This window comes from Megalobrama amblycephala, linkage group LG1 (assembly GCF_018812025.1).
Source record: "Megalobrama amblycephala isolate DHTTF-2021 linkage group LG1, ASM1881202v1, whole genome shotgun sequence".
Taxonomy (NCBI): domain Eukaryota; kingdom Metazoa; phylum Chordata; class Actinopteri; order Cypriniformes; family Xenocyprididae; genus Megalobrama; species Megalobrama amblycephala.
This window is the reverse complement of record NC_063044.1, coordinates 17,921,593-18,209,950: the sequence shown is the minus strand read 5'-3', so window position 1 is coordinate 18,209,950 and position 288,358 is coordinate 17,921,593. Positions and strand designations below refer to the sequence as shown.

At 39.2% G+C, this 288,358-nt stretch overlaps 13 protein-coding genes and 1 long non-coding RNA gene across 21 annotated transcripts in view; 9 read left to right on the top strand and 5 right to left on the bottom strand.

Annotated features, from left to right (window-relative positions):
- Positions 1-6,582, bottom strand: part of LOC125264982 (tripartite motif-containing protein 16-like) — a 7,118-nt gene extending 536 nt beyond the window's left edge. Inside the window, exons 1-6 of the mRNA XM_048184836.1 lie at positions 5,908-6,582; positions 4,924-5,019; positions 4,594-4,827; positions 2,316-2,475; positions 1,424-1,471; positions 1-1,186 (exon numbers count right to left, since the gene is read on the bottom strand). The exon at positions 1-1,186 is cut by the window's left edge and continues 536 nt beyond it. Coding sequence (XP_048040793.1) covers positions 669-1,186; positions 1,424-1,471; positions 2,316-2,475; positions 4,594-4,827; positions 4,924-5,019; positions 5,908-6,480 — 1,629 coding nt within the window. The 5' untranslated portion in view covers positions 6,481-6,582 and the 3' untranslated portion in view covers positions 1-668. The remainder of the gene's footprint in view (positions 1,187-1,423; positions 1,472-2,315; positions 2,476-4,593; positions 4,828-4,923; positions 5,020-5,907) is intronic.
- Positions 6,583-63,314: 56,732 nt separating this feature from the next.
- pecam1a (platelet and endothelial cell adhesion molecule 1a) lies at positions 63,315-86,993 on the top strand. 4 transcript variants are annotated; one of them, XM_048184805.1, is made up of 15 exons: positions 63,315-63,462; positions 63,550-63,573; positions 65,670-65,963; positions 67,053-67,334; positions 67,683-67,940; positions 68,963-69,232; positions 69,687-69,968; positions 70,311-70,586; positions 80,094-80,232; positions 80,327-80,406; positions 81,325-81,378; positions 81,454-81,519; positions 82,267-82,338; positions 86,181-86,203; positions 86,755-86,993. In XM_048184805.1, exons 1-15 carry the CDS (start codon positions 63,408-63,410, stop codon positions 86,803-86,805), a joined length of 2,226 nt encoding a protein of 741 aa, XP_048040762.1. In that variant the 5' UTR covers positions 63,315-63,407; the 3' UTR covers positions 86,806-86,993. The 4 variants fall into 4 exon arrangements, with proteins under 4 accessions (XP_048040762.1, XP_048040752.1, XP_048040780.1 ...); XM_048184795.1 differs by having other exon boundaries at positions 86,752-86,993; XM_048184823.1 differs by having other exon boundaries at positions 86,181-86,255.
- A 28,018-nt stretch (positions 86,994-115,011) lies between these two features.
- Positions 115,012-119,990, top strand: ppp1r27a (protein phosphatase 1, regulatory subunit 27a). Its single transcript, XM_048184477.1, has 3 exons — positions 115,012-115,777; positions 117,001-117,151; positions 118,969-119,990. The coding sequence occupies exons 1-3, from the start codon at positions 115,357-115,359 to the stop codon at positions 119,087-119,089; spliced, it is 693 nt and encodes a 230-aa protein (XP_048040434.1). The 5' UTR covers positions 115,012-115,356; the 3' UTR covers positions 119,090-119,990.
- Positions 119,991-124,265: 4,275 nt separating this feature from the next.
- LOC125264659 (E3 ubiquitin/ISG15 ligase TRIM25-like) lies at positions 124,266-137,141 on the top strand. 2 transcript variants are annotated; one of them, XM_048184219.1, is made up of 6 exons: positions 124,266-124,959; positions 129,048-129,143; positions 129,217-129,450; positions 134,952-135,111; positions 135,394-135,441; positions 136,312-137,141. In XM_048184219.1, exons 1-6 carry the CDS (start codon positions 124,381-124,383, stop codon positions 136,827-136,829), a joined length of 1,635 nt encoding a protein of 544 aa, XP_048040176.1. In that variant the 5' UTR covers positions 124,266-124,380; the 3' UTR covers positions 136,830-137,141. The 2 variants fall into 2 exon arrangements, with proteins under 2 accessions (XP_048040176.1, XP_048040185.1); XM_048184228.1 differs by lacking the exon at positions 129,217-129,450 and having other exon boundaries at positions 124,271-124,959.
- Positions 131,046-134,480, bottom strand: LOC125264948. Its single transcript, XR_007184176.1, has 3 exons — positions 134,343-134,480; positions 131,240-131,314; positions 131,046-131,169 (listed from the first exon to the last, which is right to left on the bottom strand). It is a non-coding gene; the product is annotated as an uncharacterized LOC125264948 (long non-coding RNA).
- A 14,947-nt stretch (positions 137,142-152,088) lies between the features above and the next one.
- Positions 152,089-169,047, top strand: LOC125264653 (tripartite motif-containing protein 16-like). Its single transcript, XM_048184206.1, has 6 exons — positions 152,089-152,854; positions 156,564-156,659; positions 156,756-156,989; positions 162,866-163,025; positions 163,419-163,466; positions 163,706-169,047. The coding sequence occupies exons 1-6, from the start codon at positions 152,276-152,278 to the stop codon at positions 164,221-164,223; spliced, it is 1,635 nt and encodes a 544-aa protein (XP_048040163.1). The 5' UTR covers positions 152,089-152,275; the 3' UTR covers positions 164,224-169,047.
- A 5,863-nt stretch (positions 169,048-174,910) lies between these two features.
- Positions 174,911-177,187, top strand: LOC125252261 (tripartite motif-containing protein 16-like protein). The gene is made up of 2 exons (XM_048165833.1): positions 174,911-175,007; positions 175,243-177,187. Exons 1-2 carry the CDS (start codon positions 174,911-174,913, stop codon positions 175,746-175,748), a joined length of 603 nt encoding a protein of 200 aa, XP_048021790.1. The 3' UTR covers positions 175,749-177,187.
- On the top strand, positions 177,045-185,329 carry mcrip1 (MAPK regulated corepressor interacting protein 1). The gene is made up of 5 exons (XM_048184608.1): positions 177,045-177,187; positions 177,627-177,711; positions 179,757-179,872; positions 184,284-184,388; positions 184,534-185,329. Exons 2-5 carry the CDS (start codon positions 177,704-177,706, stop codon positions 184,596-184,598), a joined length of 294 nt encoding a protein of 97 aa, XP_048040565.1. The 5' UTR covers positions 177,045-177,187; positions 177,627-177,703; the 3' UTR covers positions 184,599-185,329.
- Positions 185,330-187,032: 1,703 nt separating this feature from the next.
- alyref (Aly/REF export factor) lies at positions 187,033-191,904 on the top strand. The gene is made up of 6 exons (XM_048184451.1): positions 187,033-187,416; positions 189,120-189,281; positions 189,362-189,509; positions 191,146-191,212; positions 191,306-191,507; positions 191,601-191,904. The coding sequence occupies exons 1-6, from the start codon at positions 187,168-187,170 to the stop codon at positions 191,613-191,615; spliced, it is 843 nt and encodes a 280-aa protein (XP_048040408.1). The 5' UTR covers positions 187,033-187,167; the 3' UTR covers positions 191,616-191,904.
- A 3,248-nt stretch (positions 191,905-195,152) lies between these two features.
- Positions 195,153-231,121, top strand: arhgdia (Rho GDP dissociation inhibitor (GDI) alpha). The gene is made up of 6 exons (XM_048184503.1): positions 195,153-195,305; positions 218,087-218,282; positions 224,371-224,454; positions 227,633-227,709; positions 228,202-228,265; positions 229,293-231,121. The coding sequence occupies exons 2-6, from the start codon at positions 218,096-218,098 to the stop codon at positions 229,490-229,492; spliced, it is 612 nt and encodes a 203-aa protein (XP_048040460.1). The 5' UTR covers positions 195,153-195,305; positions 218,087-218,095; the 3' UTR covers positions 229,493-231,121.
- A 2,112-nt stretch (positions 231,122-233,233) lies between these two features.
- cdr2l (cerebellar degeneration-related protein 2-like) lies at positions 233,234-249,896 on the bottom strand. Of its 3 annotated transcripts, none has more exons than XM_048184273.1 (6): positions 249,740-249,896; positions 249,320-249,438; positions 239,317-239,429; positions 235,813-235,961; positions 235,171-235,335; positions 233,234-234,538 (listed from the first exon to the last, which is right to left on the bottom strand). In XM_048184273.1, the coding sequence occupies exons 2-6, from the start codon at positions 249,396-249,398 to the stop codon at positions 233,647-233,649; spliced, it is 1,398 nt and encodes a 465-aa protein (XP_048040230.1). In that variant the 5' UTR covers positions 249,399-249,438; positions 249,740-249,896; the 3' UTR covers positions 233,234-233,646. The 3 variants fall into 3 exon arrangements, with proteins under 3 accessions (XP_048040230.1, XP_048040221.1, XP_048040240.1); XM_048184264.1 differs by having other exon boundaries at positions 249,681-249,890; XM_048184283.1 differs by lacking the exon at positions 249,740-249,896 and adding an exon at positions 249,532-249,674.
- A 3,604-nt stretch (positions 249,897-253,500) lies between these two features.
- recql5 (RecQ helicase-like 5) lies at positions 253,501-284,357 on the bottom strand. The gene is made up of 19 exons (XM_048184032.1): positions 284,197-284,357; positions 283,924-284,045; positions 281,731-282,246; positions 278,840-278,936; positions 278,627-278,738; positions 277,010-277,172; positions 276,833-276,915; positions 261,427-261,648; positions 261,106-261,199; positions 259,761-259,797; positions 259,579-259,637; positions 259,036-259,109; positions 258,738-258,831; positions 258,489-258,629; positions 255,628-256,193; positions 254,502-254,538; positions 254,128-254,349; positions 253,961-254,033; positions 253,501-253,866 (listed from the first exon to the last, which is right to left on the bottom strand). The coding sequence occupies exons 1-19, from the start codon at positions 284,288-284,290 to the stop codon at positions 253,766-253,768; spliced, it is 2,907 nt and encodes a 968-aa protein (XP_048039989.1). The 5' UTR covers positions 284,291-284,357; the 3' UTR covers positions 253,501-253,765.
- smim5 (small integral membrane protein 5) lies at positions 265,968-276,664 on the top strand. 2 transcript variants are annotated; one of them, XM_048184648.1, is made up of 3 exons: positions 265,968-266,216; positions 273,029-273,152; positions 275,702-276,664. In XM_048184648.1, exons 2-3 carry the CDS (start codon positions 273,035-273,037, stop codon positions 275,791-275,793), a joined length of 210 nt encoding a protein of 69 aa, XP_048040605.1. In that variant the 5' UTR covers positions 265,968-266,216; positions 273,029-273,034; the 3' UTR covers positions 275,794-276,664. The 2 variants fall into 2 exon arrangements, with proteins under 2 accessions (XP_048040605.1, XP_048040610.1); XM_048184653.1 differs by lacking the exon at positions 265,968-266,216 and adding an exon at positions 272,674-272,790.
- A 3,011-nt stretch (positions 284,358-287,368) lies between the features above and the next one.
- The window catches only part of LOC125264736 (E3 ubiquitin-protein ligase TRIM69-like), a 10,184-nt gene continuing 9,194 nt past the window's right edge, over positions 287,369-288,358 (bottom strand). The window contains exon 10 of the mRNA XM_048184376.1: positions 287,369-288,300. Within this exon, the coding sequence (XP_048040333.1) occupies positions 287,741-288,300 (560 nt within the window). The 3' untranslated portion in view covers positions 287,369-287,740. The remainder of the gene's footprint in view (positions 288,301-288,358) is intronic.

The following is a 288,358-nucleotide window of genomic DNA, read 5'->3' as shown; positions in this document are numbered from 1 at the left end:
TTGCACAAGTTGGTGTGTAGTTCTGAGATTGTATTTCTAGTTGTGAGGAAATGGTGTATTGTTGTGTGTTAGCAATTGAGAAAAACTAATATTGAATGATCCATGATCCAACTTTCCAAACACCTATATAGAGAAGCAAGAAAAAGATCGAGACAGAAAAGAAAAAGCGCAGATTAACTATTTTTGTGAACTTGCACTTTTATTTTCCTTAATTTCATTAGCATCTTTTCAGCTGGAATATTTTCTTTTTATCTAAAACTTCAGAGCTCACTGTTTTTTGCAACAACAACACTACTCTAAATTTGTCCATATTTGGAGAGAACTATTTTACATCAACAATTTTACTAAACGTTGAGTCAAGAAAGTCATTCAATTCTTTTAAAGAGTTCATGTTTTCCATCACTTGTGGCCCAATATCTGAAATCTTAGAAAGTGCTTCATCTTTCATCTTCTGCAGCACAATTTTCTCATTTTGAACTGTGATTTTTTAACACTATTTTCTCCACTACTAATGTAATTTTCCACATCTTCACTCTTTACATTGTTCACATCTGTTTCTGTTATTTCATTATTCAAAATCACACTATCCTCAATCTGTTCATTTTGTAATGAACCCTATGTTTGATCATTTAACTGAAAGGTACTTTCTACAATCAATTTTTGATTCATCAACACAGTTTCACTGATGATCCAGAATCAACCCAAAACCCAGGATAGAGCGGCTGAGTGAATGTGGTCTGGACTGTGTGGATGAGGTTCATTGTGTCAGAGACGCTGTAGAAGGACAGAGTTCCTGCACTGTGATCCACATACACTCCTATTCTACCACTGAAGGACTTTACAGGGAGATCAGTGTGTATGTTATTGAGCCAGAATGAGTAACTGGAGGAAGAGCAGTCCAAACTCCAGGACTGATCATTATATCCAAATCCACACTCAATACCCGATCCCTTCCTGCTGATGCTCTTATATGACACTGATATAGACACACTCCCACTCCACTCAATCTCCCAGTAACAACATCCACTCACACTCTCTCTACTCAACACCTGATAATAATAATCAAATCTGTCTGGATGATCAGGATACGGCTGGACTGTGTCAGTTTTAGTAATCACTATGTTCTTCTCAGACAGACAGAGCTGTTTATGTGCTGTGTTTGCATCCAGAGTGAGCTGATGGGAATCTGATGGAGAGAAACACATCAGAATCAGGAATTATGAATCTGATCTTTTAATGTATCTGAACTCTTCATGACTCAATGTTCAGTGTATCATCAGTGTCTCAGTACAGCTGACCAGATAGCCTGAATCATCATTTACTTGATCAATTATTAAACTCTTCTATCATGATTTCTTTCACCTTCTACAGGAAGATCATGAACACATTCAGTGAGTTTTTCTGCTTGTTTTCTATGACTTACACTGTAGGAAGTCGTTCCTGGTCTTGGGATTCATGTTGGTGAATGTGACTGTGGAAATAAACAGACATGAACAGTGTGAGGAGAAAAGACAAGCTAAAATACATTCATTTCTAAGACATTTATAATATGATGCTCTATGATATTAGATGATGAAGGATCATTTCTGAGAGCAAATGAATCTCCAGGAGCCTCATTTATAAAACACACGTATCGGATTTGATCCTAAATTCCATGGATTTCATCCTACATCATGTGTGTGTGTATAATATATATATATATATATATATATATATATATATATATATATATATATATATATATATATTTATTTTTTTTTTTTTTTTTTTTTTATTAGGGCTGTCAACATTAATGCGTTAACGCATGCGATTAATTCAAAATCCTCAACGCATTAAAATATTTTAACACATATTTAACGCCAAAAAAATAAAAAAATACGGAACCATGTGAAATTGCGTCATAACGTAATTTACGTCACGCAGTTAGATGATCTTAAAGTCCATGCAGATTATATCAGAGATGGAAGAGAGAATTATTCATTCCAGTGTCCTGTTCGGCACATGCTTGTACCGCAGTTCATCCCAAATCTGACGCCGCATTTATAATAGGGTTTGTTGAAAGCAACGTGCAAAACAGACAGATTCGGCTAATTCGGCTTGCCATACTTCTGAACCATCAAGGGACATTTGTGGTCGTTCTGAAGTTGGATTTGATGCTCTTGTTCACATTGTACTTGAATTTAAGATAAACTTTGAAAATTTAAGAATTGTGTAAATTAACATTTATAAATCACAGAAACATTTCAGAAACTGTTGTACGTTCACATTAAGGATCTTTCATCACACGTCGGTATAAACGAGGCACAGGACTTTACCTCTGTCAGAGATCTTCTTGATCTCCTCTTTGCACAAATCCTCCAGTTTGTCTCTCAGCTGATGGACTGATTCTCTCATGCCATCAAAAGAGAAGAGAGAACTGAAGGGATCGTCAGGTTTGTCTGTAGATTCAGGAGGTGCTGAGAGAGACTGGAAACTCTACAGAAAACACAAATCAAAACTTCAGCCAATAACCTGCACTATATCAGATCTGTGCGGCTCTTGTTGATCTTCAGTAACTCGCCTCAATCCAGCACTTTCACACAATCATATACTTTCTTCTCTTATTCATTATTTAATGCAAAAACTCTAGTATTTTAAACTGGTGTTCTGACATAGAACTCGGAAGTGCTGCACTGTGTTTACTACGTCAACAGCATAGGAGACTGACATAAAAGAGAAGAAATTGCTGAATAAATTCGTAACATTTTTGGTTGGATTTTGCACACAAAAAGTAATCTCATCACTTCATAACATTAAGGTTGAACCCTGGGCTTTGAAAGTGGTAGTCGTCTATCAGAGGACAGGAAGCTCAAGGTCTTACGGGTGTAGACTGACAGAATTTTAATTTTTGGGAGAACTAACCTTTTAATTATTTTTCAAATTATAATTAAAATAATTATTATAATAAAATTAATGTATTACAGTTTAAATGTATATTAAATGCAATTAGCTAATATTTACAGTGCTTTGTGATCCACCTAAGCAGGATTTAAATGTAATTTCTGTTGTCTTTGAAATATGGTTAAAGTTACTGTTGAATGAACTGACCAGCATTTATGGTCAACTAAAATATACTTTAATATAATTTCTACTGAAACTTGTTTGTGATGTGTTTAAATATATTAGTAAGCATATTATTAAATATAATAATAATATTAGTAAAATATATTTTGCAATTTATTACAAATAAATGTAATATTGAATAACACACTAGAGTTAAAATTATATCAGTACATGTGCGTTAGTAGCATGTTAGTCAACACATCAATATAAGGTTACTTCTTTAAAGCATGACAAAAGATTTTTAAAATGTACAAATTAAAACTTTTAACATTATCATAAAGTGTACTTTTTTAAAGTCTATTTAAAAGTGTGTTATGAAACAGTCAGTCTCTCTTTAAGTGCACTTAAGTGGCCTTTTATTTAATTAATATTTAGTGCTAACAATATTAGCGCATTAATGAATGCATTTTTTTTTCACTTTAATGCATTAAAATAGGCTATTTAACACAACACAGCATCCATTTTTTTCCATCATAATTTTCCTAAGGTCAGCATTACATTATATGATCACACTCTTATACAAGCAATTGTATTTAAACCATTCAAGAACCTCAAGACAGCTGTCTGTGTGACACACACACAACTCGTGTTCACAGAAAGACGCGTACCAGTTCTCTTTCTCTTTCGCACTTGAACAACCAATAACGCAGAGAATTATGCCAAAATGCCCATAAAAAGATGCCATTAAAACAAATATGTAAAATATACTGTCTTAAGGTTTTTTCTACATTAATTTGGAGAGTAACAGTGAAATTATTACAATATAAAAATATTAATAACTCCATTGTTTTGATTAATTACAGAAAAATGCGAAAATGTTAATTGGTTATTTTTTAATCGAATTAGTATTATATTATCTGCAAGTCCAGTATTTAATTTTTTTTTTTTTTAAATATATACTTTTTAATTTCTGAAGTGATTAACAGTAAAAGTACATATTCAGTACAATTAAGCACACTTCTTTTTCACAAAAGACTATGTGTGAACTTTATAGGAAAAAGGTTTGGATGATAAAACATCTGCTAAGATCTAAGTTGAGCAGATCAATATGGAGTCACACTGTAGGATTGAGAAGATTTGAGGAAAAGCAGCTCATAGTCTACGAGTAGATTGACCATTATTTGTAACTTTTGACTGGTTAGTGGCACTGAAACTTCACAAGAACCCTTAAGGCACGATAAGGTCAGGTTTCATTAAAAAGATGGTGATAAATCTAGTTGAGTGGAAATTGCCACCATCACGTTCACTGATTTTACCATGACAGAAAAAAAAAGAGCTCAGAAAATGTGTTTCCTGTGAGATTTTCCAGGTCTTTGTAAGTGTGTCTCTTTAAACAGAAGATGATCAGATGAGAGTCTGACTGATGATTATATGATAACAAACACTGGACTGAATTCCTGACAACATCTCAGTCAGCGGCTCATTCTGCTCTCATGAAATGTTTCTCTTGCTCAAGTCCACTATGATCTTGTTCTTCTAGATCTCTGTTACCTGCAGGAAATGGATGTGATCATGTGTGTGTGAAAGCTGCTCCAGCTCAGCATCTCTCCTCTTCAGATCATTGATCTCCTGCTCCAGTCGCTCCAGTTGTCCTTCAGCTCGACTCACTGCAGCCTCTTCCTGATCTCTGATCAGCTGTGTGACCTCAGAGCAGCTTCTCTCAATGAAGCGGATGAGCTCAGTAAAGATCCTCTCACTGTCCTCCACTGCTGTCTGTGCAGAGCGCTGTTAGGACACACATCACAATCACACAGTGGCTTCAGCGGGACTGACAGAGTCCAATCTGAGACGTCTCAAGCTTCTCTTCTTCTCCAGACTCACCTTATGAGACTCCACAGCCTCTCTCAGCTGCTGAAGATCTTTCTGTCTCTGCTGGATTCTCTGACGGATCTTCATCTGCGTCTCCTTCAGCTGTTTCTAGAGGACAAACCAATAACAGCAAATGACACGTAAAACTACTATCACTTAAAAATTAAAGATACATGAATCCAGAATTGGAGGAGGGTTAAAGATCAAGCATGGTAAGTTTATACTGTATGTTCAAAAGACAGATTCATAGTTTCTTGAAATGAGATTATGAATGAATATGAAACTGAAATGTCAGCAGTATTTGATCAGTGTCCAGTTTTATATGAATATTTCACCCTAAAGTTTTAATTCTGTCATCATTTACTCTCCCTCATGTCATTCCAAACTTGTATGACTTTCTGTCTATTGTGAGACACAACAGAAGATATTTTGAAGAATGTCTCAGCTGTTTACAGAGACCAAATAAAATATGGTGACACGTCAATAACATCAAACCTCATTGGTTCTTGCATTTCACAGTCATGTGACTAAACATCATGATGTCATGACATGAACACCTGTGAAGTTTGATGTTTTTGATGTCATCATATTTTATTATTTTTCATTATTACAAAGCATACTTTATAAAGTGTACTTATGAAACATAGTCATGAAAGTGCCTCTCTTTAAGTGCACTTGGACTTTCATTTAATTAATTTTATATTATCTCTAAGTACTTTTTTTTTTTTTTTTTTTTTTTTTCTTAAATATAGTTAAGAGCAATAAGAGCACTGCTTTTTTTAACCATTGGAGTTTTTAGATTACTTTTATGCTTTTATCTCCTTTTTGGAGCTTGAAACTTCAGTGTATAGACTAAAATAGATAAGACATTCTTCAAAATATCATCTTTTACATTCCACAGAAGAAAGTCAGTCAAACCAGTTTTGAACGGCATAACGGTGAGTAAATGAAGACAGCACTTTCATTTCTGTGTTAACACTCCCTCTCAGTTCATACCTGTTTCTCTGTCCTCTGTGCTGCAGTTGATACAGTGTTGTGGTTTTTATGTTCAGACTCTTTACACCACACACAGATGCATTGTTGATCAGTGATACAGTACATTTCTAGCTCTTTATCATGTTTACGGCAGATCATGTCCTGCAGTCGTCCAGTGGCATCAATCACTTTGTGTGGTTTACGAGAGTGATATTCCTCATGACGGTCAAAATGAGTCTGACAGAAAGACTCCAGACACACCAGACAGGACTTGACAGCTTTGTATTTTCTTCCAGTACAGACGTCACACTGCACGTCTCCAGCTCCAGCGTAACAGTCAGCAGGAAGTTTAGTCTTCTTCAGTTTCTCCACCATTTCAGCCAGAATGGTGTTTTTACCTAAAGCAGGTCTTGTACTGAAGGTCTGTCTGCACTGAGGACAGCTGTAGACTCTCTTCTCATCCTCCTGATCCCAGCAGTCTGTAATACAGCACATACAGTAACTGTGTCCACAGGGAATGGCCACTGGATCCTTCAGGAGATCCAGACAAACTGGACATGTGAACTCATCCTGAGAAATCCTGGCTTCTGCCATTTTACTGCATGAATACAGAGAGACACAAACACTCAACAGCTCAACAATACTATCAGTTTCTGTTTTCCTGAACTGAGGAGCTGAAATATTTTCCTGCTTCTGTATTTGAGTGACGTGTGGAAAACAGGCGTGTCTGTAAAGCAGCTTCCTCATTCCTGATCAAGGAGAGTCACTTTCCTGCTGTGTTTATGTGGCCTTTAAGTGGAATCAAAAACATCGTAATTATGAGTCAGAGCTCATAAATAACTGACATACTGTGTCAAGGTAACGTTCATATGTCAGAATGTACATTTGTAAGATAATACAGATCATGCAGTTAGCTAACATCATGTATATTTTTAAAGAGCCTTAAACAGAGTGATGGATTGTAGGGCAATAGAAGATCGGTTAAATATACAGGAGCTAAACCATTTTTGGCCATATAAGTTGTCATGTCTCGTTTTGGTTTTGTTCATGTTTCATGCCTTATTTTTGAAGTTTATTCATGTTTTCATTGCCATGTCTCCTGTTTGCCATGTGTTCCCATGTCATGTGATTCCCTTGTCGTCATGTGTTTCCCTGGGGCCCGTTTCAATAAGGAGGTTCAACCAACTCTGAGTTGACTTACCCTAAACTGGGAAACTCTGAGTTTTCTGTTTCAGAACAGCTAAATTCAGTTAGTTCAGTCGACTCTGAGTAGGTTGACTCTGAATTAAGTCCATGCACCACTACAATGAAAAGCCATCATCAATGGAGCTCCGATATTACGATTCACCATGGCAACAGCACGTGACAAAATGACGTCCGCATACTTCTGAGTCAATGCAAATTTAATTCTTATCACTGTTATAATATCAAAGGTGAAAACTGGCAGAACGGTAAGTTATTGAACTAGTATTTATTTTCATGGTAACCCACATGCAAAAGAAGAAGAAAAAATAATGCAGGATGCAATAATAAGAGTGTAAATGATTTTATAGTTATTAAACACTCGTTGTGGGTCAATTTTAACACGGTGTGACATTGGTGGGCGGAGCTACTGTAAATTTGCACTTACGTATATTTGAGTGCATTAAAAAAATACTTAAATACAAGCAAGTACATTTGTAGTACATTCTTTATTTTAGTGCTAAATAAAAGTGTCATAGTTATACACTATAAATACACTAATTCAATGTATATTTGTACTTCAGTAGTACTTCACTGCACTTGGAAAAGTATACTAAATATCACTGCTACTTAAATTGATTTTTAGTGCAATGAAATCGTCTCGGTTACGTATGTAACCCTCGTTCCCTGAAGGAGGGAACGGAGACGTATGTCAGTAGTGACCGACGAATTGGGATATCGCTTAGAGAGCCCTATCAGCTTCGTGTGAACTAAAACAAGCCAATGGAATTGGCGTGCGATATTTGCATAATGCGCACCGCCCCCGACAGGTGTATATAAATAGGAAGCAGATGCAATCGCACTCTGTTTTTCGCTGAGGAGACAACTGGTGTCCGCACATCAGCGAGGGTACAGAAACTGTGGCGACGGGACGTACGTCTCCGTTCCCTCCTTCAGGGAACGAGGGTTACATACATAACCGAGACGTTCCCTTTCAGTCGGTCACGTTCGACGTACGTCAGTAGTGACTGACGAATTGGGATCCCAACTAAAGCGCCACAGTTACGAAACCCCTTCCAGTGCTCAACGCGAGCTCTATCCGCCCATAGCACCGGAGGAACGCAGAAGGGGGCGAGCTCACGCCGAGGAGTTTACTGCTGTTTTACCTCATACCCACTAAGTAAACTAGACTACACTGGGAAAGCGAACCCGAAGGGGGCGCTGCGGAGGCCACTACCCACCCAAGGGGGAGGAGTTTACGTGGAGAATACACATATGGACTGGCCCAGGGGGCAGTACGCATATGGAGTCCCTGGGATGGCTCCACCTGGGTAGGGGGAGGCTCATCTGACAGGTGACAGCAGAGCTGGCTCTGCTAAGGGAAAGACACGGACTCGCCGTAGGGAGTTTTAAACCATGGAAAATTACACATATGGGACCGCTCACGTAGAGGAGTCACGACATATGGGCCCCAGCCAACAGACAGCGTCAGCGACGGATGTAGGCCTGGCATCAGACACTCCGCAATGTCCGAGCCGAAGGGGGAGGCGGAGGAACTCGACAGGGTTCGCCAAGCGGGGAACACGACTGGAGTCAAAATATGCACGCATCCGGCCCAGGGGGCGGGAATGGCATTGCAAGCCGACAGCTTAGAGCGGGTTCAACGCGTTTACCGGCTAGTGGAAGTGAGTACACGGGAAGAAACCGGCTCTACACGTAGGCTATAGAATCTAGCGAACGTGTTAGGTGTCGCCCAACCCGCAGCTCTACAGATATCTGTCAGCAAGGCGCCATGAGCCAGCGCCCAGGAAGAGGCCACCCCTCTGGTGGAGTGGGCTCTCAACCCGAGCGGGCAAGGCACGCCCTGGGATTTGTACGCCAAGGCGATGGCATCCACTATCCAGTGGGCCATCCTCTGCTTGGAGACAGCCTTTCCCTTCTGCTGGCCTCCGTAACAGACAAAGAGCTGGTCTGAGGTCCTGAAGCTTCGCGTTCTGTCTACGTACACACGCAGAGCGCGGACGGGACAGAGCAAAGCTAGGGCTGGGTCTGCCTCCTCCGAAGGCAGCGCTTGCAGGTTCAGCACCTGATCTCTGAAGGGAGTGGTGGGAACCTTGGGCACATATCCAGGCCGGGGTCTCAGGATGACGTGAGAATCACCGGGCCCGAACTCTAGGCACGCTTCGTCGACCGAAAATGCATTCAGGTCCCCTACCCTCTTAAGGGAAGCCAATGCGACCAGAAGGACAGTTTTCAGAGACATTACTTTTAGGTCGACTGATCGCAAGGGCTCAAAGGGATGACCCCGGAGAGCTGAGAGAACCAGGGTCAGATCCCAAGAGGGTACGGAGGAAGGGCGAGGAGGATTCGGTCTCCTCGCCCCCCTCAGGAACCTGACGTTCAGATCGTGTTTCCCCAGGGACTTACCCTCAACTGCGTGGTGATGTGCAGCGATAGCGGCAACATACACCTTCAGGGTAGAGGGAGACAGCCTTCGCTCCAACCCTTCTTGCAGGAAGGAAAGCACGGATCTGACCGAGCATAATCGGGGGTCCTCTCGGCGAGAGGCGCACCATTCGACGAACAGGTTCCACTTCAGCGCATAGAGGCTCCTAGTGGAAGGAGCTCTAGCGGAAGTGATGGTGTCTACGGCCACTTGCGGGAGATCAATCAGAACCTCCGCATCCCGTCCAGGGACCACACGTGGAGGTTCCACAGGTCGGGACGCGGGTGCCATAGGGTGCCCCGTCTCTGAGTCAGGAGGTCCTTCCTCAGAGGAATCGGCCAGGGAGGGGCTGTCGCGAGGAGCATGAGGTCCGAGAACCAGGTCCGAGTGGGCCAGTACGCCGCCACTAACAGAACCTGCTCCCCGTCCTCCCTGACCTTGCACAGGAGTTGTGCGAGAAGGCTCACTGGGGGAAACGCATATTTGCGCAGACCCTGGGGCCAGCTGTGTGCCAGGGCATCCGTGCCGAGCGTGCCGCCGGTCAGGGAATAGAACCACTGGCAGTGGGCAGTTTCTGGGGAGGCAAACAGGTCTACCTGGGCCTCGCCGAAATGCTGCCAAATCAGCTGAACCGCCTGGGGGTGGAGCCGCCACTCGCCCGCAAGTGGAGGCTGCCGTGAGAGCTCGTCGGCTGCATGGTTGAGCACACCTGGGACATGAGTGGCCCGAAGGGACCTCAGATGCTTCTGACTCCACAACAAGAGATGGCGGGCGAGTTGCGACATGCGACGGGAGCGTAGACCACCTTGACGGTTGATGTACGCAACGGCCGCAGTGCTGTCCGAGCGGACCAGTACGTGCTTGTCTGACAGCAGCTCCTTGAAGCGGGCCAGAGCAAGATGTACTGCTAGCAACTCGAGGCAATTGATATGCCAGTGCAGCTGAGGCCCCGTCCAAAGGCCCGACACTGCATGCCCGTTGTACGTGGCCCCCCATCCCGTGGCAGAGGCATCTGTGGAGACCACAGCATGCCTGGACACTTGTTCGGGTACTCCGGCCCGCAGGAACGAAGGGTCCGACCACCGGACAAGGGTGCGACGGCAGGTCGGTGTCACGGGGACACGGAGCGTGCTGCGCTGGCACGCCCATCTCGGGACCCGGCCGTGGAGCCAGTGTTGAAGCAGCCTCATATGGAGCAATCCGAGCGGCGTGACCGCGGCTGCAGATGCCACATGCCCCAGGAGCCTCTGAAAATCTTTCAGTGGGGCCGCTGTCCTGCGCTTGAGCGAGCTCAGGCAGTTCAACACCGACTGGACGTGCGCCTCGGTGAGACGTGCAGTCCGTGCGACCGAGTCTAGCTCGAGACCGAGATAAGAGATCCTCTGCCTGGGGGCGAGTTTGCTCTTGTCCCAGTTGACCCGAAGACCCAACCGGCTGAGGTGAGCTAAAACCATGTCCCTGTGTTCGCACAACTGCTCTCGCGAGCTGGCCAGGATCAACCAGTCGTCGAGATAGTTGAGAATATGAACGCCCTGTTCCTTGAGGGGAACAATGGCCGCCTCCGCAACCTTCGTAAAGACGCGGGGTGACAGGGCCAGCCCGAAGGGTAGGACTTTGTACTGATATGCCCGACCCTCGAACGCAAACCGTAGGAAGGGTCTGTGTCGAGGCAGAATCGAGACATGAAAGTACGCGTCCTTCAGGTCGATTGCTGCAAACCAATCCCGGGGACGGACGCATTCGAAAATGCGCTTCTGCGTGAGCATCTTGAACGGCATCCTGTGAAGATACCGGTTCAAGACGCGCAGATCCAGGATTGACCGTAGCCCACCGCCCTTCTTCGGTACAATGAAGTAGGGGCTGTAGAACCCTGACTTCATATCGGCTGGAGGGACCGGCTCGATTGCATCCTTCGCCAGTAGGACAGCAATCTCTGCCCGGAGAACAGGTGCACTGTCCAACAACACCTGAGTGAAGTGGACACCCCTGAAAACCGGGGGACGCCGGGCGAACTGAATCGCGTAGCCGAGTGTGATAGTGCGAATGAGCCAGCGGGACGGGCTGGGAAGCGTGGTCCACGCCTCCAGACTCCGAGCCAGCGGGACCAAAGGCACCACAGACGCACCGGGGGTGGGGCAGCAAGGTAGAGTACGGGGACCCGACTCGGACGGCATGGGAGCGGCCCGGAGTGTGGTCAGACTCTGCGAGGCAGCAGTGCTTATGGGAGACGGCGCACGGGACGCGGCCTGCACCATCACACTGCCACCTGCTGGCGGAATGGGAGGGGGCTGCGAGCGGCGAGGCGGGGCCTGGCCATAAAGTGGGTACCGCTGGACTCCGGGGAGCCAGCGGCGGTAGATGGACAGACAGCACAAATTCCCCCCGGCCCTCCTCCGGGGGTGGGAGAGAAGATGGGAAACTCTCCCGAAGAGCAAGAACCTTCCCCTCCAGCTGGGCACCACGTCCGCGACCGGCACCCTGCTGTTTGGCTGGTGTAGACTGCTGCTTTGCCGACTTAGCAGGGGCGGAGGACGACGCAGGCGGGCGCCCTCGGCGACGAGCAGGCTGAGGCTGAGCCACGGGCGGGTGGGTGGAGGCAGCAGCGGACCGCCGTGGCATAACGTGTTTAATGGCCTCCGCCTGCTTCTGTGCAGCGGAGAACTGTTGGGCGAAGCTCTCCACTGCGTCGCCGAAAAGGCCGACCGGGGACACGGGGGAATCCAGGAACCGATGTTTGTCGGTTTCCCGCATGTCCGCCAGGGTCAGCCAGAGATGGCGTTGCTGGACTACCAGAGTAGACATCGCGTGACCAACAGAGCGTGCTGTCACCTTCGTTGCCCGGAGGGCAAGGTCAGTGGCAGCGCAGCTCCCCAAGCAACTGTTGGTCAGGCCCTTCCTGGGGCATCTCCGACAGCGCCTTTGCCTGGTAAACCTGCAAAAGGGCCATCGCGTGCAGGGCGGAGGCAGCCTGCCCGCAGGCTCTGTAAGCCTTCTCAGTCAGACCAGCTGAGAACTTACAGGCCCGGGACGGGAGGCGCGGTTCACCACGCCAGCCAGTGGCCCTTGGACACAACTGCATCGCAACAGACCGCTCGACTGGCGGGATCCTCGCATATCCCCTGGCTTCCCCGCCGTCCAGGGAGGTGAAGGCAGACGAGGGACCGGGCCTTGCACGAACACTATACGGTGCTTGCCAAGACCTGGTCACCTCATCGTGCACTTCCGGGAAGAATGGCATTGGGGCGGGACGCTGGACCTGACCAGCGCGACCCCCCCCCAAGTACCAATCATCCAACCGAGATGGGCTGGGGCAGGGTGGAGGATTCCACTCGAGCCAGACACACAAGGCGGCCCGGGAAAGCACAGCCGTCAACTCTGGATCCGACTCGGGCAACGCTACCATCCCGGAGGGCGGCAGCGCGTCCGGATCTTCCTCCCCCGAGGACTCTGGCTTACCTTCCGATGCAGAGATCGACATCTGCTCCGCTGCAGGCGCACCAAAGGTAACGGCTGGACAGTCCGTAGAGGGCCCAGCGGAATGACATACTGTCAGGGTTCGTCTGTAAAGCTCTTTTAGAAGGGGAACAGTCAGCTCACTCGTGCTGAAGCACACAGGGAGTGACGCGATGTGTGCAGGTACACCACTCCCTGACACACACCGGGGAACCGGCCCAAATCGCAACCACTCTTTATCTTTTAGTTGTGGCTGATTTGAGGGTTGCTGTTAAAACAGCAGTTGAGAGCTTTAAGCTCAGGCTCCCGGAAGCTCGCGACCTCGCTGAAGTGCCTTGACTGCCAACACAAACAACGCTGTTGATCCTCTTCTGAGGCAGTTTAGTTTCACTTTGAAGAAAGAGAAGTCTTTTTTCTGAAGCAGACACCAGTGTTTGGCTCCGAAGCGAAAGACAGAGTGCGATTGCATCTGCTTCCTATTTATATACACCTGTCGGGGGCGGTGCGCATTATGCAAATATCGCACGCCAATTCCATTGGCTTGTTTTAGTTCACACGAAGCTGATAGGGCTCTCTAAGCGATATCCCAATTCGTCGGTCACTACTGACGTACGTCGAACGTGACCGACTGAAAGGGAAAAAGTATACTACCACAAAAATATACAGAGGAGTTTTATTAGTGTATTTGTTAAAAGTGTGCTTTCAATGCTTTAAAATTAGTTCAATCTTAGTAGACCTTTATATAGTAATCCTAAGTTTAAATGACATTGATTTTCTTACAAATATATTACTAATGTACTAGTTATAAGTACATTTTCCCCCAGGTGAAAAAAGAATAGAATAGAATACACTTTATTTTAGTACACAGTACACTTCCATTATTACTTAAAGTGCTTTATTTTCATGCACTTATTTTGTACTTAATATACTAAAAGCTGTACTTTAGTACTTAATATAATCTTAAGAAAGTCTAAGTGTACTCAACTGTGTTATTTTGAGACACCATGAATTTGAACTAAAATGTGCTTTTAAGATAATATCTCTGTATTTAAAAAAAAAAAAAAGTATTTTGTTACCACTTAGTACACTTGAACCCATCTTTCATACACCTTTAAATAAACTCATCAGACATAGGAAATACACTTATGAATTATTTAAAATATAAGAATAATATATGATAAATATATACACAATGTATTTGTAATGTTGTAGGCAATAAATTATAAATACATTTTGTATATATTAATTATATATTAATATTTTATTTTAAATACATAAATCTATTTTAAAAGTGTTTGAAAGATGGGTTCAAGTGTACTACAAGTGGTAACTAACTACATTTTTTTTTAAATACAGAGATAGTATGTTAAAAGCACTTTTAGTTCAAAATCATGGTGTCTCAAATAGCACAGTTGAGTACACTTAGATGATCTTAAGATTATTTTAAATACTAAAGAAGAGCTTTTAGTATATTAAGTAAAAAATAAGTGCACAGAAATAGAGCACTTTAAGTACATTATGGAAGTGTACTGTGTACTAAAATAAAGTGTATTTTACTGCACTGTTTTTCACCTGGGTAGACACTCCTACACTTTATGTTTGCATTAAGATTATTTGTATTACCACACTGGCAGATATTGATAATTTTACTTAAGTAAAATGCACTTAATTTAGATCCCCCAGGAAACAAGAATAAATATCTTATATCATTTTCTTATATAGAAAATCCTTCTTGATTTAGGAATTTTTAGATATTTGTATATTTGTACTTGAAATAGGATGAAAAATACTCATTAAGAAAAAAGCATTTTTGCAATGTGAATGAATGAGTTAACTATTTAAACATCACTTGCACTTTAAAAAGGGGGAGGAGACCGAAGGAAACTCTGGGTTTACCAAAGAAAACCTGCTCCCGACCAGGTTAGGTTCACAGAGTAAGTTACCATGGTAACTGACTCTGAGTAGAAGTTACCTCTCTTTCAGAAACGGGCTTAATTTACCCTGCTTTCTCGGGTTTGACATACCTCCCATTCTGAAACAGAAAACGTCTCGGTTATGTATATAACCTTAGTTCCCTGATAGGGAACGAGACGCTGCGTAAAAACGCTATGGGAACGCCTCCGCGTGATGTCGTCTGAAGCACGTGTGCAATCTGTCCAGTCAGGAGACGGAACGTCATAGGCGGGGTGACGTCACTGACCAGGAACCATAAAGCCAGCCCGAAAACACTATTATTCAGCTTCTCAAAGTCTGAAGCAAGTCACTCTCGGGCATGCAGGGAGTATGGCAGAGTTACGCAGCATCTCGTTCCCTATCAGGGAACTAAGGTTATATACATAACCGAGACGTTCCCTTTCAAGGGAACTCGCGCTGCGTAAAAACGCTATGGGAACGTCATACCAACGTCGCCATAGTAACAAGTGCCCGATCGTGTGTAGCCGAAGCGCACAACTCACAGTAACACCTGTGCCCCTGGAGCGGAGCTGAGATCTAGCTCGTAGAATCTCACAAATGTGTGCGGTGAGGACCAGCCTGCCGCATCACAGATATCAGAAAGGGAGACCCCCGAAATAAATGCCTTGGAGGCAGCCATACTCCTTGTAGAGTGCGCTCGGACAGCCAATGGTGAAGGCTGACCAACCGCCTCATAAGCAAGTGAGATGGCCTCAACCACCCACTTGCTCATTCTCTGCTTGGATGCCGGTAGACCTTTTCTTGGTGCACCGAAACAAATGAACAGTTGTTCATCCTTTCTCCAGTTGGCAGCTCTATGAACATAAGCATCCAACGCCCGTACTGGACATAGCAGATTAAGCTTTTCCTGGTCCGATGACGTAAATGGAGGAGGACAGAAGGCCTGCAGCATGATAGGTCTCGCAGTATTAGTGAGGACCTTAGGGATGTATCCCGGTCTGGGATGTAGAAATGCCTTTACGTTGCCAGGCGCAAATTCCATTGATGGAGCAACCGACAGAGCTTGAATGTCTCCAATTCTCTTGAGAGACGAAATGGTGATGAGAAACACGGTCTTAAGTGTCAGAAATTTCTCAGCAACCTCTTCAATGGGTTCGAAGGGTGAAATAGATAGGCCCTGAAGCACAGTGGCCAGATCCCATGTCGGTACTCTATTTTGTACTGCAGGTCTTATCCTCAAGGTGCCACGGAGGAAACGTGTGATATGCGGGTGTCTCCCCAAAGAGACTCCACTGAATGGAGCGTGGTAAGCAGCTAAGGCCGCCACGTATACCTTTAGTGTGGAGGGGGATAGGCCTGTGGAGAACCTCTCCTGCAGGAAGTCCAGCACCACGCTAACCGGGCAGTTAACTGGATCCCACTGATGATTCTCACACCAAGAAATGAATAAGCTCCTCTTCAAAGCATAGAGTTTCCTCGTGGAGGGAGCTCTCGATTGGAGAATGGTCTCAACAACCTCAGTTGAAAGACCGGAATCTATGAGACGTGCCCCCTCAGAGGCCACGCCCACAAGTTCCACAACTCCGGTCGGGGGTGCAGTATTAGACCGCCTGCTTGTGAGAGAAGGTCCTCCCTGAGCGGTATCTCCATCGGAGATCCGTCCAGGAGAGATACCAGGTCCGAGAACCATACTCGGGCCTGCCAGTACGGGGCTACCAATAATAGCTGAGCCCCTTCCCGGCGAACTCTCTCCAGAACCCCCGGGAGCAGAACGATCGGGGGAAATGCGTACAGCGGTAGCCTCGGCCACGGCTGTACCATAGCATCCAGCCCAAGAGGTGCTGGGTTGGTCATGGAGAACCACAGTGGACAGTGAGTCGTCTCTCGAGACGCAAACAAATCCACTTGGGCTTCGCCGTAGTTCTCCCAAAGGAGCTTCACCACCTCGGGATGAAGTCTCCATTCCCCGGGCCTCGGCCCCTGCCTCGACAGGATGTCTGCTCCCACATTCAGGTACCCTGGGATGTAAACTGCTCTGAGGGATAGCAGTTTCCCTTGGGCCCACAGGAGAATCTGATTCGCCAGCTTGTAAAGCGGGCGTGATCTCTCAGACCCCCCTGGTGATTGATGTATGAGACTACTGATGTATTGTCTGTTCTGACTAACACATGTTTGTCTCTGAGGTCTGGGAAGAAGTATCTCAGTGCTAGAAATACCGCCATCATTTCTAGACAATTTATGTGCCAAGAGAGATGATGGTCTTGCCATAGACCCCGTGTCGAGCGACCACTCATGATCGCCCCCCAGCCCGTGAGGGATGCATCTGTCGTTAGCGTGACGCGACGACTGAGAGCTCCCAACATGGGTCCCTGGGACAGGAACCAAGGTTGTTTCCATAAGTCCAGAGCACGTAAGCATCGCCGCGTGACTCTGATCGTACGAAACGGATTCCCCCTCGGTGAGAACCCCTTGGTTTTGAGCCACCACTGCAGCGGTCTCATGTACAGCAGGCCGCAAGGTATAACGTTGGACGCTGCTGCCATCAGACCCAACAGTCTCTGGAACTGTTTCACAGTGAATGACTGGCCTTGCCTTATGTCCGAGATGGTATTGAGGATTGATGTTATTCGAGCCGGAGATAAACAGGCTCTCATAATCACCGAATCCCATACCACGCCCAGATAAGTGGTTCTCTGTGCAGGAGAAAGCACACTTTTCTTTGCGTTTAGTCTCAACCCCAACTTTTCCATGTGAGCGAGAACAACACCTCGATGTTGAACCGCTATCTCCTCTGATTGGGCGAGGATCAACCAATCGTCTATGTAGTTCAGTATGCGGATGCCCTGCATGCGCAAGGGCACCAGCGCCGCATCTACACATTTGGTAAAAGTTCGGGGCGACAGGGCTAGGCCGAAGGGGAGAACCCGATATTGGTATGCTTCGCCCCCGAAAGCAAACCTCAGGAATTCTCTGTGATGTGGGTGAATTGATATGTGGAAATACGTGTCCTTCAGATCTATTGTCACAAACCAGTCCTCGGATCTGATCTGTGACACGACATGCTTTATTGTCAGCATTTTGAACTTGAGCCTTGCTACTGTTCGATTTAATTGTCGTAGATCTAGAATGGGGCGTAATCCTCCGTCTTTCTTTGGAACAATGAAGTACCGGCTGTAAAAGCCTGACTCTCTGCTGGGAGGAGGAACCCTTTCTATAGCCTCCTTTCGCAAGAGAGTCTGTACTTCTTGTGCCATCACCAGAGCCTGCTCGGGATCCACCACCGTGGGCAGAATCCCGCTGAATCGGGGTGGGCGTGATTTGAACTGAATCGCATACCCCTTTTCTATAGTTCGCAGGACCCACTGGGATACTTTTGACAGATTTTTCCAATCTGACAAAAAATCCACTAGGGGTACCAGTCTCTCGAGACTGGCCTCTGGTGTAACAGCAGCAGCAGTCACCACAGCGCCCTGTAGCGGCGGACCGGCAGGGAAGCACTGGTGTGGCTGTTGAAGCGCGCCACCCTCGGGTGACGCGCAGGGAACTACTGCGCCCCGGCATGGCGGCGGGGTTGGCAGAGCGCCCTCCTGAGGACGCTGAAGACTCACAGGCACCGTATGATGAGGTGAACACTGTTTGTCTCCGACGGGGGCAGGCCTCAGGATCCTGACAGGTCTGACGTCAGGATTTCTTTCTTAGCAGTAATAACGGCCCTCAGATCCGTCTTACCCTTCGAGGACCTCGCCTGTGAGTGTTGGCCCGATTCCCAACTCCTCGGAGGGGGAGCCCGGGTGGCAACACTCACTTTCTGGTGTTGTCTGTGAGAGGAGCTCGTACTCGGCCTCTGCTGCCCTCGCCCAGCAGCAGCAGGAGTTTGGGCCCGTCGAGGGAGAAACTGCTGCAAGGCTGCAGACTGTTTCTTAGCCTCTAGGAACCTGTCGGTGACGGTTGTGATAGCATCACCAAACAGGTTGGAAGGATTCAGTGGGGCATCCAGAAGGAATGACTTGTCCTTGTCCTTAATCTCGGTGAGATTAAGCCACAAGTGCCGCTCCGTAGCCACCATGGCTGCCATGGAACGACCAACAGACTTGGCCGTTTCCTTGGTGGCACGGAGAGCGAGATCGGCAGTCAAACGCAATTCTTGGATGAGGTCAGCCCCCACTTCCTCACTTTCCCCCAAATCCTTTAGCAGGTCAGCCTGGTATGCTTGCATGATAGCCATCGTGTGCAAGCATGCCGCAGCCTGACCCGCAGCCGAGTATGCTTTGCCCACTAGCGCTGAAGTGGTCTTGAGCGGCTTAGTGGGCAACGTCGGGGCTTTTAGGGACGATGCCGCGTGCGGAGAGAGATGGCTCGCAAGCGTCTCTTCCGCCCTTGGCATCGCCCCATACCCGTGTTTCCTCATCCCCGCAACATTGCTGTATACGGAGGTTTGTGGCGTGAAAACACAGGTGGATACCGGTCTTTTCCACGACCTCGACACCTCAGTGTGGAGGTCGGGAAAGAACGGTAATGCCCGACGTGGAGGCTGAGCAGACCTGGATGGCAAGAAGCGTTCGTCGAGCTTGCTTCTCACTGTCTGCTCCTGCTTCTCGGCTGGCCAGTCAATGCTCAACTTAGCGACAGCACGAGAAAGCACCTCCATAAGCTCCTCGCTGGCAGGAGTCTGAAGTGGCGGATCTTCAGACTCCCCCGTGGCCACACTAACCACGTCTAATTCCTCAGAACTAGACGCCATTAATGTGACCGTGTCACCCGGAGCGGAAGAAACCGCAAAGCGTGCTTCCTGCCTCCGAATAGACACACTGCCGGATGTACCGGGTGAAGGCAGAGATAAGGCATGGCCCGTCTCTAACCCCTCCGATACATCCATTTGCGAACCCCAGGACATAAGGCACCGCCCTGCCTCGACAGAAGCGGGACCCGAGCCCTGGGGAGCGCGAACCGAGCCACTCTCCTCGAAGAGGGCTCGTCGGGAGCGCAGCGTCTTCAGCGGGAGCTTAAGACAAAACTCGCAAGCAGTTCCCTCGAGAGCTGCTTGGGCATGCTGCACTCCCATACAAACAACGCACAGTACATGCGTGTCCCCGTCCGGGATGAATCGCGGACAAGGGTGCACGCATTTCCTGAACAATTGTTCGTTCGCCATTTCAAAATGCAGACAGTAGACAACAAAAGACAAGGTACAGACCACACGATGAGTGCTTGCTGAAGACACAGAAGCTGAATGATAGTGTTTTCGGGCTGGCTTTATGGTTCCTGGTCAGTGATGTCACCCCGCCTATGACGTTCCGTCTCCTGACTGGACAGATTGCACACGTGCTTCAGACGACATCACGCGGAGGCATTCCCATAGCGTTTTTACGCAGCGTGAGTTCCCTTGAAAGGGAACCCAGAGTTTCCCTTATTTCAGGGTTAACATATTCAGAGTTTTCACTTAACCTCCTTTCTGAAATGGGCCCCTGGTCTCATGTGTTGTGTTGTCATTGGTTCATTGGGTTGATTGTGCACAGGTGTGTCTTGTCTAGTCATTAGTCCTTGTGTATTTAAACCCTCATGTTTGCCATATCTTTGTTAAGCATTGTTTCCTGTAACCACTGTTGGTGAGTCTTGTGTTTAATTTCATGATTTTTGCCAAGCCAAGTCTGTCTTTGTTTTATGTTTGACTATGTCAATTAAATAAACTGCACTTGGGTTCTCTGCAAACTTGCCTATACTGGATCTTTGTTACATAAGTCAGTATAGCAATACTTTGTAATTGATACGTAACTTCATAGATAACCAGTGTAGATAATAAAATTGGGGTAATATAATCATATTTTCTTGCCCTGGTAAGAACTCCAGCAGTTCAACTTTGGACTAACTGTAGCTTGTTTATTGAGGATGCAGCACAACAAAATCCCGTGTTAAATTAACACTGCTTGGTATTTATATGGGAACCACCAGCAGGGTGTTTAAAGTAACACTGAAGCAGTGTAAGAGTTAATCAGATAATAAAGGGATAAATTGAGTGATGATTGAACGTTATTGAAGACACCTGATGATAACAAGCAGAATCACTGAAGAAAAGAGAAACAGTAACACTTTACAATAAGGTCTCACATTAACATTAGTTAATGTATTAACATTATTAGCAATACATTTGTTACAGTATTAGTCTTTGTTAACAATGGTTAATAAAACTGTTCATTGTTTGTTCATGTTAGTTCAGTGCATTAACTATGTTAACGAATACAACTTTTGATTTTAATGTATTAGTAAATGTTTAAATTAGTATTAACTGATTAATAAATGCTGTAAAAGTCTTGTTCATTTGTATTCTTAGTTCACGTTAACTAATTTCTGTCAGGACCACTATCGTCATATATGATTAAAAATTGCATAGAGTTTGTATTGGCTGTATGGTTCTGTTCCGGGCAAGAACTTCCTGCGCATCCATGCAGCATAGCATGGATAAGTGCAGGGAAAGTAGCAATAACCCCCCTAGGTTAAACAGAACAGAACCAACATATGCAGATATAATTAATGTTTAACATGTACATATATTTCAAGAATTAGTTTGCTTCAGGTTAATCATAAGGCCAAATCCTGACTGAAGAGAGGATGAGCTGGGGATGGAGGATAGTAATTAGCTCCTGAGAAATGTGATAGCTGCTGATAATACTGAGGAGCTTATATATGGGTGCTGTGATGAGCGTAGTATTCCTATAGGTTGACATGAGTCACCTGGGAGTCAGCTGATGCAAGCTTGACTGATGTGACCTGCCAGAACTGATGCTAACGCTGGATGTAGCTAACAAATGTTAACTAATGAAACTGTTTTGCATTATCAGATAAACACAAGAATGTTTAAGTCACCATTATGGTGGTCAGTATTTAGTTAGTCGTTCTGCCTTTTTTTTTTTTTTTTTTTTTTTTAAATGTTAGTTTTCTCTGGCTGTTGTAACTGTGGTTATGACAAGAAAAGCCAGAGAAAATGTGATCAGACAATACTGGCTACTTATTGATTATAAAAATGTAATAATCATGTAATAGTCTTATTCACTGATCTCATTCAGAGTCTAATCTCTTATTTTATAGGTGATGTCTTATGAATATCAACTCACTGGTGATAGTAGCACTATGACTATACATCTTGATAATAAAGTATTGTGATAATCTGTAGCATATTAAAAAGTTCACTTCACTTCATCAAGGGCTCAGTCCATTCTTAGTGTTGCCTCCTCCTAGCCATTGTTGCATGGCACCTCTTTGGCAGACATCTGCAGAGCTGCCAGCTGGGCAACACCTTATACCTTCGCAAGATTCTACAATCTCTGGGTGGAGTCGGTTTCTTCTGGTGTGTTTTGTACAAATGGGTAAAGTGCAGGAAGGCTGGCTTGATGTCTTGCTTGCAGCACCATTGCAGCACCATGCTCTGCTCCATCTCTGTGCCTGTAGTAGTTCAATCCTTGTCTAGGCAGGACCTACTGCAGAGATCTTTCATATGTACCACTGCCCCTAGGATCAGTCCATATGTGTATTTCCACAATTTCCTCCCTATGGTAGGATGTGACCACTGGTGTCCCTCTTCACCTGGACTAGGTTTGCTTCCCCAGTGTCAGCAAATCTGGTCATTGCTGAAAGCTGAAGCACTCTTCCCATGAACTTTTACAGTATATGAAGAACAGCAGCTATGACCTTCTCCATGGTAAGCCCTGATCAGAATCTCAGGATTATATAAATAGGAGCACAGGTCATTATGTGCTTTAGAAAATACATCCTAACACTGGAGAGAGAGCTGAAAGAATCATCTACAGGGTTTTATACTGCTTACACATAGCTTACACATACAGTATACTGTAATTACAGTACACAGTAACAGTAATTTAGGTTAGGGAAATTTCACTATTCTGTGTACAGTAAACTGTACCACATATTGTGCACCCTCAGTCAAATTTATTTGTAGCCAATTTATTTTACATGTACTGTATTTTTTTTCAGAACTGAGAGAAGACTGGCTAAGGGAGGAAGAGAAAGTCTTTTGTCAGAAGACCAAGAAACTGCTATAGTACTGTATACTGTAATGTCATTTGGTCGAAGGTACAGAGGAGGCTGAATTTATTTAGTTGTTTTTTACGGAACTGTAATTGACAGTATACTATATTACGTTGCATACCGAGTCCATATTCAATTCTTTGGTATTTTACATTTTCTTTTCTAGGGCTCTTTATCTACTGTAAGATCACTTTACAGTAGTGTAATGAAAATATTTTTTTTCCCTGAAGCTCATTGTTGTATTTTACTGTATCTGCACTCTTTCATTTATTTTGTATACTGTAATATACACTGAGCTGCAAAATCATACCTGAATCCAAATAAGAGGTTTTTGTGTTTTAAATTGAATTTGAATCTCACTAGTGTTTAATGGGAATGAAAGTAGTATTTGCATGTTTTGTGTGTCTGCTGAGGCCAATGTTGGCCTCAAAAGTTTACAAAGACTTCAGTAGTTACTAGAGAGTTATCATGTTTCTCACTTTAAAAGACTGATCCAAATAATTTGTAATTCCTTCTTAAGTATTTGGTAATACTTCAGTCATTACTAGTGGGTTACCATGACCTTCACTTTAGAATTAATTATACATTATGCATTATTCTCATTAATTACGAACATGTATATAGTAGTTCTTAGTAGTTTTCTGGGAGGTATGAAAAAAACAGTAGTTACTGATTAGCTAATAGTGAACTACCACCTACAACTGAGCACTATTACTTACTAGTTCATTCATCAGAGTTTATTGTTAGTTAATAGTAGTTACTATAGTGTTAATAATGCATTACTCATTTGTTCCTGTGTAGTTATTCATTAATGCAGGATCAGTATTCTAAAGTGTTACCCCAAAGTTTTATTTTGAAACAAAGAGAATTTGATTTTGACTAAAATATTAGATTTTGATGTGACAGTTTGTAGAAGTTGGTGTGTAGTTCTGAGATTGTGTTTAGTTGTGTGAAAATGGTTAATATTTCATGTATTGTGTTAGCAATCGATAAAAACTGTAAACTAATTTAGATATACTGTAAATTATATTCTAATCTGACTCTACTCCCCACATTTCTTAGAGATCATGTGAAAATTATATTTGCAGAAAGAGACAGAACACTTCAAATAACATTTTCACTTTTTTAAGCCTACCTTTTGGGCAGAGTTTGCCAAAAATGTGTCCAGAAATACTATGAGTCAAAATTCCATAGGGAATGAATATGTGTCACAGAACCCTTGTTTCCCTGGACTTCATATCCCATAATCCTCCTGTTTCCACACCTGCACTCACTTCCCTCGTCAGCTCCTCATCAGCACTCATCACCTGCACCTGGACTCTTTTGTCAGCACTCCCCATATATTGCACTCACTCCCTTCACTCCTGGTCCGTTCTCTGTTGTTATACTGTTGTGTTAACGTTGTATGTTGGTGTTCCTGCCTTGTTTAAGTAAAGAACTATATGTATTGTGGAAATCCGTATCTGCCTCGTCTCTCTGCACCAGTACACGTAACAATATGGATTAATTCAACCCCCTTTATGCATTATTTGTGATACATATTTCCCTGTTCATGGAATATCAAATAAATAAATGTTTTTATTGATAAAATATTGTTAAAAAATCATAGCGTGCCAGGTCAATTTGACCCACTTTATGCATTCTAGGGATCACTTAAGTAAATCCAGTTACCACATTTTGCAGGCATAAAAACAGAGACAAGAAGAGATACTTAGTTTGCTTGCTACTACATAAAACTCCGAATATATGAAAGATTTGATGCCACAGCAGACTAATGAAGCCAGGCAAATTGCATCACCCAATCATCTTTTTGGACCGTTTCTGTCAGTTTTGTGTGTTGTCTTAAAAATGAAAATTCTGTCATTAATTATTCACCCTCATGTCGTTCCTCACATTGAAAGACCCTTTAAACTGAGACTACTGTAGAAACACCATGACCTGCAACACTTCTGGGGGCCATGTGACTGAAACAGAGAGAAATATACACAAAATACAATGGGAATTTCATATGGTTTTGAGTTATTAGTGAGGAATGTTGCTGCTCCTAACATACTCCTTATAAAGAAAAAAGAAAAGATGTAGTAGAAGAAGAACTTCCACATGAAAGACAGAGGAAGTCTTTGAAATCACACCTGAGACCCAAGAGCAGCAGGGGTTCTGGTGGAAAACTCTCACAACATGCTACAATTTCCCTTTTCAAACAAGGGGTGTATACCAACACCCTCCCAGTGCTTTTGACACAATTAACAGTTATCATATAAAACAATTCACCTTTCACAAGTCTCCCAGACGTTACTTCAGATGTAACTTCAAAATAAAGCTAAATCTATCCTCTGCCCACATTAGCCCATTAAAGGTTGAAGGTGGATCTCATGGATACAAAGAGAACTTTTATCTACCTCTCTGGAGGATGTATTGCCATGGTAACGTGAAGAACCTCTAACCCCAGAAGCACAGGGAGCTTAAGGGCTCAGAGAGCTCTGCTGAGGCCAGAGAAAGGTCCTCCAGTCACCAAACACATTGGGGCGAATTCGCTAAAAAGTTGCACTATTTCATAATGTGAAATAGTGTCACGGATGGTGTTGGGTTTTGTTTCATATTTATAGTTTAGTCATGTTTTATTGTTATGTTTTCATTGCTTTGTTTCCATGTTTGCCATGTGCTCCCTGTTGTCATGTGTTTCCCATATCCCCATGCGATCATGTCATGTGATTCCCTTGCTCTCATGTGTTAGAGGTGTAATTGGTTTATTGGTTTAATCATTGCTTTCAGGTGTATCTTGTTATGTCATGAGTCTATTTAAGCCCCCATGTTTGCCATTGTTCTTGGTCAAGTATTGTCTTTGTAACCACTGTGGGTGAGCACCATGTTTCATGCCATGCCAAGCCAAGCCATGCCATGCCAAGTCTTTGTTTTGTATTTTGTTGTGTGTGGATTTACGTTTGGAGGAGTAAATGAACTGCAGTTGGGTTCACTACAACTCGCCTCAGTGGGACTAAATTACATAGTATGAATGTGTGTATTATACATGTTGTCATTGTCATGTGTCTTTCAGTTGCATTGCTTCGCTGACATTCACAAATCCTCTCCTGTGGCCTCAAGGGATAGTAAAGTGTCCATCAGATGTTCACTTCAGAATCTCGCCGGAAGTAGAATGTCACCTGGGCACAAATAACACATACTGTACAGTATATGTACACAATACTATTGGGGAAGTATGCAATTTCAGCCAAAGTCAGGTGCAACCAATATGCAGAAACAGGAAATAACTTCATAGAGAGAATCTGCAGACCTTTGTTTGTCTATAAGTCTCACATATTTTGACCTTTTTATGACAGTTAAGTTAGTCAGGTTGTATATTGTCACAACCCAATTTTATGAGACAACAAAAGTATTTTACGAGGTGACAATTTTATATGAATTTGTACAATGTGACTCATACAAAATAGCAGGTTGTATGAAAATGTGCGAATAACATTGAATGAATTAATAGGAATTGGCCACCATTTAGCCAAAATATAAAATAGTTATGAACCGTGTTCAATTTGTTGAATTTTGAATTTTACTATGTATGCAAACTCAAAACACTAATAAGGTTATAGATTCACAGATGCTTCACAATGCCTGGGCTTGAGACTGTGATTGCATTGGATTTTCATGGAAGACATTTTGATGTTAATACAGAACTAGTTAAAACACGATTATGTCGCCATGAAGTCAAAATTATTATTTTTTGGCTTTTAGTATGAATATGTTAGCCTTACTGTTACCTAAAAGATAGTGTACTCCAAAACAATAACAAAATGTATTATTATTTAGAAGATATAAGCATTCAAAACTTAGTCTTTCACTTACCCCAGTGTGGATCAATGATTGACATCAAGCTGCACTTCAACTTTACATCAGATTTTCTGTCTAATCAGATGTTCACTAGAATATGAAGTGTTCCGCCACCTGAATCTGCGGCTGAAATCTGTCACTTGTTCACACATTTACTATTTTCTACATGGTGAATGGCACATAGTGCACTAGGCCCTAGGGAATGATTCAGACAGTGTAAATATGTTTTCCATTGGGGTGAATGAGGTCTGGTTTCATGTTAATGTCACGCACTGCTCCGGCCCAGAGTCATGATAGCACAGAGTAAGTGGCACAGACCACAAAATATAATGAATTCTGCACAGAATGCTGTATTTTAAAGCGATACATTTTATATGCAATTCAAATAGATAAATCTTAAATTTAGGCCTAGATATAAGTTCTGGAATAAAACATATTTCATTTTTTCATATTCCAGGTTATGGAAATGCAACGTTCTTACTGTACAGTACTACTCAGAGCATGTAGTCAGGATCTAAATCACTTAAGAGGCAATTTATTAGCAGATGCAGTCAGAATTCTTTATTAACTAACTCACAAATACATAGCTAAACTAACAAACACATAACATACACAAAGGTCACACACATACATAGGTAAGAATGAGCAATGATTGAGTTAATGGAACTGTTAATGGAGCTATAGGAAAATGTCAACAATCTGGAAAAGAATCATCAGTTTCCTCAATAATAAAATACCTTTGCTGATAAAGGTAAGTTTTACAAATCAGTACTAAATCACTGTTTAGTGTTCAAATGTACAATACTTGCAAGATGCCTTTAGGCTGAGGAGCGTCAGATCTGCAGGTTGAGGATAACTGTTGATGTTTTCATCTGAAGTTGTTGCCAGTCTTTTCTATGTTGGATGATGAGCACATGGCTAGGTTGTAGGCCGAGGCCGGCAGGCCTGCAGCAAGGAGGTCCGTTCAGTCATCCACGAAGCAAGGAAAGAGAGGGAGTGGCATTTTTCGGTGGCTTTTAACCTCTGGTCAAAGTCACACCTCTTAGTTGTTGACCGGACCAATGAAGATGTTGTATTTCTGGGTTACAACACACCCCCTTGTCGGGGCTTTTACGACCAAGCAGATTAACTTCAGTTTTTGAAGAAGAACTATTAAAGATTCTTGTAATACTAATGTGTTGCACAGGTATGGATGGACATACCTGGACATACCATACACAAGCATTTAAATCTTCTCGATACGAACCCTAAACATGGCATAATTAAAGTTACCTTAAATGTCATAAAACTTAAAAATCATAAAACATGTACATGCAATGACTGCAACACAACAACAGTAATAATGGATACCATTTCCTGGGAATATGCATGTTCATTTATAGAACAGTCTGTCTATAAATTAATGCAGGAAAGTCTGTGTTCTGTGTGGAAAATGCAGGTTTCCTTGTGTCTCTGCTTTTCCATGTGCAACACACATTCTTCAGGGCAATATAACTAAGGCTGGTCTTCCAGGGGGATGGGGACAGACTCCAGAGTGAGCTTTAAACAAGTATTGGTTAACTATAACCAATAATTGTGTCTGATTTGTCTCAGTCATTACAGTAGTCAATAAACAACATGTATAATAAACAGCCTGTTCACCTTCTAAACTCACCATCTGTTAGATAAGGTTTGTCAGGTTTTCTACAAGGAATTAAAAACCAGCACAGTCCAATAAAACATCCTGCAGAGTCAGAGGACTTTGACATGAAGCACTTAATGAGAGTCCTAATATTAAAAACAAAAACAAAACTTGTATGTAAGCCTGGAGTGCTCTATTCAGCATTATAATTTTGTCCCAGCAAGTACTGAACTGAAAACAAACAAACAAACAAAAACAAAAAAACAACTTTGGAATTGACTTTATTTGAAAAAGTCAGAGAGAGGGTGGATGCAAGTGTAATGAGTCACAAATGTATGTACACTTTTTATACAGCCTACAATAGTTCAGAGAGATGGTAAGTAAAACTAAATTACAAATGTTTGTGGTTAGTCAAGAAACCTCGACTAAAATGATAAGGACTTAAGGGGAAAAAATAAAAATAAAAAGCTGCAAAAGTGCAGAAAAAATATATTATAAGATGAGTGAGGTGATGTAGGCAGTGATGCAATTAGTGCTGTCATTATGTTGTCAACCGGCCAGTTGTGTTCATAAATTTGCATTCCCACCTCAGAAAAATCCTTCTGTTCCAGCTTTTATATCTCTATCAGGAAGATCAGTGCCGGTGCCTACGATGCGGTCAGGGGAGCCTGCCAAAAACAAAGAGGAAAAAAACCCAGAGCAAAACATTGCAGTATCACAAATCATCACGGCTTTGGCTACATGCTAGTCACTGCCCAGAACACTCAGTTACTAGATTAAAAATTCAGTGAAAATGTCTCAGCCTTAACACTGGGGCTATATTCATATATCAGTGTGACAGATCAGAGAGACAAAGAGAAAAAGAGAGAGCTTTCTGGGCATTTTGCCTGTGGAGAGTTTTCTCGGATCTATGTTCATCAAAGACAGTCTTGCTGACTTGTCACGGGCTGGTTTGTGTTGGTCTCATGGGACTACATTCACAGTCTTGTGCAGCGGGTTACCAACCGGCCAAAAGAAGCTGAACTAGCCTTGAACCAGTAAGAGAGAATGTGTGCACTTATCTGATCACAGAGAGACCCCCAAAACCAGAGAATGATATGTCCAGCTTATTAGTTTATGTTAAAACTGTGTAATCCAAATGGATGCAAATTTGATATGCAATTCAAATAGATAAATCTTAAATTTAGGCCTAGATATAAGTTCTGGAATAAAACATATTTCAAGGGATAGTTCACCCAAAAATGAAAATTCGATGTTTATCTGCTTACCCCCAGGGCATCCAAGATGTGGGTGACTTTGTTTTTTCAGTAGAACACAAATGATGATTTTTAACTGCAACCGTTGTCGTCTGTCAGTCGTATAATGCATGGCAATGGTAACAAAATCTATGAGAGTAAAAACAAAAACAACATGCACAGACAAATCCAAATGAAACCCTGCGGCTCATGATGACACCTTGATGTCCTAAGACACGAAACGATCGGTTTGTGTGAGAAACCGAACAATATTTATATAATTTTTTACCTTTAATACACCACTGTGTCCAACTACCTTGAGCACGCGCAACGTGTGTACGCACTCTGGTGTAGTTTAAACATGGTGCCTGTAGTACAACAGTTGTTATAAAAATGGAAGTAAACCACTAAAAATCATGGTTTTATTACATCAAAACTTCATTTTATTTTGTTACTTTTCCTAAGGGCAGCTTTACAAATAAAAAGTAGATCTACACATAGATCTTGTTCACGTACCTCAGTGGGAGTGGAAAAACCATAGGCACAGCTGATGGTTTAAGTCGTACGTGATCCTCTCCTGGGTATGTAAAATCATCAGCTGCAGACCCTCAACAACTTTAGTACGTTAATGGGTGTGTTGATATCCAGCCGAAGAGCAATCAACCATAACTTCAGACAAGCAGGCTCAGAAGTTGGGAATACGTGGAAAGTCACTATGAGTTTGCACAAGAGAACGTAATCTTTTAGTTTTAAGTCGGTTTGAACAATCCGGATGAGCGCAATAAATACCATTTTGATTAGCTGTCGTACTTACAATTTTTGTGCACTGTGTAAACAATGAGAGACGTATACACGCGAGAGATCACTTGGCAGTTGGACATAGTGGTGTATTAGAGGTAAAAAATTATATAAATACTGTTCGGTTTCTCACACAAACCAATCGTTTCGTGTCTTAGGACATCAATGTGTCGTCACGAGCCGCAGGGTTTAATTTGGATTTGTCTGTGCATGTTTTTTTTTAATCTCATAGATTTTGTTACCATTGACATGCATTATATTAAAAATCTTCATTTGTGTTCTACTGAAGAAACAAAGTCACTTACATTTTGGACGCCCTGGGGGTAAGCAGATAAACAACAAATTTTCATTTTTGGGTGAACTATCCATTTAATGAATGTTTTACTAATATCATTCAGTAGTGACGGAAGACACAGGTTTGTTTTTGTGAACTGTGGGGACATTCCATAGGCGTAATGGTTTTTATACTGTACAAACCATATTTTCTATCCCCCTACACTACCTCTACCCCTAAACCTACCCATCACAGGAAACTGTGCACATTTTTACTTTCTCACAAAAACTCATTCTGTATGATTTATAAGCCTTTTGAAAAGTGGGGACATGGGGTAATGTCCTCATAAGTCACCCTCTCCTTGTAATACCTGTCATACCCATGTCATTATACAAATTTGTGTCCTGATATGTCACAAAAACGCTTGCACACACACAGATATACACATAATCCCTCTCTGCTTTATTCAATAGAAAGATACTCACACAAATGTGAACCCGCTGACACTCTCACACTGAGAATAACACTCTATGGAGACTCTTACAAATGGGAAGCAAAGATGAAGGCCTGTGATCAAAGAGCCTGCTGGAATAACGGAGGAGAAGAGGGAGGAATCTGCAGAGGGAAGAGGATGGAGAATAATTGGGAGCTTATTTCTCCCACATCTGCGGTATCTGTCGTCCTCTCTGCGTGAGTCTGTGGCACACTGAAGAGTTGAAAGACAGTTGGATCATACTACTGAAAGAGAGAACGAGACCACAATCAGCTCAATCCCACAATCCTCTGCCCCTGCTCATCAGGTTACTTATATGTTATTCTTTGATAGCTCACGATACGTTCTCGGTTACATCTCAATTAGAATGAGATTTGTCTCCAACGTTTCTCCTAAGAAGAAATAAATAATAGACAAAAAAGAGGCAATCACTGGCATACGGTGCGAGTACAGAGCTATAAAATGAATGAGAAGAAGTCCTGGGAGAATGTGATGAGAAATGTTTGAGTTCATTTTGAGATCTCCGTTGAGATTCCATATGATACATTATTCATAAATTAAATCATTTATCATTTTGGTGTAGTAGTCTATGTTTACTTTAAAACTACTTGAATGTGTTTTTAATTTATTTTATTTATTCATTTTTATGTATTTGTTTATTGCTGCTTAGGAGAATTTCAGATCTCTTAAAGACCCTGTGGTGAAAATCAAGTTTTTAATCTTGTTTATGTTTTTTTTTTTTTTTTTTTTTTTTTTGCTCCAAGGCAAACCATGTGCAAATTCATCAGTTAACACCATTTCTGAGTATTTTCTCCTTAAAACTGCAGCGTACCAAAGACAGTCGCAAAAACGTGGTTTGAAACTGCCAATTTCCTACCGTCACAAACATGTAACCAATCCCATCAATGTGTTGGATGGGGCTTTCCCTATCATTAGCATCCCTATCATTAACAGGAAAAAAAATATAGCAATATTTCCACCTGCCATTGTGTAGCATACACACAGTAAACCCAAATAAGTTGGGCTAACTCTAAAATTGAGGTAATCAGTTCCATTTTAAGTAAGCAGTACTATCAAGTTTTGAGTTTGTAGTACTAACTTAAAGTACTGAGTTAGCTGACTCATACATTTTGATAGCAATTAACAAACTATTTTTTATTTATTTTGAGTGCAAATCAAATTAGTTATTTACTCACTTTAAACCATAATAAGTTGTCAGAACTCAAAAAAAGTTGAATGAGATTTGTTTTAAGTTAAGAAACTCAAAGTTTAAGTAAGATTTTTATTTTGTACTTGTACTTTTGTTATTTTATTGTTCTTAACTTGAAATATTTGAGTACACTTATTTATATACTTAACAACAAACTAATTTATACATTTAGTAACAAACAAATTCAGAAAATGCCAACTTTCTAATTTGCTACCATGTTAACAATATCGTATAAAGGCTGATTTATACTTCTGCGTCGGACCTACACCGGAGCCTCTGCGCCGTAAGCTATGCGTCTGTTTTCATTTATACTTCTGCGTCGTTGTCTGTGTCGACGTACATGCAGACCACTAGGAGGCAGTGTCCGCGGTCATGTTGAGTATCAAGGCAAAAGCTGAAGAAGAAGCAGCTTGTCATGTACGTTGTCAGAGAAGCTTACAAATAGAAACGGCAGAGAAGCGGCAAATAGGTAACGACTTTTGTTGCAGTATGGCTGTATGTGTCCCCTGAAAGTGCGTTTTTCATTCCTATGGAAGTTGAAAGCGCTCACTCTTCTCCTATTGTACCACGCCAGTTTTTTGACCTGAGGGAGGGGTTCTAGCAGACCAATCAGAGAGCTTGTAGTCTGCGTAGAATTGACGCGTTGTTACATTTTTGAAGTGGTGCACATCAGGCTACGTCGTAGGCTACGCGTGGTACAAACAGCCTACGCCGTAGCTATGTCGTACACTTGATACAGAAGTATAAATCAGCCTTAACACTTACTGAATGAGTACAGCAACTTAAAACATGTAACTTACCTGCCCAGTTTCAGTTAAACTTAAGTTAGTCTAAACTAAAATAAAATGAGTTTATACAACTCAAAACAATGAAACAGTTCAGTTTACTTTGCGAAAATATGTCAGTGCTGTGAATTCAAAATAAAAAGAAAGTTCTAAATAGTCATAACAGTTCATTTAATTAAACTAATTTGATTCATTTAAGTTTGTCCTGCTCAAATCAATTAAGTATTTTGAGCTTTAGGGTTTACAGTGCAGTAAAGTTGACCAAGTGGATCATGTTTTCTGAGCTGTTGTGTTTGAGTGGAGGTTGGGACTAATTTGCATATTCATGGGTCCGCATATACTAAATGAAGCAAGGGTGTAAAGTTACATTAAAGCTATTTTACGGCATGAATAAATTATGCCTTGATTATCAAAGATGAGTTTTAAGGGATAAAATTATTGACTGCAGGGGGACTTTAAAGTATGTGAGATTATTGAGAGAACACGAGAAGCAGGAGACTGTGTTTCCTCTTAATTCCATCCCATTGCTGTCTGGAGGAGACAGTTGAGATAGTAATGAGATCCATGATTTTTCTTTAATGTAGCTTTTCTCCAGCTCTTCTTTACACCTCTCATGCATGTGAACCCCTCCTTACCTGTTCCCAACAGGCAGTTATCCACAGTTCCTGCCAATTGAGTCTTTTCCAATTAATAGTTTTACCGTCTCCAGTGCAGTGACTGGGACGAGGCTGTCCCTGATCGGAAAGGTTGCCATGACAACATACCTTGTTATCTTCTGATTAAATTTCCGTAATATGTAATAAATTCAGCGGAGTGGCAGGCGTTACGAGCACAACGGCAGGCATTTTCAGAGGTTTTATTGTGGAGCAGCTATCCAAGGCTACTCTTCTATTCTGATCAGACTGGAGAATGAATGGATGGTGTTCAGACAGCTCTGAGACTGTCTGCAAACTCTCACAATGGGAATTTCATTTAAAGTTTCAGGATTATGCAACGGTCACCAAAAATTTCACAGTTAGTGCCTTTGTTCAGTCTCTAGTGTGACTGCAAACAAGACTGACGACCCGGGCACAGTGCAAAAATATTTTTAAGATGTACGAATATGGACAGCTGAAGAAGAAATATCTGGCTGATGAAATGAACCTTGCATACTCTGATCTGATATCAAAGATTATGAATTACTAGGTGTGGCCATGGAAAATATCTGTTGCAGAGATGAATATTCATTTGATAAAAAAAAGAATGAAAAAGACAAAGTAAAGTAGAGATGAATTTGACCGATAACATTTGTTTTTTTCAAGGTTTCTATAGATATCGCAATATATAGATATTGTGAGATGGTTACAAGGTTAGATGAATATGTAAATGTGCTGAGTGATTTCCTCTCAATAAGCAATAAGGTAAAGAAAGCATCTGATTATAGCAATGTGGATGTGTCTACACCAGCTCTGTAATTCACTGGTATCATGTCGACAGATGAGGTAATTAAAATTGCACAGTTATTATAGTTTGAAGTATAACTGAGACTATAGACTATAGATCAGATTATGTGAGACTATAGTCTTTGGATGGCACTTTGGCATTAATAGCTCTTTCGGCATTATTCTGAATATTGTATAATCATTCACTGAATGTGTCATTGAATGGAAGAGAGAGGTTTTTGGGAGTGCATAACCTTTAGATCTTTTGGATTTTCCTGGTGAAACAGCCCCAAGTCCTTTACATAAAAATCAGTCTACAGCTTTCATAAACAACCTAAGAAGTTGGGGAAGTACCAGCTGTTCACACATTGTCAATACAAAACAATGATTAATACATAAAAATTCTTACATAAAGCCTCTTATGTTTTTTTTGTTTGTTTGTTTTGTTTTAATCTTGTATTAGCTTTTATATTATTATTATTATTATTATTATTATTATTATAGTTATACTTTTTAAGATTTGAAGTACACTACAAGTGCATATTCAGTACAATTATGCACACTTCTTTTTCAAGTATAGTGTATATGCCAGATAAATCCAAGCTACAGTTGCATTATACACTGATCAGGCATAACATTATGACCACCTTCCTAATATTGTGTTGGTCCTCCTTTTTTCTGCCAAAACAGCCCTGATCCGTCGAGGCATGGACTCCACTAGACCCTGAAGGTGTGCTGTGGTATCTGGTGCCAAGATGTTAGCAGCAGATCCTTTAAGTCCTGTAAATTGCGAGGTGGAGCCTCCATGGATTGGACTTGTTTGTTCAGCACATCCCACAGATGCTTGATTGGATTGAGATCTGGGGAATTTGGAGGCCAAGTCAACACCTCAAACTCGTTGTGCTCCTCAAACCATTCCTGAACCATTTTTGCTTTGTGGCAGGGTGAATTATCCTGCTGAAAGAGGCCACAGTCATCAAGGAATACCATTAAGGGTGTACATGGTCTGCAGCAATGCTTAGGTAGGTGTATGTGTCAAAGTAACATCCACGTGGATGGCAGGACCCAAGGTTTCCACAGCAGAACATTGCCCAAAGCATCACAATGTCTCCGCCGGCTTGCCTTCTTCCCATAGTGCATCCTGGTGCCATGTGTTCCCCAGGTAAGCGACGCAAAGGCACCCGACCATCCATGTGATGTAAAAGAAAACATGATTCATCAGACCAGGCCACCTTCTTCCATTGTTCTGTGGACCAGTTCTGATGCTCACGTGTCCACTGTTGCCGCTTTTGGCGGTGGACGGGTCAGCATGAGCACCCCCATACGCAACAAACTGTGAAGCACTATGTATTCTGACACCTTTCTATCAGAACCAGCATTAACTTCTTGAGCAATCTGAGCTACAGTAGCTCATCTGTTGGATCAGACCACACAGACCACTCGCTCTCCATGTGCATCAATGAGTCTTGGCCATCCATAACCCTGTCGCCGGTTCACCACTGTTCCTTCCTTGGACCACTTTTGATAGATACTGACCACTGCTGACTGAGAACACCCCACAAGAGCTGCAGTTTTGGAGATGCTCTGACACAATCGTCTAGCCATCACAATTTGGCCCTTGTCAAACTCTCTCAAATCCTTACGCTTGCCCATTTTTCCTGCTTCTAACACATCAAATTTGAGGACAAAATGTTCACTTGCTGCCTAATATATCCCACCCACTAACAGGTGCCGTGGTGAAGAGATAATCAGTGTTATTCACTTCACCTGCCAGTGCTCATAATGTTACGCCTGATCGGTGTGAGTCTGTTAGACTAATTGTGACCAGTCACGGAAAGTAGGGACACAAGTCGGTTTTGGGGCATTTTGAGTTATTCACAGATTCTGAAAGTGCAGTCTCCAAGCTTTCCAATGATGTGTGACACATGGAAATCTGATAATATTTGGAGAAGTTGTGGCCATTTGAAGGTAGGCAATCAAGAAAGCTCTATAGGGAGAAAAACACCTCTAAAGTTGCAGTTCTCGCCTGTTCTCACCTGCTGGGAGTGACAATAGGGCTCATTTACATCTCATTTAGATAAGCCATACCCCCTGTAAAGCTGCATGGACCGCATACTATTAATAATAAAGGTTAATGTGCATTGTAAATGTCAGTAATTTATCTTTTTTGACTTTTATAAAAATGATTTAGAGGCTGAAATATGTGACTTTTTTGTCAAAACTCTATTTGAACTTGTGCATTGTAGATAACATGTTGCAAGACACTCCTTTAAAATCTGCCCATCATTTTTAATGTTATTATTTTAATGTTTATGTAAAGAAAAATTACATATTGATGCTAATTTTATTTTTTATTTGCTGGTTTTCCACATAAAACTTGGTGAATTGACTTTTTGAACAGGATTCTGTGATAACCGTGATCATTTTGGTCACTATAATCATGAAATGAAATGTTCTCACCTGAGAAGCCTGTTAAAGAAGAATAGGCAATCCAGGAAATAACTGGACTAACAGAGAGGCCAGAGATCGCTAACTATGGCTATTCAAAACACTTTTCAAGTCAATAAATACACGATTGAGACGATGAATGCATGCATTGACTCAGAATTTGCGTCTGAATAGCGCTGGCTCCGTGGGCGTGGCCGCATTAGCAGATAATGAGCTGAATCACGGACTTCTGACATGGCTCTCTTTTCATACAGATTACATAAACACAGAAGGTTTGTTTTCGATTTGACTTACACATTTTAACACTTGACATTTCAACATTTTTTCAGACATAGGCCAAGTATCATTTTTTTATGATTAGTATTCACTAAGTTACAGTTCATTTTCTGAGAACTATCAGATTGGACTTCGTTCAGAGGGAGACGAGAGATCACGCATAATGTTAGTTTTCTTTATTTTTCAAAAAGCACAACATTTTGTTTTTACTCTGAGTGTACACAAATAAAAGAAGACATTCTATAGTTTCGATTGATATATTACTTATGTCTCTATGACAAAAAATGACGGAGTATTTTAAGTCTGTTTTGCTGCAATGTGAAAAAAATCCTGCAAAATGCGCCGGCGCGTTACCCGACTCCAGAGAGGTAATGTCTTATTATGGCGCTTTCATCGTCGCTCAGATCGTCTTCAGAATCAGTGAGCGCTTGTTCATAAGCATCCGGCTTGTCGAAGAAGTACTTCAAAACATTCATTGAATTTTGATATCAGCTAGAGCCGGCCAGAGCGCTGCATAGTAAGTAGCCACGCTTCCCAGTATGGAAATACACACAGACAATGACACGCCCCTACTGCGTGCTAGAGTCTCCGAAAAACAAGCCGATTTCAACCTCAAAATGTACGCTTTTAAATATACCAATACTGCTATCTCAAACACGGAAAGGCTTCTTCATGATCTCAACTAACAGATTCTGCAAAAAAACGAAAATCACCAATTTTGAAAAAAAATGCTTCTTTCTCATTTTGCTCGAGAGTTGTGCTGCCGACTTGTGTCCCTGGTTTCCGTGACGGGTCACAATTTCACAAAAACTGGACTGGTATGATTTGAGTCTGACTAAAGTGTTTACATCACATTTAAAAAAAAGATAAAAACAAATTATAACTTTTTCCGACTGAAATCAAACTTTTAAAGTGCATGTAAACACACTTAATGAAACAGACCACACAAAGAGAAGATCTGATGATTAAAGGCAAACATAAGATTATATGGAGGGACACAAAGCAATTAACACAAGAAAGAAAAGGCGTAGGTTAGGTTTGAAAGTTGTTAAGGACATATTGCGAGGAGGCAGGAGACAACCTTGACATTATCATTTTTAAAAAACAAATCAGCGATTAAAGCAATGAGTCACAAGACCTTGATCCTATTCAGAATGCTGGAGAAAATGCCATTGCGTGGATGTGAGCCACACTTCTATCACAGACTCTGTCTCTCATCTGAAAACTTTCTGTTCCAGTGAAATCACAAAATAAATTGAAACCAAATCTGTCAAAGCTACTGATTTTTTTAAGCAGATGCCAGTTTTGTTTGTTTAAAAAATGCTCAGTCAAGCAAGATGAAGTATGTTTAAAGATTTTTGTTTATGTTAAATTACATTCTCTTAACCCAGTTTAACACTCATTGATTTCTATTAGTAAGCCACTCATGGGTTTATCTCCCCCAGAAGTGTAAAAATTGAGCCCCCCAGGCACCATCTAAACATTGAGATCTGTCAGTCACTTCCCAGCTCAACCAATAGCGAGAGTTTGGGGCGTGGCTACTGTAGCAGGCGGAGTCAGAGGGTATTTAGCAGGTTTGGGGTATGACGCGTTACATGGGAAAAGACATTTAGCTTTGTTTACAGAAGTGAAAGCAAAAATATGCTGAACACAATATATTGAACACATCAAACTGAATGGGTCATTGCAATTCTACAGTATGTGCTACAACAGACCCATTCAGAAAGACATTTGTAGCAGTTTATAAAGTTTACTTTGATGTGTAAAGTTTAAACACCCTCAAACATAAGCGATAAGTTATAAGCGAGATGTTCATGTTCACTCTAGACAGAGTATTTGGCTAGTAGTTGCTTACTCATGACACATAGCAACACAGCTAAAAGTATTCCTAATATGGTGTACCTTTTATAGAAAGAAGCTACTTTTACCTGTTAAAACATGCCTTCACAAGCATCCATTAAGAGCTGTTTGTGATGTTGAGGTGGGGGAGGTGCGAAACACAAAAGAGCCATTTGCAAGGTTGTTTTTTTTTTTTTTTTTGTAATTCCTCCATGTGTCTAGAAGAAACTAGTGTAGCAGAAACTACATACTTCACCTTTAAGGCAAGACATGCTCCAATGAGACACCAATGTTGATTAATGAGAATTTCCAGGAGGTGACGTCACAATCCACCTACTTATAGTAAGCTTATGAAGAAGGTTAAGGATCAAGAAACAGAGAAGAACTTGGAAAACAGAATCACAAAACACAAGAGTGAAGGCCTGTACACACCAAGATGAATATCGCAACGCGCTTATCACCAGCGTTTTTCGATACGATTTTCGTGTTCATACCCAAGTGATTTTCATTGGCGATGCGCCGAGTGAACGTGCAAATTTACTCCCTGACAGTATATGCCGCTTGTGCTGAACGGTAGTGCAAATAAACATATTTATGATACTAATAAAATTAAAGAAGATTAAAAAAAAACTGATATAAAATTGCATATGGCATATACATGACATGAGGAGATGGTAGTCAGAAACGGTAGTGCAAATAAGTCACAATGACAGTAGTGAAATAGACATTCTCAACTATATTTCTTGAATATATAAGAAAAAAAACAGTAAAATGGCATATAATACACATCTATTGATGTGGCCAAGAATTGGCAGATCACCCATAGTTTGTAGGGGTTTCCTTGTCTATTTACTTTCTCTTTGTCGTCTTGGTATCAATGTGTGCTCGGCAAGACTGTTTTGTGCTTGGGCGCCACCAAGTCACATTTTAGTGTAACTTCAGCAGCTCCAATCTCATTGGTGGGCCAGTTTTTAACCCTTTGATGCACAAGCTATGAAAACCCCTTCTAATGCACAAAATGGGTCAAAAATGACCCGTATTCATTTCCAATGTAATTTCAATCATGGTTGAGTGTTTCTTTGCTGAATCTTTAAAAGAAATGTATTTTATCATTCATTTATTCCAGGTATTCCTTAAATATCTTGTTTTTGATTTTCACAAATCATAGCTTTTGTATTTCTACATCAGTTTTACATACATGTGTCAAAAATTACCCAAATAGAAACCTTTGTAAATTTTCCCAAGTAGGAACATATTTACTGCAAACAACTATTCATCCACCACACATTTCACCTCTCAACATGGCTGCTTTTGTATATTTGATAGATGAAAGTCATATTACATTTCATAAATTAGGCTATATATTATATTTCATAATTTTTTATGTATTTATTTATTTATTTTTTGTCATAAACCAATGCTATTGGTCACCTTTTACATCTATCAGTGTTCCTGAAAAGTAACAGTTTTGAACAAGGTTTCTGTCCAACAGTGAAAATATATAAGTGTATTGATCAATGGTTTGATGTGTATATTCTTGTGCTTTTGATTTTCTTTATCTAGAGTGTTAGCGGCTGGTCCTCAACAGAACTGAGGTGGATGATGACATCACTGTAAAAAAAAAAGCTGAAAGTATACTTTACGCACAGTTATGCACAATTTAAATGTGTATGTGCAGGTTGCACATACAGTTACAGAAATCCAGTGGAAATTATAAAAAGTTACAAAAATCTGTATGCTGACCCTCACGTATGCATAAAAAGTGAAGTATACTTTGGCCTTTAGAAAGATAATGACACAAAAAAAATTCAATCAAAAAGAAAGGAAAACTTAAAATAAGGATTTGTTTATTGAGTAATACCTGGAATAATGAATGATGAAATAAATTTTTTGTAATATATGCAATATAGAAAGTAATAACTCATTCAGGTCACTTTAGACCCATGTTGTATATGTCCAAAACTGTTACTTTTCAGGAACACTGACAGACTTAAAGGGTGACCAATTGCATTGATTTATGACAAAAAATTAAAAATTATGAATTAAATATAATAAGACTTGCATCCATCAAATATACAAAAGTAGCCTTGTTAAGATGTGAAATGTGTAGCAGATGAACAGTTGTCTGCAGTAAATATGTTCCTACTTTCAAAAATTCGCAAATATTAAAGATTTCTATATGGGTCATTTTTGACCCATGTGTGTAAAACTGATGTAGAAACTGTGTTTCTTACTTAGTTTATGAAGTAAGAAAGAAAAAATAAACAATTATTTGTAGAAAATCAAAAACAAGATATTAAATGAATACCTGGAATAAATAAATGACAAAAAAAAATTATTTTAAAGATTCAGTGAAGAAAACACTCAGCCATGATTGAAATTACATAGGAAATAAATACGGGTCATTTTTGACCCATGTTGTGCATTAGAAGGGTAGTGATACAAAAATAAGAAGAAAGAAAAAATGAAAATGAAGATTTGTGATGATCAAAAACAAGTTAATTGAGGAATACCTGGAATACTGAATTATGAAATTAATTTCTTGCAAAGATATAGAAAATAAAAACTCACCCGGGTCATTTTTGACCCATGTTGTGCATCAAAGGGTTAACGCAGCACGTCAAACCAAAAAAACGAACCCGAGGCATTTTTTTTAAAATTATGTTTGTTCACGTCGGTGTGCACACTCACATTGGCACCCTCACATTAGTCACGAGGCATTAAATGTCCACGATAATCGCGAGCGATATTCATCCCGGTGTGTACAGGCCAAGCATTAAGAAAAAAGAAAAAAAAAAAACTCAAGAGTAACAAAACAGTCAAGATCTTGCAAGCCTGCTTCATGATATTCAGTTCCATTTTAAAGTATTAAATCACAGTATTCTGGGAAATCAAAGGGCCGATTTACGAAACAGGGCAAAATAGAGCAAGAGCGTGGAAAGTTCCATGGCTGATCTACTGACAATGTGCAAATTAAAGAAAATCTCTCTGTTTTCTGCGGCTCCTCCTCCTACAGCAACTATTACAACATGTCAAGCACGAAATGGTTTAAGACATGTCTTTTGGGGCATTAAATGATAGCCCAAATACCAATAAACTGAATGACGTAACTCTGACTAACATGTTGCAAGATTTATTTAAATACTCTCCTCTCACAAATAAATATGCTTTTGAAAGGGAAACTCCTACAAATCCATATGCAATAAAGTCAGCCACAATAATAATTGTGTCTGCTAATTCTTCACTGCCTGTCTTTAGTAAATCCTAAAAAATTCAAAGTCATTCAAAAAACATTCAAAAAGTCAGTGCAAGATGTTAGTAAATCTGAACCCAAGTGTTTTCCCCAATAGACGTCAGGGTTGCGCCATATTTAATTTTTGACAGGAATAAAAATGATTATGTGAGGTACAGTGTGTTCAATGGATCGTACTGATGTTCAAAAACATACAGATTGTTCAGCTGGTGATTTTTTTTTTCCAGAAAAACAAAAAGACAAATACTCCACAAAACAGTTTTAAAAAGTTGTAAATTCTGAAAATGATGTGATCTAGGATCTTTATTCAGTGTGCCCCATTGTAAAGTCTATCCCTCACAGCTTAGTTTTCATCTACACTGAATATAATATGGCATTTAACCTGACTAAGGTTTATACGATGAAAGTCCACTTATCTGTCATGTCTAGTAATGATTTTGTTTCATGTTCATGTTTCATGTCTTATTTTGTGGTTTTCACAGTTATGTTATCTTGTCATGTGCTCTTTGTCATGTGATTCCCTTGTCTTCATGTGATTATGTCATGTGCTTCCTTTTTTAATGTGGTGTTCTCATTGGTTCATTGTTTAATCATGTTCACAGGTGTGTCTTGTCAAGTCATTAGTCTCTGTGTATATTGACCTCATGTTTCTTCAGTCTCTTGTCTAGTATTGTTTGTGTAATCTGCTGTTTGGTGAGTTTATGTTTATGTTTATGTTTATGTTTATGTTTATGTTTATGTTTATGTTTAAAGGGTTAGTTCACCCAAAAATTAATAATTTGTCATTAATTACTCACCCTCATGTTGTTCCACACCCATAAGACCTTTGTTCATCTTCTGAACACAAATTATTCAACAATATCTAGTGATGAGTGATTTCAAAACACTGCTTCATGAAGCTTCAAATCTTTGCGACTCTTTTGTTTAGAATCAGTGGTTCGGAGCATGTATCAAACTGCCAAAGTCACGCGATTTCAGTAAACGAGGCTTCGGTACGTCATAAGTGTTTTTCAATGGTTCACCACTGGGGGGCGTGACTTTGCCAGTTTGATACACACTCCAAACCACTGATTCGAAACAAGATTAGTAAAGGTTCGAAGCTTCATGAAGCAGTGTTTTGAAATCGCCCATCACTAGATATTCTTGAATAAAGTCATTATTTTGTTTTTTTGGCACACAAAAAGTATTCTTGAGGCTTCATAACATTAAGGTTGAACTACTATAGTCACATGAACTGTTTTGAATATGTCTTTAGTAGCTTTTTGGGCATTAAGTGTAAATCATCTTGCTGTCAATGGAGGCCTCACTGAGCCATCAGATTTTATCAAAAATATCTTAATTTGTGTTCCGAAGATGAACAAAGGTCTTACAGGTGTATAACAACATGAGGGTGATTAATAACAGAATTTTCATTTTTGGGTGAACTAACCCTTTAAGTTCATGTTCCAAGTCAAAGCTAGTCATGATCTGTCAAGTCTTTGTTTATTTTTTACATTTGGAATAAAATTACACATAGGTTTGTCAAACTTGCAATCAGTGGACCGTTTGTTATATTATAGAATATAATTAAATATATAAAAAATTTCTGTAGGTTTACATTATTTATATCATCACATGTTTCTGAAACTACTTCATATTGTGCATATTACGTGTTTATATACAATTCATATTGTTCACAGCATTTATATGATTTTTATTCCATTTCAGTTTTACTTCCTGAAATTCAAAAACCGAGTCGGGTACCTCAACTCAAATACAGAAATTACATTGGAATTTTAGAAGCATTCCCAAAATTCACCTCTGAACGTACGCAGCTCTAGTTGTTATGGCGACAGCCAAGACCAAATTTGTGATATTTTTTTAATTCTTTACCACCACTCCATCTCTCTCCTAGCCCATCAGATAATGCCATTCAAAAGCACTTGACACTCAAACACGTCTGCAATTGAACAGATCTAACAAAGGCATGCATGAAAGAAGAGAGGCTCTTCTCTTCCCCCTCACGTCCTTCACCCACACTCCTCTCTGAGGCCTGATATTTGTTAACACAAGCCTCAAATGACATGCTTTTTCCATTGCATGACACAGCATTAGTGTTTGACTGACAGGCCAGTAAATGCAATTTTTTTCTTAACTTATAGAGCCCCCCAAAAATGACATCACACATGCACAAGAAAATTCTATGTGAATTCACTTTTGCAGGATTTAAATAAACCTGAAACGGGTACTGTGAAAACTTGAACATTTTCGCATACACAAGTTGTTTGAGTGCACATAGATGTTTCTGTAAGGGTTAGGTTTGGTTTGTCTGTGTTTTAGGGAGTGCTTAGACTGCAACGATGTGCTAACAATGGAAAAGGTTTTCATTTGCGTTTTTCACCTACAGAAGATGTTGTCAAAATGATCCCCCGTTCACATGGATCCACAAAAATGATTAAAAACGCTGCATTATCCATGCCAGGCCTGTAGCTGGCGATGTCACTTTGTAAAGAAATTCTACGTGCCTATAGACTGAACATGTAATACACGTGTGCATGGTCACCATTTTCACAAATTCACATTTTTGTAGTTTACATGAAGACGATAATGGTATCATGTTCAAAAACTTGCACTTTGAAACCTGTTTTCAAAAGTTTGCGTTTTTAGGTCCCCCTAAATATTGTTGTCATGTAAATGAACAGCCAAAACACAGAGTGTTTTGTTTTTAGTTGAAAACGGTGTTGTTTTGGTTTTTGCTTGCCTGCCTGTCTGATTTCACTGTTAGTTGCCTTGGTTACTGATCTGAGTTACACACCTGTTTGTAGTTGAGTTCCTCATTATCTTGTTTCCTTCCTTTGTTCTCCAGTGTATATTTAGGCTGCTTTCCAGTTCGTTTTTTTTATGCCCTTCTCATTGACTCAGATGTACATCATTGCTTACGTTGCATGAGTGCCCACTACTGGCGGAATCTTTGCAATGGGCTGAATTGGAACATCCTAAGCCGTTGATCACTTCAAATCCGCTATGGAGTTGATTTATTATTATTTTTATTTATTTATTTATTTATTTGCAGCATTCTATATGTATATATGTGTGTATGGGTGTTTTAAATATAAAAAAAAATAAAATAATATACCATAGAGTTGTTTGTGGTGGGGTAAATTAAATTGGATATGCTGTGACGTCACAATCTTGTTGCATTGTGGTATATGGAGCTGCCTGAAGAGTATATATGAAGTAGATTTGCTCCCTTTGTCAAAATCGAGGGAGCGAGGGTCTGTCCATATAAACTTTCCTTGTCCAATTCACAAAGTGGAACGCACTTCAAAATGGCGGCAGGGATTCCCCCAAGGGCAAGTGTTTAGGGAAGTTCACGTGGAACGCAGCCATAATCCTCTGTTTATAGCCTTGGTTGTCCATTCTTGTCATTATATGGAGGTTGTTCTGGGTTTTTTTTTTTTTTTTTTTTTTTTCATTAAACACCATACTGTTGCAATTATATCCTTTATGTGTCATTCTCTGCATCAACCCAGTGTGACAATTTCTCAGAAGTCTAAGTTTGTTTGTTTTTTCTGCAAATGGCATTTTAGAGGTTGTGATGGCATGTGGCAAATGAAGAAATGGTAATATGACTGGTTGATAAAGTTTTGCTCTCTCTTGAAGCCCATTGGAGCTTTGAGTATCTAAAGGATTTAGACAAAAATAAGAGAGGGATTGTTTTTCAAACGTGAATTCCCTAAGACCCTAAAAGTATTAGTCTAAAAGGTTTTAGGAGAATTTGAATGAATTTTGAATGAACATTAATTTATGAATGTTGAATATTTAGCAGGGGGATTGTGTGAGCCAGCTTTATGAGGGGGTTTGTCTTGTGCAGTCAGACTTACTGGCAATAAAGTCTGCTCCACATTGCAGTTTAGGGTGTTTGCAGACTTTTACAAGTTTTCAGTGCAGATGTTTTGATATTTGGACATTGTAAAAGCAACAATTCTGACATTAAAACCTGTCCATCCTGGTCAGGATGACAGCTTACGAACTGCTTGTGTAGGGCACCAAAAAACACCATCTCAGTTGTGCAAATAAAATAATAGTGTTTCATTTACTGTAAATACATTTGTATATTAATAAATAATCATGTTTTTATATGAAAAATACTTAGCCTAAATAATGTCTGAGGCCAAATATTAGTGTCACTGTCACTTAATGGTGGATCTGGTTGAAAATTATAGTTTTGAGAATATGTTTGAGATCGTGAATATGAGCCAGATGATGAATGTACTGGGAAATGAGCTCTGATGAGGACAGTGATGATGGTAAAAAGCATCTGCTCAAATTGAACCCTTACAAGTTCCAAAAGGTAAGGAAATATGCTTTATTATATTCTTTTGTAATTGTTATTAAATTATCAGGAGAGTTTTATGCTATTGTGGCAGCTAGAGAACCATCTGTGTTAGATATAGATCCGGGTCGCTAAAGACCCAAATATGTAATAGCCTAATTATTGGCGAAACATACATGCATTTAAGGGTTAATTTTGCGATTTCTCTCTGCATTGCATTGTTCTACTTCCCGACACTCTGCTGAGAAGGGCTGCATGATATTGGAAAAAAATTGACGTTGCAATATTTTGTTTTTCTGCAATATATATTGCAATATGAAAACAATGATTGGGGTGATTTTGTAGGGGAGTGAAAGTTACTTGACAATACTTGACATTGCATATCCTGCGATGTGACTATTGCGGATGTGCACATCATGACATCGATGCTAAAATGATATATCGTGCAGCCCTGCTGCTAAATTCATTAAAACATACCAAAGCTCATTTATGGCACAAGAACAGCAATTATATTATGATCTCATTGACAACTCAGGAAGCCTGAAGAAACACTGTGTGTTTGCATATTCTCATGTTACTGTTGGTTTTCTTCCAGGTGCTCTGGATTCCTGGCTCCTGGAAGTTGTACAAAACCAGACAATTAGACTGGAATTGTTTTGAGAAAGCTGTTTCCATTATTTCATAAAACATGCATGAGCGAGCCAGTGAATGGTCTTCGATCTGTTACTATGAAGATTGAAGGATCTTCTCTCCTTAAAAGTATTAAGGTATCCACCTTATTTTGCACTGCAGAAATAAGTTATTTTCTGTGAATGTGCAAGACTTCAGATTCATTAGCTGCAATAGGTTTATAACTAGAATGACGAAGTGCAGTAAATGGTAAAACTATTTGCGCTACAAGCCAGTGTGTTTATGATTATGATAATAAATTAAAATATGGTATAAACAATTAGCAGTTTACAATATAAAGCAGCATACGTGACTTTATAAAGCATCATAAGTGTGAAAAAAAAATTCTGTACATTAAAATAACTGGAAGCAGATGACAACGGAAAGATGGATGTCAAAACTAATCAGAGCATTCCTGACATTCATCCAGTAAGCCAGTGAAACGCAGCTACAGGGATTTATTCTGTATAATGTGGAAAGAGTTTCTCACTCACTCGTCTCAGACGGAGTGGGCAATTTTGCAGTCGTGCAGAGACAGCTGATGGACGGCATTGCTTTTCTCTCGCTTATGTCACTATTGATTTGTGAGTGGGCTTCCCCGGCTTTCCTTGGCTCTGTGGTGGTGGAGCTCATTTTAATGAAGATGTGGAAAAAAGGGAGAGAATTATCGAGTTATGTGTGATTAGTGGGGGGAATTCGGGGGTCCCTGGCCTGTTTTCAGACTACTTACACAATCGACCTCCAGATCCACCCTCAGATGATGAGAGCACAACTGAGTTTGACGAGTATCAGAACTACAAATGAGATGTAGTGATTGAACAGTGCATGCTGTGGGAAACACAGTCAGAGCAGACAATCAAGAACCGATAATGAAAATGTACATTATGAAAATCATTCAGTTAATAAAAAACAAACAAACAACAAAACATTCAATTCAGAGTAAGAAACTGTTCTCAATTAATTTTGTCATTGAGTTGATGCAATCTTGTTACAACATTACATCCATTGTCTTTGCCTGTGAAAGAGATATACAACATTACTGAGTTCATTTCAGTCAAATGTTTCTGCCTGACGTTTCAAAGAAACCAAAAAATATCATGTTGCATAAAACAGCTCTTTTGTGGCAGATAAAGGTAGAAACATTTGCATTTCAGTGCACTTTCAAAGCTTCTTCTTGTAAAGTTTTACATCACTCTGATACTGACAGTGGGCTAAGTGATGACATCTTGTAACTCATGGTAAGAATTTCTGTCTTTGAAATAACAGCAGATGGGAAGGCAACGAATACCACAACTCTAGAAGGTTTTTATATCTATATGGCTTCACCCATAGGAGTGTGGCTGCAAAACTTTTGAAATCACCTCCATTGGGCCTCAAAAGTTTCTAAGCCAAAGTACACAGTACAAGATCAAGAGTTAATAGAACAGTACACAAAAAAAAAAAAAAAAAAAAAAAAGAATTTTTGAAGAATCTTCACATGGCATTAAAGAGAAAGTGCACCCAAAATGTCAATTCTGTCATTATACCTCATTTTGTTCTGAACCTGTATGACTTCTTTCTTCTGTGGAACATAATAGAATATATTTTGAAGAATGTTGGTAACCAAACAGTTTTGGTGACCAATGACCTTCACTGTATGGACAAAAAACACAAGACATTTCTCATTATATCTTCTTTAATGTTCCAACTATCCTTTTAAAGCAAATGCAGTCCAAATGATGTGACTGCTATATTCCAAGACTTCTGAAATCATGAAAAAGTTTTGTGTGGGAAAAGGACTCAATCTAAAGTCTGAGAGTCTTTGCCGCATTTTTCAAATCAAGTTCTCTAGTTTGAATTGGCATGCCGCATTCCGTTATGACACGCATCATACCTAGCATAAGCTATCAACATACCATTTCTGCATCTGAATGCAAATTAGATCATTAGCCAAGAGCTTTCGCCAAGAAAAAGTATCACTTTTGCAGTACTTTTCCTGCATAGTAAAAGAACATGAAACTGTCTGTATAATGCTGGCTTCAGATTTAGGTTATTGCTCCCTAAACCTACAAGTGTATGTGTTTAAAGACCCTGCAGAGATGTTCTAGTGGGCTTTTGTCCATGAAATATTGCTTGCAAGGATTTTATGGTAATGTTCTGTGATCAGCATTGAGGCTAAGAGCTGGGTTTAGAGATGATGGGGCAATGGGGAAAACTGTGGGTCAGCGAATCTGGAAAGTTGTATCAAACATAAATTGGTCTTGAGACCTTGATGACATTATTATCACTGTTGTTTGGGAATAAAAATTCATTAATATACAATATCCACATTTAAAAGGAGCAGTGAGTAATTTCTGCACCATTAGGGGCAACAAACTGAATTGCAATAATAATGTTAGTTTTCAAATAGATTTTGGTTGAGCCCACACCCAGACCACACCATTATGGTAGCAAAGGCATCTTTCTCCATTGATGGCCCATTCAAAAACATGTAAATATTTTATTATGTTATGATAGCTGTTTTTGCAGTGCCCATTTTGAAGGGCTCATAACATCTTGAAACAGTCTCATCTTTCCCTATCTGCCGTTATTGACGTCACAGCACAGAATAGATATAAGATGACTTATTTACTCATATATGCCACATTCGCTATACAGACTTGCTTTCCTCTCCTGAATCATCTTATATTTATTGTCAGTACACAGTAGTTAAAGGGTTAGTTCACCCAAAAATGAAAATTCAGTCATTAATTACTCACCCTCATGTCGTTCCACACTCGTAAGACCTTCGTTCATCTTCGGAACACAAATTAAGATATTTTTGATAAAATCCAATGGCTCAGTGAGGCCTGCATTGTCAGCAAGATAATTAACACTTTCAGATGCCCAGAAAGTTACTAAAGACACATTTAAAACAGTTCATGTGACTACAGTGGTTCAACCTTAATGTTACGAAGTGACGAGAATACTTTTTGTACGGCAAAAAAACAAAATAAAGACTTTATTCAACAATATCTAGTGATGGACGATTTCAAAACACTGGTTCATGAAGCTTTGAAGCTTTACAAATCTTTTGTTTCGAATCAGTGGTTCGGAGCGCATATCAAACTGCCAAAGTCACGTGATTTCAGTAAATGAGGCTTCATTACGTTATAAGTGTTTTGAAATTTCAATGGTTCACCACTAGGGTGCGTGACTTTGGCAGTTTGATACACGCTCCGAACCACTGATTTGAAACAAAAGATTCGTAAAGGTTCGAAACCTCATGAAGCAGTGTTTTGAAATCGCCCATTACTAGATATTGTTGAATAAAGTCATTATTTTGTTTTTTGGCACACAAAAAGTATTCTCGTCGCTAACATTAAGGTTGAACCACTGTAGTCTCATGAACTGTTCTAAATGTGTCTTTAGTAGCTTTCTGGGCATCTGAGAGTGTTAATTATCTTGCTGTCAATGGAGGCCGCACTGAGCCATCGGATTTTATCAAAAGTATCTTAATTTTTGTTCCAAAGATGAACAAAGGTCTGGAATGGCACGAGGGTGAGTAATTAATGACAGAATTTTCATTTTTGGGTGAACTAACCCTTTAAGGCCGCCTAATATAGTGTGACCCTAATTTCTACACTCTTAACAAATAGAGGTTTTTTATTGGCATCCATGGTTCCATAAAGAACCTCCATGAAGTTCCATGAAGAACATTCATGAAGTTCCATGAAGAACATTCATGAAGTTCCATGAAGAACATCCATGGAATCCTCCCATTTCACAAAAAAAAGGTTCTTCACATTAAGGAAAAAAAAAAAAAAAAAGGTTCTTTTAAGAACTAATAATCACTGAGAGGTTCTTTGGGGAACTAAAAATGTTTCTTCTGTGGCATCACTGTGAAAATATATTATAGATTATTGTTTCTGCCATGGTCACATCAACACTTTCCTTTCAAGTGCTCAGAACACTTGATTACGATATTTCCATCTCCATTTGAAGGGCGCAGATTGAGAATTTTGCTGCCATCGGCCAATCAATCAGTGCTGTTCTGTTTTTATATTTCATTACATTTACAGCTCAGGTAATTGGCCCAAAATTAATGAGCACCCATGAGCAAAGATGGCAAAATCTCTACTTTCAGTGGGTTCCACACCCGCCAAACAAGTGCTACTGAGTTCATGTGAAAGCTAACGAATAGCTTCCAGGTATTATATAAACTCAGTTGGATGACTCAACCTATCCAAGGTGTCTGCCACCCGTGTACACACGTTTCCGTTGAGTTGGCTATGCAAACACTGACTCAACATATTGTGTCAGTTCTCCCCAGCAACTGGCGAAGTAAAAGAAGCGGCCATCTAAAAACTGCTCATGTCATGTATTATTGACGGACGACAGAAGGGAAGAGAGACAGAGAAAAAAAAGAGGAAGATAAGATGCACACACAGGCATTTCACATTGTGATTAACTTTGGTCTATCGTCGTTCTGAACCTGTGTGGTGGAACATTTCACAATTGTGATTTAGAAGGGAGGCTAGCACCACTTTTTATCTGGGGTTATGAACACCTACTCCAGAGTTTGGCACTAAGAAACAATTTGTGTTAAAATGTTCTGGGTGGATGCTTAGCAACAGACTCTCACTCAGATATTGAACGCACGTGCCTCATAACACAAGATTTGTACAGTCATACGAGGCAAACATCCAAGGATGATTTACACAGCACTGATGTGAAAGCACAAGACAAGTCAGTGTTTAAACCGATTGCACACTTTTGTTGCTAAGTGAAATCTGTGCTTCCTTACTCTTTCGTCAGAGTGTGTGAGGACAGCAGTTCACAAGCACACAAGCACCATTTTGTGAAATCAAGATTAAAACATGACACAAAACATGAGTCCTAGAAATGTATACATGCTTTCCTCTCTGAGCTGAATATCTCTCTTGTGTGGATAGAAGTCTGCTGCACTCTTCTGAAACCTAAAATGTCTACACCCTATGGTCTTAACTTAATGGACACATGCACAATATTAAAGACATACACCCTTAAAAAAAGTCTATAAAATGCAACCTAATGTACTATGGTACGAAGGAATTATCCGTATTGATTTTTCACAGGTGTTTTACGCAAGCAATAAGGTACGAGAGGCTGTGCTGTATCATGAATAAGTCACAGCTGAAGGGCATTGCCTGCAGCCCCTTCAACCGTGACTTATTCATGATACAGCACTAGTCTCAAGTACCTTATTGCTTTTATAAAACGGTTACCACACAATATAAATATATTAAAGCCAAAAAATGTATATCAATGCAACTTTCATGAAGTAAAATCACTAAAAGACTTCCTTCCGCCGGAAAAAATAGTCCCTGACTGGGAACAGCAACAGAAGTTACAATATTCCGCCATTAGATGGCAGCAAAGACTGTCTTTATGAGTGTGTCACTCAATAGCGAAGACTTTTACATTGAAAAGACTGAATTGTTGTGAACACGGAACAAGACGCAACTGACAAATGCTTTGACTAGAGCTGTCAGTCACAGGAAAACCCCTTAACTGTTAAAAGGACAAGATAATACATCAGACATTTAAACAGATAGGAATGACCTGAAGGAAAATGCTAAATCTGAATGCAGGTAATAAACTCGCTCACTCTATCTTTTTCTCACAATACTCTTCTATATAATACAGAAAGCATCAATGAACAATATAAATTGAGAACAAACAGTTTATGTTGCTAAGAGTGATTGCTAAGGGTGTTGTGTAGAGATGTACAGAACCATGGGTGAAGTGGTCATAGCCATGTTTTATTCACAAAAATTATTGACCAATTGACCAATCAGAATCAAGGACAGGAACTAACTGTTTTATAAACGTATTTTGAATTACGCATTGCATTGTGTCGTTTTGGAATTGAAGGAATTGTCCATAAACTTAATGGAAAACATACATGGTTGTTAGATTAAAATGTCAATAATAGGTAGAATATTTGTAGTCTCAGCCATCAGTTTAGAAACAGGCGCCTCAACCCCTGTGATGTGTGGCAGCAGCAGCGCGAAATCTCTGGAGAATGACCAAGCAGACACAGATCAAGTGTGGTACCAAGCATTCTCAGATTTATTCAGGAAGAAGGGTCATATTTATAGACATAGGTCAAACAACAATCTCCAGGATGGCTTGAGCATCCAATCATACGACTTAAGAATCAAACCTTACCATTTATGGCATTTCAAGAAATATAATAACAAATAAGAAATGTGTGTGCGTAAATGTGTGTGTGTCTTCAACTTCTGGTTATGTGTGAGAGTGTCAGTGTGTCCAAGGACTCCTACTTCTTGTTTTGTCTAGGTAGGTACATGATGTGCACAATGGAAAAATCCCAAGACTCAGAGAAAGTCAAAAAGTGAAGCCCAAGAAATAAGAAATTATTTAACAATGGTACATTTCAGAATATCTGTCCAACAATGCTGTCCACTTAAATTAGAGTGATATTATAAGAAGAAGAAATAGTTTTCAGACAATATTTTAACAATTTGCTTAAACAGAATTAAAGTATACAAACAAATTGTAGTCACTCTTATATTAGCTGAAATTAGGCAGGTATGCAGTGATTTTTAACAATAGCACAAACATATTCTTTCATTGTCTATTAACAAATTACACATTTTTGTTGGCCAAAAATGTGCACTTCTGGTTCCATTGTCCTGAATTCAGTGGGTTTTTGGTTAAATGCCTGAAATAAGGTTTGTGATTAACACAAGTTCAAGTTATTTTCACTTGTTTCCCTACAACTTAAAATACAAAATCTTGTGATTTTTACTTGTCTTGTAAAAAAAAAAAAAAAAAAAAAAAAAAATCATAAACTTTTGTTGGTCATAGAGCTTATTTTCTGCAATAATCCAAAAGCCAATGGAAAAATCCTATTGAGAGAACAGGGTGATGCTTAAAGGGGCTTTTGCACTGGAGGAACGTTTTCATAGTTCCTATAACTATTGGGGGAAATACTTGCTTTTTGGCATGTTTGCACTGTAGGAATGATTTTAGTTATAGGAATGTCTTTTCGGAGGACTAAATTAGCTCCTACTTCAGAGTAGGGTCTAACCCAGCACAATAGGAACTACCAGTGACGTAAATGTATGTTAATTGGCCAAATACATGTCACAAAAACACTGGCACCTGCCAATTTTTAAAGAGTTAGTTCACCCAAAAATGAAAACAATGTCACTTATTACTCACCCTCATGTCGTTCCACACCAGTAAGACCTTCATTCATCTTCAAAACACAAATTAAGTATTTGTTGATGAAATCCAATGGCTCAGTGAGGCCTCTATTGAGAGCAAAGCCATTCAAACTCTCAAGGTCATAAAGGTACTAAAACATATTTGAAACAGTTCATGTGAGTTCGGTGGTTCTATCTTAATATTATAAAGTGACGAGAATACTTTTTGTGCACCAAAAACACAAAATAGCGACTTTTCAACAATATCTGTATATCTATAAAACACTGCTGCATGAAGCTTCTGAGCTTTATGAATCTTTTGTTTCAAATCAGTGATTCGGATCTCCTATCAAATGGCTAAACTGCTTAAGTCACGTGACTTTGGCACTCCGATTCACGGATTCGATTCGTAAAGCTCTGAAGCAATGTTTTGAAATCGGCCCATATAGATATTGTTGAAAAGTCGTTATTTTGTTTTTTTGGACAAAAAGTATTCTTGTCGCTTTATAATATTAAGGTAGAACCACTGAACTCACATGAACTGTTTTGAATATGTTTTTAGCACCTTTATGGACCTTGAGAGGTTGAATGGCTTTGCTCTTAATAGAGGCCTCACTGAGCCATCGGATTTCATCAACAATATCTTAATTTGTGTTCTGAAGATGAACGAAGGTCTTACAGGTGTAGAACGACATGAGGGTGAGTAATAAGTGACATTATTTTCATTTTTGGGTGAACTAACCCTTTAAAAAGCTGTGTAAACATACAGTTTACATACTCCACAAACATGGAAAACAATGATAGATGGACTGACTCTGAAGTCCAGGCTCTTCTCAACTTTTTCCTTTATCACAAAACCCACGACACACAGCAAAAACACAGCTCCGATCACTGCATCCTCCATCCTCCAGTTGTTGACGTTGTTAAATGACGTAGCTCAGCTGACTAACGTCACTTCAGAGTTCCTACTGGTGGTGCAAATGCAACCAGGAAAATGGAACATTTAGTTCTCGGGGGAACTATCCTAGTGGCTAGTTCCTATAACTGAGTTCCTACCGGGTGTGAAAGCCCCTTAACTTACAGGTTGTCCTACAAAAATGCATCATCATTACAGTGCTCTATTTATTTGCATATAAAAACTTAAAATCCAAAGTGCTGAATTGTGAAGTAAGTTCTGTAGTTCATGTGAGGTCACTCATTAAGTGCACTAAAACAGTTGTTAAATGACCTAATGAATTGACAGAAAATGAGAAAAGCCACTCTTGAATTAAATTAAACATCCTATAGTGGTTTGTATAAAATCCTATGGGTTTTGATGCAGAGTCAATATAAAGGATTCTCTCTAAATCGCTATCATTTTAATTTATTTGTTCCTCTCCCCATGGGATGAATTTAGATTGGATTTATACTTTAATATAAGGTGACTGATAATAGCGTGAGATCAGCTAGTGCTTGAGATGAAAAAAAATATATATAGTTGCGACTGACACAGATAGCTATAAAAGCATGTCTTTAATTGTTTTTACCCAGTCACGTGCGAGGACATTTGGACAGCAACCGCAGAATGACCTAGATTTCACCGATTAAGCGAATTTAAGTGGCTGCCTTTGGCATAGACACGTCAGCGGCGAAAACCAGAGACCTGTCACGTCTGGTGCATGTCGCTGTCTTCATTGTCTCTTTGTCAAAAACAAAATGCACCTGTCAGCCTCATTCGATTTAGGCAAATATTACATCTCATGGCTGTCAGTGACTTGGCAAAACATTGTCAATTCAATTTTCACGTCATGCTCCCAAAGGGAAGTGGCAGCTGTGTCTTTCTAGCTGCATTGTAAACTTCAAATTCCTAACAAATGTGCCATAACAAATCAAGGAATTACTAGCTGCTCATGCTATAAGTGAGAAAATAGCTGAAATAATAATGCATAGCATAATGGTAAATTCAAGTACCATGTGTGAGTTATCGTCTGCCATTTAGTCTTATTTAACTTGCTCGGTAATGCTAGTGTTGAAACATTTATCCTCACTCCAGTTTGTTTTCCAACATGCAGCTTGTTACCTTGGCGCTCTTTGCCTTCATGACAGGCGCTATTAAGACCCTGAGTGATTTTTATGACTCCGCTCTGTGCTCGAAAAGAGCCGCTCTCTCTTACGGTTCAGCCCAGCGCAGGCACTGCAGCTTCAGGTAGAACCATTAATCAGGAACCTCAACGCATGACCCCTCCATCAAGACAGCTCTGCCAGGACCTAAAATAAATCAAGCTTGCACTTTAATACGGGTTGTTACAATACTAAATTTGTGTTGCACAGCTCCTTCAAAGCAGTTTGCAAAATCATTACTTCCACGTTGCTGATATAGCCAGATCATTAGATGTGAGGGAGCCAAATGTAAAACAAAGGCTCTGTTCCGAAGACCATTTTAAGGCATCGTAGGTGTGTGCCCGATGGAAAGCATGTTTCAAAAAATTATAGATAGCATTATTATGCTGCCTTCTAATATATTTTAAACATTGTGGAAAAGGCAATCCCACACTCTCTGAAAAAAAAAAAAAAAAAAAAAAAAAAAATGCACAAAAGATGTCAATGGAGTGGTATTAAATGTACATTTATATAAAAATTGTTTGTTACACGTATTAGTAATGATATGTACATTTCAGGTACTAATATGAATAAATAAGGTACAAAGATGGATACCACTGTACGGGTGATCTGTGTTCTGTTTACTGTATATTTGAGTGGGTTTTTGTCTTGTATGTCAGTACTGTGTCCCAGTTTTCTATGTTCTAGTTAGTTATGGTTTGATTAATTTGCACACCTGTTGTCCATTTGGTTAATTTTTTATTTTTTTTGTCACTTGTTTCATTTCACTGTCAGTTCTCTGGTTGTTACATGTGGTTTCCTGGTATTCGGAGTATCTTGAGTTCTGTTAAATAAATACAGTGCTGCAAATGGAAAATTTCATCAACTTTATTTGCAACCTGGTGGTGACAGAAGGAAATATGGATCTAGCAGCAGATCGTATCCTCCTCCTTTTGCAAGGGAACCAGGGGGGAACACATGGGGATTTTTGGACCTTTACCACCTTGACCACTATGATGACGACTGCCTGTGTGTGATTTTCCAGGCCAGTTTGAACGCTGATACGAGAGTGTGCTTGCCCGGAGACAATCCTCTAAGGAAGTGGTTCCCAAACGTTTTAGAGTGGAGTACCCCCGGAGGCACTTACCATCCTTCTGCCTACCCCCTCTCTTCCACTTAGACTGCATCTCTTCCATTAAGGGACAATATCTGCCCCCTAAATTGACTTTTTTAATCTTTATAAATACCTTTGCAACATTAATAATGATTTAAATAATAATAAAAAAAAATTCCAATAGACAAATATGCAATGATGATAAAAATGTGAAAAGTGATTCTTTTAAATATTAAAATCACCATTAAGATGGCAGTAAGTCACTGTTTTAAAGTCAATCAGAGTCATTGAGTCATTCATTCAATCATTCATTCACTCAGTATCAAAGCAAGTGAATGAATCATTGAATCGATAGGCTTGTTTGAGATGTATCTGCGCTGCGCAGACCGATCAACGTATGACATCAAAGTACCACGAGAGTGATTCAAAAGTATAAGTCTTCTGTGCCAGGCTATTTGTTCTTCATGCTAGTAAGTGCTAAATCTACAGGTACATTGTCGAAAACGGGTGTAATATAGCATGATTTGCTAAAGCAGCAGACTGCATGCAACCTATATGCACTCTGCTTATGTGGAAATGGATGCAGTCAGTTTTGACCGCAAAAGATGTTATATTTTGATTAGATGTCATGTATTTACGCATTGTGCCTGTTAGAAATATATGCTCAGTTTTAATGTAATTTTAAGGTATGGAAGACTTAAATGAATGGCAAAACTCAGCATTTTGTTTGCGTACCCCCGCACCTCATGTACCCCCAGGGGGTACGCAAACAAGCCCTGCTTCCCACTCCCTTACTGCTTGGACAAGCTTCCTGTTCATCAGTACAGTCCTGGAGTTATGACTCTCTAGCTTTGCCCAGAACTTCTGTGCCTGTCACTCTACCTCAGCCTGTCGACCAGTTGGCTCCACCTTGGCTCCTCTCTCCCTCAGCTCCACCTGGAACCAATATCCCTACAGCTTCACCATGCTTCCTCATCTCTCTGGCTCTGCCTTGATCAGTCATTGCTCAGCCTGTAAAAGGCCTGGATTTTCTGGCCTTTTAAGCTGCTCTTCATCACACCACACCTTCAGCTCCATCGGGCTCCTCCTTCCCTCCAGCTGCGCCTTGGTCCTCGGCTACTCCACCTTCGCCTCAGTTCTCGAGCGTCCTGGCTCCACCTCGGATGCTCCTTGCTGCGGCTCTGCCCTGCCCTCCAGGACCTCCAGGACCTTCATCTGGGTCTCCACCAGTAGCAGCTCCATCTTGGTCATGTGTCACCCTGGTTCTGCCGGTCATGTCTCCTTTCTCTCTCAACTGGGCTTTTATCCTGGTTCCCGTGCAGGGGATTTCACCCAGGCTCCTCTCACCATCTTCTCTGCCATGTTACCTTCCTACCAAGGGCAAGACAACCAGTCACTCAAATAAGAACGACTAATAGCAAACCAACAACCATCCAATCAATTCCCCATGAGGCAAAATCAAGTCTCGCTCTACATTTTTACTTGTTCAGGATGTTATTTCATCAAAAATATTAAGCAGCACAATTGCTTTCAACATTGATAATAATAATAATGAATGTTTCTTGAGCAGCAAATCATCATATTAGAATGATTTCTGAAGGATCATGTGACACTGAAGACTGGAGTAATGATGCTGAAAATACAGGAATAAATTACATTTATATAATGTATTCAAATAGAAAACAGCTATTAATATCTCACAATATTGTTTATAGTGTGTTTTTAAACAAATAAATGCAGTCTTGGCGAGCATAATGTTAATGTGTTAATGATTTTAAAATGAACACCTCTTACCAACCCCAAGCTTTTAAACATTATTGTGTATACAATGTGCTAAGGTTGCTAAGTTGTTGTGAGTGGTTGTTTGGTAGTGTCGTTGTATGCTAAGATGCTGTGAATGGTGCTATGCTAGAGTGCTGCTAAAATAGAGCTATTGAGATGATAAGCTGTTTCTACAGACTTTTGCTAAGCACTTTTGTTTTAGACAGACTATTAACAGTCTCTGCTGTGTTTATGAGGCAACACATACTGTAGATGAGATGTGCATGTACATATTTGTGTGAGTGTTGTGGCCATGAGCCCCTTTTCTAGGAGATAAAAGGCATTATATTGTGTCACTCGATAACAAGCCCATCCAAACCTATATTTCCATGTGCTGCAGTAGAGCCATTCTACTAAAATAGAGTTTAACAGGCAGCTAAAGCAGAAAGACAATAGAGTTTTAGTGTTGGTCACTGATTCTTCATTGTGCTCTGACTTCGTGATCGTGACATGTTTTCATGTGGGCAGCAGGACATCCTGTGTTTGACAGAGCTAATTCACTGAAAAAGGCTAAACTGGTGTGTGCTGGCGAGGTAGACGCCCAATTAAGCTCAAACATACAGCATAAATCATTTAGCACTATTAATTCAGGAGTTCCCTCAGGCGAGTGAGAAAAAAAAACTGCCATGAACAGAGGCTTTCGCTCAAAGCGTCACACAGATGCGGTGAATGTGACAGCTTCAATTAATTCTCTCATCCGAGACATCACAGCTTGTTTTGACAGGTAATTTAGGAGTGTAGGGGTAGAAATACATTTTTTGCTCATTTCTGGCCTTTGATAATGAAGAGATGGAGCATTATACTAATTTAATATCAACACAAACCTCTACCTCTATAAAGACTGTACATGGTCTCACTGCACCCAACATCTTCTCTGCAAACTTAGAGCAACATCTAGTGGTCAAACTCGCTTACTGCAACCTAACAGCAGCGCTCACCTGCCCAATGAGACATATATACTTCAGAAATGATCTCCTTTCAGAACCTTGAAAGCCAGAGGCATGTATTGACATTTGGTTTTAACTCATGAACGAGTTTAATCATGGACTTTCTGTCATGTGCCCAACATGCCTTGTGATGTCAAGGTCAATTTTGCAGAGGTTATTCTTTCTATGGCTCTGACAAAAGATGGGTTTGACTTTTAAGCCTTAAAGTCAGCATGAGATGAAGTTGCAATAGTCTTGTCTTCCCTACCCTATTGTGAAGCATATCTGAGTGAAACTGCTTCTCAAAGATGAAAAAATGTAGGGCGGGGCTTGATTTTGTCCATGGGGAATTGATTGGATGGTTGGATTGATGTTTGCTATTGGTCAATCTTATGTGAGTGACTGGTTGTTTCAGCCGCCAGTAAACACCAGAAAATTTATAATAAATAATGAAATATTCCATAAAAAAATAATAATTGACCATTTTGATTTCATGATGAGTTCAACATTTTAAGTCTAATTCACTTACAAAAAAGTACTGTAGTCATACTTTGGTAAAGTTAATGTACCAGACCTTAATATGAAAATCAATCTGTCAATCCTTTACGTGTCCAGGCCGGGTGAGGTTTCCCGTGGAGTCAAATTAAGCTGCAGGCTCAAGGTCAAGGTATCTTTATTAGTACCTGAAGGTAAATTTGTTGTGCAGACAGGAGATTCAGCAATCCATCCTTAAGACAGTCCAAGACATCAAAACATACAATAACTATAAAATTTTAAAACAAAAAAAGTCATGACAATGTGCTTCTACACACACCCTCAATGCCCACCTAAAATACATGAAGTAACCATGTGTACCCCTCTACCCAGGTCCTACTTGCCCTGCTATGTGCAGGCCTTGAACCTGGGTCTCTGGTGTGGGAGTCAGACGCTTTAGCGAGGAGGCTAAAGGCTGCAACCTCTAGCATCAGTCGCTAGAGCATCTCTTGAGATCAGAGGAGTGAAGTTTACTTGCACAGCAACTACTAGCTGGCCTCCGTTACACTTGCATAGCGAAGAGTGTCATCTCCTTTCTTTTTCATTTATTAGTTCTATAGGCTCCTCTCCTGGTGGTGACCTTCCGTCAATTCCTTTAAGTTTCATCTTGTTATAGTGTAACACTATAAAACAGCACTGCTTTACCCCAATTACGCTTGACAGGAAGAAGCTGAAGCAGCTACTGCGGCATAATAAAAGTTCCGCTGTTCTCGAGGCATATGTAGCTCTCGTCTCTCATTAGCAATCGCTCCAGTGGCCTCGTTTCTGCTCGCACAGCACTCGGCCCTGATCTGCTTCTTACTACAGTAACATTAATAATCCCATCCATGAGCGTGATTTCTGCCCGAGTCCAGTCCAGATTCTTTTCCACTTGCTGTAGACGTGAAGACAACACCTCCCATGATTCCGCAAAATCACGACGTCATCAAGCTATGCTTTTCTTTTGAATAAGCGACCTCTAGTGGCAAAAAATTACATATTGTGGCTTTAAATTTAAAACTTATTTTGTAAATCAGTTATCCGCCAAGGAAATGGTTCTACTTTTTGTTTAAGTGTTATTTTTTAAATTTTATTTTAGCTTTAATTCAGTTACCAAAAATAGTTCTAGTTCACAATAACAACACTGTTGGTGTGGTGGTGTGTACCATGGTATTACCATGTTTTCAGGCATGTTTTCATTACAATAAGATGGACTTTGGACATGTTATATATCTTTTGGATATTGCACCATAGTAAAACCATGGTTAGACATGTACGATGGTAGTACTTATTCAAAAATACTTAGTAGGCTATTATGTATGTTAATACCAAGTATTTTTGTTCTGACATCCATCATGGTATTACCATGTTTCTTGAACATGGTACGATCACATCACAGTACTATGCATTTTGGACCATGTACCATGGAGTTACCATGTATTTATGAACATGTACTATGGTGTGTCCTGGTTAAAATTGCTTATTTCTCTGGATTTAAACATTCTTGGAAACATTTGGGATAATGCAAGTCAACAAAATAAAACAATGTTCTAGTGGTTTTTGGATTTTTTTAATCTAAAAATCACACATATTGTGCCTTTAAGTAATAAGTATTGATACTACTACAACTAAAGCTGCACATTACATAAGATAATGACTTAAACTAATTAAAACTACAAAAAGCTATTATTTAAGGCTGTTCACAGCAGAGTAAATGGGTGGAGCTTGACAGTTCAACCACACCCTAACCCTTCTCATCATAACCCTATCGCTAAACATAACTCCACCCATTATATACAGTGAAGGGGAGCTGGGCGTCATTTGGCTCTGCTGTGACATTTTAACCCTACCCATAACTCTATGCCTAAACCTAATTAAGTCAAGCTCCACCCATTAGGTCCACAGAAGTAGAGCTGGACTAGGTAAAAAAACATTGTATTCTGAAAAATGTGTGATTTTTTTTATTGTCTGTGTTTAAAACCATAGTTATATCTGAAAATGTCCAAAGAATACATGATTTTACCATATTTACCATGTCAAGAAATTTGATACCATGGTGCCATGCCCAAAAACAGGTGCTACCATGGTACATTTGGTGTTTGTGTTGGACAGATGCCACAGCGTTGATGCATCTTCTTGATCTTATATATCACTGTGATGTCTTCAGCACAGAACTGAAACAGGAGGCCTTTGAGACCAGAATGCCAATGTTTTCAAGGGCCTGGATGAACTAAGCATTCAAATACACACATCCTGAGGAAGGAACCCGTTTCCTGATCCACGTTAAACAAAGAAAGGCGGTTCCATGTGATAAGTGCAAGCATTCTGCCTTTCTCTCCATCCTCCACGTCCTTCACATTCATGAACACTCACCTGTAAAGATGAGCGTGCGTCTTCTCTGGCTCGGCCTGCTGCACATCAGCCTGAGCGCTTTGTGTAAGGACACTTTGGACAGTTCAGACCATCTCATCCTCTTTTTATTCATTTGTCTCACCTCTTTCTCACTTTTGCTCTCATCTGCAGGGAAAGTGGCCGACGCACAGGCAGGTAAGTCCTCAGTTCAGTTTCCATTTGTGCCTTGTATTTGAATGGGAGAGAAATGTTTTTGGTCATGACGACAGTTTCGGGGCACCAGCTTCTGTTGGGTTATTTTTACCTCTCTCAGATTAACCTGACCGCTTGATTTATATGGTTGGGAAAAGGGAGCAGTGAAATGACAGTTCTGTGCTTTTCTGAGACTTATTGGATGTATTTTTAGTCAGAGCAGATCTGTGATTCGCTTGGATGCTTTGATCCTTCAGAGATACTTTGTCACACACTGTTTAGCTGCTCGCAGGAAGTTTGCGCTTCGTGTAATAGCAAGATGTTTAGTCTGCGTCTAATTAGAGGCTCAAACAAGATCAGTGATGCGGATTCCAACCCACAAACACTGTCGCTTTCTAATCAACCTACCACCATTAACTTTGGGGTGGGATTATCCTTGTTTTTCGAGATTTTAGTGGTGTTTAGGCTGACGTGTACAGCGGAGAACTTGTGTTTGTTGGCCAGGCTATGAGTTGTGCGGCAGAAATCACAGGCTCTGTGCTCCTGAGGGAATAATGTTTTGTGTTTGTTTATGTGATTTCCTTCCTTCCGCTTCGTTCTGTTCAGAACGCCGCTGCTTTCCACACTCTCAGTGTGGCCATCTTTAAGACTTCAGGAAAAGAGCTGAGTGTATTCTGCTCAAAGTAAACATTCAGAGAGGATGACTCTTTAGAAGTGGCATCTGTTTTTTTGTTTTGTTTTTTTCCTTGTGAACCGGAGCAAGCTATGCAGATGACACCTAGATTTACCTAGCCCTATTGCCTAACAACTACAGCCCCATGGACCTTTTTCATATTTCCGGGTTTCTCAGAAGCAGAAGTCGCCATAGTTGTGTTAACTTTTATAACGGTGAATGAGAGACTTCATTAAATATATTTTTTTGTGTTTCCATTTGTAGAAATAGCAAAAGAAAAACTCCACAATTGTGTTTTTACAACTTTTAAAAGAGGAAATAAATAGACGGCAATTGATAACGCCATTTAGAAGAGAGAAAGATGTCATTTTTACTGTCACTCCCATAGCTGCTGTATTAGAAACACCCTCACAGCAGCATTAACTCGTTTTTTTGTTTGTTTGTTTGTTTGTTTGTTTTGTATTTTGATAGGCAATATAATACAATGTACAGTGTTATGAATGCACATACATTTAAAAAAAAAAAAAAGAAAATATAAAAAACTTTGCAGGATTTACGATATTGATGACCGTTAAAATGTGTCATCACAGTCTGTGAAAAGGGTCTATTGACTCCCTTTACAAACGCATTGATGAAAGTAACAATTAGATGCGCCAACCTTCTTCACTTAAAGACAGAACTGAAGTCATTGCGTTTGGAAACAAAGATGAAGTTCTCAAAGTGAGCGCATACCTTGAGGCTAAGGGTCCAAAAAAAACAAAAAATCAAGTCAGGAATCTTGGTGTGATTTTTGGAGTCAGACCTTAAGTTTCGGTAGTCATGCAAAAGCAATAAATAAATCAGCATATTATTATCTCAAAAATATTGCAAGAATTAGATGCTTTGTCTCCAGTCAAGACTTAGAGAAACTTCTTCATGCTTTCATCACCAGCAGGGTGGATTATTGTAATGGGCTCCTCACTGGTCTTCCCAAAAAGACCATAAGACATTTGCAGCTCATACAGAACGCTGCTGCCAGGATTCTGAGCAGAACAAGCAGAAAAATATGAACATAATCATTCCAGTCCTTAGGTCTTTGAACTGGCTTCCAGATGCATTTAGAAATTATTTTAAAGTACTGTTACTTGTTTATAAATCGCTACATAAATCACAAACTCAGTGGGGGCATAGTGACAAAAAGTCCCCACAAAGACAACAATAACCAAAATCCTTGTCCTTGTGGGGACTTTTTTTTTACACATGAGGGAAACAGCTTATACTAAGTTATGTTTTTTTAAAATGTAAAAATGCAGAAAGTTTTCTGTGATGGGTAGGTTATGTCTACGTAAAGTCCCCATAAAACATGGAAACCCAACATCTAGTGTCTATACAATGTTCTCACTAATATGTGTGTATGTGTGTGTTATTTCTGGATTTTTCTGAGCAGCTTTCACCATTGATCAGGTGACGTTGACTGTGTTTCCTGGTAACGATGTGGCAAGTGGCACTAACGTTATCTTGCGTTGTGAGGCTAAGGTCAGTCACAGCCACCCGCAGCCACTGACATATACCTTCAGCTTCCTGCTGGACGATCAGGTGACATACTCCAAAAATATCAGCGACTCAGTGGTGGAGCGTGGTTTATCTCCGGCCAGGGTGTCCAACTCTGGTCACTACCAGTGTACTGTTCGCGTCTTTGACAAGATCAAGACAAGCAACTCTCAGGCACTCAAAGTCACAGGTTAGTAGCATAACTGACGATCTTCAAAACCTTGTCTTAAAGGGTTAGTTCACCCAAAAATTTAATTTCTCTCATTAATTACTCACCCTCTGCTGCTCATGTGATCAGCTTAAGCCAATAATGAGCCAGCATTCGGACATAAACACGGAAGCCTTCACTGTACTTACTGGGTCACCGTGATTTTGCCAAGTAAGACATGTTCCTGGATCATCATATTTTGTTGATCCTAGAACAACATTCCAGTCTGAAAATTTAGTCATAACCCTATTCCTACCCATAACTTATCCCTAAAATCAGAGGGGAAAGATAACATTGATATAGAAGCACCTAACCCTGGTTGCAAGCCTAAACTTGACATAAACTGTAAACTTGTCCCTCAAATCTGATTGGTTGATTGGAATGTTGTTCCAGGATCAACAAACATGTCTTACTTGACAAAATCACCATGATCATGCTTACTGTGTCACCTGTGTAAGGATAATGACAGGAAAGAGAAGAGATTGTAGATCAAAGTCATTATTTTTGTTTTGTTTTTGCGCACAAAATGTATTCTCATCACTTCATAAAATTAAGTTTGAGCCACTGCAGTCACATTGACTGTTTTAACAATGTCTTTAGTACCTTTCTGGACCTTGAAAGTGTTGATTATATTCCTGTCTCTGGAGGAGTCATATACCTCTCAGATTTCATCAAAAATATCTTAATTTGTGTTCTGAAGATGAACAAAGGTCTTACGGTTGTGGAACGACATGATGGTTAGTAATGAATTTTTGGGTGAACTAACCCTTTAAAAGCATTACTGGCTATTTCTACTTTAACAGCTGTTGCTGTCTGCTATATACAATGGATATAAAAGTCTATATTATCAGGAATTTTTTTATTGTAAAAATTGCAACCTATGCAATGCCACTGAAAACAGTTGTTTCAAGATTGCAACTATTTTTTATTATTATTATTACTATTATTATTAGATAATGTATCAGATCTTAAAGAATTGTATGGTTTTTGTTGTTGCGGCTAAATACTGTAGTTGATATGACTGATTAAAGAGAGGTCAGCGGTTAATAAAGAGTCTTTAAACCCATATAGGCCTTCAGGTCCCCATGCTGAAGGTGAAGAATGATATTGTTTCTGAGGGGGATAACATCATTGCCACATGCAGCGCACCAGAGGAGACGGGCAGTATGTTCTTCTTTTTCTACGAGGGCAATCAGGAGGTCAAGCGAGTCAAGAGTGCCTTCAACACTGTGACAACCACTCTTGCCATGCAGAAGCCCAAAAACATCTGCCTGCACTGTAACTACATGGTTCTCATGCATCCCACTGCGGGCATCTCCAACAAAAGCAATGCGGTGAATGTGACTGTACAAGGTAACATCATGTACATTTTGCTTGGTCAAAGAAACTTGCTATAAAGACCCCATGAAATCAAAATTGTTGTTTTGTGGCGTATAGTCCACGTCTGTTGGCAATATTGAAAAATATTTCTGTTTTTAAGATTAATGCATCAGTCTTTCACTCATGGATTTTTGTAAATTTTAGTCCAATAAAATTGTCCCTTAAGTTATAATGCCTCTCCCTCAATATGGTATACAAAGAAATACAACAACACATGAAAAAGCAGCTAATCAAGTAATTTCATGAGGTATTTATAGAGCATATCCACAGCTGATTATATTTTGCATTGACAGTGAGACGGACCTTTTTTTCTTTTTATAGGTCTTGAGATCACGCCACAAATAAGCATCTCCCCCAAAGTGAATTTCGTTGAGGGTGACAGGGTGCAGATCAGTTGTAAGGCGCAAAATCACTCAGATCTCGAGTTGTTCCTTACCAAAGGCAACACCGTACTTCATAAATTGCATACAACCTTCATGCACAGCCTCACAGTAAGAGCTGAGGATTCAGGGGAATATGTGTGTAAAGCAGAGAAAGGCAGCGTGCAAAAGACGGCAATCTATCGGCTAAATGTCACAGGTAACTAACCACCAAGATACTCATTTTGACTAATCTTAAAAAGCTTTGAGCTATCAAGAGTCCACTTTCATTTCCATATGACATTGTTGCATTCAAGGGTTTATTTGATGTTTGTTATTATCATTGCATTAAAGCAAGTTTGCCATTGTAGAGAACATGGAATATTAAATCATTTATTCATTTTTAATTTGACAGGAAAGTAACATTTTACACATATTTTGCACATATTTGGACTTATTTTGTGCATACAGATTGTGTTCTGATTTGTTTATCATTATTTCTGTTTTGCCAAGAAGGTAACAATGTATAATACATATCATGCAATATAAATTACACTGTATCAGTTATTTAAAGGTGCAATGTGTAGATTTTAGGAGGATCTTTTGACAGAAATGCAATATAATATACATAACTAGTTTTAATTGGTGTATTAAGACCTTACATAATGAACCGTTATGTTTTTATTACCTTAGAATGAGCCATTTCTATCTATATACTGCAGGACCCCTTATGTTAAGTCGCCATTTTGCACCAACATGTTTCTACAGTAGCCCTAAACGGACAAAGTGCTCTACAGAGCGCGTTTGCTTGACTGGCGATTCTTTGCTGTCTAGACAACGACATCTTTGTCCTGTGCTGGCCACCGTAGACTCTCTGTATTGCAATTCGCAACCTCACCAGCCGCTAGATGCTGCTAAGATTTACACACTGCACCTTTAAGTATCATTGAGTTATTATTATAGATTTTATTCATAGAATGTTTTTTTTTTCTGTTTTCATTTTAATTTAAGTTAGTTTTAGTTAAATTGTTGTGTTTTTGTCATTTTTATTTTTTTATTTTTTTTATTCTTAAACAAAAAAATATATATATATATATTAAAATTATATATATATATATATATATATATATATATATATATATATATATATATATATATATATATATATATATATAAATTTATAATAACCCTCCACTGCATGATAATAAAATTAATTTATCTGACTCCATGTTCACTCTTCAGAACTGTTCTCAAAGCCAATTTTGAGAATGAGCCCAGGTCAGGTTTTTGAAGGAGAACAATTCACTCTGACCTGCAGCAGTGCTGTAAGCTCCCAAGAGAAGATCAAAAAAGTGGACATAAAGTATGCGTTGTGGAAAGAAGATCGGCACATTTCTTCAGGTGCCAACTACTCTGCCACTGCAAGCCCAGCCACCAATGGGAAATACTCCTGTATGGCAGTGGCTAAAGGAGTTAACAAGACCAGCCAACCACTCCATTCAAAAGCTAAAGGTGAAGAGTTCATGCTTTTGCCAAAGCTCCAACATTAGAGGACATGTTTATATTGTCCATATTATTAAGAGACTGTTATAACTAATCATCTTTCATTATTGCTATGTTATAACATGTTATAGCATAGTAATAACAAAAGCTGTTTGATAAACTAGCAATATAGTCATGCCCAAGGGTGCCAACACACTACACTCTTTACAGTGATGCTATAGAAGAACCATTTTGGGTTCCCCAAAGAACATTTCAGTGAACAGTTCTTAAAAGAACCATTTTAAGAACCTAAGAACTCTTTTATGGAATGGAAAGGTTCCATGGATGTTAAAGGTTCTTCATGGAACCATCAATGCCAATAAAGTATCTTTATTTTTAAGAGTGTAGAGCTGACTGCTTGCAATATGCTGCAGATATATATATATTTTCTCATGCTTCTCATTTTCATCCCCTCTTTTTCCAGTGCCTGTTTCTTACCCTGTCATTCGTGCTGTTGAGAAGGTGATTGTTGGTCGGCCATTCAAGGTTTTGTGTGAGGCTGAGAATGGAACGCTTCCAATAACATACACCTTACTGAAGGACCACGTGCCAGTGGATGAGAAGAGAGCTGAGGCGGCTCAAAAGGCACTCTTCAGCATAAACTCCATCAGTCATCCAGATGAGATCTACAGATTCACATGTCAGGCTCATAACCAGGGGCCATCAATCAGAAAAAGCAGTCAGTTTCTTAGAGCAGATGTCATAGGTAAGAGGACCACACCCTGCCATCTTCATGCTCAAACTATTGTGTACCTAATAGTGTTGCTGCTTTGTTAAAAATAATTTGGAAGTGCATGTTGCCATTTTTAGATGCTCATTTATGCCTTAATCTCTGATAGACTTCTGTGACGGTACCATTTTTGATGACTGTGTCACATTCAATTGTAATTCTTATTCTGCACATCAAAACCTGCAAAATAAAAAGCATTGCTGTTTAGCTTAAGTTTCACTTCCAGACAATGACAATGACAGAATTTAAATTTTTGGGATGAACCATCTCTTTCTATTCTTGACTAAAGTAGCTGGTATATCTCTGTCTTTCTATCAGTACCAGTGTCTAAGCCAGTCCTGGTGCCACAGGATTTTACAATCACGGAGGGGTTAGACCTCACCCTCATCTGCACTGTACAGAAGGGCACTTTCCCAATCACCTACACCTGGTATCATAAAAGTGATATGATCCCTTTCTCCACCCAAGAAGTCAGATCCTTAGAAGGAAGGTATACTGTCAAAGCCATAGAACGAGACCAGAGAGGTGACTACTACTGCGAGGCGTCCAATTACGACACTGAAATTAAAAGGAGTTTTTCAGCCAGGATTGGAGGTACATTTTTAAATACCACACCAACAAACCATTTAATTACCCTGATAAGTCATAGTAGAACTTCTCTGTTTTTATTTATTTATTTATTTAGTTTTTAAATGAAATGCTTACTCTGTGGAAGTACTTGGATGAAAGTTAAAGAAAGTGGTTTGAAAGAGTAGCAGCCAGTTGATCTGAGAACATAACACTAGTACTCAGGGCCTAAAATTAACTCTCACCAAGCGTTAAATGCGAGTAAAAATTGGCGTTGGCGAGTATATGAAATGGTGTCAATTGCCAATTGGCCGGTAACAATTTCATGAATGGTGTGAGAAAATGAATGTGAAGAAACATGAATGACGCTTGGGAAAGTTGGTGGGCCAGCGCTGCAACATCACGAAATTGTAAGCGTTGTTAATTTAAATATTCAAGTGCATGAAGATGAGAAAGGGAGCTCGATTTGTCACTCGCACCCTGTGTGGAAAGTTTTTGTGCGAAAACATCTGAAGCGCATGCCCAGAAATCACGTCTCAGACAGTGTATGAATATTGAATTGAATTCTTTCACTTCTTCTTGCGGACAAATTCACACAAAATTATGTAAAAAAAATAAATAAATAAAAAAATAAATAAAAAATCCAGTCTCAGCGAGTAAACAGTAGAGAAAGACAACGAATGTGTATCAGTATCAGTATATTGGATCTGTGCTTTAGGTCTTAAAGTGACAGTAGCATAATATTTTTGCTGTTTGTGTTTTTGAATGAAACAGCAAAGGAAAAAGAAAAAAAATCACTCACTGCTCTTGACTGAATAACTTTTGTATCTTTAATAAGGATTAACCTATGTAAAATGTATACAGTGAAGACTATCCAGTAGGGGTGTAACAGTACACAAACATGACGGTTCAGTACGTACCTCAGTATTAAAGTTATGGTTCGGTACAGGTTCAGTACAGCAGGGGGGAGAAAACTAAAAATGAAAAATGAAAATTTTCTTATTAAGCAATGGTTTATTGAACAAATTGTGTCTTTCTCTTTAAATAAGTTCAATTATAATTAATATTTTCTTAGGATAAAAACATCTATCTCAGCTGTAAACTATAAACAGGGAGCCTTTTCTTGCACATTACTATAATATTAAAGTAGTCTCAGACTATGGCACAGTTAACTGGAAACACTTCAGGATTTTCAAAGTCGTCATCTGGTTGGTTGAATTCTACAGGATGTGTGTGTCGAGTTCTTTAACGGTCCACCTGGAAACAAATGCCGTGACGCCAAACCGCCTCATGGAAGAAGAACGCGGTAGTGTTTACAACTGTGACAATGAGCGCTTACCAGGATCAACTAAACACTGGAGTTTCAAAAGTATATGAATTTCCATCGTTGCAGTAAACTTGCACAATGTTCTTGAATTAATTTATTAGATGCATGCCGGTCTGTTATTGTAGGGACATTGACTTTACATTTCCATGCCCCTAAACATGACACAAAACAAAACAAACTGAAAGCTGTGATAGAGTCCAGACCTTCTGCTGTCAGTCTGAAGGTCTGGCTATGTGAGACTAATATTAAAAATGATAGTTAACAACAGAGCTAAAACTATTAAATTCATTTGCTATTTATTTTTAGATATAATAATCAACACTCTAATACAAAAAAATACAAAAACAAAAAAAACACACACACAAAAAAAAAAAAAAAAAAAAAAACTAATTATACATACAGTAAGGCAGGTTTTGCATTAACTTATAAATCTAATTATAAAATTATTACTCTGATTCATTTGTAAAATACAGTATAATCATTTACACAGTTACTGTCATAAATTATTTTCCTGACAAATTTATTTAAACATACAGTATATCAAATAATTAAGATATTACTAACAGGAAAAGTAAATATAATGAATATATAAGCTTATATTATGCATATATTTAGTGAAATGCTCTCCTCTAGAGTTCATTTCTCTAGTGAACTAACATGCTGTGGACACTGAATGACTTGCCTGAGGTAAATGTAATGCTACATGAGATATTATTATCAATCTGTTTTATTGATATCTTTCCAACACTGATTGACAGATTACACACTTATCTAGAGCTGCGTTCCACTCCAATTTTAGACACAAACTCACAAACTTCCCTAAGCACTTGCCCTCGGGGGAATCCCAGCCGCCATTTTTAAGTGAGTTCCACTTCGTGAAATGGACGAGGGAAGTTTATTTGGACAGACCCTCGTCAACTCAATTTTGACCGAGGGACCCAGTCTACTATGATGTACACTTCAAGCAGCTCTATATCCCAAAATTTGATTGTGACATCACAGCAGATCGCGCTTAACTGAAGTGTATGATATATTAATTATTTTGAGAATTAAACGCATAATAGTCTGTCATATATTATGTTGAGATTCAATTGCATAATTCTTGTAGCTACCTTATGTTCAGTCAAAGTTTATACTATTGATATTTTGTTTCATTTGTGTAATCTTATTTTTCTCCAATAGCTTATATACTTATAGGATTTTATATATGTTATCCAACAAATTATAAGCATATAGAATGGTGCATAAAACTATTTCATAAGTACAAAAGAGGTTTAAATAAGAAATCAGCTCCATAGTGAATTACAAGGGATCATTTAAACCTTATGCATAGGTTCCACCAGTAGTGGGCACTCATGCACCGTAAGCAATGATGCACATCCGAGTCCATGAGATGGAGGGAAGATAGCAAGTGAAGGGCATAAAAATTTGTCGTGGAATGCAGCCTAGATCTTCTGTTCTTCTTCTGCACATTTTTCCTGTTGTGGAGGTTAGCAAACAACATTGCATTACCGCACATTCACCCTTCTGGACTGGAGTGTGGATCGCCTGTGACTGACTGTATTCATCATCTAACTGCATGAACCAAACCGTAACGAATATGGTACGGGATGAATACATGTACCGTTACACCCCTACCAGTGTTATTTCACATTTTATTACTTTATTCAGTGTCTCTACCTGAAAACGTCTCGGTTACGTATGTAACCCTCGTTCCCTGAAGGAGGGAACGGAGACGTACGTCAGTAGTGACCGACGAATTGGGATATCGCTTAGAGAGCCCTATCATCTTCGTGTAAACTAAAACAAGCCAATGGAATTGGCGTGCGATATTTGCATAATGCGCACCGCCCCCGACAGGTGTATATAAATAGGAAGCGGATGCAATCGCACTCTGTTTTTCGCTGAGGAGACAACTGGTGTCCGCACTACAGCGAGGGTACAGAAACTGTGGCGACGGGACGTACGTCTCCGTTCCCTCCTTCAGGGAACGAGGGTTACATACGTAACCGAGACGTTCCCTTTCAGTCGGTCACGTTCGACGTACGTCAGTAGTGACCGACGAATTGGGATCCCAACTAAAACGCCACAGTTACGAAACCCCTTCCAGTGCCCAGCGCAAGCTCAGCCGCCCATAGCACCGGCTGACGGTGAAGGGGGCGAGCTTACACCGAGAGAGTCTACTGCTGTCTAACCACTACCCACTAAGTAAACTAGACACACTGGGGAAGCGAACCCGAAGGGACGCTGCGGAGACCACTACCTACCCAATGGGGGAGGAGTTTACGTGGGAATACACATATGGACTGGCCCGGGGGGCAGTACGCATATGGAGTCCCTGGGATGGCTCCACCTGGTTAGGGGGAGACTCATCTGACAGGTGACAGCAGAGCTGGCTCTGCTAAGGGAAAGACACGGACTCGGCCCGTAGGGAGTTTTAAACCGTGGAAAATACACATATGGGACCGCTCACGTAGAGGGGTCACGACATATGGGCCCCAGCCAACAGACAGCGTCAGCGACGGATGTAGGCCTGGCATCAGACACTCCGCAATGTCCGAGCCGAAGGGGGAGGCGGAGGAGCTCGACAGGGTTCGCCAAGCGGGGAACACGACTGGAGAGAAGTATGCACGTATCCGGCCAGTGGCGGGAATGGCATTGCAAGCCGACACTTAGAGTGGGTACAGCACGTCTACCGACTAGTGGATGCGAGTACACGTGAAGATACCGGCTCTACACGTAGGCTATAAAACCTAGCGAACGTGTTGGGTGTCGCCCAGCCCGCAGCTCTACAAATATCTGTCAGCGAGGCACCATGAGCCAGCGCCCAGGAAGAGGCCACCCCTCTGGTGGAGTGGGCTCTCAACCCGAGCGGGCAAGGCACGCCCTGGGATTCATACGCCAAGGCGATGGCATCCACTATCCAGTGGGCCATCCTCTGCTTGGAGACAGCCTTTCCCTTCTGCTGGCCTCCGTAACAGATGAAGAGCTGATCTGAGGTCCTGAAGCTTCGCGTTCTATCCACGTAAACGCGCAGAGCGCGGACGGGACAGAGCAAAGCTAGGGCTGGGTCTGCCTCCTCCGAGGGCAGCGCTTGCAGGTTCACTACCTGATCTCTGAAGGGAGTGGTAGGAACCTTGGGCACGTATCCAGGCCGGGGTCTCAGAATAACGTGAGAATCACCGGGCCCGAATTCTAGGCACGTTTCGTCGACCGAAAATGCATGCAGATCCCCTACCCTCTTCAGGGAAGCCAATGCAACCAGAAGAACCGTCTTAAGAGACATTAGTTTCAGATCGACTGATTGCAAAGGCTCAAAGGGATGACCCCGGAGAGCTGTGAGAACCAGGGTCAAATCCCAAGAGGGTACGGAGGAAGGGCGAGGAGGATTTAATCTCCTCGCTCCCCTCAGGAATCTGACGATCAGATCGTGTTTCCCCAGGGACTTACCCTCAACTGCGTGGTGATGTGCGGCGATAGCGGCAACATACACCTTAAGGGTGGAGGGAGACAGCCTTCGCTCCAACCCTTCGTGCAGGAAGGAAAGCACGGATCCGACCGAACATGATCGGGGGTCCTCTCGGCGAGAGGCGCACCATTCGACGAACAGGTTCCACTTCAACGCATAGAGACTCCTAGTGGAAGGAGCTCTAGCGGAAGTGATGGTGTCTACGACCGCTTGCGGGAGATCACTCAGAACCTCCGCATCCCGTCCAGGGACCACACGTGGAGGTTCCATAGATCGGGACGCGGGTGCCACAGGGTGCCCCGTCTCTGAGTCAGGAGGTCCTTCCTCAGAGGAATCGGCCAGGGAGGGGCTGTCGCGAGGAGAATGAGGTCTGAGAACCAGGTCCGAGTGGGCCAATACGGAGCCACTAACAGAACCTGCTCCCCGTCCTCCCTGACCTTGCACAGGAGCTGTGCGAGAAGGCTCACTGGGGGAAACGCATATTTGCGCAGACCCGGGGGCCAGCTGTGTGCCAGGGCATCCGTGCCGAGCGTGCCGCCGGTCAGGGAATAAAACCACTGGCAGTGGGCAGTTTCCGGGGAGGCAAACAGGTCTACCTGGGCCTCGCCGAAACGCTGCCAAATCAGCTGGACCGCCTGGGGGTGGAGCCGCCACTCGCCCGCAAGTGGAGGCTGCCGTGACAGCGACATGCGACGGGAGCGTAGACCACCCTGATGGTTGATGTACGCAACGGCCGCAGTGCTGTCTGAGCGGACTAGAACGTGCTTGCCTGACAACAGCTTCTTGAAGCGGGCCAGCGCAAGACGAACCGCTAGCAACTCGAGGCAATTGATATGCCAATGCAGCTGAGGCCCCGTCCAAAGACCTGCCACTGCATGCCCGTTGTACGTGGCCCCCCATCCCGTGGCAGAGGCATCTGTGGAGACCACAGCGTGCCTGGACACTTGTTCGAGGGGTACTCCGGCCCGCAGGAACGAAGGGTCCGACCACCGGACAAGGGTGCGACGGCAGCTCGGTGTCACGGGGACACGGAGCGTGCCGCACTGCCACGCCCATCTCGGGACCCGGCCGCGGAGCCAGTGTTGAAGCGGTCTCATATGAAGCAATCCGAGCGGCGTGACCGCGGCTGCAGATGCCATATGCCCCAGGAGCCTCTGAAAAACTTTCAGTGGAACCGCTGTCCTGCGCTTGAGCGAACTCAGGCAGTTCAACACCGACTGGACACGCGCCTCGGTGAGACGCGCAGTCCGTGCAACCGAGTCTAGCTCGAGACCGAGATAAGAGATCCTCTGCCCGGGGGCGAGTTTGCTCTTGTCCCAGTTGACCCGAAGACCCAACCGGCTGAGGTGAGCTAAAACCATGTCCCTGTGTTCGCACAACTGCTCTCGCGAGCTGGCCAGGATCAGCCAGTCGTCGAGATAGTTGAGAATACGAACGCCCTGTTCCTTGAGGGGAACAATGGCCGCCTCCGCAACCTTCGTAAAGACGCGGGGTGACAGGGCCAGCCCGAAGGGTAGGACCTTGTACTGATATGCCCGACCCTCGAACGCAAACCGGAGGAAGGGTCTGTGTCGAGGTAGAATCGAGACATGAAAGTACGCGTCCTTCAGGTCTATTGCTGCAAACCAATCCCGGGGACGGACGCATTCGAAAATGCGTTTCTGCGTGAGCATCTTGAACGGCATCTTGTGAAGATACCGGTTCAGGACGCGCAGATCCAGGATTGGCCGTAGCCCACCGCCCTTTTTTGGTACAATGAAGTAGGGGCTGTAAAACCCCGACTTCATATCGGCTGGAGGGACCGGCTCGATTGCATCCTTCGCCAGGAGGACAGCAATCTCCGCCCGGAGAACAGGGGCACTGTCCAACGACACCTGAGTGAAGTGGACACCCCTGAAGACCGGGGGACGCCGGGCGAACTGAATCGCATAGCCGAGTCTGATAGTGCGAATGAGCCAGCGGGACGGGCTGGGAAGCGTGCTCCACGCCTCCAGACTCCGAACCAGCGGGACCAAAGGCACCACAGACGCACCGGGGGTGGGGCAGCAAGGCAGAGAGGGACCCGACTCGGGCGGCTTGGAAGCGGCCGCGAGTGGGGTCGGACTCTGCGAGGCAGCAGTGTGCATGGGAGACGGCGCACGGGACGCGGTCTGCGCCATCACACTGCCGCCTGCTGGCGAATGGGGAGGGTGCTGCCAGCGGCGAGGCGGGGCCTGGCACACTGGCAGACACACCTTGTTGTGACCTGGAGCTTGAGGAAACTGCTCTTTTTGTGGCAAAGTGGGTACCGCTGGACTCCGGAGAGCCAGCGGCGGTAGATAGACAGACGCCACAAAATCCCCCCGGCCCTCCTCCGGGGGTGGGAGAGCAGATGGAATACTCTCCCGAAGGGCAGGAACCTTCCGCTCCAGGTCGCCCGTCTCAGGGCCGAGTTTTCCCCGACCGCTTGCCACCTGGCTTGGCAGAGACGGGCTGGGCACCACGTCCGCGACCGGCACCCTGCTGTTTGGCTGGTGTAGGCTGCTGCTTTGCCGACTTAGCAGGGGCGGAGGAGGACGCAGGCGGGCGCCCTCGGCGACGAGCGGGCTGAGGCTGAGCCACGGGCGGCTGGGTGGAGGCAGCAGCGGACCGCCGTGGCATGACATGTCTGATAGCCTCAGCCTGCTTCTGTGCAGCGGAGAACTGTTGGGCACAGCTCTCCACCGCGTCGCCGAAAAGGCCGACCGGAGACACGGGGGAATCCAGGAACCGATGTTTGTCGGTCTCCCTCATGTCTGCCAAGGTCAGCCAGAGGTGGCGTTGCTGGACTACCAGTGTAGACATCGCCTGGCCAACAGAATGCGCTGTCACCTTCGTTGCCCGGAGGGCAAGGTCAGTGGCAGCGCGCAGCTCCCCAAGCAGCTGTTGGTCAGGACCTTCCTGGGGCATCTGCGACAGCGCTTTTGCCTGATAGACCTGCAAAAGGGCCATCGCGTGCAGGGCAGAGGCAGCCTGCCCACAGGCACTGTAAGCTTTCTCAGTCAGACCGGCTGAGAAATCACAGGCCTGGGACGGGAGACGCGGCTCACCGCGCCCGCCAGCGGCCGTTGGACACAACTGCATCGCAACAGACCGCTCGACTGGCGGGAGCTTCGCGTACCCCCTGGCTTCCCCGCCGTCCAGGGAGGTGAAGGCGGACGAGGGACCAGGCCCTGTACGAGCCCCATACGGAGCTTGCCAAGACCTGGTCACCTCATCGTGTACTTCCGGGAAGAAAGGCATTGGGGCGGGACGCTGGATTTGACCAGCGCGACCCCCCCCCAAGTACCAATCGTCCAACCGAGATGGGCCGGGACAGGGTGGAGGGTTCCACCCAAGCCCGACGCACAAGGCGGCCCGGGAGAGCACAGCCGCGAGCTCGGGATCCGATTCGGGCAACACTACCGTCCCGGGCGGCAGCGCGTCCGGATCTTCCCCCGAGGACTCAGGCTCACCTTCCGACGCAGCGGTCGACATCCGATCCGCCGCCAGCACACCAAAGGTAACGGCTGGACAGTCCGTAGAGGGCCCAGCGGAAACCAACGGTGGCACGATGGGTTGCGGTGCTGATGAGGCGACAGGGGCCCGAGGAGCGTTTCCGCTCGGCGGGAAAGCCCTGACCGGAATCCTCAGGTCGCCCTCTCTATACAGCGCCGTACCGTCATTCCGGTTCCGGGGGCCGGAAAAAACGGTCGTACGCGGCATAGGAGAGGGGACCCCCGCTTCCTGAGACTTCAGGAAGGAGAGCCTCGACCTCAGCACCGCGATGGTCATGTTCCCGCAATGGGAACATGAACCATCCACAAAAGCTGCTTCAGCGTGCAGAATGCCCAAACACGAGATGCAACGATTGTGCCCATCAGCAGGGACCAGGGAACGACCGCATCCATTAACGCACAGACGAAATGACATACTGTCAGGGTTCGTCTGTAAAGCTCTTTTAGAAGGGGAAGTCAACTCACTCGTGCTGAAGCACCCAGGGAGCGACGCGATGTGTCAGGTACACCACTCCCTGACACACCGAGGAACCGGCCCAAATCGCTCACACACACACTCTTTGTGTTGCTGTGAAAACAGCAGTTTTAGAGCTTATAGCTCAGCTCCTCGGACACTCGCGACCTCGCTGAACGTGCCCTCTTCACCAGCACTAAAAGCTCGCTGTGATCCTCTTCTGTTTTTTGTTTTAGAATAAATAACAAACGAAGAAAAGAGTCTTCTAAATAGGACACCAGAGAATGGCTCCGAAGCGAAAGACAGAGTGCGATTGCATCCGCTTCCTATTTATATACACCTGTCGGGGGCGGTGCGCATTATGCAAATATCGCACGCCAATTCCATTGGCTTGTTTTAGTTTACACGAAGATGATAGGGCTCTCTAAGCGATATCCCAATTCGTCGGTCACTACTGACGTACGTCGAACGTGACCGACTGAAAGGGAACTACTGTTTATTGTCTTTAACAATGTTTTAAATTTCTATTAGTTCTATTAGTTCTATTAGTTTTAGCTGTGGTGTCGAAACTGGAATATACAATTGTGAATTTTCACTGGTATCTAAAATTTTGGTATCATAACTGTCTGTTTTTGCAAAAAGTTAGTTTTAGGCCCTGCTTGTGCTTATGTAGATTATGTTTCTGGCATAAACGTGACAGTGTTTACAGAAGATGTTGGTAAAGATGTTCTTTCTGATTATTTGTTGTGTGTCTGTGTGTGTTTTATAGTCAGTTTAGCGGTGTGGAAGAAAGCTCTTATTGGAATGTTCTGTATCCTGCTTTTGGTGGCTATCGCCATAGTCCTCACAGTCTTTTTGAAGAAAATGTCAAAACCACGCATAAAAAAGCAAGCAACTGAGTTATCAGTGTAAGAGGCTCCTTCATTTTCTATTTAACATCTACAGTTCTTATGTCTTATATCATAATTTCTTCATTCTGTTTGAAAATGCTTTTTGTCTCAGAAAACCTTCAAGGCCCAAATCAGGTGACCCTATGAGAATGAGCCTCACTCTCGACATTGAAGACAACACTGCTCTCAATGGTAACAAATTTTCTTGACATATTAATATTAATACAGTGCATTTGGCTATTTTTGAAGCTGTTGTGTATTTAAGGCAAGATTCCACAGGTGAATAGGGTAAAAACTTACTTTCCCCTGTTTATTAATCACAGTATATTTAGACAGTCGTTTTGTATAACACAGTTTCTAGAATGTTATGTTTAAATATGCAAATGAGGGGTTATCTAATAAAAATATGCACACAATTACATAAATTGGATAAAATACTGTCAACAGCCAGAAAAAAAAAAAAAACACACACCATATTTTTAGCTATAAAATGCTGCTGAAATGCAGATTTCTCAGTTTGAGAAAAAGATATACTAATTGAAATAGAATTGGAAAATATAGTGAAATATATATATAAATTAAAAACACTTAAATGTGTATTGTGGATGTTTTCTTTTAAGAAAAATGGAACATAAACTCAAAAATGCTTGGAAAAAAAAAGGCCTTAATAAAAACTTAAAAGTAATTTTAATGGTCTTTATTTAGACTAATGTCAAGTTTGGTCCACTTAGATAAATGAAAGTTCCAGGTTCAATACAAGTTGCGAGAAATATCAATTAAAACAGAAAATAATTTATGATCCAAAAGTAAAAATTGCACTTATAGTAGCGCAAGTAAAAGCCTGTTTATTATTTGATCTGATAGTGTTCTATCTGCCACTCTTTCTGGCACTACTTTTCTTGGTGGATGAACTTATGATTTTGTATTACCAATGTAATACTTGTGGAGTTTGTTACATGCGAACAGTGCTATGCGGATCGTCATGTTAAATCTATTTCTGGTATCTTTGTGTGTTGGGTTAGGTTAGATTATTGAAATGGCTGAATGGTATTTTGATTACTGAATCATACTGAATGTTGAAGTCATATCATGTTTGTTTCTGCCTAACAGGCACTCCCTGTGTGATGGGCAGGAATGTCTGGAGTGAACATGTATCTGGCTCAGGTACAGATTTTAAAAAGATGAGGCCTGTGTGATGTGAGTTCATCTCATGATAATGTCTGCTTGCTATCAAACTAGATTCTGACGATCATACCGATGAGGACTCTAGGCTGGTTCAGCCACAGGAAGTGGATCTCAGCAGAGGTGAGATGCAAGAATGTCAATGAATCACTCAAATGGAATCATTGCGAAAAATCTGTCAGTTATAGCTGAATATTGAAAGAGACTTAAATGGATTTGGGTATTCTTGTAAACTAGATCTGGTTTATATACCAGTGGTAAAGCAAAAAAGCAATGTTCAGAAAAGGATGTATGCAATTTCGGATGCAGCCCCAATAATTTTCACATTCACGCAAATTACGCCACAGTTGCGGCGCAACCGAACCGAGACCACCCCCTACAGGTAGTCTCAGGTTTGGTACCCCAGTGCGCACCCGGGTCCGCATGACAGCTTTCACATTACCAAATTTTCATGCGAACCATGCTCCTCCGTGAAAGTAAAACACAAAACATCTGCAAAATAGTCTCAATCGTTTATGCTCCATTTGTGCTGGTTTGTGTCGGTCAAATTTCCGGCTTGATTTTTAAAATATTAGACATTGAATTAGAGGCGATGACATCACCAGCATGTGTGGACACAAAAATCGAGCTGTGAGAACTGTGTGCGTGGACATCAGCAGACTCTGTCCTCACTATGCATGATTATGGTTAGTTTGATTATTTGCATGTGTTATTGTTTTATTTCCCCTACTGTCTAAAACCAGAAATGCAGTTTTTGGGTCACGTCTATTTTGAAAATCACTAATCTACACAACAAAATTTAAATGGAATATGTAAAGTAGAGAAATTTCCATTTGGATCCTGAAAAAAATGTGTCCATATTTCTATTAGAAGTTCCTGTGAAGAAAAGCATAGAGCCTGAATACAGTGGCCAGCATACAGAGGTCCAGGTGTCCACACCAGGTGAGCTCCGAACTTTGAATCACACACATTGCAGCATGACAACCCTATGAAATCTTGTTTCTGTCATGGAATACATTTTTTTTTTTTAAAAATGAAAAGAGTAATTGCTTTTATCTTGCTATTCTGACTTGAAAATTGATCATTTCTTGCAATTGTAAGACACAAACTCATAAATGATAAAGTCCAAATTGCAGGGTATAAACTCACAGTTCTGACTTTTTCTCAGAATTGCAAGTTTATATTTCACAGTTAGAACTTTATACAATGAAATTCTGACTTTATTTCTTTAAATTGCAAGTTTGAAACTCGAAATTCGACTTTTTTCTAAGAATTGCGAGTTTGTATCTCATAATTCTGACTTTATTTCTCACAATTGTGAGAAACAAACTTGCAATTGCGAGTTATAAAATCCAAATTGTGAGGTATAAACTCTGAAAAAATATGTTTTTCTTCTCTCAATTGTGAGCTTTTATCTCCCAATTCAGATTTTTTCACAAAATTGCATATAACTCACAATTCTGACTTTTTTTCTCAGAATTGAGAAAAGTGAGATATACACTCTAAATTTCAAGAAAAAAAGAGTCAGAATTGTGAGATAAAAAGTTGCAAATACCTTTTCTATACACTGTTCAAAAAAATTAAAGGAACACTTTTTAATCAGAGAATAGCATCAAGTCAGTTAAACTCCTGGGATATTGATCCAGTCAGTTAAGTAGCAGAGGGGGTTATTAATCAGTTTCAGCTGCTTTGGTGTTAATGAAATTAACAACAGGTGCACCAGTTGGGCAACAATGAGATGACCCGCAAAACAGGAATGGTTTTACAGGTGGAGGCCACTGACATTTTTTTCCCTACTCATCTGTTTATCACTAGTTTTGCATTTGGCTAGAGTCAGTGTCACTACTGGTAGCATGAGGCAATACCTGGACCCTACAGAGGTTGCACAGGCAGTCCAACTCCTCCAGGATGGCACATCGATATGTGCCATTGCCAGAAGGTTTGCTGTGTCTCCCAGCACAGTCTCAAGAGCATGGAGGAGATTCCAGGAGACAGGCAGTTACTCTAGGAGAGCTGGACAGGGCTGTAGAAGGTCCTTAACCCATCAGCAGGACCAGTATCTGCTCCTTTGTGCAAGGAGGAACAGGATGAGCACTGCCAGAGCCCTACAAAATGACCTCCAGCAGGCCACTGGTGTGAATGTCTCTGACCAAACAATCAGAAACAGATGGCCTGACATCCTCTAGTAGGCCCTGTACTCACTGCCCGGCACCGTGGAGCTCGATTGGCATTTGCCATTGATTGGCAACACCAGAATTGGCAGGTCCGCCACTGGCGCCCTGTGCTTTTCACAGATGAGAGCAGGTTCACCCTGAGCACATAACAGACGTGAAAGGGTCTGGAGAAGCCGTGGAGAACGTTTTTCTGCCTGTAACGTCGTTCAGCATGATCGGTTTGGTGGTGGGTCAGTGATGGTCTGGGGAGGCACATCCATGGAGGGATGCACAGACCTCTACAGGCTAGACAATGGCACCCTGACTGCCATTAGGTATCGGGATGAAATCCTTGGACCTATGGTCAGACCCTACACTGGTACAGTGGGTCCTGGGTTCCTCCTGGTGCATGACAATGCCCGGCCTCATGTGGCGAGAGAATGCAGGCAGTTGGTAACTTGTATCGCCCGGAGTCCTGTCCCCTGCTCCCACAAACACACCACAATGTCACAGGATGAACCAAAGAGGAAAATGTTTATTTCTTAAATTAAGGTTAAATTCTCTTTGATGTAGGAAAGAAAGAGGTGGCTTGGAGTCAGTGGGTTTTAGTCGGCCAAAACAATAAACAAATGAGGGTTGTTCTACTTAATTTTAGAGGTCTTCCCTGGAAAAAAAGATAACAAAACAAAACACATAAGTTCTACCTCCCTTCTTAACAGTAAAAAAGGAGAAAATGGTAATTAAACAAAAATGGCCTCCCACTTCTTAAGGCCGGAACACACCAAGCCGACGCCGACAAATTAGTGGCGACGAAAGCAGACTGTGGGGTTGGCTCATGTCAGCAGCGTCTGTGTCCAAAGTCGGCCTGACACACCAAACCAACGCTAGACAGCCGACGGACAAGTACCATGTCCGTTCTGCGCCTGCGTGAGATGAAATGCCTTTCCGAACCAGCAGGTGGCAGTAGCTGAACAGCCAATCAGAATGATCAGATAGCCCGATGGATTCATTCAACATTTCGAATCGGCTGAAAAAAAAGCTGATGAGGACCAACTTCAGCTGGCGGTGCGGAACACACTGAGAAAACTTAGTTGGCCGACGAACAAAAACTGCCCGACGGCCGACCGTCGGCTTGGTGTGTTCTTGCCTTTACAAACGGTCCACTTTTCAAAGGAGAAAAGGGCAACTGAACATTTACCAGCCTATACCGCTAACAACTTGTACTCCACATGAGGAGGATTTAAAGGCTAATACAGCAATGACACCCACACTTTGCTAGAAGCACGCTTACACACGTGCAACAATGCCGAGGAAGCAGGAGGGAGAACTCATCGAGCAGACTTCCCACAAAGCTTATATCCACAGCAGATGAACTTCAGCTCCACCCACGAAAACAGCTGCACCTGCTTTCACACAATTGAGCACGGAGCGACGGGGGGAAACGAGAGAGAGAGAGCACTGAACACTCACACAACTTTGCTTCACACTATATATATTATACACAATATATGAGTAAAACTCAACAGTGACGTTCAGACACGTAACACCATTGAATGGCCCCCACGCTCGCCTGACCTAAATCCAATAGAACACCTCTGGGACACCTATTTTCAGTCCTTCCAACACCACCAGGTTGCACTTCAGACTGTCCAGGAGCTCATTGATGCCCTGGTCCAGATCTGGGAGGAAATACCCCAGGACACCATCCGTCGTATCATTAGGAGCATGCCCCGACTTTGTCAGGCATGCATACAAGCATGTGGGGTCCATACAAACTACTGAGGACCATTTTGAGTTGCTGCAATGAAATTTCAGCAAAATGGCCTCGCCTACTGCATAATTTTTTCACTTTGATTTTCACTTTGTCTTTGAATTCAGTCCTCAGTAGGTTGATAATTTTAATTTACATCAAACAATGTGGCATCCTACACATTGCCCAGTTCATATCAGTATAGATATGCAGCATGATATTTTTCCCCATTGATATCTGATGTGTTTTCAAAGTGTTCCTTTATTTTTTTTATTTATTTTTTTTGAGCGGTGTATTTTATTCAGTGGTAGAAAGAATCTTCCATACTAACGAGCATGATCATAACAGGCGCACTGTTGCATTGCGTACAAACTGACATTGTTAATGAAAGTGTGGTGTTTTCATTATGCATGAGATGCCAGGTGGCTATTTCCTGTGCTGGTGGGAAAGAGCTTCCTGTTTTCACAATGGGCCCTGGAGCCTCATGTTCCTCTGCCCAACCGACACAGTAACTCGGCTATTGTTTCCTCAGCGCAAATAAACACTCCACAGCCCCTTTTCCCTACTTGATTAATAGCAAGACCTCTTGATAATCAGTGTGGAATGTGTTTGAAACAATGCTGAAACACAGCAGAGGTCACACTGAAATGGGTTTTGGCATGCCCACATATTGCCAAACAATAGCTGCATCTGGAGGGAAACAGATTACTTACACAGTCACATTAGTATGGCACTAACACGATAAGCCCAAGGCAGGCACTGCACTCCTCTTCTTTGGGAGTTGATTGGAGTTGGTTCAGGAAGTTGGGCTGTAGTTATTAAATATTCATCCATTTTCCACTGTGGCTCTTTTGTGACGGTGGTTCATTTGTTTTTTATAGGAGTTTCGGAACAGGCTGAAGGTGTAAGTGACGCACAATGTTGACACAGACACAGACACACAAGTCCACATGTAGGTATGTACAAATAGTTTTGCCACAAGGAGGCCCTCTTGTGGAAGAAATAGGTGCTACAGAAGAAATACCTTATATCTCATTTGCACTATATCTTACATCTTATAAAGCTCATATAAACATTTTCATGACATTTTACATATATCTAGACATTTAAATTTTTCCTATTCCCATTTTTTCAATTCTCATTATCACAATATTACTGTAAAAATACTGTTTTACAATGATTTTTATAATTAAATTCCACTTAATTAAAAGCAGTACAAAAACTCCCATGATATATAAATACATTCTTCTTTTAAAATAAAAAAGTGATGAAAATTAGAATATTGTATTGTGACATTATGTTTATGCTAATTATGTTTAAACATGACCATGACTATATATTTTGACAGTCAGACAATAGATAGATAGATGGATGGATGGATGGATGGATGGATGGATGGATGGATGGATGACTCTGCAAGCTTTCAGTGAAGCTTATTTGTGTCTTTCTCAGCAGGCAGCTCTGGAGTATGCGCAACTCAACAACAGTGAACAAGAACCTGCATAGAATCTCAACACTTTACATCTAATTTATTCAGCTTCTCCACCACCAGAAGTTGATTTTCATTTATGATGTGCTGACATTGACATTTTTAGTTTGATGGTATTATTAATATTACTTTGTGGCCTGGATTTTTTGTTACATGTGTAAAACGTGTTGTGATTAAAATCTGAGCAGTCAAATCTTCAAAAGTCTTTTGCTGTTTTGCTGTTTCTTTGTTGCTGTTTTTTCCCTTTTTTGTGTGTTGTTTCAAGAATTATGAGGAAAGGGAAAACATTTTTTGCTTCCAGAACATGAGGGATCCGCTGAACCACTGGGGAAAGGAAGTCTTTAAAAGTGGAGTCATTTTAAAAGGGTCCTTTAAAACATTTTAGGATCAAAAGCCATCGCTAACTTTTTACATAGTTTGAAATGACTCAGCCCTTAGGGAAAGTTGTTGTAACGTAATTACAAGAATATCTAGTTAAGAAAAAAAACAATAAAATAGAAAAGAAAAAGAAATGTTTGCGCACTGAAGTTATAGCTACTATATAAATATATATATATATATATATATATATATATATATATATATATTATTTTTTTTTTTTTTTTTTTTTTTTTTTCTCCATTTTAACACCTATTTGCCACCTGTTTGGGAGTTTGGGTTCCTTGCCGCTGTCGCCTTTGGCCAGTGTTGGGGGTAACGCATTACAAGTAACTTGAGTTACATAATCAGATTACTTTTTCAAGTAACTAGTAAAGTAACGCATTACTTTTTCAATTTACAACAAAATATCTAAGTTACTTTTTCAAATAAGTAACACAAGTTACTTTTTCACATTTATTGACTGACATGTTGTCCCCATGTTGAGGGGAATACAGTGCAGAGATATTGTGTGCGCTGTGTAAGCAATGATGGTTATTGTAGTTCTAGACTAAATGTGAACATGCATTTACTCATCTCACTTGCACGAAATCATTCAGTATTCCTCAAAATGAATAAAAACAGTGAAATGCAATCTCAGAATTTTTGCAAACCTGTAATAATTAACTATATTAAATTACACAAATATACTTTATGTATTTAATCTCAATTATTAACCAATGTCTTTGCTGCTGACCTTCAATTCAACCATACTAATAAGCAAAAAATACTTTAGATTAGATTTAGAAATAAGAACTAGAACTTCCTTCTCCTGTATCCTATTCTTCTTAAATCCAGAACGACAGAACATCTGAAAGGTTTGTTTGAGCTGCGCCCTCTACTGTACAGGTGTAAATATGCTTTTCCTTCAGCCTAAGGCTTATTGATTTCACTTTTGGTGTGAAAGGGCCTTTTTGCCAAAAATAGAACTTTTTTGTTGTTATTAAAAAACAAACAAACAAGCAAGCCCAGCCCCGGTGAGAAAAAGTAACGCAAAAGTAAAGTAACGCATTACTTTTCATAAAATGTAACGAAGTAACGCAATTAGTTACTTTTTTAGGGAGTAACGCAATATTGTAATGCATTACTTTTAAAAGTAACTTTCCCCAACACTGCCTTTGGCTTGCTTAGTTGGGGACACTTGACATTTGATATTCAACAGTGCTTTGCATCTGCCTGCATTGACACCATTTTCTTTCAGAGCTGCTGTGCAGCCAAAATTATATACCAATTATCAATGTAAAGCTGCTTTGACACAATCTGCATTGTAAAAAGCACTATATAAATAAAGGTGACTTGACTTGACTATATTGCCAAAGGTATTGGGACACCCCTCCAGATCATTGAATTCAGGTGTTCCAATCACTTCCATGGCCACAGGTGTATAAAATCAAGCACTAGGCATGCAGACTGCATCTACAAACATTTGTGAAAGAATCGGTCGCTCTCAGGAGCTCAGTGAATTCAAGCATGGTACCGTAATAGGTTTCCACCTGTGCAATAAGTCCATTCATAAAATTTCCTCACTACTAAATATTCCACAGTCAACTGTTAGTGGTATCATAACAAAGTGGAAGCAACTGGGACTGCAACAGCAGCTCAGCCATGAAGTGGTCGGCCATGTAAAATCACAGAGCGGGGTCAGCGCATGCTGAGGCGCACAGTGCACAGAAGTCGCCAACTTTATGCAGAGTCAATAGTTACAGACCTCTAAACTTTGTGTGGCCTTCAGATTAGCTCAAGAACAGTGCGTAGAGAGCTTTATGGGTTTCCATGGCGGAGCAGCTGCATCCAAGCCTTACATCACTAAGTGCAATGCAAAGCGTCGGCTGTTTGAAAGTTTGTTAACCACTTGCAGAATCTGTGAAAATGTGTATAATTTTAACAAAATAATGGTATCATACAAAATGCATGACATTTTTTATTTAGTAAGATATTTTACATAAACAATGTTTACATATGGTCCACAAGACAAAAAAAAAATAGCTGAATTTATAAATATGACCCAATTCAAAAGTTTATGAACCCTGGATTCTTGTGTGTCATTAACTGGAAATCCACGACTGTTTTTTTGTTTTGTTTTGTTTTGTGATGGTTGATCATGAGTTGTTTGTTTGTCCTGAGCAGTTAAACTGCCCAATATTCTTCAAAAAAAATCCTCCAGGTCCCAAAAGTTCTTCAATTTTCCAGCATTTTTGTGTATTTGAACCCTTTCCAGCAGTGACTGTATGATATTGAGATCCATCTTTTTGCACTGAGGACAACTGAGGGACTCAAACATAACTATTAAAAAAGGTTCAAACATTCACTGATGCTCCAGAAGGAAACACGATGCATTAAGAGCCCAATCTGAGACTGGGGCATAAATGCTGTCAATGAAAAATGGTGCCATTTCTTATGGTATACCACAAGGTTCTATTTTAGGACCACTGTTCTTTTTGTTTTATTATAAAAGTTACTTTTAGGTTGTGTAATCAGCAACACATATCAGCCCTGTCTTTATATATATATATATATATATATATATATATATATATATATATATATATATATATATATATATATATATATATATATATATATATACATACACTCTAAAAAATGCTGGGTTAAAAACAACCCAAGTTGGGTTGAAAATGGACAAACCCAGCAATTGGGCTGTTTTAACCCAGCGGTTGGGTTAAATATTTGCCCAACCTGCTGGGTAGTTTTATTTAACTCAACTATTGTTTAAAAATTACAGTATTGCTTAATTAAAATTAACCCAAAGTATGTTGGAAATGAACATTTATTAATGTTCAATGAATAATTATTAAACAATAATTTTATGAAATTGCTTATTAATAAATGTATATTAATAAACTATTAAACTATTAAATTTATATTAATAAAATATTAAAGCTTATTAATAAACATTCACCTTTTGTCTATTATTGTTGCCTCTAATTGCATCTGGTTTTTAATTTCCCAACTATTTTGGGTTCATTTAAAGCTAGCCATATATCAATTTTTAAACAATAGTTGGTTTAAATAAAACTACCCAGCAGGTTTAGTTTTATTTATGTTTACCCAAACATAAATAAAACTATTTAGTTTTATTTATGTTTACCCAAACATTTAACCCAACCGCTGGGTTTGTCCATTTTCAACCCAGCATTTTTTGGAGTGTGTGTATATATATATATATATATATATCATATGTGTATGTGTGTGTATATATATATATATATATATATATATATATATATATATATAAAGACAGGGCTGATATGTATTGCTGATTACACAACCTAAAGGTAACTTTTATAATAAAACAAAAAGAACAGAGGTCCTATATTTATTTATTTATTTATTTATTTATTTATTTATTTATTTATTTATTTATTTATTAAAGACTTGCTTAGCAATATTTAATCTTTTTTTTTTTTTTTTTTTTAAATACATACACAAGTTGTATACTTTAATTCAGGCTTTACCCTTATTGGCCATCTCTGTAGATCTTTTTTGGTAGATTTTGACATTTTAAAATTAGATCATAAAGTTTTTAACACATTTTACAAACTAACTCAGTGTTTGTGACTGTGGACAAAAGTAAGCTTGTTTTATAGGCCATCTCTGAGTGTCATATAAAACAGCACACTGTCTGTAATACTTCTGGTGTCCTTGAATGGTGCCAAGCTGCTTGAGGGCTCCAACGTGACACTCATGGGCTTATCAGTATGACTTCCCATCAATCACATCACATTGTGTGCTGTCAGTAGCAATGGCCACCCATTGTGAAAATAAGGGAGTCCCATAATAGGGTGCTACTTTAATAGCTAGCAATGAATAGATCTTCAGGGGTGCCACAGTAACTCCAGTGGCTTTGTGAAGGAAACCAGGCTTTACATAAGTTGTAGCATTGAGGTGTGTACACTAAGCTTTTCACCTCTCTCAAACATGCGCTTATTTTAGGGAGGGGGAACGTTGTGTCCCTCTGTTTTACTGCCATAAAGTGTCCCTCTCTTGCTCTCACTTGGTCTTTACACGAGTCCTGACTCGATGTCGCACAGAATTCCAGTCCTGCCATTAGCTGCAATGCTAAAACTGGCACGCTGACCCCTGTGAAATGTATTCTGGGAATATGTTGTCTTTCACTTTGCCTTATGGGGCCAGTCCAGAACGCTACATTATGAATCTTAGACTTGTGACAAGAAGCTCCTCTTTCCTGGATATACACCCTTCAGCACCGTAATGCAACACTAAATGTCTTCCACAGTTCAAACATTATATATATATATATATATATATATATATATATATATATATATATATATATATATATATATATATATATATATATATATATATATAGGCTAATAGTAATGGTTGTGTAATCTGGTTAGTGTGAAATTGATGTGGTAAGAAGATGGACTTATGCAACAGTACACAGTTAGATGATTTAAATGTGTTACAACTGTAGCTAGGAAATCTGTGTCAACTAATTGATATTTCTCTCCAGGTATATTATCCTTTCTATAAATATTCAAGTAACAGAGAATGAATGACATGATAGCATGTATGAAATCTTTGCATGTGTATGCATAATAGTGAATGAAACAAATTTTGCTGGACTAGCGTCTAGTGTGCTTACATATTTAAGGCTGGCCCACACTAAAAAGATTTTTAAAATGTGACAGAGCACAAACATGACGATAAAAAATCATAGATTTAACAGTTTTGTTCCTATTGTGTGTGGAGAGCTGCGATGTGACCAAAACACCGAATTATACTATAATAGATTCCATTCACAAACTACCAGAGTCACGAATGTGAAGACAAGAAATCTTGCAAAATCTCTCACAGATAAACGTGACTTCAGAGTAAACAAACATGGCGGACGACCGGCCAGAAGAAATGGCGATAATAGTGTTTGGACCAAAATTGGCCCGATTATCTTGTAGTGTGTAGGTGCCTTTAGAGATGACACCATCAGATACCGTCAAAATATCCTGTCAGCAAGATATGGGGCATTGCTGTCTCTCTTCTTTAGGTAAGCTTCCACTTTCCTCGAAAAGCTCCCAATGGGATGACCTGTTGAGGGAACAGGAAGGTGCCAGGAATAGACTATCATCCATCTAAAGATGATATCTGTGTTATGTAATGAGCTCATGTGGGTATAGTTTACTCCTCACTAACCTTCACCCAGCCTGAAGATCAAATTCATTTTCCAAATGGATGAAATTAATAGTTTTAGTTGAAATTAGAACTTAATGTACAGTGACCGGTTACATCCTCAGGTTTTTGACAGAAATTTGATTCTGAATGTACTGTTTATATGTGCTTTAAACTCTATGCATCACATGTATTCTGAATTAAATTATCAGGAAATTTTAATTCTGAAGTGAACTAATCCTTTAACCCCAATTGCCTTCCTAATAGCAGAAAATATGCCATGAAAGCTTTCTTCCCATGTTGCTAACTTTGCAAAAAAAAAAAAAAAAAAAAAAAAAAAAAAAAAAGAATTAGAAGCAGTATTCCAAATTACAAATTAGCCTCATGCCCATTCCTTTTGCAGTATATCTGCATGAGTAGTATACTGGTAGGAGAGTTGTCTTATACTGCACTGCATGCAATTAAAAAAGGGTTAGTTTACACAAAAATTTAAATTCTGTCATTAATTACTCACCTTCATGTCATTCCAAACCTGTAAGACTTTCGTTCATCTTCGTAACTCAAATTAAGGTATTTTTGATTAAATCTGAGAGCTTTCTGTCCCTCCATAGACAGCTATGCAAACTGACACTTTGACGCTTTAAAAAGTTCATAAAGAGATCGTAAAAATAATCCATATGAATTGAGTGGTTTAGTCCAAATTTTTTGAAGAGACATCACTTTATATAATGAACAGATTTACATATAAGATCTTTGATTCACATATAAATATTAATCAGCGAACATAAACAGAAGCTCAACCGAACCCATGAGAACAAACCTCTTTCAGAAGCTCAAATGTGCTGCGTAAAACACGAAAATAAACCTCATTGGTTCTGAAGGCTTGAGCTTCTGTTTACCATAACTGTTGTGTGTTGATCAATGTTTATATGTGAATATTAGCCTAAATTCAATCTGTTCATCATATAAAGCGATCATGTGGATTAATTTTAAAATCTCTTTATGAACTTTTTGAAGCTTCAAAGTTTGTTGTGTAGCTGTCTATGGAGAAACAGAAAGCTCTCAGATTTCATCACTTGTTTTTCCTAAGATGAACAAAGTCTTACTGTTTTGGAACGACATGAGGGTGAGTAATTAATGACAGAAATTTCATTTTTTGGTGTACTATCCCTTTAAGTAAATTACTAATACACTAATTCTCAAACTGAAAATTATATAATGTTATGCGCAAGTCTTGTTCCAATACCTCAACACTGTACTCTAACATGAAGCAGCATTTCTCAGCAAGTCAAACGTTGAAGCATGTAACCAATTATTCAAGACGGGGACCAAAGGTAATAATGTAAGAATCAGTAATTTAAAAACCTATATTGATTGACATCTGTGTTTCTCAATGTCTGTGAGGGTTACAACACTCCTCTTGGCCGGTCACTGTGTTTTAAATGCCCCTTTATCCCCTGTTGCAAAGTGTAAAGCACTAACATGTGTATACTGCAACACAGCACCTGATTTGCTGAGTGTTACTCTGATGTATTTTCCCTGGGGCTAAATTAGCTTACCTTGTACTTTGTCCTTTCCACTTCCTGTTTCCTTGTAAGCACACACTCATTGGCTGCTAATGGTGTACATGTACAACTCACGCCCCCATTGTGTAAGCAACACAGTGACCGTTCAAAGCACCAACATCTTTTTTGGAGTTGGGAACTCAATCCTCACACAAACAATCATACCATCAAAGCTCTCTCGACCCACCCAATGAAGTCAGCCACACACAAGCGCCTGCAATGCTTCAAAACAGCTGCGTGGCTCTGCTCAGAACTTCAGGGTATTCGCAGGCTAGCATTCTTCATACCTGATCAATGTCAGTGTGCCCCAGCTCACATTTGCTCAAATCAAACAGCAGGCACACAGGAGACTGGTGAGAATCAAGTAGTCAAATCAGTAAACACGTCACAAAAAGCTTTGAAGGGATCATTGTGTAAAGCTCTCTGAGGTGGATGTCCTGTATTTGTGGTTTGTTTTGTTTGGATCTAAGGAAAAGAATCAGGGATAGTCATTCATTCATGAGCTAAGAGTGCTAACCCTGCTACAAAACCAGCTTAGACCAGCCTGAATTTCCTTTTCCATCATAACCAATGCTTGTCAAGCTAGAGCCCATACACACAGAGACGTGTTTAACTGTATACATACAAATTTTGTATGATATCGGCATTTCGTCTAGACAGATCTGCTGTCACCTTACATAGATCATGCAAAATTTGCAAGCTAAGATACAGTACAGTGTTTCATATACACTGTAAACCCTAATACTCAAAATAATGAATTGACTCAAATTAAACAAATTAGTTCAATCAAATCAACTTTTTTGAGTATTTAGAACTTTCTTTTGAGAACAGATATATGTTAAATGTTTCATATTGCTGTACTCATTCAGCATTGCTATGCTATGCTATCAAAGCATTGCGTTACCAATTAGAAAGATAGCATTTGTTAAATAAGCTAGTTAAAACTTGCCAAGTTTCCTCTACTAAAAATATTTACTTTGAGATTGAGATGATAATTTTAAGTTAAATGTCTGAATTAGTTTACTCAAATATTTCAAGTTAAGAGCAGTTAAAATGTATGAGTACAAAATAAAAAATATGCTTAAAAGTTTATCAAAATAAATTTCTGCTTACTTAAAGCAGAACTCAGTAAGATTTGCGAAGCTCCCCCTACAGTTTCCTTCAGTGAATCACACTGTCGTAAATACTCCAAGCGCAGCTCTGGACTACAACGACTACAACGCGCACCAGCACAGTAGTTTTTCAAATACAGTACATGAAAGAGGAGCTGGGTAATTTGCAAATATAGTACACTCGATGGAGGTGGGTAATTTTCGAAATTGTCTTATAAAGTCATAATATATACATTGTTTTTGAATTACCATAAAACATTTTGTCAGTCTCGCGTGAACGTGAACATGAGGCGAGATTGTTTCGGGTCGGTGCAGCTCAAGTTGCAAGTGCTGTTTCCTGGCGTAGACGTGCCAGAGGGGGTTAGTGCTTGCCTCAAACACACCACTACAAGTCAATTAACCATCGTAAGGACTTAGAAAACTATTTATGAAGGTAAAAAAAGTTACTTAGTTCTGCTTTAAGTTCAGCTAACTACAATCAAATTTTGAGTTCATGCACCTTTTTTCTATTAAGTACAATAAACTTTCATTATTATTTGAGTGAAACAAACTCGTTTCATTTAATTAATTTCACTGTTCAGCCAGTCTGTTCTACTGTTACATAAGTGTATCCGTGATAGAAATGATAGTCCAAAATCGCTACCGGTTGTCTAATATCTACCGGTTAATAATGTCTACTATATCTCTCCCTCACGTACAAAAACCCAAAATACTTACAGTATTTGTTTCCAGGTTTTGGCCTTCAAAAATATGTCATCCCTGCATCGCTCTGTTTGAGCACATATGCACATACGCAGCTTTCATTCTGTTGACCACTAAAAGATGTATAATAAAATGTGTATATATATATATATATATATATATATATATATATATATATATATATATATATATATATATATATATATATATATACAAACACTGTAAACCCAAATAAGTTGGCAGAACTCAAAAATTTGAAGTAATCAGTTACATCAAATTTTTTTTAAGTTAAGAAATGTAAAGTTTAATGTGCAGATTTCTAATTCCCAGCATGCTTTGCATCAGACTGAATAAGGAAAATAAATGTTGAAATTAAGTGTTATTTTGTGTGTTTTTGCACAAGATTAACATAGTGAGACATGAGTTAGTGTTTAATGTTGTGTTATGTTGGGATGTACAGGGGCTTCTGTTATGTTAGTTTTGTAGGGTTACCATTGTGGTGAAGAGTAGAGCCTGTGGTTAGGTTAAGGATGAGCTACAAAACTTTTAAGACCACATATACTGTATGTTGTTTGATTATATATGTGCAAGTATATAATAACAGTCTCTTTGATAGTTATATTAGCATGTGTTACTATCTAACATTTAACCAAGATCTGAATGTGATATCTATGTAAATGAACTGTATGTAATTAACATTATGATGAGTGGGATGAGGCTAAGAACTGTGGGAGTGAAGGGATGCTGGTGACGTGATTGTTAATGAGAGACACCTGTGCACCACACTGGCCGTGCTCCACTTCCACGGCTCTCGGCCCCACCCCACTTCTCACAAAAATGTTTAAGTTCTATTAACTTAAAAAAAAAATGAGTTTTTTTACTTAAATGTTAGTGATGACAATAAATATCACTCCTCTGTATAGAAAATTGACATAAGGTAATCATTTTCCTCAAATGTTTTTTAGTATTCAAAAAGTTGAGTTTGAGTTTTTCCAATGTGGTTTATGCTGGTTTGGTGCTGGTCTCGCTGATGGACCATTATAGCCATGCTGTCCACTAATAAAAACCTTTCTGTTAAAAGCACTGGTCTTTTCAGCTGGGGGTAATTGGTCAGGGAAGAAGGGACTTTTGCTTTCAAGCTCAGTGAAAGGAGGGTGAGACCTGTTAGGGTGACCTATTTTTGCTACACTCCATTAAGCCTCACATCTGCCATCTGACCTACACTTTGCTCCATTATGAACAGCCCCTGGAGAACCTGTTCCTAATTCTATAGACTGACTTTTAGTTCCAGGAGATCATACTACTTTAAATGTTTGGTGAGTTACGTCTTGCATATTTTGTATATGACATGTAGTATCCTAAATAAGTGCGGGTCCTAAAATTACCGTAATTTCATCATGTATTTCTACTTAAGCCGAGCTCAGACTAAATGAGTTTTAGGCCGATTTATCCCTGATTTTCTTCTTCTGACCATCTGAGGAAAAATCTTGTCTTGGGGCCAGTTGCATAACCTTGTTAAAACTATATTAAGACTGAGTCTTACAAGAACTAGTTTGACCAAATAGCAGTTAGATAAGAGGTAATCAGTCTTACTTATCCAATTAAAATTAGACTGATCTACCTTTTTATGTATCTGACTTTTTTAAAATTTAGGACTGGTCTTGAATAAAATTATCCCCCGGTTTCACAGACAAAGCTTAAGCTAGTCCCAGACTAAAATGCACGTTTGAGCTGTTTTAACTGAAAGCAACTTGCACTGACATATCTTAAAATATATCAGTGCCATGTCTCAAGATGCACACCAGTAGTGTTTTTTTTCTAGTGTACGTTTATATATGCAACTTAAATATCCTTATTGGATTAAGGCCTAATCCTGGCTTAGGCTAAACCTGTCTGTGAAACCGGGCCTATATGACTAACTTTTAAGACTAAACCGTTTAAGCAACAGGACCTTGGTCATTTACAATGTTCGGCCCAGATTATCTGGAAATGTAAGACATTTAAAGATCAAATCTTAAGCTTTCTGATCTGCTCACAGACACATCGAGGCTGCTCCGATAATATCAAACATGTTTGAATTTCAAATCAGGATGATTATGACCAGGGGTGTCCAATCCTGCTCCTGGTGGGCCACGATCCTGCAGAGTTTAGCTCCAACCCCAATTAAACACATCTTAACCAGCTAATCGAGGTCTTACTAGGTATTCTAGAAACTTCCAGGCAGGTGTGTCCAGTCTGCCCCAATAAAATCAAGCATGTTTGATGTTTAGGATTTTAATCAGGATGATTATGACTATGATAACATCAGTACTTTCACAATAGCCAATGAGAGACAGGTTTACAAGGAGACGGAGATGAATGAGAGAAGTTTTGAAATGGCGACCATGAAACAAGCTGCTGTACGGCTCCGATGGACAGCGGAGATGGAGGCTTATAGATAATAAAACGTAATTCCGTGGGGAAAAAACATGGAAATGGTTTGCCATATTTATTCTATTGTTTGTCATATTTACTAGCTTGCTCAGTGTCTGTGTGGGCTTGGTTCTTTTGCTGTTGTATGCTTTAAGGATCTTTGAAATGGCCTAAGTGAAATCATTTGGCGAAGTGATATGGACATGTAATGCGGTCAAAACTTGCCTGGAACTACTTTAGCCATGCGTTTACTGGAATATAATTGTCCTCCTTAAAACTTTCATCAACCAATCAGAATCAAGCATTCATAGCCCATACTATAAATTTAAATATTAAACATGCATATATAGCCTAATTATAAGCGTTTTATTATTATTATTACATTTAAGATTTAGGGGTGAATTCAGGCTGATCATCTTAATGTCAAAAAGTCTTAATGTCAATCATCTTAATGTCTTAATCTTAATGTCAATCAACCTAAATTCACCCCTATATAATAAAACTGAAATGCTAAATCAAAATGCAGAGCTATATTTCACACATTTGCAAATGACCGACATCAACTGAGCCTTGGAGAAAGCTTATAAAGACAATTTGTCGTGTCTGTGCGACTTAACCAAAACATTTTTTTCCCAAATTTATTAATACTTCAAAAATGATCTTCTATTTTTTTGACATGCAACAGGAAACTCAATGGAAAACATGTGCTTGTGACTTAAAGCAGGGCAACTCTGCAGTCTATGGAATGGCATCCATGAGTTTATTCCGTGCAACCAGAGCCAGGTGTGGAAAAGTCTTGTTTTGCTGAGTGCAAAGCTCGGTTTAAGCCTGGAAACTTCTCACAGATAACAGACCACAGTGGGCCGTGCCAGGGCATTAAAAATCTGTCAGCTCTCCAATCTGTTAAAGGCTTTATGGTCTTATATTCAGCACACCAGCATAGTAAACATTTTTATCTATGGTAAAATAAAATAAATAGGCTACATCAAGCAAATCATGACAGAAATTGTGATGAATTTTGTTTGAGATGCCCAAGTTTTTGTCCAAGATGACATTTGTTTATTATTTGGTTGCTAAAAACTGTTCATGCAAATCTAAAGTGTAACTCTATGAACCACACCAGCCTTCACTATGATTTCTACTGTAACTTCTAGCACATAAGCAGCTGCTAAAACAAAATAATGCATGAAAATACCCGTCATGCGGCATGTGGTGAATGCTGGCTTTCTGAGTAGACGAAGCACTGCTTTTGCTAAAGACCGCATGTTAGCTTAGTGTGTCCTGTGTCTTTACAGCGGTCATAGCTAGCAGCAGGTGATTAGCCGTTCCTTTCAGACAGTGGATTACTGAACCCTGATATAGACATGGGCTATACTTTTTATATTCTGTTTGGAGGGGTCATGATCTAAACCCCTCTTGCATACTCTGTAGTGTTTATGGTCTAAAGATCAAAGTGAAAATCCACAGATTCATTCCAAAACCCTCTAATGCAAGAAGCACATGAATGACCGATTTAAAGCATTCTTCAAAGGCAGCAACTCAGAAGTAAAGCTCCTCACACGAAACAGTGTTTTTGACCTACTTAAGTATGACTTTATATGTCATTTCATTACTACTTCTATTGTTTTATGAAATGGTTAAGGTTACTGCTGAATGTAGTGACCAGCATTTATGGTCAACTAAAACTTTAGTGAATTTGCAATTTACATTAAAATATATTAACTTTAAATGTAATATTGAATAACACACTACAGTCTTTACATGTACTTTAGTGTGTCAACACATCAAAATAAGTGTACTTTTAATTAACTTTTAAGTGTACTTGAAAGTAAAAAAATGTAATTTGTCATTTTTTCAAAATGCACTGTTTTAAAGTCTACTTGTGTTTTAAGAATCAGTTATGAAAGTGTGCTGTCTTTAAGTCCACTTAAGAGACCTTTGCAAGTTTTTTTTTTTTAAGATTTGAAGAAGACTACAAGTGCACATTCAGTACAACTAAGCACACTTAGTTGTTTAAGTCACTACCATTTGGAGTAGCCTTAAAGGGTCAAAATTATCTCATAATAAACCACCAAGCTGTATAGGAGTATATGACTTTCTTCTTTCAGCCTAACACAATCTGAGTTATATTAAATAATATCCTGGTTCTTCCAAGCTTTGCAATGAAATTGAATAGTTTTTTAAGTTCCAAAAAGTGCATCCATCCATCATAAAAGTAATCCATACAACTCCAGTGGGTTAATAAATGCCTTCTGAATTGAAGCACTGGGTTTTTGTAATAAACATATTAATATTTAAAACTTTATGAACTATAATCCCTGGCTGTCACGGTTCATGAATCCGCTGTCTCATTCTGGTGTCTGTGTGTTCTGTAGTGTGTCACCTGATTGTTCGTGTGGGCGTCGCCGCTGATTATCTGATCAGCGGCAGCTGTTTGCAATTACACCTGCCTATATAACGCCTTGTCTTTCGTCTCATGTTTGTCAGATCGTTGTTTGGAGTCCTGGTGTTGTTGTCTTGTGTTTGCTCGTGTTGTTTGTTCCTTGGACTGGAGTTCTCGCCGTTGTTTCCTGTTTCCTAGTTTGGATTGTTCTCTGGATTTCACCCACGGATTACACGGCACTGTTTCACGGACGCACTTCACCAGTCACCATTCATTTGGACTCTCATCGCCCATCGAGGTCCCTGCGTCACCACTCTCCTGCTGTGTTCGTTGTGTTATCTGTGACTGACCATCTGTGTGTGAAGCTCTTAATAAAAGAGATTAACTTGCTATTGCATCCGTCATTCTTTCCGTGACAGAACGATCTGACCAGCCATGGATGCAGCAAGTTCAGCAGCTTTAACGGAGTTCATCAACCACAGCATTTCTCGTATGGACCAGCAGCAGGAAAGTATATCTTCCACCGAACACGCGGTTCGAACGCTGGTGACGCAGGTGTCCGAGCTCTCCCAGCAGCTTCAACAACTCCGCATTCCCACTGCGCCGCCCACACCGCCGATTCCCTAGCCTGACGTGGTCATACTCAATTCTAGTTCGAATATGAGTCTGATACTGCTCCATTGGGCTTTGATAATGGGGGCGTATTTCAACCGATCCAGGAAAGACCTCAATTGGATAGACCTACAACCAATCAGAGCTACAGAGTAAGTGACGTATGTTGAGCGACGCATAGTTGTCAACAGAACTCTTCTTAGCGACCATTGGGGCCAGCTGATAAATCAAACTTTTGCCGAATCCCGTAGGAAGGACGGCAAAGACATCTTTCCCATCGACAAATGCCTTGATCGCGGTCCTCTGTTCCTCTTTGAAAATTAATGCGCTGTCGATATCTTCTATAACGGACGCGATGGCGGAATCTACACATCTCAGTTCTTCAACAGCCATCATTGTTGTAAACTAATTGACCTTTCGCAAAGACTCGCCCCCCTTAGTTACTGTTGCTTTGTCCGACAAGCCGTGGCGCTGTCACGCCACACAGAGTGGAAAATACTTCGCGGAGCAAAGAGGAAACTGACAACACATCGACAGACGAGACAGAGCAGGTTACTTATGATATTAAACAAAGTCCCAGCTTTCAAACTGTGTAGTTATTAAAAAAATTCAAACAATAAAAACCGTTTTGTGGCTCTTTAATGTGTTGTGACCATGATCGTGACAGATTGCTGTAGCGCCTCAGCTCAAGAAGCTCGTTAACCGATCATCTCTTCCTACTAGTCCATTTATAGCATCAAATAAACATGAATGAACATGAGAATGAATGTTGTTTCAAACGCGGAAAGACGTCAATATGCACAATTTTTCAAGTTTAACTCCACCGATGTTAATCTCCTAACTCCTGACTGCTTTGTCGGACAAAATAGCGGATGCGGCGTTCTGATTGGTTAGATCGCTTGTCAATCAAACTCCCCAAGCGCTCTTTGATGACGTGGCTGATTACGTTTCTGGTGATAATCTGTCAATCATCGCCCTGACAATGTGATTGGTCCGAACAGTTTCTGTTCGGGCATAATTACTCCTCTACGGATCGAGTCCAGACCGAACTCCCCGACCTCAAAATGTTGTGGGCGGGGCTAAGTTCGGCTGGCATCCAGGCTACCGATTCCCCCCACACCGCTGGAGCGGTTGGATTCACCGGAGCCACGCCTCCCGGTTCCTCAGACCTACGCTGGTGAGCCAAACTTCTGTAGAGCGTTTCTGACTAGATGTTCCATGCATTTCTCATTACAGCCACGCACCTTTGAGAGAGAAGAGTCCAAGGTGGCTTTTGTTCTCACGCTCCTGACGGGGAAGGCAGCTTTGTGGGGAACGGCGGTGTGGGAGAATCAGGATCCATGCTGCGCCTCGTTCCAGGCGCTCGCCACCGAGATGAAGAGAGTGTGAGCAGGCAAGGACGCCGCTCGACTGCTCACCGAACTCAAGCAAGGAAACCGCACGGTCGCCGAATACTCAATAGAGTTCCGCACTCTGGCGGCGGAGTGCCGTTGGAATGAGGAGGCGCAGTGGGATGTGTTCCTGCATGGGTTGGCCGACCGTGTCCATAAAGAGATTTACGTCCTGGATCTTCCTCAGTCACTCAATGGACTCATCGACCTCGCCTTAAGAGTTGACGCTCGGCTTCAACGACTGGAGCGTTTGGAGCTTCCCAGCACGAAGTCACAAGGAGCGGAGGGCCGGTTGGCCAGTTCTGTGGACACGGTTGGCCCTTCATCCGATCCAGAACCCATGCAGGTAGGGAGAGCTCGGCTTTCCCGGGAGGAGAGAGAAAGGCGGAGATCCCAGGGCCTATGTTTATACTGTGGAGCGTCGGGTCATTTCCTCAGATCGTGTCCAGTAAAAGACCAAGCCCGGTAGTAAATCAGAGGCTACTATCGGGTGGGATCTCCGCCGAGAAGTCCTCACCATCCACTCGCCTGCCGGTAAGACTGAGATGGGCCACTCACAACATCACCTGCCAGGCACTGATCGACTCCGGGGCTGAGGGGAATTTCATGGACAGCAAGTTTGCTCGTCATAACAACTTACCCATCATCCCACTCAACCACCGGATCACCGTCGACGCACTCAATGGCCAGCGACTCCCTGACATCTCTCACTCCACGGATTTCGTCACTCTCGTCACTTCTGGCAATAACAACGAGGACACTCAGTTTCTGCTCATGGACTCACCGCTGGCACCCATTATTCTCGGACACCCCTGGCTCACCAAACACAACCCTCGGATTGACTGGCAGCAGCACACCATCACCGAGTGGAGCACTCTTTGTCACAGGTCTTGTCTGTTGTCTGCTTGTCCCACTGTGTCTGTTTCTGTGTTACAGGAGGAGGCGGTGGATTTGTCTAACGTGCCCGCAGAGTATCAAGACCTGAGGGAAGTGTTCAGTAAGTCCCGGGCTGCTTCTCTCCCTCCGCATCGTCCCTATGACTGTGCCATAGATTTAGTACCCGGTAAGTCTCCGCCTAAAGGCAAATTATACTCTCTGTCTGCTCCCGAGAGGGAGGCCATGGAGAAATATATTTCTGATTCTCTGGCAGCGAAATTCATCCACCCTTCCTCTTCTCCAGCGGGGGCGGGGTTCTATTTTGTGGGGAAGAAGGATGGGTCTCTGCGACCTTGCATTGATTACCGAGGGCTGAACAACATCACGGTAAAGAATACTTATCCTTTGCCGTTGATGTCTTCAGCCTTCGAGAGGTTGCAGTGAGCATCCGTTTTCACTAAATTGGACTTAAGGAACGCTTATCATTTGGTTTGCATCAGGAAGGGGGATGAATGGAAGACCGCGTTTAACACCCCCAGAGGACACTTTGAATACTTGGTCATGCCCTTCGGGCTGTCCAACAGTCCAGCGGTCTTCCAGGCACTCGTCAATGACATGTTGAGAGACATGGTCGATCAGTTTATTTATGTCTACCTGGATGACATATTGATATTTTCCTCGTCTCTCCAGGAACATGTTCAACACGTCAGACGAGTGCTTCAGCGTCTGTTAGAGAATGGGCTTTTTGTCAAGGCGGAGAAATGCGAGTTTCATGCACAGTCTGTTTCTTTTCTAGGGTACATTGTCTCGTCTGAGGGAGTTCGCATGGATCCTGACAAGGTTAAGGCTGTGGTGGATTGGCCAAGTCCAGATTCCCGTAAGGCCCTACAGAGGTTTCTGGGATTCGCCAATTTTTACCGGCGTTTTATTCGCAATTTCAGCCAACTGGCCGCACCTCTGACCGCCTTGACCTCCCCCAGAACGACCTTCAGGTGGTCAGATGCAGCGGAAGCTGCATTTGCCAAACTGAAGAGCCGCTTCGTTTCGGCTCCCATTCTCATTGCCCCTGATCCTTTGCATCAGTTCGTGGTGGAGGTCGACGCGTCAGAGGTGGGGGTAGGCGCAGTACTATCCCAGCGTTCTCCCACGGACGATAAGATGCATCCTTGCGCGCATTTTTCCCATCATTTATCTCCAGCCGAACGCAACTATGACATTGGTAATAGAGAGTTGTTGGCAGTCAAATTAGCGTTGGAAGAGTGGCGTCATTGGTTGGAGGGTTCGGGGGTACCCTTTATCGTATGGACAGATCATAAGAACCTTGAGTATATTCGATCGGCTAAAAGACTTAACTCCAGGCAGGCTCGGTGGGCACTTTTTTTCGGACGTTTTGATTTTTCTCTATCGTACCGCCCGGGCTCCAAAAACATCAAGCCCGATTCTTTATCTCGCATTTTTTATCCTTCCGAACGCCCGTCTACTCCCGAGTGTATTCTTCCCGAGACATTAGTGGTCTCCACTCTTACATGGGAGGTCGAATCGAAGGTCCTGTCGGCCTTAGAAGGGGTAACGCCTCCTCCCGGATGCCCACCGAACCGTTTGTTTGTGCCGGAGAAGTTAAGGTCCTGCGTTATCAAATGGGGTCATTGTTCCAACGTGGCTTGTCATCCAGGGGTTAATCGGACCAGGTTTTTGGTTAAGCAACGATTCTGGTGGCCAGCTATGGTTCGTGACATTCGCAGTTTTGTGTTGACTTGCTCGGTTTGCGCCACTGGTAAGACTTCCAATCGACCTCCAGATGGGTTACTCCAACCGCTGTCTGTCCCTTCGAGACCTTGGTCCCACATTGCGCTAAATTTCGTTACCGCCCTCCCACCCTCCCAGGGGTACACGGTCGTTTTGACCGTGGTGGACCGGTTCTCGAAGGCAACTCATTTTGTTCCCTTAACCAAGTTACCCTCTGCTAAGGAGACAGCGGTTACCGTCGTAGACCACATTTTTCGGTTACATGGCCTCCCGATAGATGTGGTGTCCGACAGGGGTCCCCAATTTGTGTCCAAATTTTGGCAAGAGTTTTGTAGACTGCTGGGGGCGACTATCAGTCTTTCCTCTGGGTTCCATCCCCAGACCAATGGGCAGACCGAGAGAGCCAACCAGGATTTGGAGCGAATGTTGCGATGTTTGGCGTCCAAGAATCCTTCCTCCTGGAGCCAACAACTCTCTATGATTGAGTACGCACATAATTCATTACCAGTGTCTTCTACGGGCCTCTCTCCGTTTGAATGTAGTATAGGTTACCAGCCACCTGTGTTTCCCAGTCTGGAATCTGAAGTCGCGGTCCCCTCCGCTCACGCCTTTGTCCAGAGATGCCACCGCACTTGGAGCAGAGCCCGTGAGACTCTGCTGCAGGTGAGGGCGCGCACCAAGGCTAAGACTGATCGCCACCGGTCGAAGCCTCCCGTATACGTTGTTGGTCAAAAAGTGTGGCTTTCTACTAAGAACATTCCGCTCCGCTCCGTTGCCAATAAATTAGCTCCTAAATTCATCGGCCCGTTCCCTGTCACCAAAATCATTAGTCCGGTGGCAGTCCGACTCAAATTACCTCCAGCATACAGGAGGATTCATCCCGCCTTTCATGTTTCCAAAATGAAACCCGTTTTTCACTCTCATCTTAATCCGCCTACTCCGGTTCCTCCACCGCCGCGACTCGTAGATGGGGAACCTACTTATTCGGTCAATCGCATTCTGGACTCTAGGCGGAGGGGACGCGGATTCCAGTACTTGGTGGACTGGGAAGGTTACGGTCCGGAGGAGAGAAGTTGGGTTCCTGCCAGGGACATCCTGGATCACTCCCTCATCGATGATTACAATCGACAGGTAAGGAGCTCTGGGAACGCCGTGAGGCGTTCCTAGGAGGGAGGGTACTGTCACGGTTCATGAATCCGCTGTCTCATTCTGGTGTCTGTGTGTTCTGTAGTGTGTCACCTGATTGTTCGTGTGGGCGTCGCCGCTGATTATCAATTACACCTGCCTATATAACGCCTTGTCTTTCATCTCATGTTTATCAGATCGTTGTTTGGAGTCCTGGTGTTGTTGTCTCGTGTTTGCTCGTGTTGTTTGTTCCTTGGACTGGAGTTCTCGTCGTTGTTTCCTGTTTCCTGTTTCCTCGTTTGGATTGTTCTCTGGATTTCACCCACGGATTACACGGCACTGTTTCACGGACGCACTTCACCAGTCACCATTCATCTGGACTCTCATCGCCCATCGAGGTCCCTGCGTCACCACTCTCCTGCTGTGTTCGTTGTGTTATCTGTGACTGACCATCTGTGTGTGAAGCTCTTAATAAAAGAGATTAACTTGCTATTGCATCCGTCATTCTTTCCGTGACACTGGCTTCCAACAACAGCCATACTCACATTCATAAGAGCGTCGAGTGACCTTTGACGAGACGCATGACGTAGGTGTAGCGTAAGTTTAGGTAAGAATTAACAAAGGAGGAAGTGCAGAGGATTGAGTAAAACAAAACACTGGTCATGAATTAGAAGCCTAAAATGAGAAGTTTTAAAGAACATGTCAGGGGATTTCAATAAAAGAGAAGAAAAGCTACATCCTATTGTACGTCATATGTCGGAGATTCAAATATGGATATTTTTCTTACAAAAACCCACAGCTTCACTTCAGAAGGCATTTATTAACCCACATGAGTATGGATTACTTTATGATGGATGGGTGTGCTTTTTAGAGCTTCAAAAACTCTAGCTCTAATTAAAGGTGCGGTAAGTAGATTTTGAAAAATGCTGTTGGACATTGTTGATATTTGAAATCAACCCAAACAAACCCACCCCTCTCTTCATTGCTCCACCTCCAAAACTCATACTCAAATACTAACCACCCTGCTCCGAGTCAGTCTCAAACCCTGACTCGATTGCTGCTAGAATGTGAGGCAAATGCACTATCAATGACGCTAAACACCTCATTCTCTAGTGGCTGTCATTGCGCAGTAGTCTAACTGCAAAACTCTCACTACCTGGACACTATTACACTGTTATGCAAGTGAATGTCTGTTTATCACAGCTGATGTGCAACAAAATGCTTCACGAAAAATAAAGCGCAGTTGATGAATGAACGACAAGGAAGGACAAAACATGAACGTACATTACACAAGGATAAATGCAAACAAGAGTTCGTTGTTAGTCGCCAACAGCACAGCAGCTCCAGACAATCAAAACCCAGTTTTACTCACATGAGAAGGAATCAAAGCAGCCTCCGCCTTCCCGCTTAGCTCTCTCCAGTGCTGGAAAGCTTTTCTAATATTAACGCAGGTCCTAAATAGTGTTGTTTCTGGCGGCCTGTTTTAATTTTAGTTTTAGTCTAGTCTTTGTGTCAAGTGGTAATTTTAGTTTTTATTAGTTTTAGTCACGTTCATACTCTTTTTAGTCTAGTCAAGTTTCAGTCGACTAAAAGTCTGAGCATTTTAGTCTTATTTTAGTCAGAATTATCCATGACTATTTTAGTCTAGTTTTAGTCGACGAAAACTGATGACATTTTAGTCTAATTTTAGTCAATGAAAATTTTATTTTAAGTAATGCAATTCTATTTAACCCAATCAATATAGTACAAGTACCTAGTAGTATAGACGAAACAAAAATGTTCTTTTAGCCAAACCCATTTCAAACAAGGTTATCTTATTATATTGTTACCTTATAGATAATACCTTATAATGACTTGAGATGTCTCTTAAAGTAAAGACTCATAACTCCAAAACTGTAGCAAGGAGAGTCAAAAGGTAGGTATCATTTGATAGAACACTTTTTAATTTTTTAGAAAATATAAATTACATTACATTTGGACATTTTCATGCTGAAAAACTGCTGATAAAAAAAAACAAAAAAATGCATATTTTCTTTTTATAATTTTTCATTTTTTTATTTGACATGGAATAACTCAGGAAGGAAATAAGATCAGAGAAAATTTATTTTTTGGAGATGCTCTCCTGCATGTGAGGTGCATCTGGTTCAAATTTTGTGGCGATAAAGTGTTATTCATTTTTTCACAGCTAGATGGCGCCCACTGGCGGTAAACTCTGGTTTAGAGGTACTTCTCAGCACTCGTTGGGAGTTGTTCGAAATGGTTAGATGCATTAAAGGTGCCCTAGATTAAAAAATTGAATTTACCTCGGCATAGTTGAATAACAAGAGTTCCGTACATGGAAAAGACATACATTGAGTCTCAAACTCCATTGTTACCTCCTTCTTATATAAATCTCATTTGTTTAAAAGACCTCCGAAGAACAGGCGAATCTCAACATTACACCGACTGTTACGTAACAGTCTGGGTGAACGCCCCAATATTTGCATAATGCCAGCCCATGTTCCCAACATTATAAAAGGCATTAGACAAGGGCAGCCAGTTAATGTCTGGATCTGTGCACAGGTGAATCAACAGACTAGGTAAGCAAGCAAGGACAATAGCAAAAAATGGCAGATGGAGCAATAATAACTGACATGATCCATGATAACATGATATTTTTAGTGATATTTGTAAATTGTCTTTCTAAATGTTTCGTTAGCATGTTGCTAATGTACTGTGAAATGTGGTTAAAGTTGCCATTGTTTCTTACTGTATTCACAGAGATAAGAGCTGTCGCTATTTTCATTTTTAAACACTTGCAGTCTGTATAATTCATAAACACAACTTCATTCTTTATAAATCTCTCCAACAGTGTAGCATTAGCCGTTAGCCACGGAGGACAGCCTCAAATTCACTCAGAATAAAACGTTAACATCCACATAATTCGAAGCATGCATACAGTATGCATGACGAACATCTTGTAAAGATCCATTTGAGGGTTATATTAGCTGTGTGAACTTTGTAAATGCGCTGTAATATAGTCGACAGCTCATGTGGCAGGGAGCATGCGATTTAAAGGGGTGGCGCTGCCTAAATCAGTGCATTGTTAATGATGCCCCAAAATAGCCAGTTAAAAAAATTTATTTAAAAAAATCTATGGGGTATTTTGAGCTGAAACTTCACAGACACATTCAGGAGACACCTCAGACTTATATTACATCTTGTGAAAAAGCATTCTTGGGCACCTTTAAAAAGATGAGATTCTAAGCTTTAAGATGATACCTATTTTGTGTTATTCCACGTTGGAAAACGAACATGGATGGGTCCGGGATCATTGGATACACACTGCATCCCGGAAAGATGAGAGACATGTTTTTAGCCAAGTATGTTAAATCATTCCGTGAGTAATATCTTGTGATCAACGCAATATATTATGTTGATTTTGGATTCATTTTAATCGTGAGAATCTGCTGTGCATTTTCTATGACCTGTGCATTTTTCATTAAGTTATGACCACGTGAAATCTACATATTTACCTACATATCGGTCCCTTTCTCTATGTCAGAGGAAGTGACGTCGCCTGCGTCTGCGCAGTGCGACCTGATGCAGCCCCTGAAGTGAGACACAGGAAACAGAAATACTGCAAAATAATAATAATAACGCGACTAAACGAGACGAAATAACGTTATAACATTTTGTCTCATCTCGTTTTGGTTAATGAAAATGAAGAGACATTTTATCATAGTTTTTATTTTGTAATCCACATTTAGTCTCGTTTTTATTCGTCAACAATATTGCATTATACATTTAATTATCGTCATCGTCACATGACCAGCATTTACGTTGCATCTCGTCTCGTTTTCGTCACGTGATAAAGGTTTGTTGACAACGATATTTAGTCATAATTTTCGTTGAAGAAAGCAACAGTAGTCCTATAGCGCTTGCCCAGTCATAAACCTTCATTCCAGTGATATTCTTTTGAGCTCTTTTGTATTGTGTCTCATCTCTTTTTCTGCAGATTTTATTTTATTTTCAAATCTCCCTCCTGCTCGTTCTCTTTCCTCGACCGTCATATGCTCCTAAAGCTGATTGGTTAGACATTTGTTGTTCGTGTCGGCCCGACTAACTTCCAAACAGTGTTTTTGAAATTCTACTGAGTCCACCTTTAATGCCATTACAAAGCTGGAAAGAGCCAGGATATTATGTAATATTACTCCGACTGTGTTCAGAGTGCGGTCATATACACCTAAGATGGCTTGAGGGTGAGTAAATTATTGGATAATTTATATTTTTGGGTGAACTATTCCTTTAACACCCAGGTATACTTTCTACACTTCAGGTATACTAAGCCCTTTTAAAATTGACCATGAACGTGTGAAAACAAAGATAAGCCAGTGTGAAATATCATATGTAGAACAAATGCCTGTAGTCTTTGCTGTACTTGAACAGGACTGTGTTTGTTTGTCAACATGGTCAGCAGCAGTACACCTAATACTGCAGTACCTGACAGCCACATCATCAGCCCATCTATGGTAAAGCACTGAGCATGTAGCCAATCTAACGCATGACAGCAGGAATGACACAGCAGCCAAAGAGTCAGAGAGGTCAAATACCACACCTCTCATAAGTGGGCAACTTTTCAAAGTGAAAGCACTACATAAATTCTCCATATGAAGACACAGTAAGCTAAATTATGAGTAAATAATAATTTACTGAAGCAGATGTTAACCTGAGGCTAACAGTTTTGTTCATTGGTGAACTAGCAAGCTTCTAATTACTAGGCCTAAAAAAAAAAAAAATCTGCAGATTGTGTCTAAATCAGGATTCTGTTCTGTTCTGTTCTGTTCTGTTCTGTTCTGTTCTGTTCTGTTCTGTGTGTTTTAGTTCTGTGGCAGTGACAGTCTGGCCCTGATCATCACTGAATATTTGAAAAGTTTTAGAAAGAGAGAGACTCAAGACTAGAGCGAATGACTCTGCACTTGTAGTGTAGAGGTTCTCTGTTCTTTGAGTATCAAGTGAGTATCACATACACTGGAGCAGAGGAGTGTGGTAGGGCTGCTTGTACTATGTATAACATGCTTTATTTGTAATGTGGACCCGAATCACGTGAGAGGTCACATCATGTTGGCACATATCCAAGGGTGATGCAATGCTCCAAGAAACAATCCCTTCCAGCCAATCATTTTCTCCTCAACTGTGGGCCAAGCTCTGTTGCCCTGCCATAAATGTTAGTGTGCAATATGATAGTCGGGGTAAAAACAGCTACCCCTGACTGTGAAAATTCAATTATCTCCATCTCGATAATATCTCTATGTCTAGACTTCAGCTCTCAGCCACTTCAAACTAGGGCTGTGCCAATACAGACAAATCATTCTAATATGCTGATTTGCTGCTTGAGACACATTTCTTATTATTGTCAATGTTGGAAACAGTTGTGCTGCTTTATATTTCTGTGTGAACCAATACATTTTTTTAGGATTCTTTGATGAATGGAAAGTTCAAAAGAACAGCATTTATTTGAAATAAAAATCTTTTGTAAAGTTATAAATGTCTTTACAGTCACTTTTAAAAAAAAATGTAATACATCCTTATTTGTTTGTTACTTACATTGCACTTTTTTATTTTAGTGTGATTTATATAATTTTATATAAAAAATTCTGAAGTAGGCTCGGTGTGCTCAAAAGTGATATGAACAACGCAAAAGAGATGGATCCCACAGATTCACAGACATTCAATCCAATTATATCATGAATTTGCAATGTAAATGATATATGATGATGCATAATGTGACATATTGCAATGTGTATCATGCACGTCCTGATATTGCTGAGTTAGATGCGTTCCTGGGTCAACATATTTTGTTGATCCTGGAACAACATTCTAGTCTGAAAATTTAATCTTAACCCTATTCCTAACCCTACCCAAAAGTTATCCCAAAAATGAGAGGGAAATGATAGATGAATAACACTGATGTAGAAGCACCAATTCATGATTTTAAGCCTAAACTTGACATAATCTGTAAACTTGTCCCTCAAATCTGATTGGTTGATTTGAATGTTGTTCCAAGATCAACAAAAATGTTGACCCAGGAACATGTTGAACTCAGCAATATCAGGTTATGCGTGTAGGCCACATCGTATTATCAAATTCATCCTCAAAGGTGTTGACATCAAGATCGCCCAGTACCTGATATATTTTTTAATGCTTGTTGTGTCCTGTTCAGGTCACAATAGTGTTGATAATATGAGCTAAGAAGAGCGAGAACAAATTATGTCCTTGTTATTTCTCTTGGCTGCACAACACCTCCAGTGAAATGCTGCAGCCTGAAACCAAGGCCTTTGAAATCCAGACGGAAGAGGCTCAGGCGCTCCTGGAGCTCTCAGCACTCATAAGAGGACAGCTGCAGTGCTGTCGGTCAGACTTAAGGATCAGGGGATGGTGAAAAGACACAAATGACTGCTCATACCACAGAACAGCTATGTGCGAGTCGGCACGTACATCAGTCTGACCTTTTCAAGCTCTTTAAGGTCAAGAAGAAGAAATAACTAATTAGGTTTTCCAGGATTTCATGAAAATTAAAAAAAATACCATTTCAATGTAATGACAGTATTTTCGACTGTGGGGAATTTCTTGTTGGTTATAAAAAACTTTTAGCTGGATTGTGTCCGCTCACGCTCGCATTCCAGGGAGTGGAACTCCCCCTCATTCCATTAACGATAGCATTCCAGCCCAGCCCAGTGCGATCGCACCAGTTGCACGTCCCTAAGGACAATAATGGAGGCAGGGAACCCTGCTCCAACACACCTGTCTGTAATTATCACGCAACCCTAAACAACTCAATTAGCTGGTTCAGGTGTGTTTGATTGGGGTTGGAGCTGAAATCTGCAGGATGGTAGCTCTCCAGGAGCAGGGTTGGACACTCCTGCCAGTCCTTTCATGATCAAGAGGGTGGGGAGCGTATCCCCTTCAATCTGTTCACGATCACATTCTGGATATGCAAACGAGATTCAAGAGCTACTTTAGCAAGTTACTTAAAAATATATATATAAATGTTAACTGAAATAAAATTAAATAATAAATTGTACATTTTATTTCAGATAGTTTATTGCTAAAGCAATAAAATAATTAAACCATATTATCACATAATGAATTCCTTATATAGGATGGCTAAAGCAACATCTATGCTGTATATGTCCCATATCAATTCAAGACATACTGTACAGAAATAGAATTGAAGTTGAAAAGAATTTTTTTTTTTTCTGTGCCTGCACCATATGACCTACTTGGTTCAATAGTGGGGGCGATGTTAAATTTAGCAGGCCTGATTTACAACACTGTGACTGAACACTTGACAGCATCAAGGCACGGTACACAGCCCATGTTTAGATGCTTGCATGATTATTATGTCTCAATAAAGTGTTGAGCTTATGTGTGCTTTTCTGATAAATCATATCGTACTTTGTGTTTTTCCTCTGTGTTTGAAACATTGAGCAATTATAACTTTAATTTAACAAAAAGGTTGCAACCTTTATACAGCTGTGAGCTTAAAATGAGTGTGACTGCCTTGACAGTCTATTATATGCATGAGTATAGCTTCTAGCTAAAACCTTGATTTCTTTTAACGAGAGTAAATGTCTTTATTAGACACCATTTTAAAGTAATTTTGCTTGTAATCAAATTCAGTATTCCTCAAAATGAATTAAAACAGTGAAATGCAAACTCAGAATATTATGCAAACCTGCAATAATTAAAATAATTAAAGTACACAAATATACTTCATGTATTTAATCTCACTTTATTAACCAATGTTTTTGCTACTGACATTCGATGATCTAATTTAACCATACCAATAAGCAAAAAATGGCTTAAGATAAACATCACATTTGTGTTTCTTTTTTTATTTTTTTTATTGTTAAAGTAAAAGTTTTTAAAGTGTTGAACTTTTCCTGAAACCGCATACTAGCATACTACTTTTACTATTTCTGCCATAGAAAGATATGGTAAAAACATAGAACAAGTATAAGCAACTGATGCAGCAGGTCACATAACAATGACAACATGATTATTGTAAATTCATACTATATAGAACATACTTTTTTAGTGTTTTTTTAGTGCGAAGTAATTACTTATTAAAAACAACTCTGAGAGTATGCAATTTCAGACACAGCCAATTTCTACACCGTACACGAGTTACGTGTCACGTCCGTAGCCAATAAAACCAGTCACACCACTTGTAAGCACAAGACTTTTTGTCAGATGTTGTTGACATTTCAAGTAATGCAGTGAACAATCATTTGAATGCTATCTTGTAACAGCACGATTTTTTCATGTTGACACGTCAATCCAAAACAACTTGGTTTATGCCTTGCCTGTTTTGTGGCAGTGCTCAAGTTCTCTAAGCTGCGTGGATATCCAAAACCTACTGATCAACATGATTTAAATGTTATAGAAAGATCACACGTCTTAGACTATAGCTCCTGTCATAAAACTCTTATTCCCTTCAGCTGTTGCCCATGTGTTCAATCACGCCATTGAGGATGAGCTCATTTATGTGGTAAACACATATTGTCCAAGTTTTTCGAAAGAGCCCCTGGAGACTGCTCATTGGTGCTGTCATTGATGTTTATTAGGGGTGGGGCTGAAGCTTGATGCATCTGAAAGTACAGCCTGGGAGGAGTTACACCACAGTCACTCGATACAGGGGGTGACATCCCTAAAATAACCCTACAAAGGGTATATAGGGATCTGCTTCAACCTTCACTGTCAGAAGAGCAGACTGTGCATACCGTGCAATAAAGTTAATGAAACTAGAAGTGATGATGGGACAGATAAATTAACAAAACTTGACAAGAAAAGCAAATCCTCCCAAAACAGAACAGATTCTTCTGGAAAAGGGACCATTATTTGGACCTGAAGCGGATTGTGGCTGTTTTAAAAGCTGAAGACAGTATGAACCCAAAGTGTTGAGGTTCAAGATCCCCCCCAAAAAAAGGATTTTACTCTTCCGTGGAGCTTGTTTTGAGGCATTTGAGTTCTTTGTCCTCCTCTTGAGCCTAGAGCCGAGGGGGGAGGCAAAGCCGTGGCGTCTGCGGGGATGAAGTACAGCTACCAGTACCCGGCGTCACAGTACACACGATCCAACACGCACTACACATCCACTCATTACACACCTTCACATTACTCCAGCAGCTCATACTCACCCAGCTACTACAATGCCACAAAGTACAGCCCTACTACACTCCACCACACGCCATCATACTACACTCCACCAGCTTACACACCTGCGTACAAGCCCACCTCCACTTACACCTCCGTCTATAGCAAGCCGTCACGGCAGAGCAGTTCGCCCCAGACAAGTGTACAGCTTACTCCTACCGTAACCCTCAAACCCGCCCGGGCTGTGCGCTTCACAAACGATGTTGTATTCCAGGATTTAGTCCGGCACAGTGAGCTGGAACAGATCGGCCGGTTTATGAGGGCGAGGAAAGTGCGTCTGGACACCATCTTCCATTCTGGTGAGTGAACCTCACCAAATATACAACTTATTTTAGAGGTGCTAAGATTTTATTGTTCTTAGCTTTAGAAGAGCATGAAGGCATTGGATTCATGGTGTTTTCGAAACATAGCAGTCTGACATGTCAACTTCTGGTTCAACCAATGGTAGGACGCTAGGGCAGGCCAGTAGTGGTCAAGGTTTAGCTTCGGCAGTTTCGATGCGTTCAAGTCATGCTAAAAAATGAAACATATTTACAAGTTAAAACACACATGAACATCAGCACAACTCCTAAGTTTTGGTAACTGGATTTTCTTAAGAGTTTCAGAGTTGGGTGTGTGATGTTGAGAAAACATGTCTGTATTTATGGTAAATTTGTTCTAATTATTATTCATTTACAATAAATCTAAGTTGCATGTACAAAATACCTTAGTATTGTTCAATTACGATATAATATATAACAATACATTTACAGCACCTTCATGAATTGAATAAAAAAAGCAACAAAAATATAGAAAAAACAACTGATGTGCATTACTTATTTATTATTTGTAGATGTAGTTAAAGACATTTTATTGCCATCTTGCTCTGACCAAAGTTATTTGAATGCACCTAATTGTAATTACAACTTATAAACTCATAAATACAAACTTTTTAAGAGGACTTGAATGCATGCATCTGTTGGTAGACTCTGTAATTACAAAAAGCATGTTACTCCTTTAATGTCTATTCAAACATAGCTGAGTATCTGATGAAAACCCTTAAAGGGATGACTTTGTACCCTTAAAAGGTGCACATTAGTACCTTAGAGTAGTAGTATGTACCCTTCATGTAATACTATGAAGCTTTTATTGGTAAATCAGGTACAATTTCTGCACATTTTTCTGAGAGCATATACCATTTTAGATGGTTCATCGGTGATGGATTTTGTTTTTTTTCTTCAATGAGTTCTTTGTAGTTGTGTTTATGTTTATGGCTCAGGTGATTTGTCAAAAACAATTCTACAGAACTGACTGCCTATTAAACAATGGTGGAAAAAAAATCACAGATTTCCATGAATGTATGCACCGTTAACTTTTGAAATGAATACATGGTTCTTTATGTGTCTGTTTAGGGAGAATTAGTTAAAGCTTATGGTGTCTGTTTGAGTCTATTTTCTGGAAAAGTTTAATCTCACTGATTTCTGGGAAGAGAAACTGAGCAACCCACCATAACAAGAGCTTTTTTTTTTCTTTTTTTTTTTAGGAATGGCAGCACTCCATGAAGCCGTTCTTTCAGGAAACCTGGAGTGTGTGAAGCTTTTGATAAAGTACGGAGCTGACGTTCATCAGAGGGATGAGAATGGCTGGACACCACTGCACATGGCGTGCAGCGACGGTTACCCTGAGATTGCACGGTGAGAGCAAGTTCACACAAGAAATTCTGTGACTGTCTGAGAACACATTAATATTGCATTAAACTACCTTTTGCTTGCAAAAACAAATGTATGCATAACTCATGCAACATTCAAATAGTGCTTCTCTGGGAAACTTGAAAAAATTTGATTTACCTATTTTAAACTTGTATTGAACTTATTGAACCTTTTGTACTTACATTGTAAGCTCACTGGGTGGTTGTAATGAAGTGCACAATGACGAGGAATGTTACAGAACAATTTTTAAAGAGATAGTTCACCCAATGATAAAAACTACCCCATGATTTACTTACCCTCAAGCCTTCCTAGGTGTATATGACTTCACATAAATACAATCAGAGATATTTTAAATAATGTCCTGGCTCTTCCAAGCTTTATAATGACAGCGAATAGAGGACGAGATTTTGAAGATTTTGATTTTGGGATTTTGAGATTTTGCCCAAAAAAGTGCATCCATCCATCATAAAAGATATCCAGACAGCTCTGGGGGGTTAATAAAGGCCTTCTGAAGTGAAGCGATGTGTTTGTGTAAGAAAAATATCCATATTTAAAACTTTAAATACTAAAATTACTAGCTTCTGGCAAATGGCCGTACAGATGTCAACTTACACCAAAAGAGTAACCCTCACACGATGTAGGAGTATCGTAAGCTTTGACGCCTCTCGGATTTCAAACAAACAGGGCTGGGCAACAAACTCAAGCTTCTCTTCTCTTATATCGAAATCCTCCAACATTTCAACATTCATACATCTAATTTGTGGCCGGTGTTTTGTTTTGCTCTATCCTCTGCGCTGCCGCGTTCGTCAATGCATCATGCCTCAGGTCAAAGTTCACACTTTTGTCTGTCAGAATCTGTCAGAAGCTAGTTATTTTAGTTTTTAAAGTTTTAAATATGGATATATTTCTTACACAAATACAGAGGGAGAAATAATTAACAGAACAAAGAATAGGTGTGGGATTAATAAACAACCAAGGAAACTAACTAGGGAACAGAACTGAGGTAAAGCAGAACAGGGAACAGAATGAAAACAATACCAAAACAGAACATTGGGTTTAGGAAAAGAGACATTAATTATTTAGTTTAGCATTCATTAAACCTTACAAAATCATGCCATATTCTTAATTGTACTGAATGTGCACTTCAAATCTGAAAAGTATATTTCAAAAACTGTAGATTAAACTTGGAGATAATATAGAATTACTGAAAAAGGCCACTTATGTGCACTTAAAGTGAGCATGACTGTTTCTTACACTTAAGCACACTTTGTAATAATGTAAAATTAAACGTTTTACTTAATTTGTGTTTAAATAATCTTCTGTCTTGCTAACATACTAAAGCACATTTAGTTCATCATTATAATTGTGTAATTTCAAATATATTTAAATACATGACATACAAGTACATTTTAGTATATTTCATATACTAGTATATTTTAGTTTAAGCATATTTATAAATGTTTGTCAGTACAAACAGCAGTAACTTTAACCATATTTTAAAGACAACAGAAGTAAGTAATGAAATTACATATGAAGATGTACTTAAGTCCTACTTGAATGGCACTCTTAATTTCATTTAATATAAATGTAAACTATAACACATTTTTATTGAATTGTAATTAATATCAATTAAGTGTCCGAAAACATTACATTCAGTTATCAATTAAGTACATTCTTTTAAAGTATATAATTTACAAAACGTACTATTTTTTTGTTTTGTTTTTTTCCCCCAAGTATGGGGTATATTATCAGATTTGCTCAATTATTTGTATTAAAATGTAAAATATAATTTTCTTCTTTAGGTATCTTCTCTCTCTGGGTGCCAGTGTGGAAGCAGAGAATGAAAATGGAGAGAAACCAGCAGACCTTATTGACCCAGACTGTAAAGATCTGCTCAAACTCTTCGAAACAGGCTGTGTTTGAGGGCTAAGCCACAGAAGAACTGAGGAAAAACACTACACATTATGATCACTGTCCTGAACTTCTCATTTTGTGTGGTTGAATGTTCTCCTGGATAGTCTTTTTTTGTTTGTTTGTTTTGGTTTTTTGACTTTTAGCTGTAGATTTGACTTTATTATATAGTACAAAGCTAAAGAGGAACAATAAACCCAACATATCTGTTAGCTTTGAAAGTCAATGTGAAACGTCGCCATTCTCATTTTATTTCTGTTACCTTAAGTATTTCTGAGTGAAACATGATATTCAATGAATGAGGCTTTTAGCTATTGGGAATAGATTGGATTATGAAAAGTGGGTGTTACATACCAGATTGTCAGAAGGTTTGAGGGAAGAGGATAAAAAAGATAGATTTCTAATGCCAGACAAAAAGTTGAGGCAGAGCAAGTTATTATATTTTGATAAAAGATTACTAAGACAAATATTTTTCTCTGGAATAACATGCATAATAATGCCAGGAATGTATATGTAAAAATGTATGTGTATGTCGACTTCACAGGAGAACCATACATTTGCACAAACCAGCATCTCTCAGTGTATACACACAGGTCTTTTCCATACACCATCTGCAGTTGTGTTCATTTTCATTGCTGTGTTAAACATATATTGTACCATAAAAGTGTCTTTTATGTGACAAGGGATTCAAACCTGTTAATGCAAAGAGTTCTGCACTCCCCAGATGGGCCGCTGTGCTGTCTGTCTGCTGGGCAGCAGGAGCGCACACTGAAAACCTGCAGAAACACTGAGGTTTCGTGCATTACTGTTAAACGTGAGGGCACTACTGACATTTTGAATGTCTCTTGTCAAAGTCTTATCTTATTTTTTTTTTACAATGTTTTCATAAATAAAGCTGCTTTTTTTATACAAATATTGAGTTGTTTTTACATCAAACTCTTTGAATATTAAAATTTTTTCAAAAAAAACAATCATTTTAAATAGAGTACATAATGTTTTGTAACAGAAATAGATGGATTGTTTTTAATTATTTATTTGTTATTATTTTAGAGTCACCAAAATTGATTTATCTGTGCACATCATTATTTTTTTTTTTTAATTTATGTGCCTTGAGATCCACTAATAGCAAACCAACAATCCACTCAATTCCCCATGGACAAAATCAAGTCCCGTTCCTTCATTTTTTCTTGTTTAAGGAGCCGTTTCACTTGCATATACATCACAATAGAGAAGAAAAGACTATTGTAACTTCCGCCTCATGTCGACTTTAACAGTCTGACAATATTTTAAAACCTTAAAATGTTGTTTTTTAATCAGAAAAACATAATTTCAGCAACATTCACTGTTGCCAAGTATAGATTCAGAAAAGTAAAATACAGTGAAAAATCTGTATTAAAGTTTTAAAAATAATCAATAATGTTTTACACTGTTTTTCACTAACTGAACACAAGGTTGATATTTAATAATTTGCATTAGTTTTTGTTGTTGTTTTATGATTGCAAACACAATTCATGAAACAATTCACTATCTCCTCACAACTAATCACAGTATCAGAAATACACACCAACTTGTGCAAACCTCAAACTGTCACATCAAAATCAAATATTTTAGTCAAAATCATATTCTCTTTTGTCAGAATCAAACTTTGGCCTAGAACAAAACCTAGACATACACAGACTAATTTCCTGCCCACTAAACACTGGTGAGATCAATTCAAAACACTGAAACAAAAACCTCCTATGGGGATTCGGGAATGATTTTTCAGTTCAATGTCTTTTACAGTGTACAAAATGAAAGAGTGCAGATACAGTAAAATACAACAATGAGCTTCAGGAAACATTAATTTTCATTACACTACTGTAAAGTGATCTTACAGTAAATGAACAGCACTATAAAAGAAAAGTTCAACCAAAGAATTGAATATCAATTCGGTTTCAACACAATATAGTGCTCTATTATGTCAATTACAGTACAGTAAAAAAATAAATAAATAAATTTATCCTTCTCTGCATCATTGGCCAAATCACATTATGATACAAAGTAGTATAGTTTCTTGGTCTTCTGACAAAAGACTTTCTCTTCCTCCCTTAGACAGTCGTCTGTCAGTTCTGTAAAAATACTGTACAAAAATACGTACTGTAATTATACGATATATGTAAGAAGTATAAAAGTTCTGAGCCGGGGTTGATGCAAGAACTGCGCACAGTGACTGACTTCACCCTCCGGGCGACAAAAGTCATGGAGCAGGCCCCCGTCCATACAGTGTCCACCTTGGGGGTTTAGGAGTGGCTTCTCTGGATAAACCTTGCAGAGATGTGAGATGTCGACAGAGTGCGCTTTCTTGACGCTTCCATCTCGCAAGGTGGCGTCTTCGTTGACACTGTCGAGGACTTCTCGGGCAATCCAGAAGCAGACCGAGGCAATCAGGCAGACATCATGCCCCTGCGTGACACCTCATATGGTGTGTGTGTGTTGGTAGCGAGTGACGCACTGCTTCCTCACTCCCAAAATTTGCTCTTCTTGCCACAGGACAGGAGTTCACACTTCAGGGATGTGCTGCATCCTACAAGAAGCTAAGTAAGAGTTATATCTCACTCTACAATCAATCCCTCTACTTCGGGACACAACACTGTGTGGGTTGGGCCCCTAAGCACCTTCAGCCAATCCTCGACCACCATCTCCTCCTCTGAAGTCAGCAGCAGCTTAGGTCACTCCACGCCATTTACATTCCAGGCAAGCTCAATCGTGCAGCTAACGCACTCTCACAAGAGCTCATGCTCCTGGGGAATTGGAGAATCCATCCTCAGGTTGTCCAGCTGATCTGGAGTCGATTCGGAGATGAACAGAGGGACCTATTTGCCTCTCAGGGGTCCTCCTCTTGCCAGATATTCTGTTCTCTGACTGAGGGGATCCTCGTCTTCTGGACGGAACATGGAGGACTAAGTGACAGCGGAGAACAGCGGGGGTAGACACTGTCACTCGAGCCAGAGCTCTCTCTACGAGGTGCTTTGAAGTGCAGTCTGTTTGCTGAATGGTGTTCTTCCTGCTGGGAATGGAGACTTGGAGACCCCGATTAGCTCAGTGCTTTCTTTCCTGCAACAGAGGTTGGATTGGAGGCTGTCCCACTGCCGCCATTGTGGCACATCACGTTGCAGTGGATGGTAAGTTACTGGGAAAGCACTTCCATATAAACTAGATTCCTGAGAGGCACCAGGAGGCTAAGTCCTTCCAGGCCACACCTTACCACCTCCTGGGACCTCTCTGTGGTCCTCTCAGGATTGCAGAGGGCCCCTTTGAGTTGTCATTGTCAGACTCTCCTTTTCATGATGGGCCATACATTTTCAATAAGAGACAGATCTGGACTGCAGGCAGGGAGGCAGGCACATCACTTCTATGGTGTAAAGTGTCTGAGAAACCACTCTGTTGTAGCATGTGCAGACCTAGCATTGTCTTGCATCCCAGGATAGATGTCATCTTGATGGCAGTATAAGTCTCTGTACATTACCAATATATGCCTCCAGGTCAATGGTACCTTCTCACACATGCAAGTCACCCATGCAATTTTGGACTGATGCACCTCGATACAATGACAGATGTTTGCTTTTGCACCTGTCGCTGACGAAAGTCTGGATGGTCTGTAGAACTGAGAACCCGACAGACTGAGATTTCTCTGGATTCCCTGAATCTTTTCACAATATCATGTGTGGTAGATGTTGAAAGACAAATTATTGTTTGTCAATTCTATTTTGACATTTGGCACAAAGTGGTGTGCCAATACCCTTACCTATTACCAATTCACCTGCTAATCATGGAAAGTTTAAAAAACAGTTTAACTTAGATATTATATATTATTTTCACTTTTATTTTGCCTCTGTCCCTACTTTTTTGGAGTGTGTTGACTCCAAACTCTCCTAGTTTAAGTTTAGATTAAAGACACTCACATCTCTTTAGCCAAGCTTTCACATAATGCATCTCATAATGCATCTCACAAACTTACACTCCAGTTATTTCAGATCAAAAGCATATGACTGTCTATTGCTTGAAATGTTATGAACAGCAGTCATGCCAATTATTTTCCATTTGCTTTTCTGTTTCAACCTCGGGATGCCATCCCAAGTACACTAGCTCCAGTTTGGATCCAGCCTCTTGCTAAGATTTTAGATGGCCCAACACCTGTGAAGAGAGGACACCAACCCCTGCAAGGATGACGCCAACTCTGAATCAACATACAAAACTGCCAAATTTTCTATATATTGTAATCATTATGATCACAGCTTGTAATAATTGCTTTAACTCTTTCCCCGCCATTGACTAATTTTTCTGGCTTTCTGTTTTAATTTTTATACAGTAGGGGGCACTATTACACATCTTCTGAAAGAGTACAGAATCTCTGGATCACAATACAGGCAAGAAGAAAAGGAAAGAAAGAAGCAGAAAAAAAGAGATAAAAGCATTGCTTATGCACGTTGTAATCTTTGGGGAGTTACACGATTTTCTCAGCTTTTTGTTCAAAATGTTGTTTTTTTTATTAAACTTAACTTACACATGTGTTGATCAAAAAAGAATGCATGAACCTCAAATAAAACATTTTTGTTGTTGTTTTAAAGCAGAGGCTTTGTTTTTTCTTTTGATATATTGCATGTTAAGATATTCATTCAACAATATATTCTGGGGACAATAACCCTAGCTGTGGCTTGCAACTTTTAAATTAAAAACGCTGGCAGGGAAAGAGTTAATAAGCTCATTGTTTCTGCCTAAATGAATACGTGATGTTAGCTAACTGCATGATCTGTATTGGAACTGTACATTCTGACATATGGACATTACTGTATAAACATGCATTTTCTATAAAGCTGCTTTGAAATGATATGCATTGTGAAAAGTGCTATACAAACGAATGTACATTTTTAAAAAATAATAATTAAAAATTTACAATACTGTAGTCTAAAGGTGAATACACTACATGACTTCTGCCCTGTCATTTGCCTTGATTTCAAGTCTGGAGAAATTCATCATCTATTCTAGAATTCTGAGTTTCTCATTCATAAATACAATTTTGCTTGGTCATTCATGTGCTCAAAACTCGTAATTGTGATGTTTTGGACTCCACTTAATAGCCACATAAACACAGCAGGAAAGTGACTCTCCTTTACTAGAAATAAAGAAGCTGCTTTACAGACACGCCTGTTTTCCACACGTCACTCAGAAGCAGGAAACTATTTCAGCTTCTCAGTTCAGGAAAACAGAAACTGAAGTACTGTTGAGCTGTTGTGTGTTTGTGTTTCTCTCTCTCATGCAGTAAAATGGCAGAAGCCAGAATTTCAGTCGATCAAAATGAGTTTACATGTCCAGTGTGTCTGGATTTGCTGAAGGATCCAGTGACCATTCCCTGTGGACACAGTTACTGTAAGAGCTGTATTACATGCTGCTGGGATCAGGAGGATGAGAAGAGAGTCTACAGCTGTCCTCAGTGCAGACAGACCTTCAGTCCAAGACCTGCTTTAGGTAAGAACACTATTCTGGCTGAAATGGTGGAGAAACTGAAGAAGACTAAACTTCCTGCTGACTGTTACGCTGGAGCTGGAGACGTGCAGTGTGACGTCTGTACTGGAAGAAAATACAAAGCCGTCAAGTCTTGTCTGGTGTGTCAGGAGTCTTACTGTCAAACTCATTTTGACCGTCATGAGGAATTTCACTCTCGTAAACCACACAAAGTGATCGATGCCACCGGACGACTGCAGGACATGATCTGCCGTAAACATGATAAAGAGCTAGAAATGTACTGTATCACTGATCAACAATGCATCTGTGTGCGGTGTAAGGAGTATGAACATAAAAACCACAACACTGTATCAACTGCAGCACAGAGGACAGATAAACAGGTATGAACTGAGAGAGATTGTTTACACAGAAATTAAAGTGCTGTCTTCATTTACTCACTGTCATGCCGTTCCAAACTGGTTTGACTGACTTTGTTCTGAAGAACTTAAAAGATGATATTTTGAAGAATGTCTTATCTATTTTAGTACATACATTGAAAGTCAGTGGGGTACACAAGCATAAAAGCAAAAAAGTAATCTAAACAACTCTAGTAGTTAAAGGTGCCCTCGAATGAAAAATTGAATTTATCTTGGCATTGTTAAATAACAAGAGTTCAGTACATGGAAATGACATACAGTGAGTCTCAAACTCCATTGTTTCCTCCTTTTTATATCTCATTTGTTTAAAAGACCTCCGAAGAACAGGCGAATCTCAACATAACACCGACTGTTATGTAACAGTCGGGGTTTACGCCCCCCAATATTTGCATATGCCAGCCCACGTTTCCAACATTATAAAAGGCATTAGACAAGGGCAACCAGTATTAACGTCTGGATCTGTGCACAACCAAATCATCAGACTAGGTAAGCAAGCAAGAACAATAGCGAAAAATGGCAGATGGAGCAATAATAACTGACATGATCCATGATAACATGATATTTTTAGTGATATTTGTAAATTGTCTTTCTAAATGTTTCGTTAGCATGTTGCTAATGTACTGTTAAATGTGGTTAAAGTTACCATCGGTTATTACTGTATTCACGGAGACAAGAGAGCCGTCGCTATTTTCATTTTTAAACACTTGCAGTCTGTATAATGCATAAACACAACTTCATTCTTTATAAATCTCTCCAACAGAGTAGCATTAGCCGTTAGCCACGGAGCACTATCAAACTCATTCAAAATCAGAAGTAAACAATATAACAGTATACAATACTCACATAATCCGACGCATGCATGCCGCATGCATGACGAACACTTTGTAAAGATCCATTTTGAGGGTTATATTAGCTGTGTAAACTTTAAGTCACTGTTCAAGGCAAGCGCGAGCTCTGTGGGCATGGACCACGGGATTTAAAGGGGCCGCAGCATAAAATCGGCGCGTTTATAATGATGCCCCAAAATAGGCAGTTAAAAAAATTAATAAAAAAAAAAATCTATGCGGTATTTTGATCTGAAACTTCACAGACACATTCAGGGGACACCTTAGACTTATATTACATCTTTTAAAAACATAATCTAGGGCACCTTTAAAAAAAGAAGTGTGCTTAATTGTAATTGTACATTAAATTAAAAGTATATTTAAAAAAAACTGTACTTGGAAATAATATAATATCAATGAAATGAAAGACCACTTAAGTGTATTTAAACAGACTAAACTTTCATGACTATGTTTCACTTTGTAATAATTTCAAATTAAAAGTTGCTTTAAAGTACATTTTTAATAATATTTAATATTTCAGTTTAACTCTTGTTGTGCGTTAAAGAATTAAACTTATTTTGATGTGTTGACTAACATACTAAAGCACATGTAAAGTACTTAACTATAATTAAAACTGTGTGTTTATACTGAATAAAGTGTGTTAGTCATGAACTGCTCCATGACTTTTGGTTGAGGATCCAATTGCAGTAGTTTACTGAAAGATTAATCCACAATCGAAGTTAAAAATGGGCAAAAGCTCATAAACACAGGGTAAACCATCCAAACCTTAACAGGAACACAGGTAAGAAGAGAAAACCACGAGAGATAGGCAAACAGGGTCAAAACCAAAGAACAAGAAACCAAAGGAGCACTCAGAAATGCATTATAACACTTACAAGATTGAGACTAGGCAGTGAGTTATGGGAAATGTAGTTCATGAGGGAATGACAATAGTCTGATGTGGAGTACCCTCTGATGGCTATCAAGGGGACTCCAGCTGGTGATTGTGACATAGCAGAAGACCACCACAGCTGAGTTGATGGGACTGAAGACCCAATTGGTGAACAGAGGTCCACCAAGGTGTAGCTGGTAACCACTGTGGAGGAGAATGCAGAGCCGAATACTACCATGAGTGGACTCAGGGGCTGGAGTGGGCTCTGGAGCGGACTCATGGGCTGGAGCAGGCTCTGGATGGAACTCATGGGCTAGAGCAGGCTCTGGATGGGACTCATGGGCTAGAGCAGGCTCTGGATGGGACTCATGGGTGGAGCAGGCTCTGTAGAGGACTCATGGGCTGGAGTGGGCTCTGGAGCGGACTCATGGGCTGGAGTGGGCTCTGGATGGAACTCATGGGCTAGAGCAGGCTCTGGATGGGACTCATGGGTGGAGCAGGCTCTGTAGAGGACTCATGGGCTGGAGAGTAGTGTGTGGCCCACACACAAAATGGACATTGCCGCAACAGGTGGTGCAATTAACAGTGGGACCACCTCTGAGACACCTAGACTTGATACCACCACAGAGATGCCAGCACCGATGTCAGGTGTGTTCTCCAAACATGAAGCCAGTCTCCAATGCCTAGGGACAGCCTTGGTAGCTTCAGATGCAACGTTCATAATGGCCAGAAACACTGACGTGGCGTCCATGACGGCTGAGGGCTCTGGCATAGCGTCCATGACAGCTGGAGGCTCTGCCGTGGCATCTGTTACTGCTGGAGGCTCTGGCATGGTGTCCATGGCGGCTGGAGGCTCTGACGTGGCGTCCATCACAGCTGGAGGCTCTGACATGGCATCCATGGTGGCTAGAGGCTCTGGCGTGACATACATAACGGCTTTAGGCTTTGCCGTGGTGGCCATGTTATAAACATGCTCTGGTGTCGGGATCACAGGACTGGAAGGCGCTGAAAGCACAGGACTAGCGACCATTAGAACTGGACATGCTGGTGACCATGGTGGGCCAACATAGCCAACGGAACTTGATACATGATCCAAACCATCACAGGGAAATCCACAAGAGATAGGAAAACAGGGTAAATCCAAAAACAAGCAAATAGGGTCAAAACCTAAGAACAGGAAACCAAGGTAGCACTCAGAAATGCAGTATGACACTTACAAGATTTCATAATGAATAACAGAATGAACCAGGCTTATATAGGCAGAGGTAAAGAGCTAATGAGACACAGATGAAGACAATCATGGATGATGAGACCAGGCAGTGAGTTATGGAAAATATAGTTTGTAAGGGAATGACAATAGTCTGATGTGGAGTGCCCTCTGTTGGCTATCAAGGGCACTCCAGCTGGTGATCGTGACAGTAGTAAAGTGCAACTTCATTATTACAGTATATTTGAGTTTACCATTCATGCTTAGTACATTTGACAGTACATTTTATTTGTAAACATATTTCAAGACAATAGAATTATGAAATTACATATGAAGATTTATTTCAGTCCTACTTAAGTGGGTCAAAAATTCCCTCTCAAGTTCAGCTAATTGCTTTAAATATAAAATTAAACTATCATAGATTTTCATTTCATTGCAATTAACATGCAGTTGTGTGTCTGAAAACATTACATTTAGTTCACACAAGTATAATCTTTTAAACTATATTATTTTTCCATAATAAGTACACTTTTTGAAAGTATACTACTTTTTGAAAGTATACTACTTTTGAAAGAGCCAAATTTTGATTCACAAATCAAGTTAAATCATTGATCAACCCATGAATGCAGAACCAAAATCAAATATGATGACATCAAAAACATCAAACTTCACTGGTGTTTGTGTCATGACATCATGATGTTTAGTCATGTGACTGTGACATGCAAGAATTAATGAGGTTTGATGTTATTAATGTGTCACCATATTTTGTTTGGCCTCAGTTTGTAAACAGCTGAGACATTCTTCAAAATATCTTCTGTTGTGTCTCACAATAGATAGAAAGTCATGCAGGTTTGGAACGACATGAGGGAGAGTAAAAGATGACAGAATTCAATTTTAAAAAATAAAAAAACTATAAAACTAGATACTGATGAAATACTACTGACATTTCAGTTTCATATTCATTCATAATCTCATTTCAGGAAACTATGAATCTGTGGTTTGAACCTACAGTATAAACTTATCATGCTAGATCTTTAACCCTCCACCAATTCTGGATTCATGTAACTTCAGTTTTTTGTGTGTGATTGTAGTTTTAAGTGTCATTTGCTGTTATTGGTTTTTCCTCCAGAATCAGCTGAAGGAGACGCAGATAAAGATCCGTCAGAGAATCCAGCAGAGACAGAAAGATCTTCAGCAGTTGAGAGAGGCTGTGGAGTCTCATAAGGTGAGTCTGGAGAAGAAGAGAAGTTTGAGACATCTCAGTTTGGACTCTGTGATTGTGATGTGTGTCCTAACAGTGCTCTGCACAGACAGCAGTGGAGGACAGTGAGAAGATCTTTACTGAGCTCATCCGCTCCATTGAGAGAAGCCGCTCTGAGGTCACACAGCTGATCAGAGATCAGGAAAAGGCTGCAGTGAGTCGAGCTGAAGGACGAATGGAGCGACTGGAGCAGGAGATCAACGATCTGAGGAGGAGAGATGCTGAGCTGGAGCAGCTTTCACACACACATGATCACATCCATTTCCTGCAGGTAACAGAGATCTAGAAGAACAAGATCATAGTGGACTTGAGCAAGAGAAACATTTCATGAGAGCAGAATGAGCCGCTGACTGAGATGTTGTCAGGAATTCAGTCAGATTCAGTCCAGTGTTTGTTATCATATAATCATCAGTCAGACTCTCATCTGATCGTCTTCTGTTTAAAGATGACACTTACAAAGACCTGGAAATCTCATAGGATTTTTCTGGAATAACTATTTAGGTGGCAAACACAATTAACTATTTTTTCCTTCTGATTTCTTCTGTCATGATGAAATCAGTGAACTTGATGGTATCAATTTCCACCCAACTAGATTTTTCAACTAGATCTTTTTAATGAAATATTTTATTTATTCTACATTATTTTCAGTAATTGTCACCAAAATTGGGTCAGGTGATCTTCAAACCAGATAAGATTCATAATTATTTGCATGTAACACATTGATGAATTTCTTTATGAGAACTCCAAACAGGAAGTGAGGCTGTATATTAGCAATGCTTATTAAAACCAATCAAAACCTGACCTTGGGATCGTGCCTTAAGGGTCCTTGTGAAATTTCAGTGCCACTAACCAGTCAAAAGTTACAATAATGGTCAATCTACTCAAAGCCTCTGAACTGCTTTTCCTCTGCAAATCTTCTCAACTCTACAACGTGACTCCATTGATTTGCTTAACCTGTTACATGCAATTATGTTCTTAGCAGATGTTTTATCATCTGAACCATTTACTAGAAAGTTCACACATAGTCCCTTCCTTGTGAAAAAGAAGTATGCTTAATTGTACTGAATGTGCATTTGTAGTCAGAGGTGGACAGTAACGAAGTACATTTACTTGAATACTATACTTAAGTACACTTTTTGAGAATCTGTACTTTACTTGAGATTTTTTTTTTTTTTTTTGGAAACTTGTGACTATATCTATATTATCTATATTTGAAAGACAGATATCGTACTTTTCACTCCAATACATTTCTATCAGTGTCCTAGAGTAGAAAGTCGTTAGGTTAGCAGCTTCAGTGGATGATTTTTTTTCTTCTTTAAAGCATGATTGTTTTTTTGTTTTTGTTTTTTTTGCAGGTTTAAATCAGCCTATCAACAATTAATCTTGTAGAGTCACATGTTGTAAAGTTATTAGGGTTGTTGGCGATGCATCAGTGCTGTGCAGACCAATTGGCGTATGACATCAAAGTACCACGAGAGTACACACTTAAGTAGACTTTTAAAAAGTGCAAAGATAATAGAAGAAATTATGAAATTACATTTAAAGATACTTAAATCCTAATCAAGAGATTCAAAAAGCACTAAATATTAGCTAATTGCATTTATTCTACAGTATAAAACTGTCACAGATCAGCCAGGCTCCCTCACCAACCAATCACAGTGCACTCCCTCTCCTGAGTACTGATCACACTTACCTGCCACTCATCAGCACACTCATCATGCTGGCTTTATAAGCACACACCTCAACCCACTACAGTGTCCAGTCTCATTTGCTCATGATAGACTTATTCCCTGTATCTCTAAATGATTTCTCCAAGCAAGATTATCCAGCATCTCCCAGTACTTACCTCCAGTGCTTCTCCATCGTGTTCTCCTCATCATCGTCCTCCATCGTCTCTGTGTGTGCACTCACCGTCCATTGAGTGTGTATGTGTGTGTGTGTGTGTGCATGTGCATCCATCTTCCATCTGCTCATCCACAATCTCCTGGACCTGTAAGAAAAAAGGCTGATATCGTCATCTACATCCTCTCTGCTAAAGTATCATTGCTCAGTTTACTCACCTGATATTCTGCTCCAACTCAGTTGCTGTCAATAAACTTCCTGTTAACCGCTATCTCTGTGTTCTGAGTATACTTCTGTAACAGAAGACCGGACATCAAGGATTGTTACAACAACATGAGTTCATCCGACCCTTTCCAGGAGATCAAGGATTCCCTTCGTCGGATCCTCACCACCGCCCTGGAGATGCAGCCTCATCTCTACCTCACAGACAAAGCTAAAATAGTGTTCATCTCCCTGCTGACTGGGCGAGCGATCCAATGGGCCAAAACCATCTGGGCCAAAGCTGGTACAGTTACTCAGTCCTTAAATAAGTTAATCGAACATTTCTGGGAGGTTTTCGGTAGACCAGCAGGAGATTCCTCAGGAGGTGAGCAACTCTATCATCTTCGTCAAGGTTCCATGTCTGTTAATGATTATGATCTCAAGATTAGTACTCTCGCAGCTGCCAGTGGATGGAATGAGTGCTCACTCCTCACCACCTATCGGGAGGGATTGGAACTGAGAGTGCGGCTGCATCTTACTGCATACGATGATATCATCAGGCTAGAGCACTCCATCCAGCTGTCCATCAGATTCGCCTCCCTTATGAACCAGGCAACAAACCCATGCAATTAGAAACCACAAGACTTTCATTTGCTGAGCGGCAGAGGTGGCTGACCCAGGGCTTGTGTTTATAGTGTGGTGCAGCGGGGCATGTCATCTCTGCATACTCAATCCATCCTCCTCGACCCATGGTGAGTGTTATTAAGCTTTCAGTTGTAAATATGTAACCACTCACCACTGTTGTAATGCTTACTACTGCCGATGTTTCTTTTCTAGTCAATGCCCTCCTCGACTCCGGGTCAGCTGGGAACTTTCTGGTGCCCTCTGTTGCCAGCTCAACTTCACGACCACAGCCACCCAGACTATCCACCAGGTCCAATCGGTAACTGGCAACCCCCTCAGCCGAAAGCATGTGCGGTGCATTGTTGGTCTTCTCCAGCTACGTGTTGGTCAAATGCATGTTGAAACCCTCCATCTCCTGGTTCATGTTGAAACCCTCCATCTCCTGGAAGTATGGGGAAATCCTGAAGTGGGGCAAGATGTGCTTTCCTGACTGTTTCCCTCAGACGCCTCATCCTCCAGTTCACTCCAAATCTCTTCTAGTTTGTTCCACCTCCATTGAAAGCCTTCTAGAGAAATAGTTAGTTGACACTCCATATTGCTCCGCCCCCATTCAGTGATGTCTTCTGCCCGAATAGAGCCTCAAAGCTGCCTCCACATCGGCCATGGGACTGCGCCATTGATTTGCTTACGGGTGAGTCAGTGCTCCATGGGAAAATCTACCCACTATCCATCCCTGAGCAGAAGGCCATGGAGGAGTACATTGAAGAGGCTCTACAAGAAGGCTACATCCGCCCTTCAACATCCCCTGCTGCTTCGAGTTTCTTCTTCGTGGCCAAGAAGGACGGAAGCTTGAGGCCTTGTTTTGATTATTGAGCACTGAACAAAATTACTGTGAAGTTCAGATATCCACTTCCCCTCGTCCCAGTGGCATTAGAACATCTTCACAGAGCCACTGTTTTCACCAAGTTGGACCTCTGCAGCATCTATAACCTCATCTGGATATGTAAGGGGGACGAGTGGAAGACAGCTTTTGTGACCCCTACTGCACACTATGAATACTGCATTATGCCATATGACCTGGTCAATGCCCCTTCATATTCAAGGATTTAATGCACAAGGTGCTCCAGGAGTTCCTCCACAAGTTCATCCTAGTCTACATTGCTGATATTCTTGTCTACTCCATGCCTGAGAGAATCCCGTCTGTTCCTCAAAGCCGAGAAGTGCTCTTTCCATCAGTCCTCAGTGCAGTTCCTTGGGTACAACATCAGTAGCATTGGCATCCAGATGAACAAGGGGAAGGTCGAAGCCATCAAGAACTGTCCAGTTCCCACAACCATCAAAGAACTCCAAAGTTTCCTTTGTTTCTCAAACTTCTACAGGAGATTCATTCATAATTACAGCTCCATCGCCTTTCCACTCATTATTCTCCTGAATAACAAGCCCAAGTCTCTGTCCTGGTCACCATCTGCAACCGAACCTTTCAACAAACTCAAAGAGGTATTCACCAGCGCACTGCTCCTCATCCATCCAGAGCCCGAGAAACCATTCATCGTCGAGGTAGATGCATCCACCACCGGGATAGGAGCAGTGTTGTCTCAGCAGCAGGGGTTTTGCAATATGTCACCAGAGCACAAAGCACTCCCCTCATTCACTCTGCTCACTCATCTCTGGGCACTGGCCACCCAGGGGCCAATGGTATCCTTTCGTTGCTAAGAGAGCGCTTCTGGTGGCTCAGCATGGCCAGGGATGTGAGAAGGTTCGTACAGGGATGTCAAGACTACACCGTCTCAAAGAGCCCTCGCCATTTCTGGTGGTTATTGACCATTTCTCCAAATCCTGTCATCTTCTCCCCCTCAAAGGACTTCCCACGACCATGGAAACAGCAGAGCTCATGTTTAACCACATCTTCCAATACAGAATTCCTGAAGACATTGTATCTGACCATAGACCCTAGTTCATCTCAAAAGTTAGGAAAGGGTGTGACCATCAGTGTGATCGTCAGTCTCTCCTCTTGATACCATCCCCAGTAGAACAGGCAGATAGAGAGAGAAAGATCCAAGAGATTGGCCGCTTCCTTTGAACTTTCTGCCATGGCCACCAGAACTCTTGGAACCAGTTCCTGGGCTGGGCTGGGTACACACAGAACTCCCTTCATCAGCCTACCACTGGACTCACTCCCTTCCAGTACGTACTCGGTTACCAGCCCCCTCTCTTCCCGTGATCCGGAGAGCTGTCTGATGTTCCATCTGTCGACTACTGGTTCCGAGAGAGCGAGAGGATCTGGGACGCAGCTCACCACCAGCTTCAGCGGGCTTTGTGCCAACGCAGGATGATAGTCGACCAGGGACATCAGGATGCGCTTGCCCTGCAAGAAGCTTAGTCCCAGATACATTGACCCCTTCACCATCACCAAGCACATCAATCCAGTCAGTTACCAACTCCCTCCTCACTACAGAATTGACCTCACATTCCATGTGTCTTTTTCTGAAACCTCACCATTCTCCAGTTTCCATCTCCACAGAGCCTGGTCCTGCAGTGGAACCCCCACTGTGTGTGTGCGCGTGCGCGTGCATCCATCTTCTATTTGCTCATCCACAATCTCCTGGACCTGTAAGACAAAGACTGATATCATCATCTACACCCTCTGCTAAAGTGTCATTGCTCAGTTTACTCACCTGATATTCTGCTCCAACTCAGTTGCTGTCAAGAAACTTCCTGTTAACAGCTATTGCTGTGTTCTGAGTATACTTCTGTAACAAATGCATTAATTTAATTACAATAATGGTTATAATTATAATTTGAAAAATAATTAAGTGCCTGAAATCTTTACATTCAATCTACTCTTAAGTATATATATTTTTTAAATTATTTCTGTGATAATTTAAAAGCATGCTAAAGTGCACTTCTTTTTCACCAGGAGTGTACTTGTCAAATACTACAGTTTGTAGCATTAAATAATGAATATGAGAAGAATGTATCTGATTGTGTGAAAGTGCTGGATTGAGGCGAGTTACTGAAGATCAACAAGAGCCGCAGAGATCTGATATAGTGCAGGTTATTGGCTGAAGTGTGGAGCTGATGAGTTTTGATTTGTGTTTTCTGTAGAGTTTCCAGTCTCTCTCAGCACCTCCTGAATCTACAGACGAACCTGACGATCCCTTCAGTTCTCTCTTATCTTTTGATGGCATGAGAGAATCTGTCCGTCAGCTGAGAGACAAACTGGAGGATTTCTGCAAAGGAGAGATCAAGAAGATCTCTGACAGAGGTAAAGTCCTGGGCCTCAATTTTAAAGACATGTGTAGAAAGATCCTAAATATGAACATACAGCAGTTTCTGAAATGTTCCAGCGATTTATATAACATCCAATTGAACAAAAAAGTTCTTAAAACTTTAAGATTTATAAAGAATAAAACTTTATAAATCAGTTCATCTTAAATTCAAGTGTAATGTGAACAAGCTCATCAAATCCACCTTCAGAAAAGCCACAAATATCCCTTGATGGTTCAGTACGGCACTCATCATCACTCATGTCTGTTTATTTCCACAGTCACATTTACCAACATATATCCCAAGATCAAGAATGACTTCCTGCAGTGTAAGTCACTAAGAAAACAAACAGGAAAACTCACTGAATGTGTTCATGTTCTTCCTGAGAAGAGTTTAAAAATTGATCATGTAAATTATGATTTGCACTGGATATCGATTAGCTGTACTGAGACACTGATGATACACTGAACATGAAGAGTTCAGATATATTAAGGGCCAGTTGTTCAAAAGTAATCTGAATGGATTTCGGCTATCAGATTGGATCAAATCTTGAAAATGGGTTGTTCAAAAGGGGAAAAAAAAGGATTCTGAAATCAGATTAGATCACAAAACCCAGTATTGGTTTTGATCTAGATAAAATCATCAGTTTGTGTTGTTCAAAACTTTTTAGTAAGATTGGGATACCTTTGATCCAAAAAATCTGGATTTATACTGATCCCATCAGAATGGCAGAAGCTCTTGATTAATTAACTTTTAAAGTAATAAATTAGGAGACATTAGGCTACATATTTAGCCTTTCGGTAGCCTACTGTAAAGTAAAAGAGATTTTGCTGCAATAAAATAATCCCCAAACAGCTGTAAATATAAAAAAAAAATTGTATTTAATTCAAAGTGTTTTTAATCATTGTTTGTAAACTACATTGGCACAATCATAAGAGATGAACCAGTTCTTCGCGAGCAAAGGCAAAGTTTCTCACGTGAATGCTAAGTTTTGAAATGTCTTTCTATCACCATGTCCCTTTAATCTGAAAAAGTGTGTATCTGGATCAGGGTGATCCAATCCAATTTTGCTTTAAACATTTTCCATTGGATTTCCAAATCCAGATAATTCTGATTCAGATTAAACTTTTTGAACAACTGGCCCTAAAAGATCAGACAGATTCATAATTCCTGATTCTGATGTGTTTCTCTTCATCAGATTCCCATCAGCTCACTCTGGATCTGAACACAGTGCATAAACGCATCTGTCTCTCTGAGAAGAACAGAGTGATTACTAACACTGACACAGTCCAGCCGTATCCTGATCATCCAGACAGATTTGATTATTATCGTCAGGTGTTGTGTAGAGAGAGTGTGTGTGGACGCTGTTATTGGGAGACTGAGTGGAGTGGGAATTATGTGCGTATATCAGTGTCATATAAGAGCATCAGCAGGAAGGGACAGGGTTATGAGTGTGCGTTTGGATATAATGATCAGTCTTGGAGTTTGGACTGCTATTCCTCCAGATACTCATTCATACATAATAAGATAAAGACTGCTCTCCCTGTAAAGTCTATCAGCTCTAGAATAGGAGTGTATGTGGATCACAGTGCAGGAATTCTGTCCTTCTTCAGCGTCTCTGACACAATGAGCCTCATCCACACAGTCCAGACCACATTCACTCAGCCGCTCTATCCTGGGTTTTTTGTTTGGTCTGGATCAGTGAAACTGTGTTGATGTTTCAGAATAGATTGTAGAGAGGTTTTACCCATCATACTTTGAGCTTCATGAGAAATCAGTAACAGTGAGATGATACAGAGTCTCTTTTATTTCCTCTTCTTTACGTTAATACAGCTGAACTTCATAAAATGAAATAACAGAATAAATGTATGTATTAAATCCTCATAGAGACAGCCCTATGCCAAGTGTGCTATTAGTATACTTCTTTTAAACTAAAAATAAGAAAGTATACTTTTAGCATACTTTTTATATACTTCTCAGAAATATACTTAAAATTGCACTTAAGTATACTAGACTTATACTGACAGAAAAGTCTATCCATTGGTTTCACAGACAGGGCTTAAGCTAGTCCTAGACTAAAATGTTTAAGCTGTTTTAACTAAAGGCAACTTGCTCTGACATATCTTAAAATATGTCACTGCCATTGTTTCATCTCAAGATGCATTTATAAAAGCTACTTAAATACCCTAATTTAACTAGGGCCTAATCCTGTCTTAGTCTAAGCCATGTCTGTGAAACCGGGCCTGTGTATATTTGGACAATACTTGTGCTCAATCTTTTGATTGAGATATACTTAAAAGTATAATTAAGTATTCTAAGTATACTTGTTTTAATCTTTTATTTGAGTAGCCTATTAACCCTTTGAGCGGTACGGTCCCACATATGGGATTTTTATTTCAGTGCCCCTGGGCGTACGGTCCCACATATGGGATTTCGAACGTTCAGCGACGTCACATAACTGCCAGATTCAAACTGTGCTTTCGCGCTCTGGCTGTGAGACGGACGCGCGCAGCTTTTGTCATATATCACAGGTATGCAGTGTTTTCAGCCACATAACGTTTCTTTTAAGGTTTCAGGCATTTAGATACGCATAAGTACCATTAAAACAATATATTTAGAGTTTATAAAATACACACTGATGTCAGACATCAGTGGAAGGAGCAATAACAATCCATTCATAAACAATTTGCCGATATTTATTCATATCAGACACACATAATGGGCCCAAGTAACTACAAAGTTTACTCTATTATTCTTCCAGTTCACCAGCCACTTACTTGCATATATTTCGGGAGAAACTGATGAATTCACCTGCTGTAAATCCGACTGACAGGACTCTGCGAACTGAGGGGCAAACTAAGATAGCGGCGCCCATCTCACGTTATAGATCAAGATAAAGATCATTTATAAAGGCTTTTAAACGACAAAACACACTCACTTACATATATTTGAGGATCGGAATATCAGATAGTTGATGACATGGTAAGCAAGTTTGTTAATATTTTAAATAAAAAGAAAAAACAAAATAATAGCGATCCACCTGTCATACAGTGTTATTGTGGCTGCGCTCAGCTCGTGACACGTAAGACGCGTCGCTATGGAAACATTAAAGGTCCCGTTCTTCGTGATCCAATGTTTCAAACTTTAGTTAGTGTGTAATGTTGTTGTTAGAGTATAAATAAAATCTGTAAAATTTTAAAGCTCAAAGTTCAATGCCAAGCGAGATATTTTATTTAACAGAAGTCGCCTACATCGAACGGCCAGTTTGGACTACATCCCTCTACTTCCTTCTTTAATGACGTCACTAAAACAGTTTTTTGACTAACCTCCGCCCAAAATAAAGACACTTTTACAATAACACTGAGCGCGTGCATCTCCACGTTATGGTAAGAGGCGTGACCTTTCCGGGCAAGATGCGCTAAGCTGCTGTCGAATCACAACACAGGAACCGCTGGCACAATCAGAACTCGTTACGTATTTCTGAAGGAGGGACTTCATAGAACAAGGAAGTCATCAGCCCGTTTTTATGACAGTGGAAACAGCGGTATACAGATAAGTAAATTATGTGAAAAATACTGTGTTTTTTTACACGCGAAACATGAACACATGTTATATTGCACACTATAAACACAATCAAAGCTTCAAAAAACACGAAAAACGGGACCTTTAAAGGCAAACGTTCTAAAATAACGGTCGCCTTAACCCTTTGAGCGGTACGGTCCCACATATGGGATTTTTATTTCTGTGCCCCTGGGCGTACGGTCCCACATATGGGATTTCGAACGTTCAGCGACGTCACATAACTGCCAGATTCAAACTGTGCTTTCGCGCTCTGGCTGCGAGACGGACGCGCGCAGCTCTTGTCATATATCACAGCTATGCAGCGTTTTCAGCCACATAATGTTTCTTTTAAGGTTTCAGACATTTAAATATGCATAAGCACCATTAAAACAATACATTAAGAGTTTTATAAAATACACACTGATGTCCGACATTAGTGGAAGCAGCAATAACAAATATAATTTGCCGACATTTATTCATATCAGACGCACATAATGGGCCTAAGTAACTATAAAGTTTACTCTATTATTCTTCCAGTTCACCAGCCACTTACTTGCATATATTTCGGGAGAAATTGATGAATTCACCTGCTGTAAATCTGACTGACAGGACTCTGTGAACTGCAGCGCAAACTAAGATGGCGGCGCCCATCTCGCATTATAGATCAAGATAAAGATCATTTATAAAGGTTTTAAAACGACAAAGCACACTCACTTACACATATTTGAGAATCGGAATATCATATAGTTGATGACATGGTAAGCAATTTTGCGAATATTTTAAATATAAAAGGAAAAACTAAATAATAGCGATCCATCTCTCATACAGTGTTATTGTTGCTGCGTTCAGCGCTCGTGACACGCAAGACGCGTCGCCATGGAAACATTAAAGGCAAACGTTCTAAAATAACGGTCGCCTTAAAAAAACTCACTCTGGGGGGGACAGTTAGAATATTTTAAACTCACGATCGAAAGGGTTAAAAAACTCTGGGGGGGACAGTTAGAATATTTTAAACTCACGCTCGAAAGGGTTAAATACTTTTTTCACATAGTTTTACATACTTTCTTATAAACTTACATTGTTTGAAAATATTGATTTATAAAGAAAACAGATGTGTTCCTTAAATGAGTATGTGAATTTTTGTGTAGGCTAGTCCACTCATAGTGTACATAGGAATTTACTTCAAATCTAATTTACTCTTTCCCAGCCATTCACTGAATTTTATCCATGTTTTCACTGTTATACGGTAGGGAATGCTGTTATGCATCTTCTGAAAAAGTACAGAATCTCTAAAACACAGGCAAAGAAGCAGAAACAAGTGATAGAAGATTGTTCACGCAAATGTAAAATAACATGATCCTCAAACAGCATGTAAATCAAAACTGCCTAACTGAAATGTTGACCCAGGATGAGCTATAGGACTGTGATGCTTTGGTGGTGTTAATAGACTTAATCTACTCCATCTGTGTTTTGATCATCTTTCTGAATCCCATCCGGATGTGGTCTTTTACCACAATGCAATTTTCTCAGCTTTTTGTTTAAAATGTTGCCCTTTTTTAATGAACCTTACCCACGTTTAAGTGTTGTTAAAAAAAAAAAAAGATTCATGAAGCTAGAATAAAATGTTTTTAAAATGGAAAGAGTTAAAGTACAGTTAAAAGTATATTTCAAGTATATTTAAAAAAAAAAACTAAATAGGAGGAACATAGTAGTATACTTAAAGTGCAAAAATAATATATAAAAAGTAAACTATAAGTGTGATGTTATGTTCACTTAAAGAAAACTTACAAGTATACTTGCACTAAATTAGTAGTTTACTGAGAGTTTACTCATATACTAAAACTGTACTAGTATTAAAATAGTAAACTACTAGTATACTTATAAGTTCACTTGTAGTACAGATGCAAATGAAAAATGAGAAACGTAGCTGTGAACTGTGAACTAGTAAACTGTGCACTTAAAATTCACTACTGTTAAAATTATAGTACACTTAAACGTATACTTCCAATTTGGTCCCAAGCAGTACTGAAATAGTACACTTACAAGTTTACTACTAGTACATTGCTACTAGCATACTTACTACATGAAATATACTTTAAAAATATACTTGAACATTACTTAAGTATACTTCATGAAATGACATGATATAACATGAATTGAAATCACATTCCTTTAGTTTTTATTGTGGTGACAAATAAATACATAACTCATTTTTATTATTACTATCAAAAGTACCTTTCAGTTAAATGAAAGGTACAAACACAGGGTTCATTACAAAATGAGCAGATTGAGGATAGTGTGATTTTGAATATTGAAATAACAGAAACATTTGTGAACATTGTAAAGAGAGAAGATGTGGAAAATGACATGGAGAAAATAGTGTTAGAAAAAAAGAAACACTGAGTTCCCTTTCATGGGAACATCAATGCTGTGTCGAACACATTGGGATCACCTCTGCATGATTACGTCTTGAAGCACTTGTGAAATGGAACCGAAGCACTTGTGAAATGGGTGACGGGACGTCAGAGCGGGTGACGTCACACACCAGGAAACTATAAAGCACTCCTGAGAACAAAGAACACCAGCTTCTGTGTCTTCAGCAAGCGCTCTGTGATATTGTGTGTCTTATTTGGTCCCCGCCGACCCTCTGAGGAGGGCCGGCCAGCGTTTGATTTGGTTGTTCCCTGCCAGTTAGCTACTTAAGGGCGCCAAGTCGAGTGCACAAAAAACACCAGAGGCCAGTCTTGAGAGACTGGTTCCCTTAGTAGAATTTTTGGCAGAATGGAAACTTCTCCCCAATATTTCTCGATGGGTGCTGCTCACAATAGAAAAGGGTTACAGAATACAATTCGGGTCTCGCCTGCCCCGGTTCAACGGGGTCCTCCCTACGGTGGTGGACCCCGAGCAGTCTCTGGTAATGGAACAGGAGGTTATGACACTCTTGCAAAAAGGAGCTATAGAAAGGGTTTCTCCTCCCAGCAAGCTGTCAGGGTTTTACAGCCATTACTTCATTGTTCCAAAGAAGGATGGAGGGTTGCGTCCTATTCTAGATTTACGCATGTTATATTGCTCTGTGCAAAAGCTCAAGTTCACGATGCTTACACTCAAACAGATCACCACACAGATCAGGTCCGAGGACTGGTTTGTGACAATAGATCTGAAAGACGCTTACTTTCATGTATCCATCCATCCTCAGCACTGGAAGTTCCTCAGTATTGCTTTCGGGGGCGAAGCTTATCAATACAAGGTTCTTCCGTTCGGCCTAGAACGTTCACCCCGCACATTCACAAAATGGGTGGATGCAGCTCTGGCTCCCCTGAGACTCCACAGCATCCGCGTGTTAAATTATATTGACGATTGGTTGATTCTAGCTCAATCCGAGCAACAGGCAGTTCAACATCAAGATGTTGTTCTTGCCCATATGAGAAAGTTAAGGCTGAGACTTAATGCCAAGAAGATTGTGCTTTTTCCAGCTCAAACTACCAGCTATTTAGGAGTAGTCTGGGATTCCACCACGATGCAGGCACGTCTGTCTCCTGCTTGGGTGAATTCCATTCTCTCAGCCGTGAATGGGGTGAAATTTGGCCAGTCACACACTGTAAAACAGTTTCAGAGACTGTTGGGTCTGATGGCAGCTGCGTCCAATGTGATACCTTTTTGCCTGCTGCACATGAGACCATTACAGCGGTGGCTCAGGACCAACGGGTTTTCTCAGAGGCGAAATCCTTTTCACATGATCAAGGTCACGCGGCGATGCCTTCGTACCTTAGTCATGTGGAAGAAGCCTTGGATCCTGTCCCAGGGACCTGTGTTGGGGGCTCCTTCTCATCATGTAATGCTAACAACGGATGCTTCTCTCACAGGCTGGGGGGCGATCATGAGTGGTCGGCCGGCTCAGGGTCTTTGGGAGGACCATCTACTTTCCTGGCACATAAATTGCTGGAAATGATGGCGGTATTTCGAGCACTCAAATACTTCCTCCCAGACCTGAGGGGCTACCATGTGATGGTTCGCACAGACAACATGTCGGTGGTCTCTTATATCAACCATCAGGGGGGTCTGAGGTCTCGCCAGTTGTGCAAGTTAGCCCATTGGATCCTCCTGTGGGCCCAGGGGAAGCTCCTCTCCCTGAGAGCAGCTTATATCACAGGGCATCAAAATGTGGGGGCAGACATCCTGTTGAGGCAGGGACCGAGGCCCAGGGAATGGAGATTCCACTACCGAGGTTGTGGAGACCATACTCCACTCCAGAGCTCCTTCCACGAGAAAATTTTATGCGTATAAATGGAAGCTGTTTGCTACTTGGTGTAGTCAACTTGGGGTGTACCCGGGTGTACCAGGTGGACCCGTTCCACTCCTCTATCAGTCACGTACTGCGATTTCTCCAAGAAAAATTCTCGGATGGTCTATTCCCTTCTACTTTGAAGGTTTATATAGCAGCTTTCTGCTTATCATGCTCCTTTGGGGGGATCTTCTGTGGGAAGAGACCCCCTAGTTATACGCTTTCTCTGTGGTAACCAGAGGCTGAGGCTTTCTGTACGTACAAGAACTCCAGCCTGGGACTTGGCTATTGTGTTGGAAGGGTTAGCTGAGGCTCCCTTCGAACCTTTAGAGGAGGTGTCTGAGAAATTCCTCGCTCTAAAAACCATCTTCCTGTTGGCTATCATCTCTTAAAAGAATTGGAGATCTTCGAGCATTTTCTGTTGTTCCTTCATGTCTGGAATTTGCGCCTGGTATGGTCAAGGCTTTCCTGGATCCTAGATCTGTGTATATACCCAAGGTCCCCACTAATGTCCCAGGGCCTATCATACTGCAGGCCTTCGGTCCTCCTCCTTTTGCTAATCCGGATCAGGAAAAACTTAATCTGCTTTGCCTGGTTAGGGCTTTAGACACTTATGTCCACAGAGCTGCCCTGTGGCGAAAAACTGAACAGTTATTTGTCTGTTATGAGTCTCCTAAGAAGGGAGGCCCTGCGTCTAAGCAGAGAATGAGCAAGGGGTGGTCGAGACCATCTCTCTTTCTTATGAGTCATCCGGGCAGCCTTCACCTTTGGCTGTCCGGGCACACTCTACTAGGGGTATGGCTGCCTCAAAGGCTTTGATCTCGGGGATCCCCCTCAATGAGATATGTGATGCGGCTGGGTGGTCCTCTCAGCATACCTTCATTAGGTTTTATAACCTTGATTTGGGCTCCACTCCAGGGTCCTCGGTGCTCTCGTCTCAAAGATAACAGACAGGCACTTGGTACTTGTCATAGTTGGGATAGGGTTCCCAATGCGTTCGACGCAGTGTCAATGTTCCCATGAAAGGGAATGTCTCGGGTTACGTTTGTAACCCTGGTTCCCTGAATAGGGAATGAGACGCTGCGTCAGTTAGCCATACTCCCTGCACGCCTGTGAGCATCTTGCTTCAGCCAATCAGAAGCTGGTTTTCTTTGTTCTCAGGAGTGCTTTATAGTTTCCTGCTCCGTGACGTCACCCGCTCTGACATCCCGTCACCCTATTGGTTCAATTTCACAAGTGTTTCAAGACGTAATCACGCAGAGGTGATCCCAATGCGTTCGATGCAGCATCTCATTCCCAATTCAGGGAACCAGGGTTATAAACGTAACCTGAGACGATTTCACATACTGTGTCAATTATAGAGAAGCAAGAAGAAGACAGAAAAGAAAAAGCACATAATAACTATTCTAGTTGGTAACACTTTACTTGAAGGGGTGTGCATAAGACTGACATGACACCTTCATAATCATGACATGACACGTGTCATGAATATGAAGGAGGTTTTATGAATGTTTATGACAACTGTCATTAAGTGTAATTTGCTCAATTATGTCATTTTTAATGCAAAGATGACATTGTTTGAGATGTCCGAGTTATGACAACTTGATATAAACCAATACATCGTAACCTGTCAGTGTCTTTGTCATGACAACTTGACATCATTTAGCTTTATGGGTTAACATTGCATTAAACTGTCATGTGGTTGGTTTTGACATGAGGCCATTATAATAGTGTCATAAATATGTATCTTGAGCTCAAGTACAGTGGTACAAATTGAACTTGTCATTAAAATGTCATTAAGTGACAATACTCTGACAAATAATTTTATAACAGCGTCATGACTATTTTTCATTTCATGTTTTTTTTGTTTTTGTTTTTTTAAGTTTCCTCCAACAGAAGGTCAGATAATAGACAATTTCAAATTTCGTAAAAAAGATGACACTGTTATAAAATAATGGTAACACTTTATTGTAGGGTCTTTTAACTAGTTTCTTATTACTATTAGCATTCATATGGCTAAAATATTGGCTGTTTATTAGTACTTATAAAGCACATATTAATGCCTTATTCTGCATGATCTTATTCTACATTCTTAATCCTACACAATACCTAAACCTAACAACTATAATAAGCAGTAAATTAAGAGTTTATTGAGGGAAAAGTTATAGTTAATCGTTTATATATGTGTTCCCTATACTGAAGTGTTACCAAAATAATGTAATGTAATGTTAACCCATAAAGCTAAGTAGTTTTTTAAGTTTGATAATTAATCTCCTATGTCATGTTTATGACAGGTTATGATGTTTTGCTAATGTCACGTTGTCATGACAAAGACACTGACAGGTTATGATGTATTGGTTTATGTCAAGTTGTCATAACAAAGACATCTCAAACAATGTCATCTTTGCATTAAATATGACATAATTGAGCGAATGACATTTAATGACAGTTGTCATAAACATGCATAAAACCTCCTTCATATTCATGACATGTGTCATGTCAAGATTATGAAGGTGTCATGTCAGTCTTATGCACACCCCTTCAAGTAAAGTGTTACCTTTTAGTTAAGCTGCACGTTACTTCACCGTAATCTTTTTAATCTCGAATCTTTTCTTTTTTTCTGTTTTTTGCAACATCAACACTGATACTATAAATTTCTGGAAGAACTAAATTTTACATCAACAACTTTATCAAATGTTGAGTCAAGAAAGCCATAATTTTCTGTGGAGAACATGGTTAAACCAATGTAAAATTAGGGCATTTTTGTGTTTTGCAGAAAATTGGAATGTGTGTGAAAACAGGTGAAATGTGTTAAATGTTTTGAGAAATGGGTCTTTGTTTTGAGAAGTGAATGAATGGTTTTGGGAAATTATCCCAAATTAATCAGTGTGTTAGCAATTGAGAAAAACTGTGTTACGGACCCATAAAACAGGACACAGTAATCAACATATATTTTACTAAAACACCCTAATAAAAAAGCCATGCAGAGAATCATTGAATCAGAGCTTTCATTGTCTAATGACACACTATAAACATAGGCTATACATAACATAAATTTAGGCTACTATAAACAGCTAACAGTAGTCAATGTGCTACTTGTATAGCAGTATAGATTTGCTGTCTTCTGAAAATAACAACATGCAGCCATTATCGTCTAAATAGCTGGCAACAAAAGTGAGTACACCCTAAGTGATAACAGCTCTGCGTCTTTTAACCATGCAAAGCCACATGTCCTATACATCATGTTCATGTTTTTGTCTGCTTGACAGGACCATACAAATGTGTGGATCTTGTTTTAGAGCAGGTAAAATTTGGTACTTTGAGTACAATCCTTATATACTGACCACTAGATGTTCAACATGGCATCTCATGGCAAAGAACTCTCTGAGGATTTGAGAATAAGAATTGTTGCTCTCCACAAAGATGGCCTAGGCTATAAGAAGACCAGTAACACCCTGAAACTAAGTTACAGCACAGTGGCTCGGAACAGGCCTGGCAAGGTCGATCAAAGTAGTTGAGTCCTCTTGCTGTGTGTCAGGTGCTGGCTTCGAAAAAGCTAGATTCATAAAACAGATGCATAAGTGCTGCCAACATTGCTTTAGAGGTTGCAGAAGCAGAAGGTCAGCTTGTCAGTGCTCAGACCCTACGCCACACACTGCAACATGGATTCCAACATGTACTGTGACATTCTGAAGCAGAACATGATGCCATCCCTTTAGAAACTGGGCCGAATGGCAGTTTTCCAACATAATAACGACCCCAAGGTGATGGTGATGGAGTGGCCATGTACGTCTCCACACCTGAACCTTATTTGAGCACCTGCGGGGCATCCTCAAGCAGAAGGTGGAGAAGCGCCATGTGTCTAACATCCAGCAGCTCCGTGATGTCATTATGGTGGAGTGGAAGAGGATCCCAGCAACAAGCTTTGCTGCTCTGGTGAATTCTATGCCCAGGGGGATTAAGGCAGTGCTAGATAACAGTTTTGACATGTGTTGAAATGTTATGAACAGCAGTTATGCCAATTATTTTCCATTTGCTTTTCTGTTTCTACCTTGGGATGCCATCCCAAATACACCAGCTCCAGTTTGGATCCAGCCTCTTACGAAGATTTTAGATAACCCAACACCTGTGAAGAGAGGATGCCAACCCCTGCAAGGACTTCAGATGATGCCAACTCTGAATAAACTCTGAAAAATATTTTCTATATTGTAATCATTATGATCACAACTTATAATAATTGCTTTAACTCTTTCCCCACCATTGAGAATATTTTCTGGTTTTCTATGTTTTAATTGTCATATGGTAGGGGGCGCTATTACACATCTTCGGAAAGAGTACAGAATCTCTGGATCAAAATACAGGCAAAAAGAAAAGGAAAGAAAGAAGCAGAAGAGATAATTGTAATCTTAGTTGTAATCTTTGAGGTGGGGTGGGGGGTGCACAATATTCTCAGCTTTTTGTTCAAAATGTTTTTTTATATTTTTTTTATCTGCTTTTATTAAAGCAGAGGCTTTTTTTGTTTGTTTGTTTGTTTGTTTATTTTTCTTTTGATATATTGCATGTTTAGATATTCATTCAACAATATATTCTGGGGGCCATGAAAGTTTTGTGAAAATAACCAAAAACCCTAGCATTGGCTTGCAACTTTTAAAATAAAAATGCTGGCAGGGTTAATAAGCTCATCGTTTCTGCTTAAGGGGTTATTAATTAACATTTATCTTTTTAAATATTAAATTATTTGAATGACTTCTTCAACTTATGTTAAAGCATTTATTTTCCTTTCAAACACTAGAAAATATTTTTGAATATTGTCTGTACCTCTCACTGAGAGAAAAGTACAATTTATCAGTATGTTTTGAGAAACTTTCCTAATTATTGTTGGAGACTTTGCCAACTTCAGCCTTAAAGAAGCTGTGAATCATGTGTATCTGTGTATGTGCGCTATTCTGTGTGTAGGTCCTGTATTGGTATCAATGGACAGCTGGCATTTGGCTGGAGACCTGAAGACGTCATGTCATGACCCAACAGGATATCCAGTAATTAAATCCATGGTCCCCTCGTCAGCATCCTGACAAATGGAGATATGCTTCTGACTACCTGTCCATATGTGGAAGATTATTAATTTTGTCTATTTTTTTCTTAGCCAATAAGAATCGTTCAACCTGAAGTAATGACAAAGTAAGTGGACTCTGTTAGAGTATAATTGTTGTGGGACTTGTGCAACTTGAAGCTGGCTTCTGCTGATGAAACTGCAAACTATTCTTCAGTAAAATTGTATTCAATTTATTTTTTTTTAAACTATGACTGCGCGTCTTCATTCATCATATCTGATCTTTTGGGTCTTTAACCTTAAAATTCCCCTACACTGCCTAAATGAATACATGATGTTAGCTAACTGCTAATCGAACAGTACATTCTGACATATGGACACTTTGAGTATAGTTACAGCCCTGCCCCTTTTTCCTTTAATTTTTTGTTGTGAGATTGCAGGGACAGAGGCTCCTCCTTGATGGGTGGGACTCCAGTGCTGATCATGGGCTGCACCTGTGGCACTCCTATTTAACCCTTAAATGCATACCTCGGGTCTTTAGTGACCCGGGATGTCATTCACTACCCTCCTCCTCGTTCATTTTTTAAAGTTAGACATCAACCTTCTTGGTATTCCTCAATCAATTCATTATAAAGAATATAACAAGAAAAAAATCATAAAATTATTAAAGAATGCCTATTTTTGTATTCATTTTTTGTCAAAATTGTATAGGGTCGCTATCGACCCGAGGTGTGTATAAGTGTGCGTATATTTTTTTCTGCACAACAATAATTGAATCTTAGATGATGGAATAAGTGCAATTCACCTTTATTCCACAAGGTGGCAATGTCTGATACACAATGATGAAGTGACGATCCATTCAGACAAAAAAAAGAATAAGCAAAACATGAAATGGCTCAGCGATTTACTGCAGAGCAAGTACTGAACGCAATGAAATATGACTGTAACTGTCATTGGATGGATCTGGTGAAGCTGTTAGCGATCGAAATATTGATTTTGAAGATGTTGAAAATTATATATTTTTGAGAATATGTTTGAGATCGCAATTGGGCTCTGAATTTACTGGGAAATGAGCTCTGACAAGGATGATGGCATGAAACATCTGCTCAAACTGAACCCTTTCAAGCTCCAAAAGGTAACAAAATATGATTTATTTTATTCTTCTGTAATTGTTACTCTAATATCAGAGGAGTTTTATATTATCGCGACAGGTAGAGATCCATCCGTGTTAGATATAGATCCGGGTCGATAAAGACCCGAATATGTAAGAATGATTGGCGAAACAGTCATGCATTTAAGGGTTAAGAGGCTCATGGAATTGAGTTCACTCTCTCTCATTTTTGTTTGTGTCTTTGTTTGAATAGTGGGTTGATATTTTGATGTTCCCATTTGTTTCCACCACTCCACAAACCCCATTTCCAACAGTTAATTGATTTGTTGTTTCTTTTATTAGGGGCCAAGCCCCAAAGGGGCTGTAGCCCCTATTGTAATTGTACGTTTTCCCTTTTATTAGGGGCCAAGCCCCAAAGGGGCTGTAGCCCCTATTGTAATTGTACGTTTTCCCTTTTATTATTATTATTCTTCCTCCCGAATGGGAGTCTATGGCAGCCCTATCAACGGAACATGAGAAAATGATGAAATTTGGCACACTTGTAGTGATGGTCATGTCTAGAAATCTGACCAATTTTGGAGTCTCTAGGACCAACTCTATAGCGCCACCACCAGTTCAAAAATTCAACATTCTAAAGTTTATAACTTTTGAATCATTTGCTCTAGAAAAATACAATTTAGTACATCTGATTCGTCTCTTCATGCTGATTCTATTCAAATTCTTACATTAAGTCTCCGCCCATTACAGTAGCGGCCATTTTGAAAAGTACAGTATTCCGTTTTTTCGCTACTCCTCCTTCAAAATTTGTCCAATTTTGTCCAAACTTTGATCAGGTGATCTTTGGTCTGAGCCGCACAGAAATGACTGAACAGATTTTTTTTATTCATCTTTGTTCAAAAGTTATGATGTCACGAAGTTAACGAGGTTGACCCAAAATTGCTATAGAGGCTGTATCTCGGCCAAACGTTGAGCAATCAAAACTAAAATTGGTACACTTGATCAAGACCATGATCTGAGGTTCCATGCCAAATTTGGGAACAGCGCCACCTACAGGTCATGAGATCTGAAAAATGGCTATTTTGGCCAATAACTTTTGAACACTTTATTAGAAAATCAAGATCTTGGTGTCTATGGATTCCCTGTGCCATGCCGAATCCGAGGATATCGAATTCGTCAACATCGGATGAACCACGTGTCCGCCATTTTGAATTTTGTCATAAATTGCAATAACTTTTAAACAATTTGACATATCTTCACACAAATTGGTATGTATGACCTTTAGAAGGTCCTGAAGGTACCTGAGAAGTTTCAACACAGCGCCACCTACTGTTCCACAGATGTAATGATTATTGCAAAACCACTTATAACTTTTGAAAACACTTTCCAAAATGTGTATGCTTTATGTCATTTTATTCCCTGGCTTATGCCGATTCCGACGATGTGTCATTTGTCATTTTCCTTAAATGTACCTGTCCGCCATATTGAAATAAATGGAAAACAGTTTTTTCGCTACTCCTCCTACAATTTTTGTCCAATTTTGTCCAAAATCAGCTCAGGTGATCTTTGGACCGAGCCGCACAGAAATGACTGGATGGATTTTTGATATTCGCTACCATTCCCAAGATATTCATCTCTGAATGTGACCTTGCTTGTGTTTGTTGTCTTATGCTAGTTAGCTTAGCATGCTAATTGCTTAGCATGCTAACCAGTTGTCATTCTCTTTAATGTGGCTCTTCAGTTATCAAGTTAACCATGAGCTTCATTAGCATTAAGTTAGCTTAGCATGCTAATATGGTTAACATTCTAAGTAATGCTTTTTTTGTGAATTCTTTGTTAGACTAAAAGGTTTCTTCCACAGTCTGTTGAGTGTGCATCCTCAAGTAGCTCAATGTGTAAAGCCAGTTATCTGAAGAGCCCTGTATCCGAAGTTAGTGGGTTCGAATCCCAGGTGGAGCGGTTTTATAAAATAGTGTGTTTTGATTCCTTTACTGCCTCTTGGATTAGAAATAAATGCTTTTTGTTTCATGCTGTGTTCATTTTCATCTAAGCTTATGTACATTCTGAGTTCATTCTTGCCCGTAATTCTGAACCAGCTGTTTCATGTTTGTTCATTTTCTGCTGTTTTTCCTCTTCCTGCTCTGTATTGCACTACAGCATGATGAGCTGCAGAATGATCTAAAGTGCAGCTTTATAAGAATTCTTCATTTTGAGTTCATTTTCACATGAACTAATAAACTTCGGCAGGTGTGGAAACATTCACTTGCACAGTGGTGCAATGAGATGAGAAATGGACCTTGGACCCGGAGGTCGTGGATTCGAATCTCGTGTGGGGTTCCTTTATACAATTGTGTGTAATGAGTCATTTTGATACCTTTTTTATCCAAATAAGGATTGTGCTAATCTTTATTCCTCTTCAATGAGATACAAGTATTTTAGTTCATTCCGTGTTCGTTCTCTGAACTTCTATTGATTTTCATTTCATTTCCACCTGTCCTTCTGAACCAGATGTTTTGCATGTACATTCAATTTCTGCTGTTTTTGCTCTTCCTGCTCCGTATTGCGCTACTGCCCCTACTGGGGCTTGGCCCCGAATTGCTGCTTGCAGCTATATTTATTCTTTAATATTTTGACCCCTAGACATTATTTGATTAACCTGAAATAAATTATACAATCTATTTTGTCAAGTGTCCTCTTTATGTTGTGACTTTGAGCCGGGTCATAACAGTATAAACATGCATTTTCTTTAAAGCTGCTTTTAAAATATATGCATTGTGAGAAGTGTTATACAAATAAATGTACATTTTAAAAAAAAATGTAGTCTATAGGCAAATACACTACATGACTTCTGCCCAGTCATTTGCCTTAATTTCTAGTCTGGAGAAATTTCTCATTCATAAATACAATTTTGCTTGGTCATTCATGTGCTCAGAACTCGTAATTATGGTGTTTTGGACACCACTTGAAGGCCACATAAACACAGCAGGAAAGTGACTCTCCTTGACCAGGAAAGAGGAAGCTGCTTTACAGGCGCATCTGTTTTCCACACGCCACTCAAACACAGAAGCAGGAAACTATTTCAACTCCTCAGTACAGGGAAACAGAAACTAAGTACTGTTGAGCTGTTGAGTGTTTGTGTCTCTCTGTATTCATGCAGTAAAATGGCAGAAGCCAGAATTTCAGTCGATGAGAATGAGTTCACATGTCCAGTGTGTCTGGATCTCCTGAAGGATCCAGTGACCATTACCTGCGGACACAGTTACTGTAAGAGCTGTATTACAGGGTTCTGGGATCAGGAGGATGAGAAGAGAGTCTACAGCTGTCCTCAATGCAGACAGACCTTCAGTCCAAGACCTGCTTTAGGTAAGAACACTATTCTGGCTGAAATGGTGGAGAAACTGAAGAAGATTAATTTTACTGCTGACTGTTACGCTGGAGCTGGAGACGTGCAGTGTGACGTCTGTACTGGAAGAAAATACAAAGCCGTTAAGTCCTGTCTGGTGTGTCAGGAATCTTACTGTCAAACTCATTTTGACCGTCATGAGGAATATCACTCTCGTAAGCCACACAAAGTGATCGATGCCACCGGACGACTGCAGGACATGATCTGCCGTAAACATGATAAAGAGCTAGAAATGTACTGTATCACTGATCAACAATGCATCTGTGTGCGGTGTAAGGAGTATGAACATAAAAACCACAACACTGTATCAACTGCAGCACAGAGGACAGAGAAACAGGTATGAACTGAGAGGGATTGCTCACACAGAAATTAAAGTGCTGTCTTCATTTACTCACCGTCATGCCGTTCCAAACTGGTTTGACTGATTTTGTTCTGCAGGACTTAAAAGATGATATTTTGAAGAATGTCTTATCTATTTTAGTACATACATTGAAAGTCAATGGGGTACACAAGCATAAAAGCAAAAAAGTAATCTAAACAACTCTAGTAGTTAAAAAAGAAGTGTGCTTAATTGTAATTGTTCTTCAAATTAAAAGTATATTTTAAAAAACTGTACTAGGAAATAATACAATATTAATGAAATGAAAGGCCACTTAAGTGCATTTAAACAGACTACACTAGTGTTGTAGTCAAGACCTCCTTAACTGAGACCAAGACTTTGGGGTGTTGATACCAAGACAAGACTAGCATTCCTCAAATTCATCTGAAAGATCCATATTTACTGCCTGAAAAATGCCTTATTTTTTATAAATAATTACAATGAGAATAATAAGACACTAGAGCTGTTACCAATCAAATGAAATCACTAACAACAAAGTTCATCTTTACACTGCAGAGGTGGAACAGAAGTTGCATCTAAATTGGTACAATTACAAATGTTGAGATTAATGATTTAAAAATAGAATTTTGTTTATAGAACACTGGTAAAAACAAAAATCAATATCACATTTGCAATTGTGCTCATATTTGTGAAAAAAAGCCCTCTTTCTTGTGATATTGCTTAATTGCTAATTATATCATATGTTATAATGTAAATATCTAGATCTTATACAAGTAGTTTTTGCAATCATATCTTGAATTTTGTGAGCATTTGTATTAATTTTGGTGACATTTTTGACAATCCTTAGTTGATTTCTGACCCGGCACAACAGTAACAAAATTAATGAAATTAGAAATAAGTTACTGATTGCATTTGAAGCAGGAAGTTTTACATCCAATCAAATTAATGATGTTAACAAAGAAATCAGACAATGAAATGGCAATTTTGGCTGGTCTTGAGCAGTCTTGAAATAAAATCCCAAGTTCTTTTAGTCTGAGACCAAGACAAGACCAAGACCTTCAAAAAAGGTCTTAAGACTGGTCTCAAGTACTACAATGCTAGACTAAACTTTCATGACTATGTTTTACTATAAAGTACACTTTGTAATAATTTCAAATTAAAAGTGACTTTAAATTACATTTTAATCATATTTAATATTTCAGTTTAACACTTGTTGTGTGTTAAAGAAATACAATTATTTTGATGTTGACTAACATACTTAAGCACATGTAAAATGCTTAACTATAATTAATACTGAAGTATATTATTCAGTACATGTAAAGTTTATATAGTTTAGATGTACTTGTCATGAACCGCTCAGTGATTTTTGGTTGAGGATCCAAGTGCAGTAGTTTATTGAAAGGGTTTGTGGGTATACACAATTGAAGTTAAAAATGGGCAAAAGGTCATAAACCGGGTAAAAATGTCCAAACCATAACAGGAAACAGGAACCCAGGCAAAAAGGGAAATCCACAAGAGATCGGCAGACAGGGCCAAAACCAAAGAACAAGAAACCAAAGGAGTTCTCAGAAATGCATTATGACACTTACAAGACTGAGACTAGGCAGTGAGTTATGGGAAATGTAGTTTGTGAGGGAATGATAATAGCCTGATGTGGAGTGCCCTCTGGTGGCTATCAAGAGGACTCCAGCTGGTGATTGTGACATAGCAAAAGACCACCACAGCTGAGTTGAAGGGACTGAAGACCCCCCTTGGTGGAGCAGAGGACCACCAAGTTGTAGCTTGTAACCACTGCGGAGGAGCAGGCAGAGCAGAAGATAACCATGTTGGAGCCAAAGACCCTCCAGTGTAGATCTGAAGACACAGGCAGTTCAGGAATTACCTCTGTGGTAGTGTCTGGGCAAACAGGAAGTTCATGGGCAACCTCCGTGGTCACATCAAGGCAGACATGAAACTTGGGCATGACCTCCGTGGTCATGTTAGCACAGGCAGGAAACTCTGGGACAACCTCTGTGATCATATCAGGGCAGACAGGAAGTTCACAGGCTGGAACCAACACATGGCTGAACTCTGGGGCAGTGGGCTCTGGAGCAGACCCCTGGGCTGAAGCTTGACTGGAGCAGGCTCTGGAGAGGACACATGGGCTGAAGTGGGCTCTGGAGAGGACTCATGGGCTGGAGCATGCTCTGAAGTAGACTCATGAGCTGGAGCGGGCTCTGGAGCAGATTCATGGCCTGGAGCAGGTTCTGGAGTGGACTCATGGGCTGGAGTGAGCTCTGGAGCTGACTCATGGGCTGAAGCAGGCTCTGGATGGGACTCATGGGTGAAGCAGGCTCTGTAGAGGACTCATGAGCTGGAAAATAGACATTGCCACAATGGGAGGTGCAATCAACAGTGAGACCACCTTTGAGACACCTAGACTTCATACCACCACAGAGATGCCAGCACCGACATCAGCGGTGTGTCCTCCAAACAGGAATCCAGTCTCCAATGCCTAGGGACTACCTTGGCATGGTGTCCATGGAGGCTGGAGGCTCTGACCATTAGAACTGCACATGCTGGTGACCATTGTGGGCCAAGCTCCATAGCCAACAGAGCTCTATGCATGGTCCAAACCATAACAGGGCACAGGAACACAGGCAAACAGGGAAATCCACAAGAGATATGCAAACAGGCTAAATACGAAAACAGGGTCAAAACCTAAGAACAGGAAACCAAAGTAGCACTCAGAAATGCAGTATGACACTTACAAGATTTTATAATGAATGACAGAATGAACCAGGTTTATATAGGCAGAGGTAAAGAGCTAATGAGACACAGATGAAGACAATCATGGATGATGAGACCAGGCAGTGAGTTATGGAAAATGTAGTTTGTAAGGGAATGACAATAGTCTGATGTGGAGTGCCCTCTGTTGGCTATCAAGGGCACTCCAGCTGGTGATTGTGACAGTAGTAAAGTGCGACTTCATTATTACAGTATATTTTAGTTTACCATTCATGCTTAATACATTTGACAGTACACTTTATTTATTTCTACACATATTTCAAGACAATAGAATTATAAAATTACATATGAAGATTTATTTCAGTCCTACTTAAATGGGTCCCTCTTATAATACATTTTCATTTAATGGCAGTTAACATGCAGTTGTGTGTCTGAAAACATTACATTTAGTTCACACAAGTATATTATTTTAAACTATATTATTTGTCCATGATAAGTACACTTTTTAAAAGTATGCTACTTTTGAAAGAGCTAAATTTCAATTCACAAATCATTGATCAACTTGTGAATGCAGAACCCAAATCAAATATTGTGACATCAAAAACATCAAACTTCACTGGTGTTTGTGTCATGACATCATGATGTTTAGTCATGCAAGAATTTTGTTTGGCCTCAGTTTGTAAACAGCTGAGACATTCTTCAAAATATCTTCTGTTGTGTCTCACAATAGACAGAAAGTCATACAGGTTTGGAATGACATGAGGGAGAGTAAAAGATGACAGAATTAAAACTGTATGGTGAAATATTCATATAAAACTAGACACTGATCAAATACTGCTGACATTTCAGTTTCATATTCATTCATAATCTCATTTCAAGAAACTATGAATCTGTCTTTTGAACATACAGTATGAACATAATATGCTAGATCTTTAACCCTCATTTAATTTTCATTTCCTGTTATTGGTTTGTCCTCCAGAAACAGCTGAAGGAGACGCAGATGAAGATCCATCAGAGAATCCAGCAGAGACAGAAAGATCTTCAGCAGCTGAGAGAGGCTGTGAAGTCTCATAAGGTGAGTCTGGAGAAGAAGAGAAGTTTGAGACATCTCAGTTTGGACTCTGTCAGTCCCGCTAAAGCCACTGTGTGATTGTGATGTGTGTCCTAACAGCGCTCTGCACAGACAGCAGTGGAGGACAGTGAGAAGATCTTTACTGAGCTCATCCGCTCCATTGAGAGAAGCCGCTCTGAGGTCACACAGCTGATCAGAGATCAGGAAAAGGCTGCAGTGAGTCGAGCTGAAGGACGACTGGCGCGACTGGAGCAGGAGATCAATGATCTGAGGAGGAGAGACGCTGAGCTGGAGCAGCTTTCACACACACATGATCACATCCATTTCCTGCAGGTAACAGAGATCTAGAAGAACAGGATCATAGTGGACTTGAGCAAGAGAAACATTTAATGAGTTGTTGGGATGTTTTTTTTTCAAATTTGAATAAAATGAAAACTAAAAGACTTTCAAATCATATGAGCCAATTATTTAATTCACAATGGAACATAGATAACATAACTGTTTAAACTGAGAAATTTTAAAATTTTATGCAAAAAATGGGCTCATTTCAAAGTTGATCCCTGCTACAGGTCTCAAAATAGTTGGGACAGGGGTATGTTTACCATGGTGTAGCATCTCCTCTTCTTTTCAAAACAGTTTGAAGACGTCTGGGAATCGAGGTTATGAGTTTCTGGAGTTTTGGTGTTGAAATTTGGTCCCATTCTTTTTCTGATATAGGTTTTCAGCTGCTGAAGAGTTTGTGATTGTCTTTGTTGTTTTTTTTTTTGTTTAATGATGCACCAAATGTTCTCTATAGGTGAAAGATCGGGACTGCAGGCAGGCCAATTCAGCACACAGACTCTTCTATGATGAAGCCATGCTGATTTAATAGCTGCAGTATGTGGTTTTGCATTGTCCTGCTGAAATTCACAAGGCCTTCCCTGAAATAGATGTCATCTGGAAACCTTTATTTACCTTTCAGCATTCATAGTGCCTTCCAAAACATGCAAGCTGCCCATACTGTATGCACTTATGCACTCCCATACCATTAGAGATGCTGGCTTTTGAATTGAACACTGATAACACAGTGGAAGGTCTCCCTCCTCTTTAGCCCGGAGGACACAGCATCCATAATTTCCAACAAGAATGTCAAATTTGGTCTCGTGTGACCATAGTACACTTTTCCACTTTAAAACTGTCCATTTTAAATGAGTCTTGGCCCACAGGACATGACAGCACTTCTGGACCATGTTCACACATGGCTTCTTTTTTGCACGAAAAAGCTTTAGTTGGCATCTGCAGATGGCACGGCGGATTGTGTTTACCGACAGTGGTTTCTGAAGTATTCCTGGGCCCATTTAGTAACGTCATTGACAAAATCATGCTGATGAGTGATGCAGTGTCATCTGAGGGCCCAAAGACCACGGGCATCCAATAAAGGTCTTTGGCCTTGTCCCTTATGCACAGAGATTTCTCCAGTTTCTCTGAATCTTCTGATGATGTTATGGACTGTAGATGATGTGATTTGCAAAGCCTTTGCAATTTGACATTGAGGAACATTGTTTTTAAAGTATCCCACAATCTTTTTACGCACTCTTTCACAGATTGGAGAGCATCTGCACATCTTTACTTCTGAGAGACTCTGCCTCTCTAAGACATCCATTTTATAGCTAATCATGTTACAGACGTGATATCAGTTAACTTAATTAGTTTCTAGATGTTCTCCCAGCTGAATCTTTTCAAAATGTATTGCTTTTTCACCCATTTGTTGCCCTGTGCCAACTTTTTTGAGACCTGTAGCAGGCATCAAATTTGAAACTACCTCATTTAGTGGATAAAAGTGTAAAATTTCTCAGTTTAAACATTTGTTATGTTATCTATGTTCTATTGTGAATTAAATATTGGCTAACGTGATTTGAAAGTCTTTTAGTTTTCATTTTATTCAAATTTAAAAAACTAATGACGTAGCCGAGGGATGACATAGCCGAGGAATGACGTGGATGTTTTATGGAACTCACATTTTTCTGCTTTGGCGTAGAGTTGGTACTGGATTAACCTCTGGAGAACCTGTCTGACCTGGGTGATATGTTCCTCCATGTTATTTGAGTAGATCAAGATATCATCAATGTATACGATCACAAATTTGTTCAGCATGTCTCTGAATACGTCATTAATAAAGGCTTGAAATACAAACAGACTATTGACCAGCCCGAAGGACATAACAAGATATTCATAGTGCCCAGTAGCCGTTGAGAACGCAGTTTTCCACACGTCACCCTCTCTGATGCAGATTAAGTTGTATGCACTGCGGAGATCGAGCTTGGTAAAGTACTTGGCTGTGTGAAGTTGTTCCAGTGCATCAGGGACCAGTGGCAGTGGGTAACGGAACTTGACTGTGATTTCATTTAGTCCCCGATAGTCAATGCAAGGGCAGAGAACCCCGTCCTTCTTACCCACAAAGAAGAAGCCAGCAGATGCCGGTGAGGTAGATGGTCATATAAAGCCTTTGGCTAGTTCCTCCTCGATGTACTTCTTCATGGATTCAGACTCAGGTTGAGATAACGGGAAGATGCGACCCTTGGGTGGTAATGTTCCTGGAATTAGATCAATAGCACAGTCGTGAGGACGATGAGGAGGCTACAGCCAGATCTTGGTATTCGCTGGGGAGTTGTAAGCTAGGGGGAGTTGCAGACTCAGAGGTGACTTCAGTGGGTTCGGTGGCCTGGATGGTTCTAATGCATAAAGGAGGTGAGTGAGGTAGACACTTGGATAAGCAATGTTTGTTCCAGTGGAGGATTTGTCCCGCTCTCCAACAGATGTGTGGGTTGTGAGTGCGAAGCCACAGTAATCCCAGAATGATTGAGGAGGTGGATGTGGGCAGAACATGGAACTGGATGCGTTCTATGTGAAAGATGCCGATCTGCATGGTTAAAGGTTGAGTGATGGTATTAATGCTTCCTGAGCCCAGTGGCCGCCCATCTATAGCTTCCACTGTGAGAGAAGAGAGACATTCGATTAATGGGATTTTCTGCTGATCAGCATAGCTCTGAAATATGAAGTTTCCCGCAGCCCCAGAGTCCAGTAACGCAGAGGTCTCCAGATGAACGTCATTAAATTATGTTATATTAACGTAGTTCAGGAGGAACAAGTCAAATAAGCTACCCAATCATTACGTCATCTTAATGATTACGTCATCTCAACCAGCTGTCAACAATCTGTAATCAACGTATCTACCCATTTGGCATGAGTTCAGGCCTGTATATAATCACAGTCAAAACTCACCCAAGGATCCTCGACAGTTTCCAGAATCCCTCCACCACCCCATCTCCTCACACTCTCTGGGTTACTTCTAAAAGGGGGGGGTACTCTGTGTTCGGGCCGATTACCGAGCTCCGAGCCCTCTCCCCGGACAGCACGCCAAATACGTTTACCAATTTATTTACCTGACTTATTTGTAAGTGTGAGCTCGTGAAACACCAGTTTGATGGGCACAGAAACACACATATCTGAGCAGTAGTGGGATTTTGAATCACTCACCAGACAGGGGTATTCAGGGCGAGGACGCACCGGGCAGTTGTTTCTCATATGACCAGGGTTGCCACAGTACAGACACAGACGATGAGCTATGCAGCGACCTCTCTGTAAGAAATACTCATACGAAGGAAAAGCAGATCCATCGTCTCCCCACACCACTGTAATCCAGTCAAGCACTCTCCCCGTAAACAATTAACAAATTAGAGCGATCTTACCGGCGTCAGTACGGAACAAGGCAGGTTGTTGATTGATGAAGAGGGAACACTGGAGGATGAATCCCTTACATCTTGCTGGATCGCCGTCGAACTTTTCAGGCAGAGAGAGACGGGGATTAGTCGTCGGCGGCGTCCCTGCCGCGGCAGGCGGCGGAGACGCTGCAGGAGCGGTGAGCCTCAAGCCCTGGAGTGCTTTCACCAGTTCCTCCGTGAGATTAGTGAGGCGGTTGAGCTGGTGCTGGTGAGTGGCCAGTTGACTGGCCTGGGCAGACATGGTGGCACACAGGTGAGAGAAAGCAGCTGGGTTTGGCGAAGTCTTCTGTAACGAATCATCACTTAGGCTGGGATCCATTTGCATGCTTTTATTATAAACAGAGTGGTCGTACAGGCTGGGTCAGACAGGGGCAAACAGGAGTGACAGATGCAGACAGAATCGTGGTCAAATAACAGGCAGAAGGTCAGGACAGGCAGATATCACTCACAGAACAGTAACCAGGCAGGGATTAAAGGGCTGGCAGCAAGGATCAAGAAACAGGGTCAAACGTAGTCAGCAACAGGCAATCACACAGGATAACAACGCTCAGAAATGTCCACCTAGGCAAAACAAGACTTCGCGATGTACAGAGGTGTATGTGTGACAGGGGCGAACTAAGGTTCTTCTTTGTCGTTTGTGGCAAATAAAGCCAATAACAATAAAAAGTAGCCGACTATGCCACCTGGATTTATTACTGAGGCCCAGGACTCAATTTAACCCAAATTACAATCACTCGCTTTTCCACAGAGGGCTGGACAATCACACATTCAAGAAGTATATTGAATTACAAAGATTTTATTCTCATAAAAATAAAACTCTATAAAATATTATGAATGAGGAAGATGCAGCAAGATATTCAGTCTATGGAAGAATGTTTGGCTGAATGTTTGAAAAATTGGCTGGCACACTGGCTGGTACACTGGCACTTAGTTATCTCAGTCTTTACTAAGATAACGATTTTCACTACCCAGTCCAGATGAATTCCAGCGTTGTAAATGGAATACTCTGCGTCGCCGTAGTGTTCACTGCACCTCGAATCACTCACGCTCTCTGAACAGTCGTGAATGGAGTTAAGGTGCGTCCTCATAATTCCTGTAGTTACAAGATTCTAGCTTGTAAAAAGCATTCACGTCCTCGTAGAGCTCGTAATTACAGCTTGTAAGCTAGGAGTTTTCTGAAAGCTCCCAGATGTACCATGTGGCCGCTGGACCACCTGACCGCTGTAGATTGATTTATTAGGCGTTGATAGTGGTGCCATGGAAATGCATAATTCCCAGTCCAAGGACCAAAAGGACGTGAACAGCTCCGAATATAACGTCACGTGTTGTCATTTCAAGATTCCAGTAAATACGAGGTGACGTGAATGCAGCTTTACTCTGCGTCACCGTTGTGTTCACTGCACCTCGAATCACTCGCGCTCTCTGCACAGTCGTGGATGGATTTACTCTGCGTCACCGTCATGTTCACTGCACCTCGAAGCACTCGTGCTCTCTGCACAGTCGTGAATGGAGTTACTCTGTGTCACCGTCGTGTTCACTGCACCTCGAAGCACTCGCGCTCTCTGCACAGTCGTGAATGGAGTTACTCTGCGTCACCGTCGTGTTCACTGCACCTCGAATCACTCGCGCTCTCTGCACAGTCGTGGATGGATTTACTCTGTGTCACCATCGTGTTCACTTTACCTCGAAGCACTCGCATGCTTCTCCAACGCCAGTGCCTGCGCACCACCGCTCTACCACCAGACGGCAACTTCCGATGTACCAGCACGTGACTGAATGTCTTCCAATAGGGGCACACACTCGCAGTCTCCACAGTGTGCTCTTAAAGGGCAACAGTCTCCACCCTTTTCTTAATCAGCCTATCACACTGGCATATGGAATAGCCTATCAAGAGTTTGTCAAAAAGAGCAAAATATGGCAATACACAGACACTGATAAATAAACAATAAAAGTATATACATCATAATGCATTCATATAAAATCATTTCAATAATACTATAATCCCCTAACACCTGGCAGTCTTTTATAGTCCGGTTTATGGGTTACAGCTGGAGGTGCAATCAGTCCAAGGTACGGGCTTATGGGAAATGTAGTGCAAGTGTGATGTGATGTGTGTGTGTCAGTATTCGGGTGATGGCTCCCTCCGATGGCCAGAGGAGGGAACCAAGGAGTTCGTCTCTATGACACATTCATTCAGCTCTTAAGTATATTCTTTAAATTATATTATTTCTGTAATAATTTTAAAGTATGCTAAAGTGTACTTCTTTTTCACAGGGAGTTTAAGTGTCATATATTAGAGTTTGTAGCATTAAATAATGAATAAGAGAAGAATGTATCTGATTGTGCGAAAGTGCTGGATTGAGGCGAGTTACTGAAGATCAACAAGAGCCACACAGATCTGATATAGAGCAGGTTATTGGCTGAAGTTTTAATTTGTGTTTTCTGTAGAGTTTCCAATCTCTCTCAGCACCTCCTGAATCTACAGACAAACCTGACGATCCCTTCAGTTCTCTCTTCTCTTTTGATGGCATAAGAGAATCTGTCTGTCAGCTGAGAGACAAACTGGAGGATTTGTGCAAAGAGGAGATCAAGAATATCTCTGACAGAGGTAAAGTCCTGGGCCTCGCTTATACAGACGTGTGATGAAAGATCCTAAATGTGAACATATAGCAGTTTCTGAAATGTTCCTGCGATTTATATAACATCCAATTGCACAAAAATTTCTTAAAACTTTAAGATTTATAAAGAATAAAACTTTATAAATCAGTTCATCTTACATTCAAGTGTAAAGTGAACAAGTACATCAAATTCCCCTTCAGAATGACCACAAATATCCCTTGATGGTTCAGAAGTACGGCACTCATCATCATGAGCAAGTGTTATATATTCACCTGCTTTCAGAAATGATCCTGCATCATCTAATATCATATAAGAATCATATTAGAAATGTCATAGAAATTAATATTTTGTCTTGTCAATTCATGTCTGTTTATTTCCACAGTCACATTCACCAACATGAATCCCAAGACCAGGAACGACTTCCTACAGTGTAAGTCACTAAGAAAACAAGCAGAAAAACTCACTGAATGTGTTCATGATCTTCCTGTAGAAGGTGAAAGAAATCATGATAGAAGAGTTTAATATCTGATCACGTAAATGATGATTCAGGATATCTGGTCAGCTGTACTGAGACACTGATGATACACTGAACATTGAGTCATGAAGAGTTCAGATACATTAAAAGATCAGATTCATAATTCCTGATTCTGATGTGTTTCTCTCCATCAGATTCCCATCAGCTCTCTCTGGATCTGAACACAGTGAATGAAAACCTCTGTCTGTTTGAGAGAAACAGAGTGATTACTGTCACTGACACAGTCCAGTCGTATCCTGATCATACAGACAGATTTGATATGTATCGTCAGGTGTTGTGTAAAGAGAGTGTGAATGGACGCTGTTACTGGGAGATTGAGTGGAGTGGAGATTATGTGAGTATATCAGTGTCATATAAGAGCATCAGCAGGAAGGGATGGGGTAAAGAGTGTGCGTTTGGACTTAATGATCAGTCCTGGAGTTTATTCTGCTCTTCCTCCAGATTCTCATTCATACACAATAAGATAGAGACTGCTCTCCCTGCAGCGCCCATCAGTGGTAGAATAGGAGTGTATGTGGATCACAGTGCAGGAACTCTGTCCTTCTACAGCGTCTCTGACACAATGAGCCTCATCCACACAGTCCAGACCACATTCACTCAGCCGCTCTATCCTGGGTTTTATGTTTGGTCTGGATCAGTGAAACTGTGTTGATGTTTCAGAACAGATTGTAACAGTGAGTTGATACAGAGTCTCTTATTTCCTCTTCATTACATTAATACAGCTGAACTTCTTTAAAGTGAAACAACAGAATAAATTTTTGGATTAAATCCTCATAGAGACAGTAGTGTGTGTGTGTGTGTATGTGTGTGTGTGTGTGTGTGTGTGTGTGTGTGCGGGTTTTTGTGACATATCAGGACACAAATTTGTATAATGACATGGGTATGACATAGGTATTACAAGGAGAAGGTGACTTATGAGGACATTACCCTTCTCTTAGACTAAATAAATTGCCTTGCCTTGAGGTTCACAACTTTAACTAACTAGCAGCAATTTAGTATATCATACAATACTTGCATTAGGCCTCAGCTTTTCAAGAGCGTCTGGATATACTGTTGCAGTAGAAAGTCCTGTGAGTTCAGTCCGATGACAAACTTGCATGGTTAGTTTGACTCTTAGTGGGGAAAGAGTAATTTTCTCTCCCAGCTTGAGGGCTGGGTGGTCTCACGTGCCAGCAATCAGTAGTATAGCAGGGACAAACAGAAGAACCAGAAGACAGCGTGAGTTTTCTGCTGGTATTTAACTTCTACAGAAAGTTTATACCCCTGAGTCTTGGCTTGAACTATGAGAAATGTCCAATTCTCTAGCGGGAGATTTTCTTTGTTTGAGAGCAACCTCATTTGTCTGAGGGGTGTGGCTATGAAGTTTGTGTCCATTTATATTCTGATAAATATAAACATACAATACATTCTATGAAAAGTGTGAGTTAAATGAGCATTAATTTGATAGGAGACATGAGGTATGCAGGGTTACCTTAACTAATAGTATACTCATAAGATTTTCATAAAGCAAAATACAATGCAAGAGACACTTCACAAGACAGTTATTATTATACACACAATGTCCTTGGATGCATGTTCATTTATAGAACAGTTTGTCTATAAATTAATGCAAGTCTGTTCCAAGGGCTATGGCCTCTGCTTTTTGGCTGCATAGTTCAGGGGTCAATAAATTAAGCCTCATCAGATGGTGTCCATGGTAACTGAGACCCTTCTTGTCCTAGTTGGGGTAGGATGTGGTTCCATAAACCACAGAATGAGTTTCAAGGATTATTTGTTAAATATAACAAGTAATTGTGTCTGATTGGTCCAAATGCTTCAGCCGATACAATACTTCTAATCTGAACTTATACATTTTAAAATTTCTTAAATTATTGAATTAAATTAAAATTAAATTAAAATTATAACCATAATTGATAACCATAATTACACATGGTTAAAATGTTTACTTGTAGTGGTAATTATGGAAATCTACAAATACTATAGGTCTAGCTGAACCATGTTCACTGTAGTAATGGTTCATTTTCATATGGGACTGCCAGTGATAGGCTGTTACACCCATAAAATGCAACCTTTGTACTCTGACAGTGTATCAACATTAGTTACAGAATAGAACATCAACAATCAATGCTCAATTTAAATAAATGTAATTGCACAAATTATGTAGGCTACTATTTAATTTCTTGGTTTCTTGTGAAATAACTCAAACATATTATGTTTTTCTGTCTTCTGTTAATCATTGTTCTGGGCTGCGTTTCCCAAAAGCATCAATGGTTTCTTACGATACTACCGACAGCCCTGTTTGAATGTAGTGTCGGCAGTGAGTGAACGCTCTCTGTGATTGATTGGTTCTGACTTGCAGCATTTGCACGTGTTCAGATAAGCAGGAAAATAGTTCTACTGCACAATTATTCGCTAACATAGATTATTTGTCCAATTCAATGCATATACTTGTAAAAAAGTATGAACCACCCTCATTGAGCAAAGGTTCTTCTGTGCCAGTAGGAAAAAAATGTTTCGCCAGTCTGTGCAGAGGGTGAGACATGAGATGTCCTTGGTGGTTTATAAAGGCAACCACCATCCTGATGTCTGAGGACATGATGACCCCTGAGTTCCGGCTGGCCAGAATCACCGCCATCATTTCTAGATGGTTGATGTGCCAATCCAACATGGGGGCCACCCATGAGCTGAAGGCTATTCTGCTGTCACACAGGGTGCCCCAGTCCATCTTGTCGTAGTTTATGAGTATAAATGTAAGACGTTTCTTAGCCTATTTACAGGATAAAGAAATGACAGTAAGAGGTGATTGTGTCCAGAGTGAATGTGTGTGTTCCTGCAAAACATTTATCTTGCCTGTTGGTTAACACTGAGTTTGTTTTTCTTTATTATCTTTATTACTATATTACAGCCCTGTTTGAATGTAGTGACGGCAGTGAGTGAACGCTCTCTGTGATTGATTGGTTCTGACTTGCAGCATTTGCACGTGTTCAGATAAGCAGGAAAATAGTTCAAGGCTGTGATCTGCTGAATTTCAAACAATGCTGTAACTTCTTACTTTCCTGTATTCTGCTTCAGCTCTCTCTTTCCCTTGGTAAACTGTATGCATGTACTGTATGTGTGTGAATGTTAGAGTAGTTTAAGTGTTTAGTCTAGTTAATAAAGTCTTGTTCATGTCACACATAAAGTTGTCCTTGTTTCATGCTCTCATACTGGAGTCCCTAATTATGCAGATTTTGACTACATGCTCTGAGTAGTACTGTACAATAAGAATGTTATTTCCCATAACCCAGAAATGAGCATTTCTTAGAATTAATAAACAGTTAACCAAGTGTTCAGTGGAAATAGGTTAATTGATTGTAATATTAATTTTACTATATTAGGTTGATTCTATTAACTGATCCTAATATTTATAATTAATTTTAAATAATATTTAAAATTAATGTTGAGCTAATTTGCTACAACAGGCAAATTTCCCTGTTAAGCCTAATACTGAGACAAGAGACTATATCAGAATGACAAGGTAAAATCATTAGTCCTTGTAGCCACTAATGAGATGATGCTTCACAACAAAGAGAGACTTAAAGAGATGCATTTTAATATTAAGACATAAGGTTTATTGTTACTCACGTAACCCTGGTTCACTTTCAATTCGGTTCACTCGCATTGCATCAATTTGCTGATGCTTATGGGGGAAACTCCATTTTCTCAGAATCTTGAAGCCTGATTGGTTCTCGTCTGTGCCGCTGCACAGACAAATGGCATTTCAGCATGCCATAAAGGGTGGAGTTGACTGCATATATAAGTCATGCAGAAATGCCATATCGTCAGCATCTTTCAGCTGAGGAGTGGCTAGCTCCTAGTAGTACAGCAAGCTATGCAATGCTTGTTTCCGTTATCTCAGGAAACCAAGGTTACGTGAGTAACCATAAACATTCCCTTTCGATACGGTTCACTCGCATTGTGTCAGTTTGCTGACACTTATGGGGAACTTAATCCAATAGTGCTGGGATACAATCACAGAATGGAAGCCGTTCTGAAAAACTTAATGACCAGGTCATGTTTCCCAATCAATTGGCCGGCCATCTGGGCATGATTAGCAGTGATGGCTGCCACATACACCTTGAGCATGAAAGGGGTGTGCCCACCATCCAGCATTTCCTGCAGAAACTTGAGAACTGGCACAATCTCACATTCAGTAGAGTTTTGTTTCTGAGCTAAGTACCAGCTTGACAATAATAGACCATTTCTGGGAGTAAAGGCATCTTGTAGAAGGGGCTCTCACCTCTGAGATCATTCTCATGACCCCCTGGGGAAGGCCTGGTGGCTCCCTTCAAGGGGCCAAACATGCAGTTTCCACAACTCTGGTTGTGGGCCCCAAATTGTGCAAACAGTGCATCTATTTCCTACAAGAAAAGTATATCTGGCAGTGGGAGTTCCGTTGTGAAGAGATCCACATCCGACTGACCGAATGCGCGCCATATCACGTTGACCGCCTGGGGGTGGAGTCTCCATTCACCTGGTGGCTGTCCGCCACACGACAGCATGTCTGCTCCTACGTTTGAGGAGCCCGGCATATGAACCACCCTCATTGAGCGGAGGTTCTTCTGTGCCAGTAGGAAAAAAATTTTCGCCAGTCTGTGCAGAGGGTGAGACATGAGATGTCCTTGGTGGTTTATAAAGGCAACCACCATCCTGATGTCTGAGGACATGATGACCCCTGAGTTCCGGCTGGCCAGAATCACCGCCATCATTTCTAGATGGTTGATGTGCCAATCCAACATGGGGGCCACCCATGAGCTGAAGGCTATTCTGCTGTCACACAGGGTGCCCCAGTCCATCTTGTCGTAGTTTATGAGTATAAATGTAAGACGTTTCTTAGCCTATTTACAGGATAAAGAAATGACAGTAAGAGGTGATTGTGTCCAGAGTGAATGTGTGTGTTCCTGCAAAACATTTATCTTGCCTGTTGGTTAACACTGAGTTTGTTTTTCTTTATTATCTTTATTACTATCTTCATTGTTAATGTAGAGTAGAGATTTAAACTACATTCACTAGTGCTTTACAAAGTTATTAGACATCTGAAACCAAATGTATGGTTTGTGCCACAGGTCAGGGCAGCCTAAACTATCAGTATTGGTGCTTAGTCATTTTGTATTTTTGTACATCGTTTCTGTAATGGTTAATCCACCAATATGTGTAAACTCTTTAGTTACAGCAGTATTTCTTAAGTCACAAAATAATTACTTATTAACTTAAGTTATTTATGAATTTTTGAGTTTATTGTTTTACAAGAAAGGCAGAAAAAAAGTAACACTTTATAGTTGATGTTTTTTTTTTTCAGATGCCCAATTGCAGTCAATAAGAACAGACTGTTAAGTTTTTTGGGGGGGATATTATGTGTGAATATTATTTAGAAACTATTTAGTTGTTTCAGTTTGTTATTTTCCTAATAAATGGCAATACCATTTTTAGTTTTAAACAAGTTTTTGAAGTTTTTCTACATTCCTGTCACAAACCCGCCAGGCTCCACCATCAGCCAATCACAGCACACTCCCTCACCAGAATACTTATCACGCACACCTGTTCCTCATCAGCACCTGATTACACCAGACACATAAGCATGCCACTCACCTCAGTCAGTTGTCCGGTCTCGTTCATGCATAAAGGACTTCTCCATGGTTATCTCCAAGATTACCAAGCTACATACCTGTTCCACTCCAGGAACAGCCTACATACCTACATACCTGTTCCACTCCCTTCAGTTTCCTTTCACTTTAAGCCATTCTACATTTTAAGTTTAGTGTTGAATGTGTGCATTATTGTCAACATGGCAACATACTATCTAAAAGTAAGTGAGTCATTAGTTTATAGAGTTTACAGTAGAAAAAACAACAACAACACCATCCTGAAATGTAGGTGATGCTCAAACCACTCTTGTACCGGTGTTGAATGGTGAAAGTGGACATTGTCCCATAACTACATTTTCATTCAGTTTGCTCCTGATCACACTTATGTGCCACACCATCAGTGGATTGGAGCATTTGTTGTCCAGGGACATTGACTGTGGCACAATGCTTATATTGGGCTAAACTATATGTCCAGCTTCTCTCAAGGAAAAAAACATAATTTATGACATGGTCAAGGTTGGCTCTGATTTCATTTGAAACTCGACTGTACCCTATTCTTTAACCTCTCCTCCCTCCTCTTACACCTTGCTCTTCTCTTTCCATCTGTCCATGTCTTCTTATATTTGCTTCTCTTGCTCTTTCCACTAATACCATTGCCTTCCATTCTACCATATCTTCTCCCTCTACTCCGGCCTCTTCTCGTCTTCCAACATCCTCAACTCTTTTTGCTCCATCTCCTCTTCCTATACCTCCTCCTTTCCCCTCATCTCTTTCTACCTTTTCCACTGTTCCTCTCCCTATCCCCTCCAAAACCTCTCACTCTTACATCTTTCTTTTCCCGTTCTTCTTCTTTTGTTGTTGTTGTTGTTTTCGACTGTTCTTTCTGTGTTGTGTGTATTACTAACTCAGCAGATATTTATTTGGGGCTAATTGAGAACAAGTACAACTGAGATTTTAACAAATAACAGTTTGTTATTGTGAGTTTTGATTGTTGTGTTTGGAAAAATGGTGCACAAATGATTGTGATTTTTTAAAAAACTAATAAAAAGAGCTGCAATTGTTTTTGCCTGATGTATTAAAGTTGTGGTTGACTGTATGAGCTACTGTGAAAACATTTTTGAATTTTGTGCACAGTGTTTTGAGAAAATGCATATGATTTAAAATTTGCATGAAATGAAGTAAGATTTACAACCTGTTTAGGACAATTACAAAGTACTTGAAATTACTGTGTAACTGTTTTGAGAACAGTGACCTGAGTTAGGAGAAATTTGTCAAATCGATTGAGAAAAACTCTAAGTATTTCAAGACTTTTGAGCTGCTGTTGTTGAAGAAGTAGAGGTTTTATACTATATTTAAAGAATGGAACATTAGGTCTTCATTTCTGGCATGTTGTGTTTCAGCACAACTGAAATTACACAACTGGTCCAAAGTTTGGAGTAAATAAGATTCTTTAATATTTTTGTGAGCCTTTGTGAGCAGAAGATACTTTCAAAAACATTTTATTATAAAGATTCCAAACTTTTGAAGGGCAACGTACTACGGAAGCCCTGAACTGCATGGTGGGAGGGGGGGGGGAAGAAGAAAACTTATCTTGTTATTTCGACATAACTTGTCATTTTGACATAACTTATTTCGAGGTATTAAGTTGTTATTTTGATATAACTTATTTCGAGATATTAAGTTATTTCAACATAATATCTCGTTATTCCGAGATATTAAATCGTACCATACCCAGTGCCCCACGTAAGCCCAAATTTTTAATTTTTTTTTGTGCTTTGCGTCCGACCCAAACACACACACACACACACACACACACACACACATTACTGCACCATGGTACAAAAGTATTACTCATGCTCTCAAGCACTTGTGTCAAAAGTATTCACATTCATCACTCAGGTAGAAGTATAGATACTAGGGTAAAAGTACTGGTTTCAACTATTTAAAGTAAAAATAATGTAAGGAACAAAATCCCATTAAGGACAAAAGCTTAGGCCGCACCACAGGGGCCTATTGTGAGTGCGTGTGTGTGTCTCTTGTACTGGTGATGATTGCCGTACTGATGAGGTGCAGGTGCGTGTGATCAGTACTCTGGTGATGGAGTGCTCTGTGATTGGAGCGTAATATCAACACTCTCCAGAGGTTCAAAGGGAGCCCGAGTTAAAGCATTAAGAACCATGGACAAGGCGCTTAGATACTAGTCTCAAACGCTTTACTATAATATAAGAGGATGCCGTCCCATTGAAACTCCCTCGAAGCCTATATGACAAGCCGAAATAGCAGTCAGGTAAACTTTAATAGTAGAAAACGCTCTCCCATTGTTCATTAAGCTTTGTAAAAAGCAGAGTACATCACTCACCGTGCACTGAAACGTAATAACTCCTTTACACGTACACCAGTCTTCATCACACGCCATTTAAGTTCATACAGTGAGTGCGCTGATGGAGCTCTAGCGCTCTGTACAGTGTTTATAACCTCTTGCGGAAGCCCGAGTGCGTTTAAATTTAACCCTTCACGGGCCAAACCCAAAGATCGACTCGTTCCGGGTGTGGGTGAAATATCTGCCCCCCCGCTTGTGACAGCAGGTCCCGGCTCAACGGGAATGGCCAGGGCTCTCCCTGAAGGAGCTGGACAATTTCTGCCAGCCACAGCCTCCCCGGCCAACGAGGGGCTATCAGAAGGAGAGATAATCCGTTTTCTCTTACTCTTTCTAGGGTGGGAGAAATTAGACTCAGCGGTGGGAAAGCGTATAGCAACACGTTTGGCCATGGGTGTGCCAGCGCATCCACACCCAAAGGTGCATTTTCATCCCTGAGAGAGAAATAAAGCGGACACTGTGCGTTTGCCTGTGAGGTAAACAGATCTACGCTGATTCATAATGCTCCGAAGCTTCCTGAAGCAGTGTTTTGACATCGGCCATCACTATAAGTCTTTATTTTGTTTTTTTGGTGCACCAAAAATATTCTCGTCCCTTTATAATATTAATATTGAACCACTGTACTCACATGAACTGATTTAAATATGTTTTTAGTACATTAATGGATCTTGAGAGAGGAAAAGTTATTGCTGGCTATGGAGGCCTCACTGAGCCATCGGATTTCAACAAAAATATCTTAATTTGTGTACCTTAAAAAGGTCTTACGGGTGTGGAACGGCATGAGGGTGAGTAATAAATGACATTATTTTCATTTTTGGGTGAACTAACCTTTTAAGGATGACTCACAACAGGCTAGCTTAGGGTAGAGTGGGGGAAAACGCCCCCCTTAAGGAAAATGTGACATTACAGTGAAACAAAACATAAATAGAGTGCCCCAGGGATGACGCGTTTTTGTAGGCCAACCCGGAAGTTAGCGGCGCGCGGGTTCCCTCGACTGAAAGCCTATTCATTTTTCCCATAGACTTTTGGAAAATCACAGAAAATAAGCTCTGTGTTTAACAAAGGGTTATGACACTTACACGTTTTGCCTATCAAGATAATCTTTACAAGTTAACACAACATTTATAGATTTTGAAGCCTAAATAAAGTCGTCAGATATAAAAGGCTAACAGTAGGCTATAAAAGGACTACAGCACACCATGGTCGCGGATCAACGTCGTCACCACCAAGCGTCCTCAAACTTTATTTAGAAAACAACTCTATTTAAAAACATGCTCACTGATTATGATCTGCGCTGTGTATGAATACTTATCCACTTTTTCATGAGAAATGCTGTCCAAATGTCCCGTTTTTAATGATGACGTCTAAAGTCCCCGCCAAAGGAAGTAGTCCCTTTTAGCAATTTGTTAGCAACCGCCGATTTGAAGACGCAGTAAAAGTTTAAAAAATCACAAGTGGGTTATAACTGGTGTGTTTTATGTCATAGATCAAAACGTGAAAGTATTTAGAGGCTTTGTTTACCACAGACCTTATTTCAGGCGATTTAGCAAAAACCCATTCAAAAAACCCATAGACTTTATGGCGTTGGAACCGGAAGTCCTAAAATGCTAACTCGCTTCCGGTTTTGCCTACAAAAACGCGTCATCCCTGGGGCACTCTATGTGACTAGAATTGCCATCCCGGTTTTGAGTGACTATGGCAGGAGTTATTCACCAAATATTAAAATTGCTCAGCCTTCATAATTAATTAGTATTTTGACTGAAATTAGTTATTCGCTCATTGTTTACTTGCTGTGTCCTTACCTGTTTATCTGAATATCTGTAATCAATCAGGCAAAACAGCAAAGATTTGTTTTCATATTACACAATATATTCATATTTTTGAAAATGTCAACTGTTGCAGTTAATGCTTAACATTGAATCTTCACTACTGTTTCGAAATAATCCATTAAACGAGTTCGATTTGAGCACTAATATTTTCAGTTCCATTCGTCTGAGCGTTGTCTCAAGACCACGCCCACAACCGGGGAAATATCATGAATATGCACGTATACTCCACCCACTGGAACAGTTTTTCACAGGAACTGAATATTACATAACACCGATATACGACGAGGTGGCGTGATTTGTTTTATGTGGAGGTGAGATGGATCGCGTACAAACCAATAGGGTGTCGGAATGGTAATTGTTTATACTTCTCATCCAACCACAGTCAAATTCACTCTATACGGATAGGTAGGTTTTTTTTTTTTTTTTTTTTTTTTTTTTTGAACGATGACAAGCCGGAATGAAAACAAGCCGAAATTAAATAACTAGGCTATTTTTAAAATGTAAGGAGTAGAAAGTAACCTACAGATAATTGCGTGAAAATGTAAGGAGTAGAGGTAAAAAGTCGGCTGAAAAATAATTAGGCTACTCCAGTAAAAGTATATACCCAAAATTTCTAAGAAGTATTTTTACTTCGTTATTGACACCTCTGTTAAAAAGTATGCTAAAGTGCTCTTCTTTCTCACAAGGATTGTAGTGTCAAATACTAGAATTTGCAGCATTAAATAATGAATAAGAGAAGAAAGTATCTGATTGTGTGAAAGTGGATTGAGGCGAGTTACTGAAAACCAACAGAGCCGCACAGATATTGACTGAAGTTTTGATTTGTGTTTTCTGTAGAGTTTCCAGTCTCTCTCAGCACCTCCTGAATCTACAGACAAACCCGACGATCCCTTCAGTTCTCTCTTCTCTTTTGATGGCATGAGAGAATCTGTCCGTCAACTGAGAGACAAACTGCAGGATTTCTGCAAAGAGGAGATCAAGAAGATCTCTGACAGAGGTAAAGTCCTGCGCCTCCATTATACAGACGTGTGCAGAAAGATCCTAAATGCGAACGTACAACAGTTTCTAAAATGTTCCTATGATTTATAAAATGTCCATTTGCACACAAAAAAAAAAATCTTAAATGCATCCCACTTTATAAATCACAGTTCATCTTAAATTCAAATACAATGTGAACAAGAGCATCAAATCCACCTTTAGAACGGCCACAAATATCCCTTGATGGTTCCGAAGTATGGCACTCATGATCATGAGCAAGTGTTATATATATAGGCTACATGATGTAGGATTTTGAATCAAATCGTATACTAATCGTATATCAAATCAATACGTGTGTTTTATAAATGAGGCCCCTTTGAGATTCATCTGCTCTCAGAAATGAGTTCTACATCATCTAATATCTAATATAGAGTATCATATGAAAAATGTCTTTGAAATGAATGCATTTAATCTGGTCATTTCTCTTTACACTGTTCATGTCTGTTTATTTCCACAGTCACATTCACCAACATGAATCCCAAGACCAGAAACGACTTCCTACAGTGTAAGTCACTAAGAAAACAAGCAGAAAAACTCACTGAATGTGTTCATGATCTTCCTGTAGAAGGTGAAAGAAATCATGATAGAAGACTTTAATATCTGATCACGTAAATGATGATTCAGGATATCTGGTCAGCTGTACTGAGACACTGATGATACACTGAACATTGAGTCATGAAGAGTTCAGATACATTAAAAGATCAGATTCATAATTCCTGATTCTGATGTGTTTCTCTCCATCAGATTCCCATCAGCTCACTCTGGATCCAAACAGAGCACATAAACAGCTCTGTCTGTCTGAGAGGAACAGGATCTGAACACAGTGAATGAAAACCTCTGTCTGTTTGAGAGAAACAGAGTGATTTCTCGCACTGACACAGAGCAGCCGTATCTTGATCATCCAGACAGATTTGATGTGTGGCGTCAGGTGTTGTGTAGAGAGAGTGTGTGTGGACGCTGTTACTGGGAGATTGAGTGCAGTTGGAGTGTGTATATATCAGTGTCATATAAGAGCATCAGCAGGAAGGGATCGGGTATTGAGTGTGCGTTTGGATATAATGATCAGTCCTGGAGTTTGAGCTGCTCTTCCTCCAGTTCCTCATTCTGGCACAATAACATACACACTGTACTCCCTGTAAAGTCCTTCAGTGGTAGAATAGGAGTGTATGTGGATCACAGTGCAGGAACTCTGTCCTTCTACAGCGTCTCTGACACAATGAGCCTCATCCACACAGTCCAGACCACATTCACTCAGCCGCTTTATCCTGGGTTTTGGGTTGGTTCAGGATCATCAGTGAAACTGTGTTGATGTTTCAGAACAGATTGTAGAGAGATTTTACCCATAATAATTTGAGCTGCACTGTAAATCAGTAACAGTGAGATGTTACGGAGTCTCTATTTTCTCTTCATTACATTAATACAGCTGAAGTTCGTACAGTATAAAAACCATTACGCCTATGGAATGTCCTCACTAAGATAGCAAAACAAACAGTGATGATGTGTATTTGTCTTTTTCTCAAGCTCTTCTTGTCTTGATGGAAATCACATTAATTTAGTTTATTCATTTTTATTATTACTATCAAAAGTACCTTTCAGTTAAATGATCAAACACAGGGTTCGTTACAAAATGAATAGATGAATAATGAAATAACAAACAGTCATGAATATTGTAGAGTAAAGATGTGGAAAATGACATTAGTAGAGGAGAAAATAGTGTTGGGGGACAAATCACAGTTAACATGAACTCTTAAGAAGAAATGAATGACTTTCTTGACTCATTGTTTAATGTTGTTGATGTAAAATAGTTCTTTCTGGATATGGAGAAATTTATAGTATCAGTGTTGTTGTTGACAAAAAAAAAAAAAAAACTACAGCAGCTCTGAAGTTCTGGATAAAAATAACAGATTCCAGCTGAAAAAGATGCTAATAAAATTAAGGAAAATTAAAGTGCAAGCTTCATGAAAATAGTAATTTTTCTTTCATTTCATATCATTATTTTATGTCTCCTTACTGGTAGCCTATATGGTGTGTTTAGAGTCGGATCTTCATGAGAACATGGTTAAACCTGTGTAAAATGAGGGCGTTTTGTGTAGTTTTGCAGAAATCATTACGAAAACTGGAATATATCTGAAAACTGGTGAAATAAACGTTTTGAGAATGTTTCTTTGTTTTGAGAACTGAATGAATGATTCGGGAAATCATACTGAATCAGTCATAATGTGTTAATTAGCAATCGAGAAAAACTAACCCATAAAACATGACACAGTAATAATACATCAGTGGGATATTTAGTTCATATATTTTACTAAAACAAACACCCTAATAAAAATGCAGCGCAGGCTGCAGTGCACATTTTTGAGTGATGGTGAGAAAAAAATCTGAGATTTCAAACTATACATAAACATGGGCCTATGCTATACATAATTTTAATGAAGAATCATTAGTAGTTCATATTAGCGAATAGGCTCTGGGGTGCGTTTCCCAAAGCGAACTATGGTCGCAAGTTCCGTCGTTACCAATAGAGTTCAATGGGACTTACGACCATAGTTGGCTAACGATGCTTTCGGGAAACTCGCCCCTGGTCTGCTAAATTAAAAGATTAAAACACGTATTTTGGCCCTGTTCGCGCATGCGCTTCTCGCTCAGCTTGTTCGGCTGCCCCGGAAATAATTGGTTGGCATTAGCAACGTTTCGGCCGAGCCAGGCCTGAATACAGATAGAGCAGAAGAAAGAGAAACAAACAGACAGGTTTGAAACTCTCGTTTTCCATTATGTGAGCGTTAGTCTGAATGTTTCGCGATGCATTCGCTGTGTATTTGCTCTGATTGCTTGTGAAGTCAGCATCAGTACAGCTATGAAAACAATGCTAACATACTAGCTGCCAGTCTATCATAAACAATAACAAACACTGAGTCTCTGAATTGCCTTTTGATCCTTTCGCTTGTACCAGAAATATAGTATCAGGTGTTTGTGTAGCACATTTCACTTCTCCGCTCAGCCTTGTGCAAAGATGTACACATTACTGATATATATTATTCATTGATGGTGCTGCTGCACTGATCATATCAGCTAATAAACCCTGTGTGCCATTGATTTAGTTTGGATCTGTTACTCAAATGCACTTTTGTGACAACTGATGTGTTTCGTCTGAATTCCTTTAATCTTACTGAAGTGTCTTTCCCCTTAGAAAACACACTGAAGAACAGGCAAACTTCCCTGTTAAGCCTCATACTGAGATTGTGAGGCAAGAGAGACTGTAACAGAATGACAAGGTAAAGTCATTAGTTCCTGAAGCCACTTCACAACAAAGAGAGACATTAAAATATAACCATTGCTGAAAACAAACTTGACTTGAGAGCAAACACTTTTGGTAAACAATGGGCCCTTTTCACAGACTGTAATGATGGGTTTCCTCAGTTATTTGTATTTTATTTTTTAATAATGAACATTTATAAGACTGTATTTTGTGTTATATTACCTTGCCATTAAATTACACTATTGGTCCAAAGTTTGAGGTCAGTAATTTTTTTTTTTTTGTGAACAGAAGAGACTTCTTTCAAAAACATAAAAAAAAAAAAAAAAAAAAAAAAATCATAAAATGATTCCAAACTTTTGAATAAGTAACATTAAAAATAAAAAAATAAAAAAGCTGCTGCAAGGGTGTTTCTGAGGTAATGATTGTAAATTGGACATTTCTCTTTCAGCTTTAATCAGTCCATCTGTGTTTCTTTTCCTGTTTTTAAAAGTTGTGGAAGTTAAAAGTTTAAAAGTTCTTACAAAGTTCTTAAAAGTTCTACAAAAAATGAACAATAATCATATTATCTGTAGTCTCATATTTACCTTTATAGTAATTTCTATCATGACTTCTGTGAACCCTGGAAATTTGCAAACGGTTCATATTCTCATGTCAAACTACTATAAAAGCAGCTTCTGCTGAATTTAACTTTCAGTTTAACATCTTGACATGCTCTTCATTTCTAAGGTTTCGTTTACATGACACCGTTTTCAACTAAAGAGGAAAACTTTTTATGTGTTTTGGCCGTTCATCTACTTGACAATGGCATTTTGGTGGCCTGAAAATGCAAACTTTTGAAATTTGGTTTCAAACGCAAGTTTTTGAAAACGATACCGTTATCATCTCCGTGTAAACTACAAAAAAAAAAAAATGTGTCATTTACATCATATGTGTCATTTACAACATAATACATCATATGTATTATGTGTTCAGTCTATAGAGTACCTCAGGGATGATGTGTTTTTGTAGGCAAAACCCGGAAGTGAGTTAGTATTTTAGGACTTCCGGTTCCATCGCCCCGAAGTCAATGTTTTTTTTTGAATGGGTTTTTGCCAAATCGCCTCAACTAAGGTCTGTGGTTAACAAAGCCTCTAAATATTTTCACGTTTTGATCTATGACATAAAACACACCAGTTAAAAACCCGCTTGTGATTTTTTAAAAAACTTTTATTGTGTCTTAAAAACGGCGGTTGCTAACAAGTTGCTAAAAGGGACTACTTCCTTTGGTGGGGACTTTAAACGTCATCATGACAAACAGGACATTTGGACAGCATTTCTCATGAAAAAGTGGATAAGTATTCATACACAGCGCAGATCATAATCAGCGAGCATGTTTTTAAGTTGTTTAAAAGTTGTTTTTTAAAGTTTGAGGAAGCTTGGTGGTGGTGAAGTTGATCCACGACCATGGTGTGCTGTAGTCCATTTATAGCCTACTGTTAGCCTTTTATATCTGACGACTTTATTTAGGCTTCAAAATGTGTAAATGTTGTAAAGATTATATTGATAGTCAAAACGTGTAAGTATCATAACCTTTGTTAAACACAGAGCTTTTTTTTTTTTTGCAATTTTCCATAAGTCTGAGAAAAATGCTTAATCTTTCAATCGAGGGAACCTGTGCGCCGCTAACTTCCAGGTTGGCTTACAAAAACATGTCATCCCTGAGGTACTCTATGGGCGCATAGTGTTTCTTCACAAAGTGACATCGCCAACAACTGGCCTGGTATGAATAATACAGCAATTTTAATCATTTTCACGGATCCGTGTGAAGGGGGATCATTTTAACAGCTGATGTTGATGTCTGTACACGAAAAACACAAAAGAAAAAACACGTTTCCATTCTTAGTTCATTGTTGTTGTGTAAACATACCTTAAAGCTCGGGAAAAAATAACTTTTTAATACTACACAAAATAAGTGAAAGTAAAAAAAAAAAAAAATCCACAAGGATGTGTGTTGCTAGATACTTGGAATTGTACTTAAATACAACAAAACATCTTTTTCAATGGTTTGTGTGTGTTTTCCAGCTCCTCCACCCCTAGAATGCACACGTACAAGAGGACTTCCAGCCCTCGATCACCAACGAATACAGGAGAGCTTTTCACACCAGCACATGAAGAAAATGTGCGCTTCATCCATGACAGTAAGATTGTGACACATGACACAGCTTTATAGCTGAGCACCATTTTCTCCTTGAAAACGTGTGATCCCCAGGCCTGAGGACATCACTGACACTAAAAAATTCTATAAAAAGCATGGGAATATTTGTCATTTTTGTTGAAGTTCGTTAATGCCCCAATATACTCATACCAAAGTTCTTTTTCATTCTTCGCTTAGGGGTAAAAAGAAGTTGGAAATACCTTTGCAGCGATATGCAGTTAGCAATCATCCTGATGCTGCACACACTGCTGAGAGTGATGTTTAGATGAATATGTAAATATGTGCTGCACGTTTCCTCTTAATAACAAAATAAACACAACAGAAATGACAGCAGTGAGAAAACAGCAGTTAAGAAAGCATCTGATCATAGTGATATATATATAGTTACAGTATTAAACATAAAAAAGGGATAGTATCGCTTTCATTTAGAATTACAACTACGTTGTTTTTACTCGCATCTGACCTCGGCGGACTGAACAGAAGAAATTAACCAAAGGGTTCCACATCAAAGAAGGTGGAGTTTCAGAGCCACACCCACTTATTACATCATCGTCACGGACCATAGGTAGTTTGAAGGTATTTGATAGGAAGAGCAAACTTTTCTGGAAAGTTTGCTTTGCTGAAATGTTCTGAACTCCTTAAATTAACACCAATTGAACTTCATTTTTGGCCTGATTTTGTTCAAAACTACATCACACCGTTCTTCAAATTCGCTTGAAGTATATTGGGACCTTTATGCTCCACTGTTATGTAATTTATTCTCTATGGCTTGGGGGCGTGCCTCATGGGGGGGGGGGGGTTATAAAAAGTGAGACGTGGCAAGGCTAAGTGATAGTGACAGTGTAGGCTACAGTCAGCAGATTATGCAAAAGAAACCTATGCAGGGTGATACAAGACCCCGAAATTACCACCCTTATTATGCGGCTACTTCACACATAAGTACATAATTTAACACAAAATATTCATCTGATATATTTTATTACCTCAAAATGACTCGCAGTATCGTCTGAGCACCTTTAACAAACCGCTAGATGGTGCAATTGAAGAATCAGAATTAAGTACCGCAGGGAGCTGTGTAAAAATATTAAAGAATGATGTATGTTTGTGAAAGTATTACCAGTGCAAGATAAATGTAAAGCAGACGATAAAGGTACTTCAAACTCACAACTACTAAAACAACGTGTCTACACAGATGCGTTTGGCGTGATGCAACAAAAAAGAACCCATTATAATAAGTGATGCTGTCTACACTGTAAAATATTTTTCTCTACAAAAGTTTGGGAACCACTGCTTTATGATTCAATCTTTACAAAATCGTTTTTAACAATCCTTATCCTGTAATAGTGCAACTGGTTAAAGGGTTAGTTCACTCCAAAATGAATATTCTGTCATTAATTACTCACCCTCATGTCATTCCACACCCGTAAGACCTTCGTTCATCTTCAGAACACAAATTAAGATATTTTTGATGACAGAATTCTGTCAGTTTTCCTTCCATTGACTGCCTTTTCAACTGACACTTTGACGCTTCAAAAAGTTCATAAAGAGATTGAAAAACAAATCCATATGAAATGAGCGAACATAAAGAGAAGCTCAACTAAACTTGCTACACACGCGCGAGAGCAAAGCTCAAATGTGCTGCGTAACCAATGAGGTTCATTCTCTTGAGTTACGAATATGGTTTGGTATCGAGAACCGGTTCCAAATTTCAAAGAACCGGGTATTCGATACGATGCGCGCATTTCGATTCTGTTTATCGATTCCTGACTTTTTTTCAGTCATTCTCGCACCGTGAACAGCAGTGAGCATTTTACAGTTGTATCTATCTGCTAGGACCTGCGACAAGGACCTTATCTCATCACGCACATACGCAGTTCATTACAATTGGCACTGACTTTTGCTTCAACGCGGCATTAAAGGTCCCGTTCTTCGCGATCCCATGTTTCAAACTTTAGTTAGTGTGTAATGTTGTTGTTAGAGTGTAAATAAAATCTGTAAAATTTTAAAGCTCAAAGTTCAATGCCAAGCGAGATATTTTATTTAACAGAAGTCTCCTACATCGAACGGCCAGTTTGGACTACATCCCTCTACTTCCTTCTTTAATGACGTCACTAAAACAGTTTTTTGACTAACCTCCGCCCACAGGAATACATAAGAGTTGCGTTTGTAGAGTGTGTTTGTCTGTTATTTTCATCCCGCAGTCCAATCACCGGGTCTGATTCCGGCTCAAATTGATAGGGTAAAATTAAAGACATGTTTACAATAACACTGAGCGCGTGCATCTCCACGTTATGGTAAGAGGCGTGACCTTTCCGGGCAAGATGCGCTAAGCTGCTGTCGAATAACAACACAGGAACCGCTGGCACAATCAGAACTCGTTACGTATTTCTGAAGGAGGGACTTCATAGAACAAGGAAGTCATCAGCCCGTTTTTATGACAGTGGAAACAGCGGTATACAGATAAGTAAATTATGTGAAAAATACTGTGTTTTTTACACGCGAAACATGAACACATGTTATATTGCACACTATAAACACAATCAAAGCTTCAAAAAAACACGAAAAACGGGACCTTTAATCTGAAGGAATGCATCGTGTTTGGGGCCGTTCACGTGAAATCGCGGCCGCGCCACTTTCTCCTCCTTTCCAAAGCGCTTTTTCGCTCCCGTGGCGTCTGTCGTTGCTATGCAACCATGAAACGCGCTCTGCAGAATGACTAGGAAGTATCAGCAAAGGATTAATTGATTTTTAGCCCTTGCATTAGCTTTACTAGATATATTTATGGAGATTAGAAATAAAACCCGGTTGAGCTTTTGATCTCGTTACGGAAAGGCCGAAGCTGATCGGTTGGTTCTTGTCACATGACCTGCGGTGCGCTTGAGGCATTCTGAAAAGCATCGACGTCACTTTCCCGCCAGAACGCGCTCCCTCAGTTGGACTAAGTGGCAAAAGAACCTGCTGCGTGACTGGATTTACTGCGAAAACGCGAGTAAAACTAACGAATTACACTAAAGGTTTAATTGGCTCGAATCGAAAGTGTTCCTTACATCTTGTCAAATAAACCTAATCCATGGATATTGACATGCAGCCAGGAATCGTGTTTCCTGACATTTATATGTGCCTGATGGTAAATGGTAAGATGATAAATATTTAATTGATCAGTTGTCAACACAATATATAACAATACAATATATACGGCATGATTTTACCTCAAAATCCACCAATTTGACACAAAATAATGAACATTTGAATAACGTGCCTACATTTGAAATAACGAATTTTCGCGTGCAAAATACGCCATGTCAACTCTAACCCAGCCGCCAGTCCTGATTGAAGCACCAGATACAGCTAATATTCAAGTCATGTCGGAAAGATCGTATTTACGAGCAGAACCGACATGAACGCCACCACAATGTCGTAAATACCAGTGGGAAGCTCGTAATTTTCTTTAAGCTCCGATCTGTACGAGTTGGGGGCGTGTCAGTCAGAAACATAGCGAAATACCACAATACTTACAGGTATTTAGCAGTGACATTGTCAGGCTTTTCTATTTACAACGAAGTAAGCTGATTCCCAGCAAAAATACGATAGCATCACAATATAAAAATGTAATATGTAACAATAAATTTTACAATGGCTTCATAAATTAATTAAAAACATAAAAAAGCAACATACAACTAATGCACATACTTTGCTCTACATTTTCTAGAAGCAGAAGTGTTGTTATTATGTGTAATTAATTTAGAGAAGGCACACCACCATCTTACTCCGACGAAAGTGACTTGAACGCACCTACCGTCGCACACACGACTTCCCACCTCGTACATACGAACTTCCCAGGAGGACTTGAACGCACCATCACACTCAGGTACAAAAACAGCCTACTGGTTTAGCCTAATGTGGCAAGAATAAAAGGTAAAAATATTATTCTTGAAGTATTTGCTCTATTTTTTCTCTCCATAAAAAAAAAATATTGGAATCGGAATCGAGAATTGATAAGAACCGGATTCGATAAGCGGAATCGGAATCGCTAACATTAAAATGATACCCAACCCAAGTTACAAAGCACAAGAGGTTTGTTCTTGTGTGTTATTCAGGTTAAGTTGAGCTTCTGCTGATGTTCCCTGATCAATGTTTACATGTGAGTAAAAGCCTAAATTAAATCTATTCATCATAACAAGCGATCGATTTTCTTCAGAAAATGTGGACTAAACCACTCATTTCATATGGATTAGTTCACAGGGTTGGAACGACATGAGGGTGAGTAATTAATGACAGAATTTTCATTTTAAGGGGAACACTTTAAGTGATGGAAATTCATTGGTCAAAATGTGTTGGAGCTCTTTATTTCAAGACATAAATGTTGCAATACTTTTTTTGTGTTTTCTTTCCAGCATGGCTTTGTGTTTTGAGAGACATTAAATCCCCACAAAATAGTGAACGTAATGATCGTGGACCACAGGAGTATGTGGAGAAAAACCCAAATCCCAACCTACATTGTAAGTTTATTTTCATGTAAAAGTTCCTCAAGACAGGACATTTGCTACTAATACAAGCATTTACATTTTTCCCATTTATGCAGACAAAGTTCATGCCAAGTTTTTAAATCGGTCATCTTCATTTCTTGTCCATTGTTTCTCTCAGCTTTTATACCAGTGGACCTGACTGACCTTAAGAAGAGGAACACACAAGACTCCAAGAAGTCTTAGACCATTCCCTCTCTTTCTGATCCAGCAGTTTTTTTGTCCTCCATTTTACATTTGGGACCTTTTTACTCTCTCAGTCTTCTGTCAGCCAACAAAGAGCCACGAGCCGGAATTTTTGGCCATCCCAGTCCAGAAGCTTCTTCTCTTCTCTGCCTCATGGACCTGTGGTCTGGACTTACAGGCTGACGTCTATTGATGAGTTACAGTTTCAAGAGCCGTTTGAGTGGCCATTCCCTGTTTTTCATGTTCATCCGGGCTCTCTGATCTTACAAATGGGAAAACAACAAAGACCTGTTTCAGGATTTTTTTCTTTCTCCCTAATTTTGAGTTTAGATGATTCTTCATGTGCATTTTTTATGTTGAGATGACAAACGGGAAAGGCACAGAACAGTTAAACTGTTGGACCGACTCTATACAGACTTTCTCTAAATGAGATGATGCAGTCCTGGAATTTACTCATTTTTCAAACCATCTTCATCAACCGCAGAGGAGCGACTGACTGACTGTTCAGTTAGTGTCATAGATTGATTGATTGATTGATTGATTGATTGAATAGAAGAATTAGAAAGTTTTGTCTGATAGGACAGGTAAGTTTGGCTCGGCGAAGATTTTTAGTAGATGTACCTCCATTTTTAACTATGAATTGATACCTTCAAGAACTTTAATTAGACTTTTCCAGATCTATCGTTCCCAGACTTTAAAATAAAATTAAAATAAAGGTTACTTTTATGTTATCTCAGCCTCTCTGCATTGCATTTCTCCTAGAGTTTTGTCTGCTGACTGACTTATAGGTTGTTTGTATGCTTTTCTGTCATTTAACAGCATGAATGTTGAAATATGCAATCTGAATTCTTCTTTTCTGGAAATGAATCGGAGAATCCTCTCGACACATCTTCATCTCAATGCTGTATACAAATGTGTGTCTAAGCAAACATTCTTTAGAATGGAAAGCTACAAATCATGGTTCATGTCTGACTAAACTAAAAAGATTAACCGTTTTGAGATGAATGAAATGAGGAAGGAAAGTCTAACATTATTGTCAAATGTTTCAGTTCCCCTATCCATAAATCCATGTTAGTTTTTTCTGCGTTTAAGACTCATTTTAGGGAGGATCTAAGTTTTGTGAAGCCATAACGTTTGGTGATTATATTATATTTTGATTAAAGAGTACTGTAAAATTGAGAAAGGTTCAGGTAAGTGATCGTGATTCTCTCCGGTCTGCAGATAATATGATTTATATGAACATTATTCTTTCTGAAAAGCCCTTTTTACAAGCACCTTGTGTATGTTTATGTTCTTCATAAATACTATGCATTTTGTGGGCGCACATTCATTGTATGTATTTATTAATACGCTGGCATTTTTAATATATAAAATGAAATTAGATTGCTATTTAGATGTTTCAGACATGAATCGTGATGAGGATAAATCATTTCAGGGAAAATTAACAAAAGTTATTCAAATATTACACTTTTTTTTTAGTTCATGGCATTTGTCAAAAAATTCAATACTGCAGAATTCACAAACTTTAATGCCTTTAGACTTAGTCTTTGTCTAAATGTCAGTGAATAAATGTAATAAGCGAATACTTTGAAAACAGCAAATTACAATGGTCTTGATTAAAATTGCATCTATATATAATATAGATGTATATAGTGGTTATAGCCTTTCATAAAAACTAATTTTAGTAATAGTGACATTTTACATTTGTAAGTTTGGACAATACTTTCAAAGTATTTAATTACAGATTACATTTGATTTTTTTCTTTGTTAAGGAAAATACAAAATATTCGAAAGTAATTAAATACGTATTTTAGATACATTTAATTAAAATACTGCCCATCTCTGCTTACATTTGTAAATTTGGAAAGGTCGAAAGCCAATACGCCTAAAAGTCAGTGAGAATATATAAAATTAAATTAGATTGCTATTTAGATGTTTCAGACATGAATTGTGATGAGGATAAATCAATGAACAAAGGTTATTTAAATATTTCACTTTTTTTAATTCATGGCTTTTGTTAAAAAAATTCAAAATACTGCAGAATTTACAAACTTTTATGCCTTTAGACTTTGTCTAAATTAAAGGTAATGAATAAAAGCATTAAGAGAATACTATGAAAACAGCAAATGACAATGGTCTTGATTAAAATTGCATCTATATATAATATAGATGTATGGTTATGGTTATACTCATTCATAAAAACTAATTTTAGTGAGGTTTACGGTTACATTTGTAACTTTGGGAAGTCCAATACGCCTGAAAGTCAGTGAGAAAATCTTAACACTTACATGAATATTTTTTGAAGTAAACCTACAATGTTGAGCCTAGTGTTGCTATTAAATCCTAATAAATAAACACTGCTTTCCTGCTGTGAGGAATTTAAACCGGAAGCGCTCGCCTCGTAGATGTACGTCATTAGCGTTCCCGCTATAAATGCGTCACCCGGCGGCAGGACGTTGTTTCTTTCCTCTTTTGTGAGCGAGCGGTAGCGCAGGGGCAGTGTAGTACTTCAAACGTGCTGGTTTTGTTTTAGTTGACTACAGAGTTTAGCGTTAACAAAGGCCAGGCAATGGCAGACAAGATGGATATGTCCTTAGACGACATCATCAAGCAAAACAGGCAGCGCGGGGGCGGCGGGCGCGGCGGGAGAGGAGGCCGCGGCGGCCGCGGAGGCACAGGCGGCCGAGGAGGTGGCGGCGCCGGCGGACGGCTCGGAAACACAGGCGGAGGCTTTGGAGGCCGAGGCGGCGGATCGGGCCCCATGAGGAACCGCCAGAACCTGAGCCGCGGAAGAAGCAGACCTACGCCGTACAGCAGGGTATGAGAAAGCGGAGAAAATCATGGGCGCATCCACATCCTGGGTGAAGTCCCGTTTTTATCTTTCTAGGCTGCCAGCAGACATGGCGGCGAGCTCGTGCCCCTGGAGCTTCTCTGGCGGTGTAGTTCGGGGAAGCTCGTTAGATATATATTGTGCATAATGTGTTCTCTCCCTAAGCCCGTTGTCTTGCCATCCGTGTGAGCGTCAAGCACCGAGCGTCGAGGAGTGGCGCGTCTGAAGAAGCGGCTCTTCTAACGACCCTCGACGCCATTTTGAGGACGGCGGATCCCTTTCATTCAGCCTAACCTTTCTTTGTTTTCGACAACATCCATCTTCACGAGGTCTGCCTTCAGAGGTTGAAGATTCGGCCTTTTTGTGCTTTAAGGCCCAACTTTAAAGAAGGCCCTTTCTCCTCGGTGGAATTCGGCTTTTGTTTGGGAGGGGTTTCATGGTCAAATATCATTTAAAGCAGAAAGATAGTTATAGTATTGGAGCCGTACAGCAAAACGGACTTTGACCATCTTTGTCCGGGAATTATGGAGGTTCCCTTCTTCTAATTATTAGTTTGAGCTTTAGTGAGGGCTGTATTTATATAAGCACGTCAAAATGGCGTGGGCTCAAAATGGACGCTCTAAAGCGGCTTCAGACGACAACATGGACCTTTTTGTTTTTTTTTACCTCCTTATTTTCATCGTCTATTTTGGACTTTACTGTGCTGCTCCTCACCGGAGACCAGCGGAACACCTATACCCACCTAATGGAGGCCTGCTGGGATTCGTTTGTATGAACGGCAAGAGACTCTTGGGGTTGCTTGTAGCGAGCTTGCTACCAAGGGGGTGGGAAGTTACTGAGGGAAATATTGGTGTTTTCCACAATGGGTTCATTTGTTGTTAACCTAATTTTGTAACCGTTTATTCTATAATGCATGTGCACTTCTTTGAATTAACCCTCTGGTTTTACTTACTCTTGATACTTAAAGGTCAAAACACAGAAAACTAAGCTTTTTTAAAATGGAATGTACTTTTTATTATTAATCTTTAATGTTTTGAGTTTGTTTCATGATGCTACATGATTTACCTCAAAGTTATGCACATTTTGTTTTTCATATAGAATACTAAGAAAAGTGTTTAAAGTATATTTCCTGGTTGCTTAGTGTTTTTATACAATTGTTTATATCATTTTGGCTATATAGGAGTTATTGGACTACATTGTGGCTGATTTGTTGGTTTCCCCCCTCAAAAGTCTGTTTTGGGTTTCCCAGTCACTTCCTATGATGGTCATTTTTGATATTCACAAGCAACTTTTTTTTTTTTTTTTTTTTTTTTTTTTTTCTCCGTATTCCAAAGGCTTTAATTTCTTAACACTGCACCAAATTAAGCCGCTTTTTTTTTTTTTTTTTTTTTTTTTGGCCTAAAACTACTTAAGACCACCAGAGGGTTAAGCTTGCCTCCACTGAGATCTAGTGAACTGCACATCCAGTGAAGTTAGAACATTATTCAAACTCTGTTCAGGAGCTGGCATAGTTTACTTGTTTGTAGTGATGGGGTGGGCAGGGATTGCTGGAAATTGCAGTAAGCGCACTGGGTGCCCCTGGCCTTGTTGAAGCGGAGCCCCCTGCTTGCCCCAACACCCAGCCGAGTGGACTGTCAGTGACAGACTGGGGACCCGAAGTCAGCAGGTGCGTTCTCTCTCATCTGTTGCAGCCCAAGCAGCTCCCAGACAAGTGGCAGCATGACCTGTTTGACAACGGCTACAGTGCGAACGCCGGAGGAGGAGGCGGTGGCGGCGGCGGAGCTGGCGTGGAGACGGGAGGAAAACTCCTCGTGTCCAATCTTGACTTTGGCGTCTCTGATGCAGACATTCAGGTAGGTGTCCATTTTAAGTTGTGCGATTTGAAAAGTCTCGGGTCGTTTCTGCAGCTAATGTATGGTTTGTTTTGCTACAGGAGCTCTTCGCAGAATTTGGCACTCTAAAGAAAGCGGCAGTACATTACGATCGGTCAGGACGCAGCCTCGGCACTGCGGATGTTCACTTTGAGAGGAAAGCAGACGCCCTGAAAGCCATGAAGCAGTACAACGGTGTTCCCCTTGACGGTATGCGTGCGTCCTACAAACTCCCACAGTACATTTTTAAAGGCCTGATGTACTCCTGGCGAAGTTTTTTTTGCTTGGCACCGATATACTGTTGGCAAACTTTCAGATGCTGAGAGCAACGTTAAGATGAATATGCACACACAACAAAAATAGCAGCAGTGATAAAACCGCAGTTAAGAGAACATCTGATCTTGGGAATGTGGATACATTTTTGAACCAGCTCTGCAATTCAGACCCTCCAGTCAATTTCTTTCTATATAGCTCTTTATAGGGCTGGGTGACATGGCCAAAAAAAAAAAAAATCCTATCTCTGTATAATTTTTTTTTTTTTTTTTTTCCTAAATGGTGTGTGTATATAAATTTAAAGTTACCTTAAATTAAAAATTACCTTACATTCTAACATGTAACATTGTAACATTGCAATCTAAAAATAAAAAATAATGCTTTTTAAAGCAGAAGTTAAACACTTGATTAAAAACGATTAGCCTACCCCAAATAGTCACTTTACTGCTATCATAAAAATTCAAAATTTTACATATGGCACATTCAACTACAACCTCTTTAGCAAAATGTATATTGTAGTCGGAATTATGGCGGTCCTATTTTGCGCTTCGTCTGTTTGGCGGCGCTCATTCACGGTAGTCAGTTTACTGGACATTTGCTAGCAGAAGGCTCGTCCACTCCTGACAGCAGAATGGAAATATTTGTATTACTTTCTAACATGTACAGATGGAGAATATACTTGTGAAATGAAAGTAATGCTCTGAGAACACATCACAAACACATTAACTGGCGCAAATATCTGTCAGCAAATGAATCTGTCAGACTCGGAGCATCTGATGTTGCAAGCCATTTTAAACTATAGCCTGTATTAACTATATCTTATGAGTTAGGTTAGTTTTTAAAGCCCTTAATATTAAGCATGTCTCATGTTTAGGACAAATTGTATTATGTATTTTCCACGCAGCAGCATTCTGTGACATCCACCGCTATGTTTTAGATGCGCTTGTATAAAACTACTGTATATCGATATACGGTTTTGCCTCATTCCGTATCTTATACGAAAAATGTATCGATATATCATACAAACTCGATATACCGCCTAGCTCTTTATAAAATAGATTGCTTTACAGTATTATTGATGACATAACATGACAAATCACATGAAGCGTTACTATCGCTTTCAACTAAAATGACAATTTCAGTTTCCATTATAGCCAATCGGGTGCTAAGCAGCTCTCCAGTGTGTTCATGATTTTACTTCCGTCTGACCTTGAAGAAATGAACCAAAGAAGATTTCCATGTCGAGAGGCGGAGCCTCAGAGCCACATCTATTATGTCATTGTCACAGACCAATATTAGTTTGAAGGTGTTTAATAGCCAGAGTGAACTTTTCCGGAAAGTTCGCTTTGAAGAGGTTTTGAACTCCTGAAACGAACGCCTAACTTTGGTTTTGGTATGATTTTGTTCAAAATGACATCACACCAGTTCATTCTTCACTTGAAGCATGTTGGACCCTTAAGAAGGAAATTCTTATCCAATAATCATGAGTCTCTGGAAGTCCTGGGAAAGCCTGTGAAATTGGTGGTTTGTGAGTTTGGCAGCAGTTTTCAGTTGTGTAAACTCTCTCTTCTAGGTCGCCCAATGAACATTCAGCTTGTTACATCACAGATTGATGCACAGAGGCGGACTCCGATGCAGGGGTAAGGATAAAAAAAAAAAAAAGTGACTTGTTTGGTCTGTTGCCTTGTATTTTTTAATGTTTGGTGGAGCTGAATTTGTTTTCTTCTTAACAGTCTAAATCGTGGAGGTGGTGGCATGAACAGAAACCGAATTGGAGGCTTTGGCACACAGAAAGGTCGTGGGGGACGTGGTGGTGGTGGCGGCGGCGGCGGTGGAGGATCCAGAGGTCGGGGTCGAGGCGGTCGGGGCGGCAGCAGCAAACAGCAGCTCTCTGCTGAAGAGCTGGATGCCCAGCTAGACGCCTACAATGCCAGGGTGTGTTATCTCATTCAAAGAGGCTTTTAAAGTGCTGTTTTTGTCACCATCTGGTAGTAATCTCTATTTGCCTTTTTTTGTTTTTTTACACAGATGGATACCAGCTAAATACCAAGATATCAAGCTGCATTCCCCACTGTTCCTACACGGGAGAGTGGTCATCGTTGTTATAGCTTTGAACATGCCGGATGTTTTACACTCACATCTTCAAAAGTGATTTAAATTTGTGTAACAAACTTTCTCCTTTTAAAATGCTCATGTTTTTTACCTACCTTGTTTTATTTTTGTTCAGTTTTTTTTTTGAGAAAACTGGTTGGACTGTAGGATTTTAAGGGATGCGCATATCTTAACCATCCTTATGTAGATCATTTAAATAAAAACCTGCAGTATTTAGTAACCACATGATGTCTTTCTCTTTGTACACACATTTTGCTTAATTACTATAATCAACTCTAGTAGTCAGTATCAAGTTTTTGCAGCATTTAAATATATTGACAAAGCACACTACTCCTGCCAACCACTAGGTGTCTACATCTCCATCCTTTGACTTTATTTAAATGATTAATATGTGGCTGCAATGCTTTAAGTGAGTGTTGATGGGTATTGTAACCCCTTAAAAAGATGCAATGTTTTTGCCTCAAACTTGAAATGGCAGTTGTAACACAACTAAAATAAATAGGCTTTCAGAACATTTGTCTTTTACAAATATGACGAAGAGCAGGTTATTACTGTAAGTTATGCAGTTACAGCTGCAACTTACTACTTTTAGGCTGCCACTTTCCTGAAAACAATGCACAAAATGATGTGTTTCTGAGTGGCTAAAAGTAGTTATCTAAAGGAGTTATCTGTTAGGGGATAGTTTACCCAAAATAAAAAAGTATTCTGTCATTTGCTCACCTTCAGGTTGTTACAACTGTATGAGTTTCTTCTGCTGAAGATATTTTGAAGAATATGGGTAACCAAACAGTTGACTTAAAGGTTCACCCAAAAATAAATTCTATAATTTACTCACCCTCAGGTTGTTCCAAACCTGTATGAATTTCTTTGTTCTGTTGAACACAAAGAAAGATATTTTGAAGAATGTGGGAAACTGAACAATTCTGTTCAGTCCATTGACTTCTTTCATAGTATTTTTTTCTTCCTACTATGGAAGTCAGTGGTGCCCCAAAGCCAGCCTGGTTACCAGTAGTGGAAAAAGTGCTGAAAATTTGTACTCAAGTACAAGTACTGTTACATTGCTGAAATAATACTCAATTACAAGAAAAAGTACTCGAGTAAAAGTACAAATTACTTTTCTCAAAAACTACTCGAAGCACTAAAATTACTAGTTACTTTTTAGACGGCGATATTTAATGAATTGCCAAACAATTTTCAATCAATCAGTAGAAAATAGCTTCTTTCAACAAAGCACTTACTTCACCTTATTCATGAAGTGCATGAATTAGTGGTCACAATACTGGAATTTCTAACTTCAATACAATACAAATGATCAATATTCATTACCATTACAATAATCTCACTTAAATATTTGCTCACTGTGTATTCGTGTCTTTACAATAGGGTAACTTTGTTGCAATAGCTCACATGCAGCACAAGAAAGCTTGATTTCAAACTGAATTGTATTTACAATAAAGATAAGTAAACAGTCGGTAATAAAATAAGTACAAAATAAATGACCTCAATTCCGTTGAGGTATATGAAATATAACACTGAATTTGTATATGCCCTGTATCTTAAAGGGTTAGTTCACCAAACAATGAAAATTCTGTCATTAATTACTCACTCTCATGTTGTTTCTCATTAGACCTTCGTTCATCTTCAGAACACAAATGAAGATGTTTTTGATGAAATCTGAGTGCTTTCTGACCCTCCATAGACTGCAACGTTATTACCACTTTTTATGGCCCAGAAAGGTAGTAAAGACATAGTTAAAACAGTCATGTGACAACAGTGGTTCAACCTTAATGTTATGAAGCGACAAGAATACTTTTTGTGCACAAAATAAACAAAAAAAAAAACCACTTTATTCAACAATTTCTTCTCTTCCATGTCAGTCTCTGACACTCTTGACGTAGTAAACACAGTGCAGCACTTCCTGGTTATATGTCAGAACGTCAGCTCATTATTGGCCGGATTCTGCGTCAGCATCACATGCATGCCATGTGTTGTGGTGCTTACACGAACACTGTCAGAGAGTGACACAGAGAGAGGAAATTGTTTAATAGAGTCGTTATTTTTGTTTTTTGCACACAAAAAGTATTCTGGTTGCTTTATAACATTAAGGTTGAACCACTGTAGTCACATGGGCTATTTTAACAATGTCTTTACTATCTTTCTGGGCCTGCAAAAGTTGCAATTGCGTTGCAGTCTGGGGTCAGAAAGCTTTTGGATTTCATCAAAAATATCTTCAATTGCATTCTGAAGATGAATGAAGGTCTTACGGGTTTGGAACAACATAATTAATTAATGACAGAAATTTCATTTTTTTGGTTGAACTAACCTTTTAAGAGTCATATAATATGTTGTTTATTTAGATAAAAAGAACATCAGAATGATTTGAACTGTAATGTCTGTATGTAGTAATGCAGTGAGACAGACTAGGTTATTTATATGTACAAATCATTCAAATGCCCCATTCTGAAACATACAAATACACTGTAAAGAAATAAAAAATCCACCTTTGTTTGTTGAGACTTTCTGGTGCATTTCACTTATAGCCAATAAGATTTCCTGTAGCATTTTCATCGGTCAGGGGAGATGAGAGAATGAAAACGCGGCGCTGGTAAAATATCAGGGTTTTCATTGGTCCGTTTACAATCTGATAACTTTATTGGCTACCGATATGCTGGTCAAAGGTTTCAATATTAATTAAAATTGTTGGCGTACTCAGTAACGGAATGTGATTTTTCAAGTAGCGAAGTAGATTACTTAGCTTAATTTGTACTTTTGGGTGAACTATCCCTTAAAATTGTTTTTTTTTTCTTTCCATACATTGAAAGTCGAAGGGGCCCATCATCTTTACCCATATCCTTCAAACTATCTTCTTTTGTGTCTAGCAGAAGACAGAAATTCATACACGTTTGGAACAACTTGATAAGTTTTTGGGTGAACTATCCCTTTAACAAATCGTCTAATACCATTGGAATGAAATGTCTTAATCTCATTTTATTAAATTGCAGCGTTTGTTTTGATTGTTTTTTGGCGAGCTTGGTTATAATCATACAAATAAGAGACTAATAACTACAACTCTGCCTTTTTATTCTACAAAAGTGTCATTACATGTCTACCATTGTTTAAAATTGATTCAAGATCAAGTAAAAATCATTTAGACACTGGTTTATGTGTTTATCGCCTCCTAGCGAATTTTTTGAAACGGTTATGACGTAACGAATCCTCGTTAACTGAAATCACGTGACTTTGGCAGTTTGATAAGCGCTCCGAATCACTGCCTCGAAACAAATGATTCGCAAAGGTTTCGAAGCATAGAAAGGCCAGTAAGCAGATACGATATCTTTAAATAAGGTAGATAACATTGACATGTACAAAGAAACTACAATGTGCTGCTGTTATATTACTCTCAACGAATTCATTCCCATCACAACGGCCCGTTTGAGTTCGAAAAGAACAAGCGGGTTCTTGCGCATGCGCGGAAAGCGTCAGGCGTCTGACGCGCTCGCGCGGCGGTATTCCCGGAAGTGTGTCGCTCTCTCTGGCATCGCCGCCGCTCCCTCATCGCGCCATTGAGAAGTCAGGGAAGCTTTCTCTAACCTATTGACTCGCAGTACCCGCAGGTCCACGGTAAGTTTTCACAACAGAAACATCGCGCAGATCTCACATAACGCTCACGGGGAAGAACACTACAGCGTTTTCGCGTGCGTTGAGATTTTCCCGGGTAGTTTTGCATCTTTCGTCGCTCGGTAGCAACGGCAGGTTGACACAAGACAGCAAGTTGATACATGCATTTCCTGCCTGATCCACTAAACACATTCACAGCCCTTTGTAAAAACGACAAATGCCGAATTAAGCATGCATTTAATGTTATGGACCAGACTGGAGGGTTTTGTGTCTCCAGTTTCATTTTGATCTCTCAGTTTTGTCTGAATTGATCACCAGGCGTTGTCCGAAAGCCTGTGGCGGAACATCAAAGTTAACGATCATTTCTAACTCCGAGATTTTGTCTTTTTCCTTCAAAACAGAGTAAACTCTGGGATTGCGTTAGAGTCTACATTTTGACAGCATGTTTTTCTGATCTCATGCACGGGAAAGTTGCGATTCAGATCGTCTTTTGAAATCATTCATAAATCTAGACGTGCCCCTGAAATAACCAATGAGATGATGTAAACGCGTGTAAAACTGTGTTGTGACATTAGATATTGACCTGTGAAAGGGCCAAGAAGTCGGAAGCGGTTTTCTGAACTTGTGTTCTGCTGCTGAGATACACAATCAACTGTTTTCTTGCATGAATTCGTGATTTTTATGAATGTTAGGAGTCTGATTGAAAGCATATTGAACTTTTTTAAAAAACTTAATTCCGTTGGAAATGATAGTTGAATAGTAGCATTAGCTTGCTAGCATGAGGAGGAACTTCCTGTAGAGCTGTAAATTGAGCCTGACACACACACACACACACACACACATATATATATATATATATATATATATATATATATATATATATATATATATATATATTAGCTAATTTGCTGTGACTAATATTGCTGTTAATGGTGGTAGAAAAAGGTCCATCGTCATGATTTTTCTTTTTTCCCTGTGTAAATCCCGGTTAATTTAATCGCGCCTGGCACCGGGTGTTAAATCTACCTGAATCTGACACTAAGTGGAGATTAACGCAATCTTTGCCAGAGCACAGATTGAATGTTAGGAAGTATTTTTACATAACCCTCTCTTGTGTTTTCTTCAGAGACTCCTGACTTGATTAACAAAAGAAGCCCTCTGCTGAAACCCCCGATTTCCTTCCTGTCTAGTGTGTGAGCGGCGCGATGTATTTTCTAGTTCCTTCTTTTTTCTGACGCGAATCTACGATTCCTACTATGGTGAAGAATTGGTATATGAATATTAAACACGTAAGGTGACGTTCGCCATGTACGTCTAGCTGATTGGCTGAAAGGCAGAGGCAGCTGACGAATGAACGAGTTCTATTATAACAAAGGATTGGTTTTTGAATATTAATAAGGTCACGTGACCGAACGCATCCATGCGTTTCAAAGATACGTCGGCAGGATTAAATTAATATTCATGAGCTCAGCCGTCGCAATAGTATCCGTAATTTTGGCTATCGGGAGTTAGTCAGGGCGGTGTCTGCAGTGTTTAAACTTTGTCCTTGAGCGTGTTGAGCAGCCATTTGGATTATTATACAGTGTTTGTCTCAACGGTTACATTTGTTAATCTGTGTAGTTTGTTCAAAGCTTGCTTCACATACAATCTTTAAAAATGAGTACTGTTTAAAATTGTGAAAGTAATTCATATGTTGCCTTGATAATAATGTCTTTTGTCTATACTGAAATGTTGTTTTAATTAAGGTTGAATTACAGATTAAAGACACAGATTGAGCAGATGTTTCACCTGTGCACCAATATGTTGGTTTGTATTGTCATAAAAATAACTGGAGAGTGAAACATTGCCGTGAAATGAGGGAGTTGTCACTGTCCTATATATGCGTGACCACAATTCAATATTTCAGCTCTTTTAGGGGAAACTGAAGGGAAAGTAGGTTGCAAATTTATTTATTATGTTACGGTCTTTATGGTTTATGTCCAAAATTTGTCTGCCTACTTGCGAGCACTCGTATTCTGAATGATTTTTCCACCCAAAGTACATATACAAGCATATGTAAAGAAATAAACAAACATGGTCTCTTTGTGGGTTTTGTCAATGTCATTGTCTGATTTTGTATCGTTCAGCCTATTGAATGAATAATAGACTTCCTTTTTATGAAGCCTTTCAGGCTGATAGCACAGCAGTGAGAGAGACATCAGAGAGATGTGATGAGAAGCCACATAAAGGTCAGGCCTGATGGGCCATCACTGATATGACCAACTCTATAAGGGCTCCCGTGGGCACTACTGCCGTTTACTGACCCCAGTCAAGCTAGATGCTACGGCTGGGCAATAAAAAGTTATAGCTTGATTTTTTTTTTTTTTTTCCTCTCAACCTTTTGGCTTTTCATTGTAGACACAGGGGTTGGATAATTAAACTGAAACACCTGGTTTTAGACCACAATAATTTATTAGTATGGTGTAGAGCCTCCTTTTGCGGCCAGTAGAGCATAATTTCATCTTGGGAATGACTGATAGAAGTCCTTCACAGTGGCCAGAGGGATTTTGAGCCATTCCTCTTCCAGAACAGTGGCCATGTCACTATGTGATGCTGGTGGAGGAAAATGTTGCTCCTCCAAAACTATGGAAGCTTGTTTAAAAAAGATAAGGTAAAAAAACAAAAAAAAGGTAATTGCAACTTTTATACAGGGCTTTTGAACGCTTAAATCTGTTTGTTTGACAAAGGTGTGCATTATTTTCAGGGAAAAGCACGGCTAAAGTAGTTTTAACAGGTCTTGACCGCATTACAGTTCCATATCACTTCGCCAAATGATTTCAGTTATTTCAATTAGGGCTACAACAAAAGATTATTTTGATAATCGATTAACCTACCGATTACTGGAACGATTAATCGCCCAATCATCGATTAATCAATATGCTTTGTTCAATTATTCCACTAGCAATTAGTTAAAATACTGAGTTATACTTTAATTAATAATTAAACAAAGAAATCACTTCAGCTTTTGAAAGTGTGTTCTTAATGAATTTGTTTAAAATACTGTTAAAATGACTGGTACTGAGTTTTTATTAAGTCCGGAAATTGTAATAACTTTTTAATAATAAAAATATGAATATGTAATATTGTGCAAAAATTTCAGAAAAATGCTCCCCTTGATTTCTTTCTTTCTTTTTTTTTTTACAAACTATTGTGTTTATGGTCAATGAATGGCTTTCCTGAGGTAAATGTTATATTTTGTGACAAATTTGTTTGCAAGCTGTTTTATTGACGTCTTTCTGTGGTTGAAACTCAGATGAAGTGATTACATTAGAGAGATATTCATTTCAGTAAATGTACTGTGTCTTTCAACATATTTTTTGATGTTTATTCATGTTTATTCCATTGTGTAAGATCATTTTCATCCAAGTAATTTCAGACTTTGCGAGGCAGGCGACAACATTTTGTGACAATGATCAAATAGAATGAACTTGTTAAACACGCTCCACAGCACCACCCGGTGCATTTAGTTATAACTGTGAGTTTTAGTGCTTGGGATTTATCATGGATTCACTGCATTTACGGCCAGCAAAGCAACATTGTAAAATTCGAATAGTATTTTTATTTTTCGAATATTAATTACAGAACGAATATTCAAATATTCGACTATTTGTGCACACCCCTAGTTCATGTGCCGCTTGACCTGAGGTGCTACAGCGATCTGTCACTCCACATTAAAGAGTGGCAAAACCACATGTATTGTTTGAATCCTATAGTAAAATTGCCAATTTAAAAGCGGAAACATTGTTTTATATCAAAAGCAACCTGATCTTTCATCTGTCATTGTCTCATCATGACAGCATTTTTTGTAGTTATGCTAAACGTTGTTTTATGCTATGTTAAACTGCCACATTTTACGGGTTCGACTTCGTTTGCACTATGCACTCTGAAGCGCTGTGTCTTCTTCTATTGGATTTGATCCGAGAGGGCTGCATTACAATATTGCACTTCAGTGCCCCACTGATCACACCTTGTTATTGCAGGCCCTTCAAATAGATCAAATGAAATCAAAATACTATTCGACAACAAAAATATTTGTCAAATTTTTTATTGTCGATAATGTCGACCAATCGTTTCAGCCCTAATTTCACTAGGTACTTACAGCCTATAACAGCAAAAGAAACAAAACCCACAACAACACTGACCAAGCAAAAAAATATGCTAAACAATAGAATAAAAATGACACATTATTATCATGATTTTTGCCACTAAATTACATTTTATGATGTCCTGAAAGCACATACTCTTTTTCTTCCACTCTCTCTCTTTCACACTCAAATGCTCACTCATACAGTATGGACAAACACTCGCACAGAAAGTGTTGTTAGTGCCGCTCTAATAAATTGATTAGTAAAATAGTTTAGCAACTTATGACATTTCTCACCAGCGCAGTAATAATGCTGCTGTTCTTGAAGCCGATAAACTTAGTTTCGCTATTAGTAGAGACACAGCTGCTGAACACTGAGAGACGCACCGACTCGGGTAGGCTAAATCACATATGCTTATTCTTTATCTCTCTCGCTCTCTCTCTAACTGCATTAATAACGGTATTATTCTGGTATCAATGGTTACTAGCTCAATTGCGTGTTATAAAGTCAGTCTAACTTTTTTCTCACAATTCTGACTTTATTACTTGCAATACATTTCACATTGTCCACAGCTCAAGATTTTCACTGTTTACACCAATGAAACTGACATTTGGCATTGAAAAAGAGACCAAAGATTTGGCTATAACAGCCCGACCATGAATATTGACCCTGAGGAGCTCCTGACGAACTGTTTTGATGGAAACAGGAGAGTTGAGGTGCGCATTTAATTTTGTAGTGAGTTGGGCAGCTGTGGTTTTATGTTTTTTGGACACAATCTGGGTTAGTATCCAGACATCCCTTTCAGACAGCTTCCTCTTGCGTCGACAGCTACTCCTGTTGGATGTGGTTTGTCCTACATGGAGGTTTGCCGGCATTGGATATCATAGCTCTCAATACACCACAAAGACTTGCTGTCCTGGTTACAGATGAGCCAGAGACGCACACCTACAATTTGTCCTCTTTTCAACTCTGATATGTCTCCCATTATGTTGTGTGGATTGCAGTATTTTATGTACAGCTGTGTTATTACTCTGATAATTCAACCATCACTCTCTGCTCTTACTGATGGAACGTAAAACCAGGCTTTGCATATATAACGTGAAACCTCCAACACCAGTTTTCAGTTTCATTGTCTAATCTCTGCAGATGTAGACCAAAATATTAGAGCTGCATGATTATGGATAAATTGAGAATCACAATTTTTTTTTTTCGTTTCAAAGAGAGATGTATGTTTCTCCCGCAATTCTGAACATACAACTAAACAAAATAAAATTTAATTTACTAGAGGTTCTGACAAATTGTTAATTGCTGCAGTCTATTTAAAATGTTTGATTAATTTGAATGAATTATTTTTAAAAAATCGGTTTGAATCAATGACTCACTTATAAATACTAATAATATTTATTGTCTACCGTGGTTGAAATTTGTCTTTGACCACACCAGTAATACCATATACAAACGCCTCACACAAATCAACAAAGGAGAGAGAAAAAAAAGATACTACATCACATCATCTTTCGATTAAGGAGTCCAATTGCAGTAGGATCTTTTATAAATATTTGTCTTTGCTCTAGGCATTAAAAATACTTCACTTGTTTCATTACTGAATGAATCAGTGTTTGTGAACAAATCTCTTGAATTGATTCAATGACAAATATTTATTTATTTTTTATAAATCGTCTCCACCTACTGGTGTAATGATTCAATTCATACAATCGTTAGTTGAAGTACCAAGTTACTTGAAAAAGGGGATTTGCTCTATTTTAATCACTACTGTAGACAGCAGTGTTTATATCTGAACTATAAACATTTACCAAAGTATTTCTGGGATCATTTGAATTACTGTAAGAATTACTGTGTGGTTGAAAAGACTGTTAGTGAAGCTATAGATCTATTTTTGACAACGGCTCTCTCTGGCACAGTGGCAGCGCCAATGCAGATCTGAATATTTGCAGTGATTGTACTTCTCAAAGGTTTAGACAAAGCCGGATCACTGTCATTTAGGAATAAGATTGTGTGGGTGTTAAATTTGTGTGGGTGATTATATTCTATATATTTGCTCTGAAACAACTTAAAAAGGTGAAACAATTTCACAGATTGTCAGAGTGAAATTCATATTTTGCACTTGCAGCTGTGCTGTGTGTAAATGCTCATCTACAGTCAGTTTACAGTTTGAAGAAAATCTTGAAACACAAGTTAATTCCAGTTGTACAAGAATGTTAAGCATGTGGAAGAGGACCGCACTTTTGCAATGTATTTATCTGTCATTCACATCCGCCTTTGAAGGAACATTCTGGACAGTATGGTGGTTTAAATGGAAAAAACGATACAAATTATTCATACCTGTTCGTACATGTGATTGTCGTAAAATTCAGTCTGCAGTTGCAAAACTGGGACATCCTTGATATTAAAATGTTATTACAAGTGCATTAAGCTGTGAAAACATTGTCTCACACTGTCTGATGTGTGTCTTTATTTTGCATTCATTTACTTTATTGAATTTCTGTAGTATTTCTTACTTAAAGTACTTTTAGATAGACCTACCTTCAAAAACATCAAGTCACAATGAAACAGATCAGCAACAGATACTCTCTTTCATATTGTAACACAGTGAATTGAACAAAAAAAGTATTTTGATTAAAAATGTGGGGGTTTTTTTAGTCAAAAAAATAAATAAAGCAGCATGCATTCACAACAAGATTAAACCACAGGTTGTTGGCATTTATGGCAAAAAAAATTATACATTTATAAATCTTCCTCACCATGTCTAACAAGCACAAACTGTGTCAAATAGAGTTTGATGTACAAGTAAAAAGGTATCATGCCCTACAGTGTTTTTCTGTTTTACCACAGTAAAGGATATGAATACAGTAATTATATTAAGTATATATTATATAAGTGAACAAAAGGAAGAAACATTTATAATCCCCTGCGGAAATGGGTAAGATGTGAGTGAAGTTTTTGGAAAAGAATCGAGATTTCATGTCCAGTGGAATAACTCTTGGAATATTGATAAATCAGATCACAAAGCAAGCCAACAAATGGCTTAAATTTATGAGCTCATAAATATTTCCTTGGTTGCGATGTAACATTTAATAGCTAACCTATTATTTCTTCACTTGTATTGCAATATTAATGTAAAACAGCATTCACATACAAAAAATGTTTTGGCGTACCGACGGTTGTTGGAATTGTGGAATTTGGCTAGTATCTAAAATTTTATTATCGTAACAACCTTATTTCCAGCCAAATATAATTATGTCATGATATATATATTGTTACTGTGAAATAAAATTACTCAGATTTTGGTCACATTGCCTAACATCTATCTTTCATTGCCTCATTTTCATTTATAAATGTGAGTGTAGTGGGTAGCATTCCACTGGTCACGTATCTAACACGTTATCTTGTTAGCATCTGTTTTTTTTAAGACAATGAATACTAAGTTATTTGGAAAAGGTCTGGTGCAGAAAGTTGAAGAAACTTGGCATAGCTCATGTGTTGTGGCAGTTATTGTTGTTTTGTATATACTGAACAGGGTTCCAGCACTTCAGTGTGACCTAGCATGTTTATGACAAGAGCCAAAGCTGGGAGGGGCTCCTTGAAGTGTGATCTATTCCTGGCTCCTCTATCCTCGTGTCTCTTTCTGTCTTCAAGGACCTCTGTCGTTTCTCAAGCTTTTTGCAGTAGGTCAATGGACACAAGCCCAGTGTTGGTAATCGCACTGCTCTCCCCTGATACGTCTGACCTTCACCTTAACAAAAGACGCCCCTTAGGGATCTCAACTTTCAACATCCCCTCCATACACCTTTAAAGAATGTTTGTTTTCAGTAGAGCCAATCCCGAATTGAAAATCAGCGTTACCAGCCGCACTGCTGAACCGCCTCTGATGCAGACAATGTTATTGATTGTGAAGTATGAGGCTCGTGGCTGTTGCTAGGGAAGTCTCGTCAGAAGCTGGCCCAACCTTAATCACCCCCCTTAGTGTGGCTGATGGATCTGAAGGCAACTGTGCAACACACCATTGACCTGCTTTCGCTTATATCAGCGCTCTATACTTCTCACCGCATTCTTTTAATAGCTCTTAATATCTGTCGCAATTTGTCGCTTTTCAGCTAAATTCGCAGTTTTGAAATTAAAATAAAAAAAAAAGTCAGCCTATGCAACCTTTGCTTTAAAGTCTGCATGAAATGGAAGTTGTGATTGTCTTTTCTTTACTATTGAGATGTATATCCAAGTGAAACAGCTCCTTGATGGAGGAGAATAAATGTAGGGAGAGACTTGATTTTGTCCATTGGGAATTGATTAGGTGGTTGGTTTGTTGTTAATTATTGTGATCATTTTATCTGAGTTTCTGGAGGGGAGGGGTTGAAACTCATCTGGGTACAATGGACAACTTTATTGTCCCGCCCCTTATTGTGCCCAAATAAAGCCGCAACAGAACCGTTGTGCATCTCTGAGCAACACAGTGGTATTGTCCTGAATGAATCAGCATTTTTTTGAACAAATGATTCACTGAATCCATTCATAAAGACAGTCACTTGCTTCATTCTTGAATGAATCAGCCATTTGAACGGATCGGTTGAATGAATGATTCAATGACTCCTTAAAACAGTGTCTTGCCACCATCTACTGGCAGTTTTATCTTATTCAAACAAATATTCACTGTTCACAAATATTCACTTATGTTCACTGTTCTACAGATTATTTTTATAAAATTAATCTCATAGCATTATTAATTCAATCAACTCATATTATTGAATATTATTATGTTGGAATTGGTGTAAGAATTTGACAAAACATGATGCTTACATCTAATAAGGTTTGATAAAAGTAAAAATGCCCCAGGAAATTAATTCAACATGCCAAATATTACCATTTAAAGAAAAGGTTAATTTCTGTCACTGCTGTGAACTAACCAAATCACAGAATATGAAGAATAATTCAGACCTAAACCAGTCAAGGCACATTATCGTTATCAACAAAATCCAAGAAAATATTGAGATTTTTTTTTTTTTTTGTCAACATCGCACACCACTTCACTGCAACATTAAGACTTGTCCATTATGATTTCATGGTGACTTTAAGTGAGATACTGTTTTAGAGATACTAAAATCTCTTGAGGTCATTAATGAGGGTCTATTTCAGTTAGAATGTTGCCTTAGTAGGAATAGAGAGCAAAGGCCAATTGGAAAAGATTGGAATGTTTATAGCAGAAGTATTCCCTGAGTTCCAGGGTGAGGCAAGGATATGAACAAAGTTCCTCTTGTTTACATTGGAATTTTCCAGACTATCCTCAGAATGCGTCACTTTCGACATGTGTTAAGACCCCGTGAAATCTAAATGTAAGAGTTTGGTGGCTTTCAGTTCTTCCTAAATTTGAATAATATAACCTTCAGCAGATAGCCACATTTAAAATTAAATGGCCTTTCTCTTCTGGTATAAAGACAATATCGATGACTCATGCTGCACATATGGGTGTATCCGTATTCCATCAAATGTTCCCTATGACAATACCACCTAACGCCGACTAGCAGTAACTAGAGGGAAATCATGGTTTAATTCAGTAATGAGACTACTGGCTAGTGGCTACTTAAAGATGTTCCCCACCCCAGCTTCCTGTTTCAATAGGATATACATCAGCATAAGAAAGTGGTCTTTTCAGTGGGTTTTATTCACAAGTTTATCGGTTCTGTGCAGCTTTACTTACCCTGCTGTCAGCTCTTTAACCAAGTTAAATGTAGAATTTAGTGTTCTTTAAAATAGTTTCAACTGCCCAAGAACATTGTCATTCACCCCACTCTGAGGCCAGTGGTGTGTTCAGAGTGTTTCTTTACTGACTCATCCACTCTAATTAAGTTCAGTCTTCTTGGGTTCGGGCCAAACAGAGTAAGTGCTTGTGTGGTGCTCTGTTACCAACAGTTCCTCCGTTGTGCTGAGCTACACATGACTCGACGGTGGAGATAATTGTTGTTCTTGCACACTGTGGCTGTTTCGGCTCAATTCATCTTCCTTTTAGACTGATGGTGTAAAACATATGTTTCGTTTTTACTTTGCCCCACTTTGTTTTGTGCTTGTCCGTTTTAGATTTTCTTCCCATATTGCCTTGTCATCTGACCATGCTGCACTGATTTCAGTTCACTCTTTTACTGTTAAATCTTTCACAATGTTGCGGCGGCCACAGCATGTTACCGTTGTTATGAGCTCATGCAGCCTGTGTGCCTTTAGCAGTAGAATCTAGCTAGACTTTTGTGCCCATAAAGGAATGCTGCACTGCGGAAAACCATTTTCTTCATTTAGATTTCATAAAACCTTGATATTAGTTAATTATTTAATTTGCTCGCTTGTGAGTTTGTGGTTTAAATCAGACTCGGTCAGTGAATCATTTAAAGCTAGGGTTGGATAAGAACTAGTTCTCAGTTCTGGATAAGAACCGGCTTTTCTCGGTTCTCCTAGATAGCCGGCTAATATTAGAAAAACATGTCTCCACTGTAGTTGCTTCGAGCTTTTTTTCAGCTTCACTTACTTGCTAAATTAAAGCTTTTTTTATCTAAAAAGTCTCTTGAGATAGCTATCCACACTTTTATAACTACGCGGTTGGACAACTGCAATTCTTTGCTCTACGGTATCTCAAAGACCCAGGTTGCTCGACTTCAACTGGTGCAAAATGCTGCAGCCAAATTTCTCAAGAATAGTCATAAATATGATCATGTCACTCCCATTTTACGAGCGCTCCATTGGCTTCCAGTTCAGTTCAGGATCAATTTTAAAGTTCTTTTATTTGTTTATAAATGTTTAAATAACCTCGCTCCAAATTATCTGTCCGATTTATTGTGTCCCTACAACCCTCCCAGAAGTTTAAGATCTGGTAATCTTAATTTACTTTCAGTCCCTTGTTCAAGGTTAAAACGCAGAGGAGATAGAGCCTTTTCGGTGGTGGGGCCGAGATTGTGGAATAGCCTGTCTGTCCATCTTAGAACAGCTCCTTCCTTATTAGTTTTTAAATCTCTTCTTAAAACTCATTTGTTTTATTTAGCCTTTAAAGGTGCCCTAGATTAAAAAATTGAATTTACCTCGGCATAGTTGAATAACAAGAGTTCAGTAAATGTTAGCTTTAGCCACGGAGCACTCATTCAGAATCAAATGTAAACATCCGAATAAACACTATACTCACGCGATTAGACATGTTGCATGACGAACACTTTGTAAAGATCCATTTTGAGGGTTATATTAGCTGTGTGAACTGTGTTTATGCTGGTTAAGGCAAGCACGAGCTCTTGGGCCGTGGAGCACGAGATTTAAAGGGGCCGCGCAGCCTGAATCGGCGCATTTTATAATGATAGGCAGTTAAAAAAATTAATAAAAAAAACGGGGGTATTTTGAGCTGAAACTTCACAGACACATTCAGGGGACACTTAAGACTTATATTACATCTTTTGAAAACATGTTCTTCGGCACCTTTAATACTTGTTAATCTTTGCTTTTGTTATGTTTCTATTGTTAGTTTTATTATTACTATTGTTGTTTTTATTTATCTCACTCATGTACATCACTTTGGTCAGTCCTGTGGCTGTTTTAAAGGTGCTTTAAAAACACAGAATGCGTCTTTGCATCTAAAAATGCTAAAAAAAAGTCGCAGCACTCAGGAAGGGTTTTAAAAAAAGCGCAGAGTAGAACGCGAGGGTACGGACAATAACGATAATAATCGAAATGGGCATACAGCAGAATTGATAGATACGAATTTTGACATGGAAAAAAAGAAAATAAGATAATAAGGAGCGCCTGCTCCGCCATGTTGCTGTCAAATAAAACAGTTGTCATGCCAACTTGCTACAAGTTCGCAAAGCTTGCCCCGCCTCCAAGTTCTTCTGATTGGTCCACTGTTTTGGAACTGACATTGATGAGTGGCGCTGTGTGTAAAAGTTGAAATTCTTTTAACTTGACACGGTGTCTTAAAAACGCGGCGCTTATGTGCGAGGCGCTGCAAAAGACGCGAGTGTAACGGTCATGCACGTCCATCAAGCGCATGTTTACATAGAAAAACAATGGGAAAGTAGCGCATTGGAATAGAAAAACGTGTTCTGTGTGAATTGTATCGCAAAACACACATGCGCTTGAAAGAAAAGCATAGGTTTTCTAAGGCAAATCAATGTAAAATAATTATATCGAACAATTATTTAACCTCCCATTTACGGAAATAGTGTTTAAAGAATAGCATTTCAGATCAAAATTATTTGTAATTTTGACATTCTCATGCTTAGTTTCAATTAGAATAAATCACTTCTGGTCAGGCTTTGGCATACAGTCTGGCCGCAAAAGTTTAAATATTTCAGTGCATTCGTTCATACGCATATGATCAGAATTCCATGCAGCTCCTGTACTACTCTTCTTTTGAAAACATTTCTTGTTGGAGAAATGTTTCAAATGAAAAGCCAAAGGTTTTTTTTTAAGTCTGGAACCCTGTCACTGGAGTGAAAAATAGTTATGTCTGGAAAAGAAGCAGCATCTAGTGAGAGTCTCACTTTCCCTTCCCCAGCGGATTAGACCTACTGTTTAATTAACATGAGTGCTCTCCATAGCTACAGTTTCCTGGCTGTGAGACCGCCTTACATAACAAAATTAATATCCAGAGCTAGAAGCTTCTGCTGTAGCATTAGAATAGTTTACTGTGACAATCCAATTGTAAGGATGAAGTTACCACCACAAAACTTTATGTACACTGACAAAAAAAAAGTCTGTCTGACGTTTTGTAGGGTGTATCTACAACTGAAAAAAATTTCTTCCAATGTTTATTTGGCTACATGATCAACAACACAATTTTTGTGCCCTACTTGGAGGACGTCACATGCCAGCCTTTCTTCTCAGCCACTTGAGAAGAATGGGAATGTTTTCTTTGAGTGCTGTAGCTCTAGTATTGAACAGCCTCATTTTCTTTCTCCTCAAACTATTTATAACTTCTGTTTCGAGTATCTCTATCAATGCAGAATTCATAGCCTACATTCAGAGAGAGTCACTTCACTATACACTTCACACATCTTTGCTGCACTCAGTGTAAATCTAAGGACAACGGAGTCTCTTGAGGAAACTGATTGGGTTTGTCAGATAAATCCTCTTTACCTGGCACCGTTTGGCATCCCACTGCTCTTACCGACACTTCCCCCGCTTTAATTAGTACTAATCTTGACTTCATAATCTTGTTAAGTTTAATGGTTGCTCAGTAACAAGCATAATCTCAGGCTTTGTAACCCCTAGACTAACATGTTAGTCTTGCTCAGACTTCCCTGATGAAGAAACTTCTGGATAATCCCTAATTAGAGTGAATTAAACTCAGCAGGACAGAACGGAATGGAGAAGTGGGTGGTGCCAATGTCAAATTCAAGCCTCCTTCACTGTCAAGTGCATGAACTGGTCATGACAGCTCACTCGGCCTCGTTTTCATCGACCAGACACTTTATGAAGTCACCTGCTGTTGTTTCCCTAGGTTATGTACCTGCTGCCCGGCATTTTTAGGAAAGAACTTTTACAACCTCATTAAACGGCTCCGCCATCATACTCAGCTGTGTGAAATTACCCTGCGCTCCCTTCTGCGCTCATTAACGTTAAGGCGACTGCCAAATGGCTAACGGTGTTTGTACTCGTCTACTCTGGCAGTTCAAAGTGATATCATCTGGGCATGAATGCTTTCAGCTGAACTGAGCTTGCTGCTCGACCTTGTTTTCATGTTTTGCTGATTCTTCAGTAGAAACAGATTGTATTTCGTCAGTCTTAATTAACTTTTGCCAGCTCCAGAAGGGGAATGAGCTGCTTTTTATTATGCACTGGTGTTTTTTTTTTTTTTTTCTGTTCTGCTTCCCCAGCCAGTTTAGCTTCTCGACTAGGGAGGTCAGTTTCATTAAAACTCTGTAGTCATAATTACTATTAATGAATCTATAAGTGGTGAACATTAATATCACAAAAATGCAAATACTCCAAATACCATTTCAACCAGACAGTTTAACAGAACAAATGCACAGTGAAATAATTCTGACTGAAATGTTAAAATACTAGTTGTTAAATTTAAATGATTATTTTAAGAAAAATTTATTTTTCTCGATTTTAATCAATTCTCATTTTTACGAACCGATATCGATTCTTAAATCCCAAGAATTGATTAGTCTAGTCTGTTTTCAGTTGATGAATGAGCAGAATATGTAGCGCCTCCTTTCCAATAAATAGCAATAATCTTTGTGCTTTGTTACTTTTGATATGAAGCATTGTTACAACGCAAAATAAACATGAATGAACATCTGAAGGTATGTTAAAATATACAGTACAACTTACTGAAATCTGTATCATATCTCGTGTAATCGCTCAATCAGTGTTTCAACCTTGGAAAGACGTCAATAAAACAGCTTGTAAACAATGTAACGTAACGTCACATTTACCTCAGAAAAACATATTCAGTGACCATAAACTCATTAGTCAGCTAGAAAAGTGAACTCTAGAGAGCAACATTCTGATAAATATAGCTATGCACCGTTACATATTCATTATAATTTTTAATGTTCTTCAATATTTAATGCAAATTTGAATAAATCAGTTATGACAGCCGCAATCTAAATGTTTATATTTCAAAAAAACGAATTGGAGTAGAAATATGATTATGTAATCCTAAACTTTATTTATAATAAAAACATCATTGAGTGCAATTTAAGTGTTTGTATATAAATAAGTTAATTTAACCTTTATTATTATTATAGTAGTACCAACTGACTTGCATGTGTAGTTTACAGCATTAGTTGAGTTTTTTTTTTTTTCCTCTAGAAAATTTGCCATGTAATGTCACTGAAATACTACATCCAAAATCGAAATCAAATCGAAAGCATGTGAATAGTAATCGAATCGAATCGTGAAAATTGTCAATACCCGGCCCTAATTTGCAATATCATTACAAATTAGGCCTAATTCTAACACAAAGATTCTTATACAAACATACAAACATAAATAAGTTATGGCCCGTTCACACTAAGAACGATAACTATAAAGTTAAATGCTATAAATGCTCAAGCTCTTTTAAGTCAAGATGAATTTTTGTAGCTGATACTGACTACAATTTTCTTGTCATTATGATTCGCCGATACTGATCCCGATCATTCAAGCTTTATAATATATGATATGTAAGCCCTCTGTTGACTGTCACTTTTAACCCCTTACACCCTGAAGGCATTTTTAACGATTTCATGTGATTTCAGATGGCATACTTCAAAAGTAATTTTTAAGTAATGTGTTGGTTGCAATCACGTGGTTTTGGTGACGTGTGAAATTAATGTGGAGGGCAAGCAGTGAAAATTAGAATGGAAGAGATGGAGAAAAGTCTGTACTGTGCTGGTTTAGAAAGGTATAAACAGAAAACGCTTTTCACGCTCAAGCGCTGGGCGTTTTTTTACTGGTCGCCTCGAGTTGAAGAATGTTCAACTTTGAGTAAAACGCTGCGCTCATCACTGTCACTTTTTAGCCAGCTGTCCAATCAGAGTGGAGGAGGGGCGGGACAAATACAACACCGACCAACTGTCACGACATTCTTGCTGTACAACGACTTACAATTAACGTACAATTAACAAGCAGAGAACGGAACAAAATGGATGAGAAATTAATATTGCTGGTCTCCGAACATACATAGCAAGTAACTTCACATTGTGTCAACATTTTTAATCTGAAACAAATTGCCTGCAAAATCGATTATAAGTAACAGTGCCGCGGATATTCCGTATCATAGCAACAAGGTGTGTCAACTGAAAAAAACGCAGCTGAAGCGCTCTCAAGTGCTCACAGCTTTTTAAGCAGAGTGCCTAGCGTTTTCAGCTTGCTAAAAACACTTTGGTGGACACACGGCCTAAGGGAAGCAGGTTGAGGAGATGACGGGAAGAAGGCGTATATCAAATCTAATAATGTCACTGATTAAACCCATTGTCTATCACTCAATAAAATAATCACATAGCTGAGGGTTTGGTTTAATAATTAACTTTACATTTGCAAGTATGACTCTCACTCGGCTTGTGAATGAGCATAACTTGCATGCAGCCACTTCAAAACTGTTCAAAAGCTTCTATGGGTTTGATTTTGGTTGTCATTTGTTGAAATAAATACAAAAAATTAAAAAATAGTGTCAGTGTCTGTCATAGACTGTAAAAAAAGGGTCCGCTGATTCTCCTCCGTGGTCATATGGGAAAGTGAATATTTACAAAGAAAACATTAAAACTACAGTTACATTTACACCCTTCCAACAAAGAAATGGATTGACTTCTGTCAGCTTGTTGAACACATTTTTTTTTTTATTTGGACATTTTCTGCATTTTCATTTTCTGAGTCAACAGCGCGTGACATTGTTTTCAAGGTAACCAGATCAACATTGTGAACGGAATTCTACAAAACTTAAGTGAAAACATCATGCAATGGGATAAAATAGCTTCTCTTCCCTGCAAACAATGTAGAACGTGGATATTTAACCAAGTCAAAAACGAAAAATTCTTTTCAGTATCAGCAGACGCAAAACTATAAAAGGTGACAACTTTTAAAGTTAAAAAAATAAGTTACGTAAACAATAAAAGCTCATTGTGGTTTCTCGGTTTGATAGATTTGAGTAACCATAAATGATGCAAAACATATGAATTTTGAGTTTGTGATGGGATTCCTATATAGAAAAATCACTGCTTGCCCTCCAGCCGCATTTCGCACTGCAGCAATGACATCATGCAAACAACTTATTTTTAAGTGCTCTACAAACAAAAAAACAAGGTATCAAGTACATGGTCTCATTTGATCGAAAACCTTTCAAATTTGGAAGAAAATAGAATTTGATGGTATGTTACAAATAAGGCTGCCCCTAATATTCAACTAAACGTTAGTTGACTAGAAGAAAAATTATGAGTCAGTTAGTCCCAATTAAAAAAAAAAAGTCTTTGAGGGTGTTAATGGTGAGTCCTTAACCTGGTTGGTAACCTAACATCCATCGACCTCAAATATGGCTTATCATTTGAAACCTGTAAGTAGTAGCAACTTTACTTGGCCGCTCACTTTAATGTTAACCTAGATAGACGTGCACTATTATTAGGCACATATCTAAGTGTTTGTCTTGAGTGTGGAAGCTAAAGTATTAGCACACTTGCTGCATGATCGCCGGTGCGATCACTTGCAAAATACTCCATCATTTTGGTCATACAGATAAGAGTAATACATCATTCAAAACTGAATGATGAGTCTACTTTTATTTGTGTAAACTCAGAAAACAAACCGGATGCTCTTTCTGCCGTCTCAATCTCTGTGAACTGGAGCGTGTCACATAAATGCTTCACAAACATGAGAAATAGATCTGTAGAAAGCTTGAAATGTCTACTTTTAATTAAACCAATTCAAATGGAAAACAAATACTCTCTGATGTAATCCATATGAACGTTGCATTTCTCTCTAAAGGCGCGTTCACTATACTGAGGAGATGAGCCTTTGCAGCCGACACTGACTCAAAAAAAACAGTATCCCCAGTCGTTTCATTTGGTCGACTGACGGCTTAAATGAAACGACTACTAATCATGTAGAAAAATCTTTAGTCGGGACAGCCCTAGTTACAACACTGCTGAGAAAACCCCAGAAAAAGAGATGCAATTTTGATTTATTTTGTTGTTATTCATGCTTGATATGATGACTATAAAGTATATGACCGGTCATAAAATCAAGTTTAGGACTGTTCACAATCTTGTCATCTGCATCTGAGCCAAACTTTGTGTTGATTATCTCTCAAAGCAATTCAAATTTATGGCATTTGGAACCATCAAGGCCTTTTTACCAAAAGTCCAAAAACCTCTACAAACAAGTGATCTTGAGTGTTTTACTGAACATAAGAACTACTTGCATGTGTAAAAGCATTAGAAATATTTATAATTATCCAGAATAAGTAACAAGTAATAAAATCCTGGTGGATAAGAACTTCCAGCTCTGTTTCAGCTGCGCACTACTGTTTCTGTGGCTCACAGTAAATCAAGACCTATCAATCTGAGTGATCACTCCAGTCCAAGTGTGCTCCCGCTGTAAAATTGGTCTCTACTAGGGCTGGAACTAATGATTATTTTTCCAATTATTCCACCACCTTTTTCCAATATAACAAAAATAAAAATAAGACGGTTTAATCAATGATCAAAATGGCTATTCAAAACCATTTCATCAAACTCGTTTATTTTCAGAAATCAAGGAAAGCAGGTTTCTATGTCCTCTTCAGCATGCAACACTTTTAAAGCTTCACACACCTGAACCAGATAATCAAGCTCTTCATGATCACTAGAAATTGTCTAGTCATTTCGGTTGAAGCTAAACTCTGCATGAAGGTGGCCCTCCAGGAGCAAGAATAGACACGCCTGGTTTAGTGCCAATGGGAACATGACAACCCATCATGTGTCTCTCGCTTCTGATCCTCAACTTGAAAACCTAGCCGCTGGATCAGTATGCCAGAGCCTGCTGATGGAGAACGGCCTCTTTTGCTGTCAGGGGAGTGAAGAGGCCCAGAATGGAAAAAGCCAGGCAGTGTTATCTGAATTCCTGTCTGACCCTGGCCAAAACCATCCACTGCCAAAACGAAGACTGTTTTCTCAAGGCAAAGATGACTTTGAAGATTCTGCTAGAATGTTACGCACTTTTATTGATTAGCCTACATTGTGTAGTTGTTCTAGTTTATAGTCCTTGCATATTAATAAGGGATAGCGCAGAAAACCGTTTTGATGGCTCAAGAACATTAGCCGCTACCCACGCTACATTGTGTGCACCAGTAAATCAGTCAGTTTAATCAGTCAGTTTGAGAGTCCCCCGAAGTGTTACGCAAACAACATCTGTCTTCGATATGCAGGACCTACAGTCTGTACTAGAACACCATATGCTGAGAGGATGTTTTTTTTTTTTTCCTCTGTTCCCTGGCTCTGTCGGTTGGTATCTCGCACGTTTGTTCATATGTGGTCCTCATTACAACTGTTTGTCAGATAAGCTGGCAAATCTTTGCTTTGTTTGAAACAAGTTGTTGGATTTATAGGAGTTGCGCTGTTGGCGGCCAAGTGGAATTTCTTTTCTTTATGACTTAGGGTGTGTTCACACTTGTCATGTTTGATTTGATTAAAATAAATCCTGGTGCGATTTCTCTGTTAGTGCGGTTCATTTGAAAGTGTAAACGCTGCCATTCGAACCCTGGTGCGCATCAAACAAGCGGACCGAGACTGGAGACAAAAGATTGGTCTTGGTCCACTTCCAAACGAACTCTGGTGCAGTTCGAATGGTATGTGAATGCAAAATGGACCAAAGACATGTAAACGAACCAAAAACAGGAAGATAAAAAGGACAAAATCCTCACGCATATCGTTTTTTCTCGTCATAGTCGTGAGTTTGCCCATCACAGGCATCAGACGTGCATCTCCATGCAGCAGATTGTTTGTGTGTGTGACGGAGGGATTCCCGCCGCTGTTTTGACTCGTTTACACATTTTATAAGCTCTTCACGAGTTCCCAGCTGGCCAAAATACTATCATATGCAGGCTACGCACACACATTGAGCGCATTTACCTCAGCACACAGCATTGTTTTGGATGTTCGGTAAGTTCCGTCTCAAAATAGGCAATACAATAATCCGACCAATCACGTTGTGAATGTATCCCTATGCCTTTAGGTTCGGTATCTTTTGGTTCAGTGATAAAATTGCCAATCTGAACGCTAATCACACCAAGACTAAATGTTTTTTTGTTTTTTTTTTGGTCCAAATCAAACGAACCGAACTACAAGTGTGAACGCACCCTTGAAGGGCCCTTTCAGGGTAACACATATATATAGCTGTGGCTCTGAATATGAACTTGGCAATTAGTTTAACTCATTTATTATTATTATTTTGATCATTACTTAATGTTTATTGCTTTGAAAATGACTAACACCGCGTCTACACCGGACGCGAGCGACGCGTCAAAAGACAATAGAAGCCATTATAATCAGTGATACAACACTCGTTTGTCGCATTCAGTGTAGACAGATTTTAGCTGTCTTTACAGCAGTCACGTCTGGTGTAGACACGGTGTGAGTTTTTAAATTGTTTAGATATGCCTCAATAATATAAAATAGACCACTCATCAAATAATCCTGAAAAACAAAATGTTTCAGGGTTTCCACAAAAATGATTTTTAGAGTAATAATCAGATTTGAGCATCAAATCAGAATATTAGAATGATATAGATATTTTGAATTGCTTAAATTAATGGAATCTGTAAGTCTGTCATATAGGCTACATTAAATTATTATTAACATTACAATTGTGTGTTGGGACATGGCTTTTAATGGTGAGACATTTGTTTTTGTAATCAGTCTCTCAAATTATATAAAAAGTTGGATTTAGATTTATCGACCAAATATAAAGAATTATCGGTTATCGTATAGGCCAAAATGTTCAAATCGGTGCATCCCTATTATATATATATATATATATATAACAATAGAAAACAGTTATTTTAAACTGTAATAATTTTTCACAATATTAGTTTTTACTGTATTTAAAAAAAAAAAAAAAGATTAAACATTTTTAATAACATCATACATGTCACGCATGCTTGAGTATGTGTAATTGAAAACTGTGCTATTAATTCACACATACATCAGACATGTAGACTTTATATTTACATTTTTTGTTTTTTGCAGTGTAATATCCAGACACAAGTCCATATTAGTACTTATTTAGGTGTCCAGCCCTATTTTTGATTTATTCATTCAAATTATGTCAAATTCATTCAATTCTGCCTTGTACAGTAAATTACATTATTTTTTTATTATTTTTTATTTTTTTTAATGGCTGGATTCTGTGGTTTTGTTCACATTTTCAGCATCACAGAAACGGCCCTACATAATTGGACTTCTAATAAAAAAACTACTATAAAACTAGAACTTGCTACGCTCTGGATTTCAGTAACTTGCCAAAATCACAAGTGCAAAAGATCACAGCGAATCGCGATTGCTCTTTTGCAGATGCATCTTGCATGTGCCAAAGCAAGTTGAAAGTGATTCAGTTCTGTTATGAGTGTGATTTTGTGCATTTAGCACGCCAATACCATGTAAGGGAAAGGAAACGCCACAGTGAGGTGTCTCTGTAAGCTCTGTAGTGTGCTGCAGTTCTGCAGAACAGGAAACTACAGAAGCTGCCGTGAAGGTGAAGCAGTCGTATTCGGACAGCACTCCACTCACTCTCATTTTAGTGCGCTAGAAGGGAGAGAACACAAGCACTTTCTGTTCCAAGCCTCTGCATTGCAGCACGAGTGTTTCCCAGACATCCTCTGCATTCACGTCTTTATTTAGTATAAATCTTTGAAAGGCCTTGCTGGGGTGACATGTTCATATAAACATACAGTCAGCGAGCGATTCAGATGTTAATTCAAGAACTGACGGTCAGAGAGTAATTTGTCATGAGCAAAGATAACAATATTTAGTCATTTGTTTGTGAATTGGTTTGCAAATGTAACATGTCTATATTATTAATATAATTTGATATCCCAAATTTCTGCCACAATACCATGGTGCAGTTAGTGTTACTACAGCAAATCCATGGCAAATGATGGTGATTTGTAGATTGAAAAGCCTTCTAACTGGATCGTTCATGGGCGTGGCACAGTGTTTCTCATGTTTGAAAATGTCAGCACAGTTTCATCTGGTTTAAACCAGTTTACATCGAGACATTCGTGTTGTTTGCTGAATTCAAGCGCGTCCCACTGGATCTCACAGCACTGTTCAGTGGTCACATGACCGAGACGATCAGAGAGTAAATGCATCTGCTATATAGTAAGCTCGTGCTGCTGTTTGAACTTTGAGCCAAGTGAATAAATGGACCGTGAGGCACGGTACAAATGAGTAGTTCTGTTTCGTTCTGCTTTTGAAGCATAAACAACATATCGAACATTTATCGGACTTTTGTTATCATTTTATTGAGGGAAATTATATTGAGATAATTATTGTTATCATTTCATCACCTAGCCCTAGGCTTTTCTAATGTTTCAAAAGACATGAATGCTCTTTTTTCCACAAAAATAACTGTTTTCAACACTGATGATAATCAGAAATGTTTCTTAAACATTAAAATAATCATATTAGAATGATTTCTGATGGATCATGTGACAATGGAGACTGGAGTAGTGATGCTGAAATTATTTTATAATGTATTACTGTTTTTACTGTATTTTACATGAAATAAATGCAGCTTTGGTGAGCATAAATTAACAGCAACAAAAAAAAAATGCTAGCATCTGTTGCATAATCTTTATCTACAACTTGTATACGTTTGAGATACATTTTTTGAATCATGAATCAACCTAAAAATAGGCTACACAAACAGCGCTGTGTAGTGTATTTGAGTCACTGCAGTAATTGGCTTTGACCACTAATGCAATAGTGCTGAATACAGATGCCCACATTAGGCCGCTTTCTCAAGTCCTGTTCCGTTGCAGCTTGTGCGTGTGGTGAATTCATTTCAAATCCATTAATATGATTAAAAATTAACATGCTGGAGGAAGTGATCACATGACGTTATTTGGGTCAGATCTCCATTGCTACCGATATTTGTGCCGTGTTGGTAGAGGAAGGTGTTTGTTTCCTCTCCCCTAACCTTGTTGATGTTTTCCTCCAGCTGTCAATCATGGCCGAGCAGGAGCCCACACCAGAGCAGCTGGCCGCTATCGCAGCGGAGAACGAACAGAGCGAGGCTGTCAACTACAAGCCTCCAGCACAGAAGAGCCTTCAAGAGATCCAGGAACTCGACAAAGATGACGAAAGCCTTCGCAAGTACAAGGAGGCGCTGCTGGGCAACTGCAGTGTTGCTGCAGGTGTGTGTCGCTTTCTTGTACTCACTTTTTCTCTCTGCTCTGGCCTAGTTTGATGAATGTATCTATGCAAACACACACACACACACACACAGATCTCAGGTTGTAGTGCAGCAGTTCCTTTCGCAGAATTCACCCCATGGACCTGCTCTTCTTTCGACACGCTTTCATTTTTAGCGTATTTGGTTAGTATGTCTCGGCATGCGCTACAGCTGTGTGTGTGTGTGTGGTTCAGGTATTTCCTATGTTATGGCGACAAAATAGCCCCACAAAGATGGCAATATCCAGAATCCTTCTCCTTGTGGGGACATTTTTTGGTCCCCATGCAGAAAATAGCTTAAGTCATACCAAGTTATTTTTTGTAAATGTAAAATGTGGAAAATGTGGAGTAGGTTTAGGGTTGGGGATAGAATATACAGTTTGTACAGTATAAAATCATCATGTCTATGGAAAGTCCCCATAAAACAGTCTAGTCTCAGAGTCATTGGCACATCACATAACACTCCTTTTTGTTTATTTATTTATTTTTTTTGTTTTAATGTATTCAGTGCTTCCCACAGGTTTGAAATATACTTGCGGTGGTAGTAGAGTGAAAAATCCTCCTATTACCCACGGCACAAAAATGGTCTACTACATGTGACAAACAAATAATGTTTTTTTTTTTTTTTTTTTTTTTAACAGTATTTTTATTTATTGAAATCAATTTTAATTACATAGCATACTATTACATTTAATTACATACTAATATTATGCATTATTATGCATTGTAAATTATGCAAAATTACAGCATTTAAATGGTTCTCCTTTTCCTATGTTCTCCTTGCTGTCTCTCTCAGTGAATGGGACACAGAATTTACTAGTAAAATTTCTATAATGAATAATAAATGTGTCAAATAATGTTCTTCGTCTTTTCTTCCTGTGGGGGAGACTACAATAATTTACTATGAATTAAATGGAAATCAAATTAAACACAATTTGGGTAACCAAAATACCAATAATGCCAAAAAGAAAAAGAAAAAACTTAGCGTGTGACTTTTAATCATAAACAAGCCTGAAATACACCGGGACTCTTATTTTGAAATGTCTGTACTATTTGCAGACTGATCCTTCAGATACTTACAACCGTATAAAACATTTTATATAAAGGCCATGAAGTAGACATTGTAATAATTCATCAACTTGAGTTCATTAGCAATCGCTTGGCATAAATTTGCGCTTTTTATTGATTGAGAATCGAAGCAGTCTGAAGCGCTGTTGCGCGAGCCTGTAGAACGTACAACAGCGCCCCCTTGTGACTTTGCAAAATGCAGCGGCTGTGGGAATGTCAGCGGGAGTAAACAGTTCTGACGCACACAGAACGAGCAGGTTCGAAACGACTAGTTAATCGATTGCGGATGGTTTCATTATCTTGGGCGGATATAAAAGTATAAGAAGATAAAAATAATAAAAGCAAAAATGTGTTGCCAAATATACGTGGGCGGCCGTTATTATACCTGGGCGGCCTGCCCAGGTATAGTCTATGTGTGGGAAGCACTGTGTAATCAAAAATACATTACAGTTGAATTTCATGCATACAATGACTTAAATACACCTCTATTATGATGAGCATTTATATGTAATATTTTTGGGTCATACGTTTAATACGTTTAAATATATACGTTTATATATATATACACACACACACTACCGTTCAAAAGTTTGGGATCGGTAAGATTTTTAATGTTTTAAAAGAAGTTTCGTCTGCTCACCAAGGCTGCATTTATTTAATTAAAAATAAAATAAAAAACAGAATGTTGTGAAATATTATTACAATTTAAAATAACTGTGTACTATTTGAATATATTTTACAATGTAATTTATTCCTGTGATCAAAGCTGGATTTTCAGCATCATTACTCCAGTCTTCAGTGTCACATGATCCTTCAGAAATCATTCTAATATGCTGATCTGCTGCTCAAGAAACATTTAATGTGTACAATTGTACAAAATATTTGTGTACAATTTTTTTTTTTTTTCAGGATTATTTGATGAATAGAAAGTTCAAAAGAACAGTGTTTATTTAAAATATAATCTTTTGTAACAATATAAAAGTATTTACTATCACTTTTAATCGATTTAATGGATCCTTGCTGAATAAAAGTATTCATTTCTTTAACTTCTTTTAAAAAAAATAAAAATTCTTACTGACCCCAAACTTTTGAACGGTAGTGTATAATGCTACAGAAGCTTTGTATTTAAGATAAATGCTGTTCTTTTGAACTTTCTATTCATCAAGGAATCCTGAAAAAGTACACATCTGTTTTCAACATTGAAAATAATAATAAATGTTTATTGAGCAGCAAATCAGCATATTAGAATGATTTCTGAAGGATCATGTGACACTGAAGACTGGAGTAACGATGCTGAAAATTCAGCTTTGCATCACAGGAATAAATTACTTTGTAAAATATATTCAAATAGAAAAGTTATTTTAAATTGTAATAATATTTCACAATATTACTGTTATTACTGTATTTTAAATTAAATAAATGTAGCCTTGGTGAGCAGACGAAACTTCTTTTAAAATCATTAAAAATCTTACCGATCCCAAACTTTTGAATGGTTGTATGGTTGTATGTATGTATGTATGTATGTATATATATATATATATATATATATATATATATATATATATATATATATATATATATATATATATATATATATATATATATATATATATATATATATATATATATATATAGTTTTAAACTAATAACATTCTTGAAAGTCATGTGGTGCGACCAACCCTTGCAGCCCCTCAAGACTGAGTGTTTGGTAAATAAAACTCTTTTTCATTTCAGGGAAAGGTTAGTTCAGGTTAAAATATCATGTGGTATGACTCAAAAACTTGAATTATTCATAACATTTGTGTAAAAAAAGAATTCTGGATTCAGCTTTGTACCACAGGAATAAATTACATTTTAAAATATATTAAAAAATATTAAAATAATAATATACTTAAATATATTAATTTAAATGGTTATATTTCACAACATTACTGTTTTTACTGTATTTCTGATCAAATAAATGCAGTCTTAGTGATTATGAGACTTCTTTGACTTCTATGAGCATTGAAAAAATTCAACACACATCTCTCTCTCTCTCTCTCTCTCTCTCTCTCTCTCTATATATATATATATATTTTTCTCTGATGACTACACAACATGACATTTTTAGAGCCACTGAATTTAAACTTTTTTTGAAAATGGTATAAAAGTTTTTCAAAATCATATGAAACCAACATGATTACAGAAAGTACATTTCTAAGCGCATGTGTTTTAAACTAGATTTTTAAAGGATTTTTCTCCTCTCTTCTCTCACGATTGTTGAATTTTCAATTGCAAGCCAATTCTGATTTTGTGTTGCATCATGACACGTTGAACCGTAGCGTGTATCCAGCCCAAGTTCAATAATCAGCATGTGATTTTCATCCAGATACGCCTGTTGTTCCAGAACCATCAGATAATGTTGATCCAGGAATGTGTCCTCCTTGGGTAAATCATGTTGTTCTGGGCTAGAGCTGCTGACTCTTGGTTAACGGCTCTCAGACAGGGCCTCACGCCTTGGGCTGCTGTCCTTGTGCGTCGTCTGCCAGCACCCTCTGAAGAGTGCTCAAAAACGAGGTCACGTCTCTAGAGTTCATGCTCCTTTTTGCTTTTATCAGCAGTCAGCCATTACAATAACCCTATGTGTTACGGTTTATCTCATCACCTGAAGAGCTTTTTGAATGGGTGTCAAGAGATGGGCGTTTAATCACGCACATCAATCTCGTTATTTAATGTAGAGTGAATAAAACAGCTCCAACAGAGACATCAGAGCTGATAAATGTCAGCATTGGGGCTATTGGTCGTACTGTAAACAAAAGTGAAGTTGACATGAGTTGCTTATAGAACAAGCAGCAGCAAACGGATTTGCAAATGTTTGTTTTCCCAAATACACTGGCTCCTCGTCTTGAATCGGTGGACAAAAGCCTGAGAGCCTCATCTCACGACATTAGCGGAGCCAGAAGTTGAGCTGCTTAAACAAACAGTGTTTTCTGGAAGTCATCATCGTCAGACATTCCTTAGGAAGTCAAGCTATCAGTGTCTTACTACAGTTGTCTCTGTAAACTGGAACAGGATTAATTATTTTAACATTTCGAGTGAAATTGATTGTTTATTCCAATTAAATTACTTTTTTTCTGATGGAGGTAATGAGAAAATGCTGTCTATTCCCAATACCAGGGAAACGTCTGTGAATAAATTAGATTTTTACATATCTGGAGAAACTGTGTTGTGGGTGTTTTTTAAGTGGTTGCTGGTGAGTGTTTGGCAGGGTAGCTTGCTCTGTGGTTGTTTACCGTTCTGACTGCCAAGTCTCTATTATATCAGGCCCTGAATTTGCTGTGAGATTGAGTATTGTTCATAATTTTACTCATTCCCACAAGTTCCGCTCTTACGTTTCCGTGCGGGAAATTCCTGCAAACATTTATTCACAAGCATGTAAGCTGAATCGGTTAATGAGGGTGTGTTCACACTTGGCAGGTTTGGTTTGATTAAAACAAACTCTGGTGCGATTGCTCTGTTAGTGCGGTTCATTTGAATAGGGGTAAACGCTGATATCTGAACCCTGGCGCACACCAAACAAGCGGACCAAGACCTCTGAGAAGATGGGTCTCGGTCCACTTCCAAACAAACTCTGGTACGGTGTGACTGAAATATGAATGCAACACGGATCAAAGACAAAAAGAGTGAATCTGTTTGGCCGGTTAGGTTGAGGTTTGGAGAACAACACAAAATTTAATCCGACTGCACAATTTTCCAAGTTTCATTGTCATTTGTGGTTAAAAGAAACGTTTTGAATTCAAAGTTTGAAATCAAAAATTTCTTGCGCTGTGTGTAGGCTTTTGCGCAGTGTATATGACCAAAAAGTAACATCTTGAACCCAAGGTGTGAGCTTTTAAATTTCTTTAAAGGGTTAGTTCACCCAAAAATGAAAATTCTGTCATTATTACTCACCCTCATGCCGTTCCACACCCGTAAGACCTTCGTTAATCTTCAGAACACAAATTAAGATATTTTTGTTGAAATCCGATGGCTCAGTGAGGCTTTCATAGCCAGCAATGACATTTCCTCTCTCAATATCCATAAAGGTACTAAAAACATATTTAAATCAGTTCATGTGAGTACAGTGGTTCAGTATTAATATTATAAAGCGACGAGAATATTTTTGGAGCGCCACTTATTTAGTGATGGCCAATTTCAAAACACTGAATCAGCGCATCAAATCTGCTGTTCGGAGCGCCAAAGTCACGTGATTTCAGCAGTTTGGCAGTTTGACATGCGATCTGAATCATGATTCGATACACTGATTCATTTATGATCTGATGCTTCCTGAAGCAGTGTTTTGAAATCGGCCATCACTAAATAAGTCGTTATTTAGTTTCTTTTTGGCGCACCAAAAATATTCTCGTCGCTTTATAATATTAATATTGAACCACTGTACTCACATGAACTGATTTAAATATGTTTTTAGTACCTTTATGGATATTGAGAGAGGAAATGTCATTGCTGGCTATGAAGCCTCACTGAGCCATCGGATTTCAACAAAAATATCTTAATTTGTGTTCTGAAGATTAACGAAGGTCTTATGGGTGTGGAACGACATGAGGGTGAGTAATGACAGAATTTTCAGTTTTTGGGTGAACTAACCCTTTGAGAATCTTCCTTATACAATTTTGATTTGGCACATAATTGCATCAATTTCATAAATATAAAGTAATATGTATAGTGTCACATGTATTGAGGTGTTTGTAAGACTATTTTCTTCTTTGTAAAACTGCTTAAAATATGTATTGTAAAAACACAAATACACAGAGTGAGCATTTAAAAACAAAACAAAAAAAAAAATTAAACAATGTCTGAAATATATTACTCCACATACCACACCTCAAATAAAAAAGTTCCCCTCCCACCTCCATTTTCCGAAATGACATTCAGGCCCTGAATGTATAAATGTCAATCTACAGTTTTTCTTATGTACTTTTCTTCTGTGTTTTGTTCATTCTGCAGATCCCAACGCTCCCAACGTTCAGGTGACACGGCTAACTCTTATGTGCGAGACGGCTCCCGCCCCACTGACCCTTGACCTGCAAGGTGAGTAGAGATAACTTGTGTTCTTAAAAGGATAGTTCACACAAAAATGAAAATTCCATCATAATTTTCCCGCCCTCATGTCGTTCCACACCCAGAAGACTTTCGTTCACCTTAAGAACACAAATGAAGATATCCTTAATGTTGCCTCATCATTTTTGTCCATCCGTGGACAGGCAATAAAACAATCAAGCTTCCAGATGTTCAAAAATACATTGGAAAAGTAATCCATATAAATCTAAAATCTTACTTTTAATGTTTATCCGTGAATAAAATGAATCGGCGCACATGAATAGAGCACATCAAATATGGTAAGCGGAATCTCAATCATGCTTACTTGAGGTGCGTGAATGCAAACCTAGTTGTTTGAGTTTTGAAAGCAGTTTTGAAAGTAAGACTTCAACAGGTTAGCATGAGACCTGTAATGTTGACAAAAAATTTTTTGTATGCATATTCAAATACCCTATTTGTATAATCACGTCACGTTTGTGACACCAAACCTGTGGTGTGACATAATCTTATGGTCACATGACCCAGATAAAGCACAGCAAGCCTGAGAGCTCAACGCTGCCAGCGAGAGAGAGAGAGAGAGATGAAGATGAGCAGACAGAGAGAGAGAGTGTGTGTCCTGCAGCCATCTGCTGGAAATATGATTCAACTGCAGTCTGTCATTCACACGTCAAACACGACCACCACCGTTCACAATTAACCTCATACCACACCTGACAGTGGCATCTCAACCTTCAAGCTTTTTTTATACATTTTTTTCATTTTGGAATCATATTGTCTCAAATAAAGACCAGGCAACGCTAATTTTACATGCAGTGAATATGATGTGAAAATAGTGGCAAATTGGATATTGTGGAGGATACTGTTGTAAGACCAAGTCAATACCAAGACCAGACCAGCACTCCTCAAATTCATCTGAAAGATCCACATTTACTGCGAAATGTTTTAGAATAAGACGCTATATAGAATGTTGACCAATCAAAAACAAAATTCATCTTTGCACTGCGTATGTGGCACAGAAGTTGCATTTGTATAAAATCAAGATCACGCTTGCAATCATGCATAATTTTGAAAACAGCTCTCTTGCTCTTGTAATATTGCTTTATTATATCATGTTATGTAAAAAACAATAGCTCATATCATTCATATTAGCACAACAGTAACAGAAGAAATCAAATTGGAATTGATTGCATTTGAAGCAGGAAGGTCACATACATCCTATCACAATGATGTTCGCAAATAAATGCATGTAATTTACTGGCAATTTAGTGATTTCTCCGCAGTTGTGGTCTTGACTGGTCTTGAAATAAAATACCGAGTCCTCTTAGTCTGAGACCAAGATAAGACCGAGTACAAATGTGGTCAAGACCAAGACCTTCAAAGAGTACTACTAGAGTACTACACTAGTTTAAAGGATTAGTTCACTTTTAAATAAAATTTTCCTGATAATTTACTCACCCCCATGTCATCAAAGATGTTCATGTCTTTCTTTCTTCAGTTGAAAAGAAATGAAGGTTTTTGATGAAAACATTCCAGGATTTTTCTCCTTATAATGGACTTCAATGGCCTCCAAACAGTTGAAGGTCAAAATGACCGTTTCAGTGCAGCTTCAAAGTGTTTTAAACGATACCAGACGAGGAATAAGGGTCTTATCTAGAGAAACGATCGGTAATTTTCGAAAAAAAAAAACCTGTTTATGCTTTATAAACACAAATTAACGGCATGCACGTGCTTCCGCTTTCCGTATTCTTCAAAACACTTACACCGTATGTCCTACGCCTTCCTTATTCTACTTGTGTGAAAAAAACATAACTGGCGCCGCATTCGTTCCATCCTCTTTTCGACTGAAGAAAGAAAGATATGAACATCTTGGATGACATGGGGGTGAGTAAATTATCAGTAAAATTTTATTTGAAAGTGAACTAATCCTTTAAATGAATCTTAAACATCTTTATTTATTTATTTTCGCCATGAATATAGCCATAGAAACTAGCATGGCGTTAAAAAAAAAGAAAAGAAAAGAAATAGAAAGACTACACTAGTTTGAATTTGTTCACTTAGTTGTCTGCATCCAGATCACATGGCTTGGATACATTTGCAAATTCATACACGTGTTTCTGTACAGGATACAATGCGCTCATTAACTGGATTCACCAAAGTTTGTGCATTTAAATGTTTATTAGGTATTCAAAGACTTGTTGAATGTTATAAATGCATATTTCCATATGCCGACGTTGTATTAAAAAGGCATTACAGTGTTTGCCTTTCAACTATTAGACAGAACTGTTAAACAAAGAAGGTAAATAATTAGAGCTAAGCATCATTCTGATTCCCCGAACAAAAACCCAACAGGATTTTTCCATTGGTTTTTGGATTATTGCAGAAAATAAGCTCTGTGACCAACAGAGGTTTATGATTCTTATGTTTTGTTCATCATAATAATCCTCATAAATGAACAACTTTTTAAATTAATTTTAAAGCCTAAATATAATGGTGAGAAGTGAAAAGCTAAATGTCGGCTATAAATGAACTACATAAGTCACATGACATGAAGTCACAATACCATCATTAAGCTTGAAAGTTCTGAGTTAGAATAGTTTCTAAGAGAGTGATAATAAACACAACGAGTGACTAGTGAGTAGATGAGTTTCTGTTCGGCCTGATGACTTGTCCTCGACAAACTCTGTAGTCGCATTTAGACACTTAATAGCAACCGCCTTTTTCAAAACAATTAAAAGCTTTAAAAAAAAATCACAAGGGGCATTATGTCATGGAATAAAACTAACCATTGGAATAAACCCCACTGTTTTCAGGACAATGGAAGTGCTACAATGTGAACTTGTTTCCTGGTTTTGGCCTACAAAAATGCATCATCCCTGCAGCACACTTTAATGTTTGCACTCAGGCGTTTGATTCTCAGTACTGTCAAAATAAAAGTCCTTCTCACGACACTTACCGACCAAAGAGAAAAAAGTCATTGGCTGATGCTGATAATTTAAAAATACTGGCACTACCCTCCGCATCATATACAAGATATGACAGGGATTCTGTTCTTTTGTGATCCTCATGTTTTGGTTTTGGCCTGCTGTGAGGAATATTAATGTCACAACGTTTTGCTGGTATTTTGACGGGTTCAAAACGATGAACTCATGTGTGTTTGTTCCTCTCTCAGGTGATCTGGAGTCCTACAAGAAGCAGTCGTTTGTGCTGAAGGAGGGAGTGGAGTACAGGATAAAGATCAGCTTCAAGGTTAGATGCCGACTCACATCCTGACATGCGAATGATCACAACAGGAAACATTTAAACGCAATAATTGCTAGGGATAATAATTCATTGTATAACAATTTCATGGCACATTAACTGTGTACATTAGAAGTTACATTATCACTGAATTCCCAGTTAAAAATAACTAAAGTTTATATTTCATAACCATGTATTAGTGCCTGTAATTTGATAATCCAGTAAATTACTGGTAGTTAATCACATTTGATTATTATATCTTCTTATTTGTGGCTTGGGTGTCCTGTATTTCCACATTACTCAGTGTTTCTTTACGTCAGGTGTTATGCAGTCCTGCCTCATAGCTGCGTGAATAAATCTGCTGTGGTATAAACAGTTGCACATTGTGTAATGACTGCATGTAAACAACATATGCAAACATGCTTCACTAGACCTGTTCCTGTTTATTAGTTCAGTAATGTGATGTCACTGGTCCTCATGTGTATTTACATCTGTTTACAGGTGAACAAAGAGATCGTCTCGGGGTTGAAGTATGTACAGCAGACCTTTAGGAAAGGGGTGAAGAGTAAGTGTTCTTTACAAATTACAAAATGACATTCATGTTCATGGCACATTTCACCTCAAAATTAAATGAAAAGATGTAGATGTGCTGCTTTCCAGTATATGTAGTTTCTAGTATTTCTCGTTTTATTTATTTTTTTGGAATCAGCAAAAAAAAAGACAAAAATAAATACTGTAATACTTAAATCTCATCTTGGAATGCTGTTATGCAAATCCTGTGGCGTGTCTGGTGGAGTTTTGCTTTATTTAAGAAGAAAAGCCTCTGTTTTTTGAGGAAATGGAATTGTTGGAAATCTACTTCTCTGCACTAAAGCATCCCATGTATTCTTGAACATGTTTTAGGGAGGCCATGCAATCTACCTTACCTTTATTTAGATTGTTAGATTGTATATGGTGTGATTATTAACAAAATTCATCTTTGCGCTGCAGAGGAAACAGAAACTGCATCTGATGTCGCATTTAGATGCAAATATTGCATCTCAGAGGTGGCATAATGCATTTATACTGCAATTACAATTGCATAAATAATGCTATGAGATTAATATACAAATTGAATATTAAAATATGAAACAATTTTCAAAAAATTAAATGATACTTTAAATGGTGGCAAGTCACTGTCTTAATGAGCGAATCATTCATTCAACCAATTCATTTAAATGGCTAATTCATTCAGGAACAAAGCAAATGGCTGACTATATGATTGGGTCATTGAATCATTGACTCAACTGATTCTTTAATAAGTTTGTTTTTTATTTATATGGATTCATTTGGTAACAAAACACAGCTGTGTATTGCTTAGAGACGTTTTTGTAACTCTTATTTTCATTTCCGACCAAAAACGAAAAACTGGTACTGACAATATAGTCTAAAATATTTTTGGGTCATTCTAACTGCATTCTACTAGGCTACATCAAAGCCCTTTTTTTATTTTTGCAATCTTTGATTACTCTAATCACCACTGACAATGGATTAATACAAGAAGTAGTCTATTCCATTTCATTTAAACCTCTTCACCTTTTTTTTGTGTTCAGTTGACAAGTCTGACTACATGGTGGGCAGCTATGGGCCTCGGCCGAATGAATACGAGTTCCTGACGCCCTTGGAGGAGGCACCCAAAGGCATGCTGGCCCGTGGCACTTACAACATTAAATCCAAGTTCACCGATGACGACAAGCACGACCACCTGTCCTGGGAATGGAACCTCAACATCAAGAAGGACTGGAAAGATTGAGTTGTTTCAAAACCCCCATTTTCCTTCTTGCCATCCTCCTACCTACTTCCTCCCTCCCTTTATTCCTCTCCAATCTCCTTCAGTTCCCTCCATCATCATCATCATCATCATCATCATCACCACCATCAACATCATAATCCTGGATTAACTGATTTAAAAGAAATGGATCTTTCTCACTCCGTCCACTTTCCTGCAGTTTCCCATCTTCCATCCCTCCTTCCATATTCCTATCCCTTTCCCTCCCAATGAGTATTGAGGCTTTTCATGAAATATATATGTGAAAACAAACAAAAACGTGCACAATCCATATTTTGTGTTTTGGTTTGTTTGTATATAAAAGTAAAAACAGAGGAAAAAAATATTCAAAAAAACCTCATGGATACTTTTGACATGGTTGTTATTAGTAATCTTCACTACCCCTGTCTTCCTCTTGTGTCCTGAACCCTTCCCGTTTATCCCGCGTCATTCCTTTCTCTGACATTCCTTATTTTCTTTTTAACCATGATCTGCCTTTATGAGTGTAATGGGAGAAGGTGCCACTTGCTAATATTTTGCCACTGGCATTCCCTCACAACTCAAGTTTGCCTTTGCCCAGAGGGAACGTGTCCGATGCCTTTGAGATGAGTCTAGGGTTAGCGTAGCATGGGTAACTGTAGAAATGTTAGGGATTGTAGCGGAGCAGGTCTTTACTTGGCTCTCGGTATGAATGTGTGCGTGTTCGAATATGGTTTTAGCTACGTAGGGTTCGCAGGATGTGAACATCCTGTCCACTAGGGGAGCCGTACTAAGAATCAGCCTTGCCCTGCTCTAACAGCATAGGGATTTTGTTTAACCATTTCATCGCCATGTGGCCTTAAAAATGATTCCTGTAGCAAGACATTGAGGAGCTGCCTTTTAGCGTCTAGGTTTAAATCCACTCAAATCTTTCGTCCTTAAGAGGCCAAGGTGCTTTACTGACTCTCGCTCCCTCAAGGGACTGGCGGTCACATCTTCTGCCTCATTCATTTGGCTCAATTCAGGATGGACCAACTTTGAAGGCCAGTAGAAGTTAGTGAACCTTGATGCTGAGCAAACATTTTCCCCAATTCAGTTATCACAAACTTTCCAAAGATGACTGGTGCTTCATTTGCAGAATGTGCCCTTTGCTTGTGGTTTACATGAGTTGCCAGTTAGGAAGTTAAAAAAAAAAAAATGAAAGCAGAGAAGGTCTCATTTCACTAACAGATCTCAAGTATTGAACTACTCTACGTTAAAATTACCAACACCATAGATTGTGCCTCCAGTATTGACGACCACAAGCTGCTCTCGGTGCGTAAATCTAAGGGAAAGAAAGTCAGGACTCTAAAGGAGGTGCATTTGTAGTGGGACAGATCTGGAGTGAACCTAAATCTCAACTCTCAGCTCCAGTCCAGGTGTAGTCTGACCTCAATGTTCAAACAAGAGAGGATGTGCTCATGCATCACTGTACTGTTTTATACACGCTTGTTTTGTTTTTTTTCTTTGGTGACATTGCCTGCAAAGTAGTAGCTTGTTGTGCTGGTCCAGAATGCTGCTTCTGTCTTCACCTGTTTGTACTTATCTGGAGATTACTGTTCACCTGTGTCAACATTAAAGTGTTCAGAACAGACAGTTTCTTTTGTCTTCCATTCACCAACATGAATGCTGTACCATTGTTTTCTTGTTTTACCTCACCAGGGTGATGTCTAGATTGTGAGCCTTGTTCTGCAAAACTTTAAGACTATTTGAACTTGGTGCCACCAAGGTTTAGGAGTTGGGTATTCTTGTATAGCCAGTCCTGACTATCGGCATAAAGTCTGGTCTACGTTACAGCTTGGTATACTTCATTTTCTGTGTTCTTTTCTGTCTAGTGCACAGTTGAGCATGCCAGCCATTCAAAGTGCACTCCATTGGCAGTAGCTACGTTTACATAGACACCTTTTGTTTCAGTCGGAATGAATTCAGTCCTATTGATGAATCTGAATGTAGCGTTTACATGAACACTAAATAAAGTGATCGGGTTGATGTGCGTTTATGTCACAAGCTTTAAATCAGTACTGATTTTTTGACGTGCGCGCACTGCACGAATATACAGTTTCCTGCTGTTTGCGCAAAAAAGATTCTCCAACATTGCTTCTAAGAGCAGACTTAATATTTATCTATTTCAGGTCCTAATTAGGAGACGATGAGCACATGAACTGTTGTGCCATGCTGCTTATATTTATCAAGCAGTAAAAATGCCCCTTCCTGCACCCAAAACAAGGCATCTGTGGATGAGAGTCCGAAACAAGGACTGGTGGGACATTGTCCTGTTCCACAGTGGAAGGAGTGGAAGAGAATTTTAGAATGACACAAGTCATTTATGACCCTTCATTCAACAACATCTTGTTCCACACGTCATATGATCAAGTGTTTACATGTCCTCTCAATCGGATTAGAAAAGGTTTAAACTACCACTTACAACCTGAATGAAATTAATAGAATTCGGCAAGTTCATTCCGATTGATGTGGTTACATGCAACTATTTTATTCTGACTGTGCTACCAGTCCGATTACAATCGGATAATTAGGGTCCATGTAAATGCAACTAGTGGATGGATGCATCTGGCACTTACCTAGTGAACCTGTTGTCAGTGCAGACTGATGGCAAAAATTGTCACATGGACTGTCAGAGAAGGATGCAGACAAGGGAAGTATACTTTAGGCTTTATTCAAAGAGACTGACAGACATGAAACTGTCCACAGCTCATTTTGATTTTACTTTGGGTTTATTCAAAATGGTTGATTAACACCAGAAATGAGCCAATGTAGAAAAAAATGGGTGGAGACTTTGATCAGAATGTTCATCCGAAAGGACCAATTGTTGTAGACCAGGGGTGTCCAGTCCTGCTCCTGGAGGGCCATTGTCCTGCAGAGTTTAGCTCCAACCCCAACTAAACACATATGAACCAGCTAATCAAGGTCTTACTAGGCATGCTAGAAACTTCCAGGCAGGTGCGAGGAGGCAAGTTTGAGCTAAACTCTGCAGGACAGTGGCCCTCCAAGACTGACTTTGGACACCCCTGTTGTAGACTCTAAATATAAAGTTATGCTTGTGGGTATCTCTTATTACTAAGTGCCTCAAAACACACTGAGGCCTGGTTTCACAAACAGGGCTTAGACTAAGCCAGGATTAGGCCTTAGTTCAATTAGGGCATTTAAGAAGCTTTTATAAATGTTCATTAGAAAAAAACTTACTTGTGTGCATCTTGAGAAAAAACAATGGCACTGATATATTTTAAGATATGTCAGTGTGAGTTACTTTCAGTTAAAACAGCTAAAACATGCCTTTTAGTCTAGGACTAGCTTAAGCCTTGTCTGTGAAACCGGGGTGAATATCATCTAATTAAGATTTGAAAGAACTAACCTAAAACTTTAGTAAATCCAGTGACTAGTACTTCCTCATTGTAGCTATCTAGTACCTTGTGAGCATCTTTAGTTCCTGGTGGATTGGTTCTCCCAGATGTTACATAAAGCAAGCAAGAGTAGAACTTGATTTTCTGCAGTGGCTGGCCAGTTTAGTGTGAAATGTGCATCAGATGATCAGTCGTTGGATGGCACATGGGCCGAGACGTGTAAGATTTTTCACAGAACAAGGGTTTCCATCTAGACATAACCCTACAACAGATCCATTCTGATCATTCAACTCACTCACTCACTCGTTCATCCATATGCTCAAGGTAATAAATGTATCAAACACCCTTCTAAAGCAAAGTGTGATTTAATATTGAACAAAAGTGGTTACACAATGCTGTGGTTAATCATAATATGTAATACATGTGAGAAAGGAAATAATCAGCAATGATAAGCTTCATGTTTCCTGTGCTTGATCATCTTCAGGGTGAATATGGTTACAGTTAAACCAATAGTGAGTAATATGGTCTACCCTAAAAGGCCAATCTGGCAAAAGCACATTAGACAGCAAACATCCTCATTCTGTTAACAGAAAACCACCCTTTGTCTCTTGATTTGTGGCACGAAATGATTCAGGGATGGGTTTTACTAAATAACGGCCTTCTCTAAACATCTTTCTGACTGTAGTTTCAAAAAAATGTAAGACATTACATGAACGACTGAGGAAACAAAATCAGTGGCACGAATATCAAGAGCAAAATCGGCTATTTTCCACTTTTCCTCCCTTTGGTGGAGTTTATGTCACTCTTGGTCCTCTGCAAGCGGGAAAAGATCTCCTTGAAGAGGGCTTTGTACTCAGGCGTGTTTTGGCTCAGCCGCTTGTCCACAGCCTCCACTTGCCGGCTGATGCCCTCCAGGGCTTCTGGAGTCGAGGGAGTCTGCGGAGGAGTGGGTGGCTGCTGGGGTTCTGCGACCCGGCATTCCTTCATGGACGGGTCCCTGGACACGGGCCGGGAGGTCTGCACCTCAGCGTGGCGTAGACTCTCCTCGTGGCGCCGGCACTTCCCTAGCAGCTCCTCATACTTCTCCAGAAGGGCGTGATACTGCTCATCTACCTCCCGTAGGATGGACATTCCCCTCTTACGGACGCCATTAGCATGAAGCGCATAGCTGCCTTTGCGTCTACCTGAGGCATCGAGAGCAGAGATGGCGTTTAGAGCTGTATCGCTGCAACTCTTCCGAACGGGTGCCGCACTATCATTTGCATCCCCGTTCTGAGTTCCAGCCATAACTGCATCATCCGGCGTGTCCGTCTCGGGGGCGCAGTTGAGCAGCGTCTGCTCCAGGCCCTCGTCTCCGCTCAGCAGGCAGGCGCGGGACTTACGGAGCTGCTGCATCTCCTGGAGCTCTGCCTCCAGCTCATGCACACGCCGCTGGCAACTCTCGGCCCCCATGAGACGCTGTTCCAAGCGCTCAAACTCTTGTAGCACTGCGCCACATTCCCGCTCAGCGGCCTCACGCCGACCGCGTTCGGCCGCCACAGCTGCACGTAAAGATGACACCATCACACGCAGATGTTCGTTCTCTTCATCAGCGGGCTGACATTCTTCTAGGTCACCACTGCCCGGGTAAGACACCATGAAACTATCCTCGTACCTGCAAAAGAAACACCAAACCATAGGCACAGAGACCACACCATGATGGATCCAAAGAACAAGAGACAACAAAAAATTCATAGTTATATATGACCCAGTAAATATTTTACTTTAAATGTAAAACTAAAGAAAGCCCCAAACTATTCAAAAGAAATGAGTAAAAGTGTCAAATGAATTTTGGGTTGGGTTGGGTTGGGGTTGGGGTTGGGGTTGGGGTTGGGGTGGGGGTGGGGGTAAAGAAGCTGATAAAGAAGCTATAGACCTTAGTCAGGTTAGATGCCACACTGAATTTAAAACGGATAAAAACAAAGCAGTGAGGAATAGACTAAAGTCTTTACAAAGACTGAATAAAGGTCCTAGATCACGTCAATTTCAAAACTCACAACTTTCAAAACCATTTTGTGGAGTTTGTGACTACTAAAAGTTTATTTTGGAAAGATGTTTTGTCAACTGTACAATCTTTAAAGTAAAATGACGTTACCCTGACTAAGGTCTATTTCATTCTGTTCTTTTCTTTCTTGGCAATTACTGTTTGTCCATGGTGAAATATTGTTTCGTGTGTAATTTTCCCCTGTGCACACATTTTTTTAATGACACATGACTTCACTGTAGACGTAATAAAACGGGACGCACCTGGGAGCAGTGCAGAGTTCCTTGAGGCAGGGAAAAGAGTGCACAGTCTTTCTCCTTTCTTTCTTTTCTCTGCGAACCCTGAGCTCTTCCAAAGTGCGCAATTCCTCCACGCGAGCTGTTAGCGTGTCGACCTGCCCCTGCAGCATCTCCATAGTACTTGTCAATCTGTATGAATATGTTTGCATATGATCAATTAACCATAAACCATATCAGAAATTCAACGTTCTCTGGTATTGTCCATTGGATTTTCAGATAATAAAGAATTGTACCATCAACTTTTAAATAATGTAAATCCCCTGATATAATTTCAGTAAAGGAATACAAAAGGGAAAAGAGCTGGAGGTCTGGAGCTGCACTATCAAGTCATAACATCAATACAGTAATCCTGATTTGATGGAAGGCAAACAAGTGGAAACTAGTCAGATAATGAATGAATTCTCCTATAGCGAAGGCTTAGCTCATAAATATTAATTGATTGAGGCTCCAGGAAGGTTACAATGCAAAATCAGCATGACCAAATTAATATTCATGAGCTGAGCCTTTGCCAGAGTAAATGCCTATTCACACCAAGGGTGATAACTCTAAGTTTCATCCCCAGTGTGTAGTATATTTCCCATGATTCTCTGATAAGGTATGGCTCACCTGTCAATCTTCTGCTGAGAAGCTTTGCTTTCCAGCACCAGTTTCTCATTGGTTATCTCCAGCTCTCGGGCCGTCACATCCAACTGCTCGTACACTTTAGCGTGCTGCTCATTCATCTCGCGCAACATCTCCATCTGCTTGGTCAAGTACTAACAAAAAGAGATACATGATGAGTCTGATGATATCAAATTAAGCAACACTGTAAACAGTGCTATTAGTGAATTTGCCTTTTATTTGGTCATTAAGTTTTCTAAAGAGCGTGTCAGATTAGTTTTGTGATTGTTCATTGTCTTATGAGAGTATGAGATGTTTTAAAAGCACTTAGATTAATTAATTTAATGAATCTTGTCAGCCTGTTTCAGTGAATCGATTCAAAATGCTGATATTATGTAAACCTAATTAGAAACAGTTCATAAAACTTCCAAAAAGAATGTTTCTTATAATCACACTTTGTTTTGATGATGAAATCTCATGGTTTTTGGTCAATGATCACAGCAACAATAAAAAAGGGACCTGTGTTCAGGCTATTACAAAATGGCATATTCTTGTGGAAAGCTTGGTAATCTCTTGTGAAATGTGTTTTTGTGTTAAATATTACACTGAACTTTCTTCCACTTAGCTTAAGACCATAAACCCCTTACATTTCATTTTCTTCTGTGCTTGAATTCATATGGGTGCAGCCAAAGCATCAGTCTCAGCATTACTGGTCTGAGATATTGAGATGTTGTGCAATCCATACAGAATGAGACCAGTCTCCAAATATACTGAAAAAACAGCAGCTCATTGTTCTCAGATATGTAACAGTCTTTGTTCAGTGGATCTGGCACACAGACAAGCGACGGGCGCCTCCCACCGCATGTGCTCTCATATACAAACACGCTTCATGTGCTCCATTAGCATCATGCTGATGTGTAACTGGCTCATCAGAAGACTTACACTGACAGGAAATTTGGATAAATGATTCTTCCCTGAAACATGCAGGTCAGAGGTCAGGACAGGGTTGTCCACCATTCAAATGTAATGAGAATGTTTTTAAATTCAATTCATTTCCTCGATTTAAACAGATTCTAGTTGCAATTGTATTTTTTAAGGAAACCAAATTCAAATAACTTCAGTAAGTTTTTTAATAATACATTTTTCAATATGAAAAGTAAACACAACATATGGGATATTTCCATATATACACAGTATTACATTATATTTCGTAAATTAAATTTCATTGTATAGACCATGGTGGAAAACACCCAATTTTCTTTCCAATTTACTTAAAGGTGCCCAAGAATGCTTTTTCACAAGATGTAATATAAGTCTAAGGTGTCTCCTGAATGTGTCTGTGAAGTTTCAGCTCAAAATACCCCATAGATTTTTTTAATACATTTTTTTAACTGCCTATTTTGGGGCATCATTAACTATACACTGATTTTTTCAGCGCGCCGCCCCTTTAAATCGCGTGCTCCCTGCCACACGAGCTCTCGACTATATTACAGCGCATTTACAAAGTTCACATAGCTAATATAACCCTCAAATGCATCTTTACAAGATGTTCGTCATGCATGCTGTATGCATACATCGAATCATGTGAGTAAAATATTTATTTTGATGTTTACATTTGATTCTCTATGAGTTTGAGGCTGTGCTCCGTGGCTAACGGCTAATGCTACACTGTTGGAGAGATTTATAAAGAATGAAGATGTGTTTATGAATTATACAGACTGCAAGTGTTTAAAAATGAAAATAGCGATGGCTCTTTTCTCCGTGAATACAGTAAGAAACGATGGTAACTTTAACCACCGTTACGTAACAGTCGGTGTTATGTTGAGATCCGCGTGTTTTCCGGAAGTCTTTTAAACAAATGAGATTTACATAAGAAAGAGAAAGCAATGGGGTTTGAAACTCAATGTATGTCTTTTCCATGTACTGAACTCTTGTTATTCAACTATGCCAAGGTAAATTCAATTTTTCATTCGAGGGCACCTTTAATATATTCTAACATTCTAACAATTTATTTTTGCCAAAAATTAATCTTGCCAATTTTATTTATTTTATGACGTTTTTGGAAAACACAATGACTCTGTTTACATGAACCATCATAATGCAATTATAATGAGATTTAGGCAACATTTTAATTGAACTTTACCCCATGTAATTAAAATACTTCAAATCGACGTGATCAAATTGATGCGATTAAGCTCATAATCACAGTAATGTATGTGGTGTATGCCGAATTTAATCAGGCATGTAAACGTTTTAATCGCATCTATACCACTCTGACCGAAGTGCGTGTCCTTGTATTGGACACGGATGATGCTGTCATGCTCAGATTGGTAAACATTGAGGTAAAGAAGGCATCACATTTTTGAATTTATGTTGGCAACGTTGCTTGACTATAATGCAGTATATTGATGGTCGAAAACATCAAAATGAAAACCTAAAGGTGCATCACTGAAAAAATTCAATACATCCATAGAAATGTGTTTTGCATTTGATCTGACGGAAGTGGATTAAAACAGTGACCAGTAACACACCTACTGTATGTGAGGGCATTAGGGTTTGTGAATAAAAAAAAAAAAATCACAACTCTTAGTGTGATTAAAGGATTAGTTCACTTTCAAATCAAAACTACCCCAAGCTTTACTCACCCTCATGCTATCCTGGGTGTATATGATTTTCTTCTTTGTGATGAACACAATCTGAGATATATTAATAAATATCCTGACGCATCCGAGCTTTATAATGGCAGTGAACGGGACCAACAAGTTTGAGCTGAAGAAAATGCCTCCATCCACATCCATCCATCATAAACGTACTCCACACGGCTCCGGGGGTTTAATAAAGGCCTTCTGAAGCATTAGGGTATTTATTAATATTTCTCTGATTGTGTTCATCAGAAAGAAGAGAGTCATATACACCTAGGATGGCTTGAGGGTGAGTAAAGCTTGGGCTAATTTTCATTTGAAAGTGAACTAATCCTTCAAGTCCTTATTTTGATTATTGGAAATAATCACATTATTGGTGCACATGTAAACGTAGTCAATGTGGTGGACATTATTTGGTGCTTTACAGCACAATTAGAGTGCTTTCACACTTGGTTCGATTGGCTGGTCCGAACACAAGTTCAATTGCTCCCCTTTCTCTTGCCCTTGGATTGTGTTCACATTATATTATTAGGGTCATGAACCATACTCAAGACCTCCCTTTTTAAATGGACTTGGGTACGGTTCGCAGGAACGCACCTGTGAAACAGTGTTCACATCATCCAAATGAACCAAACACTGACATTTGAAGCCGGATTGATAAACCAAAAGTGCTAGTGTGAACGCACCCTTAATCTGGTTTACTGGATAATAACGGTTTAACAGTATTGAACTTAGTTTAGAGAAACATGTCTAATTAGTTGTGAAATATATAGTATTGTCATAAACAAAAAAGCATAATCATGTGAACATCAGTTCTGGATCATGCATTCACAAGCACATTTTGAGCAGATGTCCGGCTGGTCTGTACCTCGATTTCCTGCACCTGCTCTTCATTGTTGATGTACATCTGCTGCAGCGAGTCTTCCAGCTCCTTATTGCGCTCCAGGAGGGTTTTACCCAGCTCAGCTGCCAAGTGCAGATCTGAGACAAAACACAATACAATATCAGAGAATAAATAAATAATGCAGTCTTGGTGAGCAGAAGAAATCTTAGCAACTCCAACATTTTGAACAGTAGTTCTGAACATGCATATTTTATGACAGGTAAAATAAACATCAAGTAAATTCAGTCTAATGGGTTTGTTTTTTCCCCCACACCAGTATATGATGTTCTGCTTACTGTATGTATCTGAATTGAAGCAAAAAATTCATTAATATTAGTGATTTTCAACCCATAAACTGATAATATAACACCAGAGAAAAAAAAAACACCTGACAAATTGAATGGTTCTGCTGTACTTCAGTGGAACGAAGTCATTTTCTGACATTTACTACTTTAAATAAGTCTGTAAATGAGGCAAGTATGATGCAAATTGAGATTCCATGCATCTCTTTCATCTTTTCACTGAACAGTGCAGTTCTTTGAACATTCACAACATTGCATTCCCTCTCATACTGCTTGAATAAAACATTGTGTGTATAGATGGTTTACGCTGCTCTCTTTATATTTTCAAGCAGTCTCTATCTCATATAAGCAGAGTGTTTTTCTCTACTGAAGCTGGAATTAGTGGCTTCAGTGTGTGAAAACCTGAGAAGGGAGCGAAATGAGGGCAGAGAAAATCCTGCGGTTTAATTCCGCCTAAAGGAGGTGATTTTTTTTAATCCTTCGTGTTTTCTGATGAACATGAGCCAAAGTGACGTCAGCCAAGATACGACTGAAGAAACCAAAGATGAAGAGAAAAGCGGAAGCACGTGTAATAAAGGTCAGTACAGTCGAACAGTTTTGCTGGTTTGGCCTTCTGTCACTTTTTATTGAAAACAGTAGAAAGATAAGAATAGGATAGAGAATAAGAAATGACACAAGCTGGATTTACAACTACATTTAAAGAACCTGTTTACTTAAAGGATTAATTCACTTTCAAATGAAAATTAGCCCAAGCTTTACTCGCCTTCAAGCCATCCTAGGTGTATATGACTCTCTTCTTTCTGATGAAAACAATCTGATAAATATTAATAAATATCCTGACACATCCAAGCTTTATAATGGCAGTGAATAGGGTTCATGAGTATGAGCTGAAGAAAGTGCTTCCATCCACATCCATCCATCATAAACATACTCCACACGGCTCCAGGGCGTTAATAAAGGCCTTCCGAAGTGAATCGATGCATTTGTTTAAGAAAAATTTCCATATTTAACAAGTTTACTAAGTAAAATATCTAGCTTCTGCCAGACCGCCTTACATATTCAAGTTATGAAAAAAGTGTACACTGGCGTCACATCAGTTACACTTTTTCCGTAAGTTGAATAGGGAAAGCATGGGACGTAGCGTAAGCTTTTTGAACTGCAAGAGTTTTACACTTTTTTCGTAAGTTGAATACATAAGGCGGTCTGGTGGAAGCTAGATATTTTACTTCATAACTTGTTAAATATGGATTTTTTTTTATTTTTTTTTTTTCAAAAGCATCGCTTCACTTCAGAAGGCCTTTATTAACCCCCCGGAGCCATGTGGAGCACATGTTTATGATGGATGGATGTGGATGGAAGCACTTTCTTCAGCTCATACTCGTTACTGCCATTATAAAGCTTGTATGCGTCAGGATATTTATTAATATATCTCAGATTGTGTTCATTAGAATAAAGAACGTCATATACACTTAAGATGGCTTGAGGGAGAGTAAAGCTTGGGCTAATTTTCATTTGAAAGTGAACTAATCATTTAAATGGGAAAAAGACCAGAATCTCCAATGAATGGTTTATTCATAGTTGCACGTTTAACTGGGATGAAACTTATTTTAACATCAAATGACACACTTCACCTTTGAGAAACCTTGACAAACATCAGCAATGTTTCCATCCACCTATTTCTATGCAAACTGTCGGATAAAACATAAAAAAAAAAAAAAAAAAAAAACACTGGATGGAAATGTCAAGATGTACATAAATTCTAAAACTGCACATAAAAAAAACTTGTGCCATCAATTGACGCAGATATATGTTTTATCCGATAAGAAGACGTGTGTATAAACTATGATGGAAACACATTTACTGAATAAATCCCTAGATGATGCATGACAAAAAAAGCTCAAGTGACTTTAGCTTACCAGTGGATGTGATTGGATATTTGAACTAACCAGCGGACCAATCGCATTGCAGATTTTCAAATGTTGGTCGTTCTGAAAAGCTTGAGCCAAAGTCTGTCATCAGAATGATTTGGTTTAATTCCCTCTCAGAAGCGTCTCACATGATTGCGCTCATAAACACCAGCATCCGAATGCAAGACATGACAGCGTTTATTGAGTTTCGTCTGCATGCGCTGAGACGCAAGTCATTTCTGATGTTTGAATAAAGAGCCACAGTTTCCTCCCCGATTGCAGCAACTTTCATTTTTATTACAGATACTTTGCACCAGTTTTCCAGGAAGTGACGGATGAAAACGGTGCTTTTTTCACAAATGTTTTAAGCAATATTCAAATTTTGCACACAAGTTAAATTCTAAACTTTAATGACTCATGGTGCCGTTTTTGGTTGTATTGAGGCTATTGTCCTTCTGATTCTTTATTATAGCAGATCTGTTTTTCTCTCCCATTCCTTGTTTTCCCCTACATAGCAGTATCTCCATAGAGAGCTCAGTGTGATTTGACACTAAACCCCCTCTCCAGGGACAAACACAGTCCTCCACTCTCCTCAGATGGTGTTTTAATACCCAGCAGACTCAGGGAACATGCTAACAGAGACAGTGTCACACACAGAGAGGAAGTGTAATCGTGGGAGGTGCTGAAGTATTAAGAACAGAATCATTGACCTCCATTACACTGATATGAATGCAGAGATTCATCATGAGATGATACGGTGTCAGCGACAACGCAAACATCCTATAGTGAGGAAGCACAGAGTACCACACACATAAATCATACAAGAGCGTCTGTGTGCAGCACACTCTCCTCCTGTGTCTGTGTGTGGAAACTGATCCCATGAGAGTTGAGAGAGAAACACAGATAACAATGTACAAAACACATACTGTAAGAGGGTATTAAAACTATTAATTTACATTTCATTTTCTGATTCATTTCTCTAGTGACTTTCTGGCAGCACATTGTAGGGATGCACCAATATATACTGCCATTGGCTAAGAAGTCAAATGGTTATGTATGAAAAAAATGAACCAATAAAAACAGATGACTGTTTAGTGCTTTTGTAACTTGACAGAGAAAGAGCCGACTGTTTGAGTTAAGGCCTTGATGAAACTTCCCTTAGCTAGCGCGTCTTTTTGAAGTGACTAGAACCCTTGTCACCTGACCTGAATACTGCACACTGATTCGCTAAAACGGACTTAGCGGTTTCTGTACACAAACAATAAGGGTGCTTGTCGGTTTCTGCTGTAAAACATGACCTCGCGATACCTTGACAGTGGGCAATACCGGCTTTTCTGACAAAACCTATTTGGGGTCAGAATGTGTTGTATGCAGAGAATACACGGCAGTCAATTCTTTTTTTTTTAAAGTGCCGTTTATCTTTTTTTTTTCCAAAGAAGGCGGAGCATCAGAGCCACACCCACCTATTAAGTCATCGTCATGGACCAACAGTAGCTTCCAGAAATTTCGCTTTGGCAAGCTGTTTTGGACACTGGAAACGAACTCCGAATTAACTTCATTTTGGCCTGATTTTGTTAAAAACGACGTTCTCGTTTCAATTTTGCTTCAAGTATCCACCTTATTTTTAACATAAGAGCAGTGCAGCCATTTGTATCTTGAATGTGTCTGGCTTCCGTATTCTCTTCCAGTTATTTTATCTGTACAAAAACAGCTTCCTATGTTGCTTGATATGGCAAACTGGCATTTCTTACCATATTATATTATTTTAATGTATTATCATAATCATAGACACATTGGTTTTTGTAGCACAAATAGTTTGACCATTAACTGCTGTTCATTATTCTTCTAGTTTACATAGCGGCTAATAAATTGGAAGTCTCACACATTCACAGAAAATGTAAAAACAAGGTGTCGATCGCGGCCTTTAGTGATAATATTGGCTGATTATTCGTGCGTTTACAGTACAATGACGCAACTCACTGCTGAACTCCCATAGTATGAGGCATCATTTGAGAAATGGAGTAGCTAGTCGCTAGTTTCCCGAAACCGTAGTAAGTATATATATATATATATATATATATATATAAAATAAAACAATGGTTTTTGATATGGTTATAATTATTGTGCATCTGTACTACATTACTGTAATGGTAAAACTGCTCTTACAGCAGAGATGTGAATTCTTGGCACTCGTAATAACTGCAGAATCTGATATTCTGTACAGTGAGAAATTTTTAGTAACAAGGTCAGCGGTGATCTCTGAGGACCCACATCCTAATTAAGGATTTTTCTTAATTAACTTTCACAATGAGGATGAGCTTTTCCAAGCTAACATGGACATTACAGACACACGACACACCATGCCTCACTCGCCCGAGGCCATGAGGACATATATAGGCTTCATGTGTACTGAAGATTTCTGCACGTGTGCTTTCATATCAACACACGACATGACAGCAAATCAAGAACAAATGCAAAGCCCTTTACAAATACTGTTCAAGCTGAATCATTACATCATCTACCAGCACAAAGGAGATTTACTACTCACTTCATGGTGAAGTAGTGCTTGCTACCAAAATATTGAAGTTATAATCCAGACCAAAAAAGTGGAATTTACTGTTTAACACAGAATGTCATTGAATTTGGCAAAATATGGAAAGATCAATCAAAAGTAGGGTTGTACATGTAACTAAATCGTGATTATGGACTAGTGTAAAGTGCAAAAAGACTGCTATTGAAATATGAAGTCTGCATGTGCTCTGCGTGTCTCTGTGTGAATGAATAGCACGTTCAAACACGCTCTCTGTGTTATCAGCATCTGCCGTCTCTTTATATAAGACATGAACTTCATCTCCAGAGCTGCTCTGAGAGTCACTTCACTGGCATTTCAACATTTTATGATAAAACTATTATCAGGAACTCAAAAGTTTTCATGACAACCCACCAAAATAAAAGTTTGGTTTAGGGTTATCAAAAGTACCGGTAATTTGGTACCAAGTCGATACTTAAATTTAAAAAATGTAACAATACCAGCCTTTCTGAGGTACTGGTAGTACCGGGTACCAAGTCAATTTGGTATCCGCTGATAGGCAGCTGCTTTCAAAGGCTCCTGTGTGTATCCGTGCAAGCGCTCAGTAAAGAGCATCAAAGGTTTCTATTTACAATGTGTTTTTGCAGAGTTAAGCTTTGTAGCCAGTCATACATGTGTTCACTGAAAGCAATGGCCAATAAGAGGCATTTAAGTCAGAATCCGCTCAATGGAGTGCAGCAGTGTTTATGTATTTTCATAGACTAACCCGGAAGTTATCATCACCCTGGTTCCCTCGATAAAAACCCAATAGGATTTTTCCATTGGCTTTTGGGTTATTGCAGAAATAAAGGTCTGTGACCAACAAAAGCTCATGATTCTTACACGTTTTGTTCATCGTGATACTCTTCACAAACAACTTTTATGAATTTTGAAGCGTAAATACAATCGGCAGAAGTCAAAAGCTATATGGACTCCTTATATCATTTGGTTATTTGGTGTCCTTTTGGAGTTTCCAATTGTACTTTTTTTGGAAAGACACCTACATTTACCTTAAAAATGCTTGCAGAAAATACAGTTTTGTGAAAATCAATCCTTCAATCTGATGTGTACTATAGTAAACAATGACAAAATAAACAAGTTAAACAAGATAAATGATGCATGCTTAATTTCACAATAAGTATGTGATTAATTGCACCCCTTTTGTGTGATTAACTGCAATTAAAAAAAAAAAAAATTATCTATTAACAGCCCTAGTCAAAATAGATCTGTGCGCAAGTGACTTGGCATTTAATCTGTTATCTGTAATGTATTTCTTTGATTTTCATTTTATTACCAACTATTCATTTGATCTTTTTAATCCAATGCTAACTTAATGTAACAATATTTGAAGGCTACATGCTTTAATGTGTTATGTAATAGCATTAACTAATTTCATTTATTTCATATTTTTATTTTCAAACAGTAAAATTAAAAAAACTATTAATTTAAAGCAGTTACAATAGCTTTTGCTATGGTACCGAAATTGGTACAGAGAACTGTGAAATTTTACTGATATTGGTACCGACTTCTGAAAATTTGGTACCATGACAACCCTAGTTCTGTTTAATTTGAATAAATTATGACAGAAATATATTGCATTTATTCAACAGAAAGTACTTCTGAAAAGTAATAATATTTAGGGATGCACGGATGTATTGCCCAATCAAACAGTCACTTAAAAACAGCGTTAACCAGGCCGATTGTATCCTGTCAATCAAAAGGGAGTGAAAATATGCATTTGAACTCAAGCTGTGTGTGAAGAAAATGTCTCTGATCTCTGAAAGATAAAGCGGAGGTTTAGTTTCTTTAGTCCAAGTACAATTTTATACAGACATATAGAATTCAGTAATTCAGTTGTCTGCCGTGAGTGTCTTAAAATCAAAGTATTACTTAAAGTATTAAAACACAAACCACAAAAATAAAACAGACAACATATAATTTCTGAAAAAAAGTCAAACATTTCCTATGGCACTGTTATTGTTCAAATTTGATTAAAATATTAAACGGTTAAAGTTTCATTAATTCAATTGATTATACATCTCTTTTGATTATTACAATATATTTGCAGCACAAATGTGCAGGATGAGTCAAGTTTAATGGTTAGTTTGTTCAAATCCCTTAAAAATGAGTAATAACAGTGTTTGCCTTAGCAAACATCACTGTTTAAGTAACCAGCTCAGCACATATAATTATGTATTATGTAACCATATGTAAGTCAATAATAGACTAAAACACCACACAATGCATGATAAAATGAAAATTTGCTATGATAAAGCTCCATAAAAGCTGATTATCTCCATGTACTGTGTGCTTAGTGCTCTTTGCATCTGAAGTGTCTCTTGGCTAAGTGATGTCATCTTTTGCCCTCATTCTGCCCAGCTGTATTGTCCCCTTCAAAAGAGACAGTGGTGTCTGGAGTCCTAATCAGATCATCCCAGCCTTAATGCCACCCAGTCAAATACTGAATTCTGCTGACCACATGATCTCTCTCTTTCGTCCACTGCTGCGGCAGAGTGAATCCGCTCTAAAGTCGTGTGCTGTTGGGTCAGCCGGGGAAATCACTCTTTAGGGTGAAGTGATATCAAACTGTGGCCCTGAAACCACAAACTCAGTAAATCCACTTCAAAACCAACGTGTCACCATGTTATTTATCAAACCGTCACTAACCGAGGAAGGGTGATATTTCACTCTTTTCAGATCTGAGCGGGCACTTCCCAAAATGCCATTTCCTCTCGTGATGGATTGCTTTGAGATCCTGAAACGGATCAATATGGAGATTGCGTGTTAGGCCTCCATTACGCCATTAGCACAAAGTGCATGAATATTACTTAGCTAATTTGATTGTGAAAAAATATGCCTCTAAACATGGTATCATTAGAGGTCTTCCTGTAGCTGGCGGTGCATTTCTGAAGCATGTCTTACAAGCAAAACAAGCTTATTGCGATAATAGTGCAATTGAGCCAGTGCAGTTGATAAGAAGACATCCAGTTAGAGCTGGATGCGATCATGCGATTGTGGATAAATTGAGAATCTTTTTTTTCCCCAAAATTCAATTGTGAACCGACAGCTAAACAAAGTAAGTAATTTATTAGAGGTTATGACAAAATATGAATTGCTGCGGTATATTTAAAATTGTTTAATTTGATTTTTTTTTTTAATCGGCTTGAGTGAATGATTCAATGACTCACTCGTAAAGATTTGTTTCATTACTGGATGAATCAGTGTTTTAAATGAATCTCTTGAATGAATGATTCAATGACAAATAAATTTTTTAATAACAGTCACTTGTTGCCACCTACTGGCGTAACGATGCAATCAATACAGTCGTGATTTGAAGCTCCAAGTTACTTTCAAAAGTTGATTTGCTCAATTTTATCGCTTCTGTAGACATCAGTGTTTATATCCAGACTATAAACATTTATCTCAGCACTTCTGTGACATTTTGAATTATTGTAAGACCGAAATAATGATGCTGTGTGGGTTGAAAAGACTGTGAAGCTGTTTAGCAGCTGATAACTGCTTTCTCTGGGTCAGCGGCAGCGCAAACGCAGATTTGAATTTTCCGGTGTGATTGTCAAATTTTTAATAGACACAGGCAATCGTGATCGTTTAGGAATAAGATTGCGTGGGTGTTTGTATCGAGATCTTTTAATGATTAATCGTGCAGCTCTACGTTCAATAAGACCTGATTAGACTGATTAAAATAAATATAGAAATTCAGCATTATTCTAAGCTAAAATTGGGTTTATTGCCTCCTCTCCACCATTTAAGAGTTCTTCCGGAAAATACATGTTTTCAATGTTGGTGCTGTTACGCATCTTCTGAAATAGTCAAAATTTCCAGATCATGATCACCAAACATGCAACACCATATAAATCAAAACTGCCAAATGTTACCAAATTAAATGACAAACCCACAAAGAGGTATAATATAACTGTGGTGGTGGAAAAATCCACACAGCAGCATACAATCTTTGCTGGAATCAAAGCTGGAAATGATGAAAAGACAAATATCTCAGTTTTTCTTCATTACTTTGAGAGAGGAATAACTTGACACTTGTTCCCAACGAATCGCCTCTGCAGTCATCCTCAGCCAAAGGATCATTGTTCCTGATTCCATTTCAAACCAAATTCCTCAAATAGTCAGAATTCTCCATTTGTCTTCCTTCCCACTGCACAACTAGGTGCCTCAGATCTAATTTAAGCATTGAGTTACTGGCTCATCAGTTCTAGAGTACAGCATAACAAAGTGTCCTGAAATTCATAAAGATCGGTCACAGGCTGTTCTACAGCTCAGCATTTTATGGCGATTCAATCCAGAGGGCAGGGAGAGGGCAATGACATCATCCTAAACCAAGAGAGACAGGAAGAGAGAGGTGCGTTTGTGCCGTCCATCCAGCCGGCTCTCATTCAAACACAGCGTGATGATATTGAAATAACTGGACTTTGGCAAAAAAAAAAAATTAGGTGATCTGAGTGGAAAACTCAAAGACTGGAAAATAATCCAATCTGACATGTGAAACAGCTGTTGCATCGTTCAGTCCAGAAATCAAATGGCTCCCATTTGACCAAGTCGAGTTCCCATTACTTTTCCAGTTGTTCCTGTTGACTGGATAAACAGCTTCAGAAATAATTTTACTGAGAACTCATAGAACAAGTATATTTTCGACTAGCTAAACAAATCATTAAAATCACATTTATACATACTTTTATCCAAGGCGACTTATAAATAAGGAATACAACAAGCGACTTAAATAAATACAATGCACTACTTATCAAATCTGTTGGTTGATTGTGAAGGCTTAAAAAAGCAAATATCATCTGATTTATCTGTCTGTCTGATGCATGTCTACTTACTACAATGAAAATAAGGCATTAATGCATTGACTCTGCAGACACGGTTTGTGATGAGGAGATTAAACCAGACTAAGCTAATGTTGAGCATCTGGACTGACACAGATCCAGAGTCCACATCCAGAGGAAGACGTCATCCATTTACAGTGATCACAGATGGTCAGATGGTCTCTAACCTTCAACCTCAACCCTTATTTCTGAATGTATTTCCAAATATGACACGTTTGAGACAGAGGAAACCATTGTTTATACACACAATAAGCACTTTCTTTGTCCACGGTTTGACAATCGACCACACACACACACACACACACCAGCCTTTGTTGTCAAACTGATGCGGTTTGTGGTGTTTCTCACCTTGCTCCAGGTCTCTCTGGTCGTACCACGGCTCATCCTCTTCCGTCACAAACTCGTCCATTCTGCCGGCTCGGAGCATCAGTCTGTCGCGGTTAACGGAAACTCAAAGATGCGGCGATCTATCAAAGCGATAAAAAAATACATGAGGTTGCAATATTTGACTTGTCAAGGCGTTCATGCAGTACATTTCAAAAATTGCGTAAAACACACACTTTCCTAGGTGTCCCGACTGAAAAAAGCGTTAAAACACACTTTAACCAGCTATTTTTACGCTAAATAAACGTGTTTTCGAGCAGCATCCGCGGCGGAGCGATCCGCTCAACGCAGCGACAACGCAACAATGACAGCGCGCGCTACTTACTGCAAACACACGCTCCGTTTGCCTGAAATGTTTCCGGCATGCCAGGAGAAATTTCCTACCAAATAAAAGAAATGTCACGCTGCTGCCATTTAGTTCTGTCACATCCAAGCCCTCCCACTGCCGTGCTAAGCGCAGATATCTCTCCTCATCCGAGTCCCAACAACATCCCGTTGGTTTCGCCCGAGAGATGAGATGAAGTACCCGAAATCCTACTATTGGGAAGGTCTGGCTCTTAATATTCATAAGCCAAGCCAAGCCATTGGACGGCTACAGAGCCACGTCAACAGTCGCTATTAATATTCACAAAACAGGCGCCTGCCATTGGAAGAGGTTTCAAGCAACGTATAAAATCCTATCAAAAATGGCCTAGTCATGTTTTACTCCACAATCTAATGAGGAAAAACATTTATGCCGGTTGCATAAACTACTCATAGTAGTCTTAAATGGTTGGTTCACCCCCAAAAAATGACAATTCTGTTATTTATTACTCACCCTCATGTCGTTCTACACTCGTAAGACCTTCGTTCATCTTCAGAACACAAATTAAGATATTTTTGATAAAATGAGAGCTTTCTGTTCCTCCATTGACAGTCTACGCAACTACCACTTTCAAGCCACAGAAAAGTAAAGACATAAAGTAATCCATGCGACTCCAGTGGTTTACCTCAAATTTATTAAGTGACGCAAGTGCTTTGTTTGCGTAAAAAAACAATATGTTTACAAAATATTAATCCCTAAAGTGTGTTCACACTCTCACATCAACACAACACATCATGGTGCTCTTGTGAACGAATTTTGGAGATTAATATTTTGTAAATAAAGTGGTAAATTGTTATTTTACGCAAACAAAGCACTCGTGTCGCTTCATAAAATTGAGTCACATGGATTACTTTAATAAAGCTTTCTGGAACTTGAAAGTGGTAGTTGCGTAGTTGTCAATGGAGGGACAGAAAGCGCTCTGATTTCATAAAAAATATATCCATTTGTGTTCTGAAGATGAAAGAAAGTTTTACAGGTTTGAAATGACATGAGGGTGAGTAAATGATGACAGAATTTTCATTTTTGGGTGAACTAACCTTTTAAAAGTTAAACATCTAATTTATTTCTTAAAGATTGGTCTTAACGTTTTAAAGTCAGTATCATAAAAAGATAAATTGGTCTAATTTGAAATGGAAACGTAAGACGAGCAAAATCCTTGCCACTGAAAACTGAACTGACACGTCACCACAGTTTATTAATATTCATGACTCAACTTACCTTTGTCATAGTAGGAATCGTACATTCTCCTCTTCCATAGAGAGGAACTGCTAAACACAATAATTCGTTTGTCCGGGAATCCGAGGGCTGTTTTTACTCTGAAGAGGGATAATTAGGGGGTCTCCATTCAGCAGTGACTGTGGGCTCAGTGGAGCGTTAAACTCACTTATTTCGAGCAGGTTTCCCGCTGAGAGGAAGACAATGGCATGTTTAAGGTGTAATTTTAGAAGTGCCTAATAATAGCATGAAGCCAGATTTAATGAAAAGGGGACTTAATTCCTATTTGCAGCAATGAAACTGATGACAAATGTAAAATAAGAGATGTAGGCAACCCATAATGCAGCATATCTGAGAAATGTAATAGCCAGAGGAGAACATTAGGGTTCCTAACTCCCAGTAAAAACCCCATTCATTTTCTCCATTAAGTAATTGATTTTCAATAACATACACACTTCAAGACAGACCTCTGGGGTTAAGCGATGATACAGTATATCAATCTCTAGACGTCCCAGTGAAGAACTACGCTACCCATAATCCTGAAGAGAGATCTACCAGTCAGAGATCTCATTTACTATAGAGTGCATTAGTGCCTGCCCACTTTCTCAAAGCCGTCAATTCCATTTTTTTCCATTAATTTTTCCTATAGAGATTTTTTCAGAATTCTTTGTTAGTTTTATAAGCCATAAACCAAACCAACCAGTTACGATGTGAATCACATTACAAACTTTGATTTGAAGCAAACGCTTATTTGAAAATGGAACAAAAAGACTTTGTCCTTGTTCAAAAAGATACAAGACTGTGTACTTAAAGGTGCAATATGTAGGATTTATGTCCGCTAGAGGCCTATTCAAAAGAAAGGTGTAACTTGATGACGCCAAGTTTGAGCACGGAATCTTGGGACATGTGGTCTTCACCTCAACGGAAAATAATCGGGATAGGACTTGGGAAGAAATCATGTTCATGAATGATGTTGTGGGAGCTGAACGAGGCCGCTGGAGCGATTGCGCAACACTCGCCTCAAGAGCAGCGGAGCTTTTATTATGACACAGACGCCGGCGTCGCTTCCGCTTTTCCGGTCATGAGTATAAGGTTACGCAGCTCTGTTTATCATATTAGATACATTTGAGTGTGTTGAAAATGATAATGTTACTCTGTGCGTTCGCTCGGCGGCTGCTGTGAGACACTTGTTTGAGACACACTGCAGTAAGATAGATCGATTTTAGAATATCATAATAAATACTGGATGGCTTGTGTTGATAAATGGCATGCAATTCATTTTAAAACGTATTGTATGATGGAGAAAATGTTGTATTACTGTTGCTAAAAATAAAGCTGCATCTGATTATGCTATGTTAGCTACTTGACAACATAGTGTTTTTCTCTGAGGCATGGTAAAGCATGGTACTCGCTAAAAATCAAGAAAATTAGATTTAAACAATAAGACTAAACGTGTTGAGCTAAATAACAATAATTAGTTTTCTGTCTATAAATATATCAAAACAGTTGTTCCCTTGTCTATTAAAACGTAAATATTAAAGCGTCTTTGGTGTTTTCATGGTTTCTACAAAATAAAACCGGAAACCGAGGGTAACACGAGTATGACGCAATTGACAGGCGACTCCTCACACGTCCCGGAGCCTTGGTTAAAATCGCAATTTTCCCACGATTTACAAATAATTGGAAACATTTGGGATATTGTAAGTGCTCAAGTGAACAAAACATATAACACTGGCCTAGTGGTTTTTGGATATTTTACTGCAAAATTCTTACATATTGCACCCTTAATGAGGGAAAAAAGAACTACAATCCCATGAAGCATTGCACATAACAATTAAGATTTAACGAATTAAGAGCGATGAACAAATAAACTATTTATTTAAAGTTGCTGATTATATCAATAAAAACAATATATTCTAAGTTTATTGCAAACTGTGCATTTATAATCAAACATTTAAGTATTTTGACAGCATGGGAGCACCTTCCAAGCTCGATCTGGTACGATTTGCTAGCCACAACTCTGATTGGTAAAATTTTCTGTACAGCATCATGGGTAATGGAGTTTTTCACCATTATTTCAGCTGTTAAACACAATTATTTTAAAAGTAAGTTGAAATAATGGGAACAGATGACTTCAACAAAAGCATAAACCACTGACTGACAACCATGGAGCCAGGTTGTCTTTAAAAGTTTATAAGTTAGCATTAAAAATCAATTCCCCACAGAGAAATTTTGATTATGTAATTCGCAATGCTAATGAGCAGTTCATGCGCTCATAAAAGATGTTGAAACAATAGTTGTGTCCAAAATGACATAACTGTACACTATGCACTTACAAATATGCAAATTCAGACACACTTGTAATTCATCTGGGAGCTGGTTGGTTCAATTCATGGCCTTAAAAAAAAAAAAAAGTAAGAATCTTTCGAAATCCCTGTGGAGAAAATTATTTTAAAAAATATATATATACACAACCGAGGCTGCTGAAAAACTGGTTACTGTTCTATTGAAGACAAACAAACTTCCCAATTATGCCATAAATTATTCAGCATGAAGTACTGCTCCATTTTCCATTTGTGCACTTTTGTCCTTTAATGTAGTTTTCAATACAGTTCAAGTGCATTATAAGCAGCTAATGCTACATAACAGTTATTGCGGTCCAGACTTCAAACATAAAACAGTTCATAATAATGTGCAATGTATGCTTAGGCCCTCACGATACACCTGAGATATACAGCAGCATGTTGTTAAACATATGGCATCTCTGACATGAAAGGGATTGGTGGAGCTTCAGAGGTTTGGATGACGAAGGGACATAAAGACGGAGATCGCTATCTGCCCTCGACTTTCAAATGTTTCCAGTCTGCCTCGCTCTCACAGCGCTGAATCTTGCTGAAGAAGCCCTTGATGAGGCTCTTTGCTTCCATCTTCACTGTGGAGGGAAATGAGAAATCACAAAACGCTAATTCAGCACTTGAAAAATGTATGATGTTGTTAGATTTTTATGAGGTTAAGGATAGTCTCACCTTGGCCTCGTTTTACAGTTTTTCCCTCAGTAAGAAGATGAGAGAGGAAACGGGCAAAGGATTTGAACAAATCCTGGGGGGAAAAGGTTTAAAAATGAAACTCATTCTAATAAAAAGTACATTCCTCTGTCTTTTTACATACTTTACATTTGAATGTAAATGATCACCTTCGTTGCAAATTTGCCCTTTTTGTAGAATGGATCCAGACATCGGACCACAATATCAGCGGCCTCCTTAAGTGTCACAGGCTTTGGTGAAATCTCAGCCGCATTTCCATTCATTGTGTCAAACTTCGTCTCCTGCACCACAGGGTCAAAGGTCACTCTCTTGTTGTCCTTTATCACACGGCTGCGTTTCGCAGGAGGAGATGCCGCTCTGTCCTCATGTGACTGAGGAAAAGAAGTAGATTAAAAAAAAAATATGACTACTGACATGTCAATCAGCTCTTAATTAAGTGATAAAGGGATCATGTGCTTTTTTCCCTAAGGTCAATGTTTCTCATGATATGACTCTTTTGAAAAAGAATAAATTGTGATGTTACTTGTTTTGGTGATTTTTGTTGTCCATCAGACTTCTCTCTGTTTAGACAAAAAGAAACAGCAGTTCAGAACACATTCAAGTCATTTCCTCCATGAGGAATTAGGGTGTGTTCACACTTGTAGTTCGATTCTCTTGGTTCATTTGATCCGGACCAAAAAAGAAAATTATACATTTTAGTCCTGGTTCGCTTAGCGTTCACATTGTCATTTTTAACACCAAACCTAAAGATACAAAACAAAAAACGACTTTTATGAAGCATATTTGGCGACAGAACTAACGACTTTGTCGAACATCCAAAGCAATACTGTGTGTTGGCCTAAATGCGGTTATTGTTCATAAGTGTGTAAATACAGTATGGTGGTTTTTTACCAGCTGAGAACTTGTGAAGAGCTGATATGTGTGAAGGAGTCAAAACAGTGGCAGGAATCCCTCCATCACAAACTAAGATCTGCTGCAAGAAGCCCTGCAAGAACTGAACTGTAACGGGGAACATCGCAACTATAGCTATGGTTCCATCCATCTATTTTCATGCACATTCTGGGGTATCGCTAGGGATGCCCTGAAATGTCAACTGAAAATGGCATTTTCTGTTTTTGGCTAAAAGAGAAAAAAGTCTGAATATATAAGCCCAAATTATGCCACCCTGCCCCTCAGTATTAAAAAAAAAATGAATAAAAAAAATTGATGGAAACACCAAAATGCGCATAAGTTCTAAAAATTGGCATAAAAAACGTATTCGCTTAATTGAGTCAGATATTTTTTTTTTTTCTTCTTTTATCTGATACGAAAATATGTGCATAAACCACAATGGGAACACATTTACCGAATAAATTCCTCAATGTGCATCAAAAAGCTACGTGACTTTGTGATGGGATAGCATAACTTGAACGATCTCGTTGTGTTTATATTTTAGTTGAACCTCACCAGAATTCATTTGGAAACAGAAAAGGTGGGTCTCGGTCTACTTGTTCGTTGTGCACCAGGGTTAGGATGGCAGCGTTCGCACTCTACCGCACAAATAGAGCAATCACACCAGAGTTTGCTTTAATCTAACCAAACTTGCCAAGTGTGAACACACCCTAAATACACCCTTAACTGCTCTAAGAGAATGTCTTCTCCCATCATACCGCTGAAAGTCTGGATGTGCTGTCAACTCCATGGCCGTCTCATCTCGACTGGGCGTCTCTTCTGCAGAGGGACTCGCATACACAGTAGCGTCATTCTCTGAAATGCTTTCTACATCCATGGAGATGTTATTCATCATTTGGAAGTCAGTCAGATTTGGTGAAGGCGAGTGATGGCGAGATCTTTCCTCCTCAGGCTCAGATTTAACACTTCCTCCTTTCACTTGAGTGGTGTCTACTTGCTTTTTTCCGAAATACTGTGATATACAGCGCATGTCTTTGGCTGATTCTGCTAGTTTCTGCTGCTTCTTAGTGAGTTTTTTACTTGGGCTGCTCAGGGAGGAAGTGGAGCTGGTATTGGCTTTGATGGGGGAAGAGCTGGCAGGAGTTGTTTTACTGCTTTTCATCTTCTGAGTTTTTCCTGTTTCCTCCTCCTCTTCCTCACAGACAGGGTCTCCGGGTGTTTTGTACGTGGTGAGAGTCTCCTTCTTAGAGTTCAAAAGATCTCCAGCTGTCTGAAACAGGCTGGAAGATCCACGAAATCCAGCGCCTACACGCTTCCTCTTCAGCTAGAATGTGAAGGACAAGACGATGACTATTTCATCATGTTTCATCATGTTTCTGCTTTTATTGTGGATAAACTTCAATTTCTGTTTTTACTTTTTATGGTCCAACTGAATCCCATTGAACAAAAACAAAGTCCCACCCTGCCATTATTTCAAACTTGTTTTAGTTGGAATGATATTGTATTACGGGAGATAAATGTGTTGTGAATGCAGAGATGGTTAGTTAAAGTGTTAACACTTTACAGTAAGTTGCCATTTGTTGACATTAATGAATTATTTAGTTAACATGAACTAACGTTTAGCACATTTATTAATCTTAGTTAAATGTTAATTTCAACTATTAAAATCATAAGTTGACTAAGTTAACTAATGTTAACAAAGATTAATAAATACTATATCAAATGTAAAGTTAAAGGTGCCCTAGAACCCTTTTTCACAAGATGTAATATAAGTCTAAGGTGTCCCCTGAATGTGTCTGTGAAGTTTCAGCTCAAAATACCCCATAGATTTTTTTAATTCATTTTTTTAACTGCCTATTTTGGGGCATCATTAAATATGCGCCGATTTAGGCTGCTTCCCCTTAAAATCCTCGCATTCCCCGCCCCCGAGCTCGCGACTCTATAATGCATTGCATAAACAAAGTTCACACAGCTAATATAACCCTCAAAATGGATCTTTACAAAATGTTCGTCACGCATGCTGCATGCATACATCAGATCATGTGAGTATAGTATTTATTTGGATGTTTACATTTGATTCTGAATGAGTTTGAGGCTGTGCTCCGTAGATTTATAAAGAATGAAGTTGTGTTTATGAATTATACAGACTGCAAATGTTTAAAAAATGAAAATAACAACAGACTTGTCTCCGTGAATACAGTAAGAAACGATGGTTACTTTAACCACATTTAACAGCACATTAGCAAAATGCTAACGAAACATTTAGAAAGAGTTTACAAATATCACTAAAAATATCATGATATCATGGATCATGTCAGTTATTATTGCTCCATCTGCCATTTTTTCTCTATTGTTCTTGCTTGCTTACCTAGTCTGATGATTCAGCTGTGCACATCCAGACGTTAATACTGGCTGCCCTTGTCTAATGCCTTGAACATGGGCTGGCATATGCAAATATTGGGGGCGTACATATTAATGATCCCGACTGTTGCGTAACAATCGGTGTTATGTTAAGATTTGCCTGTTCTTCAGAGGTCTTTTAAACAAATGAGATTTATATAAGAAGGAGGAAACAATGGTGTTTAAGACTCACTGTATGTCATTTCCATGTACTGAACTCTTGTTATTCAACTATGCCAAGATAAATTCAATTTTTAATTCTATGGCACCTTTAATCTCAGTCAATGCATCAACTAACGTTAAATAATGGAACCTTATTGTAAAGTGTTACCCTAAAAGTTTTGTTAGTAAGTTAGTTTACTTTGTTAAACAAAAATAATCTCATAGCTTGAAGTTTAGGCCTGCTTTCAATTATCCTGCAATGCTGAATGGTTATAATAACTTTATCGTTTTAATCTATTTAATCAGTATTGGTGATACTGGTCTTCATTCTTAGTACTTAGTAAAAAGATATATCATTAAACAAATTGTTATGGTTATGTTCTGTAATGTTGTCTTTTCTTTTGAAATTCTATTCCATTTCCTTTAGTTCCTGTTTCCTTGCTGTGTTTAGTTTTGGTTTCCTTGGTTTTATACATGCTAGTTTCCATGACAGAGTTCAAATTAAATCTTTTAATTACTACTGGAGCTGCCAGTTTGCAAAGTTTCAAATGATTATTAAACAGCAAGCACAACTATACAAAAGCGGCAGCCATTGTGGCGCACTCAATGTCGGAATTCACTCACTCGTTTTCATTCACTCCTTTAAGTGGACTATATTGGTGGACAAATGTAGGGAATAGTGAATGAGGGTATAGGGGGCGATTTCGAACACAGCTCCTGCCTGGTTACGTCTTTTGTCAGTTATCTTCATTGTTTAATGTGTGGATTGTTACTCCTGGTATTCTCTTGTGTATTTCTCTTTATGTATTAAAGACTTTAATGTTAGTACCTCTGTCAAGAGTGTTGGGATATCACCACATGGTGACACATTTAAAATATTGTTTCTACATTAATTTGGAGATTCAAAATATTTTGAACATTATCAAGTTTAAAAGGTTAGGTGCATGTAATTACAGAAATCTGTGTGTGATTAATTGGTACATTTTTTTCAATCAATTAACACACTTTTAAACATGCATTTGCATCTGTCTGTAAAGACAAACTGCAACTGGCTTACTGAGTAGACTTGAGAGGCTGAAGTGAAGCCGCCCAGATGTTCAGGTTGAGATGATGAAGAGCAGGTCGCCGACGCTTCAGTAGATTCACACTGTTTCTCCTCAGGAACACTTGCAGCTGCACTTTTCTTCATCTCTGACACCTGGAGAGGGTTATATGTGAATTCCTATTGTAACATGTCACTACATTAAAGACTATTTGCATTAAATGAGATGAGTTTACGATGCAGTGAAGCATCATTATCACTCACTCTCTTGAGGACCGCAGCCTTGTACAGGTTTGCAGATTTACTGGCCCTGAAGATCTCGTGCTCTATTTCTACAGCCTGATCAAGAGCCTCACAGCTACATGAGGAGAAAACAACAGTCAAGGAGATAACAGAAATTACAATATTACAGACAACACTTAATATATTACTTTTTTGATTGACAAAAACCCACAACAACGGGCAAAAACGAATCGAGATGTGCTGCATCTCAGGAGGATACTGAAATACAAAGAGATCTAGCTTTAAAACATTAATGGTGCATTCATGACATCTGCATTACCTGTGTGAAAGCTCTGCTGCCCCCCTGTGGCTGCTCAGACACTCCTGCAGCAGAGACAGGCAGTGCTCTCTGCTCTAAAACACAAGCACAGAACATCAAACAGTTGAACATGTCAAGGTTTGAGACAACTTTAGGCCTGCAGTGCACATTTGTGCCAGTAGAGGGCAGCACTCCTAATCTCTCACTGTCATTTGCAGAACAAAGAACGCTGGGAAACTCATGATGACAAAGCACAGATTTATCTCGACTGGATGGCACGCAGTGTCGCATATTGCTTTTTCTATGGATGATTAAATTCACTAATATTAAAAAAACGTAGCAATAAAACGAGAGCACTACATGACTAATATTAGTGGATGATGATACAGAACAGGTTGATGATACAGATGTTTTGTTTAGAGATGTCAGATGTGCACAAAAATACTGAACCACTGACATATATTTCCATCAACATAACTTATGGGTGCATACTTAAGTCTATCTGTCTGTCTATCTGTGATTTCAAGTGAGTGTGAAACAGTTTTCAGGATGTGGTGATTATACCTTCACTGTGAGTCTGGGGATCCTCTGACTGGCAGCATCCTTCAACACACAGTCATCATCTGAGAAAACACCAACAATGTGATGCACACTCTCAAATTCATTGAATAAAAAAAAAAAATAAAAACCTTCCTCAAAATGTCCCGAGCATGAAAAATTACACATGTAACAACTCAGGCACTGACCTGGTGGAACAAACGTCTCTTTTGCCATATCTGAACCCTATAAACAAGCAAACAAAAGAGAAGTTGATGATCATTGGGTTAGCATGCTCAAACCTCTTTATTTTCCTCACAATAACCATTGTTTCCACCCAAATATCAAAGTTACCTTTAGTACTGTAAAATCATAATAAATGACTAGATTTGTATAGAAATATGAGTGGTGATTGCCTGTGTAAAACTCACTGCATATTTAATATGACACAGAACTTGTTTCAAGAAAGTAAATGATTTCATGTTCTCCAAAGGAGAAACAATGAAGATCATGCAGAACTCCCTTCAGTACAGTTGCAGATTGCTCAACTTTATGGGGGAGGCCTCCAACACACAGCTGGAAAACAGATGTGGAGGAGAGAGAGGAATGTTCTGGCACAGACTCAGACCGAGAGGGTGAAGCGATGGAAGACTGGAGTTAAGCGGTTTCTCATGTCACTGTATTACTGTACTTGTGTGTTTGTGTGCCATTAAATGTAAGCACATTTACACTAATTATCATTACTGTAGGGTAAAAAAAATCCCATTCTGTAATGTGAAAAATACATAATTTAAAGGATAGTTTTCATACATCATGTTAGTAGTTTACTTCACTGCCATTTCATTTATTCCTGAAGGATCATGTGACACAAAAGACTGAAAATTATGCAAAAAATTCAGCTTTGCATCACAGAAATAAATTACTTAATAAAATACTGAAGAAAACAGTTATTTTAAATTGTAATAATATTAACAATATATATTTATATATAATATTAATATATTAATATATATTATAATAACATTGCAACAATGTTACTGTTTTTAATATGTTTTTGATCAATTAAATGCAACCTTGGTGAGCATGTTTTTCAAAAACATTAAAAGATCTAACCAACCCAAAACTTTAGAATGTTAGTGTGTATCAGTATTTAATGAGAATATAATGAGAATACTAGGAATTTCAAAAACCCTGAAAAATGGAAAATAAATAAATAAATGGAATTATATGTATGTCTTAAGCATCTGTGACGCAATAAGATTCTAGTTACAAGCATTTTTTTTTTTTTTTTTTGTCAACGCTGAAACCAAAACGCCACAAACTATTACAGCCAATAGACTTTGTATTGTTTTTACTTCCATGACAATATCTTCCAACTTGTTTTTATTGTCAAACTTATATAATATTTAGTTATATAATATTCAATGTTTTTCAACTTCCACAATCATCCATGTTTGGTAATGACATTTTTGGTGATGAAATGTGAACTAGAGAAGTTTTCATGAGATTCATTGATTCTCCTTTTGCTAGTGTGTCTGCTGGCCATGTGTTCACCTTTCTCAGGTTCATCTGCTTCTTGAAGAGATTTCCAAACTCCTTCTTTCTCTTCTCAGAGTCATCTTCATCACTGCCCCATTCCTCATCATATCTGTACACACACATATACAGAAGAGCTCTCAGTCTCCACAGACTAACTGCCCTGACTCATAATGCTGCTTAAAGGTGCTCTAAGTGATCCTGGGTGGAGTAACTTCCTGTTGACGTTCGAAGTGTTGTCAAACAAAACAGAGGCTAGCTAGACCCTTCCTCCCCCCCCTCCCCTCCTAAAAATGCGTGACATCACTTAGAGCACCTTTATGTAACAAGTCAGCTGACCTCTCAAACCCGTAGCCCTTCCTGCCTCCAGCGTAGAGTTCAGGATCGAAGCCGAACGGTCCCCTGGGCCCTGAGCTCTGGGCTGGGCCAGTTCTGGTGCTGAGGGCGGCTGCTCTTGCCAGCTGAGCGCGGACTAGTTTGGGGTCACGGCAGTAGTCACACGCCCCAGCGCAGTTGGGCTTCTGATTGCCAAAAAACTGTGAGATGGTGGCATGTCTGCACCTAGAAATGGAGAATGATGAAACGATTAAAAGAACCAAATAATAACAAATATTAATAATAATTTTTATAATATATACACTAATTGTGAATTGAAAATGAAGGTGGCGCTTATTGAACAGAAATATAGCGGTTACCCTGGTAAACCCTGTACAACACAGCTTGAATTGGATAGTGCTGTGTGCATCACTGAGTTTATTGAGAGACAGACAAACAGAAATACTAATAAACAATATTTTAGCACTGTTTCACGATGGTTGACGCACTGAGCAGCCATATTGGATTATGAAGTTGGGGGTGTTGCAGTTCCCGGAGTTTACCAGTCGCAACTCTGACTTGAAGGGACGTTTCAGACTTCCAGTTAAAAATTCCTACTGGGAACTAGGAATTTTACACATCTGAGGACAAATAGAATGCATCATAAGCAATCACTTGGCATAAATGTGCGGTATTCATTGACTGTGAACTGCTCTGAAACTATGAGCCTGTAGAACCACAACAGCGACACGTTTTTACACAAGACTTTTCCGATACCATTTTAAATATTCACAAATTTGTATGGCCTTAAACATGAATTTAAAGTTGGCATGAACTCAAAACTGACCCTATTTACTTTGTTAGTGCATATTACTAGTCTTGTGGTGAACAATTAATCCGTGCAAATCAATACACAAAAAAAAATTGTTTGTCTCAGTAATCTTTAATCAAAATCTGAAAAGTTACTTCCGGTCTGGAATGGCGCTCCTTCTCTGATGACGTCAGTTTGTCGGCTTGGGTTGAAAACGCTTAAACCACTTCCCCGCCAACCGTTAGTCTGCTATGAGCGAGAGATGGAGAGGAGGAGCGCTAAAATAAAACCCTGCCCTCTATTCAATATTCCGTTTCACTTGGAAATACGTCACAACACTGGAGAAAAGACATTTGCAACTTCCGGTTCACGGGAACTTTAAGACTTTTTAAGGACCTGCAGAGACCCTGGTGAAACACAAAAGATGTTAAGATGCAGTTACATAAATAATTGCTCCGCAAAATTTCACTTGCGAAATCCGGTCATTTCAATAGTCAAGTTTCCCATGCAGATTTTGCTCGTATTGAAGTTGGTCATATGAATACGCTGCACTGACCAACAGAAAGTTTCTTGGTTTGAAAGTGACTTCTGTGTGAGCAGTATATCACTACACTATTGATAATAGACCTTTTTTTGTTCCCCACAAATTAGAATGTGTAAGCATAATTTTTATTTCAATGAAGTTTGAGCACCATTAAAAGCCAACAGGCTCTTTCTGACTGACTGAAAGTGTTCGACACAAACTCAAGGATCTCAGTGAGAATACAATGAGCTCAAGCGAGGCTAAAGAGATACACTCAGAAACTTTATCTGCTGATGTTGCCGTTGAATAGTACTAATTTTAGAAAAACCACTGCTACTAGATTATATTCTATATTTGTTTGGTTTATCTTTGTATTGCCAGGTTTCCCCCCTCAAAAAGAACTACAGGCAACTGTCAACTGTTCAACATGCTCACTCAGCCAAAAAGCCCCCAACAGGGTCACATTGCAAAAACTGGGCTGGCTGATGCTCAATGACGGTCTGGTGTTAACTGACCAAGGGTTTGGTGTGTCAGAGCTTTTAGACAAAACATCCCAGCTGGTCACTGTATGATTTCATTGTATGGAAAACTGTCACCCTTTGTGTTCCATGTCAGAAAGAACGTCAATCGGGTAAATGATAACTTTTGTTTAATATTTTTGGGGGGGTGAATTACCCTTTGAATGAAGAACAGAGGGTGTTTTCTGCAAGTATAACGGCTTGTGCACACTGCAGACACACTACTCTAAAAAAGAGACGTGCACTTCTCGCTTCTGGGTTTCAGGTTTCACAGTCTGAAATAGCTGGTACAGGCACAGAGACAGGCAGAAAAAAAAAAAACACTTTTACATGGTCTGTCACACAAAGACCCTCTGTGCCAACACTGAGTGTACACTACAACTCATACTGACCACGATTTTCCCATTAGTGATTTCCTCTTAAGGCATGTACAGAGCAATGTTTTCCTCCTTTCTGAATATAGACACTCGATGTCTGAAGGCATATGCAACTTTTATGGTAAACCATTTTTTTGTTTTGTAAGTGTGTTGCTTTTATAACCTCATATTCACACTTATAAAGTGTGAAAGTTTCCTCAGCTGTCTGACAGAGAGAGCAAATAACCAACTGTAAATAAACTGAATCTGGATCATGTGGCCAAAATCCAATAAACTGTGTTTTTTAAGGTGACGCTGTAGCAGTGGAATTATACGAATAAGTACTGAGGAATAATAATTAACTACAAGTACTTAACATATAAGTAGGGTTAGGATTTAGTTTAGGGTTAGTTGCTTGTACATATGTATAATTTACAGTTATTACTATAGTAAGTACATGTAAGATGTGATTGTATCAGTATTTTCATGATGATAAGGCACATTACACCCAATTCAAATAAAATATATAAATCTAATAATATATCCAGGACATATTATTTTGGTTGTAAAGTATTTTGTCTCAAATTTATGCTGATTTAAATAATAATAATAATAAAAAACGAATTAAAATACAATACAAATTACTATTACTGTAAACATTTGTATGGTCCTAAAACAGGCTTCATTGTCTTTTTAGTTTTGATTCTTGGGTGAGACACATGACATTGGGAAAAAAACCAAAAAAAAAAAAAAAAAAACCTATAGTGCTCTTTTATTATTTTTTATTTATTTACTTTATCGGAATGGTACGAAACTTGGTAAAGGTTTTGGCACTTGCTATATGAACACACACACACACACACACACACAAATCATGGACATGATTTGAAAAGGTTAAATGGTCCGGAAAGAAATAGTCACGCTTGTGCTCCTCACGGTCAAAAATTACTGTATTGGAAATGAATGGGAAGTGAATTTCATCTAGTGGAAACGTTTGGTACTGCGCCAAAACAAAATCTTACTGAAAGCTAATTTTTTGAGACATCAACCTCAAATTTGGAACACAGCTTTTTTTAGTTTCATGGCTTTGATTTTCTTGCAGTTTAAGAGTAAAACATGATTTGTAAATTAGGGCTGCATGATTTAGCGCAATTTTATCGCACGCAATTTGGCAAAGGCTGCAATTATTTAATGCGCAGCTTGTCAGAGCTTTACGGCTCTGTGATCAGTAGTAAATGCTTCTCCAACTGGAAGCTAGAGGGCGTTCTTGCACAGAAACTCCAAATATGCCCTGAAGATAACACATGCCTCATTCCAGGAAATCCCTTTGGGCATCATACCATCACTGTAGCTAAACAGAAGATTGAAACACTTTGATTAAACATGACTAATAAACACACGACTGCGTTATTCTGTGTAAGAAGCCACATCATCTCACAGAAGGACGCTCAGCTGTCGTTATGAAGTGAGTTTGGAGTAAAAACATGTTATTAAATGTTGTCTTTTGTTGGACATGATGTTAATAAATGCTTCTCATGTCTGGAAAGATGTTTGATGCATGTTGCTTTTTCAAATGCACATTATAAGCGACTCAAACTCGCAGTGCTTTCAGATGGATTAGCATTTGGAGCCATACTTCATTGACAAGCTGTGCATAATAAAAGCAATCGCAGCTTTGCGATTTCATAATCGCACTAAGCCAAATTGTTTAAGCCCGATTTGAATGTTTTTTTTTCTAATCGTCCGATTAATCGTGCAGCCCTATTGGACAAAATATATATTTAAAAAAACTGAAAATAGTATTTTTGTTCATTTATCATAGCAATAATCTGCAAAGTATCATTTTTCAAAAGAGACCATACTGAAGTTTGTGCTCCAAAGCATTAAGATTCACGACAGTTTAAGTTGGAAATTTAATTTTCAGATCTATGCTCAAAAAGTGAATAAATGGATTATAACTACTGCATAAATATAATATAGTACTATAAAATCCCCTAAAAACATAAAAAATATATTTAAAAATATTATCAAAGTAAAATATAGTACATTCATTTAATTATTCATTAAATATATATATTTTTTTTTTTTGACCTCCACACAAGGAGCACCAGAGGGTTAACAACATATTATATAAGAAATATTGATGTGTGATATTGAAAAACAAATGTCCTAATTTGTTTTCCCAAATCCAGTGCACACACACACACACGCACATTCTTCAGCAGTATTACTGCTATAACACAAAACAGTCACTTTCTAAAGCACTTCAAGACTTTGTTTGACAAAAGGAAGAGGAAAAACTGTTTCCACGGTGATTTGAGGGGAGGAGAAAAGACGGGGCCACACAAAAAGGGGGTGGGGATGGACGTGGTAAACAGAGAGATCCAGACTGCCAGAACGCTACACAGCCCTGCCCAAAAGACTCGTTATACTGGAATACTCAAACCCCGCAGGCCAAACACAGTATGAGTGCACAACTGAGAGAAACTTGTCAGCTCACAACAACTGTTTGACGGGACAGAGCGCTCTAACGGACAGCCAAAACTAGACACAGGTTCATATACGAGGAGAGCTACAGGGGACGTCAACTACAAACTGGAACAAAGGTGAGAGCAGAAAAAGATCTGTTTGTGTTTGCAGTGTAGATGTACTTCAGTGACTCGGAACATGCAAATAAAGACAGCAGATCTCAGTTTGAGCATCTACAACTTCCAAAAACATGAGAGGGGAAACATGAATCTGCACAGCGTCCAGCAAATGTATTTGGGGACACAAACTGCACGCTGAGTTGTATTAGATCAAATATAAAAGTGTGACATGATTTTAAAGATAGATAACATAAGTAAAGCTGGGATATATATCCAATATAACCAACAATTTTGCTAGAAATATAAAATTTAGCAACATTGCGAATAATGTGATGATTTTAATGCACTTTTCATTTAGTCATTACATACACTTTCTGAAGAACTCGACTGTTTCTCAATCCGCCCTTGACTCACAAGTCATAGGAATAGCAACTGATTCATTTCCAACAATTAATGTGTCATAGTTAATAAAACCGTCTATAGTTAATAAAAATTCTACTGTTCATTGTTGGTTCATGTCAACTTTTGATTTTAATAATGTATTCTTGGAATTAACATTAAGTTTAATAATGCTTTAGAAGTATTTCTCATTTTTAGATCATGTTAATGTAGTTAACTGTTAAGAAATGGAGTCGTATTGTAAAGTTACCAAAATATTGCTATTATTATAACTAGGTGCATATAAATAAAAATGATTCAATTTCATTCTTCATTGAACAGTGTGGAGAACGTCTTGATTTTACTGTATTTCTCTTCTTCAAATTCCAAGCCAAAATATTTCCTAAAATGATGATTGTTAGTTTATAACCCTCAAATTATTACACTTCATATATTGTCAAAACATAATGACAGTGCTGTTTTCTACGTATAGCTACTGATGTCCAACCCAACATCTCATAAAAAAATGCAATGAGTACGGGAATTTGTAATAAAACGTAGTGAAGCATGGTATATCGAATCAAGGCATGTTAAGATAGAAGAGGCTGTATGCATGTATAATATATCACCATAATCAAGCACAGTTAGAAAGGTAGCTTCTACAAGTTTCTGTTTGGTCTTAAAAGTAAAATTAGATTTATTTCTAAAATACCAGCCACGCTTCAGTTTGAGTTTCCTGATTAGATTAGCAATATGTAGATTAAACAAAATCTTATCATCAATCCAAATGCCCAAGTACTTATAAAAAGGTACTCTTTCAGTAACTTTACCATCAGATGTAAAAATACTAAAATTATCAAGTACTTGTGTCTGAGCTTTTGAAAAAAACCATAAACTTTGTTTTCTGTGAATTTAAAACTAATTTTAAACTAACCAGAGCATCTTCCAGTGACTGAAACGCAATCTGAAGCTCTTTCACCGTCTGTGTTATAGATGGAGCAAGTGTATAAATAATAGTATCATCAGCATAAAAGTGTTTTTTTGCTTGAATGTCCTTACCCAAATCATTTATATAAATAGAAAACAAAATAGGTCCTAAAATGGAACCCTGGGGGACCCCCTTAAGATATATCAAGAAAATCAGATTTGAGATCCTCCACATGAACACACTGAGTCCGATCTACCAAATAATTGACCCTTTGCAAAGACCCGGCCCCCTTAGTTACTGTTGCTTTGTCCGACAAGCTGTGGCGCTGTCATGCCACAGAGTGAAAAATACATTGCGGAGCAAAGAGGACACTGACAACACGTCAACAGACAAGTCAAAGCATGTTACTTATGATATTAAACAAAGTCCCAGATTTCAAACTGTGTCATTTTTTAAGAAATTCAAACAATAAAAACCGTTTTGTGGCTCTTTAATGTGTTGTAACAGATCACTGTAGCTCCTCAGCTCAAGCGGCTCGTGAACCGATCATCTCTTCTTACTAGTTCATTTATAGCATCAAATAAACATGAATGAACATCAGAAGGAATGTTGTTTAAAATGCAGAAAGACGTCAGTACACACCATTTTTCAAGTTCAAGTCCACCGAGGTTAATCTTCTAACTCCTGACTGCTTTGTCGGACAAAATGGCGGATTTGGCGTTATGATTGGTTAGATCGCTTGTCAATCAAACTCCCTGCGAAGGGTCAATTCTGAAACCAGCACTGCTAAGTTTGTTTATCAGTAAATCATGATTCACTGAATCAAACTCCTCAAATAAGGCTGCACAGTGTTGTATTTTATCCAGGACACCAATAATATCATTTAACACTACCGTAGCAGCAGTAATGGTACTATGGCCAGTTCTAAAACCAGATTGAAGAGAATTTAAAACATTATTATCAAATAAAAACTGTGAATTTACCTGAGATTCAAGAATCTTAGTCAAAATTGAAAGTTTGGAGATGGGACGATAGTTGTTCATGTCTGAGGGATCACCACCTTTAAATAATGGGAGAACATAAGCAGCTTTCCAAATTTTAGGTAACGAGTTTGATACAAAACTTAGATTAAATATATGAGTAACTGGTTCCGCAATAACATCCGCTTCCGCCTTCAAAAGATAAAGGTCTAAGTTATCTGGGCCCACAGATGTCTTATTATCAATGCTTTACAAATTTGATTTACTTTACTGTTAATTTGAAACAGGTTTAAAAACAAAAATATCCTGATTACCAGTCGCTGGTGTAATCCCAGTACATGGGACAGCTGTATTTGCATTTAAACTGTCAAATACAGACCCAGCATGTATAAAGTGTTTATTTAACTGGTCAATCATAGTAACTTTATTATTTATTTTATCTAGCCCAACCTGAATATATTCAGGTAGAGGCTACATGAGTCCCTGACATAGATTTAATTAATTTCCAAAATTTTGAAGGGTTATTTAAATTCTCTGTAACTGACTTTATAAATAAAACTCTGATTTAGACTTCCCAATCATCCAAGTGCACTTATTCCTTAGTGTTTTAAGTGTAGACCAATCAGCAGGATTGTTTGAAAATCTAGCTTGTGCTCATGATTTATTTCTTAAATGAATTAATTCTGAAAGTCTATCTGAAAACCAAGGATTATCCCTACCACTGATCCTGAACTTCTTAATGGGAACATGTTTATTAGAAATAAACTGAAAAATTGATTAAAAATATTCCCATGCCAGTTCAGCATCCTGTATTAAAGTTACTCTTCTAAGATCACTATGGTATAAATCATGCAAAAATGCTTGTTACTCAAAATTTTTAAAATATCTTTTGAAAATAAAACAGGGTTTTACCTTAGGAAGTTTTGTATCCCGGACACAAGCAATTACACAATGATCACTGATATCATTACAGAATATACCAGTTGAAGTAAATTTATGAGCAGTATTCGTTATGATTAGATCCAGTAAACTAGATTTATGTTGCGCTTTAGGATTTAGCCTTGTTGGTACATTAATAAGTTGTGTAAGGCTTAAGGAGGCACCCAATTCTTTAAGACAATCTGAGGTCCCAGAAAGCCAGTCCCAATTCATATCACCCATAAGAATGAACTCAGAAGAGTCATTTATCTCATGTAAAATACCTGAAAAAGCTTTGAAAGCATGCCGTGTAGCAGATGGAGGTCTATAACAGCCAACCACAGTGATATTAGAGACTTTCGAGATATCCACTTTGATGGCCAAAACCTCAAACTGTTTAGCTCTAGTAATTGACAAAGTTACAGAGCTAACAAATTTAGATTTAACATAAATGGCCACCCCACCTCCTTTACCCACCCAATCAGTTCTATAGACTTTATAGCCATCAATATAAATCAAATCATTAGTGATCGATTTCTTAAGGTTTCAGAAAGAACAATTATATCAGCGTTTGTCGTTATTACACAAATCTTAAAGGAACACTCCACTTTTTTTTTGAAAATAGGCTCATTTTCCAACTCCCCAAGAGTTAAACAGTTGAGTTTTACCGTTTTTGAATCCATTCAGCCGATCTCCGGGTCTGGCGGTACCACTTTTAGCATAGCTTAGCATAGTTCATTGAATCTGATTAGACCGTTAGCATCTCACTCAAAAATGACCAAAGAGTTTCGATATTTTTCCTATTTAAACTTGACTCTTCTGTAGTTACATCGTGTACTAAGACCGACGGAAAATGAAAAGTTGCGATTTTCTAGGCCGATATGTCTAGGAACTATATTCTCATTCTGGCGTAATAATCAAGGAACTTTGCTGCCGTACTATGGGTACAGTAACTACAGAAGAGTCAAGTTTTAAATAGGAAAAATATCAAAACTCTTTGGTCATTTTTGAGCTATGCTAAAATTTCTAAGCTATGCTAAAAGTGGTATCACCAGACCCGGAGATCGGCTGAATGGATTCGAAAATGGTAAAACTCAACTGTTTAACTCTAGGAGAGTTGGAAAATGAGCCTGTTTTCAAAAAAAGTGTAGTGCTCCTTTAATCATATCCAGTTTAGGAACCAAACTTCTAACATTTAAATGCATAAACCCAAGGCCTGTTCTACTTTTAAAATCTGAGGGAGTGGGTAAGCAATGCATAGATGTAATAGGCCCAGGATTTGGCTGAACATTTTCAGATAACATCAATAAGATTTTGAATATTGTTTACATGGTCGTCAGAGCGAACGTGGGCTGCCACGCCATCATTTTCAGAAGTCTCCGTTTTGGTCCATTTATACTGAAACACAACCCCCGCATTTTCAAACTAAAACATGGTCTGCGGCGTTTTCGAAAGTCTCTGTTTTCAAGGTTCGAAAACGCTGGCAGTGTAGACGATAGTGTAGCAAAACGAATGCGTTTTTAAACGAAAAAGCACTAGTGTAAACGGGGCCTCAGTAACTCAACTTCACTAAAACTCATTCTCAAACTATATAGAATTAGAATCAGGTATAATTCTAGAAGGAATAGAATTAGAACACTAACAGAATAACATCAGATTGTCCTGATGACTTTTAGTGATGTCAGATCAGGCATTTATACTAGATACATTTAAAAATAACTAAGGAAAAAGTGCTGAAATGCGGGAATAAAGAGGAAATCAACAGTAAGGAATGATTCTTTCATCAGCAAGGTTAGTTTTATACAGTGATGGCACACCCACAGTGTCTCTCTTGTGGAAACACACCCACACCACAGCAGAAATTTAATGACTAGCTCAACTAGCAGGTTCTGTTTTTTTTTTTTTTTTTTTTTTTTTTTTCTACTTTTATCACATTCTTCAACAAAACCACACAGGAAACCTGCACTGCTGACTACTGCCATTTATTTGACTAATAACTGACAACACCAACAGGACAAATTATTCTAACAATTATAGTTTTCATATGCTTATAAGAGTTAGTTAAATCAGACAATTGTCAGTACAGGGTTTTCATGATGCAAAATCTATCAAGTAACAAAACATGAATCCAACCTGTTTTTCCCATAGATCAGAGTCTTTTTGACTCCAAGACCCCCAAATGTCCACAGCAATAGTTGTACTTTTGTGATAAATTATTTTAATCTAATGTATGGACACTCCTAGTTTCTGTAAAATAAAAAAAAGGAACTGGGGGCCATTTACACAACACTGTTTTCAACTAAAAACTGAAAACTTTTTATTCCGTTCATTTACACGACAACAGTGTTTTGGGGGCCTGAAAATGCAAACTTTTGAAAAAAAGGATTCAAAATGCAAATTTTTGAAAATGACACTGTTATCATCTCCATGTAAACAACAATAAATGTGAATTTGTGAAAGCAGTGATGTCATGCACATGTGTATTACTTGTTCAGTCTATAGAAGCGTAGCGTTTCTTTGCAAAGTGACGTCGCCATCTACTGGCCTGGCATGAATAATACAGTGATTTTAGTTGTTTTCATGGATCCGCGTGAATGGAAATCATTTTGACAATGTTGTCGTCTGTACGCGAAAAACGCAAAGGAAAGACCTTTTCCATTTTTGTATCATTGTTGACTAAATATACCCTAAAATAGTTATAATTACAAATAAAATAATAATTTCATGATTTCATGACAAGTTTTAATAGCTGAATGTTCGTCAGGGATGCCACTCTTTTTAACACATGATTTTCCATGCCTTTTCCATGACTGGAAGGATAAGGATATGGATTTTTAAAAATATTTTTATTCACAATCTGATCAAATATTTTAGAGCTTGGCATAACTAAAAAAACATATATTCATTATAAAAGTGCCCATTTAAGATTAATTGAATCAATGGGACTTTTCCAAGACCATCCTGGTTTTTGATGGAGATGGGAATTAAAATGAGAAATTTCTTGATATTTACTTTTTAAACTTATTTTAAAGCTAGTTTTGTCTTATTTTAAGTCATTTTGAGGCCCGACACCCTGCCATATACTATTCGATTTTTAGATCGTATAATCAATAATAATAATCAATTTAATTATATATTCAGTTTTCCTGTGTGAAAAGTCTGACTGTTGAATCTTAAACTGTACACTGTAATTAAAAAAAAAAAAAAAAAAATCTAGCTGTATTTACAGAAAAAAAAACTGGCAGATCTAACATTTTTGCATAATAATTCAAACAACATTTACAGTTTAAATTTGTTGTTATTTAAAAAAAAAAAAGAAAACAACAACAGCACTTTTCAGCTGAATTAGCAAGTCCACACATTACGGCTTTGCACTTTAAATTATAAGGTAATGTGTACTTTTATATTTACAAAAATGGTACATTTAACAATATTTTACTGTGAGATTACGACATTTACGGTTAGATCTATTACAGTTTTTCCCCAAATATAGTATGGGAAGTTACTGTTAACCAATTAATAGGTTTTTACCATCACGTTTTTAGTCTTTTACAGTTAAAATTGCAATATTTTTTTACAGTGTGCAATGTGTCGAGTCAGCACTCTTTCTTTGCGCTTGTATTTAGGTCAGAATGGGCGCTTCAGAGGATATGATGGGAATTCTCCAGAACGTCTGGACCAAACTGCAGGCACTTCCTCAGGAGCACCCGCTCACACAGACGGCCTTCCTCATCATCCTGCTGTTCTTCTGTAAGCACAGCCTTCTTTCTGCACTACGCTGTCATTACATCTCTGCACTCTGGCCGCATCTCGTGTAATTTTGGAAGAGGTTTTATTTGAACACAAGGCGGAGAGGCTATAAGAGGCTCTACTGTGATTAAAGGCCTCCACCAAGCGCACATCCATATTTATCTTGCTATTTTAACGTAGGCACGGCACTTAAACTGACTTTAAAAACTCTTAAGCTAAGTAATTGACTGTAATTGAGGGACTGTAACTGTTTAAGTTTCAGGTTTCTGACATCAGAAATCCAAAGATTTGAGATGTTCTCCAGCTTGGTTTCTATAAACGCATTTCTTTGAGTGCAAAAGAAGTTTTAAGATCTCAAAGTTACAGTTTCATAGGTTAAAGTCACCCTGAGCATTTTTGTTTAGCTGATGACATATCATGAAAATCTGACTTTTTCCATGTTTATGTGCTATAATCGGGTCCCCAGTAATTTACCAACCCAGAAAATGTGAAAAAAGACCACCCAGTAACTTTATTTCAGCAAGCCTTTCTCTAAAAGCATGTGAAAAACAAGCTGCTCAGATTTCGAAGGGGAATTTATAATAATATTATCTCTGCCATTTTGTTTTCGCAAGTGAAAACGGTGTACCAGTTCTACGGCCACAGCAAATGTTTAATGCTAACTGTTCTGTTGTTGGCTGCACAGACGAACACAGAACAATATTTAGTCTCGTTAGCTTGGAGTTCCTACAAGTTGACCCTGGCAAGCTCGATTGCTAAAAAAGGAGCGTTTCTGTCTGTCCGATATTTTAGAAAAAAATATTAGACCATTTACAACATTTGATAGCAATCATAAATGTTAGCCTGGTGTGTATGGCTCTGTTTGGCAAACAGGTACGCTATGTATAGTGGGCATCTATATGGGTTTTGCACAAAAGATTAACATGACGGTTTGAACAATGTAAGATTGAACACCGTTACTGACAATCCTCATTTTAGCAGCGTGAGATTCTCCAGCTTTTTTGTTGAGCAAACGAAGCGTGAACTGTTAAAGCTCCGCCCTCTTCTGGAAAGCAGCTGGGAGCAGCATCTCATTTGCTTTTAAAGGGACACACACAAAAATTGCTTGTTTTTGCTCACACCCAAAATAGGGGCAAATTTGACAAGCTATAATAAATGATCTGTGGGGTATTTTGAGCTGAAACTTTACAGATGCATGCTGAGGACACCTGAGACTTACATACCATCTTGTGAAAAGTGGCATAATAAGTGCCCTTTAAGTTAGTTTGGGTTGAAAACAGTTAGGGCTCTTCACACTTGAAATAGTTAACCCTGGGTTATTCTAAACCCCCAGGGTTAACAATTAATCCTGGGTATTTGTAAGCTACTATTTCACACTGTGCATTCCTAAACCTTGGGTTAAAGGGTTAGTTAACCCAAAAATGAAAATAATGTCATTACTCACCCTCATGTTGTTCTACACCCGTAAGACCTTCAGAACGCAAGAAATTTTTGCTGAAATCCAATGGCTCAGTGAGGCTTGCATAGCCAGCAATGACATTTCATTAAGCTTTGGAGCGTTACGAATCTTTTGTTTCGAATCATGATTCGGATCGCGTGTCAAACCACCAAACTGCTGAAATCACGTGACTTTGGCACTCTGAACCGCTGATTCGACACAAAAGATTCATAACGCTCTGAAGCTTCATGAAGCAGTGTTTTGAAATCGGCCATCACTATATAAGTCGTTATTTAGTTTTTTTGGTGCACCAAAAATATTCTCGTTGCTTTATAATATTAATATTGAACCACTGTACTCACATGAACCGATTTAAATATGTTTTTAGTACATTAATGGATCTTGAGAGAGGAAATGTCATTGCTCCCTATGGAGGCCTCACTGAGCCACCGGATTTCATCAAAAATATCTTAATTTGTGCATGAGGGTGAGTAATTAATGACATTATTTTCATTTTTGGGTGAGCTAACCCTTTAACGTCCTTATTTGAATAGTTGCAGTGTCGGTGTCACTGATTGGACAAACGCTCCATGCAACCGGTTTACCTAAAGGCTCTCTAGTATTGCACATCCTCATATTACATATTGCCATAGCCTACTATATGCTTTATACTGAATTGAGTTTTTAGATAGAAGGTAAGAATTAAGAATCTCTTCTTCACTCCAGTTGTCGCATTTTCTATCGCCTACATTTTCCCCCTCCAACTACTGTTTATACAGCATGCGGCGTTTCCATGACTGTCCAAAGCATGTGAATATGTGGAAGGCTATTAGTTGTCGGCTTCTAAGCATCTAGTCATAACATCCCAACACTGCATCATTTCACACTGTACAAGTTTGGCACCACAACATGGGGTTAACCACACAAAAGCAGTGCTTAACCCCGCTCTAGGGTTTCATAATCCCGCTTCAAAATTACAAGTGTGAAACGCTTCTTTACCCCGGGTTAAAAATGATGTTTAGAACGACAATAACAAGAGGTTAAGTGCAGTGTGAAAAACCATTTTAACTAAGACATGTGACTAACTCTCCAGGTTTTATTCTTCTTCCAGTGACATTCATCGCTCTGGTTGTGACTGGATGTGTTTACGGCTGCTGTGGCTGCTGCACTGCAGGGTCCAGAAACAAAGTCTCTGCCGTGTGAAACATGACAACGAGGAAGAAGATACCAATAGACCACAATGGGCCAAAATAAAATTTGGTGGCATTTGGTAGTTTTGTTTGTCTGATGCCACATATTACAGAGATAAAATTCAGCCAGAGAAAGTGGTGCACACTGTAAACTGAATGAACACACATCAGCTACAGTCATGAAGTGAATGAAGAAACAAGCATCTGGCTGAGACATATGGTCCCCCTTAAATATGGATGCCACAAATAAACTCTAAATTCCCAACCTCTCTCATCATAGGAACGCTACATGCTGTAGGCGAACCATTATGAAACCAGTGCCAATGGCTGCCCTCTGCTGTTTGCTTTCAAAACTGCAGTAACTTCAAGCAGGGATGAAGAAAGAAGGGGACGGTTCAGATCTCTCAGGTCCACTGCCATTCAAAAGTGTGGGGTCAATAAAATATTTTTTGAAATTCATATTTTCATTTAGATTAAAAGTGTCAGTAAAGACATTTACTGCTATTCATAAATGTTTCTTGAGAAGCAAATCAATGAATTCTGAAGGATCATGTGACACTGAAGACTGGAGTAATGATACTGAAAATTCAGCTTTAATCACAGGAATAAATTGCATTTTACAATATATTCGAACACAAAAGCAATTTTAAATCGCAATAATATTTCACAATATTACTGTTTTTACTTGAATGAGCAGAAGAGACGTCTTTTAAAGACATGAAAATTCTTCACCAACCCCAAACTTTTGAAGGATAGTATCTGATATTAAAAAAAATGCATGTAGACCTAATACTACCATCATGTTGTATTAAGATGTGCTATACAGAGGAAAACAGAGCTGAAACGCTGGAGAAATAAAATGTAAATAATCAAATATGCAAAAACTAAACCATGTGTATTTTTATATTGATTCAAATAAATGTTTTTTAAGGATATAACGTGATAAAATATTCATGCATGTTTCTTTTTGTTTTTAAAGCATATTATTCTGTTTTATTAAACATATATCATACCTTCAATCCAGAATATCAGTTGTCTGTGTTTGAACTCACCCTTCTTGCTCACAAAAAGCAACCATAGCCTCGAAGTCCAGAATGGGCGCTTTGTCCTGCTCTTTCTCTGATCCTCGCTTCTCCTGAATTCAAAACATGCAATGTGTCAGACACAATGAATGTGTGCCTATAACTGCTCAGAATATGAAGGCATCCAGATCGGATGTCGTTCCCGACCTGTTTGCGTGCGATTTCTTTGCGGATGAGGAAGCCGAGCTGGTCTCGGTCTTTGGGTGAGTAGTATATTCTGCAGGACGATGGCAGTCCGTCACGTCCAGCTCGTCCTGACTCCTGATAGTAACTGGCCAAAGATTTTGCCAGATTCCAGTGAACGACAAACCTGAAAACATACAGACACTTATACACAACATCAAACACAGTAAAACACAGATGTGGGCAAATGAGCTGATATATCTACAGATTCATTAAAGGATTAGTTCACTTTCAAATTCAAATTTCCTGATAATTTACTCACCCCCATGTCATCCAAGATGTTCATGTCTTTCTTTCTTCAGTTGAAAATTAAGGTTTTTGATGAAAACATTCCAGGATTATTCTCCTTATAGTGGACTTCAATGGCCTCCAAATGTTTTCATCAAAAACCTTAATTTCTTTTCGACTGAAGAAATAAAGACATGAACATCTTGGATGACATGGGGGTGAGTAAATTATCAGGAAATTTTAATTTGAAAGTGAACTAATCCTTTAACCCTCTGGTGTTCTTTGGTCTTTTTTAACTGAAAAATTAAGCTTTTTTTTTTTCTTTTTTTTCATTGGAATGGTACAAAACTTGGCAAAGGTTTTGGAACTTGTTATGTGAACACTCAAAAAAAGAAAAGGTTAAATGTAACCGAAAAAGTAACAGCATTGAAAACAATCTCTGGTCTTACTGTTTATATGACTGGGTCATTGAATCATTGACTCACTAGATTTGTTTGAAAACGCAGATTCATTCATCAACGAAAAACAACTGTGTTTGCTTGGAGATGCGCAGCGGTTCAGTTTGTTTGTAACCATTTTCTTTGACAAAATAGAGCAAAATCTGACAATACGGTTCCTAAAATGTAAGTCACTCAGTATTAACTTCACGTTTATTGCATTGATGTATAAAAGCAATATTACATGTGCAAACTCCCTTTATAATCGTTAACAAAGCTGTCACTCGTCTCAGTTCATCGCAATCTCATAAACTTACATTATAATTAATGAAATTGTCTATACTCCTCAATGAATCTTTTATTTACATCGTGTCTATACTTTGCTATAATGAGAGGAGCTTGCATTACTCAGCACTGAACAAACTCCAGTGTTTTGAGTGGTGTAATTTAAACGCCTCTGATTGGCCATTGTGTTAAAGCAATCATCAGATATGTTTGTGATTGGCTACATTGCTAAACGATGTAACAACACGTTCTCTCTCCGCACTCTCCAGACTGGAATCCCAAATACGCACAGGCTGTTTGGCCTGTTTTGCACCCCGTAGAACCAGGCCTGATGGGGTCAGTCACACTGGTGCTCCTAAATACTTTTACACAGTCACACGTAGTAATTTTCTGTCGCAAATGCGACTGAAATGGTCGCACTGTAGAGCCTTGAAGAATGATTTCTGAATGATCGTGTGACACTGAAGACTGGAGTAATGATGCTGAAAATTCTTTCATTCCTAAATTTTACTGTGTCATTAATAAATTAAACGCAGCCCTGGTGAGCATAAGAGATTTCTTTCAAAATCATACATTATTCCGACCGACTCCAGACTTTTGAATGGTAGTGTACACGCAAATTGTGGCTCACCTGACATTGGCCTTGTCCACTCCCATACCAAAACTGATGGTGGCCACAATAACAGGCACTTTATCAGCCATCCAGTCAGCCTGACTCTCTGTGCGATCGCCCACCTTCAGCCCTAGAGACAAACCACAGAACCCAGGATGAGCTTCCCAAGCAAACATGTAGAATAACATTATACACAAGCCTCCATAAAATGTGAAAAGGCAGTAGGATCACCTGCATGGTAGGGCTTGGCTGAAACTCCCAGTTTAGTCAACTTATGAGCCACTTCCTCACAACTCTCTCGTGTTCGACAGTAAACAATCCCACATCCCTGCAAAAAAAAAAATTGGTTTTAACATTATTTCATCTTGGTTTATATAACAAAGGAATAATTTAGCCAAAAATGAATATTCATAATTTTCTCATGTTGTTCCAAACCTCATCACATGAAAGACAAAAGGAGACATGTTGTGCACTTTTCCATACAATGAAAGTGAACACTGTTGAACACGGCCAAATAAAATCACCCATATGACTTGTGCGTCACATTTCAAGACTTCCGAAGTCATACTGACAGAAATGTAATTATTTACTGAAGATCTTCTACTTCACTTCAGCTCTCAAATCTCATTTAAGTTCACATACTGCAAAGATGTGTACTGAGTAGGGTTGCAAAATTCTGGGAATTTTCAAAGCTGGAAACTTTCCACGGGAATTAACGGGAATATATGGGAATTAACGGGAATTTATGGGAATTAACAGGAATTAATGGGAGTAAAAAGGGAATTTGCAAAATTGCAGGTTAGCCTATAACAGAGTACTTAAATGTAGTTGAAAAAAACATCTTGCAGCATAATTTTGGTTAAAACAACCAGATTTAATCCAATTTCAGTTGAATTTTTAACCTGACATTCACACAGCACACTACTTAGTGCAGGGCTATTGAGGCCACACACCCCTGCATGTGCACACCCTGTGCATTCCCCCAGTCCATAACATGCACATTTGATCAAAAATACAGAAAAAAACGGTAAAATTGTGAAATATAACTACAATTTAAAATAATAGTTTTCTATTTTAATATACATTAAATTATAATTTATTTCTGTGATCAAAGCTGAATTTTCAGCATCATTGCAACAGTCTTCAGTGTCACATGACCCTTCAGAAATCATTCTAATATGATGATTTGATGCTCATTTATCAATGTTGGAAACAGTTGTGCTGCTTAATATTTTTTATAACCTGTGATACTTTTTTCAGGATTCTTTGATGAATAAAAATGTAAAGAACAGCATTTATTTAAAATAGAAATATTTTTGTAACAATATACATTACCAGCCAAAAGTTTGGGGTCAGTAATTTTTACTTTATTTTTTTTATTTTATTTTTTAAAGAATTTAATACTTTTATTCAGCAAGGATGTGTGAAATTGATTTAAAAAAAAAGTGATATTAAAGTGATATTGTTGGGAAAGATTTATATTTTGAATAAATGCTGTTCTTTTTAACTTTTTATTCATCAATGAATCCTGAAAATAGTGTTCCAGGTTCCAAAAAAATATTAAGCACAACTGTTTCCAACATTGATAATAACTGAGTATCAACTCAGCATATTAGAATGATTTCTAAAGGATCATGTGACACTGAAATAAACATAACAATTGCTGAAATAAAAATATTTATTTTACATATTTAGTAAATTAGAATTGAATGTAAAAAAAAAAATAATGTTATGACCAAACAAAATGTTTATATTTATGTTTGTATATGATACATTTTATATAAATATTATACATTTATATAAATTTCCCAAAATTTCTAATAAATTCCCATAAATTCCTGTTAAGTTTCCAAATTGGAATATTTCCAAAATTCCCCAGGTTAAGTTCCCGTGGAAAGTGTCCGGAAATTTACCGTAAACTTTCCACCCCTCTGCAACCCTAGTACTGAGTCCCATCCTTTATTCCCTCTTTACACATGATAGTGTTCCTGCATCTTCTGATAAAATTATTGTTAAATTTGCGGATGACACAACAGTGATTGGACTGATTACTAACAACAATGAATTAGCCTACATATTGGAGATAGAGAACTTGGTAAACTGGCGCTCTAAAAACAATTTCACCCTTAATACAGAGTAGACTAAGGAGTTAATCATCAACTTTTCAACACAAATCTTCAACACTGTCTAGCAAAGGCTATAGGCATCTGTAAGGATTCTACACATCCATGCCACCATGTTTGAGTGTAAGTGTTTTGAAAACTTATCCATAAAATTGTCCATAAAACATTACCCATAAAAACTCTAATTTACAGACAAAGCATTATGAAATAATTTACTTATGGTTTGTGATGCATCTGCTGTCAACAACAGTTTCTTTGTGAACTCTTCATTACACTGTGCCTCATTTACAAAACAATCTGCAGTCAAATGCTCTGAACAAACATATAATCCGGATGATCCGGAATGCTGTTAAAACAAACCATCCACTTGTTTCTGACACTGGGATCCTTCTGAAGTCTGTATAGAAATGCAAACAAGCTGTTTAAACTGGATGTATCAAAGCAAACTTTCTTTCATTTGTCCTGTTTTCGACAGACTCAAGTGACTGATGTTAGCCATTAAGCGACTGAACGCTAGTGGGCAGGGCCTATGGTGTGATGATGTAAAACTATTGGTCGATGACTTGCTCTGAGGGCAGTGTTATGCAAATGTATTTGCCCGTGTGATGTCACAAATCCCACAATATCAAAACGATCCGTTTCTGGAGCTTGATTAAATGCTTTGCTTATAATGAGGAGGATGTTTTAAGATCTGAAACTTGCAGGATGTTTTAATGGTACAAAGACTCTTATATGTCAGAAGATTAAGGCAAATTTGATTTCTCATGTCATGACCCCTTTAAGTCACTGTATGTTTGAACTTCATATTAGCGCCATGTCATTGACTTGTATGTAAGCAAAAATTTTAGTTTTATCTTCTTTTTTCACTTTCATTGAATGGAAAACATGGAAAAGCTTCATTGTTCTGTTAAACTTCTGTGTTCAGCAGATGGGAGAAAGTCATTCTGGTTCAGAACAACATGAGGGCGAGTAAATGATAAAAGAAAGTCTGTGACTGACCTTTTCAGCAGTATTTCCACCCAGAGCCTCTTTAGCAAACGCAAGCAAGTGCACATAAGGGTCAGGCAGCAGATCACGGAAAATCACATCATACTTCAGGTTTTTACGGAAAACAGGTGTGGCAAAGACGAGTGGCGAGCGCAGTTTGAGCGAGCGCTCGATGTCTTCCTGCACTCTCTTGGGCGCTGTGGCTGTGAGCGCTACGCAGGGAACTCCCTGCAGACGGGAGCGCAGGTCCCCCAGCTTCAGATAGTCCGGTCTGAAGTCGTGACCCCACTGGGAGACGCAGTGAGCTTCATCCACCGCCAGATACGCCAGCAGACCCCGCGAACACAGCGAGCCCAAGCAGGGCTGGAAGGACGGCGACGCCACCATCTCTGGAGTGATGTAGAGCAGCTTGAGCCGAGGACTCTCGCTCTCCAGATCCGCCAGGATCTGTCGCCGCTCAGCCAAAGGAAGTTTGGAGTTGATGGAGCGTGCGGGAACATTGAGAGCTTTCAGGTGCTCCACTTGATCCTAGAGCAGCACAAACATGGTGAGTCAACACAAGCGTAAAAATAATATTTTTCACTCATATAAATTAGTAATAGACTTGTATATCTTAATTTGAGATTTTTTTTTTTTTAAATTAATACTTTTATTCAGCAAGGACATTAAATTATTATAAATAAACACGGTTTCCTCAAAAATATGAAAAATATTCAGAAATGTTTGGGCATCAAACCATCATATTGGAATGATTTCTGAAGGATCATAAGAGACTTCTGAACATTAAGAAATCTCACAGACCCCATACAGTAGTGTAAGTTATCACTGACTTGCCCAAAATTCAACTACTAGAGGGAACATCTAACTTCTATTCTGGGTTATTAGTGAATTAGTAAATATGAACAGTCGTGCAAACTAGTTTGATATTGTTAATTAGTGGATGATGCATATGCTGACATCTAGAAAAAGGCGCTCACCAGCCAATGTAATAGACATACAGTATTTATAAAACAAAATTTAATAATACTGAATGAGACACAGACAAACATGTACTTATCAATATCATTTACTTAAAAAAAATTACACACACACCCATATAAGATATTTATACATGTATAAGATATTTTTGGTATTTCAACTAATTATCTGCATGTTCTCAAACTATTTTATTCACAGAAATTTTTTTGTAACTATATTTAATGAGGGGAATGATTTCCATTTTACATATTAATTGTTTTTAAGCATTTTAATTCAGATTAGATACATATATACATAACTCTAATCTCAATTAAAATTATATATATATACACAGTCATGGTCAAAAGTGTACATACACTGTGCAGAGTCTGCAAAATGTTAATTATTTTAACAAAATAAGAGGAATGGTACAAAATGCCCATTATTTTTTATTTAGTACTGTCCTGAATAAGATGTTTTATATAGTTCATAGAGTCGACAAGACAAAATAAAAGTTGAATTTATAAAAATGATGAAGGGTAAAGATGTGTAAATTCCTCTTATTTTGTTTAAAGGTCATTCATTTATTACTGCCCTTCAGAAGCTATAGAAGATCCAGTGTTGGGGGTAACTCATTAACAAGTAACTTGAGTTACATAATCAGATTACTTTTAAGTAACAAAGTAAAGTGTTACTTTTAAGTTAATTTTTCAAATAAGTAACGCTAGTTACTTTTTCACATTTATTGACTATATGTAAACATCTTAAGTAAAATATCTTATGGACCATATAATATATATTTATAAATACTTTATTAATCTTCCAGTGGCCCCTGGTTGAGATTTGCTGTCCTAAACTCATCTGTAAATAATATAAGTTATATGTCATTATTCATTTATAATGTCCCCATAAGAACTACTAGCCAGATTACTGTTATGCTTTTTGGAGCCCACTATCCAGGATCCCCTTCCTCTGTCGTTATACTGAAAACAGTGGCCAGACATACAGGTTTGGACCCACACAAGGGAGAGTAGATGATGAAAGAATTTACTTTTGTGATAGTTATTCCTTTATTTTTATTTATCAGCTAATCAGTTTTTGGCCCATAAATCAGTTCAACACAAATGCAAACCATAGTTTACATTTCACCCAGCCCCCTCTCAAAGGCTATTGTGTGCCTGCGCCTTATCCATGCTGACAGATGGCTTATATGTGGATCATGGGATGAGTTTGTCAGTATTCATTCACCTGGATGAGGGCGATGAGAGGAGAGATGACCAGAGTGATGCCGCTGGCCAGAAGAGCAGGGAGCTGATAGCACAGAGACTTGCCTGCTCCGGTGGGCATACATACAAACACATCCCTGTCACCTGCGAGCGAGCACACACACACACACACACACACACACACACACACACACACACACACACACACACACATCAGGAAACAACAACACTGCACTAGCATTCAGACTCCTGCCATTTTCCCCAAAATAATCCAGTATAAATGTGTCATTGTCACCCTTCAGCACTGCTTTCACGGCATCTTCCTGCTGCTGAGAGCGAAACTTGTCGAATCCAAAGTGATCCTGCAGCGCCCGATGAACGGCACTCATAACTACATCAACAATCTTTCACTCAACTTTCATTGAACTCTGGGTCGCGCACAGATGACGTCGTGCAGCGCGCTCTGACGCAAATATACTGAGTTCGTTTGACATGAAGACAAAAATATTGACAATTTTGTAAATTTCATTATCCTGAATGGTAAATTCTTTATTCACAAATCTCGATTGTCCAAATCTCCTCCTTTATTTAAGGTGTTCTGTAACGAACTAATTATTTTAATGAAGTCTCTTAAACTTGTGAAAAATGTAAAAGGTAATTCTACTGTTACATATTTAGAGTCTGTACTTGGCGTCTTGTAAATGTTTTTTTTTTTTTTTTTTTTCCTTTCCTTCTTCCATTTATCTTTGGAGCTTTGTTGTTAGTGCCTGTTTTTGTATTGTTTACAAGTTCTTAATAAAAAAAATAAATAAATAATAATAAAAAATGAATCTTCATTAAAAAAAAAAAATGCGTTCGTTTGAGTTTCATTTTGCACTTTTTATACATACATAAATGCAAGTTTTGCTATCATGAATCACATTTTAAAGGGATAGTTCACCCAAAAATGAAAATTCTGTCATCATTTAAGTTGTTCCAAACCTTTATAAATGTCTTTGTTCTGTTGAACACAAAGGAATATATTTTGAAGAATGTGTTAAACTGAACAGTTTTGGGGCACCATTGACTTCCATAGTATTTTTCCCCCCTATATGGAAGTCAATGGTGCCCCAAAGGGGCATGGTTACAAACTTTCTTCAAAATATCTTCTTTTGTGTTCAACAGAACAAAGAAATTTACAACTTGAGGGTGAGTAATGACATAATTTTCATTTTTGGGTGAACTATTTATCTCAATTATTTTCTCTTGAATTATGCTGGTTTTCGCTGTAGTTCTTGAAAAATGTGACATTTCAAAGAATTTCTCAAATTTATTAAAAAGTGGGTGAATGAAGAAACATTGTAACATTCAAAACTTTAAAATGTTTGTGCATACTCATTAATGAAAAGTTGCTGATTAGATACAATATGTTTTTAGTTGAAAAATATTTATAAGCTTACTTTCCACTGGGTCTGGGAATACAGAAGGTGTATAGTTTTGAATGCATTATATTTAATTAACATATATGTTTTGTATTATTGTACTTTTGTTGCTTGTTAAAAACAGTTTAATAATTTTCCATATGTCCTGCATATTGCATATTGGTTGTGCACCTTTTCCTTTGAAAATTATACATTTATATAAATTAATAAATAACATTAAATTAATATGAAGATGTATTTGGGCATTTTTGTGGTATAATACATTAAAATTTTGTTTCAAGAATTTTTAATTTTAATTAATTCACTCAATTTAATTATGCTTTGTTTTTTTTACAAATGCCTAAATAGTAATAACAACTCTAAAGACAATTTTAACTATAAATCCATCACTTTCAGAGCATGACACTCATTTGCACTGTAGTAAATTTATCTCACAATGCATGTTTATGTAATCTTTACATAAAGTACAAATAAGTAACATCTGACAAATAAATAAGGGTGAACACACAGGGTTGAATTATTTCCATTTATTATTCACATAAAGTGCGTTTTCGTGATTTCAGTTTGTCAGATGAATGTGAAAGTGCAGACAGGGCAGGTGAACACTATTATAATAAGGTGCAGACAGACGCAGGTTCAAAAGTACCACAGAAGCAGTAGCTGAAAGACATCGTACACTACCTTGATGAAATTATTGGTCTTGACCGCTATGGATCGCTGTCAGTCACTAAGAACTGACCGACTAATATGGCCCAGTGGTTTATCTAATGCTAATGAAGTCTACAACACTGGTTCTCAACTGGTTTTGCTTCAAGACTATACATTTTTACACGAAACGACCCAAAACAGTATGTGTTTACTGTCAAAAAGTAGTCCTTAGCATCAAAGACTTAATCTTGCTATGAAATGCATATGCTTGACAATACAGAAAATGATTAACATGTATTGGTCAAAGAAGAAATTTGTCTTCAAAGCTTGAGTGGTTTCTAATTGTCTTTTGAACTTTAATATATGGACCCTTTTCACATTTCCAGGGCTCTCAGAAGCAGAAGTCGTCATACTTGGGTAAAATGTTATTGTGAACGGGAGACGATAGCAAATATAATTTTTGTATTCCCATTTGCTCCAATAACAAAAGAAACAATCTGTGATTTGTTTTTTTTTGTTATCTACTGGCAAGGTAAAATATCACAAACTATAGTGTTATAAATAAAAATACATCAGTTTGTTCTGGTTCTCGAATCTGATTGGCTAAGAGCCTTTTCCAGCTGTGTGATATTCTACCAGTTTCAGCACTGGAACTGTTTCACCGTTTGTATCATTCTGCTTGTGGCAACTGTCATGGCAGTCGATCAACTTTTAATAGTTTTTAGGCAAGAATGTAGTTATTAATGTAGTTATCAAATATGTGACTAATATAAAAACATAGCACATATTTTACAATTTGTTTAGATGCTTTCACAGATGCATGGTCCAGGCCGTCAGCGGCCGTTTAGTGCTCGTGCATCCACAGAGAACAGCCAATTCTTCAGGTATTTGTCGCTGGCTCTTATGTAGATAGTGGTTAAACGAGATATAATTTATTTGGGTTATATCAAATAGCAAATCTTTAGTCTTATTAATCTATCACTTGTTCCAGAGCAAATCGATTTGGGTTAAGGGGGAAATTAAGTTTCATAACTTTATATTTAGGCTATATTTAACTTAAATACTGTACTAGAGTGCTGCTTTTGTACGTTCGACTGAATTGTTTGCTTATGTTTACTTCTTATTGTCTTTTATAATGGCTATTGTCATTAATTTAAATATTATTGTGTACTAAAGTGACGTTTTATAATTAGTAACAGAGGCTTGAACCGTTAAACTGTCAACTTGAGATTTGAATCCATGGGGGAAGGAAGTAGTTCTGCACAAAAGAGGGTTTTACACACTTGTGCCATCGAACTGTTGTATAAATGCAATATCACACTCGTAGTTGTGTGATATGGCTGTATATCAGCATACCTATAGCCGTGCTAATATACAGCCATATCGCACTGCTACCCGTGTGATATTGCTTAAATATACTATTTTTAAAAAAACTAAAATATGAAAAACTTAGATTTGCGAAGTGATTACAGTGGAAACCTGTCATCACAGTCTCTGAAAAGGGTCCATACACCTGTCTCTAGCACACAAGTGCCATTACACATGGAAAAAAACTAATCCCAAGTTGGGTTTTTTACCCCAACCCTAATATCCGTATTGCAAAATAAGTTGGATATACAATTGTTGTATATAAAGATGTATTTGTTGCATGTTTTTTTTTTTTTTTTTGCCTGCTCTCTCTGAACAAAGGTAACATTTTTAGGCTGCGACCGGTTGAGAACCACTGCTCTAGAGATTAAGCACTGGGCTCTGGTTGGAGGTGCTGTGGTCTCAACCCCACAGGCACATGCCGGGACACAGGCAGTGGCTCCTGTTCCCGGGTGATCTGATCACCAGGTCCTTGACGATCTCCACCGTTCCGAACAGCGGGAAGAGCTTTTCGCCAAATGTCTCGTTGTAGGTGTAGATGTGAGAGCGGTTCTCCACGTCATAGAAGGACAGCTGGCCGTTGCCGAAGTCAAGGTAGACGCCGACCTTTCGAGGAATCAAGGTGGCCGGCAGGGCGGTGAAGGGCACGGTGAGGGCCTTCAGCTCCGTGCCACGCTCCAGTCGCAGGGTCAGGTATCCAGTGTCGGTGTTCAGGGACTTGAAGCCCTTACGCAAGGCTGACTCTTTCGCCACGCCGATACGCCAGTCCATTTCTCCAACATCCACCTCCCAGTACTGCCGGCCAGAGGCGAAGCCTTCGGATCCGACCGCACACCACCAACCGTCAAAGCGCTGGTGATAGTTGGGCACATCTTTGCGCTTGAAACCACAACGCATGCGCCTCTCATCCTCGGAGATCAGCAGGTCAGGATTGGCCGTGTCCAGATCAAGGGTCACCTCCACTATGATGGAATGAATGAAGGGTCAAGACTAAAGTGTATCAATGAAACAATTTGTAAA

Bases quoted from the DNA above. Each gene is read 5' to 3' on its own strand.
- LOC125264659 (XM_048184219.1), top strand. From the start codon at position 124,381: ATGGCAGAAGCCAGAATTTCAGTCGATCAAAATGAGTTTACATGTCCA. The intron at 135,112-135,393 runs GTAAAGTCCTGG...TTATTTCCACAG, and splicing joins CAAGAAGATCTCTGACAGAG to TCACATTTACCAACATATAT. The intron at 135,442-136,311 runs GTAAGTCACTAA...TCTCTTCATCAG, and splicing joins CAAGAATGACTTCCTGCAGT to ATTCCCATCAGCTCACTCTG.
- alyref (XM_048184451.1), top strand. From the start codon at position 187,168: ATGGCAGACAAGATGGATATGTCCTTAGACGACATCATCAAGCAAAAC. The intron at 189,282-189,361 runs GTAGGTGTCCAT...GTTTTGCTACAG, and splicing joins TCTCTGATGCAGACATTCAG to GAGCTCTTCGCAGAATTTGG. The intron at 191,213-191,305 runs GTAAGGATAAAA...TCTTCTTAACAG, and splicing joins AGGCGGACTCCGATGCAGGG to TCTAAATCGTGGAGGTGGTG.
- arhgdia (XM_048184503.1), top strand. From the start codon at position 218,096: ATGGCCGAGCAGGAGCCCACACCAGAGCAGCTGGCCGCTATCGCAGCG. The intron at 227,710-228,201 runs GTTAGATGCCGA...ATCTGTTTACAG, and splicing joins GGATAAAGATCAGCTTCAAG to GTGAACAAAGAGATCGTCTC. The intron at 228,266-229,292 runs GTAAGTGTTCTT...TTTTGTGTTCAG, and splicing joins CTTTAGGAAAGGGGTGAAGA to TTGACAAGTCTGACTACATG.
- pecam1a (XM_048184795.1), top strand. From the start codon at position 63,408: ATGAGCGTGCGTCTTCTCTGGCTCGGCCTGCTGCACATCAGCCTGAGC. The intron at 65,964-67,052 runs GTTAGTAGCATA...AAACCCATATAG, and splicing joins TCAGGCACTCAAAGTCACAG to GCCTTCAGGTCCCCATGCTG. The intron at 67,335-67,682 runs GTAACATCATGT...TTCTTTTTATAG, and splicing joins GGTGAATGTGACTGTACAAG to GTCTTGAGATCACGCCACAA.
- mcrip1 (XM_048184608.1), top strand. The intron at 179,873-184,283 runs GTAAGATTGTGA...TTTTCTTTCCAG, and splicing joins TGTGCGCTTCATCCATGACA to CATGGCTTTGTGTTTTGAGA. The intron at 184,389-184,533 runs GTAAGTTTATTT...TGTTTCTCTCAG, and splicing joins CCCAAATCCCAACCTACATT to CTTTTATACCAGTGGACCTG.
- smim5 (XM_048184648.1), top strand. From the start codon at position 273,035: ATGGGCGCTTCAGAGGATATGATGGGAATTCTCCAGAACGTCTGGACC. The intron at 273,153-275,701 runs GTAAGCACAGCC...TTCTTCTTCCAG, and splicing joins CATCATCCTGCTGTTCTTCT to TGACATTCATCGCTCTGGTT.
- cdr2l (XM_048184273.1), bottom strand. From the start codon at position 249,398: ATGCTCCGAGCCGGCAGAATGGACGAGTTTGTGACGGAAGAGGATGAG. The intron at 235,336-235,812 runs GTGAGCCATACC...ATATTCATACAG, and splicing joins TCTCAGCAGAAGATTGACAG to ATTGACAAGTACTATGGAGA. The intron at 234,539-235,170 runs GTGCGTCCCGTT...TTTCTTTTGCAG, and splicing joins GAACTCTGCACTGCTCCCAG to GTACGAGGATAGTTTCATGG.
- LOC125252261 (XM_048165833.1), top strand. From the start codon at position 174,911: ATGAATCCCAAGACCAGAAACGACTTCCTACAGTGTAAGTCACTAAGA. The intron at 175,008-175,242 runs GTGAAAGAAATC...TGTCTGTCTGAG, and splicing joins TCATGATCTTCCTGTAGAAG to AGGAACAGGATCTGAACACA.
- ppp1r27a (XM_048184477.1), top strand. From the start codon at position 115,357: ATGAAGTACAGCTACCAGTACCCGGCGTCACAGTACACACGATCCAAC. The intron at 115,778-117,000 runs GTGAGTGAACCT...TTTTTTTTTTAG, and splicing joins GGACACCATCTTCCATTCTG to GAATGGCAGCACTCCATGAA. The intron at 117,152-118,968 runs GTGAGAGCAAGT...TTTCTTCTTTAG, and splicing joins GGTTACCCTGAGATTGCACG to GTATCTTCTCTCTCTGGGTG.
- recql5 (XM_048184032.1), bottom strand. From the start codon at position 284,290: ATGAGTGCCGTTCATCGGGCGCTGCAGGATCACTTTGGATTCGACAAG. The intron at 284,046-284,196 runs GTGACAATGACA...GCTCGCTCGCAG, and splicing joins CGTGAAAGCAGTGCTGAAGG to GTGACAGGGATGTGTTTGTA. The intron at 278,937-281,730 runs GTCAGTCACAGA...TTTTTTTTGCAG, and splicing joins GTGGAAATACTGCTGAAAAG to GGATGTGGGATTGTTTACTG.
- LOC125264653 (XM_048184206.1), top strand. From the start codon at position 152,276: ATGGCAGAAGCCAGAATTTCAGTCGATGAGAATGAGTTCACATGTCCA. The intron at 152,855-156,563 runs GTATGAACTGAG...TTTGTCCTCCAG, and splicing joins CACAGAGGACAGAGAAACAG to AAACAGCTGAAGGAGACGCA. The intron at 156,660-156,755 runs GTGAGTCTGGAG...GTGTCCTAACAG, and splicing joins AGGCTGTGAAGTCTCATAAG to CGCTCTGCACAGACAGCAGT.